This window comes from Misgurnus anguillicaudatus, chromosome 14, assembly GCF_027580225.2.
Source record: "Misgurnus anguillicaudatus chromosome 14, ASM2758022v2, whole genome shotgun sequence".
Taxonomy (NCBI): Eukaryota; Metazoa; Chordata; class Actinopteri; order Cypriniformes; family Cobitidae; genus Misgurnus; species Misgurnus anguillicaudatus.
In genome coordinates this window covers 16,547,494-16,835,851 of record NC_073350.2, presented here as the reverse complement: position 1 = coordinate 16,835,851, position 288,358 = coordinate 16,547,494, and the positions used below count along the sequence as shown (strand labels likewise).

Genomic DNA, 288,358 nt, shown 5'->3' with positions numbered 1-288,358 from the left:
GCCTATTGCTTTCTTCAATAAGGTGTGACAGAGGAATGTTTAAACAAAGCAAAATGACAAAAGACTGCTTACATTACCTGAACATGGTATTTATTACCATCTGTACCAAAGTCAAAGCAAAATATCATATTTGACAACATGGAAATATTTTACAGATATTAAATGGTGTTATACAGCTCCCATGATCTCCCGTGATATCTTAATACATAACAAGCAACTAATAAACTCACCATTATCATATTTAAAACAAATAAATATAATTGTCTTGAAAATCTCTTCCCATCCTGATAGCAATCGCCAAAAAAATGTGTTTGAAATATATTTATATAAATGTAATTCTTAAAAAAATATAAAAAATGTTCACCCAATCATTGCATTCGGTCCATTGCATATAAAATATATAAAAATCTAAAATCTGGTTTATGTATTTGCAAACCTCTTTGCACCCTGCTTGCCTTCGCAAACAATCTCCTGTCAACTGTTGCCTCTTGTTATTTTTTGGTAAGGTTGATTTAGGCAGCAGTCAATCTTAAGATTTTATTTATGAAAGCAAAGTTTTGCTATTTGGGCTATAGGACCGTTGAGCTAGTTTTGATTGGCCATTAGGCTGGTTCTGTTCTATATCTGGCAATCCTCCATGTTCTATTACGCCATGCAGGCAACGTGAGAATGGATACCTTGAGTTCCTTGTGAACTGATAAAACATGAAGGAAAAATTATATAAAAAAATGACAACCATAGAAACCAGTGGCGGCTAGTGACTGCTCATCCGAGGGGCGCAAATTCAAAATAAGTGTTCGGAGTGTCATGTGTGTTGCTCGTGTTTTCAAAATATGTGTTTGTTGCATCATGCAAGGCTTTGAACTGGTTCACGGAGCAAAAACAAAAAACAGAAACTTTTGATGTTTTGCAAGGAACAGAAACGAAACCAGAAACTTTCAAAACATACATGTGTTCTGGAACAGAAACGTTTATTTAAAATAATGGTAACCGGTTAATAACATTATTTTTTGTTCTTTGACAAAAGTTCTGTGCAATATGACTCGGTGAAGTTCACTTCCGGTCATCGTTGACTTATCCAAGAAATGAGAAGCTTGCCACCAGCAAGTAGCCTACTCAAGCCCATCTCCAATCAAACATGATGATCCCTATGCCCTTCAAAGATCAGAACTCTTGATGTATAAACATGAAATAAAGTTGCGCTACTGTGTCTCATACTGTAGTCCATTAAAATACATTTGGCGAATAAAGCACTGAAAAACAACATCATTTCCACTTTATGTGGAGCGACTGTTTATGCTGCATCTTCTTCCCGAAGCGCCGTTTGGAATTCATCCTCCGTCTGTGTGTGTGCGTGTTTAAGTGCGCTCAAAAGTGCATACACAAAGAGGTGCGTTTCAAAAAGCAAGCGAACAATCTTTCTGTTCTTGACAAGACACATACAAACAAAATGATTTCAAAATACCACGCTATTCTTTTTCTAATAAAAACATTTGTTTAAGTTGTTTGCCAATAAACGACATGGCAGAAATTGTCCTTGTCTTAATTCATGTATAATGCTGACACAAATGTCAGAATTACAGTTATGGAACGTTATTAACCGGTTCGGGAACTTTATTTTTTTCAATTTTAGGGTTGAACCGAAAACCGGGAACGTTAAGATACGGTTTCTGTTTGGAACAAACCACTTAGGAAAAAAATGTGGTTTAAAGCCCTGGCGTCATGTAAACCATGTGCATCAAGTGTTTTGTCAAAATAAGTGCCTGCTGCACACGCGTCACAAAACCGTTTATGATAAAAAGAGACGCTCGGGTTCACAAAATACACGCAAGACACTCTCTTAACACTAAACTTTGATTACGCATGAGATTATGCGAGTATCTGGCAAACACAAGCGTCTCTTTTATCACAAACCCTCCAGACGCGTCTGCAGCAGGCACCCACTTCGACAAGACACGCGATGCACACAGGATCACTCGACGTGCGAGCACATATTTTGAAATTACGAACCACACACATGACGGGCTACATACATGCTGTGACGAACTTCGCATCATGCGCCCTCGAAAAAAGAAGTCACCGGCTGCCACCGATAGAAACAACAATGAAAAAAGAAATGACTTAACATCAGAGTTCATGTGTTTTGGTGGAGGCGTGGCTTTGGAAGAAGTGTGGGATTTTACTCTTTCTTGGGTAGCTTGCTATGGCTGACCTCTCCAAAATTGCCTATCCTGTCTTTAAGTCCTTTGGCTGGAAAAAGCACCACTTCATAAACAGTCGAATCATGACACTTTCCCAAAGCAGATAAGACGTTTCTTTCCAACTTGAATGTCGACTTCCACAACCAATACTAAGTGATGTTTTGACATGAAAGTGTAGACGTTCCCCAAGAATACTTTCACAATAAGACACCCATGTCAACAAGCTCATTTCATAACCTTGAAGTTCAAGCCTGGCTCTTAAATAAATCACCCCTAAATGTTTTCATTACTTACCTCCACTGGATATAATACACACTTTCAGTTGGGAAATTCCTTATTACATGGGTCAAGCAGGGCCAATGATAGCAGAATAACTGTCTGATCGTCTGAAAAGAATATTTCCCTCCCGCTAAAATATCTGTCATCACTTTGATTGCATTTTAGAGGAGACTCATTCACCGGGACAAGTGGAGCTTTTTCATTTTTTGTTGAAAGGGAGGCTTGTTATTTTTTTCCACTGCGGGGAATTAGACTCCTGCCGCCGCACATTTATCCAGCAGTCCATTGCGAAAATGAGAGGAGAAGGCAAATGAAAATGTGAAGGAAGAAAACAAGAGACAAACACCCGGGTCACTATCTCATCTCGCTGAGATTAAAAACTCATCTCTCTGATCGGTGCGCCGTTATTTAGGATGATTTGTGAAACTCTCCATGCAAATTGCGAGGTGATTAGTTGTCGTGTTGGGTTGGTGCAACAGCAGAGGGGTTAGGATACTTTAACCGTCCCCCCTTCGATTACTGTACGCCTGCCTGTAGTGCTAAATGACGTCCCATCTGCGCAGCGGTGTCATTACAGTCAAGGAGAATGTTTTTTTTTACAGGAACACATGCGGTTCTGTTGGAGGCTCTGTTCATTTTGATGCTTTGTGTGATTTACAATACACAACTTGCCCTGTCTTTTTCCCTGTCATTCTTTGTCACTCAAGGTTTAATGAAGAGTAGCACATCTCCATGCTTACCCCAGAATACACGGGCTACATGGGGCTACCCAAATAAAGAACTGGTCATGTGCTCTAAAAATGTCAGCCCTACTATACTATATGAGAGTTAAAGTAGTGTATGTCATTTTCCTCACCACCATGCTTTTTGAAATCTGTACGTCCAAGCTGCTGTTTTATACACACTCTTAGAAAAATAATACAAAAGATGGCACTGGGACAGTAGCATTTAACACTTAACTCCTGTTCAATTTCTCATTAATGCAATTATCTAATCAACCAATCACATGGCAGTTGCTTTAATGCATTTAGGGGTGTGGTCCTGGTCAAGACAATCTCCTGAACTCCAAACTGAAGAATCAGAATGGGAAAGAAAGGTGATGTAAGCAATTTTGAGCGTGGCATGGTTGTTGGTGCCAGACGGGCCGGTCTGAGTATTTCACAATCTGCTCAGTTACTGGGATTTTCACTCACAACCATTTCTAGGGTTTACAAAGAATGGTGTGAAAAGGGAAAACATCCAGTATGCAGCAGTCCTGTGGACGAAAATGCCTTGTTGATGCAAGAGGTCAGAGGAGAATGGGCCGACAGATTCAAGCTGATAGAAGAGCAATTTTGACTGAAATAACCCCTCGTTACAACCGAGGTATGCAGCAAAGCATTTGTGAAGCCACAACACACACAACCTTGAGGCGGATGGGCTACAACAGCAGAAGACCCCACCAGAAATCCACTCATCTCCACTACAAACAGGAAAAAGAGGCTACAATTTGCACAAGCTCACCAAAATTGGACAGTTGAAAACCGGAAAAATGTTGCCTGGTCTGATGAGTCTTGATTTCTGTTGAGACATTTAGATGGTAGAGTCAGAATTTGGTGTAAACAGAATGAAAACATGGATCCATCATGCCTTGTTACCACTGTGCAGGCTGCTGGTGGTGTAATGTTATTATTGGTGTAATAACATGTAAATGTTATAATATTGCTATGTTTAACTACATTAAATGGGACATTTCACAAGACTGTTTTAAAGATGTAAAATAAAGATTTGGTGTCCCCTGAGTTTTTAGCTCAAAATACCCCATAGATAATTTATTATAGGATGTTAAAGGCGGAGTCCACGATGTTTGAAAAACGGTTTGGAAAAGAAGACGGGCCGACTACCAAAACACACTAATAGCCAATCGAATCAAATCAAATGCCGGGTTGCGTATGTGTGGGGCGGGTCTTTCAACAGAAGGTCCAGATTCTATTGGGGTAGGGGCGTGTTTGTTTAGGTGATTTCAAATATCAACATTGGCTTTCAAACATCATGGACTCCGCCTTTAAAATTGCCACTTTATAGGTGTGAGCAAAAATGTGCTAATTTTGGGTGTGTCCTTTTAAAATGCAAATGAGCTGATCTCTGCACTAAATGGCAGTGCCGTTGTTGGAAAGTGCATAATTATCTCCTTCTGACATCACAAGGGGAGCCAAATTTCAATTACCTATTTTTTTTTTATTCAATTACATATTTTCCCATGCTTGCAGAGAATGGTTTACCAAAACTAAGTTAATGGGTTGATCTTTTTCATATTTTTCTAGATTGATAGAAGCACTGGGGACCCAATTATTGCACTTAAACATGGAAAAAGTCTGATTTTCTTGATATGTCCCCTTTAATACTAACTGCTGAGTAGTCGATTATTAGAGGTTTACTTGCTGTTTCAAAGAAGGTTAAACTTGACAAACACAAATGTTTTAAGTCTGACAGCTCCCACAAGCAGATCCATATCATATTATGCTGATGATGATGATGTCTTATGAAGAATCTGTCCACACATAGATGTAATATCAGTCCAGGAAGTTTACTTTATTTTTCTGAATGCACAACATTACAATACAATTACATCACCACCAGATGGTATTAACTATATTATAAGGCAAAAAAATCTTTATCCAATATTTAGAAAAAATCCACAAATTACATTTTTAAAGATGCTACGCACGATTTCCCACTCTACAATGATGATGATTATTATTACTGTCATTATTATTATTGTTGTTGTTACTATTGTTGTTGTCATTATTATTATTATCATCATCATTATACATACACATACACACTTGTACTTGTATTAACAAGAATAATAATAGATTAATACAAAAATAATACAATAGAAAAATGACCTGAATGTAAACGTGGCACCCCTTAATGTAAACTGCATTCAATGACCATCAAGTTTTTAACGAGGATCAATGGCCCACTTCCGATAACCATTTAATAATTTATGGCCCTTATTAAAGGAATACTTAATGTAGTTACTCAAAAATCATGTGTGTTAAGTGTAAGGTGTCCTTAGCCTTAATATTTAATACCCTTGACCGTAAAACCATATAACGTTTAACACATTATTTTATAGACGGTTTCATCGGATGCATATGCGGTCTGGTCGGAACTTTACCTCCGGTTTCTGTTTGTTAAATGGTCTGACTAGTTGCTAAATTGAACTCTTGAACAAATACCATGTTGAAAATAACAAATGTTTTGATTTCCGAGGTAATCTACGTGTTGTTTATTTTGCTTGTTATATAAATAAACTACTTTAAAAGGACTTTGTTGTTATTTATTCTTAGCAGAGTTTTCCCGAAGTTACGTGTTTTCCACTAAAGCAGCTTGTTTATGTTGTTTCTTCTGAAACCGTCTAGCAAGACCTCCTAATATTGTGGGGAACTGGAGCTACTCAAGTCAACACAGTTTTTTATGAACTTTGCTCATTCTGTGAGGTTCATTTTACAAATGGGATAAGTAATCGTGAGTCAGGGATAATTCAGTTTTAAGGAGGAGGTTTGTTAAATGAGTCTGCAGCTCCTCTCTGAGTGGGAAGCGTGGAGGATGAATGCAAACATGATGTAATAGTGCGCCGAAGTTCTAATGGTTTCCCAAATCATTAAAACGTTCAGGCCTATCTTTTTTTAATGAGCGCCCACAGTCGCTCCAGTAGAGGACATGAGAGACGAGATGAGATTCTATATTCATGCCGAGTTGTTGTCTCATTAACCTTAAATTATGCAAGCTAATGCAGTTCAAACTACCCGTCATGAAAAGACACTTTCTTCTCTTTTAAAATGGGCGAGGAAGAGTACTTTCAAGTTGGACTTGATCTCTAAGGGGTCATGTGTGTTTTTCTATTTAAAACTGCATTTAGTGAGTTTCTCAGTTTTAATGAGTAGGTGCATTAGGAGAGACTGGCTTTATGCCAAAGAGTGACAGTTTGCAATGGGTGATAACAATATTCACAGGTCACTGTCACACTTGCAAGGTTATATAAACTGATTATACTCTCTCTCCTCTCTCTCTCTCTCTCTCTCTCTCTCTCTCTCTCTCTCTCACTCTCTCTCTCTCTCTCTCTCTCTCTCTCTCTCTCTCTCTCTCACTCTCTCTCTCTCTCTCTCTCACTCTCTCTCTCTCTAGCGTTCTGCCATTGATAACTCCAATTAAAAAGCTTAGGCCATCATGTTAGTAATTGCCTGGGGCTATTTCTTTAATAAGTAAGAATATTTATCTCCTTTCTTATCGGTGGTCTGACTGGATCAATACGGATTAGAATTTCACACAGACTCGGATGTCTCCCTCGGTAATTTACAAGGGTGAAACGGCAGGGATTATTTTTGGGGGAAAGTATTCATTACGCTCTGCGTGCTTATTGTATTTTTGTCAAATTTAAAATTAGATGCCAGTAACTTTGCAGATGGGATTAACTGACATGCTGTTTATGCATTAAATCAATACTTATTTAACTTTAAATGACAATTTGGAAACATCCACGGAGGAAATAACTTGGTTAGAATTGGTCCCAAACTGTCACTGAGATTGTATCCTTTAATAAGGACCCAACATTTAGCATTTAGGCACAGATATGTATACATTTGCAATATGTACCTTTGAGGTACTAATATTAACTTTTCATGTACAAATGTGTACTTCTTGGAGGGGTAACGCCAAGTGAAAGCTAGGGACCATATTTGTCTGACAGCCCTACTGAAAAATCCAGCTGAGACCAGCATAAGCTGGTGAGCTGGTTTTAGATTGTCTCCCAGCTTGGTTTTAGCTGGTATTGCTGGTGTAGCAAGCTGGCCTTGCTGTGTTTTGGTGACTTTTTAAGCTGGTCTAGTTGTGTTTTGGTCACTTTTTAAGATGGTCTAGCTGGACTTTGCTGGTCAGGCTGGAGGGACCAGCTTGGACCAGCTACCGCCACCTTAAACCAGCAAAAACCAGCTGCCAGCTTATGCTGGTCTTTGCTGGATTTTTCAGTAGAGAGTGCATACAGTAGATAAAAAACTAAAGAACAAACATATTTGATCCTTAAAGTTATTGGACCCCATTTACTTCTTTTTCCTACTATGGAAGTCAATGGGGTCCACAAACAGTTTGGTTACAAACATTTCTCAAAATATGTTCGTTCATGTTTATCAGAACAAAGAACTTTATACAGGTTTCTAACAACATGAGAGTGAGTAAATGATGACAGGATTTTCATTTTTGGGTGAACTATCCCTTTAATGCTGTTTAAATCTAAATCTTTTATTTTGCTCTAAGGAGATTTATGCAATATAATAATTATAACATATGTATCATTAAATAGAGGGATTAAAAAAGGTGAGGATCGTGCTGACACTGCTATAGACGGTTTCATCAGCAAAAGTGCATTGTCGCGGTTATGCATCTGGACGAAACTTAATTTCCGGTCTGTTTGTTTAATGGTCTGACTAGTGGCTAAACCATATACTGTAAAAAAAGATGAATTGAAGCCAAAAATGTCTGATCACGGTCGCTGCCATGTTACATAAAAAACATCAGTTTGGAGCAAAGGCATGCGCAGAAGGGAATCGTCCGTGGAGCCAGAGGCGGAGCAGCGGTATCAAACTTCCGCCCAAACGCTTGCGCGACCAATTCAACGACACCAATCATAACGACACGCCCCGTTTCTATAGCATTAAATTACAAGCTAAAATGAAACTTACCACAATAATGAACACTTGAACATATATCAGCGTGATAACAACTACTTGAAAGGACCAAAACCATCTTTTGGAAACTTTTATTGGAAGTGTAAATATTTTTTTTATTTAGAGCAGAGTCCCATTCATTTGAATGGAGAGGGCGGGGTTTATGACTTGTACTGCAGCCAGCCACCAGGGGGCGATCAAAGAGCCAGAAGCTTCACTTTTCAAGGCTTATGAGGCACACCCGGGCTAAACTGAACTCTTGAACAAATACCTTATCGAAAATAACCAATGTTTTGGTTTCTTAAAAGGGGGGGGGGGGGTGGCGATCATGGATCACCACTATGTGAAGGGAGGTTTGGCAGCCGATTTGTAGTTAACATTGTATACATTATATACTACATATTTTACAGAGTAACATTAGCTCAGTGTAGTTTTTTAATATGCTTTAGCTACGATATATGAACTAAGGTAATCTACTTGTTGTTATTTTGCTTGTTATCAGAAAAAAAACTACTCTTTGGGGGACTTTGTCGTTATTGATTCTTTGCAGAGTTTGCCGGAAGTAAAGTTTTTTCAGCGAAAGGCGTTTGTTTATGTTGTTACTGCTGAAACCATCTATAGTGGCCATTTTGAGCAGTCAGGATATCCTTATTTGTGTGCCGGATGGGTTGCCAGTAGTACTTAATCCACCAACTGTTAGTCTAAATCCATAATGAATATGCACCAGGCACAACAATAAATGTCGCTGGTCTTCAATAAAGGTCAAAATAAACAAGAAAAATATACACAACAATCACAGATACAGACAGGATTAGATTTCTTAAAGTTAACTGAAAAACAGTAGATAGTTTGATCAGTATTTTTCGTGTAAGAAAAACAGCCATGTTAGATTCAGGCAGAATTAAAAAATCGAAAGGTATGTCTCTTACACAACAGCATTTTCAACCAAAACCTAGAAAGTTTTTGAGCAGTTTGGCTGTATATTTACACAACAATGGCATTTTGGGGTCTGAAGGTGGGTTTCTAAATGAACGCCTTTTCGTGTCTCTGTAAACTAGGAAAATGCGAATCTGTGATTACATTGACGTCATGCGCATGTGTTACTTCAGTCTATGGACATGTATGAGTACAACCAAAACAACAATGTTGGCCTACATGACTGTGTTTGTGCCACTCAAGATATTATGATTATGAATGCTTCTCCAACAAGGATTACAAAACCTCAACGTCCGTCTGAACAAAACTCTTTGATGCTTTTGCCGCCTTGATCATTTCTATTTATTGCTCTGTACAGGGACGGACTGGGGCTAAAAAAACAGCCCTGGACTTTCTCCCAAATAGGCCCATCATCTGGCCATTCGCCCCTAGCCGTGCGCAACAGACACAAGGATGTCCTGATACTATAACACAATACTGTCAGACTATCAGACAAGTTTATTTAATATTTTGTGAATGTCATATTACACTTTGATGTATAATAAGTTTGTGAAATAATGAAAATGTCGAGGCCCTATACATTTTGTATGTAAAGCTTTCACAAACAACCACCAGGTCTTTGCCAATTTCACAATACTAAACACAAATTTGAAAGACAAGGAGAAACTGGACTCTGATGGAAGACAGACAGAAAGTGTAAGCTAGGATTTTTTTGTTTAAACTAAAATTGGTCATTTATTTAGCCCTCTTTCTTATATATTAGCACGTTTAGAGTGGTAGCAATCCATGCCTGATATTTTCCCGTTTAATTCAATAGTCTTCGTTGTAACAGAAAATGTGAGCTCACTACAACCTCTCATATACAATAAAGTCAATGAAAGAAATTAAAACCAATGCAATACAATAAATGTCCATCCACAGACTGTTTTTAAATGGGGTTGGATAAATATTTTTTGCTTTGGTGTGTGTGTGATTTTGGTTTGATGACAGTTGTAGATAATACAGTTTGACAAGAGTTTACAGTTTGACAAAAGCACAATGTTTTGTTTTATTTCGACTGTATACAAATGAATGATGTCCCATATGAACAAAATGACAGAGTATGTATTGTTTTTAAGTTTCTACTGTTCAATCGCGCCCGCGCCTCTCTCTCTTACACACGCGCACGCGCGCGGGCACACTCTCATTACGTCTAACAGTAGTTGCGCGCATTACGTTAATTTTCACGCGAGTTTTATTTATTTTTATATCGTGTTTATTATATTATACTGTCACGTGTCGTGCTATACTGGCACTTACTCTTGCTGATGTGAAGTTAACTCTGTCAGTCCCTCATCATGACCAGGCTGTGGATGCTCAGGCTCGCCGATTCAGGCTCGCGAATTCTGGGAATCCGTGGACCAATCACGGCTAGCTAGTAGGCCGACTTTCTTCCTCGTTTTTTTACACGTAGCATCATATAAGTGATCGTATTACTGCCCCTGCTGTTGGCTGTTCATATTGTGTTATTAGACTTTTTTTGCCGACGGCCGGGCGACGGCCCTCCGTTGAACGGCCGTTCTGGACTTTTCCAGAACGCACAGATTACCAATCCGTCCCTGGCTCTGTAGAAGAATATGTATGTGGCGTGCAGTGTTTTGCAGGCGTGTAGTGTTTCTTTACAAAGTAACTTTGCCAGCTGGTCTGACATAGAGTTTTTAGTCATTTTCGCAGATCTGTGTAAATGCAGATCTCTTTGACTACATTGTCTTGTGTGCGTGAGATTTTTCAAGAGCGCAAAAAATAAATGTTTCCATTTGTTAATACATTGTTTCACCTCAGTGTCATGTTTAAATGTGTATTTATAGTATGAGACTCCAATATCTTAGCACTTAAAGCAGGTGGCACTGTATATCTGCTCTGGTCTGATGTGTTCTGTTGACCTGTAATACAATGATTCCTGCTGGATCCATAGCCCTGTCAAAATACAGACTGAACTCCCAAAATCCTCTCTGATGAGACATTAATGGCACCAGCAAGACTCATCACACAGCTGCTGCGTTGTGTTTTAACATTTTTCTCTCTCACCAAATTCCCTTTTGCTCATTCTCTTACATCCTTATGCTCACATCCTCCCCCTGTTTCACAGATGACGACACATCAAATATTTATAAAAACAAACCTCTGAACACAGTCATTAGTGTCAAGGTTTAATATGGCGCTAATTCAGCAATTCCCTCCTTACTGGCAGCTTTTTCCAGAGGAGAAGCTTTACAGCTCGCTCTGCATCCCAAACCCTGACTGTCGGGAAGCTGCACGCTATGTACCTGACTGATGCCTCTACTTTTGCAAAAATGCTTTTGATTACGACCTACTTTAACCCCTGCCAAATGTGGCAAACTTATTTTCTAAAGTCAGCAAAATGTTAAATGCATGTCCTGTTATAATAGTTGGACCAGTCTTAAAATAAAACACCTAAAATAGAATAAAAGGTCTTTAGTGGATGGCATCCACTACCCTCCTTCTTTATAATTTTTTAAAGTTTTGCCTTCTTAGTATTGCTCAGTTTTTTATTATTACGAACAAAAGAAAAATAAAAAAAATTAAATAATATTTTTTAAATTAATTTATTGTAAACAGGTTGATAATGCCGTAATAAAGTGAATAATAAAGTAAAGTTAATAAAGTAAAATTAAGAGACAAATTTTCAGTTTACTATTTATGGGTATGTGTTTACGGGTAATGGTCATGTTTGTTTCATTCTGTCAATTACCAACAACATTTCTGCCAAATTCCTAATATTTTATTATTTTTGCATTTATTTGCAGAAAACTGAAACTGGTCAAACTAACAAAAAGCTGTTTTCAGATCAAAAACAACACAATGCTAATCTTTTTACATCTATTTTAGCATAAGCAGAGTTTGGCATTTGTTTTTGGGGGTACCTACTGGCAAACAAGGGTACTGCAATACTTTGAGATTAGCAAGAGAGTGCGGCTTCATGATTTAAAATCCAATTAAAACTCTTTGGAGTGGTTTCCCAAACAGGGATTAGCATAAACCAGGACTAGGCCTTAGTTTAAGTAGGAAATATAACTAGTTTTAACAAACATGCCTTACTAAAAACATACATTTTTAAGGCGTCCCTTTAAAGGGAAATTCCGCCCTAAAACGGAATTTAGGGTGTTTTTTCGTTGTTAACGAGTCAAACTTTCATTTAAAAGCATATTTATGACTGAAGAGCAACATTTAAGATATTTAAGATGTTCGTTTTCTGGTAAACTGGCCTTTGAATGGGAGTGAACAGGGCACGTCGCATGAGTGCACAAAATCTCTATTTTTACAACACCAAGAAGGCTCGACACAACGTGATACTTTACTCGAAGTATCATGTGGGTCTCTACACATGAACGCGAGCATTGAGAACATTGTTTGTGTACACAGATTTTAGTAAAAGCGAAAAGTTTGGAACAACCCACCGCGCTGCCAAACTGCGTCCCGCCGCCACATCGCCAGTCATGAGCAATCGACCTCAGAATGCGATTGAATGGACTCCATAGGACGCTACTTTTTCAACTACAGGGTCAATATTGTTTTTCACTTGAGACAAAACAACATACTATCTGTGCATTTATATGGAACTAAGCTTTAGGAGCTTTCCATCTTTACTCTCCTTCCTCCTTATGTCGCGTTCTGGGATCGATTGCTCGTGGCTGGCGGGGTGGCGGCGGGGCGCAGTTTGGCAGCGCGGTGGGTTGTTCCAAACTTTTCGCTTTTACTAAAATCTGTGTACACAAACAATGTTCTCAATGCTCGCGTTCATGTGTAGAGACCCACGTGATACTTCGAGTAAAGTATCACGTTGTGTCGAGCCTTCTTAGTGTTGTAAAAATAGAGATTTTGTGCGCTCATGCGACGTGCCCTATTCACTCCCATTCAAAGGCCAGTTTACCAGAAAACGAACATCTTAAATATCTTAAATGTTGCTCTTCAGTCATAAATATGCTTTTAAATGAAAGTTTGACTCGTTAACAACGAAAAAACACCCTAAATTCTGTTTTAGGGCGGAATTTCCCTTTAAGTGCATTTTAAAATTCATATAAAGTTAATCATGCAATACCGTACGATTCTTATGAAAAAAAAAAACAACGAAACCCAACCCCTAACCCCAACGTCACAGGGGTCAAGGCAAATCATACAAAAACTTACGAATGTGGTCGTATAAATGAATAGCCGACTTGTAAAATATGTACGATTTCTCGTGAGATAGCATTGGTTTCTCAGTCTACCCATTAAAATATAAAAATTAGACAAATAAAATATGAATTAGTATATTTCAATATCATTAAAAGCTCAGACAAAATCATAAATGGCTCTGGCAAATGTGCCCCCCCCCCCAAAAAAAAAGATTTTTCTTTTGTTATGGTGACAGAAATTATTTGATGGAAAAGTGCAATTACTATTTTAGAGCCTAAATTACAATTAGATCATTTTAACTTATTTTTACATATTTTTGATAAAAAAAAATATAACATAAATTAATATGTTTATAATGCAGCAGTTTAGAGATCTATGTTAGATAGAAATTGTCGCTAGAGACAAGAGTATTTAATAATGACTGGCGAAACATTAATGCATTTAAGGGTTAATCCAGTGGTTCTCAAACTGAGGGGCATGGCCCCCTGGGGACCCCCTGACATGGTGCCAGGGGGGCCCAGTTTAATAACATTTAAAAAAAATACATTCATGTATCGTTTTATAATTTTATTCATAAACTCTGTGTAATTTAACCTCAGAAAAAATAAGTTTGCTATCAAACAGCACTAAATTGTATACTTTAATATGTTTTGTTTAATTCCAATTTTGGATGTTTTGGAATGTTTATGTCATAATTTTTTTTTTTTTTGAGGGGGGCTACAAAGGGATACATTGTACAGAGGGGGGCTACACCCCGAAAAAGGGTAAATTTAATTAAACAAGCTCAATTTTTAACAACCTCAAAGTAACATTTGTTCATCTCTAAAGTTGGTCACACAGAGAGATGCTCTAAAAATATTGACATTATTTGTTTCAGTGTGTAATCTATGGAAATGTACATGTGCTAGAACAACAATGTACGTACGGATATCTATGAATACTAATGAGATTGTGTTTACACACCATTCTCTCTTAGCCTAGGCAGCTAAAACTTTACAAACTGTGAGACTGCAGCATTTCCGTGTATTAATTACTCACCAATTACTTAAGCAAATATGCAACATTAAGCGACTAATTTAGCCGCTAATGCCAGAGCAGATGGATGAGACTGGTGAATGGACATCCCTGACTTGCATAGTGTAATAAGTGGGCAAATCCAGTGAAGAATGAAGCCAAGCGCTGCATGCTACCTCCTCAGTCAGCACACTCACCTGTAGTGCGCGCTAATCGACCAACATATTAGCAGCCGGCTGGATCGACCCGCAGTGGGCCACATTTTGCATATGTTCCTTTTGCCTGCTTCAACTAGACTTGGTCAATTTAATTACAGGAGGTAAAATTGTGAGCGTTCAAGTGTAGAACATGCATCTGGTAAGCCAAACACAAACTTGTCCATTTATTTTCTGTTAAAGCCAAACTCTTGTTACGCCAATTTGATTTACTTCACGTTGTGGTGTTTTAAGACAGTTTCTGCTAATTGTGAAACACGATATTAGTGAAGCATAATGCGTCTGGATGATTAGGGCTGGTTTGACAGGAGGTGTCCTGTCAGTGGTAAATCATGGTGGATATTGCAGTAATTGAAAAGCATAAATTATTCAAATGACTCTAAGATAATTAACATTCAGTCAACAATGGATGAGATGACAAGCCATCTAAAGATTTAACAAAGCAAATAGAAAGAGAGGGAGGAAGGGAAATTTGGCATGGTTAATAAGCTTTAAAGGAAGACAAGCAGGGGTGCTGTAAAGGGGGGGTAAACAATGATGATTCTTGGGGCCCACGAGTAAGAGGGGGCCCAGAGAAGCCCCCAAAATTGTGGTGCTAAAAAAATATTTAATAGTAAAAATTATTAAATTTAAATTATTCTATTTGCTGTTTCCTGGTATCAAAAAATGTATTTGTTTAGGAAACACAAACGTCTGTGGGCCCCTTTCCCCCCCTCTCAATTGTCATAAAATGGTTTAGTCCGCCCAAATTGTATAATCCAGGCAACACAGCTTGACTTCATTTATAGTGCCGGCAGAATATCAACTTGACTGACAAGGAAGTGAAAATGCCTCAAAAATCTGGAAGTCAAAAACGGAAAGAGAAAAAAATAAGAAGTGAAAGAGGCAAAGGGTCGACATTGTTACCCAATTTTTCACAAGAAAAGGTGGGTTTGTAAGTAGGCCTAAATTGTTAGTGGCCCGCCGTCCGTGACAATGATCGTAGCTTACGGCACTTTTCTGTGCTAACGCGCACGCTTTGTACACGAGACCCCAGGTCTCTACGGTAGCATTTTTCGACAAGTAAGCACGTTTATTTATGCACGTGATTTATTTAGACAAAGTTATTGACTATGCAAATTTCAAACGGTCAAAATGACGCCTTGTTCGTTCTAGTGTTAAAGATAATTACCACACTGCAAAAAATGATTTTCAAGAAAAAATTCTTAGTATTTTTGTCTTGTTTTCAGTAAAAATATCTAAAATTTCTTAAATAAAGATGTTTTTTCATGATGAGCAAAACGACCCAAGAAAATAAGTCTAGTTTTTAGACCAAAAATATTACATTTAAGGGATTTTGTGCATAAAACAAGCAAAAAAATCTGCCAATGGAGTAAGCAAAAAAAATCTTGAAAATTTTTCTTAAACACTAAATTCAAGAAAAATTTGCTGTTTATTGTTTATTTATTTACCAGGACAGTGCATATTAACAACAGTACACCTGTAACATGCCAGATTTAGCCAATGGCTAATTTTCATCTGTAGTCCTGATTGCCAGTTGTACATTGGCACCCTAGAAAAAAGTACATATTTAAAAATATTTGCACTGTTAATGTGACAAACTTAAAATAAAGAGATAAAACCCTTAAATATTAAACTAGTCTAAAAATAAGTTGTAAGCTCATTTACAAATCCTTACAGTAATGTCAGTTTACATCACACAAAACATTTCACAAGTCACGACAGTAACACAAACGAGCAACAGCAGAACTTTTAGTGTTGACAGGACTGATTACAAATAAGCCAACGTTTCAGATGTAATCGAAAGAGACCATATGTATTTATATCTCTGATACTTGACGGAATGGTGTTCCACTCCTGAGAAGCCCTGACAGAAAAGACAGATTGCTTACCCCATTGGCAGATTTTTTTGCTTGTTTTATGCACAAAATCCCTTAAATGTAATATTTTTGGTCTAAAAACTAGACTTATTTTCTTGGGTTGTTTTGCTCATCAAGAAAAAGCATCTTTATTTAAGAATTTTTAGATATTTTTACTGAAAACAAGTAAAAAATCATTTTTTGCAATGCATAAGTTTAAATGTTGCTGTTAAAATGACTACTGGTGGCCGTTTTAGTGTTAAAAGTGTATGATTAGGGAACTCAATTTTCTCCTCATGTTAGGTCAAGAAAACACTGGAAAAAATAACAATACACAGTTTTAGTTAAACATTCAACACTGCAAAAAATGACTTTCTTACTTAGTATTTTTGTCTTGTTTTCAGTAGAAATATCTAAAAATTCTTAAATTAAGATGCTTTTTCTTGATGAGCAAAATGACCTAAGTAAATGAGTCTAGTTTTAAGACAAATTAATATACAATTTAAGTGAAATTGCCCTTAAAACGAGCAAAATGATCTGCTAATGGGGTGAGAAAAAAATTGTGAAATAAGATTTCTTTTTTCTTAAACACTTAATTCAAAATTAAACTAAAATTTTCTCACCCCATTGATAGTCAAAATACCATAAAAGCGCATGATTTTATGTAAATTAATATGAAAAAAAGTCTCAGCTGTGTTGGGGGCCCTGTCAAGATTCTTTTCATGGGGCCCAAAATCCTTAGCAGCGCCCCTGAAGACAAGTACAGGGTTTTTTGAGAACTTATTCACACTGCTTATTCTGTTGACTTATTCGCCCTTTACTAAACTAAATATGCTAAAACATGTTAAAAAGCGATGACAGAAGCAAGTGTAAGTAAAAGTATTTAAAGAGCTCAGATACAAAAGCTGCTAAACGCTACCTCCGTCAAAAATAAGATTATCATTATTATATAATGAGATTAACCAAATGCTCTCAGCACGTTTTATACCTTTATCAAATACTTTTGCTTCAAATTTGCTTATTCCTGCTTTCAGGCCGGAATAGGCTTTATTGGCAGCTGCACTACTTTCTGAACTTCAGCTAGCTCCTTGTTTCCTGTCTGCCATTATTGGACAAACTGATTAATCCAGGTGTGTCTGATTATTTTTATTGTGACTACTGAGGTCAGGCACGTGGATTAATCAATTAGTCCAATAATGGCAGACAGGAAACAAGGAGCTGGCTAATGTTCAGGAAGTAGTGCAGCTGGGCATAAAGCCTATTAAATACCGCTTTGTTGGCAGAATCTGTTAAACACCATCATAACGATTTTTCAGCAAAGTCCTCTAAGTGCACAGAGGACAAACTGACAGGGTAACAAAAAGGGGGATACTTCAAGTAAATAATTTAGGTCAAGGTTGTTCAGCTGACAAAACCCCTCTATTAGGATATTGGCTTATTTTCTTAGCCTTGCTAAAACATAGGAATATAAATGTTTTTGACAAAGTAAAAAACAACTTTGAGCTACAAATGTTTTACAGCACCCAAGCGGTTCCCCTGTTCATGTATCCCAGAGTAACATGTTCATTCTTCAATTCTAAGAGCATTTGCACAAAGAACATACTGACATTAAAGCGTAAGGCTTGACATTTTTTTGACTTGTCAGGAGTACGGTAAAGCTTTTCATATTTCTGTCCCCAATCTCTATCATTTAGCATTCATGGAACGCTTTCAACATCACTGGCAGCATCCACACCATTTTATCTACATGTCAAGACCTACAGCTTAAAGTACATGCTTGTTCTCCTCTGCATTTGCTGTGCATTTAACCTTCATTGTGGATTAAAGGTATCACAGAGAAGAACAGAAGAACAATGCAGGATGTTGGTGTTCCAGAGGTGCTCACCTCAAGGGATGAGGATTCACAAACATAGCTATTGATCTTTTGTCTCACACTTCATTTCACCGATTACAAGTTTGTGTGTGCGCACATTCACGTGACTGTGCTCAGTGTTGTATTTCATACTGTCTTGCCCATCAAGTCCTATGGTTTGGATTTAAATAACTGTTGGTTGATGTTGCAGTAAATTAGAGTCGACATGGTAGGTTGATGCAGCTTTGAGGTTTTCGAGGAGCCAGCCAGTCGGGGCAGTATTTTAAGCTCTTTACAGTCATCAATTCTGATTTCTCAGAGAAATAAAGAGATACAGAAGCAAGATAATCAAAACTTGCCATGCTACAGTGAGGAAAATAAGTATTTTGCTCTTTTGCAAGTTCTCCCACTTAGAAATCATGGAGGGGTCTGAAATTGTCATCATAGGTGCATGTCCACTTTGAGAGACATAATCTAAAAAAAATCCAGAAATCACAATGTATGATTTTTTTTACTATTTATTTGTATGATACAGCTGCAAATAAGTATTTGAACACCTGAGAAAGTCAATGTTAATATTTGGTACGATAGCCTTCGTTTGCAATTACAGAGGTCAAACATTTACTGTAGTTTTTCACCAGGTTTGCACACACTGCAGGAGGGATTTCGGCCCACTCCTTCACACATATCTTCTCTAGATCAGTGAGGTTTCTGTCCTTTCGCTGAGAAACACAGAGTTTGAGCGACCTCCAAAGATTCTCTATTGGGTTTAGGTCTGGCTAGGCCACGCCAGAACCTTGATATGCTTCTTACAGAGTAGGGTGGCCATTCGTGCCAGTTCCGCCGGACACGTCCCGAACATGTTTTCGTTCTCTGGAAGTCGCGTTGGTCGACCGTATACGTCATCAAGGTTTAAAATTTCGGGTTTAATTTCAGAAAAGCAACCGTTACATTTCAAGGTAAGAGTGAAACTACAATGATTGTATGTCTTAAAAGAAATACATCTTAATTTTCTAATGTATTTTAACTGAAATGTGAGAACCTCGAAGACGTATGCGGTCAAGCAACGCGACTTCCGGAGAACGAACCCGAAAACATGTTCGGGACGTGTCCAGAGGAACTGGCACGAATGGCCACCCTATTACAGAGCCACTCCTTGGTTATCCTGGCTGTGTGCTTTGGGTCATTGTCATGTTGGAGGACCCAGCCTCGACCCATCTTCAATGCTCTAACTGAGGGAAGGAGGTTCTTCCCCAAAATCTCGCAATACTTGGCCTTGGTCATCCTCTCCTTAATACAGTGCAGTCGCCTTGTCCCGTATGCAGAACCCCCCCCAAAGCAAGATGCTACTCCCCCATGGTTCGCAGTTGGGATGGTGTTCTTGGGATGGTACTCATCATTCTTCTTCCTCCAAACACCTTTAGTGGAATTATGACCAAAAAGTTATATTTTGGTCTTATCTGACCACATGAATTTCTCCAATGACTCCTCTGGATCATCCAAATGGTCATTGGCCAACTTAAGACGGGTCTGGACATGTGCTGGTTTAAGCAGGGGAACCTTCCGTGCCATGCATGATTTCAAACCATGACGTCTTAGTGTATTACCAACAGCAACCTTGGAAACGGTGGTCCCAGCTATTTTCAGGTAATTGACCAGCTTCTCCCGTGTAGTTCTGGGCTGATTTCTCACCTTTCTTAGGATCATTGAGACCCCAAGGTGAGATCTTGCATGGAGCCCCAGTCCGAGGGAGATTGGCAGTCATGTTTAGCTTCTTCCATTTTCCAACAGTGGACCTTTTTTCACCAAACTGCTTGGCAATTTCCCTGTAGCCCTTTCCAGCTTTGTGGAGGTGTACAATTTTGTCTCTAGTGTCTTTGGACAGTTCTTTGGTCTTGGCCATGTTAGTAGTTGGATTCTTACTGATTGTATGGGGTGGACAGGTGTCTTTATGCAGCTAACAACCTCAAACAGGTACATCTAATTTAGGATAATAAATGGAGTTAAGTTTGACATTTTAAAGGCAGACTAACAGGTCTTTGAGGGTCGGAATTCTAACTGATAGACAGGTGTTCGAATACTTATTTGCAGCTGTATCATACAAATAAATAGTTAAAAAAATCATATATTGTGATTTCTGGATTTTTTTAGATTATGTCTCTCATAGTGGACATGCACCTACGGTGACAATTTCAAACCCCTCCATGATTTCTAAGTGGGAGAACTTGCAAAATAGCAGGGCGTTCAAATACTTATTTCCCTCACTGTACATGCTAAAGAAGCATTTACATTATAGCACTAACCCATTGATATTACAATTGCATGCTGATATTCAGTACCTACAACAGCAGAGTTCAGGATCTGATGTAGCTTTTATACAAAATAATATGCTTTATAGACAAAACCTGGCCAGTTATAGTTCATGTAGTTTGTCAGTTATTCATATTTTTTCTATATGGTGGGTTTTAAAAGTTCAATGGGATTGACCAGGGAGGGATGGAATAGGTTAAGTCTCGGCAGAGAGAAGTGATAAGGAGGACAGAAAGGATGCCGAGAGACCTCGCAGTGGATGTAAATCCCTGAAGCAGAGAGCATTTTTCCTTTTTTTCCCTATAGACAGATCTACTGTACTTCACATTGTATTATGGCATAAATCATCTCCACTCTGCTGAATTTCATTCTCCTTTATAGCCTCGCCCATGATTTGCATATGGTAAAATATGGTACGGTGTTAAAAAGTCATTGCACTTAAACTTCACAGAAATTCCACTCATATGAATGTTTTATTTGACTTAAATGTGTTCTTCGGCCATGACCTTATAATCAAGGAGCACTGCACTGTAAATGTAATTTAAAAAAAAACGAACTGTACTTTATATAGTTAAAGTTAAATGCGCCCAGTTAAGCAGAAAGGTACGTCATTACACGGAAAACACACTTCTGGATAGCAAGCATTGTTTGTAACCTCTTAAAGTATTAAAAGGAAAAACATGCCACAGCAATGAAATGTTTCTTATTGCTGTTCATGGTGTGGAGTCATTCCTGTCTGTGAGCAAGACAGACTCATTTATCTTCCTGTCAAACTGTTGTTGGGAGGGATGGGAGGGTTGTGTCTCTGTCCCTCACACATGCATAAATATGCCGGTCACTGTGGTGACATGATGCGCAGATTTCATGTTAGCATGTGGCAATCCTGTGCAGCTGTATCTGCACCTTGAATCTGAATAGCTCTCAAGACCATGTTTACATGGACCCTTATAATGCGATTGTAGTGGGATTTTGCCAATATTGCGATTATACTTTACCTCATGTAAACACAATACTTCGATAAAAATAATAGGATTAAGCTCATAATCGCAGCAAATATAATCGTATTAAAAGAGGTGACGTAATACCCTTTAATTGCATCTATACCGCATTAACTGAACACGTGTTTTGTCAAAATAAGTGCCTGCTGCACATGCGTCAAAACCACTTATGATAAAATACACGCTAGACACTCCCTTAACAGTAAACTTTTATTACGCATGAGATTATGCGAGTATCTGGCAAACGTGAGCGTCTTTTTTATCATAAACCCTTTAGACACGTCTGCAGCAGGCATTTATTTTGACAAGACACGTGATGCACATAGAATCACATATTTTGATATAACGAACCACACACATGACGGGCTACATACATGTTGTGACAACTTTGCATCGAGCGCCCTTGAAAAAAGAAGTCACTGGCTGCCACTGCATGTAAACGTAGTCAATGACTTCTTACACTGCCGAAAAAGCTCATAGTGAACGACACACCTTTATTGTAACTGCTCATTGTAATTTAATTGCGTCAGTACAGTATTTTCTGATGGGCATGTGCATGAATAGCCCGACTGAGGTCTTTAAAGGTCTTCCACAGTACCCTGTTTGGAGGCTGCTCATTGGCTGATGCCTGAAGGGTCTTCATGGGATGGCTCGATCAGTGACTTTACTTTCCAATTATCTCATCCTGGTATCCCAGCTTCACTCTGCGCTCTGCAGTCCATCCTGCAGCTCGGGTCTTTTAATGGACCCCTCCACACGCAATCTGCCCACAGTGACTGGAGCATATGCCAGTCAATATAACAGTATGAGACTTCTACATCGAGTAGGAGTGCAGCCTAATTTGCAGTCCCAACTGTTAGATGAAAAAAGGGAAATGGAACTTAATTAAGAAGCTAAGGAGTCATAGAATTCCCCTGCTTGTACTCTGCCATCCAGGTTGTTAAAATGAGTTTCTTCAATATTTTTTCCTTTACAGATTCTTTCGTTGAATGTGTTTTTCTCTCTCCATACTCGACCTCCCTTGGCTGCTTGCCTGGTAAACCCAGACCAGCGCTGAACAGTTAGTAGCCTCCACTTGAGAGCCAGGCCGGTTGCCTGTTCCTAAATCAATCCGAAGCCCTGACGTCATCTAAGTCTGATGGATATTTATTTGGACACCTGTGCCTGCCGGGAGGAGGGAGCAGGTGATGGAAGGAAGCAGAGAAAATAGTTTCATATGGCATTCCCATTTTAGGGGGTGAGGGTTGTTTCGGAATTTTTCAAGGCTTATAAACTTTCACAGTCATCTGTGAGAGCAAGCATTGCTAGTATTACAAATAAGCCATAGGCTTACTTATCACTTAGATACAAATAAATATTTGTACCAGCCAACATGAGTTCGATTTACCACAGAAGATTATTATTACGTTTTTAATCAAAAGGGGGCAGTTTAGGGGCAGTTGTAGTCTAGTGGTTAGAGAGTCGAGCTTGAAACCCGAGAGTTGCTGGTTCAAATCTTGTGGTGCCTTTGAACAAGGCACCTTACCCTAATTGCTCCCTGGGCGCTGGGATGGCTGCCCACTGCCTTGGGTGTGTGTTCACTCTTCACTGAGATGGGTTAAATGCAGAGGTCACATTTCAAGTATGCATTGCATGCTTATCACTTTCCCTTTTTTAAAAGTTGTAAGGTGTGCTGGTGTAAATTTTCGCCACACTGAGCCTTAAAGGAATATTCCATTTTCTTAAAATAAAAATCCAGATAATTTACTCACCATCATGTCATCCAAAATGTTGATGTCTTTCTTTGTTCAGTCGAGAAGAAATTATGTTTTTTGAGGAAAACATTGCAGGATTTTTCTAATTTTAATGAACTTTAATAGACACCAACAATTAATACTTAACTCAACACTTAACAGTTTTTTTCAACGGAGTTTCAAAGGACTATAAACAATCCCAAACGAGGCATAAGTGTCTTATCTAGCAAAACGATTGTCATTTTTGACAATAAAAATAACAAATATACACTTTTAAAGCACAACTTCTCGTCCAGATCCGGTCGTGATGCGCTAGCGTGACCCGACGCAATACGTCATCACGTCAAGAGGTCACAGAAGACGAACGCGAAACCCCGCCCCAGTGTTTACAAGTGTGTTGAAAGAGGACCGTTCCTACGTTGTTGTATGTCAACTGATACTAATAAATGTCTTTGTGTCAGTTTATTGCTTACAATGGTCCGCAAATGTGCGTTTTATATATGTAACACGTGTCCTCCCTACGTCACTACGCATTTACATTAGGTCGCGCTGGACCTGACCTAAACAAAAATTTTTGCTTTGGAAGTGTATATTTGTTGTTTTTGTTGTCAAAAATGACCATCGTTTTGCTAGATAAGACCCTTATGCCCGTTTGGGATTGTTTATAGTCCTTTGAAACTCCGTTGAAAAAAACTGTTAAGTGTTGAGTTAAGTATTAATTGTTGGTGTCTATTAAAGTCCTCAAAAAACATAATTTCTTCTCGACTGAACAAAGAAAGACATCAACATTTTGGATGACATTGTGGTGAGTAAATTATCTGGATTTTTCTTTTAAGAAAATGGAATATTCCTTTAAGACCGAAGTGTAGTATATTTTTTACGTGTACGCCAGGGTCCATGTACAGTGTGCATGAAGAAGAGTATGTGCCGCCGTCAGAACAGTATGTGCATACTGTACGCGCACTGCTGGATTTTTAGACATTGTACGCTTATGTGCCTACAGGAAAATGTAGTATGTAGCCCAGGAGATGCGTTGCATTTTGTCGTAATGCGCATGTGTCGAACATCTGTGTACACGTACGAATCAAATAAACTATACTTTGCAAGTATGTTCGTATACATGTAAAAACAGACGGGCTTTAGGCACGCACATCCACATAAAATTTGGACTTTATTCAATGTTTTTTTATGTCAAACATCAGCTGCTAATACTTTTTTCATTTTTCAAAACTGACATAAGACATAGCTTTGTGGGTAGTGCATACATGCATTATATATATATCACTTGCCTATTTAATAATGAAGGTGAAGGAAATGTGCTTCACCGAGCCATCTGTTTGGTATATGTGGTTTGATGTGAAAAAAGGTGATATAATAAGCTGCACAAGAAATTGTTTTAGTTGGTTACGCAGTATATTCATCCAGGACTACCTGTCAGGTCTTGTATATGTGATTTTACATTAACCCATATGAGAGGGATTGTGTCCATATGTTCGGTACTTCTCCACTGGACTTTACTTTTTGGTCCTTGGTGTCATGTTTGTGTATATATATCAACACATCCAATCCCCTGCAATCACTCCTAATCATCCAGTCACACCATCTCTCTACATTAGACACAGGTGGGTCCTCCTGTCATCTTCTTACCTGTTAGACATTCACTTTGTATACACTTGCTCCATGTGTCCTTCCAGACCTGTAAGCTGGTTAACAGTGCTGGCCCCTACCAAAGCCCTTAGCACCCTGGGGCCCGGTCCCCTTATGTCCCCCCACTTTGATTTCCAATATGTCCAACTATGTGGACAGATGGTAAGAGGGTAAACACTTCCCCTGCAAGGCATCGTATACACAACCCACTCTGTCCCCTGACCCCCGCCAAATTGGCAAAGGATGGAGCATGGGCCAGATATTGGAGTGTAATGTAATAGAATATTTGATTGGCCTCTATGGAGCAGGTTACTGGGAAACTTGCCACGGTTAATGCGCTTGTGTTTGGCTTGCATTCTTTCATTAGCTTTCTCTTGCAGTAGATGTTGTCTCCCCTTCCGAATTTTATTTGATAACCTTGCCATTTTCTTCCCTACTCTTCCTCCTTGGCCTGTCAAAAGATGCTGGCTGTATAACTAATGCTTTTTTTCTGGTTGCTCTGGCCTTTTAGATAGAGGATCATCATGTCAGCCTCTAAATGAATCATTATGCTCCAACTGTGCTGGATCGTATTTATGTCCATGGCACGAAATTCATCTTTTTTCATGCCTTGAGCACAAATGTGTTTGTCGTGTCACTCGCAAGAATTTCTATGGTTTTTCGTGTCCGTGGCACGACTTTCTTTTTCGTGTCGTTTTATGTATTGTTTACTCATTTTTTCCTATTTTTAAATCATTGTTGCTTGAGGTTAGATTTGGGGTTTGGGTTAGGATGTACTTTTATGTATTTGTTTCTACATGTTTTTCTTTCGCTTTTAAAACTATTCTCGCCTGGAGTTGGGGTTACAGTTGGGGTTCGGGTTAGGATGTCTAAAAATGTAACAGAAAGTGATTCCCAAGCGACAATGGTAAGAAAATTGGAAAAAACAATGAGAAAACAATACATAAAATGACACCAAAAAAAAGAAGTGCCACGGACATGAAAATATTTATAGAAATTTGTGTGAGTGATACAAAAAAGACATTTGTGCTCAAGGATAGACACAAATAAATAAAAATAAAAAAATTGTGACTATAACAAGATTTTTCTGTGAGGCAGAGAACGACAAACTGTATGGGTTGCGCTAGAAGTCAGGACCGATGGGAAAACATTGTGTTTGTTACATTACACATTAGCTCAGTAGGCGGATAGTAGGCAGTCTTTAGTGGCTGCTCAAACACATTCAACCACATGATCATCCACAGCACAAAAATAATCCAATCTAATGCGTTTCCGACTACCTCTGAATGTGGTTGAAATTTTTTAGATCCTATTTACACCTGTATTTAGCGTCATCCTCTTGTGATAAGATCGACCAAAATGCATTTTAACAGTCCCTAACTCTGAGGCTATTTTGGGTATTTCTGCCTGAAATTGGCCTACCCAATTTCAAAAGCTTCCCATACCCACATGCAGAGGTGTACATACAAAAGTTTGGTATCATTTTACAGGAAACCCTTTGAAATTACATATAACACTGTTGAAAGTGCTAAACACAAAAATATATATTCACTTTTTTATGTTTTTTTCTCAAGTCTGTATTTAAAAGTGTATAAATCTGGCCCTGGGTGCTCCAGCAACATGCAGACAGTTTTGTTTGATTCCAGCAAATGTCAGCTTACAGATGAAAAATGTTTTTTTTCTCTATCATAATCTATGCAAAAGTTATTCTATTCCAACTGGAGGGAGGAATAATACCTTTTTTGTATTCAGTTTCCGCCTAAAAATATTTGAAGTGTCCCCATAACCAAATACAGTGGAATAAATGCAATATCTTTATATCATTTTACAGAAAACACTTTGAAGTTACATAAAAAGCTGCTGTTTGTGTCAAATAGTGTTATTTATGTTGATTTTCATATGATGAAACACCAAATTTTCTTTTTTATGTTGTAAACACCGTCTTTGAAAGTCTGGTTCTGTGTACTCTATAGCAGACTGCAGATAAACCCAAAAAATAACGATCTCTTTAGCATGTCGAATTCAAAAAATATTCTTATTTTACTGAAGGGTGTGAAAGTACATTATTCATATAAAAATACTTTGTTTTGTTTTGCAAAACAAAATAGCAAGGGATTATTCATGCACACAACCATAGAAAATGCTGCTGGACTCATTTTGTAGAGTAGGACCTAAGATAAAAGATGGTGTATCATTTGTGGCCATCTGTGCTATCTGAGGCAGTTCACGCTCAAGTTTCACATACGTTTACAAAAGACGATTTTTTACTTCATTATTCATTTGACGATTGTTGGATATGTGATGATAAAATAACAATGTAGCCTTATTCCTGAGAGTGAGCGCTTTCATTTGATATAAGACTTGCCCATGTTTGTCATACTTGAAAAATATGAAATATTTGAATATTAAATGATATAAAAAAATATGGGGGGGCGATAGTGTAAATTAAGTGTAAATAACTTTCTTACAGTAAAATATCAAAGTGATGCATATCTGCAGAAAGTAGCTTTCAAATAGTTTCTCATATGTGGTACTGGGTCCGTGATAGACCATTAAAAATTAAAGGAATATTTTTTATTAAGTCATAATAATTAATTTTGGACCCGGTACAGGGTCCGCAGAGTTAAATTGGCTAAAAAACTACAGAAAGAGGGTCACATGAACCACCACCTGATACAGTTTTATACTGCAGTCCTGTACAGTAGGCTATGGCAAGTTACCGATGTAATGTGAAAGTAAATTTGATTGCATGAGGTTTGCAGTTGGACTACAGCTATTAATACCACAGGCAAAAAAAAAACTTTAATCTACACCTGTGATGAGTGTTATTGCGCCCCATGTCATCTTACACTTTATTTCACGCAACTGTTACATGGAACCTGTTTCCCGTAAACTCAAAAGAGTAAACAGGTTATCTGAATGTGTGAAAAATTTTCAGGCTATATGCAATTTGTGAGGGTGTGTTTGTGTGTTTAAAGCTATTTGACATTTGCTCTTGTTCTCTGGTGGCATTTTGTGCCTTCTGCTCATTGCTTATTAATTTAGTCGCATTGTGGTTTTTACATTCCAGTTGTGTACTTTAAAGGTTCTCGATACATTGTAGTATATTATAGCATATCTTTATACTGATACCACAGCAGCAGATCTTTGCTGTTTACCACCACCAAACACAAACACATCACAAACAGACAATACCTCATGCTGTGCCAATACCATGTCACCCTTAATCATGCAACTTAACCAAACATTCAAACTTTGATTCACTGAAATGCTTTCTGCCCAGCAGGCGATCGCACAGTTATAGCGTCCAGTGTCCACGCCTGACCCCCTCTGGCCTTCTGCATTGCACTTACAGCAATTTGCTCCCTTACACACACAAACATACACATAAATGCACAAATCCGCACATCGCAGTGCTGTCTGACAGGACAGCAGGGGTCTCGGAGGTGCGAGTGTGTGAGTTTTGGGTGGAAGTCAGACAGCAAGGCAACATTTACTCCTATTAAGAGCATGAGCTTTCAAGAGCACAGGAAGGGCACGCTGCAGGGGACTCTCTTTCTCTCTCGCTCTCACATCTTCTTTTTTCTTCTCTATTTTCTTATCACTTTCATTTTTAACTTGCTGTCGCTTGACGAAGACAGCTGCACATTTTCTATCAGAGAATCTGATCCAACAGTGATTTCACTTTAACTGTGATAGCAGTGTTAAACAGAGCATATGTATGTGTACTGGTGCCAGGGCCGCAACGGTTTTTGGGATCATGACTGCATGTTGCTTCGCGCCTTGCCTTTTAAAAAAAAAACATTTTAAAATGTTAGGTTTAAGGTGTACAGAATATCGGATGCCTTAAAAAGAAAAAAATATGAATGAAGTCTGTTTAATATCTCACATGTTTCTTTTAAATACCAAATAGAAAGAGACAGTTTAAATCAGGGGTCTCCAACCTTTTTGTGAGCAAGGGCTCTGGAGGGCTACTTTTTGATAGTCTACTCAAAACTTGTTGATTTTACTTTAATTATTGATATGTTTTATTAATGTTTTAAATTTTAACATACATAAAAGAAGCCAAGCTTATATAAAATATATGTAATAGGGCTGTCAAAAGATTAATCGCGATTAATCGCATCCAAAATAAAAGTTTGTGTTTACATAACGTGTACTGTGTGTAAATATTATGTATATATAAATACTCACACATTCAGGTATATATTTAAGAAATATTTGTATTTAAATACTGTATATACATTTATATAATTTATATTATATATAAATATAAATATTTTATATATAAATATAACACATTTTTCTTAAATTTATGCATAATTGGGTGTGTTTTTATATAGAAATAATAATTATACACCATACACACACATATGTTATGTTAACAGAAACTTTTATTTTGGATCCGATTAATCTTTTGACAGCCCTAATAAATATTAAAATGGAGGCTTTTAATACTAATGCTTTGGCGGGCACCTCACAGACTATGTGCGAGCAACCGGGGCACCATGTTGGAGAACACTGGTTTAAATCATAAAAAGACATATTAAAGGATTAAATATGAACTTGAATTGTATTTTAATTTAAAATATGAATTTTAAAGAATATTAGGAAAGACATCTATAACACACTGTCAGGAACAAATGGTTAAAAAATGGTAGCTATTACTTGGACAGTACCCTTTGAAAAGACCCTAATATGTACCATTTAGGTACAGATATGTGTACATTTGATACCAATATGTACCTTTGAGTTACTAAAATGCAGTCTTTGGTACCAATGTGTTTCTGAGGTACTAATTTTTGAACTTTTTAGGTGCAAAGCTGTACTTTTTGAAGGGGAACTGCCCCTGTGACAGCTAGGGGCCATTTTTTGGAAAAAAAAATTCTGACAGTGTTTTTTTTTTTTTTTGAAACACAAAAAAAACTTCTCAGCAAAAATAAAAAATATAATTAAAAGGTAATTTCGTTTTTTTTTAATACCAGTTTACATAAAAAGTGAAATGTCCTTATTCATGAGCAATATGCCCCAACCTTCAGAAGTGTGTGAGGTCTCTGTACAATAGCAGGTTAATGTTACAGTTCTGCTTTGTTAGGTTTCTTGTCAGTATTTCACCCCTGGGTCTTTACAAGCAATAAGTGTTGGTTTCTGTCAGTGTTAACTGTCTGTATTGTGAGATTAAAATATTACATTAAAAAGCCCTTTCTGCCTTGACCTTCATCAGATATTTTGACCTGTGTGGTCAATTAGTAGCTGGAACGTCTAAGTCACACACACACACACACACACACACACACACACAATGAGATGTAATAATGAGCTAAAGATAACACCAAATATTTCTTCTTCTCTGTCTTCTTCCTCCGTTCACCATATCCAATGATGACACGTCTCAGTTCTCCTGTATAATTATCCTCATCGGCTGTATTGATCACATCAGTGTTAGCTCACATTAATCAATGCTGCTTCTGTACACACATACACACACTGAACATTTCGACTGGAGATTTTTCTTCTGGCTCAACAGCTCATGTGTGGGACCCAGGTGTCTGTTCCAGGCTGGCCAAATGAAGCACGCTTGGAGCCTATTAAAACCAAAACACCTAGATTAAAAGATCAAAAACTTTTTGTTCCTCATGGCAAGGCTGAGATCTCAGGATGTGTATGTTTGTGAGGTTGTGTACATTTTGTACATGTTGTTGATTCTGGATCAAGCTTAAATTAAATGGTATAGAATACCATTTATTCATATATATATCTATCTATCTGACTTACATTTGTTATGCCAATGAGGTCTCATAAAGCACATTTTCTAGGGCAACATGTGAATTTGCTCTTTGTAGTGGGAGGTTTTGGTGTCCTCTGTCCAGTTTGTACTCCATGGTGGATTGGATCACTGTCCTACTTGGACTAATGGTCTAAAATATCATATAAAAAGAAAAAAGCCTTGAGGGACTGGTCGAGTATTAGATTCAATGTCACTTACTTTTGAAGACTGTATCTGTTACAAGATATACTTTAATGGTAGGACAGGTGCACAGTGGAATAAAATCAACCATGACAAAATATATTTAGACAGGGTATCAATCATCCAAGAAATGTTTACATTTATGATTTAGATGAAAAGTCACATTAATTTGTATTTCAACATAATAGCTGCTTCCTAGATTAATGTAGAATTTACATATTTGTGTAATTTCTAAATAAAATTAAATTGTTACAGAGAACATACAACATTATCCACAAGTGTGTATTTTTTAATTGTTTATAAAAAATCTTATATGACCAGTTTGACAGTGGCTGAAGCATTGACGAAAAAGTCTCAACCAGTAACCATCTAACCAACCTTGCACATCTCTCCACAATATGCAGACATTGCTTTACAGAGCATCCACTTAAAGCAGATGCATTTACTTTTGTAATTATCATTCACGTGAGAAGTTTAAATCCATTCATCACTCTTAACCTCAATCGTTCATTACCGATCAAAACATTTTCAAAGCTTTTAACTCAGCAGGCAATGCTGGAATAATCGTTTTATATAAAACTGAAGAGAAATTGTCCTCAGGAGGTAAATTGAGTCTCAGAAAGGTAAATGAATAAATTATTCATATTTTCTCATCTCTGTTGTTTTGACACATCTGTAATTATTACAGTGGCACTGTATGCTGTTTTGTGATTGGATAAAATCCTAACGGATGTCAAGATCACATTAGGCAGCTAAATATTGCGTTCACAGAATTAGCATACTGTACACACATGCGCTCGTGCGCACACACATACACGCACGCGACTAGAATCGTTTAATACGGCTGTACACGCAGTGAGTTGGAACCGCACAAAAGGGATTACGGTTCGCTCTGTCACCCTCCAGTACCGTAAGTGAAAAATCCTTTGAGCAACTTTGGCGCAAATTTATTAATATAATTTACATAAAGCTAAAGTTCCCGCAGCCACGCGGGCCACTCTAAAATAAAGTCGCGTGACGGAGTCCATGCGTTATATATGTCACGCCTACGGCTGCAGGAGTCTCGAGGGAGCGCTGGCCTGAAAATGACAGAAAGTGTGCAGGGAGCCCAGATACAGCCGAATCACTCATGTTCTCCTCTGTAAGGAGAAAAGGGGGACAAAACTGCTCTGTAGGGCTAATGCCTGAAAGAACATTTATCTATTTCCAAACAATTCAAAGAGCTGCGGTTTTGACCCAAACACGGTAATATGTGGTTTATATACAGGGATGTTTTTGCAATTTACGTTTAAGATAACTCGCTTCATTGTTTCATTGGTTTATTTTTTTTTTTAAAGCATCTTTGGATAACTGGAAAATAATCTGCAAAGTGCTCAAATGTTAATTTGAGTGGTAAGACTTGGCAATCCACACAGTGCAATTTATGGCCAAGGGCATAAATTGCTGATTGACAGCTGGTCCAGCCAATCAAAACTTTGTTAAAAAGACACAAAAATAACATGAATAAAAGTACGTCAAAAGCGAGGCAACAAGTCAACAGCATAGACTGTAAAAAAAAGATGGATGACGTGACGTCACTTCCTTCCATTGTAATGAATTGAAGCCAAAAAATGTCCGACGCTGGCGCTGCCATGTTATGTAAAAATGTCAGTTTAGAGCCAGGGCACGCGCAGAAGGAATCGTCCGTGGAGCCAGAGGCGGAGCCGCAGTATCAAGCCTCCGTCCAAACGCTTGCACTCCCAATTTAACCACGCCAATCATAACGAGACGCCCCATTTTTATAGCATCAAATTACTAACTAAAATGAAACTTATCACAAAAATGATCCATTGAACATATATCAGCGTGATATCAACTATCTTAAAGGCGGGGTGTATGGTTTTTGAAAAACACTTTGGAAAATGGAGTCGGGTCGACTTCCAAAACACACTTGTAGCCAATTGGCAGTAAGGGGTGTGTCTACTAACCGACATCATTGCCTGGGTTGCATATGTGTGGGGCGGGTCTATCAAAAGAAGGTCCAGATTCTATTGGGGTAGGGGTGTGTTTGTTTAAGTGATTTCAAATATCAACATTGGCTTTCAGAGATCATGCACCCCGTCTTTAAAGGACCAAAACCATCTTGGAAAATTTTATTGAAAGTGTAAACATTTTTTATTTAGAGCCGAGTCCATGTCGATTTAATGGAGTGGGCGGGGTTTATGACTTGTACTGCAGCCAGCCACCAGGGGGCGATCAAAGAGCCAACAACTTCACTTTTTTAAGATGTATGAGGCACACCCGGTCAGCCTTCGGTTTCAGCATTCATAGTGCCCCCCCCCCCCAAAAAAAAAATCATCAGTCTTTATCGATTGATGATTGGTTCTTCAAACTAGGAAGCCGGGACTTCCGTAGCCAGAGCAGCCATATGTAGCGTTGCATTACCACATTTCTAGCAAGTAGAGCTCAATCTTAAATCTATTATGTTTGACACAGGTATGTGCACAAAGTAACCTGCATTTTTATGTTTAAAACAGAGATGGAGATTAGAGAGGCAAAATGAACTGATTTCATCTTTAAATTAATGATAATCTGTGAAATAATAGAAAAGGATATAGTAAATATTTTATGTTGTCAGTTGTGCTTCTTTCCGTGCATTGTTTACATGGGTAACAATATCTTGCAAAGTTAAGGTAACAAGCATCCAGAACCACATACATTAGGGAAATAATTATTGTCAACAAATATAAAGAAATTTTAAAGTTTGCATACAGAAGGCCCTATTTCACCATAAGAGAAAGGATGAAATTCTCCTTTTGTTGACCTTGGCATCTGTTTCCTTACACTTGCATTGCAATTAGCAATTGCATTGTTATCAGCCCAAGGATTCTGTCACATTTCTTAACAGGTAAATGGTGATCGGCAGATCTGTATTCAGGGATACAAAGTGTTGTACGGAGTGGGAAATATTACAAGAGCAGGTGAGAAATAAATCCAATTCTTAAACTTGGCTTGCAATCTTCACACAGCAGCCAACCTGAATGTTTCATGTAACAACATTTCATGCCAGTTGAGGTGCATGGTACCTGAGTTTCAAAATAAAGTAGGCTTACTACTGCTTATTTACTTTTATCAATGCATTGATTGAAATAACTATTATGAATTTGTCTTGGTCTTGTATGGAGTAAGTTAACATGAGGTAAAAAAACACTAAAAACAGTTTCACGTGTTAAGAAATAGTGAATGAATAAGCATTAAAACAACATATGTTGTCCACGCTGCTCTGGTCCTCTGTTTTTGACAGGATATTCATAAACCGCAGCAGCATATTAATTACAGTGACAGGATCTGTGCTATATTTAATATGCACACCGCATCGCAGGCGTTACGTGACTTTGTTTTCCACTCAGGCCATCGTGTCAGCAGTAATCAAATCTTAATGTTGACAACAACACCTCGCCAATCAATTGCGGGGGGAAAATGCTCATGTATTCCCTTCTGAATTTTAATCCTCTGTCCGCTCTCGGTAGCTGCATGAGGTGGAGACTAACATTAATAACATTTGGATATGAAGCCAAAGACCATCAATTATTTTGCAGTTTAATTGTGAAACTACCCCAGCCAAAAAATACAAATTGCAATCCTTATTTCATTTACCTCGGTTGACCTCGAATGTTTAAAATATTAAATTGCAAAAGTAAAAAAGTTAATATGTTCGCTATTAGCCCTAAAAACATTTCCTTCAGATACGACCAAAAGGTTTGTTGCGAACAATAGCAACCTTAATTTACATACTGTTTTATAAATATAAATAGGCTATCTTAACCTTGAGCCCCTTGGATATCTTAGAAATAATGTTTAAACTCCAACACTGCATTGTTTTCTCACTTCAGGTCAGTTCAATATTACAGGTTCCTGTGATTTGCGTTCACTTGTTTTGAAGTGTTGTTTATTTTAGTATCAAAGATCACAGCTTTAAATCACAAGTGTTTCTTACATCGAGTTGAGTGAGATTACCTTACGTTTCACAGCTCGGGTTTTTTCTCGGCAGTAAGATTGTCCAACTGCTCCCCCTTAAATATTCGAACAGAGAAAACACCTGTGGCCAAATTCAGAATGAAATCTGCATTTAAAACTACTTCAGATGAGACCTTCTGTGTGGTGGAGCAATACTGACCTCTAGTGTATATAAAAATTAACCCTTGTTTTTACAGCCAACGGTAAATGTAGCACATGTGTCTTTGACAGTACTATGCAAAAGTCTTAGGCCACCACCACCAGACTTGTTGTTTTAGAAGTTTTAATGTCCATCCATATCTATTTTATTAAAATAAAAAACACAGGAAATATGTATAAAAATTAATTTTCAGGACTAAATGTCTTCTTTAGGCATAGTCGGTGTTTAGTGTGACCTCTCTTGGCACTAAACACATCTTGAGCATTTTTGAGCCCGATGAAGTAAAATTAGAAATTAGGATTTAATTTTATTTAGGTTTAAGAGATCCTTCAGTTTCCTGCTATTGCTCAAGTGGAAGGGGAATTTACCCTAAAAACTTGACACTTCAGTTTACAATTTGTATACAGTTTTTAATACTACATAGCTACACATTTCCTGTATTTTCTGGATGTTTTCTATTAAAGGTCCAGTGTGTAATTTTTAGAAGGATCTCTTGACAGAAATGCAATATAATATACAAAACTATATTATCAGTGGTGTATAAAGACCTTTCATACTGAACCGTTATGTTTTTATTTCCTTGAGTTGTTTTTATCTACATACACTGCGGGTCCCCTTACATGGAAGTCGCCATTTTGTGCCACCATGTTTCTAAAACAGCCTTTAACGGACAAAAGTTGTCTCCGACAATGACATGTTTGTCCTGTGGCAGCTACCGTAGCTTCTCTATGCATTTTGGCGAATGGTGGACTGAGCGTTGATTGGAATTCGCAACCTCACCACAAGATGCCGCTAAAATTTACACACTGCACCTTTAAAGAGACTGAGAAATAATTATATATGATCACTATAACATTGCAAAAACAACAAATCTAATTGTGGCATGATGGCCTAAGACTTTTGCACGGTACTGTATGTATATAAACTTTTTGCAACTTTTTGCCAGTCAATTCAACCTACTATTTTAAAGTTTTGATAGGTTGACATAACTTGTAACAAGTTGAAATAGTTTAACTTCATTGTTAAGTTAATGTAACATAAAATATATGTTGATTTGACATAATTTTTCCAGTTTGAGCTCAGTGGTAAAGGGTGCATTAGAAGCACAAAAGATCATGAGTTCAGCAGGGAACACACATGCTGATAAAAATGTATACCTTGTAATGGACTGAAGTCGCTTTTTAACTAAAGCGTCTGTTAAATGTGTAAATGTGTTAGCCAATCAGAAAATGAGGGCAGCTCAGCCAATGATGTCAGTTTGGGGGTGGGGCTACCTGTATGATGAACAATGGAAGACCTTTTTGAAAATAGTCATTATTTTTCCAGCTCAGTTCATTGCAGCCAGCGACACTTACAAATCGCTTACAGCGGTTCATCCATTATGCAAGAAAGCCGAGGCAGTATCTGGCTGATGCAAAAGAATAGCCTTATTTGAAATAATTATTTATTTGTGTCATAAGCATTTAACCCCTTTTTATCTATTAAGACTCTACATTATTTGGTGTAATTACAACTTTACTGCAGAATAACTTATTTTTATAGTTTGCAGTGGCCTTTTCTCTCTATCTGTTGGCGAATCTTTTGTATGACATATTGTGGTAATAAAATGTCTTTCCTTGGGGACAGCCTCGCTTACTCTAATTAAACACTTATGCTGCGCCCTTATTGTGCCAGGCAGTTACCATAGAATCGTAATACATCTTCCGGGCTCCATGTCAAACTAGATTTCCCTTCTCCAATTTACAGGGAGGAAGGGGGAAAAGATGCAAGGTCATTACCACAGAGGGCCCAATTACATGAAATAATCTCCAGCGTAAAAACAAGCTCTGCTAAGTGACACAGAATACCTACAGCATCGGTGTGTTTGTGGACGTGTAAGGAAGTTACTGAGACATGGAGGTGTAATATAAGAAGTGAACGCGCTTGTAGCTGTCAGCATTCAACAGTTGGATGGAAATGAGGTAATTTTCTCAAGACCGTAAGGTAATTAATGCTTGATATTAGGTTCATCATTCCAAGCAATACAGATCTTGTTTCTGCATAAGGACAGAAATTGTTCACCCAATTGTCCATCAAACCACTGCGGCATGAAAAGAGTTTTTAAGCAACCTTTAAACCATATACCAAGTAACTGTAAATGAATGTGTGTGGGAGTCATGGAGAGGTTGGAGGGGATTGAGAAATTGAAATTACCAAAGAGTTTGTCTGCTCTTTGCGGAGGGTCACCGGGAGACCACACAGTCACAAACTAGCATGGGAGGATCCATCACACCTCCATATGCCACCCATTAAAATCAGCTGTTTTCACACCTGTCTAATTCCAGCCAACCACTTTTAACATCTGTTTACCATACATGAATTACTGAAGATATCACGAGAGACTGATGCATCTTACAGAGCGTTTAAGCCAACATGTTTTATGCTGAAATGCGAAACAGGGATGTATGGAGAAGACAAGTGCTCCTTTAGGAAGTGGTAGAGTTGGCAACACCAAGGTCATGGGTTTGACTCTACGACTAATGGGTTGACACACCAAACCTGAATTTAACGATTTGCGTGAGGAGACTACATACAAAGCCAGTGCAAAAACGCGAAGAACAGCGAACTCATACGGGGCGATTCAAATAAAAAAGCGCAATTGCCTCATCTGTCTTTGAAAATATTCAACTCAAGAGAAATATTTGCATGACACAAAGTTAAATCTCACATGTAATCTAGAGCAAGGAATGCTTTGCGTTTAGTGTTTACGCAGTAAAGCACGCAAATATCAATCTTACAATGCAATTCAAACCACTTAGTATAAAAGCATACATTTAAAGGGACATTCCACTTTTTTTGAAAATAAACTCATTTTCCAGCTCCCCTAGAGTTAAACATTTGATTTTTACCGTTTTGGAATCCATTCAGCTAATCTCTGGGTCTGGTGCTAGCACTTTTAGCATTAGCACAATCCATAGAATCTGATTAAACCATTAGCATCGTGCCTAAAAAATAACCAAAGAGTTTTCGATATTTTGGCTGCAGGAGGCACAATGATATTGCGCACTGCCCGAAATAGTCCCCTGCCATTGAAGCCTGCTGCAGCCATGTTACGGCAGCAAAGTTCTTGATTATTACGCCAGAATGAGAGTATAGTTCCTAACCATATCTGCCTAGAAAATCACAACTTTTGTTTTTCTGTTGGTCTTTGTAGTACACAATGTAAATAAAGAAGAGTCAAGTTTTAAATAGGATATATATTGAAACTCTTTGATTATTTTTTAGCACGATGCTAATAGTCTAATCAGATTCAATGGATTATGCTAAGCTATGCTAAAAGTGCTAGCGCCATACCCTGCAATCAGCTGAATTGCAAAACGGTAAGAATCAAATGTTTAACTCTAGGGGAGCTGGAAAATGAAAATGTCCCTTTAAATGTGATCAAAAACAGGTGCTTTGTAAAGGACATGATAAGAGAGAAAAGAATCAGGAGAGATCAAGAGGCCCACTTCAGTGCTATCATGCCCCACATTTGTGCCGTAACCCAGTACAGGACTGCAGGACTGATGAGTTTTGAGCTACAGTGTCACTGGGCCGTGCCCCATCATGCCACCTCCTTCAAAAGCACATAATAAATACACTCCATCAACAGCAGCCCCACCACGGCCCAGGCCGAGCGCCACCAGCGCACACACACTCACTCAGACACATGGAGGGAATTAATTATAGATGTACATTAAATTACTTTCATCTCCTCCCCTATTGCAGAGATGGGACACACACAGCACTGTGACTGATGAAGAAGTATTTCAATACCTCCCCAAGCAACACGCGAGCCGGAGCGAGCACACACAACCGCATCGGACACATACACTCTCACTTTACTTTTTTTTGCTGCTCTTGCCCTCTTTGTCACCTTAGACAGTTTTATCTGTGATGTTTTAGCGTTACGCAGGGGCCTGGGAGGACTACAGCAAGCCTGAACGACATGGCAGGGGAAATGACTAAAACTCTGGTTACTTTTTCACCATGCATCAGTGTACTCTGTCTCAGCCATTTTGGATATTATCATTTGTTTGGATGACACATAACACATGGCATTGTAAAGCACCTTTATTTTTTAAGAGTGCATATTGTTTTTTGTATCGTTGTACTACACTCTGGGTGTAATAAATACTGGGTAAACAAACCAAACTTATGGGTTAAATTAACCTAGAAATTGTCCACCAGCATAGGTTAATTTAAACCCAATGGTTGGGTTTATATTTTATCACTTATGGGTTGTAACCCACCATTTTTTTAGATATGTATTTATGTCCCTCAAGGGGGTCGCACACCGGACGCGCAGCTAAGCGCCGCTGTTCTAAAAAAATCAAACACATTGTTTTCTATGAGTATACGCACACCGGCGCCGATAGGTGCCGCCTGTCCACGCCGCCCAGCTACGACTCAGGAAGTTGATCAAATCCCTGTCGCAGAGGCTACCTTCACTATTTAATGTGCACTTTAGGTTTACGATACCTCCGAGTTGTCCTAGACGCGACTCAACGCGGCGCTGAGCTGCCCGTCTGTTGTGCAACCCTCTTAATTCCACCCCATGTGCTGATCTTTGTATAACATATAAAGGTTTGAATGCAAGAAATAAATGATACGCTAGTAGGGAATGCATTAATAAGTGTCCTGATAATTGAGATCTAAGGGCAGTTCTCGCTTACCAATATTATCTTAAGCCCGGGATACACTGCATGATAATTGGCTGTCCCAGACGAAAGATTGCCATCGTGAAACTATCTTCGCGATTTCTGTGATCGTGGCTCTCCATCGGTGGTCCTATGTCGTACAGTGAGAGAGGTTCAAAGACGGCCGTTTTCCCGGTCTTGCGTCCAAAGATGGCCTGCGATGGTTTTCTGGCGGTGTCGGGGGTTCGGCGTGATCACCGCACAGTGTGTTTGCTGCTACGACCTGCGTGCCGGTATTTGTTTGCCACGAGCGCATGCTGGTGACATTGCGCAACGTGTGACGCAGCCGCCGAAGCTTCCGTGTCATCATCGTGCAGTCTACATGCCTCTCGTGCCCGAGTTTGGACGATGCATGTCGCACAGTGTGATAAGGTAATGATCTTATAAGAGGCCAAAAATCGTGCAGTGTATTCCGGGCTTTAAAGGGACACTCGTTTTCTCATTTGCTCATTTTCCAGCTCCCCTAGAGTTAAACACTAGATTTTTATCATTTTGGAATCCATTCAGCTGATCTCCAGGTCTGGCGCTACCACTTTTAGCATAGCTTAGCATAATCCATTGAATCTGATTAGACCATTAACATGACTGCAAGAGGCGCATGATATTACGCACTGCCCGAAAATAGTCCCCTGCTATTGAAAGTTACTAAGGGGACTATTTTCGGCTGCTGCGTAATATCATTGCGCCTGCTCCAGCCATGCTACGACAGCAAAGTCCTTATTACGCCAGAATGAGAGTATAGTTCCTAGCCATATCTGCCTAGAAAATCATAACTTTTAGTACACGATGTAACTACAGAAGAGACAGATTTTAAATAGGAAAAATATTGAAACTCTTTGGTTATTTTTAGCACGATGCCAATGGTCTAATCAGATTCAATGCACTGTACCAAGCCATGCCAAAAGTGCCAGCGCCAGAGCCGGAGATCAGCTAAATGGATTCCAAAACGGTAAAAATCAAATGTTTAACTCTAGGGGAGCTGGAAAATGAGCATTTTTTCAAAAAAAGTGGAGTGTCCCTTTAATGATCAGTCTGTGAAATGTTAAAACTGATCCCAGAACACCTCTATTATGAAGTGAATCATTATGCATGCAATTTGTACTCATCAGTCCGATAAATGTTGGGGTTGATATCCAGTGTACTTATGTCTTAGCATGGATTAATGTGCTGGAATAAGTTATTTCATAACCTTTGGACACACACACACATAAAAAGGCAAAAAAAAATCTAAAGGCGAGACCATGAAGGACAACACTTACAACCCAAAGCACTAGGGGATGGATGGCAAGGGGGTGGGGGACGAAAGAGAAGAAAAACACAAAGGGTGTGGAGAGGTCAGGGAATCAAGCAGAGACATCGACACTCAGCTAGCATACAGGCCTCTGTGTATCTCGAGGGCTTTCTCTTGCGTCCTTTGCCTTGTCCCCAGACCTTGAACAGGGCCCGCCTAATTTATTGGCTTGGCAATTTGCTGAATGTGTGAGAAAGTGTGTGTGTAAGATGGAAAGAAAGAGCGTTCAGCTCCAAGCTACTGGTTTAGAACATCCGGGACTTGCTCCATTAGCTAGTCACGCCCTTAGCTATGACATTTCAAAACTTGTTATCCAGCTTTCTAATTGGCGTGAAAAATTGAGCAAAGCTCCAAACAGTCATGGCTGCATAGTAAATCCTGATTTGACACCATGTTTTTGTCCTTGAGAAAGTTTTTTTTGTTTGTTTCGGTGTTCTAGTGTTATTATTGTCAGATTTTTCATAGCATTTCAAATATAAATTTTCGATTTAAAGACCTGTGAATTATGATGTTATGTAAGGAAAAAATAAAATTATAAAAAAATACACTATAACTCAGATTTGAATCTGATTTGAATTTGAATCTAAATTTAAGGGCACAGCACTCACTTTCATTAGAATGTACTGTATGCATGTGTTAGCATGACCAGCATTAAAATTACACATAAAAATCCCACTTAAAAACAGAATAAAAATTAAATAAGCTGAAGAAAATAGAAAAATAAAGCAGATTTGCATAGCAAAACCGAATAAATTAATTAGGCATGTTTTTGCACAAGAGCTCTTTGAATTTCACAAACATAAAAAGCAGTATTTTTGGTAAAATTTACATATCTGTTCTTAAAATACAGTTCATTAATAAAGAAGGAAGCTAGTTTTGCAATTTTAATCTCACACCATGTTGTTTTTTGACACATCCAATGTTGTCTCTTTGTGGTGTAATGTAGTTTTATTCCAGTGCTGTCACTTAAATTTACAATATTTATGTTAATAAAATACATGGTTAAGAATTGTAAATTACACTGTAAAATGCAGCACGAAGTTTTGACCTGTGATAAGTTGACATAACACGTTAAAATCGTTGATTTGACAAAATGCTGCATTTTTTATTTACAGTGATACAAAACGTTGCATAAAAAATACAGTTACAAAATATACAAAACTTTGCTGTAATGAAAAAGGAAATGTCACTGTATATTTTACAGTTTTTTACTGCAAAGTCATTTACTTGTTTCTTGCACTTTTTTACAGAAATTTTCTGGCAACCACTCCTCCCAATAAAACAACATTTTTATATTGTGTAGGCTGCATTTGGCAGACACTTTTATCCAATATGACTCACAGGGCATTACACGGTATACATTTTATCAGTACTGTATGTGTGTTCACTGGAATCAAACCTATGACGTTTGGGGGTGCTTAACTCTTTCACCGCCAGCGTTTTTTTTTTTAAGTTGCCAGCCAGCGCCAGCGTTTTTCATGATTTTCACCAAAGTTTAATGTCTTCCAGAAAATGTTCTTTAATTATATATACATACAATATACCAAATGAAAGAACAGACCCTCTGCTTTCAAACAAAAAAAAAACCCGTTTCGTCCTACCTTCAGTGGTTCTTTTGTAATCAGCTTTTGAATATGGGTAGGTTTCTGCAAAAACACCACATTTTGAGCAAAAAGCAGAGATAATTCCATTTTTGTGACTTTGCATAGAGATCCCATTCAGAGCGATCTTTAAAACAGACACGGACATGCAGACAATACTTCCGGGTTTAAAAAGTTGCGGAAGGGCGCCACCTGGTGGATAATAGCAGTATTGCGGAAAGACGGAAAATCTCGTCATTGGCGCGGAAGCGTTTTCTCTTAATTGACGAGATATCGCTACTGCGCAGACTCAAGACCCAAGATGTCACCGCCGTATCGGGACACTGACGGCTTCACTTTTCACCAATGGAAGAGAGCAAACGTGTGTTGTCCATCTTTTTTTACAGTCTATGGTTCACACCAAATGCAGAAGAGGCGAGTGATTTACTTGTTAAGTCAATGCAAAGACGCGAATAAGCATCCTGCGGTTTGGTAAGCACGAATGGCGTGTTAACGCTCAATTTGCACTGAACTTTTTCAGAGTTGAAAAATCTGAACTTTGGCGAATTTTGCGCCGCGTTAACCAATTAGGAGCTTGCTCTAGCAGTGACGTGATTACAGGAGGCTAGCGGAGGCAGAAAAACAAAACAACAATGGGGGACAATCATCATCGCTATACAAGAATAAGTGAGTGAGGAGGTCAAACAATCTGGTAAGTTTACTCAATTTGAGCTATATAAGCCCCTCCCATGATGGCGAATTTATGCATGAATGTCTTGAATGACTAGCATTTCATGCACAAATAAAGCGAGTAAACTCAAAATGTTCAAGCGTCCAACTACGCACAAATTCGTTTTGGCCGCCTCTACCGCGTCTGGTGTGAACACACAGTAGGGGTGCAGTGTCTGTAGATAAAAATGTCTCATTCTAAGGTAATAAAAACAGTACAGTTCATTATGTAAGGTCTTTACACACCACTGATAATATAGTTATGTATATTATATTGCATTTCTATTGCAAGTCCACATTGCATCTTTAAGAAAACATTTTTCAATATGCATGGGTACCCGCAATTAAACATGGCGAGCTAATGAGTTTTTCCACTGTGATGATAATGATAAGGGCGTTCTCTTTGCCCTTCGCTCTGCATCACACCAAACATCTGAGAGGCAGAGTTTGATTGATCACATATAGTGTTTATGGGGCGTATGGCGATGACCATCGCCCTCATTAGGGCCACACTCGATTGGTTCGTCCGTAATGAGTCTCCATCTGGTGGTCACCTCTGTTTCTTCCCTTTTTGTTTTCGGATGTATTCATTGGTTAATTATCACACAGGTAAAAGCATTTAATGAGTGAAGCGCTGATCTGAGATTCATTAAGAACACAGAAAAGCAAAAGGCTAATTACTGCAATTTCCTCTCTTCTTCCTCATTAGTTTGACCTGCAGGTTTTGGCAGTGGGATATGAATGCCCGTCATAACAAGGAGCCGGGACGTACAGAGGAAACGTAATGACTGTGACCTCTTTGAGAGAGAGCCACAGGTGTGTTTATGTGGATACGCATCATGTGTATGTGCTTATTTTCTCCATTAAACGTGGGCTTAAGAAGGGGGTCACCAAACTAGAAGGCCCAGAAAAGTCCTCCTCATTAAAAAAGCCACTCTGAATGCTATCTTTATGTCTGTTTTCATGTGCTGCTGAAACAAAACCTATATCTAATGAAAAATTTGCCACAATGCAAGCGTGTCAGCCTTTGTTTTTATGTCAGTAGATATTCATTGTTTGCGTTTGATTTCTAGAAGGCATCTTAAATTGCTTTGAAAGCAAATCTGCTTGTGTATACGTGTGCACTATCATACACATATACAGATATTTCTGAATAAACTGACGTGTGATGAGACTTTTAAAAATGGATTTGTTAAACCAAGTTTTCAATGAGAAGAGGCAACAGCATACACATCTCATCACACAGTGCTTCAAAAGTGATGGGAAACTGCAAACTATGTATAAGAAAAACAGACCAATATGAAGGTGCCTTTATAAGACCCAAATACCAACACACACACATTCAATCCCAAGTCAATTTTCTTTATTATTTTCTTGATCCACACAAGAATAAACATAGAGAAAGACATCACTTGCAGTGAATATTCCTGGAGTTTTGGTTCTGGCATATTTGACATTGCAGTGAAATTTTTGGATGGAAGAAGCGGCTTACAGTACATTACAAGGTATACATTTGAGATATTTTATAAGCATGTGTGTTTCCTGGGTTCAAACCCATGACCTTTTGATCGCTGAACTATAAAGGAGCATGCAGGAGCTCAAAATTTACCTATTACATCCTGATAAAAAGTGAAAAGCAGGCAGCCATCTGAGGTATGATGTAATCTGCTCTTAACACATACAGAGCCCCTGGTCAGCGGTCAGTTCCTGGTGTTTATCGCAGGCCGATAGGGACGACAGTAAAGTGAGCGAGTGTGAGGCGAAAGGAGACTTCATTACGCCTCCAGCTACTTAGCCTCGAAAAACGTTTCGTAATTTGTGCATAGAGCCAAATCCTCAAGCGGGCGTGCACCGCAACTCAAAGCGGGCCGACTCGATTCACAGCGGTAAATAACCGTGACCAATTACTGCCTTTCTTTTCCCTCACCAAGCAGCACCGCGAAATCTCGCCCGACGCCCATAATCCAATTCTGCTGGAATGTCTTACAATAATGACACCCTGGAAAGCGCCCTGTGCTGCATTACCTCTGTGTACTCATATTAGGCAAGCAATCCCCAGAATGAAAATAAGACTCCGGTTTTGTTTGTTTTGTTCTGTTCCAGCTACTTTATAAGCCTCATGCGTGACCTTTTCCTTAAAGGGAATAGTGAGGAATGAGAAGAACCCTAAAGTCATGGTACATGTCATTGTCCCGTTATGCCTGGCACAAACAGTTAATACATATGGCGAGACAGTGGATAGGAAATATTATGGTTGACTCCGATGAAAAGTTCTTTGAGGATCAAGGCATTCTGAGTGGAAAAACATTGAACTTATAGCAACAATTGCCCTGTCTGCGAAATCCAGATGTGTTTCAATCTAATGATGAGATTAGGAGCATCAAAGTTTGATTTCAATCATTGACTTCACATTCATTCATCTTTTTCATTCAATATTAAATATATATTTTCACACAATGTAGAATGATTTTATGTAGAAAACTGTAAAGGACTTCAGTACCACAAAGGCTCAACTTGGTCTACAAACTGTGTTGAATGAAATCCAGGGCTTACCTCATGACCAGGTGGGCGAAACAAATGGGGCATTCAAGTCAAACTCCATTCGGTACTGGCCAATACATCAGTTGCAGGCCTGGCAAACATGTTCACCTTGGCAAGGGTAACTGAATGGATGGTGAACTCCACTCATTCATGTGACATTGGTTGGTTTATGGGACACAGTGGGTGATGTCGAGCACACAGCAGAGAAAGAGGGCAAAGGCCCAGTGTTGGCCACAAAACGGCACCTTTGTTGCTCACAATTGTTCCTTTGTTCTTTGTCTTCATTCACTGTTTTTCTACAGTAAGCCGCTTGGGTTCCTCCTAAATCTTTATTAGCTACGAGAGGAAGTCATTTGATATTGATAATGCAGTCTGAAGAGTCATGTTTCATAAATCACGGTTAACTTTTTTGTCTTGTAAGAGGCTGTATAGTTTGTTGTATCAGAAGAGTTCATTAAAACGTATTTTGAATTCAAAACAGTTTAATCATAGTGTTCAGTTTTAAAAAAGATTAAGTGAGAGAAAATGAGAAAATCAATCCTAAGCCGAAATGAATTCCCCGGTTTATTAGACGTAAATAGCCGCACAGCCCAGACGTTTAGGCTAAAACAAGGCAAAATTTAGGCTGTCAATGAGAATTGAATAGACGTCTAACCATAGCCCAAAAATAAAAGAAAAAAAAAGAAATAAATCCAGACACTCAGTAGCTGCTTTTCCATTATAGGCGGTTTCATCGGACGCATGTGCGTTGTCGCAGTTACACGTCTGGCCGGAATTTACTTCTGGTTTCGGTTTTTTAATGGTCTGACTAATTAAATATCTCGTCGAAAATTACAAATGTTTTGGTTTTCTAAAGACAAGGGGAGACGGCGATCATGGATCACCACTATGTGAAGAAAGGTTTGGCAGACGGTTTGTATTGTATACACTATAGTACACATTTTACACAGCAACGTTAGCTTAGTGTCGTTTTTTATACGCTTTAGCTGTGAACTAAGGTAATCTACTTGTTGTTTAATTTGCTTGTTATCAGAAATAAACTCTAAAAGATCTTATTGTTGTTATTGATTCTTAGCGGAGTTTACCGTAAGTTACGCGTGTTCCACGAAAGCCATTTGTTTATGTTGTTACTGCTGAAACCGTCTATAGATTTGCGCAAAACTTTAGCTTTAGTTTTTAAATGTCTATGAAATCTTTTGTGAAATTTAACATTAACCGATGTTATACGACTAAAAACGACCATTTTTTTCTCTCATGATAAGTCATTCCAAAAACCGTGGTGGCAGGTGTGTTCAGCCTCATGCTTATGACATCAAAATACACAGAGCAGTCGACTCCCAAATCGCTCTAGCGGTATTCTGATGTCATGCGCTTGTCGGTTATTGTAACTCTGCATGAAATCGACCACACCTCCTCTGTCTTGTGCTCCAATCAAACATACCGCACCATATTTAAAGAATGATCATGTACCTGTAAATGTGAAGAAACTATTTACATTGAAGTTTTGCGATATATTCCTTATAAACCACCTCACCGAGCATATAAAAGTTTTTGGGAGTTTACGCGAAATTGCGGTATTTCCTTTGGCTGCATTTTCAGTTCACTACTCTTATTTGCGCAATTTGAATGGTAATGGAAACGCAACTACTGTTGACTTTGCTTACATGATGGAATATGATACATATTACAGGTTATTTTGGCAAAAACTACCGTATTGATGCGACTTATTTCCAGAGAATAAGTCGCATCAATCAAAAATGTGTCATGAAGACGAAATAACATATATAAGTTGCAGCCTGATCTCACAAAATACGTGAAATAGTCACGTTTTCCACCATTTTAAGTGCCCCTGCCACGACTTTCTTTTCCGTGACAGTTTCACATATTGGTTACTCAACTGTTTTTCCTATTTTCTTACAATTGCCACTTCGGTTTGAAGTTAGAACAACTTTCTTTTACATAAAACGACATCTTTACCCAAACCCAACTCTAACCCTAACGTCAGACGACAATGGTTTAAAAAGCATATGAAAAAATAGTATAAACCAATACTTTAAGTGACATTGTAACCCAAACAGCGAATCTGACCCCAAACCGAAGCGACAATTGTTTAAAAATAAGAAAAACAGTTGAGCAACCAATACGTGAAACTGTCACGGAAAAGAAAGTCGTGGCAGGGGCAAGTAAAATGGTGGAAATACGTGACAATGTCAGGCAAAACTGAGCAAAATAATGCGTATTTCACGGAAATTTGTGAGATCAGGTTGATAATTTGCAGTGGACTATACGTTGCATTTATTTAGAAAATTATTTCACAAAATCCAAGCTGAAGAACAGACATTTAATCTGGAAAAACAAGTTATTCAATTAAACAACAGCACAGCAGGCTGAATAGGTGTCCGTACGTTAACGTAATATTGTCAGTTATTTCTGAACATACCTGGAAGGCTGAATAAGCTAAATGAACAGAACAAGCCAACGCGCATCAAGTTCGCAGGCTCGTCATTCCACATCACTGAATTCATTATATTACATAAACACATGAGCAGCATATAGCGGACTCTCGCGGCTGTAGACGGCAATGGTTTCTCTTGCCTCATAAATGTAAAAATTAATTCATACTGACTTACAAGTCGCAACTGACTATAAGACGCAGCACCAGCCAAACTATGAAAAAAATACACAAACATAGTCTGGAAAATATGGTACATGTAATCAATTTCAAGTGTATTTTGGCTAGAAGTGGGTTAACCTAGATGGTGAAATTACGGATATTGCTTGCTACTGCATAAACTAAATAAAAAAAATGATAACAGATCTGGTTTGCAGGAGCTAGAGCACATGGAGATATCCAGACTTTCTGCTATAGAAGATCCATGTGCTATAGGCCTACTGTCTCAAAAAATACTTTCCAATAATACTCCAGCAGGACCGAAGGTTGAAGGAGAGCCCAAAGCCTGTGAAAAACAAACAAAATGAAACAAAATGAGTTTCATTTCCACAGCTAGTGTGGCTATTCCTAAATGCGGTGTGGTCTGTGATTAAATTAAGACCAATTTTGCTCTTGTGCACATTAGGGTTTCATCTCATTTCACATTGGCAACTAAAAACTCATTAACGGAAGCTGAAATAATTTCAGAAATGATTCCTCCATTTAAATGGTAATAAATTAGAGACTCTGGACAATTCATTGAGTCCTGCCTCCTCCACCAAAAAATCCAATTTAATGCTGCCTCATCTTCTAAATGAGCATTGCATTCATACTCACCTACAGACAGAGTTGTGGGTTGTAAGAGAGAGAGGGCGATCAAGAGAAAAAGGCTCATTACAGATATACCCGTCATATTCTGTTGAACAATAATGTCTATATGTTCCAGAATATGAGACTGCTCTTATTGACATCATTTCAAAGTTTTCCAATTATTCCTTCTTGGATTAATGGGCTTTACTTCGCTGTTCATTTATAAGATAATGAGAGCACATATCCCGTGTTGTCAACATTAGTAATAGAGCAAGGATTTAGGGTATTACAAACATCTGAAGACATCTAAAGATCTTTAACTGGTAAGCTGAGAAAGTGACAGCATCCCTTACAAATGAACTCAGTCAGCATTTCTCAAGGTATGTGGCTTAGTTCCTTAAAAAACAGGGACAAACACAGTAGTTGGGTTAAATTTCCCAGAATTTTTTTTATATTGGACCCTACAATGGGCTTAAACAACCCAGTCATTTTTAGAGTGCAGCTTATGGCCTCGACTATGTGGATATAGAGAATGGTTGGATTAGCATAGTACTAACTCATCATGAGTGTTTGTAAAGTACAATTGCACCATTATCTGTGCATGTCATTCCTCGGACTAACGCTTTGCACTCGCATGAACCATGGAAACTTTAGACCGCTGTAAATAAACAGGTGGCCAACAGTCTTTGGGACAGCATGTGGCTCGAGAGGCCACTAATGCCTTCTTTATCTATACACCTGTCCTCTGAGTCAGGTTGTGATAGTGTAATGAGGCTCACTGGGGGGATACTTCAGGGCTGGCACATGCACCATACTGCCCTCCCGGGGCAATGAGACGGCACAGACGTAATTACACTTAGTGCTAGAGAGAGAAAACCAGAGAAGGAGGACAAGACAGTAACCCACAGGCCATGATCTGTTCCCTAAGCATGAATCCTCAGCGCTATGGGAAGGGATGATGGGACCGTTCGGATCTGCAGAGACACGGTTTAACCGCTCACACGGACACGAAGGACTCGGTAATGAGAAACAACTGGAAAAATCTGGCTTTTGCTAAATAAAGCAGGTGACTTTCCCTCTGGTGATATCAACCAAAACATGTTTGGCTGAAGCTGAATAAGCTGTTTAAAGATATTGATTTTTATCCGATAAGAATAATTTTTCAATAATCCGGCCCGCATGATGATTTATACAGTTTTATTACATTTTAAATACATATTTTAAACACCCTTTCAGGCGGGTGTCTAGTTCGTTTTTAATTCTCATCATTCTCTTTGAATTCTCGGCATTATTCTCTTGTATATCCATGCATAAAACTGGAGGAATATAATTTAATTTTAAATATATATTTTTTTTACAATTTAAAAAAAATATTATTATTTTAAATATTGAGTAGATTGTGATCCCTTAAGGGGGCCGCACAACCGGACTCGGCTCTGTGGCGCGACAGGGATTTGAGCAGCTTCCTGAGGGGGTCGCACACCGGACGCGCAGCTCAGTGCTGGGCAGCGCCGCATCGAGTCGCGTCTAGGACAACTCGGAGGTATCGTAGAACTGGAAATGCGCATTAAATAGCGCGAGCTTAGTCAGATAGCGTCTACTTCAAAATGCAAAATATATGTTAGCAGCCAATTTTAATCGTAATGATTTAGGACAAATATGATGTTATTTAATCTTAAACTATGTATCTATCTGTGGCGCGACAGGGATTTTGCATTTTGAAGTAGACGCTATCTGACTAAGCTTGCGCTATTTAATGTGCACTTCCGGTGTATGACACCTCCGAGTTGTCCTAGACGCGATCTGACGCGGCGCTGAGCTGCGTGTCCGGTGTGTGACCCCCACTGTCTAGCGATGTGTGTTTATATTTAAAACTAAAACAAACTTTGTCTTTCATGACAATTTATTCAGTTTATTCAGTCGACTCATGCGATTTTCGGTTTGAGATATATTAAGAAAAGGTCACATGATTTCTGGTAAGGGAACATCGATGCTCACTGGGTTTTGTGTTGCATTGTGGGAATTTTTAGGGAACGAACGTTCCAGTGTACTGGAAGGATTTTGCGATTGAGAATTAAAATGGCCGACTCCCTGATCAGTGCCCTGACTACTGAACAAGGGAGCTGATTGAGACACACCCAGAGTTATTTGTTCAGCACCATTACGCACATAAACTCTTAACCCTTTCCCTGCCATTGACAAGTTATCTCGATGAGTTATCTGGTCAATTAAGAGAAAACATTTGCATAAACAACGTGTTCCTGGTGATTTTTTTAATGTTAATCTGCAATACCGCGATTATCCACTAGATATCCACTTACACAACTTATGAAAAAACTGAAGCCAAAATGTTATTTAATCATTTTAAACTCTGTGTATGTTTTGATAATCGTTCTGAATCTGATCTCTAACCAAATTCCTTCACAAAAATGCTATTATTTCAGCTTTTTGCTAAAAAAAAATATTTTCAAAGAAAAAATCCAATATTTAAGAGTTAATAAGCAGAGAAAAAAAATATAGATAGGACGAAAGTTTTTTCCTGTTTTGTTTGTTTGTTTTTGTTTGTTTAAAAGCAGAGGGTCTGCTCTTTCGTTTGATATATTTGTATGTTTAAATATTTTTAGAAGAAAATGTTCCTGGAAAATGAAAAATTTTCTTCAAATTTTTTTTCAAAAAATGGCTGGCTATAAAACTTTAAAACCATTTTATAGGCAACTTTTCTAAAAATGGCTGGCGGGGAATGAGTTAAGTATCGTGCGCCTGCAAGATTACTTCAATGTTTATCAAATCATTGCTTGATGACACATATTAGATTACTGTCACGCTTTCTATTGAGGAAAATAAAGCAAAAAGAGAAGCATATCAGCTAAATGATGTGCATCATTAAGCTTGGATTTTAATCCTTTATTCAAGGAAAACAAGTATGCTTGAATGTTGATTTGAATGCAGAAAGTGTATATATATATATAAGTACCTCAAATGTATATCGGTATCAATGTATACATAGCTGCCCCTTCATGGTACGTATTAGGACCTTTTTAAATGTACTGCCCCAGTGACACCTTGGGAAATTTTTTGACCATGTTTTCTGACATTCTATTATATCAATAGATTTTAGTAAAAGTGATTAATTTAATCAAAATATTTTGGATTTTTTTGCAACTGTAAATTAATGATCTTTCAAGTGCCTTACAAAGTGGCAGTAAAGGAACAAAAGGAAACATCAATCAAAGAGCTTCTTTCATGCAGCAGTGATTGCAGTTTTTCCTCCTATCAAGGCTTTGAAAATCTGGCAATATACAACATCTCACAATTCAAATGTAAGCACTAAAAAAATAGGTATTTATTTCACTTCACATAAGCTTACGATTACTCCCCGCATTCTGAAGTGTTTCATCCTAACAGAGTTTGGTTTTTATGTTCAGCTCCTAAATAAAAGCCGAACGAGTTTTGCATTTGTCTGCTTTTGGTGCGGTGGTCTCTCTGGTGGTATCAGAGGTCTCTGTTCCATTACACTTTGAACAAAGCGACTGCTAAAGTCAAAGGCGCTCAGGTGAGTTTATGATGAAGCTCCAGCTGGGAGCATTTGTTTTTGTGTGTGTGCTAGAGAAGCAATGGAACCGTGTCTGATGTATTCCTGCTGTCTTTCTTTCACTGCATAGGGTGACATTGGGAAAAGTGAAGCCAAGGGCAATATGATGAAGCCCTCTGCTATTACACATGGGACCACTGGGTCTTACACTTTTTTCACTTTCTCCCTCACGCCAGCTTTTTTATGTGTGCTGCTGGTGTCATAATGGAATCTACGGAACAAACATATGCTATATTAAATAATAATCGTTTCATGTCAGATTTAAAAATATATATTATCTCATGTGGCTCAGTTGATTGCGTCTTAAAATGAATGCCAGTGTACAATGCAAAAGCCTAGTACTGCAAGGAATAAATCATTTAGATTTTAAAACACGAATTTGGCAGTTTGCAAATGATTATTCATTTCCCTTCCAATTTGATTATAAATAGGTTTCGTTTCCAATGTTCATGTAGCTTAACTGACACAGCAACGCGTTAGCAAAGGTCATGGGTTCGATCCACAAGAAAAACAAACATACTGATAAATAAAGAATGTACAGAATACATATATAGGCATCTGCCAAATGCATAAATGTAATGTGAAATGTAAATTATAAAGCACTTATACAACGGGGCTGTTGAATGCTTTATATTGATTGGTTGAGAAATGTTTCACTGTAATGCATTATTTTGCAATAAACGCAAACCTAACCTGTTAAATGTCTTAGAATTACTATCAGAGCAATGTCTGTGGTAACCGTAGTATAAGCGAAATAATTGACTCTGGTCCTCTGAATTATTTGAAAATAATGCATACTTCGCTACATGTTATGCATTACCAGCTTGGGTGTGCATTATTTTCAAATAATTCAATGGCCCGTCATCATTTATTCCTTACAGCTGAAAGAAAGAGGATGAACATGATTTCACCTCGTAAAAAAAAGATTGATCGAAAAATTATTTTTTTGCCCAGCCCTATTTTTATGTTACTTTAACTTAAAAAATGAAGTTAAACAATTTCAACTTGTTTTTATAAGTTATGTAAATTATTCACAGGTCAAACGTAAAATAGTACGTTGAATTGACTTGCAAAACCAAGTTGTTTTAACTTCATGCTTGATTTTATATTAAAAAAATATTAGAAATGCACAAATGAAGCTGGATGAGATTAAAGCGGCCACATCAAACTCAGTATTGGTAGAGTAAATCATTTTATAGAGATAGATTATGAAAAAGCGATTCGAAAATTTGCTCTTGCCCCTTACGTATCATACTTTTTAACATTAATGTTGGCACTAACATAGAAAGAAATGCTTTCCTTCATGTCTAAACTAATTTGTAGACATTTTGCTTCATATGCAAGATATATTTTTAACAGAGTACACCATAACATTTCAACATTTGCTGAAAACACCACAATTTGGGGGCAAAATTATTCCCTAGAGAATGTTTCAGAACATGAAATCAGGGCCATACGTTAAACAACAACAACAATGCTAAAGAATTAGGAGCACACACCCTGTAAAGTATCTTGAAGTGGTCATAACATGAAAATCTGACTTTTTCCATGTTTAAGTTCCTATAATTGGGTCCCCAGTGCTTCTATCAACATAAAAAATGTGATAAAGATCAACCCACTAACTTTGTTTGGGTAAGCATGTTCTGTAAGCATGTGAAAAATTAGGTCTTTCAGATTTCGCCTGTTTTGTGAGGTAGGTAGAAAGGCGAATTACAATAATACCGCCTCTTTATTTGCACTATCCAACCACAGCACTGTTATTTAGCGCAGAGAGAAAGAGAGAGAAAAACAGTACTTGACAGCACGATTGAGTTTTAATTACAACAAACAACCATCATTGTGATCAGTGTTTGCATTTCATCCGCTCATTTGCATTTTAAACGACACACCCCAAAACGGAACACTTTTGCTCAGGCCTACAAATTTGCAATTTTAACATGCTGTAATTAATTATCTGTGGGGTATGTTGAGCTAAAACCTCACTTACGCAGTCTGGGGACACCAAAGATTTTTTTTACATCTTAAAAAAATCTCATAAAATGACCCCTTTAAACACACATAAATTCATTGTTGCACTTAAATTTTTAAGTTTAATCAACTTGACCTTACAATTCATTTTTCACATTTCTTGACTAGTGAGGAGTTGCTATAAAAAGTTGAATTATACTCAAGTTATTTCAACTTTATTTATTTATTTATTTTCATTTATAGCAACTCCTCACTAGTCAAGAAAGTTTAAATAACTGTAATATCAAAATTGATTAAACTTAAAAATTTAAGTGCAAGGAGGAATTTTTATTTTTGGCTATAAGCTGGAAATTGTTTCAATACATGTATTAAATGATTAAATTTCATCCAGTCAATAAATCATATATTTTAAATATTTTCTCGCTGGACAAATATAACACAAGTCTTTAATTTTGTATTCTTTAATTGTCAAATTATGTGCAAGGTGAATTTCACAGTAGAGATCAATGAATATATACTAAACTCACACACCGTGCATACAAGCAAACCAAAGACACAGAAATAAAATTCAAAACAAAACCTTAAAGGAAAATAAAACACTGTTTTCTCTAACTTGTAGATAAACTAACTGCAAGCTGAAAAAGTGGCAGCAGCCGAACAACCGATCAATTCTTCCAAAGCTATTTTTTTAACATCCAGACAGACTGATGTCGTAAAGAAGCACTGTGATTTTTATAATGCTCAAGATTTTGTAATGCTTTGTGTTCTTTAAGACTGATGCAATAACAAAATTGTGATTCACAATTTATCAACAGAGCAAAATCATAAATTCTAAATAATAAATTCAAAAAACCTAAATATTACAGAAGAAAAACAAAAACACATCTATGTGAAAGGAAGAAAACATCAATCAAACAAACAATTCTATATTTCAAGTTGGGAAAAGTAAAACCTGTAAAAAAACTGTGCAAGTACAGCAAACATATAGTACAGTATATTACACGTAAAACAAACCATTTAAATACAGTACTGTGTATTAACAATAATCCTGAGAAGAGTCCGTTTCTGGTTCCTGTGCTACCGAGCATTGAAATACATGAAACGTGCAGGCAACTGCACCGACGCCAATGTAATTTCTCATCCCTTTACCCGCCACTGAAACCTGAGGCTCAGTATTGCAGGCGCCAATGAGCGAAGCCCAGCACAAGCACATCATCTGTCCCATTTAAAGGTGCCGTTTATCGAGTCTGTGACTGAAAACAGAGCGCTGTATTCTTAAAACTGCTAAAGGATTCGAAGGAAAACATGTAGTGCAAAATCAAGGACACCAAATAAACATGAGGCCAGAAAAACAACAGAATAACTTATAAGACTGACAAATTTTGGAAGTGTCAAGCAATGACAAACCCTACCGTAAATGAATTTGCTGTATATTCTGTACAAGATTGTCAAAAAAGCAGCACCAAACACAATTATTTTTCTCTTTGAGAATGGAAGATGAGAGGATGATGCAAAGAAATGGTGTTCATTGAGTATTTCATGAAAAACTCTAAAACAGGAGGACTTGATTTATTTGCAAAAAACAGACAATGTCTCAAGTTGAAGCACCTTTTAGTACTTTGAGACATATTGTCATCAAACTGTACATATTACTAATGCCTGGGTGAACAGGCACTGTGACATGCCTGGAGAGAAACAATGCAAAATGTCGACTGTGAACTGTGACCATCTCTGCCCACTATAGCAAAAAAGGCAGCAATATTTATAAAAGCTTCATCATGGGAATCAAGCTTTAAATTTCTAATGCACTTCATCTAAGACACAACTACATCACACACCTGTTATTGCTGCCATGGGATGCAGGCTAAGACCTTAAACACATCACATTTTGGCATTTCAGAGGGACTGCACCCATTTGAATGCTTCAGTAATTCAGAGTGGAATGTTAGCATACAAATTTTGGCCACCATTTGGTTGATGTTCACCCCGTCTTTGTATGATTTCCACTGTGTTTGGCCGTCAACAAATTGCTTAGCTCTGATTTCAGCTACACAAAGCTGGTATCCATTTTCTTCTCCAATATGGAGACTGAGTATAATCTTGTAACCTCACTAAAAGATCTGGCTGGTGATGCGAATTTGCAAAGATAAAGATTTTAATGTGGGAGCTGGGCTCGGGAAAACATCATAAAAGCAAAATCGAAAAGCAAATTAAAAACTGCTGTGGAGCCACGTAGCACACGGGTCTACTTTTTAAAAAAAGAACATCAAAAACATTAACGAAACTTAAAGATTTAAAATACAAAAAAAAAACGGCCACCTGCGCATACATCTTGGCAAAATATCCCTAATAACCAAGTTCTCAAGCAAACCACAGTCCTTTTGTAGGCAGCAAGGATGATCAACTTATGCGTCCGAAAACCTGAAAACTCCTAAAGGAATAACAGTAAAAACTAAATAAATCAGTATTCACACTAACAGTGAGCAAACTGGCTCATCATACCCGTATGAATATTTATAGCTTTATATATTTATTTTTCACCTATTATTTTTTATTTGCGCTAAAGACATACTAATCCGGTCACCCAACAATGCATGCCGACAACTCAAGCCAAAACGACAACAAAAACTTGCACCTTAAAGATATGATGGAGCAGAAATTACTCAACATCCGCAACAAATATGATAATTGCACTTATGATTCACTTTATCGAACTGTAAAACAAGCGATAGTGTGGGTGGCTAGTGCACATCTGTCCAACACTGCGTTTTCTCAAACAGCACCCTCAAGTTTATTGATTGAAACCATTAACGCTTTAAGACTTCCCAACAATTCTCGTGTTGGGGACATAGACAGCACCAAGTATTGACAGTACCACATCCCTCTCCTGTAAAAACAATTACCAGCTGTTTCAAACAGCACGTCATGTCACGATCTCCACTCACAGCACTTTCTGAAGACACTGAGGGTAGAGTTTGGCCACCACGCACTCGAAATGGCGGCCGAGGTCCCAGAGGCGGTCCGGCGTCTCGTAGACCTTTGTCCATTGATCGGCTTCGTCGTCGTACTGGTAGAGAGAGTTCTTGCGGCTGGTGCGAAACACGTGCTCTTCCACCATGACCTGCGTAGCTCGAACAAACAGATGTAATCGTCCCTGAAGCAGAAGGACCTTGATGTACGGGCTGGTTGCTTGGTCAAAGGGGAGGTCTCTCTTACGACACCATATGTTCTGCTCGATATCGTACACCTCCACGGTGAACGTGCGCTGGTGGTTCCTGCAGATGCCCGCTATGTAATAGACGCAGTTTTTATGCAGGGCGGCTAAGCCTTGAGTGCGGGGGACAGTCATGGGCGGCAAATGCCCCCAGTAGTCTTTGCGAGGGTCGAAACAGAAGAAGTACTCACCTAGGATATAGAGACAAAACAATGAGTATGGTAATATGCATATGCTCCAATAAGAATGATACTATGATACTTTTGTGATAAATCCAATTACCTTGAAGTACGTAGACGCGGTCTTTGTATTCGATTGCGCTGTGAAACTCCATGGCCACAGGCATGGGACTGACTGCCGTCCAACAGTTGTCTCTAGCATCATAGCACTCTACAGATTTCAAGGCATTTCGCCCGTCCCCCTCATACACTCGACCACCTAAAGCAAAGAGTTTCCCGCAGCAGTGCACGAGTCTGCAGCCGATGCGTGCCCGCAGCATGGGTGAACGTGGAAGCCACCTGTTCCCAGCGTGTTCGTACTGCCAAAAGTCGCTTTCAGCACGGTGGTCGATGCACACTTCGCTATTGCTTGGCCGATAGCCACCAGCGATGAAGATGTCGTTCTCCGACGTGACCAAAATGCCGACCTCTCTGAGGTCATTGGGTGGCTTGCACAGCTTGTACACCTTACCGACAGCAACATCAAGGCAAGGCACCGTCTGCTTCTTCCCTGAGTGCTTGTGTGCCGCATCGAAGCAGATAACCATCTCGGATGCAGTCATACCCAGCCTCTGCGGGCAGCCGTTTGTGCCGTTTATCCGACCCTTATCCGTGGAATCCCTGGACAAGGTCAAGCCAAAGGCCGGTGGTATACGACTCAGAAAGGCCTCATCTAACAGCGGCAAACGGATGCATTTGGCAAATACCTCCGGTAAATCCGCTTCTCTGCGCGGGCAGTCGTACTCCAACCAATGCACTATGCTTTCGTACACATGTTCCTCTTTTTCCACGTTTAAATCATCACTGTTAAGAATACCGACCAGTTGCTCTTTGGTCAGATGAAGGAACTCTTGTTCTCCCATCACACAAAGAAACTTCTTGCGGATGTAGTCCTGTGAGCGTTCCCGTAACTCCTGGTGGCCGTAGGCATCTGCAAACATAAAGACCCCAATGCAGTTCTGAGGGTCTAAACGGCTGATCATGAATTGGGCACATTGGTCTTGGAGGGGTGGGATCTGGAAGATGCTGGCTGTGGTGAACAGGGCCTGCACGTTCGACTCTGTTAGGGTGACCCGTGAGGTGTAAGCATAGTCTAGAACCAGATGCATGGACTCTGAGTCCACACCAACGATTCGCACCTCCCTCTGACTGCTTTCTGTAAGGCCACTTGTGAACATGGATCTGAAAATATAAAATACTGTTACAAAGTAACCACAAGTAGATGTTTTGTATTGAACACATTTCAGAGTTATAGGAGAGGCAAAAATACTTTTGATGAGGCTTAAATGTAAAAATTTATTTTGTTTAACCAAATTTATATTATTAATTTATTTTAAGTAAAATGAAAGAGTTTTGTGGCTTTGTTGAATGAATATGACAATATACTTTTTGTCAACCATCATCATTCTCTTTGCACTTTCTTTCATCTTTTCACAAAAAATATTGGCAGTACAAGACTCCCATCAATTGTGATTCCGGTCACTTGCATTTTAAGCTTTTACTGAAGTTTACACTTTAGGCGGTGGTTTCCTAGTCAGAGTTTAAATTAATCCAAGACTAGGCCTTAGTTATATTAGGAAATTTAAAAAGGTTTTACAAAGTAACCTTACTAAAATACAGATGTGCATCTTGAGATAAAAACAATAGCACTGATTTATGTTAAGATGTGTCAATACAAGGTGTTTTTAAATGAAGACAGCTCAAACCTGCATTTTATGGCGCTTTTCCATTGCATAGTACCCCACGGTTTGGTTTAGTTTGGGTCGGGTCAGCTTACTTTTGTGAGCTTTTCCATTGAGTGCAGTACGTAGTACCCGATACTTTTTTTCGTACCACCTCGGTTGGGGTTCCAAGCGACCCGAGCTGATACCAAACGTGACGCGAAAACACTGTAGATCACTGATTGGTCTGAGAAAGTCACGCGTCATTGCTACAATGTAAAAGATTAGCTTTACCTTTAGTGCTAGCTTGCGCTGTCTCGAGCAAACATGCTTTAGCAATGAAAAACATCCACAGGTTGAGAATCAGGAACACCATAAAAGTTTTTTCCAAACTTGCAGTTTGTGGCAGAACATTCGTGCGAGCACGTCAGCATCATATGCTTAAATGCAACATCAATGAGGCTCAGCGGAATGCGTTAACTACTGACGCCACGTGTGTTTAAACCGAAACTGTCATGTGAGATAGAGGTAATAGATAGAGTGATAAATGCGAAGTGCAAACATCTGTTTGTGGTGGCCAATTTTAATTTTGTGGCGGACTGAGAAATAAATAAATGTATAGAAATGTACAAGGACGCTCTCACTTGTATGATGTCACAGCAGTAACCCCTCCCACTACGAAGTTATATCAAACTTGATGGAAAAGCTAACCACGCCAAAGTGAGGTGAGCTGACCCGACCCAAACTAAACTAAACCATGGGGTACTATGCAATGTAAAAAGCGCAATTAGTCTGGGACTAGGATAAACCATGTTCATGAAACCGCCCAGACAGTTAATCTACTAAAGTGTCACAAAAAACTCAAAACATTTTGTCGTGAAACATTTTCGCTTTTATAGATTTTTATATAAAATATACATTTAGTGTGTTATTTTTTTGTATTTAAATAAACTTAAACTGCTATAACTATATTTTCATTCAATATCAACAACTTAATTTCAGGCTTAAAACTTTAAAGCATCTTCTTTTTTTAAAAAAGAGAACAAAGCCCTTTTCATACAGACATTATGGAAAACACACGGAAAATGCATCCGGGATTTGTCCGGGATCGTTTGATATTTGGTTCATTCACACTGCCAATGATTTTCCAGAATCTGTGCATGCATTCACAAAAAAGACACGTGACGTATTTAAAGTCCTGCACTTGGTAGGTTTTTTTTCCTCTGCAGCGTCTTAAGTTTGCTTATAATCCATTATTTCTCTCTCCAGAAACCACTCGCAGATAGTGACGAGTTACGGGACGTGTTTGCGTTGGCACAGAAGCCTGTCTGCCTATTTTTTTTGGGACCCAAGTGCTGTGTGAATGAGGTTCAAGATTAGGCTTTTAAACCAAAGGATGCCAGAATTGGCACTGATTTAAAGGCGGAGTCCATGATGTTTGAAAGCCAATGTTGATATTTGAAATCACCTAAACAAACACGCCCCTACCCCAATAGAATCTGGACCTTCTGTTGATAGACCCGCCCCACACATACGCAACCCGGCATTTGATTTGATTTGATTGGCTATAAGTGTGTTTTGGTAGACGGCCCGTCTAATTTTCCAAAGCGTTTTTCAAACATCGTGGACTCCGCCTTTAAAGGTGCAGTGTGTAAATTCTAGTGACATCTAGTGGTGATGTTTGCGAATTGCAACAAACCGCTCAACCCGCTGCTCACCCCTCGCTTTTGAAACGCCTAGAAAAGCTACAGTAGCCGCCACCGGAAAAACATGTCATTATTGGAGACATAAATGTTTGTCCGTTAAGGGCTTCTGTAGAAACATGGTGGCACAAAATGGCGACTTCCACGTAAGAGGACCCTCGTGCATGTAGATAAAAACATCTCATTCTAAGGTAATAAAAACATAACGATTCATTATAAAAAGGTCTTTATACACCCCTGATAATGTAGTTTTGTATATTATATTGCATTTCTGTTTAGAGATCCTTCTAAAAATTACACACTGTACCTTTAAAAGGGAATATCACCTCCCCCTCACACACTTTAAAAGGGAGGTGACAACTAAGGGATTAAAAAACTTTTTTGCTGAGGCAATATAAGTCTTGTGTAATAATTGCAGATAGTTGCAAGTATTTTCGCTGAAAAATACATTTGATAATTTAATGTTGATCGTAGTTTTACTTTACTGTTAAATTATTAGTATCAGCAAACACAAATATAACAATGTCAAAGTGAGTATAATAACATTAGAATTATTCGAAAATTTGATGTATAAAACATTTGCATTGAATGAAATGGTAACCACGGTAATTCACTGTAGCTACATCATTCTCCAGATACTCAACACATTTTAAAACATTATTGGCACTCATATTTAGGTTAACTTTATTTGTCTCCAGTAAAAGAAATTTGGCTGGACAGAGCGCATGCTGCACAAGACATAACATAAAAACACATTAACATATAAAAACAATATTCAATATATTAAAGTTTAGTGGACTGATCTGTGTGCTGGTACCACCTGAAGTAAGGGCTGATGGCAGCGAGAACATTTCTGTGACATGAGAATGTCTTGCCATGGTCCACCTCCACGACAATGTCAGTCAGCTGAGCTTCGTCGTACAAGGCTTTAAGTTGCTGGAGGATGTTACAGGCATGTAGGGCATCTACCCCATTGTAGCTTGTGCTTGCTGGAGTCCCATTTTGAACCTGTAACAGCTTTCCAACATCTACAAGACAAAAGTGTTAAACAGTTGAGATGATTTCTGCGCTCTTCACAATCTTATGGAGTGCCGGCAGATAACCAAGATACCCAGATCAGGGAAGAACAATCAATCTTCATATAAATGATATGAAATCTCTGTCGGTCTGTGTTTAACTATAGCAAATGCATCCTGAAGAATGACTCGGATCAACCTTTATGAAACAAATTAAATGGGAACTGAACCGGTTCTGAGCGTACAGTCGCGTGACACCCATTTTACTTATTGCTGTAAAATACTAGAAAATAGAAAGACCAAGACGTTATTTTTTCAATTGATCAGCCAACCAAAATCAAAACATACTGTGCGACCTGTCCTCAACCTGGCAACAAAATGTATGTCTAGAGAACTACTCTTCATTTTGACAACCACAGACATTTAATAATTAGTTTAGGTCCTCAAGCAATCGAGTTTGTTGCTATCAGCACCCATGTTTCAGTGCTTAACTTGTTTGCCGGCTAGCCAATCAGGCTAGTCCGGTTTTGAGCCATTTAAACCAGCCTTTAATAGCTCGAAATAAACCGTGACAGTACATTAAATATCACGAAACTGCACAAGTAGGCATATATTAAAGACGACGAATCAACAAAATAGTAAACCGCCGAGTAGACAAGCGACGAAACACGAATTGTTTACACAGTCTCGTGCTGAGCTAGTCTCGTTAGCTGCTACCTCTCCGTACTTTTCTGCCTCTATCCAAACAATCACCGGTGTTTATTTGCAAAAAGCGCACAAACCGAAAAACTCTCTCTCATTCCGTCAAAATAAAACACTATCACAGATATCTAATTGTAAATAAGTCGAGAACTTTCAGAAATAACTTTGTATTTTGAAAATAACATCTAACCTCCACTGGCAGCCATTCTCCCCAATCTGTCTCACGACGGCTGGGAAAACGTCACTAATGGCATTGAGCCCCGGAAACAGGCAACAGCCAATCAGCGTCGCCGATCATCCGTGACAGCCAATGGGCTTTCGAGGCTGTCTGTTGTTGTGAAGTAGTTCAAAGCAAAAGCTGGGAAGACCTCATGCGGCGCTGCGCAGACTATTCAGTATATGACATAAAAATTCTGCGAGAGCGACACGAAATATGTTCTATCGGATCGCTCTCGCGGTACTTTTATGTCATATGAAGATCTGCCCGCGCAGCTCCTAATACGGTCGAAAACAATGAATATTAAGAAAGTTTATGTTTTATTAAAATGCCTGTTTATTTGTAAAAAAATAACTAATAGATATAAACAAGCCTTTAGTGCGTTTAAATATTTGGTTAATTAATAGTTATAAGGCGACTAAACCTAATTTAAACATTTAAACGTTTGTGTCTTTTAGGTCAGCTTTGCTTTTGTGTATGTAAGCTTAAAATTGTCTTGTCAAATCCAGGATACTGCTTTTATTTTATTATTTTTTATTAAACTAACTAAAGACCTCTAAGTCACTTTTATTTCCTTGCCCACTTTAACATCAGATTTTGTTTCCAAACTTTTCCAGTAAAAATGACTTTGATTAAAAAAAAGTGGCATAGCTTAAACGTTTAATTGAATAAGTCATGCTACTATTATTTGGTAGCTATAACGTGGGTTTTATTTTTCTGATAACCTATTAATAGCTTTCCTCCTTACTTCTCTTCTTTTCCAGTGTAATTGGTATAGATATTTATGCCGTTACGAGTGCCACCACTTCTACATCTTTAATCTTAAAGTTAAAAACCAGCTTGGTAAATATAGTCAACCCCCACCCCTCCCAGGACACTTTAGATTTATTTGTATAGCACTTTAACAATAGTAATTGTTGCAAAGCAGCTTTACATAATTTTAGGCCCAAGACCCCCGGTGAGCAAACACAAAGCCACAGTAGCAAGGCAAAGCTATCTGGGTCTAAAGAAATATTGGGAGTAATCAGGGGTTAAAGGAGAAATCTTATTCCAGCTCAGACCGAAAGAAATAGCCCTGGAGAACAAAACAGCAATGTCCTTCAGTTTAAGTGACTTCTCCATACACTGTAAAAAGTAAAAGTTGGATTAGCGTGAAAAACTACTTCAATTGGTAACCTAAAAAAACATTTTCAACATAAACTTTCTCACTTTAAATGAAAAATTAGCTTACATTTTGTAGGTTTTAAATAAAAATAATAATCTTTTATGTTAAATTTTTCTCTTAAAGTGAGAAGATTTAGGTAGACAAAAATTATTTTTTTAAAGGAATAGTCTACCCTTTTGCCATATTAAACTATGTTATTACCTCAACTTAGACTAATTAATACATATTCTATCTGAAGCCACCAAACACTTTTCCCTATTTAAAGACTGTTACATGAGGAGTTATACCAGTAAGTATGATGCCACAAAATAAACTTTTTTGGTACCATAGGAATGAATGGGTCCAGGCTAAATGCCAACACATTCACAACGCGTGAGACGTGTGCACGCATTGAAAAAAGATAGGTATGTAGTAATTCATCTAGGTTGAGGTAATAACATAGTTTAATATGGCAAAAGGGTAGACTATTCCTTTAAGTAGATCCAACTTTCACTATTTACAGTGTAGCCTTATCCTTTGGATAACAACAATTTATATTTGCATTTGTTTTTTAACACAATGCCTCGTTTTATCTACCTATTCGTCCCTCATTAATCTTTTCTCCAGAGCAAAGGTTAAACGTAAAGTATACAAACAGTCATGCTGTCTCACACATTATTTTCCCTCAAAGTAATATTATTTTCTAAAATCAATACTGGTTCCTGTTACATGTATACTAGCAGCATGCATGTGTATGAATAATTTATAATAAATAATTCATTTTGACATTGCACATACTTGTTCTGATTCTGATACTCAACAATAGAGTTGGAATGTAAATGGTTAATGTACACTAACTGTACTGTTTCACCTTAGCTATCCATTACCAGGTCAAAGGATAAAAGCAGATGTTTTAGCACAGCTGAAAGTGTCTTCATTTTTCTGTCAGTTTAGCAGAGACTACAGATGCATTCTGACACTGTCTAACATTGCACAGAAAGGTGGTCCAATGTGTAGGAACTGCAATCCATGCAATCGATTTAGTTTTTTTCCAATTCCTCTCCTCCACAGCATCTAGAACGGGCCATGAAATTGAACCCAGCTAGTCTGAAATGAAGGGCTTTCTGTTGCCTCAGCTTTATAATATCTTTTTGCTTATGTTTGCTTATGTTACATTCTTAAAGTCTGCTACTTTTATATACAGCCACGGATTTTCTGATATCAGCGCACCATATCATAATATGTCCCTGGGACTGCACACCTCATAACATCAGTAAAGCGGATTTACTAATTCAAGCCCAGATAAAATGTGAACAGGTCAGACATGAAAAGCTGTATTACTTGCAGAAGTCCGAATACAATTAGAAATGCACAGGACTGCTGAAAGCAATTTACACACATGGTTTTGACTTTATGGTATCCTCTCAAGAAAGTTTTTCCTATCCAAAAACTCACTTTACTTTATTCGTACTTAGAACTGCTTTCGGCGTTTATGATATTTCTACTAGCTGTTGACCACGAAGAAATTTTTTTTGTAAGTTTGGTTACATTTAAGTTACATTTATGCAATTCAAGATTAACATCGTAAAGTGCACCTATTTCATTGCTAAAAAAAAATTATTTTGTGTATTTGGTATAATACAATGTGTTAAAGTGGTTTATGGTTAAAAAACACATTATTTTCCACATACCGTACATTTTTGTAGCTCCAGATTTCACTCTCTTCCTGATTGGCCAGCTACGTTGTGATTGGCCTGAATTCCTCTGACGTCAGCTGGAAATGTAAGTTCAATTTATAGTCGTGCGTAAGATCTATGCTGTAGCTACGCCGTAGTTATTTGTACATATGTACTCTGGGTACTCTGCGTCATAGATATGTACACTAGATGTCGCCTTGGCTACGGCAGTTCATTGGACCGAATGCGTCAACTAGAGCCGCCATCTTGAAACAGGGGAACCCCGCATCAGCGTCATTGTAGGCAATGGTGTAACAGAAATAAAATCACCATAAATCGTCATTAACGGGATTTTCTTTTTTTTTTCTTTTTTTTTCGTTTCAACAGTCAGATATGTAACTTCATGTCATGTAACTTCAAGACATGTCCAGAAAAAAATTAAAGTTTTGATTTTATGAAAATTTACTTTTTCTAACTATAATGCATAGTGCTAGTAGGCCTAACATCCATACTCAGCACAAAAGTCCGGCATCGTCCATGAATTCGAAGTACAGGCGGAGATAGCAGCTTTACCTAGCTACTTCCTATGACAAGACCCCTGTTCTGAGATGGCGGCGGTTTTGACGCATGCTTAGAACCCCAAGGCGACATCTAGTGTATATATCTGTGACTCTGCGTAGCCTGACGTGCACCTGGCAACATTTTTAACAGCGTGTTAGCTTTACACGAACCACAAACGCTATTAGGGTGGCCATTCGTGCCAGTTCCGCCAGACACGTCCCGAACATGTTTTCGGGTTCGTTCTCCGGAAGTCGCGTTGCTCGACCGCATACATCATCGAGGTTTTCACATTTCAGTTAAAATACATTAGAATATTAAGATTTATTTCTTTTAAGACATACAATCATTGTAGTTTCATTCTTACCTTGAAATGTAACGGTTGCTTTTCTGAAATTAAACTTGAAATATTAAACCTTGATTACGTATGCAGTCGACCAACGCGACTTCCGGAGAACAAACCCGAAAATATGTTTGGGACGTGTCCGGCGGAACTGGCACGAATGGCCACCCTAAACGCTATGATTGGTCCACTAGAACCCCTCCGTCAGGTAAAAAAACTGTGTCATAGGTATTTCCGTTTGCGATGGTGAGAATAAAGATGGGCCAAGTTGAGGAGTGATTTAACTCAAACTGCAACAAAAGTTGCTGTTTATTTACTTCCATCATTGCTGGTCTTCTCAAATCATAAACAACCAACTGCTGTTTCTTCTTTGTTTGTGGGTTAAAGTTGCCAAGCTGCTTCTTCATTTACGAAGAATTATGACAATGTCGTGAATCGGACAATAGGTGCTCTTTAAACTGTATGATATTGTTGAAATACCACAATTTAATTAATGATTAATACTGTATTTTAATAATTATATTGTAAAATAAATAGCTACGGTAACATTTGGTTAATCATTTTTGCTCTGCTAATAAGAATAGTCCCATTTGAGGTAAGAATAGGATCCTACATTTGATGCAAATGCCATCATTCACGCCCCAGTTCTGTCACTCTTAAAAAGTCCAAAAGTTGTTAGTGGGATGGTACCTTTAAAAAAGGTTTCTATATGTAGATATGTACTTTTGAGGAACCAGTATGTACTTCTATGAGGCAGTGGTTCCCAAACCTTTTCATTCCATGACCCACTTAGATGGATATAATCTCAAATAGTTTTTATAGAAAAAAGAGATCAGGCTGTGCGACCCACTAGTCGGTCCTGACCAACATTTTGAAAACCTCTGCTTAAACATTTGTACCTTAGAGGTACCAATATGCACCTTTTAGGTACAAAGGTTAAAAAAAATTGAAAAGGTATCGACCCAGTGACAGCTTTTGTATCTTCATATACAAAGTGTGTAGAAAATACAAGTAGGGTATAGTAGGGTACAAACCAATGTTTTTTTTTTAAATGTGATGTATGTGAAATATTGAAACATCAACTAAGTATTTATATCCCATCACAAGCTAGAAAAAAGAAAGCAAGGATAAGAGTGACAGAAAAAGTGCAGAAATCAATGTGAAGTCGTCTTCTCTTTGACTAAACCTCTTCCAATGAGGAAATGTGTATTGGGAGCAATTGCACAGGGAAATAAATTTGCCCTCCGAAGTCTTCACAGGCTGTGAGACAATCTCTCTGCTTCTTACACCATGAGAGAGAGAGAGAGAGAGAGAGAGAGAGAGAGAGAGAGAGAGAGAGAGAGAGAGAGAGAGAGGTGTACAGGGAACACAGCTGCCAGAGCTACTGTACATCACTGAATTGCAGAAGAGATGCTGTAGGGGAATGAAATGAAAAGCAAGTGGGTGAGAAAGCAGGGGGTGTAATTGTAGCTTAAATGTGTGTTTTAGTCAGAGATGGAGGTAATAGGTTATTATATGCCTCCAGGGACTCGTGTTAAAGCATCTGCAGACGCTCAGAGAAACCGTTCAGTCTCCTGCGTCTTTCCTCGCCACCCGCAATGAGGCAAATAGAAGCGCGATGGGAGGTTGCAGTAAATACCTGACCAAGCTTCCCGCTTCATGTTTAAAAAGTGCCTCTCTACCCCCCATACATGAAATAAACATGCAAACATCTGCGAGTAGCTTGTCTATCACTCATGGCTCCGTACCATGGTGAGAACAATCTCACTCCCCGACATGGAAATGAAGCTGTTTGTGTCTTAACAATGGTTATCATCCATTCCAGGGAGCCACTTATTCAAATGAGTCGACAATTATTTCTCAATTTGTTTGCAGGGGAATGTTGAGAATGAAAGGATGGCACACTAGGCTAATGTGTCGCAGGGGGTCTTCGTGATGAGAGAGGGGCTTGTCAAATAAGATGCTAGGCCCTAAGCTGTACCATTTTGGGTGTAATGATTTTTTTTTAAATGAGAACAATATATTTAGGCATGCAACAGATCTGAGGTTGTTATAGATGCATTACACAGAGGCGTGTCTGCCGATGATCTGGTGTTTCCCAGATGAGAAATGATAAGTGTTTTCTTGTCTGTGTTTTATTGTTATGCATTGCGTTGAAAAGCAACACAAAAAATTGCATACAAACGTGCTTTTCACAATTCATGTGTATTTGTCTGGTGTTGTGGGTTAGAGGAAGGACAAGAGCATATTTTTGTTTTATGGTTGCAGTGAAAAAAAAAATTAGATTTCCATGCTAATCTGTGTCAAAATACTTTTCCAGCTAAACATGGAGAGACAGCTACAAGTACACTGACAGAAAAAAATAGTCCCTAGCTGTCCCCAGGGCTGTATAAAGATCAACAGTATTTTATTTTTTTATTTAATTTAATTTAATTTAATTTAATTTAATTTAATTTAATTTAATTTAATTTAATTTTATTTTATTTTATTTTATTTTATTTTATTTTATTTTATTTTATTTTATTTTATTTTATTTTATTTTTTAGGGATATGGTTAGACGTCTATAAAATTTTCACTGAAAGCCAAAATTTTGCCTTGTTCTAGTCTAGACAGCAGTGGCTGTCGATGACTTATTTTTCGAGGGCGCACGATGCGAAATTTGTCACAACATGTATGTATCCCGTCATGTGGTTCGTAATTTCAAAATATGTGTTCGGCGCGTGGAGTGATCTTGTGTGCATTACATGTCTTGTCAAAATAAGAGCCTGCTGCAGATGTGTCTAAAGGATTTATGATAAAAGAGATGCTCGCATTTGCCAGATACTCGCAAAATCTCATGCGTAATCAGAATTTACTGTTAAGGGAGTGTCTTGTGTGTATTTTGTGAACGTGAGCGTCCCTTTTATCAGAAACGGTTTTGACGCATGTGCACCAGGCACTTATTTTGACAGAATAGGTGATGCACATGGTTTACATGACGCAACAAACACATACTTTGAAAACACGAGCAACACGCATGACACTCCAAACACTTATTTTGAATTTGCGCCTCTCTGAAGAGCAGGCACCAGCCGCCACTGCTAGACTGTCTGGGCTGGGTTGTGTTTGGATAGCTAACACGTCTTTTAAAATGCAAAAAAATTATTTAAAGTATTTCATTGCTAAAAACAATGTTATTTTGTGTATTTGGTATAATACAACATGTTCGCGTGGTTTATAGTTAAAGAAGCACATTATTTTTTCACATACCATACATTTTTGCAGCTCCAGATATACTGCTTTCCGCAAACGCATTGATTTTGTACAAAACTCATTGATTTGAAAAGCGCTGTGTCCCTGATTGGCCAGTTAATCTGTACGTTGTGATTGGCCCGAATACCTTTGACGTCAGCAGGAAATGTGACGCTCCTTACCATGTTTGAAAGATTCGCTCACAATGCAATGCTGACAGGAGTTAACTTACAGGCTTTAAGTCGGAAGCGGGAGGAATTATGATAATGTCGGTCTTGTCTACATCACCAATCCCAGGAAGTAAACTGTTGCCTACAATTCGTGTGTTTGTTGTAGTCCAAGAAAAGAGATTTATGTTGGAGACGATAACTCGCACCATGGTTTATTTTGGGGTTTGTATCTTTTGCATATCATTAACGTACTAATACACACTTACACACCAAAGGAAGTGTAAAATTGTGAATCGGACCATAGTTGCTCTTTAATGAAAAAGTATTTTCAATGCATTATAATCTATCTAAACCTAACATCAAGTTTTCCACTCATCACCCCCCTCTTCCTCTTTGGTAACACTTCATTAGGTTTAGTGGCCGCACTGCATCTGTCCTTCAGGTTATTAATGCAAATAAATAAGGCGCAGTGGAACCTGCTGTAAGGGAGCTCATTTGTCCTACCTGTCAAGCTGATGGATCCAGTTTTGTACAATCAGGCTTTATTTAGCATCCTCCTAATTGTATCTCTCTCTCTCTCTCTCTCTTTCTCTCTCTCTCTCTCTCTCTCTCTCTCTCTCTCTCTCTCTCTCTCTCTCTCTCTCTCTCTCTCTCTCTCTCTAAACAGCGGTAAGCCTTGTCAGTTCATTTGCTTAGCCCCGAGAACAGAGTGAGATAGTAAGGTGGACTCCTCTCTGAGAGGTCTCCCGGTTTAATAGTGGAATCGCATTAGAGAGAGTCCCTCAGTACGAGCGGTGGATGACTTTCGTGTGTGAAAGCTCTGGCTGTCATAAATATCGCCACAGTTGCCTGGAAAGATCCTTTAGCAAATCCAATTCTGGATTTTTCAGAAACTTAGATGCCCTTTTTTCATCTTTATCTTGTTTCTCAGGAGGATGTTCAGCAATCATGTCACACATGAACACGGAGGCAATCACAAATGGAGCTCAAAACCGGAGGCAAAAAAAAGTAATTTAACACCTTGATCTTTGTGCCTATACAGTGACCATATGCCAGCCACTCAATTCAATAAACCATCTCTCATATGTTGATTCAGCAGGTTTTCCTACTGAAGGCAATACATTTCACATTTTAAACCTGGTCTGGTTTTTACCTTTGTTGTAGACTTATCCACATGCAACTTCACAAGTGGCTGTAATGCTAGATGTTAATTTAAATGTTAAAACTGATGTTACTTACAAACATTAAAGGTGTGTGTGTTTATTTGCATGCGACAAATAAAAATCTTGAATCATGAATTAATATGAATAGTTAATATATAACATCAATGCACCAATAAATTCACATTGCCTCGAACAATACTTATATGAACACCATAACAGAACTCAAGACCAATCGAAAAGGTAAAGTTTTTTTATTATTATTTACTGTTTTCTATTAAATCATCCTACAAACTGTAAAAATTTAACCTTGATATCATTAGTATTGACTAACATCAAAAAATTTGATTAAAAAAAGTTTGAAATTAAAGTAAAATAAATGATTTAAATTAAATTTTAGCCTTTAGCTTAAATTTCGTAGACAGAGTCACATTTTCTTTTATGCATGAGTTATTGGCTATCATTGACACATTTTTTTTTTCATAATTATGTCAAGTATGTCAAGGTGCCAAAAATAAATAAAAAATTGAATTGCTTCAATACAAGTAGGCTATAGACAAGTGTGACTGCTAAAACCACCATATAGCTAACCTCATAAATATGAAACAAGTGTCCTTATTTTCTTGACCAAAACACATCATGGTAGTGGTCACAGCACAGTTTCAGAGATTTGAAGTGTCCAGCTGCCCTTGGGAAAGTGAGACAAAAAAAATCATAGCTAAACCCTGCCCCAAAAAAGCAGAAAGGGGAAAAAGAGGTCTGTGTTTTTTGAAAGCTCTGAGGGAGATGGTGGTTGGTATTACTGTGTGATTGATTCGCTGACTGTGTTTCCAGAGGGCTTGAATGATCCTGGGTCAGACGAGAATGTTCCAGCTTAAGATCACACACTGGATATAGATGCATCTGAACCAGCCTGGGGTGTCCATTCATTTAACAAGGGCAAAGGAGTTTTACCGACAGAGCTCTTGCAATAGTTCACCTCAGCTATGAGAAAAAAAACAATATACTTTGTAGAATGAATGTGCTGAGTGGGTCTGAAATAGAGACGAATGCTGCATTTTAGCTAAGTGCGCGCACGTGTGTGTGTGTGTGTGTGTGTTTGGGATTACTGAATGAGTAATGTGTACAGACAAAACCAAACAACACATCTCTTAATTAAAACTACATTTTCATGTGAAACAGATAAAGGGTAAATCCTACACACTTATTTTATGAAATAAAATAACAGCATCTAAGCTAAATTTAATAAAATAATAAAATACTTTTTTTTCTGAGTTTGTGCTTCAGAATAGAGCAGTGTTATATGGAAACAAAAGATAAGTGCTGAATAATATTTTTTACATTTTGACTTATGGAAGATTTAAATGCGATTTGGGGCCTGTGGGATTTAACAAAAATCAATAAAAATAAACGTCTCTGTACTTACTGGGGCATTAACATTTTGAAAATTTAATATACTTTCAAATTCTGGATAAATATAAAAACCTTTCATACACTGTCAGGAAAAATGGTTTTACTGGGGCATTATGCTTTAAAAAGGTCCTAAAAAAATCTGCTTAAAACAAAGTTAAAGCAACTTGGTTATGCAAGTCAATTCAACCTACTTTTTTAAGTTTTGATTTGTGATAAGTTGACACAACTTATTAAAACAAGTAGAAATTTGTTAAATTTAAGTAACATAAAATATATGTTGATTTAATATAATTTTTAATATGTTCAGTTCAAGTACAGATATATATTCATTTGGTACTAATATGTATCTTTGAGGTAAATATTGAACTCTTTGGAACGATTTCTTCCCGGACAGGTATTAGACTAGTCCTAGACTAAAATAAATGTAAGAGCTGTCCAAAGTAAAATAACTTCATGGACATATCCATGGCATAGTCACAGAATTTTTTGCTCATTTTTCCGTGGCATTCTCACGGATCTCCGCATATTTCTTTTCCGTGGTATTCTCACGGATTGGTTACTCAACTGTTTTGTCCTATTTTCTTACCATTGTCGCTTCGGTTTAGGGTTGGATTTACATAAAATTACATCCCTGCCCAAACTCAACTCTAACCCCAACGCCAGGCGACAATTAATTAAAGTTTAGGGAATATAAAAGAATACATCAGAAAAAATTGTATAAACCAATATTTAAAGTGACATACTAACGCAAACACCAAATCTAACCCTAAACCGAAGCAAAAATGGTTTGAAAATAGGAAAAAGCAGTTGACTAACCAATCCGTGAGAATGCCACGGAAGAATGAACAAAAAATTCTGTGACTCTCCCACGGAACTTTGTCAGATCATGTTGCTTTAAATACATCAGGGCCCTTTATTTTGCTTCAAAATGCACACAAGTAATGTTTTAGTAAGGCATGTTTGCTGAAACTAGTTGGATTTCCTAATTAAACTAAGACATAGTCCTGGTTTAAGATAATCCCTGTTCAAGAAACCACCCCTTTAGGTGCAAAGATTTACTTCTTAAAAGGGTACTTCCCCAGATAGGGATCTGACAGTGTAAAAAATCTCTTACTGGTAAAAATCTACAATATATTAATTCATTTCCCGCCAGCCTTTTTTTTAAAAGTCCCCCCCCAGCGTTTTTGTGATTTTCACAAAAGTTTCACAAAATGCCTTTCAGAAAAAACAATTCTAAAAATATAAACATACAAATATATCAAATGAAAGAACAGACCCTCTCCTTTTAAACAATCAAACAAACAAACAATATGGGTGGGAAAAGTTTCATCCTATCTATATTTTTTCTTTGCTTATAAACTCTTAAATATGGGTATTTTTCTTTAAAAAATAATTTGCAAAAAGCTTAAATAATTGCATTTTTGCCAAGTAATTGTGTTAGAGATCAGTTTCTGAATGATTATCAAAACTAGGGATGTCCCGATCCCACTTTTTCATTTCCGATCCGATTCCGATACCAGAATTCCGTATATCAGCCGATACCGATATCTGCCCGATACTGTTGTAATTAAATGTGTAGTGCTTTTTGCTACATCTAGCATCATTTTAAATGTTAAAATCAATTATTTAAAATGATTTACAAGTTACAGGAAACATTAGTAAATATTAATCATTACAGTGTTTAGGTGAACATATAATAGACGTTTGATCAATTAAGTATGCTAAATAATTTTTCTTAATTGCATAAAACTGTCATAGTAAAAAAGCTTTAGTGTGCAGATGGTTATTTTGGGAATTATGCGCTTTACCGGACTTTTTATGCACATTTCGGGTGCAGAATTGATGCGCCTAAGTCATATACTGGGCTTTCTGGTTGCTTATGGGCTTTCTGGGTGCAGAAATGATGCCCTTGAAGCAACCTTTCATGGGAATCCTCGCACCGCAATGGAAAGTTTATAACTGTTAAAACACAAAGAGAATAGTTGCGTCGTGTGCTCAAGACAAAGTGAATTGCATCCATTCGGCGGCTTACTGAGACTTTATAAAATCAGGTCTTTAAAAAGCCTGCAGTTATCTTGTGTTTGCGTGTTTGAATGACGCGTTTCATCCGTCCGCTTTACCAGTGGATTATTAACTCAGTTTGCGAGTAAGTTACAGTACAGTGTTTCTGTAAACTTAAAGATCTTTAAATGTGCGTTTGTCCCTTCACATGAAGCTATTGCGTGTATTTAAAAACTTTAAATATAGTGCATAAACGTTTATGGTGCTTTTATAATACGTTGTCCTTTTAATAGCTTGTCAGTAACAACCACGCTAACGCACATATCGGAGTTGGATCGGTCATGTTCTCGGTCCTCGATCCGATGTCCGATCCAGCCAAAAAGCCCGGATCGGACCCGATACCGATCCAGCATATCGGATCGGGACATCCCTAATCAAAACATATACAGAGTTTAAAATTAGAAAATCTTTTTTTCCTTCTGTTTTTTTTATAAATTGGGTAAGTGGATAATCGCAGAGTTACAGATTAACATAAAAACTCATTAGGGACACGTTTTCTCATGCAAATGTTTTCTCTTAATTGACGAGATAACTTGTCAATGGCGGGGAAAGAGTTTAAAAAAAACAGGTAATGAAGACAACTTCATGTGAGAGATGTTATGATAATGGGGCAGTTTCCAGGACATGGTTAATCCTAATCCCTTAATTTAAAAACATCTTGCCCTGACATATTTTAACATTGATCAGGGCCATTGTTTTGTCTCAAGATGTACACCAGTAAGGTTTTTTGTAAGGTATGTATATAAAAACTTCTTATATAGGCCTAGTTCTGGATTAACCTAAACCCTGTCTAGTAAACAGCCTCTTTCGGTTGTGTTAAAACAACACATTTTGTGTTTAGTTAAGGACAACACATTTAATTTAATGCCTAACTACACTCTATAAACAAACGGTGCTAAATAGCTCTAAAAGAGGTTCTTGGCACATTATCATGTTTAGTGCTAGCACCTATGAAGCACCTATGAAGAACCATACGGGGGCCATATAGAACCACTATGGAACCACATATGGTTCTACACCTCTATAATTAGGAGCCAAGAACCACTTTTAGTGCTATTTAGCACCGTTTGTTTTTAGAGACACATAATGCGTTAAATAGGATAACACCAAACGATGTGTAAAAATCCTTTCTTGGAGTAGGAAAGAGAAATCCCAACTGAGATTTCTTTAATATCTTAATTAGTTCAGAGAATAATGAAATTGAATGAAACTTATACTTATACTCAGACTAAACTCTGCAATCAAGAGATTTTAATCTAAACTCAAACATTTTACATCAAACTGCCCATCTTCGTTCCATTTTGATTTTGTATCTCTTTCTCATTTTTTTTCATATTTTTTTACAAAAGAAAGATATCTAGTGGTGGAGAAATGACATATTTAAATATTTTCATATTTTTGGATATTGTCAAGCAGCTCCAATAAAGCATTAAGATTAAAGACGTGAGGAGATTTAGGTAAAGGTCATCCCATCTCATTGTTTTGAATTTATTAGCGGGCTTTACGTGTATGCATGTGTGTAGTAGTGTGCGTGCATGCAAACCCATCTATTCTTAAGGGAAAGATGTTTCAACTCCCCTTACATATTCTGTTTCAAATCAGACCTAAACAAAAAAATTGTAAGGATTCAGTCGTCGGGATAGGTTTTGTGTTGTTGGATAAAGGTTTTCGGCTTTCTCTTTCCATTTATACACCTATATCTCATGCTTAAATAAGCCCATCACTGTGTGTATGGTTGAGGAGGGTGTCTCTTTGTGATAGAGAGGAGCTTTTTATAAGCAAGGCTGGCTGTCTGGCGCAAAGTCGTATAAGGAATACTAATGATGGGTCTTTGTGTGGCAAAGGCTCTGACCTAAGAGAGAAAGAGTGGGCAAACATTGTGAATTTAATGGCAGTAATGCAAAGACTGAAATATATACGTCTAATTTACTCACAGCTAAACTGCCCCAAAGGGACTCCGCCAGAGTACGCTTGGCATTTTGATGGTCTTTCAGAAAAAAATCTATGTTGAATAACTTTTCTTAATCTCTCTCTCTCTTTCTATATTAGAGTTGTAGTGAAAGTCTTAATCCCTTATTCCCTGCAATGAACACTTTAATATGCAGCCTGGAGAGAATAAATTGCCCATTGAAATGAATCTATCTATCTCCCATTGACTCAGTTTGGACATGTTACGACAAGGCAATCTGTTACCGAGATGAGTTTTGTGTTTCCCTAACACTGATGGTCTTTCACACATCATATTTTTATATCAGAGAACCTGTGTTGCATATAAATCAGTCTCAGTTATTTAAAGTGAGAAAAAACATTATGGCACATATAGGGGTGGTTTCCCAGACAGGGATTATCTTAATCCAGGACTATGCTTTATTTTAATTAGGAAATATAACTAGTTTTAACAAACATGCCTTACTAAAAACATTACTTGTGTGCATTTTGAGACAAAACAAACGGCACTGATGTGTTTTTAAATATGTAAGTGCAAGTTGTTTTAATGTTTTAGTCTAAAACTAGTCTAATCCCAGTCCGCCCCATCAAGTTGTAATTTTTGAAATAACTTTATTTCAATTTCGAACATGAACATATTGGAAAACCTTTTTTGGTACACGCACAATAGTTCAATTGCATATATCCGTGTTATGAACTTTGCAAGTAATCAGCCACAGAAATACATAACGCATCCTTGCAGGAACAAAGTCACAGCGTGGTGTCTTCATTTAAGACTAACACCTTCAAAAAAAGTGACGTGTTAAAAGAATACACACCTATGCTCGAATTCACAAAAGAGTAAATGTGAGGATGTACTGCGAATGCAAATATCTACCCAACATTTTCAGACTGGAAGTGCAACACTGCCATCTGTCAGTCTGTAAAATACAGACAAGGCCTGCAAATATTGTGTGTATGACCTGTGCTGAATAAATATCCTTTTTGTTAGCACAAAACACGGATCATGACGGTCCCCGCCGGTGTTAAGTATTAAGACGACTGCAACTTCTTTTCCACGTAGCAATCTCGCAGGCTGACGTTAAAAAAAGATGTATTTTTCTGCTCAAAATATCTCACTCGCAACAGACGTTGTCCAGGTGCAGTTTTGACTATTAATCTGGTGTCAGGCTGTAGTCTCTCCCATCCCAAATTGATTTGCATGCGCTGTCATTCTCCATGCACATTCCAATACCTGCATTCCTCGACTGCATTATGAGGCGTGAAATCTATTCCACCGGTCTGCATTTGAGCAGCCACTCTCTGCAGGTATCCCATTTGCATGGGAACTGGCAGAAAATGCAGTAATGAATGCGGTGCAATAGGCAATGACGTCTACGGTGGTGCCACCTGCTTAATTTTACCTTATTCTTGTGAAACGGATGACTGCTGGAATTGGATGCTTGTATGTGTGAGATGACGTTGGAAGCATTACTATGTACAATACATCTTCCCAATCTGCATACTTACTATAACTGGAAGCATTTATCTTTAGATACAATATATCTTTCCTAGTATAGTAAGCCTATGCAGATTATGGTCTTTTCGCACGCACATTTACATGTTGTTTGGTAGATTATTTTATCCAAAGTATATTTTTAATGATTTGTGTTTCCAGGGAGTCAAACTAATGAGCGTTTCTAGTGCTATGATCTACCAGTTAAAGGCGGAGTCCACGATGTTTGAAAAACGCGTTGGAAAAGGAGACGGGCCGACTACCAAAACACACTTATAGCCAATCAAATCAAATCAAATGCCGGGTTGCCTATGTGTGGGGCGGGTCTATCAACAGAAGGTCCAGATTCTATTGGGGTAGGGGCGTGTTTGTTTAGGTGATTTCAAATATAAACATTGGCTTTCAAACATCATGGTCTCCGCCTTTAAGCTACAGGCAAGCTGAACAAATGCATTTTTACACATGTTGCCTACAATAAAAATAAAAAATCTGAGACTACACTGATAATCTGAGATTTAACCTGTAAATAAACTGAAAGTTAAGGAATTCTGAAAGAAATAAAAAATATACCATTAAAATAATTACTTTAGGTCTAATTACCTCTAATACTGAAAATTAAAAAAAAAAAACGGTTTAAACTTAAAATGGTTTGCTGGTTTAAGGTGGCAGTAGCTGGTTTACAGGGGACATTTCACAAGACTATTTTCAAGATTTCAAATAAATCTTTGTTGTCCCCAGAGTACATATGTTAAGTTTTAGCTCAAAATACCATAGATAATTTATTATAGCATGTTAAAATTGCCACTTTGTAGGTGTGAGCAAAAACGTGCTGTTTTGGGTGTGTCCCTTAAAATGCAAATGCAACATACAAATGGCAGTTTCGTGGTTGGACAGTGCAGATTAAGGGGCGGTATTATCCCCTTCTGACATCACCAGGGGAGCCAAATTTCAATTACCTATTTTTTCACATGCTTGTGGAGAATGGTTTACCAAAACTAAGTTACTGGGTTGATCTTTTATATGTTTTCTATGTTGATAAAAGCACTGGGGACCCAATTATAGCACTTAAACATCAAAAAAGTTAGATTTTCATTGTATGTCACTTTAAGATAAACTGCAAAAATTTTGTCTTGTTTTCAGTACAAATATCTAAAAATTTGTAAATTAAGATGCTTTTTTGATGAGCAACATGACCTAAGAAAATAATTGAATGTGTGCTTAAAACAGGCAAAAATATCTGCCAATGGAGTGAGAAAATTTTTCTTGAATTAAGTGTCTAAGAAAAAAGTAAACTTATTTCAAGATTTTTTTTTCTCACCCCATTGGTAGATATTTTTCTTGTTTTAAGCACACATTCACTTAATTTTTTTGTCTAAAAGCTAGACTTATTTTCTTAGAACATTTTGCTCGTCAAGAAAATACATCTTCATGTATGAATTTTTAGATATTTATACTGAAAATGAGACAAAAATACTAAGTAAGAAAGTCATTTTTGCAGTGTAGTAGTCCTCTCAGCCTACTGACCAGTTAAGTCCAGCTTAAAAAGTGACCAAAGCACATCTAGACCAGCTTGCTACACCAGCTAAACCAGTCTGTGCACATTCAGGGTTTACGTGGTTAGGTTTTCATTAGATCCAATGATGCACTCAAGATTTTCAAAACATTTTCAGGATCATCAAGTTTTACACAAACTGTAGTGGACTGCATGTTCTTATGAACAATACATGGGGGGGGCATACTGCACCAAAACGAAATTCATCTAAAAATTCTGTTCAACTGAAATATTTCTTCAATAATGTTTCACAAAATTGTTATGCTGATTGTATACTTTTATAAAAAAAAAAAAACATTTAATCTATTGGAACCTTTGAAACCCTACTATGTGTATTACCTGCTGTATTAAAAAGGTCAGAAAATTTGTCAAAAAAGTGGTCTCTAGCTGTCACTTGGGTTGGCCAGCCCGATCTCACAAGAATTCGTACATATTTTTTTCTCACCTCATTGACACACATTTTGCTTGTTTTAAGCACACATTCACCTAAATTGTATATTTTTTGTCTAAAAACTATTTCTTAGGTCATTTTGCTCATCAAGAAAATATATATCTCAGCCTACCTGTCCAGTTAAGTTCATCTTAAAAAGTGACCAAAGCACATCTAGACCAGTTTGCTCCACCAGCTCCACCAGCTTTAACTAGCTCACCAGCTGGTTTTAGCTGTTTTCTTCAGCAGGGAAGGGATGTGTTTGTCCGTGCAAATTCAAAGTTTACGTTCCATGAAGTCCAATGATGCAGTCGAGATTTTCAAATAATTTTAAGGTACTATGGATCATCAAGTTTGACACAAACTGTAGTGGACTGCATGTTCTTAAGAACATAACATGGGGGACATACAAAACAAAATTCATCTAAAAACTGAAATATTTCTTTAATAATGTTTCACCAAATTGTTATGCTGATTGTATAATTAAAAAATAAGTCATATATTGGAACATTTGAAAATCTACTGTATGTGTTTAAGGCTACTTGTAATATTAAGAAAGTTAAAAAAAGTCTAAAAATGGTTTCTAGCTGTCACTTGGGTTAGCCAGCACGATCTCACGAGAATTCGTACATATTTCCGAAGTAAATAGTGCAAAAACTTACGATTTTCATAAAAACAATAACCCCAACGTCTCAGGGGCAAAGGCAAATCGTACAAAAATGTACAAATTTGGTCGTACAAATTTATATGGAATAACCAATTCTTTTTTTTTTTCAAGGGGTACTGCCCAGCTTGGAACCATTTTTTTAACAGTTTAAGGAGGTTGTGGAAGTAAATCTAGTTAATGCCTTTATTGTCAAGACTACATTACAACAACAAAAAAGAAAAAAATCCAGGGAATTTACCCAGTTTAATTCCCAAGATAATCCTCTGTTTTGTTTTAACAAATTATCCCTCATAAGAAGTCTATTTTCTGGAAAAGATAAAAAAAATCAAAATATAAACTATACATATCACTGCAGTTTTCTCTTTCGTCCCGACCTGCAATCGGCGCAAAGAGCCTCCCTTGTTTCCCCGTGCGCACTAACGCGCTATGACAGTTGGAGATGAAATAGAAATTTCGCTATCAAACACCTACACAGAGGGGAGATGACCTTTGATCAGAGGCGCGTTTGATGTTTTGACATGAAATTTGCATCAGAGCGACTGGAGCAGCGGCCTGCACTTCACGTGCTTAATGATTCCTCCTGTCAGAAAGACACAGAGGTCAAAATCCTTTTAGGAAATAAGTTACACTCCCTAATGATAATGCTCAACTAAACTGTGCACCGAAACGTTTATTAAGTGCGTTTCTTTCCTCACAGCAGCAAGAACCAGTAATAACCATGGACTATATTTAAATGTTTACATTTTTCATACAGATAACACTTATATATACTCTAAAGATCTGAAGACCTTGCAGGTCAAGTAATGAACCTGAAAGTCGACCATTGATCTCTGTGAAAAGCCGATGGCGTTTAATTATTAAAGCAAGCACGTCGTTTTTTTCCACGCACCTTTCACCTGCCAAAAATACTTTGGGCACTCTGCTTCTTCCCTTGTGTCAGGGCAGTATCTGTCACTATCAGTCTTAAAATGATAGTTTTCATCTGTAATATACTGACCAGTGTTGTTTTAGTCATCCTCAAGGTTAAGACTATGAATACAGATGCATGTAATGAATAATAAATACAGAATATGTTTATTTATTGAAACATTCACAGGAGTGTTACATACTACTGCATTAAACATACTAAGTACTTTTAGTGAAATATTTCTTTATTTATTAAACATTATAGTTAGCAACAAATAAAAACTAACCAGCTATTCATGACACTCGGAACTATTATGACCAATATCATAATTTTTCGTTACATTTTTCCTATTGTATTTCTTAATCTATTGTGTTGCTTGCATAAATAAAGTTTTATTGATTTCAATGTCAGACTTATCAAAAAACATGACTTCACAATAACATTGGACGTGTGCTATCATTTATTTAAGATATATTTGTGTTTCCCAGCTGTATGACAGGTAAAAGACAGTTTGAGAAGACGAAAGCAATATCAGGGTTAATAAAACAACAAATCTAGATCTCCGTCATATTCTCAATTGTTGACATGAGGAAAGAATAGCATTTTTTTCTCGAAACGGGCACGTCCGTCTGTCAGGTGCTGTACATGTCAGACTGCCTTGTAAATCAATGTTGAAAAACAGTTTATATTCACACAAAATGACATTTACTCAACTATGCATGGAACTGTGTAAATGTCACAACACATTGGCTGAACGCAGAGGACCCGCTGAAAGAAATAAAGTCCCTGGATTAATGGAATAGTTCACCCAAAAAATGAAATTTCTGTCATTATTTACTCACTCTCCTGTCGCTCCCATAACCTATAAGCTGCTGGGATTTTTTTTAGTGGAAGACAAACGCATTAAAATCACATAAAATACACATAAAAGTAACCCGTGTGGCTCGTGTTCTATTGGCAATGTCTGCCGAAGGCATAATATATATCTTAATGTGAAGAACAGACCAAAATTTTCTGCAATCTCCATACTGCTTATTCAAATTTAAAACTTAAAATCTTAATCAGGTAGAGCATTGTGTTGGTCATGGGTTTGATTTCTTAACAGAAATGCAATTTAAGATTATCAGTGGTGTATAAAGTCCTTACATAATTAACTGTATTACCTTAGAATGAGCTGTATCTACATACACCGCGGGTCCCCTTACATGGAAGTCCATGTTTCTACAGTAGCATTAAATGAACAAACTGTTTAAAAGAGCGCGTTTCATCCCTACGTTGTCCTGTGGCAGCTACCCTAGCTTCTCATTACATTTCGAAATTGAGGTTTGTTGCAATTTGTAATCTCACCACTAGATGTTGTAAAAAAAAACACACTGTATCTTTAAATGCACTGCAAGTTGCTTTGGATAAATGCATTTAAACAACTTTTAAATTTGTCGTTTTTTAAATAAAGCAAATAATAAAGCGAAGCGGAGTGCGTAAAACTCCCTTAGGGGCGATTCACATTTCGCGTTTTTTTGCCCACTGAAGTTCGTTATTTAAAATGTAGGCATGCGGTATGCGCACTCATAATGAAAGCGACACGGTCGCGACACGCATGCGGTGCGAGGTGCTCGTTTTTTTCAGGCGCGTCCGCACTGTATCGAGTTAAACTTTCTAGAATGCTGCAGGCGCACCACAGGTCATGTGACAAGAACCAACCGACGGTCGCGTTTTCCCGCGCAGATTTAGGCCTAGTCCACACGGACATGCGTATATTTATAACCGGAGTTTTCCCGTCCACACATGCTCGGTTTAAATTAAATATCCATCAACACGATAAAGCAAAAGCACGCTATGCCACACCAGCAGGCGGGGATATAACCCAAATCGTGTTCCGCAATATAGTGAGATAACTGAGCATCTATCTGTATACATGTTAGAAGCCCTGTTGGCACAGTTATTATTAGCAAGATACGTTGGCCATTGCACAGAATCATCAACAAAGCAGTCGCGGCGCACAATCTTGACGTCAAACACAGTGGATAGCGGCGCAAACTCTGACGTTGCAAGGCAAAACCCCCGGTTTTACTCTCTACACGACACCACTGTAACCGGGGTTTCTTAAAAAGCTCACCCTGGCCGGGGTTTTCAAATATGCTCGTTTCAGTGCCCTGATACTGCGGTTTCGTGTGGACGAACGGCCGAACCGCGTGAAAAAACTCACGGTTATAAAAATACCCGTGTCCGTGTGGACTAGGCCTTAGACGCAAAATGTGAACCGCCCCTTAGCTATCATAAAATGCAATGTAACACCACTGCTTCACGGGGCTTATTGCTTTTATAAAACGGTTACTTCATATGCATAGCAGAATTTCATAAAATGAAACACAAATAAGTTGTAATTATATTAGTACAAATATTACTCTTTCGCCAAACAAAGTAGTTCCTCAGAATCAAGTGTGCCTGCAACAGAGCGCAGTTCCCAAGCAACAAAGACGCAGCAAAGACACAATGAAAATATGATTTAAGTCTGGTGTTTATTTTCATAAATCAACATTCATCTTATTTATAAATTTATTTCGTGCTACTGTTGAAGTCATGCTTAAATTTTCCCGTCAGCGTTTTAAAAAAAAAGTTGCCATCCAGTTTTGGTTTAATGCCTACCAGAAAAATGTTCAAATGAAAGAACAGACCCTCCGCTTTAAAAAAATAAATAAATTCATCCTACCTTCATTTGTTCTCTTATCACCTCTCACATTTTGAGCTAAAAGCTAAGATAATTACATTTTTGTGAAGGACTTTTGTTAGAGATCAGAACTTACACAGAGTGTTGCTTTTTGAGTGAATGCGTCAGTGTTAAGTTGGGTAAGATCGCCACCTAGTGCATAATAGCGGAAATATGGATTTGATGTAAAACTCCCCAGGGAAGTGTGACAGGAATTGACGAGATAACTCAACAATATTTATTGATATTTATCTGGATATCGCCATTAATTGCGCAATTGTAGAAAAAATAAAAAATATGATTAAAGACTGTGGTGTTTATTTTCATTAATCAGTAGCAATAGTGGCGCAGTGATACTTAAGCTATGTAATGCCGTCTGAACCGTGCCGGGGTATTTTATCACAGCGTAGAACGCGTTTCAACCAATCAGAATGAGGGACCAGAACTGCCTGTTTCTTAATTGACATTATACAACCACAAAACCCAGCTTTTCTCAGATCATATCTTAATATTCTCAATAATCAATAGTAGTAGACATGAAGACAACATATTGTTTGCAACTAATATATATTTTAACAAGAACAAGACTATTTCTCACTTCATGTCATTATCAAAACATGCATTTGAATACTACAACTGTGTACTTGGAAGGAGCTTGATGTAGTGCATAAACTATTGCGCTGAACCAAAGCATGCATACACCAGCAGTTCATACAGATGTTTGCTGTCCAAGTTGTCTTGCTGTGAATTAAATATTATTGCAGTTAGTTAAAATGTTAATTATCATCCAACTCACCTTTCCATATGGAGATAAAAAATTATTGCTGGTACAATGGACAAAACAGATCTTGCCAAACAGATGTTGGGCAACACACATACACACATACACAAAGCCTGTTGCCACAGTAACAGCACTTGATCCTAAAACAGCAGTAACTATATGACAAGAACATCATGTAACATAATAAGGTTTCATGTTTTTTAGCCTTGACTGCTCCAAAGTGGCAGTCTGAAAAATCAAGCAAACAAGGATTTTTATCAGCTGTTAATTTCATGAATATTTGTGTTGATTTGGACAGCAGTTACTTCTCAAAAATGGTTCAAACAGATGTGTTGTGCTTTTTAGATGAATAAAGCTTGTTAAAATCTCATGTGGCCACTTTTGCTGAAGTTAAGGACAATGGTTAACAGTTTGATCTACCACAATTTGCAGCCAGAGGTACAGTTATATTTTAACAAAGCTAATAATCTGTTTGATGCTGAGCAATAGGTGTACAATTAGGTCTGTGAAATGACAGCCAATCATCAAACAAACATGAAATGCTATTTAAAAAAACAAATATTAACTAAATATTATACTTTGAATAAATTCTTCACATTATGAGGTATTGTGACACACCATGTGGTATATGTTTCACTACTCATGGAACACTAATGCCATCTGCTGGATATTACAAATATGATACTGTACTTTATACTTATAATATATAGTCTTTTTATTGTGTCATACTGTAATTACTGTAATATTATGTTTTAATTGTATGTCTCATAAACCTTCATTTACACACTGTCATATAACTAATATCTCAATAAAAATCTTCTGCTTTACTGTGGGATCCCCTTTAAGAAATCTGCATAAAATTTTAATTTGCATGTTTAAATAAATCTTTAGGAAATGGTTGATTTGTCAAAAGATCTTTTATTACATTTAAATTCTTTCTTACGTTCTCTTTTATTTGTTTGTGTACAGATGTCGTCCATTCTCCAAACCGGCCCAAACATTGACCTGTTGTGTTAAAGCCGAATGCATTTTTGAGTGCATGTGGATGTAGTTGCCATTAAGAAACGGAAAAGATAAGTTCTTTGGTATGTTGTGTGTGTGTAGGTTCGTGTGAGAGAGATCTGAGGCAGCACCCTGAGGCTGTGATTCAGTTTGCCCAACAACTTTCATGATCCCGGCTGAGAAGTCAAGTGAGGTATGAACCTTCCCAAAAACTGAGCCAAATGAAATTGCCTTCAGGGTGTAGGCAACACTCAACACCATATATGTGTTAAACACAAAGCCAAATAGTTTTTCCATGACCAAATACTACATTCTTTGTAGTTTTTAAAAGAGAATTTTAGTTATTTAGTTTATATTAATATGAGATCTGAATCCTACAGTAAAAATGTGAAAATGGAGGCATATAGTAACTTACATTTGATTTGGCCAATACATCAGATAGATCAATAGGTTTCCCAAAGGATCTCCAGAACACAATGGAGGGATGAAGCTCATGTCAATGCAGCTCTCATCCACCAGGGGGCAAACTCTCTCTATACATTTGTCAAGTAAACCTTTTATTTGAATCTCTATCTGCTATATGATCACTTACTGTTATAACACGTCAAAATGGTTGAAGTTTTGCCTCGTGTATGAACGTGAGTATTTTACATGTTCATGCAAACACATGCATGAAAAAATATTTTTGATAAGTAATGAATAATTATTGTATACTGACTGTTAACTAAATGTTAATTAATTTATTTTTGTTTCTTATGGTCTTCTTGCTAAATCTGTAAGACTTTAACATGATTATTACTACCTTTGTTTAAAAACCTTGCATTATCAAATTTAAAATCAAGACAATTTATATATATGTATGTATGTATATATGTGTATATATATATATGTGTGTGTGTGTGTGTGTGTGTGTGTGTGTGTGTGTGTGTGTGTGTGTGTGTGTGTGTGTGTGTGTGTGTGTGTGTGTGTGTGTGTGTGTGTGTGTGTGTGTGTGTGTGTGTGTGTGTGTGTGTGTGTGTGTGTGTGTATATATATATATATAATTATTCATTAAAATTACTCAAGTCCACAATGTTTGAAAAACGCTTTGGAAAAGGAGACGGGCCGACTACCAAAACACACTTATAGCCAATCAGCAGTAAGGAGCGTGTCTACTAACCGACATCCTTGCCGGGTTGCGTATGTGTGGGGCGGGTCTATCAACAGAAGGTCCAGATTCTATTGGGGTAGGGGCGTGTTTGTTTAGGTGATTTCAAATATCAACATTGGCTTTCAAACATCGTGGACTCCGCCTTTAAACAAAATCAAATTTGAATAAACTTTTGTTTAAATGTAGCTTAAATAAATTGATTGCAACAACTTGCCTTAAAAAATTTAATAAATTAAATGAATCATTTTTTCAGTGTATATACCCCGATCAGCCATAACATTATGACCACCTGCCTATTGTATAGGCCCCCTAATGCCACCAAAACAGCCCTGACCCATCGGGGCATGGACTCCACCAGACCTTTCTATCAGAACCAGCATTCACTTTTTCAGCTATTTCAGCTAAAGTGGCTCGTCTGTTGGATCAGACCAGAGAGGCCAGCCTTTGCTCTACATGTGCATCCATGAGCCTTGGCCACCCATGACCCTGTCTCCAGTTTACAGTTTTTCCCCTCTCTTTCTCTCTCTCTCTCTCTCTCTAAATATATATATATATTCTAAATAATAGTGGCCCCAACACAGATCCTTGTAGGACTCCCTTAACAACCTCCAGAGGATCCAACTGAACATCTTCCATCTGTATGATACATTAGGTTCTTTCCTTTAAGTAAACAGTAAACCACAAAATAACCATTTCTGATAGTCCAACCCATCTTAGCCTACTTAATAATATGTAATGATTCACAGTATCGAAAGCCTTTGATAAATCAATAAAAGAGAGACAATGTAGTTTATTATCTAAGGACTTTACAATATTGTTTAGAACTTTTAAACCAGCCTTAGTAGTACTGCATGTGCCCTTTACACAACCCAGATTAATGGACAGAAAATTATTACAGTTTAAATGCTGTGTCAATTGTTTACTAACTAGACTTTCCAAGAGTTTCGAAAAAATACAGAGCTTAGATATAGGTCTGTAGTTATCCATTAAAGAAGGGCCAACCCCTTTTAAGAAAGGAACTGCAAATGCTGACTTTGTAAGTTAAAAAAAATGAAAGATGAAACGAATACATCAGCAGAGGGGAAATAAAATCAGCCCCTATTTCAGAAGCTTGTTATTTCTGCAGCCATATTAAAATGATCCAATTTAATTTATAAGATTTGCTTCTCATTATTGTGCCTTGGCGGGTTAGATTTTCATCTGTTATGTCCATATTCAAGGCAAGTTGTTTTGCTAAATGTTCAAAGAGTAGCTAACATGACCTGTACTGAAAGATCTGTAGTATATAAAAACATTATGTGACATGTAACATCTATCACATGTAATGAGTACAGTGAGCGCAAGCTTCAGTCCAAACCTCTGACAAGCAGCTCCTTAACCATAAACATCCTTCCAACCTCAAATGCAGTTATTTGCGAAGGCGTTGAAATGACAGACACCGGACTGTGGTGGAAAGCTTGCCGTGTGGTTACAGACAGTGGGATGTTCTTGGTCAAACCATGACAAGCACAACCCAAATGCGATTTATTACTCAAGTCACTTTGCTTATTATGTTAATCTCATTTCTCATCTGAAATATTTTTGCTGTAGACCAGACAAAAAGCAAGTTTTACAAACATGTAGAAAGTAAATGACAGTAATAAGATGTAATAATAAGATTCAGAATGAGTTACTGTAAAATTAGAGTTGGTAGCCATGTGATGATTAGTGGTTATAGCCACTTAAGTGTCCATCAATCATGTGCAGGTAGATTTAAAAACCATGCTGCAGTCTCAGAGCTGTGTGTGTGTGTGTGTGTGTGTGTGTGTGTGTGTGTGTGTGTGTGTCTGTGTGTGTTTTATATTATAAGCTCTCATATTTCCGTGCTATGTGCTGAGACAGCACAAGACTACAGCAGCACCTGGTGTGTGAGAATAATTTACCGGATGCTGATGCATGCACACACACACGCACACATGCATGCACACATATCTGTTAATTTCGTACTGTCAGTATTTCTGTATGCAAATGTTAATATTCAAATATTAATGCATGCTGAGGCATGCTGTTTCAGGTCCTGTGTAAACGCATGCACACAACCCCTTTATGTTTTGTACTATTACTGCAATATGTTCAAAATTAATCTATAATTCACATGAAGATATTAACACGGAGTCATTTGCAGTCTTTGTTTATTGGTGTAGGCGTGGATATCTGACCGTCCATGGACACAGCTGCACATTTTCCAAAACTCTTCCAACTTCTGAATTTTGGAACGATTTGAGTGTGACGTGTTTGCTGAAATCCAAGACAAGTGCAATTCCCATGAGTGTCCGTTTAAAAGAGTTTGATTGCCAGAACACGTCAGTGGATTCTGTGGTTGAATGAATTCAAGCATTTTGTTGTTCTATTAATTACACGGTAAATGGTGATGAAAGATTTCTGTTTACTGTTAGGTAAAACAACTGTGTCAGAATAATCATATTATGAAGTAAAAGAAGCTTACAAAAGCCGAAACTGTTTCGATTTATAAAAACTGGCATTGTCTTATGACTTTTGAACCAGAACATGATTAAAGGCAAACGTTTACCTTGAAATGTTGCAAACTAAGAAACTGAGTCTCTTTTATGAACACATTTGGACAAAATGGTGAGTTTGTAACAAAAACCCCTTGAAGAAACTATTACATTGTTGTCATTAAAAAGTATTATGCTTGCATTATTTTTTTAAAGTTTTTTAAAGGGGCAATAAGTAGGATTTACCCCCATCTAGTGGTGAAATTGTATTTTGTATTCAAACGAATAGTGCTCTCTAGCGCCTCGCCTTTCCAAATGTGTGTTGCAACTACAGTAGCCGTTATGTAATCACTGATCTCCTCTGTTGCAGCTGGTTCACGTGTTCTGAATGAAAACGCGTTGAGGAAATGCGTTGGTAGGCTAGTGCTTTTTGTCCCTCTCTGCTATTATAGTTTATCAATACGGCGGAACGATATGGATGCCTCCTTGGACTTACCCGTTCAATGTAAGTAAAGAGAAGAAATTCGAAGCTTACAAAGAAAAGTCAGATCATTGGCAGAGGTCATTTGACACCAACGAGGACATATTCATAAATAAAGACATTGATTTTGATTAATAAAACACCTAAAATCCTACTTACAGTCCCTTTAAAGTTTTTTTAAAGTTCAGTTTGCGTGCTCACGTGAAACTAAACTTCATTTAATTTTTGTTCCATGTCCCCTTAGGGGCTCCGTAGACCCCTTAACCTGATAAGGAACACTGTGCTGTACACGGTACACCCCCTCCCTTGCACGTGAGGCTGCATTAGGTCATTGTAACTTTGAAGCATTAAATCTTTAAAATATACGGTCATGAGGCACATCGTTGTAAAGCTTAGACTTTCGGGATTTCAGTTACCTGAACCGGGCGGCGCCGATTTACGATATTTACTTACCTTCAAAATCTTCCCTTTATCCGCTTCCGTGAAAGTGTCCAAAACAAATTGTTCATAAATCCCCAAAAGTCTAAGGAAATGGAATATTCAAGCCTTTTAATCCAAAACGATTTGTTCATCTCACAATCTTGACGTTTCTGACCGAATTACGATATAAATAGTGTATACAATTAGTTCACTAACGGACATTCGTTCGAATCTCACTTTTTATTCACGATTTATAATGAATATATTCGGATGTCACGTTTATTGTGCAACGTCTGAGGAACAAATACGCCCCCTTGTGGAATTTCAGCCGTTCCATAAGTTTTACATGAGCACGCGAAAGTTTCACGTGAGCACGCGTAAGTTTCACGTGAGCATGCGAAACTAAACTTCATTTCATGTCCCCTTAGGGGCTCCATAGACCCCTTAAACAAGATAATGGGGGTTTTTGGCGCTCACTTTTTATCTTAAATAAATAAATAAATACCATTTACAACTATAGTTCATCCAAAAATGACAATTTTGTCATCATGTACTCACACAAACATGTATAGTTTGTATGTATTTTTTGTTCTAATGAACACAAAAAAAAGATATTTTGAGGAATGTTTGTGTTTAAACACATGACCTTTTGAGCTGCTAATGCAATGCAGGAAAAATACAGGAACACATTTATGCATTTGGTAGGCTTTTCATTTGGTATTCAAAATTACAGTGCATTAAATATTATTTTTTTAATTAGTATTTGTATTCCCTGGGAATCAAATCTGTGACCCTTACACTGTTAACACAATGCTTAACCAATTAAGCTCCAGGAGCATTGCTATTCAACAACTAATTCAGTATGTGGCCACTGAACACAATCTTGTATGTATTCATTAAAGCTGGTTAATGGACACACTGACTGCTTGTCTTGGACATGGTGAGAAGAAAGTGACACTCAAGAGGAACATCTCAGTCCCATAAGGGCCAGACAAGCGTCTATTATCTGTCTCCGCTGTCCCTTTGTCCAGTTCAGAATCATAATTGTCTCTTTGTGGTCTGTGTGTGAATTATTCAGACTCACTTGTCTTCACAGAGTACAGCGTGCAACCAAACAGATGAAGTCTGTGTTTATGTTTGTGTGTGTGGGACGCACATCTCAATGCAAGTTAGCAGCCACATTTAAAACCCATTCATACAGTGTTCAGAATAAGCCTAAAATTGACTTTTTAGTGCTGTATGGTTGTTTAAAGAAACTTTTAAAGAACATTTTCAACATAAAATCTTCTTAAAAAACATTCAGTAACAATTAAACTTTGTTACCTTCAATATTGACTATAAGGTCATGTCAAAGATTGAAATCAAACTTTGATGCTCCTAATCTTATAATTACATTAAGAGACTTTAACCTAGATTTCACAGATAGGGTCGCATGTTAATCACATATCGTAATGTGAATTTTGTAAACGAAAAACATTCCTACCGTTCCTGATTCATTGAAACACAGTGTTATAAAGGAATGCACATGTGTTGCCTGGTAACTAACAGGTGCACTGCAATGGCACAATGTCATGATAACATGCAGGCTGTCAGGACCTGCTTAGCCAGGTGCACCCCGCATGTGTTAAACCAACCAGAACCAACCGGAAACCATTATAAAGGCCATGGGTCAGGATCAACTGGACCACATGGGCTAAAACCAGCTGTGTGGAACAGTAAATCAGGGCTTATCAATGCAATGCAATCTTATTAGGACAATTATTTATTTGTATATATGCAACTCTTTATTGAATAATACTTTTCCCTAAAAGAGATGATTGCAAAATCTGCAGTAAAATAAATCATTTTGCTAAGAGAGAGACGCATGCTCATAAGATCATGCAAGTGGAAGTAGAAAGATTAAGCAGGGGTGACATTTTTCCAAGTATTTGAAGTGTTGACATAGCTGCTCTCTTGTTCCACCCTGCTCGTCCTTCACACACGCCCAGGTGCACTGTGGGAGTTCGGCAGAGCAATGTTGCTATAACCGTTCACCACTGAGAGCATTTATCATCTGACAGGACTGATGAGTTTCACTTCACCTTTAGTGAACTCTGCTGCTTGTAGATGTTTATTCGGCTCTTCCTTCTTTGAGGGTTTTTTACACTTGTTAACCCAAAGTCATTCGTAACCCCTGGCCAACTGCAGTTGATGAAGAATTGATGATTACTTATTTGAAAATATGGCTTAACACGGATTTTAAAACTGACTTTGTGGCCCCAAATATGGTTTTCAAGACATATCCTGCTTTAAGTGAGAAGCAATGTTCCAGCTTTTTAATACTGTTAATGGTTTAATCAGTTGTGCTTTGTTTCACATAAAATTGAATTGTTCTCATCATTTCAATGGTTTATTTTATTTTCAAACATTACACAGCAAATTGTGTGGTGTTACATTTTCAGTGTAATTCCTAATAGTGTTACAGTGTTAAAATAAAAGTGTACATTTAGTGAACTTAGCACCGGCTTGTGTGAAATGGCGCCCCAAAGTGGTGTTATATTTTGGTGCTTCATTTACAAACGCTTGTGCAGTGTTAATTGTACATACGGGAACTTCACATAATTGAGACAATGCAGTCCGCATTTGAGGATCAAGTCAGTTCGAAAAAATGGCGGCTCTGTCGGTGGACTTATGCAATTGAAAGCGAAGACAAAAACAAGGTAAGATTTAGAATTTTATTTTTTGTTATATTTGATTTCATAAATTGTATTAATATACTGTTTTAACATTTAACGTTACTATAAGCTGTGTCTGTGAGCAAGGTAGCATGCATAATCATTCCTTAGAGTCACATTAAAAGCCCCAGGTGTTGTAATTTTTATTTAATGGCAGCATTTTTTTAAACATACTTTAATGTAAGATGGTTTAACTTATAAACGTATGGTATGGTTTTAAAGGTCACATATTTTTAGGCTTTCTAGAGTTTTATTTTAGGTTATGATGTCCTTAAGAATATATATTTGCTGTTTAAGTACCAAAAACAATCTCTATATATTTTTTACAGCTCCTCTTTCAGGAGCTCTGCTAAAAACAGGTCGTTTTGGCATGTAATAAGTAATATTCATGAGCCTCTCTTCTGATAGGCCTGTTATTTTATGAGTGAAATACGCAGTTGAAATACAGTTACCCATGGAATTACACTAAGTGTTAGTTTCTGGACATTAAATGTTAGGTTAGTAAACCAATAGACACAGGGACTAAGAGATTTTAACCTTACCATGTTTAACTCAATAAACAAACAGACAGCAAAAGGGCTTGTGTCTGTAACCTAAGAATACAAACGACGTCTGATTTCCAACAGATATTCTATCAAAACCGGTGGCTACCAAAGACTTTAACGTTACAAAACAACACTTTAGCATCTAGTTAGCAAACACGTTAGCGTTGCATAATTGTTTACAATATATCATTTCAGTTTTCTCTGGCTCCATAATGTAATTTAAAAGTTAGGACTGCTGGTAATTCGCACGCTATTGTCTCGTGCATCTCTTCAGCAAAGGCAGTTCATTAATTAGTAAGTTAGTAAATCACCATCAGCTGCTTTCAGAAGCGGCAACCGGCAGCCGGTTCTGAGAGCAGGTGATGCCGCTATACTACTAACGACGAGATTCGCGTGACAATCGAGTGCAAGTTATCGTGCAGACCTGCTTAATATGTGTTTACTTACGGGCTGTGGATTTAAGGTCGGATCCAACAAAGTAAGGACTGCAACATTTTTGATGAGTAGATTCCTGGACAAACCAGCATTGAACTGCCACACCGAAGCAGTCACTTGTGAAATGTTTAGATCAGACGACTAAAGTTGATCTAATTGTTGAGGAATTTCTAATTAAATGAATATTAGGCATTGGTCTCGTATATTAATGTTTTCAGAAGCCTTTGCAATGATTTAGTTTCCTGACATCCATCAATTGAACAGCATTTTCTCACGTGGTGTGATATAACTTCGGAGTTTGTTTAGCAACAAGGGGGTGGGGCAGTGGATGGTGGACAGTGCTCGGGGTGGAGACTGAAGGCGGCGACTGTCTCACGGTGACGTAGCAAATTCACGGAAGTACAAACGAACTGTTTTAACTCACAGCTACTTCAAGCAGGCTGTGTGAATTTGACTCTTAAATGACTGTTTTGAAACTTATATGGTACTTACACAGCCCCTAGACCTCAGTTATCATGAAAAAAGCCACAAAATATCAGTTTTTTACCATATGTGACCTTTAACTTTCGCTTTGAATAATATTACACGTTGAAAACGTGCTTTAACCATAGAGAAACTGGCATTTCGAACTGGCAAAACTACAGTAGCAACGAAAACGCGTTATATGTATGGTTCTAAGCTATTTTTTTATTTAATCTAATTAATTTAATTTTTATAAGATTTTTGGCGCGGAGATGTACACTGGCTCAGTGCTTATTACACGTTGAAAACGTGCTTTAACCATAGAGAAACTGGCATTTAGAACTGGCAAAACTACAGTAGCAACGAAAACGCGTTATATGTATGGTTCTAAGCTATTTTTTTTATTTAATCTAATTAATTACATTTTTATAAGATTTTTGGCGCGGACATGTACACTGGCTCAGTGCTTATTTTACATACGGGAAGTTTCCGTAGCCACAGTGTTCATTCGTAAACAGGGCTTGAAGCAGAGCAGACGGTTATGCTAGTTGTCCTTTGGCACATGGCGTTCAAGTTAATTAATGGAAGTTTAGGGCAAAGGTAAGAATTACAATCCTGTTTTTGTTTGTTTTAAAAAATATAATGTCGACGGTCAGTCTATTTTATATAGGAGTTTTGTGAGAATTACTGTGGTTGTTGCCTCGTTCTAAACTTTTCATATTCTAATGTGTGATATCAATTTCATTGTCCTCTTGATAATGTACGGTTACAACTTCAATTTATTTGTCAGTTTAAGTAGTAAATGTATATTATAACTATGAAATATGTAATTTTTGAGACTATATGTTATAATGACGCACCAATTAATTTTAAGCCAGTTTAAAACATGCTGTATCTTTTAATTTGATGAATTTTGTTAGTGAAAACTAACATTTAATAGTAACAAAAACGCTTTATGTCTTGTACGTGTATGGCTATTTGCTGTTTTTTAATCGAGCTAATTTAATTTGATTAATTTTGGCGCGGAGATGTACACCGGTTCAGTGTTTATTTTACATACGGGAAGTTTCCGTCCTCACAGTGTTCATTTGTAAACCGGGGCCAGTGTTGCCAGATTGGGCGGGTTCCCGCCCAATTGGGCGGTTTTGAATTTGATTGTGCGGGTAAAAATTGGCTTGGGCGGTTGTGCAAAAATTGGGCTGGTTTGGGATCAGTTGGGCGGGTTTGAAACGTGCATTTTATAGGTTAATTATTTAACAAAAAACCCAAATGTGCATGTATTTCATGACGTTACTAAACACACGCCCACTGCATGCGTTTGTGTTGACGCCACGCCGATGATGAGTCCGCGTTTAGCCAATCACAAGTGATAGCAGCCAGCCAGCTCTCTCAGCAGGAAATCAAGATGTTACAGATAGAAGTTGGAGAGTGACCCGGGCCTGAAGCAAATGGATAATGCCTTTTAAATCGGAAAATAGCACTGCAAATTCTGCAACACGGACTCCGGATTGCAACGTATACGTTGCTTGTCACACATCGGCAGTGTCTCAATGCGAATGCTGCAGCCTCCGGAGGTCGCATTTCTAGGCTCCATATACGTCATCAAGACTGTCTTGTTTTAGAATATTAACAGTTATAAAGTTGACTTTGATTCTTAGTTAATAGTAAATTGTTGTAATATGCTTATACCTTGCGAATGTAATGGTCAGTTAACTAAAATAAATCAGGCTTGATGACGTATGCACCCTGCATACGCGACCTCCGCAGGCTGCAGCTGGAGTGAGAAACGGACATCAATTACATGTGTTTGAGCCGTGGATGAATTATCGGAGCATTTCAGGTGAACAGAACCAAATGTTCGGCTGTCATTTAGTCAATTGTGGAACCATGAACTTCAGCCAGACTGTACATAGTTCTGAAAAGTTCAGATGTTCACAGTGTTCTTCAGCTTCCTTGCAAGTTAACGCACAATCAACAGCCTATTATTATTGTTCTGCATTTACTGCTTAAGGTAAGCCTATTTACGATCTCTCTCTCACACACACCTATTTATCAAGAGTAAAAATACATTATTAATAATTTTATAAATAGATAAAAAACGTTATTAACGAATTGGGTATTTGAATAATCATAAAACACTTAAATATACGCTGTAAAAGTGCATTGTGCTTGTGGGCGAGGGAGCATAATGTAGCTGTTGTGAACAAGTTATGTCATTTTGCTAGTGTGGTTCTGTTCTGGTGTCGCTAGCTATAGTATGTTGCATTAATTGTGTAAGTTAAAATAACTAAATGCTAATCAAATTGAACCAAAATGTTGATTTAAATATTTTGGGCGGTTTTTTGTGCGTTTGGGCGGGTTTTGGAACACTTTTGGGCTGGAAACCATCAACTCTATCTGGCAACACTGACCGGGGCTGAAGCAGAGCAGACGGTTATGAAAGTTAAAGAAAGACTTTACGTTACAATCCTGTTATTTTTGATATTATAAACAATGACAGTCAAAAAGGACTCCTTTGTGATTTTTAGTATGTTTGAAAGTTCCGCTTCCGAGTCTGTAGTAAGTTACGTGTATAACGGTAAAACTGATTAAAAAGGTATAATTCCAAAGCACTATTTGTGAGTGTGGGTAAATTGGCCATTTTCTTGCACATGTGGAGGTACAATAGTAATGCGTCTAGTCAGGGTAATCGAAATCTTGAAATTTAAGGAACATTAACCATAATTTAACCTTTTTGAAATGCCAGCTTTGAGGTAATTAAAGTCACGTGTAAATGTAATGTGTGTCAACATACAAGTAATTCAGTAGCTCGTCAAAGCAGCATACCACAACCTTTTAGTGTATATGCCTTTTTTCTAATGTTTATTTTTGTTTTAAAGCAAGTAATCGAAGTGACCGACAGAATGCTGTTTAAAGTGCAGTACCAACATCATAAAAAGTACATAAAGCATAATGGATCAGCATGTGATGACTTGATTAAGGATGGTAAGTTTTCTTTTGGATTGTGATATTTGACTATTACAATTTTACATTTTATGTGTTTCAGTTTATTACAGATTTTATTAAGTATGTTACATAATGGATGAGCTAAATTTTTATTTAAATGTTTGTTGTATTCACATATTTCTGTTCTGTGCTTTTCTGTTCATTTTGTGTGTTCAGTCAAGCAAAAATTTGGGATCTCTCCAGATCATAACATCTATTTAGCCGACGAGACTGGAACAGAAGTAGATGAAGATGTTTTTGCAGACATTATTGAGCAAAAGCCTGACACTCTTTGGATGATAGTTGATGCTGTGGCTATTACAGGTATAAAAGGCTGTAACAGGTTTTATCAAGTTATATATTAATTCATTGTAAAGTTATTATGTAGTTTGAATTTTCTATTCGATTTTAAGATCCTCCTGCCAACATAACCTCTCCATCTGCAAACGAGACTGAAACGCTGTCACTTCATTCAGTTGCATCTTCATCAGACACACAGCCATCAGACAGCGACGGTCCTTTCCTCTCACCTAAAAGAGCTCGTTCTGTTGACCATTCACAAGAAGCTAAGGAGGTACATTACTTGCTTAAAAATGTGAATGTTGTTTTATTAGGGTCTGTTTACACTTGCTTTTAAGATGTGTTTTCGTCGATCGGATCACAAGCGGACGAGTGAGACGCATTCTGTTTACACCTGGTATTTAAATCTGTCTCTTTTGACCGCTTCTGTCCTAATTACTATAAGGGGATGGTCTGTAGACTGTGGGCGAGTCTCTTTGCTGTCATTTAAACGTGAGCGGAAGTAATGACGGGTTTAAATTGACGTGAACTGTCAATGTCCTCTGCTTGTGTTGTGTGTAAACATACTGCACATGCTGCTATTTAAGAGCAATCGTTGAAATAAGCTTGCACAACACACGCTTTCACGCAATTGAAAAATAAAACTAATAAAAGACGCTGAGAGCGGCTGCTTTAGTTTTGTCAATGAAAGTTTAAAGAGAGTGCTGTACAGTGGGTGTTCGTGCTAGAAGTCAGAAAAGATGTAAAACATTGTGCTCAGTACTAGGGGTGGGAATCGCTTGGACCCTCATGAATCAATTCAGAATCGATTCTTAGGGTCCCGATTCGATTCAGAATCGATTCTTGATGTACTAATTTGCATATCTGTGACGTCATTACGGCACATTTGCTCTCAAAGCCAGACTAATGTTTGCGCTTTTGCTACTAGTCTCTGAACTGTCATATACTGTACTTTAATGCAACTAAGGGAAAAAATTTCATTCTTATATACATATATGTCCTGTTTCTGTTGTAAGACATTAAAAATAGTAATTAAACGTGACATATTAATTCTATATATTAACCGGCATTAACTTCCATGAACTGACAAACGCGAAGCGTCTAATCATCATCATTATACACAGTGATTGGCAATATTACTGTATTTATATAATGCAGCGCACCCATCGACTGAATAACAAACTATGTGCATATTTTTACAGAAGTATATTCATGTTATATCTAAACAGTCAGCGGATGGTTTAGGGCAGGGGTGTCCAATACGTCGATCGCAAAGGCAATGCCGGTAGATCGCACATAAGTTAACTGCTGCTCCACATGCGAATTTGTCATTATGGTCTTTTAGAGTAATTGTGAAACACGCAGGTCTTTTTAAGTTGCTGCGCCTTATGTCTCAAATGTGTTTTGCCAGGCCACTGCAGCTCAGTCGTTTTTAACTTCCAAAATTCACAAGGATGCGCATTCTTGCCTCATGCAGGAGTTGATCCACATGCACAGTGTGTGTGCATTTAAAGTGTTCTTTCTCTTCTGCTCTTGTAAGCTCCGCTATGTGCTCGTGCAGTGCGCGCTCTTAAGTTGTCCGTGTGCATCAACGCTCCCCCAGTTGAGTTCCGCCTTTTGGTTCTGATAACGTCACGTTATTATTTTGTAAACTAACATATAAGAATCGATTCTTGACATTTGTGAATTGATTCAGAATCGGCCCACGTCCGAATCGCAATTAATCCAAGAATCGATTTTTTGTCCCACCCCTACTCAGTACCTCAGATTACAAAATGGGCAGAGAGTAGGCGGTCTTGTGTGGCTGTTCGAAAACACGTTCAACCACATGTGCGTTTACACTACAAAAGCAATCAGATGTGTTTTCGACTACATCTGAATGTGGTTGAAAGTGGTCGAAAGTGGATAAGCTTAAAGCACTTTGAACACGTTTACACCTGGCGTTAACATCGTCTATTTGTGATCTGAAAACACATCTTAATACCAAGTGTAAACAACCTACTAGATTAATTTACCATATTTACAAATTATCTTTGTTTTTTTAGCTTGTGAAAAGTGTTTTAGAAAAAAAGCCTGCAGGAGAGAAGATATTTCAGGAATACAGAAAAACAGGGAAAATCACAGATTCCACAAGACGAATTCTTGTTAATGCACTGGTTGGAGACATGATTGATAAACATGGGTAGGGTAAAGGATTTTATTACCTTTTCTCAGTTTAACTTGGTTTGACAATACAGTATGGGGATAACCATTTTAACTGTAGTCAATTGAGCAGTTTTACTGCATATAACAGTGTAGCTTTATTTGTCCACCAAGGTGTATTCCACCTAAGGAGGTCAGGGTTAAATATGCAGTTGGGATTGTGACACTGTTCCCCTCCCTCAAGGATCCTTATTCTAGACAAGGCTATGTGAGTTTTTTTACTTTTCAAATGAATATTTTTCTTAACTCTTTCCCTGTCAAAGACGTTTTCCCTGTCAATGACGAGTTATCTCGTCAATTAAGGGCAAACCATTCCCTGCCAATGACGAGTTTTTCGGCTATCCATATTTTCGCTATCATCCACTAGATGGCACTCTTACACAACTCCAGAAGGCATTCAACTTTTTAGAAAATCATAAATATGCTGGCAACTTAAAAAAAACTGTTGGTGGGGAAAGAGTTAAAGGCTCTTTTGTAATATATTTTTTATAAGCTGTTTGTAATTAAGTTGTAACTGCTGTAATTTTAAATTGTTTTGCATTCATTTTAGGAACACTTCTACGATGCAGAAGGTAATTCGGGGTACATAGCCTGGAGACTTAAAACGGTTCAACGTAACAACCGCTGCAGCAGGACCACTACTTCAGAGGCCACTTGTGAAAGAAGGGGACCTGGAACTCAAAGAGCATTTTTTACATCAGAAATGCAGCTGGAGGGAGATCGTTGTCAAGAAGCTATTTCATTTCTGAAACACTGTTTGGATCCAGAGCAAGTGGCTGCAAAGATGAAATCTACCTTTCAGTATCGCCAGAAAATGATCCATGATCCTGAAAAGTCATCCTCTGTTATTTCTTTATTTCCGAGGTTTCTTGACACAAAAGGACTGGTAAGTATTGCATCTATGAGTTGTTGTTGTCTTTGTTTAAAAGGGCTTTTGAGCTGCAATACTTAGTAATTTGACAAATAATTCCATGCTTTTATCCATATACCATTTTAGGTGCTGCAAGACTTTGAGTTATTGTTTGGAGTGGAGACTGCATCTAAGCTTCTGGAGAAGTGGGACTCTTGTCTGAAACAAAAAGTCATTCAAGAAGCCAAAGCCCTGACCCAGTCACTGCATCTGAGTTGTCTGATTCAGTCGGCAGAACTGCAATGCAACACCAGTCATGGAGCTACAGGTAGTTCAGTATGTATGGTAATCAAAGGAGGACAGATAATCATTTCATGTGTACATAAAATACTTCTGTATATAGGTTTGTTATAGTTTTTTTTTTCTGATCATAGATTGGGACAGTGAGATGTCGTCCCTCTTATTGCTGGTGTATCTCCTACCACCACCTTCTAGTGGAAATAAGAAGGTTGTCAAGATCAGTGTGCGTGAAGCTGTAGACCGTGTAGTAAAATTTCATAAGGTATGCTTACTTTTAATGTTATGTAAGAGTGTTGATATGCAATGTGTGGTGATACGTAGGTAATTTTTGTCAGGTATTTAAATAGTGATTTTTTTTTCATAGTTGCAGTAACACTAATGTAAGATGGCAATGTAAGATGTTTTTTTTTTTGGCTGTTAAATTAAATGAATTAAGTCATATGATATTTAATAAATAGAAATATGTTAATAATATGTCCTTATTGTAATGTATATGCACTCTCTTTGTAATGTCATACTTAAGTTTTTTCAGTTTGTACTTGTTTTTTTTAGTCCTGTTGCAGTTTTGAAGAAGTTCTTGGATCAACACAGACAACACAGCCCTACATCTTGGCAGTTGGGACCTCGAAGAGTAGCATCCATGAGTACTACATTGTGTTGGATGGGCAGCTCATTCCCTGCATGGCTAAGTCCTCTCTCTCAGCCTTTGATGAACTTTTCAAAACTCATTATGTGTTTGGCATTTCATATGATGCTGCTTTGCACAATATGTTTACCTTTCTTCAAACAATCATCTACAACATTGATGTAGGCATTACCCATGAAAGCCCTCGAATCGGAGATCTTCGGGCCAAGGTTCTTAATTAAGTACTGTTGCAAAGTTTTCTTGAGAAGATGTTTAGGTGCTTTGTTTGCAAATTAAGTTCTAGAACAGTTACCGAGTTAATTCGCCATCTCAAGTTTTCTCATGCTTTTTATCCTGGCAGAAGGTTACAGTTGGTATGCGATCAGGATGGGTGTTGTCAAAAATTTGTTACCTTTTCTGGCTTTAAAAAACATATCCAAACAAGGCACAACAGTAGAATATCTGAAATGCTGTCATTAGAACCTCCCTCTAATCCCTCTGTCATGCAGTCATCCAGCATATTTTCAGAAAGTCCAGGAACATCTTTAAGTGCCCATGAGAGAACATCACGAACCCAAGAAATGTGTGCATCACTAATTGCAAAACTGCAGAGTAGTGGAGTAGCTACCAATGTAATTACATCAGTGGCTGAAAATATGGAGGAACTTATTTATGAAATGCACTCGAACATTAAAGAAGGTGTTGTTCAGTTGCTTGAAACTAATGAGCAAAGGGAAGGTGTTGAAGAATATTTTGACAATCTTGAGAATCCCTTCTCTAAATTCACAACAGAGACTCGATGGAAAAAATACTTTTTTGAGACCTGGGGGGTTGTAGAACCAGTTGAAATCCCTTTAGGAGTGAGATATGACACTAGACGAAATACAACTACAGGAACATACGACCAAGTTCCAGTCACTGATAAATTTATTTATGTCCCTTTATTACAGACTTTAAATTTCATGTTCAGAAACGAAGAAATCCATAAACATTTTGTACAGCAAAGTGAGGAAAGAGACATTTTAAGAGAGTTCTGTGATGGCAGCTATTTTAAAGAGCATCCTCTCTTTTCCAAAGAAAACAACTCTCTTCAAATACAACTTTTTTATGATGACTTTGAAACCTCAAATCCTCTGGGCTCCAAACATGGCATCCATAAGGTTGGAAGTATGTATTTTGTCTTGAGAAACCTATCTCCTAAGGTTAACTCGGCCCTTATGAATATTCATCTTTTGGCACTTTTTCACACACAAGATGTCAAGAAGTATGGCTTCAGTGCCATCTTGGAGCCTATTGTGCGTGATATTAAAATTCTTGAGAGCTCTGGAATTAAGTTGCCAGTCTCTGATGAACCAGTACGTGGAACAATAGCTCAGGTAACTGGTGATAATTTGGGAATGCACACACTTTTTGGGTTTTTAGAATCATTTAGTGCAAACTATTTTTGCCGGTTTTGTCTTATTGATAAGCTTTCTTCTCAGAGTATTTTTTGTGATGACCATCCGGACGTAGTATTGCGTGACAAAGTTCTACACGATGAGCACTGTCAAAGCCTTCTTTCTGATGCTGGCCTGCAGTCATCATTTGGTGTCAAAAGACCATGTTTACTCAATGAGCTGCAGTATTTTAATATTTCTGACAATTATGCAGTGGATATCATGCATGACATATTAGAGGGAGTGGCACAGTTGGAGATAAAGTTGCTTTTTGAGTATTTGTCTGACAGCAATGTTGTGTCTTTACAGGCTGCAAGCAATAGAATTTACTCGTTTAACTATGGTTATGTTGAACGTAAAAACCGACCTACTATGCTTAGATTTGAACAAGCTGGAAATGGGGTGGGTCTCAATGCCATCCAGACATTTTGCCTGATTAGAAATTTGCCTCTAATTTTTGGAGATCTGGTTGAACCAGAAAATAAACACTGGAGCTTACTGCTTCTTTTACTACAGATAATAAATATTGTGTTTTCTCCGGTCATCTCGGATGGAATGACTGTTTATCTGAAATATTTGATCTGTGAACACCACACCCTGTTCAAAGAGCTCTATTCAAGAAGTCTTACTCCTAAGCATCACTTCATGGTTCATTATCCCAGATGCATCAGGAAGATAGGGCCACTTGTTCATGTTTGGGGGATGCGTTTCGAAGCAAAACATCGCTTTTTTAAAAAAAGTATTAAAAATTTCAAAAATATTACTAAGTCATTAGCTCTAAAACATCAGATGTCTATTGCATACCACTGGGAATCTCAGCCATTTAAGTGTATTGAGTGTGGACCTGTATCAAGCGTTCAGCTTTGTAGCCTGTTAAACTGTGAATTGATTGCAGAAAAACTGCAAATCGACATTGATTGTTATGTTGATCTTTTTACTTGGATTTCTTGTTTTGGGACAGAATACCGTTCAGGTCTTCTTGTTTGTTCAGATATGAAAGATGATCTTCCTGTCTTCAGTAAGATTACTGATATAATTGGATTTGATGGTCAACATTTTTTGTTGACTTGTGATTTTGAGACTTTATGCTTTGTTGAACATCTACACTCATTTCAAGTCCAAGAGGGGCTTTGTAGGAATGTCTCTATTTTGAATGTGGAAACCTTGCGTTTCTTTAAGCCGTTTGACCTTCAAACATCTTATGGATTTCAGCAAAATGACCTTTATATTGTTCCTATACATGTTTTTATATAAAGGCCTTCATTTTAGACAGTGCTTTTGTGCTCCGGTCTTGTTTGGATGTACCTTTTTAAGTAAAGTTGTAGACCTTCACAAATCTTAATCCCTCTACAGTTTTATATATGTTGAAAATGTGAAATTGCACACAAAACATGGACAGTCATATAAAATGAATTAACTTTAATGCTTTGTTGAACTAATGTGTTTGTTCCCAGTATTTAGTAAACATGCTGTACTGAATGTATTTGTGAAAACCAGTTACAAACTGATTCTTGGAAAAAAATAAATATTGATTGTTTTAAAAATGTTCATGACCTGTTTATTAATACACTGCAATCATTTTGAGTATGGATATGTTAAAAGTAGCAAACAGTTTAAAAATGTATTAATGTTCATTACTTACGTGGTGTTAAAACAGATTTTAACCTTAATTAATGTGCAGTTTTTAAAATAAATGCGTGGTAGGGATTTTACATTCACTACCTCAGTGTAAAAATAAACTCTAAATGTGTGTTTAATACACTCTTGTGGGGAGTAAAACATAATGTACTCTGGAGTATATTGTACACTCTTGGTGTAAAATAATGTACACTGTTTAAGGGTATATATTCAACACTGTTAAAAGTGTTACTTTAACACCAAGCTGGTGGGACCTATATATACACCTGAAAAGTGTACAATTTACACCAGTGGAGTTAAATGAACACTGGGCAATTTGCTGTGTAGATAGAGATTGAAAAGCGGTGGAAATGAGAGAGATGGAGCACAACTGTTGTGTTTCATTCATTGAATGCACTTGGTTCTCAAACAGCTAAGCAAATGTTTGTTAATGTAAAGATTGGGCAATGAATTTGGTGTGACATGTCACTGCAAGACGAGAATGGCATGCACAGTAGCATCCCCCCTCTTTCTTTTTTACTTTCTTTCTTTTCATATTTGTTCCTAATCTGTCCCCAAACTGCTAAATGCCACATTTCCCCTTAACACTAAACTGAAAAGAGAGTTTTATGTACAAAGCTATGTGGCACAACTAACAGTGTTTCTTTCAACAGAATTTCATGACTTTCATGATAAATGTTCACTCAAACTCATGTTTTCTATGAAAAATGTACAATATAATGAAATCACATGAACACTCATCGCACAAACATTTGTGTGGAAGGAAAAGTCTATGAATCACCTTAAACCATCTGACTCAGACCTCAACAACTGATTCGTGAAACAATCAAGGAAAACTCCAGTGCATGCTGGGGAAAATGCCTGAAAATATGCATTAACTCACCAGCTCCCTACAGATTTCATCAAAAAATTCAAACCCAGTTCATTAAAAAAAAATTCCATATAGCCTTTTTCACAATATTATACTGTATCAAAGCAGCTTGACTGTGAATTGAGAAGTACAGGCAAAGAAGATTGTAAAAGGTATGACATAGAGAGACTGTCCTCCAAAAATAACGACCTTATAGTTTGTTTGTGCAAACACAATATTACAACGTCAAGGTACGTGTAAGCGATTAGTGCCCTGTAGCGGCCAGCAGGTTATACAACCTGTACTAACGTTTTAATAAATTTTTGGCTGACCGTATTTTCGCGCCTGACTAGAATTCACAGGACTAACCAAACTATGCAACTTATAGTCCTGAAAATATGGTATACGTCAGATTAGACGCATTTATTTTCTGTATTTGTAAATGTACAAATAGTTTCATAAACATTTATGGTTTTAAAGCGGACATTTTTCCTGTGTTTTCAAAGCTATGCTTGTGTTTACGGTGCGCAATATAACGTGTTCATGTTTTGTGTGTAAAAAAACAGTATTTTTCCACACAATTTACATATATGTATAGCGCTGTTTTCACTGTCCTCAAAACGGGCTGATGTCTTCCTTATTCTATTAAGTTTTTAAAGCACACCTATGGTTTGATTCACGTTTTTAAATTTCCTTTGGTGTGTAAGTGTGTATTAGTACATGTTAACGATATGCAAAAGGTACAAACCCCAAAGTAAACGATGACGCAAGTTATCGTCTCTAACGTAAATCTCTTTTCTTGGATTACAACAAACACACAGAATTTAGGCAACAGTTTACTTCCTGGGCTTGTTGACGTAGACAAAACCAACATTATCATAATTCCTCCCACTTCAGACTCATAGCCTATAAGTAAACTTCTGTTAGCAACCGAATCTTTCAAACATGGTAAGGAGCGTCATATTTCCACTAACATCCGAGGTATTCGGGCCAATCACAACGTACAGATTAACTGGCCAATCAGGGACACATAGCTTTTCAAATCGATGAGTTTTGTACAAAATCAGTGCGTTTCAGGAAGACATATTATCTGCAGCTACAACAATGTACGATATGTGGAAAATAATGTGTTTTTAGCAATTAAATAGGTGCACTTTAAATGAGAGGTTTGGAAAAAGTGCTTTTGGTTGAGCTTATCGAAAAAATATTTCACAGTGGATAAGCTCAATTTTCTCGCCCTCAGCGTCCCACCTGTATTTACAGTCAGAAACATCAGTCTTAATCAGGGATTAAGTATTTTCTGTTCAGGATAGAGTGTTCACTGTAGTGTGGTGAGATACAACCCTGCTTGTCCTCACGGCCAGATAGTGCGAGCATTAGTAATGGAGAGAGAGAAAGTGAGAGAGGAACAGAATGAGAGAGTCCCAGTTGTCCCTCCTTATCAGATGAGGCATCCACTTCAATTTGCAATTTTAATGAAAATCAGACACCTGGACTGCAAATGATCGCCACTCTGTAGACTTCAGAAAGAGAGAGAAATGGAGGGAGAGTGGCGGGCGAAAAAGATCCCACAGTTCCTTTTGGAGGGGACAGAGCCTATGGACGTATCCGGTTACTGTAGACTAACCGAACTGGGTTTTCAGATTGAGACTGAGGTGGGAAAAGAAAGAGTTCCTTTCATTCAGGGTGCAGGGACAGGGATTTTCTCACATGGTGAGAGAAGGAAGAAATGATGTCTGATGTTGTGGCAGCCCAAAGCACACACACACACAGACCCCTCCTCATCGTGAGCGACACAAAGGGTTCTGGCCGAGAGGAGTGCTCCCTTCCACAGTGTCCTGGCTGACAGGGGCGAGGTGATACACCCTTCTGAAAGACCAGGGGAACCAAATCACGCTGGCCCTTTCTGTGAGAGAGAGACAAGCAGGCAAGAGAATGGAGAGAAAGAGAGCGAAGAGCGTGGAGAGGAGGTCATCGAGATCTTATCAGTCCATTACTTGAACCCGTTCACACAAAGGCAGCTACTCTTTTACAGCATGGCCTAGATGTAGGGCCAGCTCCTGCGTAGTGCATATGCATACCAAGACAAAGGGGCTTTGGTGCAGGTGTTAGGAGATGCTACAGGTGGTATTAAAGCCCAGTGCAAAATCTTTCCATGTCCTCAACCTCACATTCAGATAATGGATAATGGAACTACTGGCCCTCAAAACCTGTGGCCGCATTTCTAACCGGTCAGCCCGGGTAAAGGTGATGTTCGTCTTTGGTTCTCACACGTCACTCTACCCTGGATTGCACTTACTTCTGGACATGATGCACTGAGCTCTGAATACATTAAAACAATGTTTTGAACAGTGTTAGCCATTGTGACAAATAGGATATATATGAAGACTTTAGAAAGTACAGTATTGTGCTTTAGAAGGTAAGTTTTAGGCCACCATCAGTTTTGTTATTTTAGCTAAATTTTAATAACCATCCCTATTTATTTTTTGCTCTCTATATTACGATACAAGCATAAGTAAGGCAAAAGTCAGGTTTTAGTGTGACCTCTTTTGGCACTAAGGTAGCATGCGCACCAAAGCGTTTATGTCGGCGACCAGCGTATGTTTTGAATTGTTTTTAATGGAAGCGCGGTGCTTTTCAAAAATGCCAGCAGCTGACAGGTTTTGCCTGCGCTGAGCGCCAATAGTTGAAAAATGTTCAACTTTGGGTGAAATGCTCAGTTCGTCAATGTCACTTCTCACTTGGCCGTCCAATCACACTGGAGGAGTGGTGGGACAACTATTACAACATCCAACCGGCGCATCTTCAACAAATGATTAATAAAGTAGAAGTATCAAAGCAATAAAAGCACTTAGCTAAAAAACTATCTAGCAAGCGCCTACAGTCAGCATCTGCGTGGCGTTTTCAGCCACATTTAAACATTAATATAAGAGGGCGTGCACACCAAGGGGTTTACGCCAGCATATGTTTTCAATTGTTTCGGCACTTTTCAAAAATGGCAACCGCTGGCAGGTTTTGTTCGCGCTGAGCCTAGTGCTTAGTGTTTATCCGAGCTCAGTGCCGAGAGTTGAAAAATGTTCAACTTTGGGTGAAATGCTCAACTTGTTAATGTCACTTCTTATTCAGGGGTCCAATCACACTGAAGGAGGGGTGGGACAAATATTACAGCAACCAATCGGCGCATCATTCAACGATTGATTAATAAAGCAGAAGTATCATAGCAACCAAAGCGCTCAACTTTGCGTCCGCCTGCCATTTTCAGCCATGTTTAAACGCTTTGGTGTACACGCTCCCCAATATAAGGCTAAATTAAAGCAGCACATACTAATAAATGTATAGCTTTTGTCACCAAGGCGTTTAGCCCAGCGTATGTTTTCAATAGTTTCCAATGGAAGCGCAGCGTTTTTTAAAAACGCCAACAGCTGGCAGGTTTATCCGCGCTGAGTGCCGAGAGTTGAAAAATGTTCATCTTTGGGTGAAATGCTCAGCTCGTCGATGTCACTTAATTTTTTTATTCTACTTTTATTTAACCAGGAAAAATATTTCTGAGATTAAAAATCTTTTTCACAAGAGAGTCCTGACCACTTCACACTCGGCCATCCAATCACACTGTAGGAGGGGCGGGACAAATATCACAACAACCAACCGCTGTATCTTTCAACGAATGATAAACAAAGTAGAAGTATTATAGCAACCAAAGCGCTCAGCTGAAATAAATCTGGCAAGAGCCTACAGTTGGCGTCAGCCTGCTGTTTTCAGCCATGTTTTAACGCTTTGGTGTATACACTCTCTAATATAAAGGGGTGTGCACAACATAGTGTTTATGCCGGCATATGTTTTAAATTGTTTCCAATTGTTGTTTTTTTTTCAAAAACGGCAGCAGCTGGTGTGTTTTGTCCACGCTGGGTGCCAGCATTCGCCGTTTTTTCTGCTCTCAGTGCCGAGAATTGAAATATGTAAAATTGCTGGTGTGCACGCCCCCTTGAGCACATCTTGAACTCTTCTGAGGAGACTGAAGTCCTGAAGTCAATAGATTAGAATTAAAAATTATGATTTCCTTTCATTTAAGTTTAAGAGAGCCTGCAGGCTCCTGCTATTGATCAAGTGTAAGGGGAGCTCACACTTAACACTTGACAGTTCAGTTTATAATTTTATCAATTTTTTTAAAACAGGTGATTGTATTCAAATAAAGAGACTGAGAAATTATTATATATGGTCATCATATCATTCCAAAAATAACAAATCTAAGGTTGCATGATGGCCTAAGAGTTTTGCACGGTACTGTATATAAGAAATGCAAATCCGTTCAGGTATGGATTCGATGGGCTTCACCACAATATGTTGATGTAATTGAATATCAGGAGGATCAGAGAACCATGTTGAAATACAAAACACTGGAGATGTGTGTGTGTAGCTCAGTGGTAGAGCATCGTGTTAGCAGTGCATAAGGTCATGGGTTTGATCCCAGGGAATACACATACTGATAAATGTATAGTGCACTGTAAGTTGTTTTGGATAAAAGTATCTGACAAATGCATAATTGTAATGTAAAATGAAGGAAGTACAACTGTAGCGAATGATTATAATATCATTAGTATGTGCTGTGAAGGACAAAATGGGACTGAAAGCGTCTTCTGAATTGGCTGCGAATCTCAAATGTAGATAGACAATGTATCAGATCACTGATTCAAATTACATTAGTAAATCATAAAGACAGCTAAATCTCAAGAATGATCATTCTCGTGCTAAAACACCACAACTATGCTCTATTTATATATGAACTATCCAGGCAAGCACCAGCAGATTCTCCTTCTGTCTTTCTGTTTCATAGCATGTCACATCACGTTCATCATTAGTGTCACCGAGGACAGAGAAATATGTGCGCTCTACATGCCACTATTAAAAACAAGCACCTGTTGCCCCCGTTCCTTAGACTCTCTCTCTCTCCAGGGTGTTATCACCCTTTAGGGGGTGGTTTGGGACACGTGGCCCTCCTTTAGAAAGCTCTACTCAAGGACCCTGCGCACGCCACTTTGGCAGGTGCTATGACTGATGTACACGCAACTGGTGAACAAGTCAAAGCAAATGCGCACACTTGTGAAAAGTGATTATGGCATTAACTATACCCTTCACATGATAAACGTTGTAGATCCTTCTAGGCCCTCACTTAGATCTTCCTAACACCATGTCAAGATATGTCAGATGAGATAAAGGGCGCACTCATATCATACCTAACCCAACCAATCCATTGCTTGGTGCGATATATCCCTTTCTCTACTGTCCCAGAAGAAATCACTCACACTGTACACGCAAACTTTAACTTCAAAATGCCCAAAAATTATACGGAGGTACAAAATTAGCTTTTTATGCCCCTCAGATTCGATAAAACTATCAAAATATGAGGTGTATGGTAAAAATGGACAAAAGACTAACTTTTAAAGTAGGGGACAACCGGGACGAAAGTAACAATGCGATTTTCTCCGAGCCCTGATAACATTTGCATCCCAAAATATGACAGCATCTTAGGCACACAACCCCTGACAGAGCTGACAAATATCGCAATATTTACTCACCGTCGCGTGTAGATCCAGAAAGGTGTTTTTAACCAGTAAATTCCTAAAACAGTCTTTTTTTCTTATAATGCGTTGTGTTTCTGGTTTTATGTGTTACAATACTGATCAATCTACAGGTTATTTAGTGCTCTAACACATCCTGAAGTTTCGCCTCTCTGAGTTTTTCAAAATAAAAGTAAATTGTGTTTAAATGTGAGGAGATCCTGTCGAGTCGAAAGTAACACTTGTTACTTTTGTCCCGCTGCTAATACTGTTGTATATGCTGAAAATCTATGTTATTTTAATTTGATTTAATTTATTAATTTTATTGTTGACAAAATGTTTTATTTTAAGTTTGTATTGTTGGTTGCTTTTGAAACATTTGATAAAACTGAAGTTTAAAATGAAAATATAATTTCATTATTTTTTACAAAGATAAATTACAAAATATGTTTGCAGTTACACATAAATAAGGTCATAGTCATGTATATTTAATACAAAAAAGTGTAACACAAAAATCTATCTTGTTTTGTTGTGTTACTTTCGTCCCTGCAGGTGGGTTCGAAAGTAACAATTCACTACTTATGTTTAAAGTGAAATTATACTTTGTTTTACATTTTTACAAAATTCCACCTGGTATTGATAGACCACACTTGTGAGTTATTGACCACAGCAAAAATATATCTCTGTCTAAAACATTTTCTTTTAAAATTAAGTTTTTCTGAAAAATTTTACTTTCGCCTCTCCCCTATTTATTGAACAAAATAATCTGGAAAAAATACAGTGTATTGGGGAATCTGTTTTTCAAATATGGATAGACAGAAAGCTCACAGGTAATAAAGCATACATTGAATACAGTTTTATCTGTGATTAATATTTGTGATCCTCTTTTGTGGTAATATTTTGTAGTCATTTATGTCTTATTAACTTTGCACATGAGTTGTGTAATTTTTCAATCTTCCTTAAATTCTTCTCAAAGCTAAGTTTCATTTTATTCTCCAAACAAACAAACGCAACATTTTAAAGGGGACATTTCAGGAAAATCTGACTTTTTGCATGTTATGTGCTATTATTGGGTCCCCAGTGCTTCTATCAACCTAGAAAATGTGAAAAAGAACAACCCAGTAACTTAGTTTTGGAAAACCAAGCATGTGAAAAAATAGGTCATTGAAATCTGTTTCCCCTTGTGATGTCAGAAGGGGATAATACCGCCCATTAATCTGCACTATCCAACCACGGCACTGCCATTTAGTACAGAGATCAACTCATTTGAATATTAGACACACCCAAAAATATCACATTTTTGCTCACACCTACAAAGTGGCAATTTTAACATGGTATAATACATTATCTATATGGAAAGCTAAAACTTCACATACGTTCTCGTAAAGTCTTGTGCAATGTCCGCTTTAATGCATCTAATAAATATTTGAATAAATAGCGAAGATGTAGTTGGACATCACTTTTGACCACTACTCTATGTCCCTGTACACCCGTTCTACACTGTAGTAAAACCAAGGCACCAACAAACCAAGACCTCCCAAAGCAAGTCTGATGATGGATGATGACCAATGATGGTTCTCCCAGACCTGCACGGTTACGCCCTTGAGGGCAGCAGGTGAGTGCTGAGTGAGGTACTAACCCAGAAAATGTTTGTGAGTGCACAGCAGGAAAAAAAGCACAGAGGGAGTTTGCTCAACCAGGGCCTCCAAAACATCTGGAAAAGGCCTACGGGTTGCCATCGCAACTACACGCATAGGGAAGACTTTGTTGGGGGGGGGTTGATTTAATAGCTTCTATCTGTGGTTTGGATTATGTGGGTCTCTGAGCGTAAGGGGTCAGTAAAGGTTTACCTGGCACAAAGGTTTAGATCCTCGGGTCACAACGACCTGCTGAGGGATTGCATGCATGAACTCTGTGTGTGTGTGTGTGTGTGCATTTTGGGGTGTTGTTCCAGTCTTGCTATGCTGACGGATGCAGAAATGAGAATCACGGGTGTCTGCAGAACTTCCTGTTTCCCAGATCAGCCCCTATGCACAGTCCGAGACCCTGGCAAATGCAGGCCGATTCTATCCACTGATGTATTTTTCCTTTTCTCTCACACATATTTTATTCCTCTATCACCTCTATTATCTTGGATGAATACTTCATACTTCATTCCCAGAGTGACCATCAGGGTGTTGGATGCTTAATAACTCACAGAGTAGCTCTGTTCAATGGCAGATTTCTGATCTGCAGAGGTTACTGAGATCACAGTGCTGTTGCATCACTGCTAATATACTTAGTATCATTGCTCCAGTGGGACTGTACATGTCTCTGTATGAAAAGCATCTGCTTAATGTTACAGAATGAACAACATCAACACTGTTTGTATTTAGGAGATTGCATGAGCAGTGGTTTGAGAAAAACTGTTTACAATGCTTATCATTCAGACCCCATGCAAAGGAAACAAATCCTTTGCATGCTATCTCAAATACTGATCCTAAATCAGCTTATCGTGTCTAAAACCCTGGTCGGAAACAATTAAAAAAACATGAGAAAGTAAGGGTCCAGTAATACTTTAGAATCCTAGTGCAAGAATGGTCCACCATTTGTAGTGCTTTGCAAACATTCCTGTGACTCAAATGTTATTGGGGGTCCCCCAAATTCCCTTCCCAACAATTCACAAAATGTGTATGTGAAAAACTAGGGTGTTTTTTTAGAGAGAAAATCAATTGCAGATTAGTAATGAAAGGTTGCAACAACTTTATTGTGTGATGTCAGGGCAAAAATTCAACACAGTTTTTTCCTAATTTACATTTATTCATTTAACAAATGTTTTAATCCAAAGTGACTTATATTGAACGTTCCTTTAACATTTTGTCAAAGGAGCCAAAACAAATTCATCTCACAAAAATTCGTACATATTTTACAAGTTGGCTAATTCATATTAATTCGTACAACGTGCATCGTACAAAAACGTACAATGAAACAAACAATAATGTTACCACACCCACCATGCTCCTAATCCCCCCCAACATTACAGGAGGCAATGGCAAGTTGCACAAAAACATACAAATTTGGTCATACAAATTTAAATGATATACCCATCTCGTAAAATCGCGTGTCTATATACATATATATCTCCCAAGGCTTTTTCCCTCCTAGGACTTTTTATTTCCTCGGCTTCAAAGCCCGGGGTTTTTTTCTCCTAGGGGTTTTTTTACCCCGGGGAGGCAGCCTTTTTGGGCTTAACTTAGCTTCCTCCTCTAGACGTTACATTAGTAATACGCTCGCTTATAATGTCGAGTCATAGCCGCAGCAAATTTGACTGCTTATGCTATCATGTATTATGTTGTGCTATCTGTCGTTTTTCTGTGCTTTTCACTGCTTCTATTAATGTAAAGCTGTTTTGAAACAATCAACTATTGTGAAAAGCGCTATATAAATAAAATAAAATTGAATTGAATTAAAATCGCAATGAGGGGTAGCACAGATTTGGGCAGTGGCGGCTGGTGACTTCTCTTCCGAGGGGCACGAATTCAAAATATGGGCTCTGAGTGTGATGTTCGTTGCTCGTCATTTCAAAATATGTGTTTGTTGCGTCTTTAAAACACATGCCTGTGTTGACAGGGTTTATGAAAATAAAGGTGTTAACGTTCACAAAATACTCGCAAGACACTAATGCCCTGTCCCAAATGGTGCACTTCATGTGGCTTTCGGTCTCGTGGCCTTAGATTGCGTGTGCTTGCTTAGTCTACGAGTTCGTAGGGTGTCCCATCTGTCATATTTACGCTCCGAAGTGTGCTCATCAGCACCCCCTTTGCATCCTTTATGCGGCCTTCAGCGAAGCCCGCACTGCAGCAGGCTTCGCACACTTTGCCAACCCAGAAGTCATTGCAAAAAAGCAATCAGAACAATCAGACGACGGAAGGGAGGAGTTCCCACTGACGGGCAACTTGCCTTTCTATTTCCTGCGTGATGCTCGAGTCTGTCCCAAAATACGACTCTGGTGCCCCACGTGGACTCGCATCAAGGGTCCCTAAAGTCTGCACTACATGATGTCATCAAAGTGTGGACTCTGAGGAAGACCACAAGTCCGGAGTGTGACGTTCCTGTCAGTTATCACCCTGTCTCGCTCTCTTGCTGCTCTGTACTGCGCGATCCAGCTCATTGCCGAGCAAGTAGACGCTCGTCCCCATACAGTAAGTGCTGCCTTTTGTTGCATAAGCGTAGTATTAAGTTTTTTAAAGGCAGAGTAATGAATAGTGTGTTTTTGCTTTTTGTGCTGGAGTAGATTGGATTGATATCCATTTTCCCAAGATGCATTTATGTGATCAAATGTAGGCTAATTGGAACAGTTTTAACAAATCAGATCGCTATCTGATCAGAGAAAACACATGAAATGACCATGTGTAAAAAGGCCCTTAGGCGCGTGTGCAGCAGTCACTTATTTTGACAAAACGCATGATGCACATGGTTGACATGACGTGCCAACACATATTTTGACATGATGAGCCACACACAAGGGGCTAAATACATGTTGTGATGATCTTCCCATCCTGCGCCTTCAAAAAAGAAGTCACTTGCCGCCACTGCATTTGGGTAAGTCATATTTGATGGTAGCATTTTTAAGGCTAAGAAGAGCTCTGTCATAAGCATGATACAAACAGCTTAACGCGGGAGCAACGGAGTATAACTATGGATTGCTGTTCTTGATTCCTGGTATGTGTATGTTTTCACCGCTAAAAGGGAGTTTGGGAACTTGTACAACAAAGCACAGATGACGACATCACTTGGGTAGAGTAATCTTGCGTTTAGCAATGACGTTAGTAGTGACATTCTCTTTGACCAATCAGTGATCTGCAGTCAGTATCACTCGCTTGGAACCTCAACCAAGGCGGTACTAAAAAAAGTACCAGGTACTAGGTACTGTACGCAGTGGAAAACCCTCCAAAAGTGAGCTGTATTGAGTGGGCCGTACTATCCAATGAAAAAGCGCAATAAAAGAAATTGAACCTACAAAATCAAATACCCCTCTCTATGTTGCACTAGTAGCACCATTTGTTTTATGCAGCTACAGCACATTCTGCACTCAATTTGACTCCATTCAGATCTCTATTAGCATGCGTAGATTGACAAACATAGTCTATGTGGCATCCATAACGCCCGAGGCTTCAGTTCAAAAGAGCAATTTGTCACCACCTTGTGGAAATTGATCCCCCGGGGGGCTTGAGCTAATAGGGACGGGTCAGTTTAATCGTGAAATGAGTGTTTCATCCCGAGCTCGCAGGAATTTGAAACCCCTAAGGTGCAGCAGACGGTCCTGCGAGCGAGGTGGATCTTGGCAGGATGCAGAAGGCAAATACAGTCAGCTATTTTTTTTAACCTCTCATCGGAGTTGGGGGGAATGAGCCGTTGGGTAGGCTGGTTTTAACAGGTCTTCAATTTCTTGTGATATCAGCTGGAAGAGAGACCGGTGACAAATGCAGACAACCTTGGGAAGGCCAGTTGGAGGTATAAAGAAAAAAGATTTTGGGGCAAGCATGGGAGTTCAAAGTGCCCTGGAATTAACTTATACAACACTGAATCAGAAAACAAATGTTTGCCCAAATTCAAGACAGATTCTTCTATTGTGTTAGTCACAGTTATAATTTCTAAACTGAGGCCGTAAACTAAAAAAAAAATGTTTTTGGACTGTCTTGACTTGTTCCTGTTTCTCTGTAACTATATCCTCCAAATGTGTATTAATTTAAGCCCAAAAATATCCAGCTCTGTGCGGAAAACACAATGTTAATAATACACAGATGTACAAAAGTTTTAAAAAACCTGCAATGCATCTGCATACGGCTCTCACAAGTTTCTAATTTGTTTTTTAAATACTTTGGTATAATATCATGGGACTTTAATTTTATTCTCATATACCAATTACTTTTTAACAAGTATCGAAATACCATGACACATGTGCAAAAAACAAGTGAAATAGAAGGATTTAATCTTTCTATAGCTTTAATACACACTGACAGAAAAAAATTCAAAATATGAACCCCATGGTACAAATTAGGACCTTTTTAAAGGGTACTGCCCCAGTAGCAGCTGGGGTATTTTGACCATTTTTTCTAATAGTGTACTATCTCCAGTTTCAAATTTCATTTTGGGTAAAAACTGTGGATGAGAAAAATTCCTCTTAAAAACTACACTATTTAATACATGCGTAAAAGTACATTTGAAAATTTAAAGAGTTACCAATAACATACAAGCGATTTACATAATTGGTAGTAAAATGGAAAGTGTGCCACGTTTCATTGGTGCAAACATTGTTATGTATTTTGTAAAACATTTGTTACTGCTCTTAAAAAATAAAATAAAAATTAATGGTGTCGTTTATTCAGGGACTACTACATAAACAATAAACTTTAATAAAGCTACGTGCACAAAATTAAGAGTTTTTTACAGGTGCAAAGAATTCTGCGTCTGAAAGTTTCAGATAAGTGTAGATAATATTCTTTAAATGTCAATTTATTTATTTATTCATTTGTTTTTGTGTTCATTGTATTTAAAGAAAACCTTAAAAATATATATTTTAAGTAGCCTAAATAGAAAATTAATACGTTTTGGTGCAAATTGCTGTCATTACCTGGATTGAGATTTTAACACTTGCTAAGTGTGTCCCATCAGGTGAATAATTTTTACATGGGATCTTCAAAACATTGGTCAAAACACAGGAAATACGTCATGTATGTATTCAAGTGGTCAAGTGCAAAGACCGCAAGTGTGGTTATTTGGACACAGCCATCATTGTATGGCGAAAGAGCACTTAGTTTGTAGCACTTCGACCTCGGCGCGCAGTTACATCATCACTCCTGACTACTCCCTTAGATATGTATAAAGGCTAGATGTCTCGCCCGTGCCGCTGGCCAATTGAGTGGAACGTCCGGCCATCTTTACCACAGGCAGCTCGCTCACTCGTAGCATTGTGTTTAAATGGTGCATGTACTTTTAAATGACCACACCTTGCTTAATTTTCTATCGATTTTCAAACAGTTTGGTTTGTTATAAACGTCAAAGATGTACCTATGACACTGCATACTTATACTAAAAAAATAATTATAATAATTCATGAAACATGTAAAAGCATCCAGAATCCTAGCCACGTTAATAACGTTTGTAAGAAACTCAATGCTATGAGTGAGTGAGCTGCCTGTGGTAAGATGGCCGCCGGGTGATGAAGTTAGAGACTCCGCCATAACACATCTAGCCTTTATACATCTATGACTACTCCCCCCTCGCTCAAACTTCCGTCAATATTACTGTGCCTGAGGTCGAAGTGCTCTTCCGGCATACAATATAGTTCTCATTTTTATCCGCTAAAAAAACACCACGTTTTCTCGTCTTTAAATAGGGAAAACATGAAAGTGTTTGGTGGCTTCTAAATTCATCCCTGTGTGGATCCTAAGGAATGAATGGGGCTAGGCTAAATGCTAACACATTCATAACGCGCTGTACAAAGATTAAGTGCACGCATTGAAAAAATAGAGTTAAATATGTATTAATTCATCTAAGTTGAGGTAAGAACATAAAATATTGAAAAATTTGTGGTGTTTTTATACACTACGGGTCCCCTACAAGGAAGTCATATATTTTTTGCTACTTTAACTTAAAATATTCATTTTAATAGCTTACACTAGTTTTTTTAACAAGTCAAAACTTAAAATAGTGTGTTGAATTGACTTGAAAAACAAAAAAGTTGTTGTTTTTAATTATGCTGCATTTTTTTTTCAGTTTATGCGCACAGCAACTTCAAGTGTTTAGAATAGATGATAATTTCCAAAAAAAGTGTACCTTAATTTATTATATTATGTTTGCATGTGTTTTGTATATTTTTAATATATGCACTGTAAAAAATACTTTGCAGCCTTAACATTTTTGGTTGAATCAACTCAGATTTACATGTCATTTCAACTTTATTTATCTTGACTAGAGATGAGTTGTTATAACTACTGGTGAGTTGTTATATCTTACAAAATTAAGTTGACTTTTCTCAACTATATTTTATAAGTTGTGACAACTCATCTCTGTTCACATGACTTGTAAATTTGAGTTGATTTGACAAAAAATTTGAAGGCAGCAAAGTTTTTTTTACAGTGTGCTATTTAAACCATAAAACTTTTGTAAAGTCGCCTATAAGCTCAGAAGTGTAAATGTGTAGCAGTTTCATAATGGCAATGAAACATTTATTAGTCAGTAATTGAATGCCTTTTTTTACAAGTGTCACTTTATTCATTTCATTGTCATTTAACAAAAAATGTTTTTTGCAAAACATGAAATCTACTTGTCCTCAGTCACTCTAATATACTCTAATAACATCCTTAAAGTCTTGCAGCTTGACAATTGAAATCTGACGTATCATTGTGATGTTTAACAGATTCTACCAACAAACCTGTATTTCTAAACAGTCTGAGGCTGTGATTAAGCGGATTTGAATAATTAGATGAAAGTATAATACATGCCAAGAGCATTCATTCAATATCATTATCTAATTTGGCATTTAGCGGCTCTTGCATCTGAGCTCTTCATATAGTGTTTAAACGTACAGTATGTATAGTACAGTTTGTATGTAAATGTCAAATAAAAACAGCACAGATAACTATAGTAAGGCACATAAGTTGTACTACCTTATTTCCTCATAGAAATAAACTCTATGACTTCAGCTTGTTAGCAAGTTTTTGACAAAGGCTGTCACTGCGTCTCACTTGATGTGATGAAAGGAACAGCAAACACAAACTTCTGGGACCAACAACTGGCACCACATACTTCATTCTAGCTGTTCCAATAAGAAAAATGCCAATCAGGTGGAAGAGGAGAAGACAGCAATCATCATTTATCAAAGACAGAGAGAAAAAGATATATAGAGCGAGCTGGGGGGGGGGGTGCGTGAGAGGAGGAGAGAGGGCGATCAAATGATGTTTGGCTTTGGGCATTAGGAAGTATCATATGTGACACCTCTATGAGAGAAGGTTACAGCAGACCACTATACTTGCTGACTATTGGACTTCAGCATAGATCTGTAACACACAGTCATTAAATCTATCAATACAGAGCCCTTTAAGGACTCACCCAAACAGCTTGCCAAACATCAGTCAGGTCAATATGTAGGTCTGGGACTAACATGATGGCATTTGAATAAAAAGTATTTGTTTGTGTTTAACTGGAAAATTAAGTAGTATATATCTGTGATGGTTCGAGGGTAACTTTTTTTTGGATGAACCTTTTTTTTAATAAGACAATACAGGTTCCTAAATTACAGTTCTGGATGTTATTGTAAGAAAAATAAAAAATTTAGTACACTCTTAGTAAATTATGCAAGTCTGGGAATTGCAAATTGTGTTCAGCGCTAACTTTGTGGGCACGTTTATGCAGTTACCTGATTTGCATAATTCTGTTAGTGAATCTGGCACTACAGAGCAATGCACAAACACATTGTTTTCACTGGACACAGTTCATATGAATTAACCACCTAAGCATATAAATACCTTATATAATATAGGGTGGCCATGCTGCATTACTGAATAATAGATAATTTTTGAAAACACACACACTTTCTCACATTCTCAATTCCACATGGACCGGACCGAATGATTGACAATTTAATTTTGAATAATTCATATGAGCATGAGAAGGTCAGACGATGATCTGCCTTGTGCCGCCCAGGACTTAGAGCAGAGGTGACACGATCATCAAATATTTATTTACCCTGTGTACTCCCATACACTCTCAAAATACACACACACACCATGCTCCTCAAACACTTTCTGACCGACACAGTTCACAAAAAGCAATACATTCCTTGAACCTTAAACTATAGACATAATTACCCAAAAACTACACAATGGCTCAAAGTTCCCTATAGGCACTGATTTGGATCCCAAACTTAGTATAAGTGAAAGAGAGAAACTAGATCAGTGGAAAATAAACCAAAATATCAGTTTGGTATTTTACTAAGGATTGCTGTGGAATATAAGCTTGTGTCATCTTGCTGCATCATGTTTTTTGGCTTAGTTGAGCGTTACTCATGCACACAGGTGCCGAAGAAGTGTACACGATGGGTGGAAAACGTGTCAGATAAGTTAAGTATAGGCAATCATAATTTGCAATTTTAGTTATAATTGGGTATATTTTGTAGATTTATTTGTGATTGAGTACATTTGGAAGCATATTTGTATGTGTATATTTTAGCTTTAGTTAATCATATCAGTTAACATGGTTTTCATCAAAATCCCATATATGACAGTTACTGGATCCCATAATAATAATAATAACTATTATTTATAATAACATAATAATAATAATTGCATCCATTGTTTGTATTTTTGCCCATACAGTATTTTAACTTCTCACGAAAACTTTCTATTTAATTCACAACATGTGCTAACGCTCCATATAAGGGCTTTTCTGCAATAAGGACTTTTTGTTTTATTTCAGGAGGTTTTTCTGTCAGAAATGGAAGTTGGTGCGCTATTTAAAGCAACACTATGTAGTTTCCATGTAAAAATGACTTACAGCTCCCCCATGTGGTTGAAAAGCGCAACAGTGCCTGGTATCAGACACTCTTCTGCCGGCAGGGGAAGGGGCGGGGCTGTGTTTCCTACCCTTCACCGCCACTTTCAGAGTGTGCTTGTAGCAGCTAGGAGGCAGCTCAGGTTGCAGCAACAGTACAATTTGTCCAAGTAAGTTGTTCTATCACTGAAATAATATTAGAGACATTATTTAAAAGTAAAAAAACTACATAGTGTTGCTTTAAGTGTGTTAGGTGAAAAAGAAACATGGGATGTGGTAACAAAAGGCTGTTAATGTTTGTTAATACAAAGTTGCATTAAACTAAAATTTACAAGTCATTTCAACTTACTTTTTTATCTTGGCTAGTGATGAGTTGCTGTAACTTGTAAAGATGAAATAAGTTGAAATGACTTGATTGTACTTAAGAATTTAAGGCAACCAGGATTTTTTTACAACGTATAATAAAATTATTAAATGAAAACACCACCTAGTTTTTACCTCAACTTGATAAGATGAATGAATACATATCCATCTTTTTTCAATGCGTGCACTTTTAATCTTTGTACTGCGCTTCGTGAATGTGACAGCATTTAGCCTAGCCCCATTCATTCCTATGGCTCCAAACAAAAGTTTTATTTTGTGCCACCATACTTACTCGTGTAACTACTCATGTAACAGTCTTCAAATAGGGAACACATGGAAGTGTTTGGTGGCTTCTAAATTCATCCCTGTTTGGATCCTAAGGAATGAATGGGGCTAGGCTAAATGCTAACATATTCACAAGGCGCTGTAAGAAGATTAAAGGTGCACGCATTGAAAAAATATAGGGATGTATTAATTAATCTAAGTTGAGGTAAGAACATAGTAAAATATTCAAAAACGGTTGTGTTTTCCTTTAATACATTTATGTGTATAAATAATATATAATATAAATATTACACTGTATATAATATTATATATAATATATATTACAATTACTATATCACTGTAAAAAAATAGTGATGAATTGTTGCTTATAAAATAAAGTTGAATTAACTTAAGTTACATCAACTTATCACTAGTCAAAACAAAAACATTACTTTTGATATTCTTAAAAATGTAAGTGCAAAAAATGTTTTTTATTTAGGTACGCGGCTATAGCATACCTGATTATTGTGTAAATGTGATTTGAGTTGTTATTGCATTTTTTTGTACATTTAGAATAAATTTTAGTATGAAAGTTTTTTGTTCAATCATGATTTGTTTGTGAAAACGTACACATACATCCTACTTAGTGAATGTTACCTCTGTTATGGTAAAATTGGTAACTTGGTATGTATTAGCCATCACTTTCGTAATAAAAGAAATTGCACACTTTTATAGCTCTTTATATTTAGTCATTTATTTATCTAATATAATTTTGTAGTAACAATATCTGTAGAATGTAATTTACATTGTTTTTTGTAAGTGAGGTCAGCATGGTAACTTTTTGTAAGGCATCAGCATTTTTCTTAACACTTTATTGCTTTGTTCGAACACAATAAACATACAAAAATGGATTTACAATGATTGCTTATAATTGATAGGCTTTGTTTCTAATTACAAAAAATAAAATGATCAAATATATAAAAATCTTGTGGCAGATAACAGGGCACAGGCTCTCTTCTTCAGCAGCATTTATAAAGAAGCAGCTTAGATGCTAGTGTTTGAATCCCAAGTTTGGATTGCATTGATTTGTTTACAATATGTGTGTGTGTGTATGAGCTAGACAGTCTGGCTGGAGTTTAAGCGTGTATTTTAGTGTCCAAGGAAAAAGGAGAGAGCAACAAGCACTGTGATGCATTTGATGTTCCTGCGTGTTTATTTGCATTACGTTGAGAATCGTAGCTTACAAATCTACATTTTTAAACACAAACAAACACTTCACGGTAAGAAATTGAGCACGGAGGGCATTTATACATTATAATGGCTGAACACACGGAGCGTGTGTGTGCAGTAAGCATGAGACTCTGATGAACAGCACATGTTTGATTGCACCTTGAGTCCGGATGTGTTTACACGTCCACACATCGCTGGGTTGAGGTAAGGAAGTGAGGTCTGGGTCACAGAGAAACAGAGAGCGAGATCAATCTGAGCCACATGTGCTCCCAACTTCCTCAAACGCTTGAACCCAGAAACATTTCATGATTTCAGTCATATGTATGTTTAAATTTGAATGCCTGATGTATGACGGGAATGGCTTAACATGTGAAGGCTAGTTTTGAAAATGACCTGAAAAACAGTAGGCATGACAAAAACAACATAAATACATGTGTTTGGAAATAATAATAATAATAATGTAATAATTGAGAGTAATTGTAAAATTTATATATTGTAGAGATTGTATAAAATAATGTGGCTTTAATTTGATGAGAAATGTTTTAGTTCATTAAGTGCAGACGAAAGTGTCTTTTGATCTTCTTTATTGTAACTGATAATCTGTGATTTATCTTATGGGTTCTTTAAAAATGTTGTGTGTATGTCTAATTAGCTAAAATCATAAGTAGCAATGTTAAAATAAAAAAGGTCACACTGTTCTGGAAAAGCAAAATGGTTAAGGTTTGAATTCAATGGTCCCATAAGTGTATGTGTGTGTGTTCATGTAGTCATGTCACTGCGTGTGTGTGTGTGTGTGTGTGTGTGTGTGTGTGTGTGTGTGTGTGTGTGTGTGTGTGTGTGTGTGTGTGTGTGTGTGTGTGTGTGTGTGTGTGTGTTGAAGACCGGTGCACAGGTGTGTGTTGGGTACATGCTTCAATTGATCTGGAGGTTTATTGAACTGGGACGGCCACACATCTTCAGGGGCCAACTGACAGCTGAGGTCAGAGGTCAACTGCAGCCTCAATGCCATGCGATTCGTTTTTGTAGTCAAAGTTTAACAGGTGAAGGTGGGAAGGACGGATTCTTCTAAAAGCACATCAAAACAAAACGAAAACAAAGCGAAGAAAACATTCCAGCAATACAACACGTTCACTCAACACGCACATGTCACAACAACCATTGATTCTTTGCTTCTTGTTTTGTCCATCCAGTGAGGTGGAATGTGAAAAAATAACTTAGTCATAGTTTCTTTTCATTTCATTGCTGCTTTTGTTGTTGTTGTTGTTGTTTTTGTCAAAATTGTTTTCTTTTAGGTGCACAGAGCAGCACACCTGCAATGAAGAATCCTTGCTTTTCATTCCAAAACTTTTTTTAAACGACTTTTGAGAGCTGTACAACTCTTGACACTTTTTAATTTGGTCGTTATAACAAAATTAAATAAGTTTGTGTTTCATTTTATAAGGTCAGCATACCTATAAATGTCTGAAACACATATATGGTTTAAAGGGACACTCCACTTTTTTGAAAATATGCTCATTTTCCAGCTCCCCTGTAGTTAAACATTTGATTTTTACCGTTTTGGAATTCATTCAGCTAATCTCCGGGTCTGGCGGTACCACTTTTAGCGTAGCTTAGCATAATCCATTGAATCTGATTAGACCATTAGCATCGCACAAAAAAAAACAATTAAAAAGTTGCGATTTTCTAGGGAGATATGGCTAGGAACAATACTCTCATTCTGGAGTAATAATCAAGGACTTTGCTGCTGTAACAGTGCGTAATATAATTGCGCCAGCTGCAGCCATGTTACGGCAGCAAAGTCCTTAATTATTACGCCAGAGGAGAGTATAGTTCCTAGCCATATCTGCCTAGAAAATCACAACTTTTAATTTTCCGTTGGTCTTAGTACACAATGTAACTACAGAAGAGTCAAGTTTAAAATAGGAGAAATATCAAAACTCTTTGGTTATTTTTGAGCGCAATGCTAATGGTCTAATCAGATTCAATGGATTATGCTAAGCTATGCTAAAGGTGGTACCGCGTGACCCGGAGATCGGCTGAGTGGATTTCAAAACGGTGGAAATCGGGTGTTTAACTCTGGGGGAGCTGAAAAATGAGCGTATTTTCAAAAAAAGTGGAGTGTCCCTTTAAACAGCTTTCCGGTGTTATCATAGTAAGTGTTATTTGATCTTAAAAGGTGAATGTGTGTGATTCAAATGAAACTATTTTAAATGAGGACACATGGATGTAAGTTTTTCCATCTCTGCAGATGTCTGCTCTTTTCTTGCCTCGGTGAGCATTAGTGATAATTGCCTTTAAATGCTGCAGTTTGAAAATAAATGAGCAGTAATGTATAATAATGGCCGACTTCCCATCAGTGTGAATGTTTGTGTGTATTCATCTGTTGGGTTTGTGTGTATTCACTTTTTCACATGTTAGTTCTTATGTGTTAAAATTTGTATTTGTGAGTAATAAAAATGTGTCTTTTATATTGAATAAAATATCATTTTAGTATGTGTGTGTAAAACACAAAAAGAAAGAAGAGATGAAGATTATGAGGCATGCAAATCTAGATTAGCGATCACTTATCACACTATACTGTAGATAACTGATATAAACACCACTTACAGATACAATTCATCATATACGTGTCAAGAACTCGCAACATTTAAAAACTCCCTAGACTTGTATGTTTAGTGCATTTTAAAAAAGACCTCAACAATGAGCGTGCAGACACAAGTCAGCAGTTTAGTCAGGTTTATGTTCATCTGTGTCCCTTCTCCAAGGACAAAGCTGCAAAACTCAGGCATCTGTAGCCAACCGACACAATAGACATTCCACATGCTAGATTTGTCTGTTTGTCAGCCTCCACATTTATGGAAAATACATTAAACCTCTTAAACCGCCAATCCCCTGTGACTGGTCATGAAAAGATACAAGTATTGTGAGTCTCATGATTTACAATGAAAAGATGAGCAGTTCTCTGTTGAAGTATTCAGTTGGAACCATTATTTGTTTGTATTGAAAATACAGAAGGACAAATTCACAAATTCATTTTTCCTTAAGTCTTGTAAATAAAATATACTAGTCAACATTTGGATCAAATATGTCCTAAGACTAGAATGGCTATTGGTTTTAAGACAACTCTTAGGAAAGGTTTTGATTCAGGTCAAATGTTGGCTAGTGTACATTGCTATATTCCTGGCACAATTTGTGTTGTGCTACTTAAAAATGTGTCTTCAATTAATGAACTACTGCAAGAGAATTTGCCATCTCACCTTGCATCAGGCAGACCGCTCCAACAGCTGACAAAAGATCTACTAATCTTCTCCATTAGAGAGGAATTTCCTAGAAAATACAGAGAGAGAGACTCCAAAACTGCTATTATATAACACATACAGAAGCTACTCCTACAAATGTGTTTATAAATAAATAATAACATTCAATTTTTACATAGTTGGATTGGATTGGAGTTGGATTGATCTATTAATTTATTAATTAGGTGTTATGATCAATAGGTCTGGGCCAGTGGCGGCTCGTGACTCCGAGGGGCAAAAATTCAAAATAAGTGTTCGGAGTGTCACTTGTGTTTTCAAAATATGTGTTTGTTGTGTCATGTGAACCATGTGCATCACGTGTTTGGTCAAAATAGGTGCCTGCTGCACACATGTCAAAACCGTTTATGATAAAAGAGACGCTCACATTTACAAAATACACGCAAGGCACTCTCTTAACAGTAAACTTTGATTACGCATGAGATTATGTGAGTATCTGGCAAACACGAGCGTCTCTTTTATCATAAACCCTTTAGACGCGTCTGCAGCAGGCACTTATTGTGACAAGACACGTGATGCACATAGGTTCACTCGACGCGCCAAAACATATTTTGAAATTACAAACCACACACATGACGCGCTACATACATGTTGTGACGAACTTCACATCATGTGCCCTCGAAAAAAATAAGTCACCGGCCGCCACTGGTCTGGGCAGTGAGATACAGTATATAATTTTTTTTAATGATTAGTTTCAGTGCTTGATTCTGATTGATCAATAGCTGTGTTTTATTTACGATAAATATTGCTGCACCCAACGATTTTGTATATTACTGGGCAGCACCCTTATGGGGCGTACACACCAAAAGCAAATTCGACTTTTTGTGGCGCGATTGCAACTAAATTACGCGCTATTCACCTCAAACGCATTTCTGCACAAGTTGAAAATATTTAATAATAAATAATCTAGAGCGAGACATGCAATGCTTCACATTTGGTGTGTAGTGGCATTAGGAACATGAACATATGTGAAACAATCTGTTGATGTTCACAGTCAGTCTGGGACTATTTTTCCAGCGAAAGGATAGCTTTTAGTGATATGAAAGTTGTGTTGATCAGTGGCGGCCGGTGACTTCTTTTTTTGAGAGCACTCGTTTGTCACAACATGTATGTAGCCCGTCATGTGCGTGGTTCCTTTTTTCAAAATATGTGTTCTGTGCGCCGAGTGATCCTATGTGTATCACGTGCCTTGTCAAAATAAGTGCCTGCTGCAGACGCGTCTAAAGGGTTTATGATAAAAGAGACGCCCGCGTTTGCCAGATACTCTTTTATCATAAACGGTTTTGACGCGTGGGCAGCAGGCACTTATTTTGACAAAACAAATGCACATGGTTCACATGATGCAACAAACACATATTTTGAAAACGCAAGCAATATGACACTCCAAACGCTTATTTTGATTTAGCGCTATTCGGATGAGCAGTCACTAGCCACCATGGGTGTTGATACTTATTAAATTGCATTAATATTTAATTTGTGTCATAAGATACTTAAGGCTGTCAGAGCAGCTTGTGTAGTGGGCAGTAGCCGGCTCGGCGTCCTTTGCTGGTCACCCTCTCTCCACCCTGTACTTTTTTGTCCTCTTGTTACAATACTGTCTGTCAATTAAAGCCAAAAATGGCCTGAAAATATCAACAAAAAAAGATGCTCGAGGCTATGGTGTATCTTGAAAAAGTCACGTCTGAAAAGGTTGCACTGACTTTGCTTTGCGTCGTGCCTAACAATGCCCTTCAGCCATTACTTATTCACTGCATAGCCTCTTGCTTACGTATATGCCAAGTTATTTCTTTTACTTCTAAAATTGTTCCAATATCAAACTGTACCATGCCTGGAAACATCTGATAATCTGGAAATTTTCTGAGAGATGAAGAAATGCAGCCAATGTTTCAATGACTCACTCTGACTTGCTCTGATGAGAAAGAGGAATGAAGAAAATGATGATGGTTATACTGGAAAGGTGGGTGATGTTGTCGTTGTCATCAGATTTATCGGAAAACAGCAGTGATGTATGATCTTGATACCCTCATACCAGTGCTCAATGAAATATAATAATGTGTCACTGTAAGCTCTGTAGTGCTGATGATGGCTTTTTGAATTTTTGTGTTGGAAAAGCCAACTTTAGCTGGTAGCTGCTTTGGAGCGTAGTAGCTGGTCCAAGATGTTTTTTTTTCTATCATGGTACCATGTTCCAAAACAGTGCAGATGAAGATGACAGCGATGGAGGTAAAAGCATCTGTTGGGAGTTAGACATGCAGATCTGTGGTGCATCTACCCTGTCACGGTCCTGTCACTCAGCCCTCTCTGAACATCATGAACGAATCCACCGCCCCACCCTGAAAACACAATGCAGACTTCGGCTAACAAATCACACTTGTGCTTCACACCCCTTGGATGAATTATTGGTTTCCGCTCTCTTGGATATCAGTACAAGGTTCGTTATTCATCATATTTCATGTTTGACAGCATGCTATTGTAAATCATCAATTTTAGTACATGTCTGACTTCAGTTAATGCATCTTGTCAGTATTATTCTCAGTACAGAGCAGAACTTGGTCTTCCTGTAAAATGCATATAAAACATAAGTTATATATAATGACATAAAAGATATGTTAAGGCAAACACAATCATTCATTTTGTAGTAAACGTCAAAGACCACAATTGCAGTGGCGGCTCGTGACTGCTAATCCGAGGGGCGCAAATTCAAAATAAGTGTTCGGAGTGTCGTGTGTTGCTTGCGTTTACAAAATATGTGTTTGTTGCGTCATGTGAACCATGTGAATTACGTGTTTTGTCAAAATAAGTGTCTGCTGCACATGCGTCAAAATCGTTTATTATAAAAGAGACGCTAACATTCACAAAATACACGCAAGACACTCCCTTAACAGTAAACTCTGATAACGCATGAAATTATGCGAGTATCTGGCAAATGCGAGCATCTTTTTTATCATAAATCCTAGACGCATCTGCAGCAGGCACTTATTTTGACAAACACATGATGCACATACACGCACTCGATGCGCAGAACACATATTTTGAAAAAAGGAACCACACACATGACGGGCTACATACATGTTGTGACAAACTCCGCATCGAGCGCCTACGAAAAAAGAAGTCACCACCGGCCGCCACTGGACGATTGTTAGCCTCATCGTATGTGTCATATATTAGGAACACACATTTAAATTATAAGGAATATTAGAGTAATACGCAATATTTATTTGTCTCTCTCTCTCTCTCCTTCTCTCTCTCTCAGTTTAATTGAGTCTGCTTTACTCTCTGTCATGAATGAATGAACATGGCTCAGTTTTCTCCTAACTAAATGGGGGCAATTTGCCTTGTGGTTTTGTCGAGGTAGTTTTAGCATATTCTGCTGCACAGAAGCCTTTATTGGCTCCAGTAAATCGGATGCTTCGCATAATGCACGGTTTGGCAGTCTGTTGTTTATATACAGACACACCGGCTCATGTGACAGTAAATTAAAAAATGAGAGAACCCAACACTGACTCACTTCACTCCGCTGGCAAGCGTTCAGGCCTGGTGCGATTTCTGAGGGAAAACTTATTTTCTTTCATGCATTTTGTATTGTAAGCAAAACAAATTAAATTGAGCAGTGTAGCATTTTTGTAAAACGCATGGCTCCATTGTTCTGAAAAGGTACGCTTTGGAATATCAAAAGCTTTTCTCAGCCAAAATAATGATTTCTATTTTGGTTATTCACATGGATTCGGGGTTGAATGGTTAGGCCTAATTGGGGGGTTGGAGATAATGGCTCTTTTGGAGTGATTGTCAGCCAAAGGAATGAAGGTTTCTATGAAGTCCTCCGGCAGTTTCCCGCATTGAGTATTCAGTGTGAGGCCCTGGCTGACTCAAGTGCTCACAGCTGGATGCTCCAGAAGACTAGAGAACTGAAGCCGTGTCAGGGGACTCAATAGGGTCTTGCTGTATGGGCCTCTGTCCTTATTTACTCGGCGAGTTGGAACCCCTTGTGTTCCAGCTCAAATTGAGATGCATACCTGAGCACGGCTGGATGAAGAAAAACTAAAGCCATTCATCTAGTTCTTGGAAATTGATTATTTGCTGGCTTCTTTGTCATTTTTTTGACAATCTTATATACTAATTAGCTGTGATTGTTTTCTCACAGTTTGCATCTCATTTATTCAACTAAAATACGGCTGAGTAATTTCTATTCACACTTTGAATGATCACAGTAGATAAGTTATACTGACTTTAACTACATTACCTTTCACACCAGCAGACGATAACATTATTTTTAAGATCGCACACTGCAGATTCACATTTTAAATACACTAGTACTCTAAATTCGAATGGGTTTTCATTGGCTGTTAATGTTTGATCTCTTATAAGTTGGACAAAAAAATTATCACAACAATATCATTCATCTATCTGTCTTGCTATAGTTGTTGAGTGAACTCAGCTATAATCTTTTGAATTTAAAAATGTTTTCATACTTTATAATTATTGTAATTGTCCAGAATGTAAACAACAAAAACACAAATTACCAAAAGCATCGCTGGGTCTGAATGAATTGGATGAAGTACCTACTCATCGACCATAAAATGCTCATTTTCCAGCTCCCCTAGAGTTAAACATTTGATTTTTACTGTTTTGGAATCCATTTAGCTGATCTTCAGGTCTGGTGGTACCACTTTTTGCATAGCTTAGCATAATCCATTGAATCTGATACGTCAGCATAACAACAAGTTAGTCGTGAACTCGAACGCTGTTAAACTTGAATAGAGTTGCGTTACCGCTTCATTATTTTTTTAAATAAAAAAACCCTTCTTCTTCTTCATTGGACAATTCATCTCCCAGGGGTTCACGGGATAATAAAGTCAAATGAACACTTCGGGATCTTGCCGGAAGTAGGTCGGTCATCCGAGTACTTTCTGCCTACTGTTTTTCGAATACTATGAATTCGAAATACTCGCCTCGCCTACTTTTTCTCACCTACTATATAGTATGGAAGTAGGTGGTTTTGGATGCAGGGCAAGTTTTAAGTGTTTTTGGGGCATATTTTTTGTACCTCCCCCAAAAAAGTAGGTGATGCCTCTGTATATTACTCACAGTTTTCAGCAGTATCACACACACACACTGTGGGTCACAAATGTTCGGAAGGTGGCAACCATTATCCTATTATCTATAACAGGGGCCTCAGGGTACACAGCCATAAGTTGTGCAGCTGCAGCAATCAATGGCAAAATCACCACTATTGAAAGCTTTTAACCAAAGTTACAGGTCTGAGATCAGCTTGATGAAGCTTGTTGTCTTGTCAGAGGTGGGTGATTATGAGGTGGAAGGGGTCAAGCAATCGGAGAAGCAATGCATTCTGGGAAATATCTTTCATCTTGGAGATGGGGATATGAGAATCATATGGAATGAGAAATAAAGGACCCAAAAATACTCTCTCGTGTCTTTTGAAAATCTTATGACTTTTATTTCAATGAAAAACAAAATGAGTTGTTAGCGTGGTGTAATGTTCAAGCTTCATAGAAAGAAATTTCAATGAAAGTGAATGTGACCACATTCTTCTCTGGTACCCCATAATGAAAAAGCAGTCTGGACAATGTGTTTTGTATTGCTTTTGTATTTATCAGAAGACAGAAAGTCATATAGATTGGGAGTGACATGAGCGCAAGTAAATTAAGACTTTGAATTTGCAGTTCTTGGATGAACTTTTCTATTAAAGTGCAAGAAAAGGTTAAAAAAATCATGTACAACAAAATGAATTTCTTTGCGCACAAGTGGCGTCTTGACAGTTCTGCTTGGATGAGAGACAAAAACTGAGAGCATAAATCTTAAAATATGCTTTGTGCAACTTGATTGATTGCTAAATAAATATGTAGAATCATGTTGAACTTACATGTCAGAGTTACACTCATTCTTTAGCAATGTTCACCTTAGTCAATATCGCAGGGTGCAACTTTGCATAAAGAAAAACTGCATTTCTTTATCAAAACTGAACATAAATGATGTCCGCTTCCCCTGCCATCCAAAGAGAACGAGAAATATCTGTTTGCTTTGACAAAGTTGTACGAAGTTTTGACAAATGCATTTCTTTTGATATGTGGCGTGGGCTCGCAGAATCCGACTAAAAAGTCACCCCTCTCTTTGAACTGCGCAAATAATGGACTTTTGAAACGGGTTCATTACACCATGCTAATTTCTATTATGAGCGATTAAACGCTGCTGCCCCCTCCTCCATATCATAGCCGTGGCCGGGAGCAGAGAACTCTGCAGGGGTTCCAGGTCATTTGGGCTCTGCTCCCACCCCACCCTCCGGTGCGACTATTCAGCCGACCTGGCCCGGTCTATTCAGTGCTCCTCTATTCAGGTCTGGCAAAGAAAGGGAGCCAGAGAGAGCGAGGGAGAGAGAGAAGACGCGAGAGAAAGGTTTCACAGCTGCAGATGGCTAAACGCAGGGTTTGGGATTGCTGAGAATTCGTGATTTTCAGAGCTCTAAAGGGCTTTGGCCTTCTTTCTCATTTTCTTTCTTTCATTCACCTTCCCTCTTTTATTGTGCTTAATAAAGGAGGAGGAAGAGGAAGAAACTAAAAAACACTGCATTCTGGATCATTTGAATAGGGTTATATTCCTGGTGGGGCTAACTTAGTTTGACTTAACTATTCATAAACATGTACTTTACATTACTTATAAAAGTGCAAAATCATTCATTCTGAAAAAAGGGTGCTAGAAAATGTTTTTATACATCTACACTGTAAAAAGTGAAAAGTTGAATCAATTAAAAAAATTACTTCAATTGGTAACACCTAAAAGAAATGTTTTTTCAACTTAAAATTTTCACCTAAAGTGAAACTAAAGTTAATCCAACTTTTGACTTTTTACCGTGTATATACCCAGTAAAGTTTATCAGTTTTAACCATAGACTCTATTATAATAATATGGACGTAGTGTACGTGACGTCACCCATAGGTTTTTTGAAGAGCATTTTTGAAGCCTATAAGTTGGTGGAGCCAGCCATTGCCATCTTGGCCACGCGTCCCCAGGCCCGCCTAGCTCGACACTAGTGACAGCAGCGGCAATTCACCTGTCACTTAAGTGGCCACGCCCTTAACTATGCAGAACTTTAAGGTATAGTATTTTAATTTAAATGGATGAGTTACAAAAAAATTCACCCTGTCAGACTTATCATGAAAAAAAATAGCTAGATAGACCAAAAACACTTTGTACCAGGCTGTAAACATATTTATTCCTGCTGTAAAGTTGGGAATTTAAACATGGGGGGGGCTATGGGAGCCAGTCTCTAGTGGCCAGTAGATGAATTACAGTTTATGGTACTTCCGTGTTGGCTTCACGAGTGAGATCGGAAGGTTTAACACTAAAGAGACTTTTAGTTAGAGTAAGTCAGCCTGTGCTTGTTCTCCATAACACCTGCAACACCCCTGCAAACACGTAATAATCACCTTCCCAGAGATCAAGGAATGCAATTAATAAAATACCCATAATCTGTGCCCCGAACTTGTACCAGGCGTTTATTTGGGGTAGATATAATATACAAACTGGAGTTTCTGTAGATTCAAGGTTTTGTTAACATTATACATTGTGAAAAATTATAAATTACATTGAAACGTTTTGTAAAACTGGTCCCTAAACCCATGTGTCACATTAGGACTGCTCAGCAAATCTTTATCCCATATGCTGCATGAATCTGATTTTATCCCCAGTTTTCCCCAAAAAAATCATGAAAATGACTGCGAAAAAAAACGTTAATTAATTAAAGTCCAAAAACAATAATTTTACAGATTTTTTTTCTTTAAACGTTTTGGAGCCAAATACTGTTATTTTACAGATTTTTCCCAGATCGATAAAGTGACCAATAAAAGAAAAAGTGAAAAAAAAAACATGACTGTCTTTGCATTTTTGCATTCAAATCATGAACACACAGACACTGGGCAACATCACTGCAAAGCTGAAACACTTCAGTCACTTCCTGCCAGCTGTGGGAAACGAAACAACAACCTCTGGGTAACAAACAAGTCTTACTCTCTAACCACTAGGCCACAATGGTTGGACAACACAATCCTGTGAATCCCAATCACTTTTACCTCCAGTCTGTGGGAAATTTCTAGAACCTTCATTTAAAACAGGGGTGGGCATGGAGGGTCACTGTCCTGCAAAGTTTAGCTCCAATCCTAATAAAACACACCTGAAAATCCCAATTAAAGGTTGCAGGATTATTTGGATATGACATTCAGGTGGGTTTGATCAGGGTTGGAGCTAAACATTGCAGGACAGTGGCCCTCCCGGACCAGGAATGCCAACCCCTGATTTAAAGACTTCTTGATGCCATGTCTTGACATTTTATATGGTGGTATATAAGACATATGGCATATATTTTATTTTATGGTGTGTAGTCCCACATAGCCAGACCTTTAAAGAGCACCTATTTCATTTTTTTTTAAAAACACGTTATTTTGTGTATTTGGTATAATACAATGTGTTCACGTGGTTTATGGTTAAAAAACACATTATTTTCCACATACCGTACATTTTTGTAGCTCCAGATTTTACTCTCTTTCTGAAACGCACAGATTTGAAAAGCTGTGTCCCTGATTAGCCAGCTAATCTGTATGTTGTGATTGGCCTGAATACTTCTGACGTCAGCCGGAAATGTGACGCTCCTTACCATGTTTGAAAGATTCGCTCACAATGCAATGCTAACAGGAGTTAATTTACAGGCTGTGAGTCAAAGCGGGAGGAATTACGATAATGTTGGTCTTCTCTACATCACTAATCCCAGGAAGTTAACTGTTGCCTACAATCCATGTGTTTGTTGTATTCCAAGAAAAGAGATTCACGTTGGAGATGTTTACTTTGGGGTTTGTGCATTTTGCAAATCGTTAACATACTAATACACACTTACACACCAAAGTAAATGTAAAAATGTTAATTGGACAATAGGTGCTCTTTAACTGCAGCAATACTTTGTTTATATTAAACTATTGATACTCAGACAGGAGGGCCATCTCATGAGGTTGTTTTGCATTAATATTATGTTATAATGTCACAGATGAATTAAATTTCTTCCTTATGATCATTCTGATCTTAGATTAGTTTGGTAATACTGAAAATCCTTCAACACTCTGGGTTGTTAACCTATGCTGCACCCTGCCCATGTTCAAAAAGAAAGTGACAGCGCATATGTCACGAATGAGAAAAGAATGCTGCTAAACAAAAGATGCATCACCTGTTAAGCTCGGCCATACAGAAGTCAACATTCACACACTGCATTCCTGCCCTGCACAACACAAAAAACCCCGTTCCAGACCATCACTTCTTTTATCACATATTCTATAGTTGTCCATAATAAAACACTCCTAGCCAAATAAACAGAGTTTTGACGCATTGTGTTTGAAACCCTGCTACCATATGGGAAACAGTATCTAGACATCACAACTGAATTTGTGTGCTGATAGAGGACGTGAACTACAGGCAGATGTTGCCCAGGTATACACTTAACCAAGAAACATACATGCAAGCCTGTTGCAACAGTGCATGCCTTCTGCGAGGATGACATCAAGAGATGGGCAACGTGCAATGCTCAAGAACAGGTCATGGAGGAGACATCTTTCAACACGCTTAGTTTTGGTCGGTACGTGCCGATCTGTGCGAAATGAAAGGAACTTGGCAGAAGTGGGCGAGATCCACTCACTTTATTAAACAAACATTGGTGAGAAATGTAAATGCGAGAGTACACACACACAATAAAAAACTCTGACTTCTTGTTTGGACACCTGCAGAGTTCCGTTTGACTCAAGGCACTGGGACTGAGTTAAAGACAGAGCTAAGACAACTTATTTCTTAGATAGTAATGCTGAAAAATTACTGGCATTGTGCAGTGGCAATGCAACCATTGTGCTTGTCTTGCGCTGCATATTTATTTTGGCCCTGTATTCATAGGTCAGAGCATTCAAATTGTGTGTATAAGCACTGAACTGCTCACCTGTTATTTAAGAAAGATTCATGTTGCACACACAATGACAGGCACACAAATAGAACTTTCTATGTAGTATTACTAAATTATTCAATATTTTACTCACCCTCAAGCAATCCAAGGTGTATATGACTTTTGTCTTTCAACAGAACTCAATCAGAGTTAAATAATATCCTGTCTCTTTTCAGCTTTATAATGACATTGGATAGTGTCCCATTTTTTAAAGCTCCAAAACTGCATCCACGCATACACATCGACACAGTCATTAAATGTCTTCTAAGGTAAAGAGATATTTGTAAAGTTTGTGTAATGTTGGGTCAGAGGTCAGCCTTCCACCTGACTGAACCTTACCGGATTGCATGATCACGTGTATTGCCATAGTATGTTAAGTGTGAAACATAAATGATTCCTTTCTAGTGGCGGCTCATGACTGCTCTTCCGAGGGGCGCCAATAAAAAATATGTGTTTGGAGTGTCATGTGTGTTGCTCGTGTTTTCAAAATATGTATTTGTTGCGTCATGAGAACCATGTCCATTACGTGTTTTGTCAAAATAAGTGCCTGCTACACACGCGTCAAAACCGTTTATTATAAAAGAGACGCTCACGTTCACAAAATACACGCCCTTAACAGTAAACTCTGATTATGCATGAGATTATGCGAGTATCTGGCAAACGCAAGCGTCTCTTTTATCATAAACCCTTTAGACGAGTCTGCAGCTGGCACTTATTTTGACAAGACACGTGATGCACACAGGTTCACTCGACGTGCCGAACACATTTTGAAATTACGAACCACACACATGACAGGCTACATGCATGTTGTGACCAACTTTGAATCGTGCGCCCTCGAAAAAGAAGTCACTGTTCCTTACAAAAACTCATTGCTTCACCCCAGAGGAAATTTATATAGATATTAACTATATAAATTGGTTTTTGATAGATGGTTGCACTTTTTGTTGCTTTAAAAATAGACCACTATCCAAAGCAATTATAAAGCTAAAAAGAGCCAGGATATTATTTAATATAATTCTAACTGTGTTTGGCTGAAAGAAGAAAGTCACATACAAGTAGGATGGCTTGACGGTGAGTAAAATATTGGCAATTTCCATTTTTGGGTGAACTATTCCTTTAAGCACTTTGGAAATTGTTTTCTATATGAATTACAATGTGAATACATATGTGTTCCCCCTCATTTCAATTATATTTCAATACTGCATTTTTTATCAATAATTCAAGAAATCAAAACATAAGCTTTCAGCTACGAAATGGGCCTAAATGTTTGTGTAAAAAACTCCAAATGCATTACATTTTCCAGGTGTTGCATGTGAAACCTTTCTTCATGCCCCATCTGAAATTCAGAGAGGTCTCAAGACTGAGATTTTCATTTGGCTGTAAGGATTCTCACTTTTTAGCCAGGATTCTTGGATTGGACGAGATGTGCAAGTATCTCTGCTTCCTATTAACCCAGGCATTTCCTCGCTAGTGCACACCCGTTAACCATCCAGAGATAGCGCAACGTGCTGGCCTCGTTTCACGCCTCTCTGTTTTATTGTTGACGAATAGCTCGAGCAGATGGGCTCTTTATCTTTGAAGATTCCTGCACGGCCAGCGTGATAAATCGACACGGTCCTGCAACGCACTGACTGTAACGCACAAAACACAACGGACACAGATGGAACGGCATCTTTACCAATACTGAATCATCTACTGTTTGCTTCAGGCCTGCTTGACTTCACTCTAAGTCAGAGAAACACCAAATCTAATGTCTATCTGTTGCGCCCATCTGTACAAAACCATGCACGGGTGTCTTTTATACCTTATTCCAGCTGTGGATGAGAACTGGATAGAGATTGTGTGAGAAAGTGAGAACAACAAAGGAAGATACACACATTAGTTTACTGGCACACACTGACTGATTACTGTAACAGATCCAAAAACATTCCCGAGTGAGAGTTTGCTGGTATGCTCACTCAGGTATATCATGCTAAATTTAATGTTATGTAAGTTATAAGGTTTTGGTTATTTATTTCAATTTAAACATCTATTTTTGAAATATATCCAAGCAGGGTTGGTGGTGTTTAGGTTTACTTATGCTGTATATACTACCCTTCAGGACAGTACTCTGTCTTTTTATTGCTCTTTATGATCTCTTTGTCTCTCTGCTTGTCACTTACAAGTTATTTGTAAAGCAAATGATTTACAGTCTGCACACTGACAGATAAATCATAGGGAAAACATGTCCACGGTTCTCTCAGAATAGAAGACCAAACTATCCCAGCCATTTGAGTTAAAGAGGATGCATTATTGTATGGATCTTTTTCAGCAGTTTCACATACACACATGACAATATTAATGCCACTATAGATGAGGTAACTTATGTGTTTACATATTAAATAAACATTCTTTAAAAACACACAAAAGCATAATTATTTTACATGCAAACTGTATGTAATAACTTACAAAAATAAATAATAAATTAGATATATTTAAATGTATAATAATTTATTTTTTTGTATAAACACTGGTAGGGCAAAAATAAAATATAACTGGAAAAAAGGATTTCTCTGTTCTGTTATTCATTTTCCTTTCATTATCATATGCAAAACTTCTTAACAGTGCACGTACATAGTGCGGAACATTACCTCTTTAAGACTCGCTGAGAGCGAAAGGAGGCGTGTCGTTTCGCACTCAGGGTGGGAAATGTGGGCGGAGCCAACGCAAAATGACTGACAGCTGGCTCCTGGCACATCCAAAGTCGTGGCGCCTTAGCGCTCCAGAGCAGCCAGTGAAATGCAGAGTTTGGCCGTCCATCATTCTCAGAGAACCAATCGGAAAGCAACAGGGGAGAATCTCTATCGCATCTGATAGATCCAACGTGGGGCGAAAGAACGTTCGGATAAAAAGAAAGTAAAGTCCGGGAGGGGGAAACTAGTGATGGGAGAAACGAAGCTTTTCGAAGCTTCGAATCAATTGAACCAATTGCTTCGAAAATTGATTCAGTTTTTCGAAGCAGTTCGAAACCCACACACGCTGGCGACCCCTGCTGGTCAAAATAGTGTAAAAGCAGATGTGTCGAAACATTTTACACTTTTTTTTACAAAATAATAGCAAGATTTTTATTAAAATATGTTTTAAAAAAGTATTTAACTTAATTAAGACATAGTTAAAAGTCTATTAGGTGTTTTTAGTTTTATTTAGGGCAAACAAATGAATAAAACTTACTACCCTTTTAATTATGCACATTTTGTCATTAAATCTGTCTATAAACAAAAAGTAGACAACATGGCAGTGTTATCAGTCAGAAGTATAAATGTTTTATGAACTTTCCTAATAAAACTGACCCGAGTTCACCTAAACTTATTAGACACTGGTCATGTGATCAACTCCCCCTACTGGTGAACCATCGGATTTTCGAAACGTTTCGAAACAGTTATGACGTAATGAAGCCTCGTTTGCTAAAATCACGTGACTTGGGCCAGTTTGAAACAAGCTCCGAACCACTGATTCGAAACAAAAGATTCGTAAATGTTTCGAAGCCTCATGAAGCAGTGCTTCGAAAGCGACCATCACTAGGGGAAAGCAAGCGGTGGAGACGATTAGACGTGCGAGGTGAATCTGTGAATTATCGGATCGCGGGAGTTTTCAGACCGTGCACTGAGATCGAGATAAGCTTCAAATCACTTGAACCGCGCTCGGGAGACTGAAGGACTGAAGTTCGCAATTCACTCGGACGGATTTACGGGAACTGTTTCGCTTCCAAAGTTATTAATCGTAATATACTTACGTGATCCAAAAGAATCGATTCGCACTTTGGAAACCTGAACCTCAAATCCGTTAAAGAAGCGAAGCCTCAAACTTTGTTTGTTTGTTTTCCTGAGGAAAAGTTTGTTTTTAGCGCCGATGATATCAGACTTTCTTTCAGCGCCTACCTATGGAGTTAACAGACACGATTTGCCATGTTTTTACCTTTTATAACCACCAAACACTCGTGCGCAAAGCATTACAAGAACTTCAGACTGTTGAGGATTTAAACTACATTTGATCCACTGGATCTTTCTTGCCAAAACAAAGCGCATATCTCCCATCCAGACACGCTTTTCAACCTTTTAAGGACAACTTGCCTTTAGTTTTGGCTTCTGGACAACTTTCTTGTCGTGATTCACCTTTGAATTACATACGTGTGGCAGCGGCGGAGATAAACATTTTACTGTGAACTCTTTTAGGAAATCCAGGACTCATGCATTGCCCGAAAACAACGCAGCCTAACTTGGTATTACCGTCGGGTAAACAAACAACTTAATGAACGCGAAATATTCAAACTTTGAGAAACTCTGTAACCTCAATCTGCCCGTTTGCGGTTGAGAGAAATCGGTCGTTAAACGCTGAGACAACTGGATACAAAATGGCGGCGTGGCTGGGACGAATGGGATCACTTTCATATTACGTGTTTTATTGGGTTTTGACGCTGGAGTTGTTAAATTATGGCTTGGGCTCGGACGCACCGTGTCCTCAAAACTGTACGTGTACGATAGACACGACCGACTGCAGTCACTTGGACCTGACCGATGTCCCCCAAGACTTGCCTACGAGGACTGTGAAATTGTAAGTAAACTGTCCCGAATGAAATATCCAAATTAAAATCAATCAATTCCTCGGTAAACTACTAACAAAGCTCTTAGGTTTATTTAATAACACCTATGATACAAGTCATTCTGGAAAGAAAGTGTGTCACTGGATGACAGATGACAAGTGTCCAGTTTCATGTCTGGTTATGTTTCCCTTACTTTACTTTTAAATACTGACACGGCTATTAATATTGTTTAAAAAAAACATAATGACGTAGCATTGTTAATATAGAAATATTATTCAGAATAGTTGTGGTTGTTACTTTTATTAATTTGGAAACTCTGACAAAAAAATTAGGAGGCCTGCTGCTGATATTACATGAGAAAGTAATCATCAACAGTCATCAATATTTCTGCAAAGCAATTTGCCCCCTAAAATCACATCACTTGTTATTAGGTTATATATTCGTGTGCCCTCATTAATAAATAAACTTGAACTAATCCAACATTAGAGAAACACAGTTTATAAAGTTTATAAGCTTTCGATATCTGTATCAGTTGTTACAAGTTACAGTTGTTACCAGTTGTTACTATCTTGGACGGGTATCACATTCAGTAATATTTTCTGTTATAATAACTTCATACACTTAGGATTTTAATACTAGGATTGTCATTTAGTAGTTATAACGTATACAAATCAGTAGTTGTGTATTTTGTCTTAAAAAGATCCTGTCTTGATCTTTCATAAATTGGGGTTATAATTTTTTTTGTCTTTATCAGTGCCTCATGCTTGAATCACAGTGATAGATCCACCGAGATCATATAAAACGTGATTAAACAGTGGCAGTGGTTATTTGACTCTTTATCTTACATTGTTTGAACTCACACAGATTAATCTCAAAAGATAATTTTTTATAAACTGGTAAGAACTTGGTAGAAAAAGTAGTAGTAGTTTAAAATAGTAAAATTTTTTCCCCTTTATAACACTGTTTTCTACTGAACCTTGTTGAAAGTTAGGTGTTGCTGCTGTAATGTATCTACAGCCAAGGCAAAGTCACTACGGTGTTATCTGCTCATGCTTTTTAGCTGCCGAGATCGCAATCATATTTTCAAAGGGAATGGTTTTACTGCGCCGTATTATCTTTAACACCCTTATAGCATGTTTCATCACTACTGAAGATACCCGTCTGTATATTTCACAAACGCAGCTCACTTGCTATTCTTGTCATAGCAAGGTATAAAAGATAGTTATCAAAAACAAGTTTCAACAAGGAAGCATTGGCTAAAGTCAGGAGTTATCTGTTTTGCAATTTGTCAAATTTTAGTCGTGGTGGTGAGTTCGCTGGGACTTAATTTAAATATTGTATAAAAGTGACAAATGATACCGCGGATAACTTTTTTTTTTTGAAGATGATAAGGTTATTAGTTGTAACAAAGGGTAGTTGGAATATTGTTTTGCTGGTGAATGATCATCCTTTGTTTGATAGGGCTGTAAAACATTCATTACACATGATATCAGGCTTTAGACGGGGGTGATTGTGTAGGTAGCTTTGTTAATGTTGTGCCTCAAGGACTTTCTAACCTACTGCTGAGTAATTTGACCTGGTCTGCCAGAGTGCTTTACTTTTGGCCCTGTATATTCGTAACATGTATAAAGCATACAGATTTTGCAGAGAAGTTTTTTTTTTTTTAAAGTCTTGTTCCAAGAACTAGAGACAAATGAAGGATTTTTAAGGTTGTTCACAGCCAGTTTTACTTCTGCAATATGAAATTACAAAGTGAAAAGGGATATTCAACAGGAAAATGTTGGAAGGGCCTTGATTTAATTCAGTAGGATATAACTGGATCATAAAACTTGGCTACTATATGACATAATATATTAAAAGTTTTCACCTTTAAATAAATTACAAAAACATTTTGCAATAAGATGCACATAAAAAAACAAGTGTAAAAACATTTTAATTTCATGTTATCATTGAGCTTTTATCATTGAATAAGTACAAAATGTATTTATAAGCGACAGAGGATTATTAATTTGAACTCACAGCTTTACAACTAGTAAATTGGTAAACCTGTATGTAAAAGGTCTTGGCATGTTTCAAGCTTGTAGCACAAAAGCGAAACGGTTTGGTACAACGGTGCTTTTGTTAATAGACCACAAGTAAAGGTAGGCCGCCTTTGTTTAGCGTAAGGCACAGTGGACTGTCACATTTGTGTGTTAAGTATACTTATTATATCATTAATCCTTACAACTTTCCCTATTGACTATGTCCCTATTCACGTTCGGTGTCTTTTGTACACCTCTCCCACAGTGACTGTATAGGGAATTCATAACAACCAGACTTCTTGCTTGTGTAATAACAACACGGACAACAATCACCAAAGGACTCACTTAAAATGAAAGCCGTAGACATCACCGCTCTTCAGACATATTGATGTCCGTTCACTGTACGCTTTTCCTGACAGATCTAACGGAAGATAAATGCTGAGGTTAGAGGACAGGGGTTTATCTTGGGGTGCCCATCTGTAATATATCAATCAAGAGGAGAAAAAGAAAAACCCTATGGACATGGCCCGAGTATAAAATCAAGCTGTAATACCTTCCAGTTGTCCAAATAGGTTTTCCGCTCTGCCAATTTTTTTTAATGGCTCCCCTGTGGCTCGATGAGACCTTGATGGTGGTGGAAGCGAGCAGAAAGGTGTTGGCATCGCCAGCCAGCATATACCGGTAATCTTTTGTGGTTTTAAATTTAGATATGGGCCTTGAGACTCCATTAAGATAAAGAAACAGAGAGGGTTGTAGATTGCGGTTGATAGCGTTTTTTGGATGATAGGGTTATTCAAGGATAGGATGTTGGGTTAACCTGAGAACGGGGGAGATGCTTAAATTATTGGCGAACTTTTGGATAATTATTTTGGCTATGCTGTTGCGTGACAAAGTCGTCTGAATTCTCCACCTTTGAGTCTTCAAAACTGAAGTCAGCTGAAATGTAAAAAACATAAAATATATGTTATTGCCTGAGAAGAACCAAAAATACAATCATTTTAGTTTTGATTATAGCCATTTGTCAGAGACAAATAATCAATTGGCTCTTTACATTCAGTGCTGGCCCTTTAGCAGTCTGGATTAATTTGATACGTTTCAGATTAAATGACTCTTTGATTTTGTCTATTTATGTAGTGTACTGTGAATTGTATTTTTGACAGGACACTTACAAAAAAAACTAAATGATGGAAATAGGTTGGCTCACAACATCGAAGCAAGTCTTATTTCACAAAGTAAACTCCAGGCCCCTGACCCTTTGGTGGCCCTCTTGATTGTTTTGAAAGCTAAAGGGGGTAGTGGTTGGTTTGTATGTGCAACCTGGCTTGCCACATGTGCGAGTGTGGTTTCCTCTAGGCTTTGGGGTTTGTAAACAGCCCACCAGATTTTTCTCACCACCATGAAGTGGGTTCGGTTGTGTTTCTTTATACATTTATCCCTGTTGTGGAGTTGCCGAATAAACCTGAATGTTAAGCCGGTGGTACATCTGTAGCCTGGCCAAAAGAGTTAGTTCAGTGTCATGGTCCACAGCTTTCCATTGTTTATTCTTTCAGTGTGTGGAAACATTCAGCTGTATGTCAAACTGGTTGGATGGTTGTTAATTTCGTTATCTGAACAGTGCTTCATTAATCCTTTTGTCATAGATCCGGGTTGCATTACAAAAAGGCAACTGCGAAAAACCAAATCACATTTGAGATTTGGCAGAAAACGCATGAGATATGTAAAACCTGCACCCTGTTTTGCTGCAGGTGTGCGCAGTAGCCTGGTGCAGAGTTTGCTTGCGTTATTGTTTTGTGGGTTAAAGGAGTGCCCTGCCGTTTTTGGCTTGGCCTGAATGGCATAGAGTTTAACGGCACCTTTCCTTAGCTTTAATTTTGTAGCAAATAAAGTTTTCATGCATTTCAGTACAGTCATGCGAATGCAAATTTCTTATGCAATGGTCTATCATCTGGCTGATATTGAGGGTTGTTTTAACATTTGTTTATGTCTGTAATTGCACCATGAGTTTATTCAAGAAATACTTAAGCCAAAAATGAAAATTCTGCCACAGTTTACTCACCCTCATGTTGTTTTAAACCTGCATGACTTACTTTTTCCTGCATGAAAGAAGGGCATACAGGTTTGCAGGAACATGCGGGCACGTAAACAACGACAGAATGTACATTTTCTGGCAAGTCCTAAAAACCTGAATGAGCGGGTGTGGAGTGCCTGTCTGTTAATGTGATATGGCTATTTGCATAAAACACAAATCTAGTGTTTTAACAGAGCCGAAAAAAACAAATGTGACCCTGCCTGTGCAACCCAGGCTGAAGTCTCAATCTAAAAGCTAGAAATTTTGAGCATTAAAGTTTGATTTCATTAATTAGCATGAACTCTGTAAATATAAAAGATAACTATTATATTTTTACAGAATATTCTTTACATTGTTGAATGATTTTATGTGAAAACGGTAAATTACAAAACCAGCCACAGGCAGGGTCACAAATGTCTATAACACTATTACCGTGGGTTCACGCCAGCGGCGTTTGAGGCGTCAGATTCGCGTCCACCGCGTCTAGTTAGCCGCTTGAACATTTTGAGTTTACTCGCTTTATTAGCTCATGAAATTCTAGTCATTGAGACATTCTCGTGGAAATTTGCGTCATGGGAGGGCCTTTCATAGGTTTCTGCGACTCCGCTTGCTTCCTGTAATCACGTCACTACTAGAGCAAGCTCCTAATTGGTTAACGCTGCGCGTTTTTCCGCCAAAGTTCAAATTTTTCAACTCGAACGTTTCCCGCAGCAACACTCAATTCGTGCAAATCGCATGAACGAAGCGGAATCGCGTCTACCGTGCCTCACTAAACGGCTCATTCGCGCCGCGAGACCTCCGGACGCGCTTCAATGCGTCTTTACATTGACTTAACATTGAAATCACTTGCGCTTCACGCCTCTACCGCGGCTAGTCTGAACGCAGCATTACAATAATAATTTAGACTCTTATGGTACATTCACACGGGGCGTAAGCGCTACCGCTTCTCAATTACTTTTAATAGTTGACATCATGCGTTGCCAAACTGAATTGTGGATCCGTCAATGTCGTGTCACTGCCGTTGCTTGCAGCAGAAATTAAACATTTCACAACTTTTCAAGCGCCAACGTGTGCATCAGCCAATCAGATTGCCTTATGCAAATAACCTAGTGTGAACCAGCCAATTACGTTTATGCAAGACAGGAGCATGTGTTGCGGCCTCTGTGATTGGCTGTTGGGCACGCTTCAGACAAGCCTTCCGTCAAGCGTTAACGCTTTCGCCCCGTGTGAATGTACCGTTAACGTTATCTCAGTTGGGGGACAGGCAGCCACGATATGACCAGAATCGAAATTCCAACAGGATCAGACACATTCGAGCACCTCCTCCTCTCCCCTCCCTTGTATAAGTGTCTACAGAGTGATGGATGACTCATCTGTGAATTCTGTACATCTGGTAAGAGTTTGGAGATCTGGAAAAGACATAAGAGTGAAGGAAAAGGGGAGGGGTGAGAGAATTGGGCCTTACAGCGCACCCCAAGCACATTTGGTGTGGAGACCAAAAGCACAGCATACTTACAATTACTATAGAGCTACTCCTGTAACCGCTGCACATACATACATGACGGTATGTGTCTGCTTACACCGGTTTATACACACACACAAACACATAATGTAGTTTACTCTATAACCTTTATATGAATATATAATAGAGCTGAATGCAGGCATGTATGAATCCCATAATCATGTCTATGAACTTTGCTTGCGTGTGCGCAGTCTTACAAATGTACATTTCTGACATACTTTATACTGTATATGATGAATGTGCTACTGACCAATCTTGACATTTCCGGCTAAACTAGCGGCACAATTATTCCAGTTTCCTTTCTGCTAAGATAATAAACAGTATGACAGGGCAATCTACTGATCTTTTGTTCTGTTCGCTTTGAAGTTTTCTGGAACGGTGTGTCAAGAGGTGGTCTGTGCGTAAGACATATTTATACTCCTTAGTCAACACCTGGGTCTTGAGGCCGCGTTTTATTGTACGATTAAAAATTTAGGCAATGCACTTAAACAAATGTGCATGTAATCAAGTGTTCTCTGTTTGTTAGACTCTTGGCTGCTGCCTACATTACTTTGGTTGTGGCTCATGGCGTCCTTTTGCTTATCGATTTCTGAGGAAACAACAGAGCAATTTTTTTTATCATTGCTGTTCCAATACTCATGGAGGGCGCTGTATTTTCGTGTATTTTCTTTTCGGTCACTTAGCATTCATTTCCCAGTGATCTTTATCTCTCTGCAATCTTTAATTCTAGATTCGATAGTCTTGCTCGCTTTCTTTGCTTTGTTTAGACTGTCTGCAAAAAGCTCCTGGCTTTGCTATCAGCGGTGTTGCCGGGCTGTAAATGGTCTTTATTGCAGGAAACAGAGAGAGAAAGAGGCACAAGCTGTTCGCCTTTAGCGAAGCAAGTGTCTTTCTGTCTGGTCTCTTGCTCTCTTTTTCGCTTTGTGCCGTGGTAGAGGAGTTACTCTTTGACTAGTTTATGGCCCTTTGAAATGGTGTGCATTAAAAGACGCTTCTGTCTTCCAGCTGCATCATAAAGTGCTATCATTGACATCATTTCACACTTTCAAAGACCGAAGTTCACACTACGCTTAGCAGAGATAAAGATAAAGTTAGATAAAGGTCGCCTCTCTGCCAATCCATGAGGGGATAAAAAGAACATCTATATTACAAAGTGTTTTTTTGTTGTTGCTATTTTTAAAGATGATTTTGATAATTTTAGTGTTTTGTACACCATTGCTTTGACCATCATATCTGAGGTCTGTTTGATGTAAAAAAATTAAATACTCCGTGTTGTTTAAATTTTTTTTCAATGACGAAATGTCTTCATAGTAGATTAAATTAAATGAACAAATTCAATTTAATAAATGGAGAATATTTTCACTCCGAGCTATACTCAATACATTCTCAGTTCAGTGCCGGCTCTTGTATTTATATTACTAAATCCTTTTCCCACCTCTCTGATTGGTCGTTTCCTAAATGACTTTGACCTCTGTTAGGTGTGAATGTTCTTTCGCACTGGTTTCCTGACATAGGAAGCTGTTGGTCTTTTGCCTTGGGGTTTAATGGAGAAGATGGACATCAACGGCTGATAGAGTTTGAGTTTTTACTCTCCTGCGTGAGTGCTGTTAGGTTTGAAGGAATAATTGTCTACTACATGGTAGAGCTGGCAAAGAAATCGGCTGCGATTCTCATGCGTGTCTCATCAGTAAAGCCGGTTCGGTGATTAGTAGTAAATCGTCATCACCTGCTTTCAGATGGAGCAGAATATATTACACAGAGCTGTATTTCTCCAAGAAGCTAGGCAAAATCGCGTTCATAATCGAAGACGATCTTCCACGATTATGAATGCGATTTTGCCTAGCTTTCGGTGAAATACGGCTCTGTGCAGTAAATGCAGCTCCATCTGAAAGCAGGTGATAGCGGTTTACTACTAATCACCGAACCGGCTTTACTAATGAGACACGCATGAGAATCGCAGACGATTTTTTTCGCCAGCTCAACTACATGGCTATACACACTGGTTGAATAGATTGTAGACTTGTAGACAAAGCTCTTTGTTTAACAAAAGTTTGACACTTGCGAGTTTTGCCCAACAAGATAATCTTCACAGATAAACACACTTTTGAAGTCTAAATGCATTTACTAGAAATATAAAGCTAACCTTAGTCTTTAAGCGAACTACACCATGGTCTCTCGATATCAAGGTCATTACCACCAAGCATCGGACAGCTCTTTCAAACTTTATTAAACACTTTTTAAAACAGGTTCCCTGTTAAGGAAATACTCTGTATATATATATCTTTGTTGGGAATTGTGCCCATGTTGCGTTGTTTTGAGATTCATTCATGATAATGTTTAAAGTCACGACAAAGTCTGTAGTGCCATGTTAGCAACCGCTCTTTTAAAGACACGTAAAAGCTTCAAAAAGTTTGTCAAGCAGTGATAAATTGTATATCATAGAATAAAACGTGAAAACATCTTGGGTTTATGTTAACCCAAGATCTTATTTAAGGACTTTAACTATAAAAACCATTGACTTTGGGACGATGGAACCGAAGTGCTAAAATGCTAACTTGCTTTCAGGTTTTCACTGCGGCACTCTATTACAGTAAATGGTGAACCTAAAAATTTATTATGCATAATATTTATAAATATACTTTTTAGGTACTTAAAAATTTAAAAAAATATATTGTTCTGCAGATCTGAAGCCTTGTTAATACTGTTTGAAAAAGACAACGCAGCGTTGAATGTTCCGTAGCTCACTTTGTTGGCAACGGAAAGGTCATGGTTCAATCTCATGGAACACACATACTGATAAATCAATGTTTAGCTTGAATGCAATGTAAGTCGCTTTAGATAAAAGCGTCTGCCAAATGCGTAAATGTAGAACATTTCGCTCACTTTTCCTTAAAGGGAATTTTAACTGCACCACCTAGATGTCTTCCAGCGATCCAAGTATGTGTTTCTGGTTTTCTTTAAGGGTCCAGTCGGCCAGCAGTACGCTGTGCTGAAAAATGTTTTTTAGTTCAACAGACCAGTGCGTTGTTGATTTAAATCATAGCCGGCATTAGACCAAAGAGATGAAGGTCAGTTAGCTTTGTTGAGGCACTTTTTTACCTCATCTGAACATTGCCATATCTCCTACCATAAAATGCTTGGGAATGTTAAAGAAATCTTCCACTTTCTTACTCGCAATAAAGTATTTTAACCCATACTTTGCCAAAAAACTGTAGTTTGTGGAAAAACTAGGCTAAAATATAGGTCCCCTTCATTCAATTCTACAAAGAACAACGAAACGATTAATTCATATCAGTTTAACTTGAAAACTTTATTGCTGGTTAAACATGCCGTACAGTTCCAACGACCATGTGATTTATACCCCAGAGGTCAGCCTGCAGGCGTGAAAGTTGGTCTTTATCTGATAAGATAAAGAGGAGTGGAGTTGCTCAGGGTAAAACACTGAGATTACATTAACGCCCATTTCCTTTTGCATGGTTAAGAAAAGCTTAGTTTTGAATCTAAACATTATGAAATCCCCATGAGGCAAGCTTGGTCTTCTGACACTGACTGAAGTTTGCATGCTCTTCTATCAGCGTGGGTTTTCTCTGGATACTCAGTTTCCTCCCACAGTCCAAAGACATGGAGGTTAGGTGAACTGAAGATGCCAAATTGTCCTTCCTCAACTTGTGTGAAGAATAATTTGTGTATAGATTAACTGGTTCTCGTCGTGAATATAGCTATAGACACTCAAATTGTGTTAAGAAAAAAATAAACAACTGACACTGGGTGTTGTGTCTGAATGGTCATATAGCAGTAAAACCTGCCTTTCAATTGGCCTCTATCATTAGAATTTGACAGCGCTATTAGCAGCAAACACCTATCATGTAAATCCATTCAATTGTGGAATTGCTTATCAGTAAATACTTGAACATTTAGATTGTTACCTTAAATGTGTTCACACAGGGCTTGACATTAACTTTTTGAGGAACTTGTCTTTCGGACAAGTAAATTTGTGTTTCACTTGTCCATGCACAAAAGTCACTTGTCCGGGTAAAATTTATAATATAATGTATTTTTTGTGTTTTGTTAATCAGTGGCGGAGCAAAGGATTTTTCATAGGGGTGGCCAGGCAGGGGCCAGCAGTTACTCTGGTGGCACATAAAATCTCTATCATTTAACCTTAAAATACGTTTAAGTATTATAGGTGTGTTAATCAGAATACTGTATAACATACAATTAATACCATAATTTAATTTTAATTCAAATGAATTGAGATTAACATACAATTTATAGTCATAATTCAACCTCATGTTTTTTTAACCATTTAATCAAATAAAACTTTTAAAATTTACTTTGAAACCAGGATTTATATCTCCTCAAAAAACTAGACCAGAAAATTATGTGGATTTTGTAGGCCACTGAAATGTATTTTACTAAGATTCAGTTGGGTGCTTCTTGTTACTCTTTCTGAAGAATGATGCTATATCTGCTGCCTTTCTCTTCATTTTTCCCACATTTCAATGATTGTCTGACATTAAAACACTAAAGCAAAACATTAAAACATTACCATGTTTTTAAAAAACTTATTAGGATAAATGTATCCAGATTATCTGTTATATATAAAATTAATCTTAAACCTAGCATTTACGCTGTAATGTTTGTGTGGCATTTTTAATGTACAGTGACGAACTGTCAGATTCAATCAGCTGTCGCGCAGTGCATATACATATAGGCGCGCTGGAAGAAAGATTCTCATTATAACAGATTCTTAAACAAGATTTTTAAGCCCATTATGTGTTTTTACCGAACTTTAGAAGAGAAAAATACGGACTTAAATCGGCTTTTTTGACACACAGTGATGAAAACGCGATTGAAGTGCCTGCCAGTTATATTCACACCGGAGCCTGAAGAAAATCACTCTCCACTACACTCCATGCGACCCACGACTCCCGCCCCTCCGTGTTCATCGATCAGGTTTAATGCGCGCAGCTTGTTTAGTAACAATGACAGTAACATGTAAACGAGTGTGTGTGTCGGCGCGCCACGCTCTCTGTTCAATATTCCGCTCGGTGTTTGCGCTGCGCGTTCTACTCTGTCGTTAATGGCACATAACGTGAAGTAACATTGTTTGAAATTTAACTTGTCCAGTCGGACAACTAATTTTCTCTTATACTTGTCCTTCAAAAAATCCACTTGTCCCGGACAAGCGGACAAGCCTTAATGTCGAGCCCTGTCACAATAAGGTTGCTAATTAATTTCACTCTCTTCTTTGCTTTGTAATTTTGCTGCGCAATTGAATACATAAATATTAGGGCTGCGCGATATTTAAGGGAAATGCGATATGCAGTAACTTATTGAATTGTGCGATATATATGATATGCAGTACAATAATGCTTTATGTTTGTATAATCGATTTGTATAATAATAAAATAAACTTAAAAATATATAACAACATGCATGTTTTATGTTCTTTCTGGAAAACGAATGCAGCATTCTATGGCCCTGGTATTAAGATGCGTTTTGGTCAAAGTGGATGAGAGAGACACATTCACACCTGATGTTTTAATGGGTCTCTTTTGTCTACTTTAATCACTTCGACAGGATGGCCTATAGACCGTTTTCATCGGGCGCATGTGCGTTGACTCGATAAGCGTCTGGTCCGAACTTTACTTCTCGTTTCTGTTTATTTAATGATATGACTAGTTGCTGAAACGGAACTCTTAAACAAATATCTCGTCGAAAATAACAAATGTTTTTTTTGGTTCCTATGTAATCTACATGTTGTTTATTTTGCTTGTTATATAAATAAACTACTTTAAAATGACTTTGTTGTTAATTATTCTTCGCAGATTTTACCGGAAGTTACGTGATGACCACGAAAGCTGCGTGTTTATGTTGTTACTCCTGAAACCGTCTATAGGCGAGTTGTTAAAAAATGACGTTCACTAATATTATGCCACTGTACCACTGCTTGTGTTGTTTTTAAACATGGTGGACAATGTTTATTATGTGCATATGTAAGGGCTTTTTCAAATATTTCAGAGCAATTGTTAAAAATAAGCTTGTGCAACTTTCATATGCTCGCAAAATAAAACAAAAATATAAGAGGCTTTCGTATTTTCTTAATCGATGAAAGTATAAAGACCGTGAATGAACACGGTGGGTTCGTACTAGAAGTCAGGACCGATGTAAAAACATTGTGCTTGGTACATCACACATCAGATCAATAGGTGGAAAATAGGCCGTCTTTTGTGGCTGCTTGAACACATTCAACACCACAAAAGCAGTCCGGTCTAATGCGTTTTCGACTGCCTCTGAATGTGGTCGAGCTCAAAGTGTTTTACACCCCGTTTAAACCTGTATTTAGTCCATTTCTGATCTAATCTTAAGACCAGGTGTAACCAGCCCCCATCTGTCTTACCAGTCTCTCTGCTATCTGCATTGACCTAAAATTGTGACTGCATAACTCTTTGAAGTTTTAAAATCATTGTTATTGCAAACCATTGATATGCGTGTATTGCGACATGCACATTTACGATCCCCCCTTCCGTCATTCCCGTATATCTTGCTGCCCTAGTAAATATATTTGAATAATATCCTTTGTGTCACAGTAGTTAAAAACTCATCTTCAATCAAGTTTGCGGTTTTGGATCATTTCAGAAGCGTATTCTCAGGATGTGTGACATTCTGATTAATGACAGTGTAGTGTTAGTCAGTGTCATTTTGAGCTTTCTTTAGTGAAAACTGATATGAACATCAGTCAGTCATCAACGTGCGAAGACACTCTTGTGTCGTGACTCGTGTGGGAAGATAAAGCTGCTGTGCCGGTTTCATTACGATCGCTTTCTGCAATTTGTAGGTTGTTAGAAACGGCTAAAGGAGATTAGCGACTGGTGTTGTACACGACGTACACGGTTTCCTCGCAGTATTCATGCCTCCTGGCGAGTCTCGATTTAAGAAAGCCTGCAATTTTTCACTTTGCTTTGGTATAATTAGGTAATTTGCTAGTGTTACAGGACTGCAATTTTGTAGTGTTCACCCCTGTCAGACGATTTCCTTCAGGGTATCTCACCCTGTGTCATTATCTATGAACACACACACACAAAAGCCACAGAAGCATTGCGACATTTTATCCTGTTTAAACCACAAGGTAATACATTAAATAGTTTTTTAAAAGGTTTGTAGCTGGTAGCGACAGTAGTAAGATATTAAACTCTATTGCTTATGTGTGTGTGTGTGTGTGTAAACTATTATATCTGCATAATGAGTCATTTGACACATTTTTTTTGGTGTTAAATGGTTGCTTTAATGATACACATTTGGTACATTTGTTCCAGACCCGGACAGAGAAGTTATATAACTAAATGTTGACTGTAGACCGGGTCTGCTCTGTCTCAAGGTTGCATACCTACGACTTCAGTGTTTGCGCCTGACAGCTCTGGGTGTGAAACAGACACGTTATATAATGTGTTAGGCAATTTAGTCTTTTTACAACCGGCTGTAGCCCCACAAAACTGTCAAGATCCGCTCCGAAAAAAGACAATGATCCAATTGTTTCTTTTACAAGTGCAGGTGAGCGATTGATTAGGGCAGTTAACACCATGAATAACTTGGGTGTGTCTCTGTAACACAATTTGTGTAAGTATGAAGCCTGAAGAGTGCACGACAGATTTAGTTTTGGTTATAAATATCATACATCTGTTTATGAATGCACCAGTCAAGCATTTTAGTGTTTAATGTACTGCAGAAAAGTTGACTCTATAAAGATTACTATTTATTTGTACATGTTCATTTAGTATAAATAAGGAAGAACTGAAAGTTCAGGGACACGGTACACGTATAGTAGATACTAATAACAAACCATAATTCTGTCTACCAAAAGAAAATCTGTACATGCCGAAAAAAATAAAATGCATAGCTTACATGAGCGTACAGATCACTGTGCCATCAATTTTTGACATTTCATCAGGGAGAGCCAACACTCAAGTCCTTTGGACAAGTGCTTGCTTTAACCGCTGTGAAATAAAGATGGGAGAACTGTTGATGTCACTGATTTATGGATCGTAGGTGTCGATATGGCATGTTTTGGCAATGGACCCGACTGATAGACTGTTAGTTCACTGCCTAGTGTGCTGGTGAAACCTGGTGCTGGTACATTAGATATATAGAAAGGGGAGAGAATTGGGGGGACTAGAAAGAAATATGATAGTTTTCACATAACTGCTTTTAAACTGAACACCTGACTAAAGTGTTTTAATAAATCTCTCTCTTTTTTTCTCCATCATCCCCCCTCCTTCTGTCTTTCTCTCAGAAATCTGAGCCACAACAAGCTGGCGGCAGTCGATATGGACATCCTCTCCAATCTGGCCAACCTCCGAGAAGTGTGAGTAGAACGGCACAGTGTTCCCAAAAGCTAGATCTGTCCAACATCAGCTGTTAATCTGTCCATGTTTAATGAAGTCCATTAGCAGGCTAGCAACTTCTCTTCGACTGTAACAGAAAGTTCCAGGACGTCTCTGGCCTTCTCAGACTTTATAGTGTTTGTTTTTCGAAAACTTCAGCTCACGTGTCTTTATACATCAGGTCTAATATCAGCACAAAAACAGTATGTTTATGTGTAGAAGTGTTGTAAAATTGTCAAATAAAAAGCCGCCTCACAGCTAAAGCCCTAAGGAGAGAGGCAATTGAACGAAGTAAATTAAATGGTAATGTTAATTTCAGCCATTACCCACAATTGGTCATAAATCATTTTAAAGCGTTTCTATTGGACACTTAAGTAGTTTTGTTAGTGGGTATTGTCCTGAAAGTGGCGGAGATTGGGAATAAAGAGGTTTGCTATTATAAGCGCCTTTCATCATCACCTGACACCAGCCACTAACCTGCGCTGTAAATATTTAATACATCGAGGGACTGTGTCTGGCCCTTAGCCAGAAGGACTATCTCTCTTTCTTGCTCCCACTCGCTCTCGCTGGCCATCTGGTTATATATATTTATTTAATATACATATTTGTTATGTATATTTAAGTTCAATGTATTTGTTGTATAATTTATTCTTTTTAGTATAGGTGTTAAATGTTGGATCATTTTCATGTCTTTGGAAGTTTACTGTTACCATAAAAATTTTTGCATTAGTTGATATAAAGCAGGGGTTTTCAAGCTTTTGTCAGCCGAACCCCCTTGACCTAAATTATTTACTTGTACCCCTTGAGGTTTTTATGTAAACGTTTTAATAATTAAATAGCACTTTTGTATGGTTAACTTTTAGGGTTTTTATTAGTGGTATTTTACATAGCTATTGACCTATGGCTAAGCCACGCCTCCTCCACTCACCCGGACAAACAATCAACATTCGGTGATGGGTGCTATGGCAGCTGTCACAGTAGGAGACATTTCACAGGAGGCAATTGAGGATTTTTAGGAGACAGAAAGACTATATATCATCTCAAAGTCACCAAAAGGCCTTAACTATGCATTGGAGGGTTATATTAATAATTTTATGGTTGAGAAGGTCGATGAAAAGCTCAGGTCACTGTGTAAACGTGATAAACTGCATCTAGTTGCCATCATGATCAAATTAAATATGTACCGGTCTAAGTTGCATACGTTTCCAGGACAAGCCTTTTTACCATCTTTACCAAGAGTACCTGTCCGTTAGTTTGGTGCTACAGTATTTAAACGAATCATTCAGCACAACATTGCGCTTACAAATAACATTTGTTATCTCTGTTATTTACAGATAAGTTAATGAAGCCAAGTGGCATGATGTACAACGCAGCTTGAAGCTAACGCTAATGTTTTCTAATGTTAGGCTAGCGTTACGTTAGAGATGTTAAAGATAACGTTCAAATACATTGTTGACTTCGCTTAGATCAGATGATCAGACATGCTTGTTTAATTTATCCACGTTTAGTTAGTGTTGTGGTCTACCGCATAACTTAATCCAGAGCAGACACTTAGCATTATCTCGGTAGAAATGTGGCTTGGGAAAGGGTAAAAAATACACAACGTTGCCCAACCTCTCCGGATACCTAGTTTCTGAGTTGCATGTACCCCATGCACACCGTTTGACCATTTTTAACTTAAAATAACAAGAAAAAACATATAAAAACGAATGAAAACTGACTAACTGCAATGCATTTTAATGGACGTGTAAGCAGAGAATGTCCGAGTGTATTTGGTGAGCTATGTGCACTGTTATTGGCTCATCGCGTTTGGGGGTGTGGCTTAGCTATAGGTCAATTGTTATTATTAACTGTTATTGGACTTTCATCTGGTAAAAACGTAAAACGTAAAATCTGTCCATTTTGCCTTTTTCTCATATAGGGTAGTGTGTTATGTAATGGCCACATGACATGCAGATTAAACAAATAAAATATATATTTTATATATCGGCAGTTTTAATTCTAAATAAAATAATTTACATTTTATGATATAATTGTAATTTATCAATGTTTTTTCATCAACTTACGAACATCCTACCTGAACCTCAGTTTGGGAAGCCTTGCTAAAAGAAATATTGACTATATACTAATTTCTATCTAGAATTTAAAAGATAAATGACACAAAGCCACAAGTAACCTGAAGTTTGTCCTGTTGTTTGATTGACAGGAGGCTTGATCACAATGAGCTGACATCTATTCCTTCATTTGGAGATGCTGCACCAACCATCGTAATACTCTTCTTGTAAGTGACACATCAATGTATTTTGTTCTGTTATGATCTGATGCTGAGGTTGCACTTTGTCTTCATGAGACACTCAAGTTTTCATTAAGAAAAGATTCAATTTCAACAACAACAAAAAATACGTCAATCAATTATAGGAAAAATCATGCTTTTTCTTTAAATCCATGTTTAATGTGGATGTACTTATCAGATAGCCTATTGATTTTTACTCTTAATTTTTAACATACTGCTGTTTATTACAGTGTCTTTGTTTATACCAGTGTGTATAAATAACTGTAGTGTGTGTATCATGATACATTATCACACGATGCCTGTAAATTCCCACACGATGTTTTGTGTGTCTGGCTATAGTTGTGGAACTCAAACTTGTGGGATTGCCTTTACTAGCATTACCCTGCAGAATTACTGCCTTATTTGGTACGATCACACGTGTTTGCGTGTTTGTTTCTTGGTGGTGATCCCAAAACCTTTTTGTGCATCCAGGTGCACAGGTTTAGTATCTTCACAGAAATTGACTTTCACAGCTAAATGACAACATATCAGATTTATACATTAATATTACATAAAGCCTTAGACAGACTTGTGGTTTTAAATTTTACAAATCATGTTCAATCTGAGCAGTTCTGTGGATCTATCAGTACCCTGTTTCGGAGCACCACTTTGCTTTTATCTCCTTCACACTGACTGATATCCCAGCAATAATGTGCCTTCCGCATGGATCATGTTCCCATCTGTAATATATCTCCACTACCAAATGTGTCATTGGTTTGAGCCGATAAAGCGATCAGTGTCTGTATTGTGGGCAGTTCTGCTGTCATGGTGTGACCTCATTGATTTACAGTTTATCAAGATCTTAAAGAAAGAAAAAAACTCTTAAGCTTTTTAAAAAATTTACAAATGAGAAATCATTTAACATTTACCCTAAAGAGGGAACTGCGGGGGAACTGTTCTTTGAGAATATTGGGAAAGGTTGGGGTGAGGGTGATGATCAGGGAATGCAGGCCCAAAGGGAAGGGTGCTTCTTTTTTTGGCCTTGGTTCGAGGCCTGTTGCTATGAAAGGCCAACTCATACTGGGAAGGGTGCATCTTTTTTGAGCCATGCAGCTGAATGTGGTAGAACGCCCAGCTGTAGCTGTCAATCAAACGATTGACTTTAAAAATTTGGGAGGGGTTAATCGGAAGGGGTCAGGACAGAGGGACAACCTTCTGATCTCTCTGATGAAGCCAATGCGGAAGTGACTTGCAATTCATTGGCTGGCTCCAAAAGGGAGTCAATACCCATAGACCCCCATGTAAAAATGCTCAACTTTACAGTAGAAAATAATGTGTTCACAGCCTGGTACGAAAAGTGTTTTTGGTCTATATAGCTAATTTTGCCCTTCATGACAACTGTGAGTGGGTGATTTTTTTGTAACTCATCTGTTTAAATTATATTAAGCCTTAAAGTTCTGCATAATTAAGGGCGTGGCTACTTGAGTGATGGGTGAACTGCCACTGCTGTCACTAGTGACGAGCTAGGCAGGCATGGTTTCAGCAACCAGCCACCTCAGCTTCAGCCACGTCTCACCTCTTTACCCATTTTCAGTTATCCGTTGAGTGATGCGCGGTGACGCCAAGATGGCGACGGCAGGGACCACCTACTATTGGCTTTAAAAAAAGCTCCTTACAAACCTACAGGTGACGTCACAGACACTATGTCCATATTTTCACAGTCTATGGTCAGGACAAAATCAGCGGTTACAGATATGACTGTCCGGGACGGGTAGTCACAAAAAGGAGAAGAGGTCTCGGTTTTCCACCTGTGAGGAACACCTGACCCCTCTCATGCTCGTGGCTCTTGTTCGGAAAGCCTCCGTGCACTCTAAAATTCCTCTCCTGTGAGTTCACCAGCTGGAATGCTGTCGGACAGCGGACCCCTGTGATACAGCCACAGAGCCAGCACTAAAATACTGCAGCGTCTGTCACCAAACTCCTCAATGCTCCATTTCATCTGAGAGAGCCACAGAGAATTCACTACAGTAGTTAAACAGTAGTCTCTCTCTCTCTCTCTCTCTAGTTAAGTGTTTTAACAGTAGGGTAGCCATTCTGCTGATTTTGATCTTTTCTTTAGTTTGATCTATCTTGGATTTACAGTGTACTGTGAGACATGATCTCACTCTTTACTGCAAAGGCAATATAAATGTACCTTTATAGACGGTTTCATCGGACGCAAGTGCATTGTTGCGGTTACGCGTCTGGGTGAAACGTAACTTCCGGTCTCTGTTTAATGGTCTGACTAGTGGCTAAGCTAAAGTCTGAAAGAAATATCTCTTTCATAAAGTTAAACCAAACTTTTAGGGCGCAATGATATTACGTAGCAGCCGAAAATAGTCCCCTTAGTAACTTTCAATAGCAGGGGACTATTTTCGGGCACTGCGTAATATCATTGCGCCTCCTGCAGCCATGTTACGGCAGCAAAGTCCTTGATAATTACGCCAGAATGAGAGTATAGTTCCTAGGCTTATCTGCCTAGAAAATCGCAACTTTTAATTTTCCATCGGCCTTAGTACACGGTGTAACTAGAGAAGAGTCAAGTTTTAAATAGGAAAAATATATTGAAACTCTTCGGTTACTTTTGAGCGTGATGCTAAATCGTTTAATCAGATTCAATGGATTGTGCTAAACTATGCGAAAAGTGGTAGTGCCAGAGGACATCAGCTGAATGGATTCCAAAACTTTAAAAATCAAAAATGTAACTCTAGGGGAGCTGAAAAATGAGAATTTGTTAAAAAAGCGGAGTGTCCCTTTAACCGGGTAAAAACTTTTGCAGCTTGACAATTGAAATCCGATGTACGCACACGGACGTTCATCCAATTGTTCTTCCATCCTCTGTGCAGTGTTGCTTTGGTTGGATTAACTGTCAGACAATCATTTCCACATTCTCACAACAACAATTCCCTCAACAACGTTGAAGTCTCTGATCCCGTTGTAGTTCTGGAAGCCACCCTTTGCACCTCAAGTTCAAACCCAATACCTTGTTGTTTCAGGATTAATGTTGGATCAAGTAGAGCAGGTCTGCTTCTCTATCTGAACAGATCCCTGCAGAACCACTTTAAGGCATTTCATGGATTCAGGCCCAGGACGGACAGCATATGAGTGGGCCGCTTTTCTTGTTAACGTCAGCAAGTTTTTTTTGCCTGGTGAAGGTCACCAGCTGCTGACCTGCTATTCAGTGGAATCTCAGTGCTCTGCTAGTCACAGGAACATCCTGTAGTTTCGTGAGCACAGCGCTCGTCCTCATCCATACCCTCTGTCTGTTTATTCAGGTGGGACAGTGGGGGCACCCCCTCCTATTCGTTCCCTCGTTCCTTCCGTCTTTCTTCCTCGCACGCTCATCCTTTCTTCTGTCTTTCCGTTCCTCTTTCCCCCCTTCACAAAATTCCCACCCAGAATTCCAGTTAAACGGTCAACCCCAAGATCATCTGCGTGTCAGCCGGGTCCCATTTTCACTGGGAAAGGCCTCGCTGCTCTCCCGGGCTCCCACAGAACACCTGCCAGCAGACAAGCAGAGCAGAAATCCCCACTTGGTCTCAAAGGACCGCGTGTTTACTGTGAGATTTACGCCGAATTGGAAATCGGAATAAGAAAGCTTTGTTGTTCCAGAGCCGACTTGTCTTTACTGTATGGGCCTGTCTGTTTGGGCCGTGCTTGCGTTGATCCCAGCACAGGTGCTGGAAAGTTCTCAGTTAGGACTGAAAATGTCAAGTTTGCTATGTGCAATAAGTCTGGCAGTAATCTGGAAAACATACTTTACACATCAGATTTTAATGAGCGGCAAGCTTTCATTCTACACAACGCCATTTCCATATGGCTAAAAGTACTTCTTATTTAGTTGCAAGTTTCTTTTTTTAAAGCTGTCCTCGAATGTGGAGAAGATGGTTTATTGTGAAACGACCCCAAAGCAAATTCCAGATGTAGAGAGCCATGACCTTGCCAATCATTCCATAACCGGCAAAAACAAGTGTGATACTCAAGTCAGTCGCTTTCTCATGCCTCTATTCTGAAGAGAAATAGTAAGCAAGAAACAAGTAACAAGGACAGAAATCTAAAGCCCCCATGAGAGGAAGCCGTTGCTGAATTTTCAGCAGAATACGTGCCGTCTACAAGTCACATATTTACTTATTTCAGCAAAGTCAATGTATAATGTGTATACTTTTCCTATTTAATATGTAAGGAATAATACACACTTCCCCTTTAAATGTTATGGTAGATATTGAATCTGTTAACCCTGGTTCATCAAGCAATGCTTTTGAGGCATAGTTGGTAAGAATAATACTGTATATTAATCCATAGGTAATCTCCCCTATATGTGCATTACCAGACATGCACCAGTTTAGATGAATCTTTTATCTGACTTGATATTTGTCACCATCGCTAGGCTTTTGTTTGGGATTCCTGGCCCTGTGAGTTTGTATCCACGCATGTGTGATGACAAATCAAGTTACTGCATAAAGCCACAGTCACTTGGCACTTCTGATATTGTGTGTGTGTGTGTGTGTGGAAACAAGCTTCCATTGGCTTCAAAGGCCTATTGACACATTCTCTCCAAAAGAGACTCATGTGGTTAGAGCAGCCCGCCGCCTATCAGCACAGATATGTGGGTCAACATATGGTTTCACATAGTTACACTGACTGTACGCTAATAAACCAAAAACGCTGGGATAACATGACTTAAGTGTTACAAGTCTACGGTAATCACGGTCAAATCTAGTCTTACACCCGGACCGAATGTTGGATTTGTTTAACTTGATCTGTGTAAACTATAGATTAGTGCATTCTCTATGTAATTTGTCCCATGAAACGTATTAAACAATCAGTAGAGGTTTGTACAGCTGCGTATAGATGTAGATATAATAGATGTGCTCCTTTTTTTCTTCTTTTAGGCACCATAATAAAATCAATAGACTGGAGGGGAGCCTGTTGCAGAACCTTTCTGTACTGGAGACTCTAGATCTGAGTAACAATGACATCACGGAGCTAAAAGACTACTGTTTCCCGCCAGGCTTACAAATCAAAGACCTGTAAGTAATCTTAATTTCTCTGTTAAAATGAAAGACATTATCAGATCTGCCCTGCATTTTATACAGTGTAAAAATTATATCATATCAACTTTTTATGTTACTTTAACTTAACAAAGTTAAACTTGTTTTTCTAAGTTATGTCAACTTATCACAAGTCAGAACTTAAAAAAGTAGGTTGAATTGACTTGGATAATTAAGTTGTTTAATGCTGCATTTTGTTACAGTGTACCTTTTATAACTCATTCATAATCTGAATTGTGATAATTCATCTCGGCAGGTACCTGACCAGTAATAAGATTGTTCAGCTAGAATTCGGGGCATTTAGGAACCTAGCCGGGAGCCTGCAGGTCCTCAGACTGAGTCGAAACCGGCTGACCCACCTTCCTGTTAAAGGGCTGGAGCTACCCAAGCTCACGGAGCTGTAAGTGCACTACATATAGTATAGTGTACACTAAATGTGATTTGCTGTAAAAAGTAGGAGATGATATGGCTAAGAACTGAATAAGCACATATCTTCATAAATTCAGTTTGTGTGTGTTTACACGTGGGTTTATATCAGTCATGTCAGCACTCACATTCAGAAGATCATCATTGATCAAGATCAGATCCAGACTTCGTCTTCATTTCATATAGATCTAGGCACATCTAGTGCAACCATCTGCATTTAATTCTGCACAGACTTACATCAAAAGACAATGCTTTGTTCTGTAGGTGGACAGAGTATAAGATACTGAATATCTGTGCACATAAGCTCATATTAAACCTCACACACACACAGCTGCTGTGCATTTCAACAACCATAAAGCCACAGCTATGTCGGAGAAAGAGGGATTGGTTAGATAGCGGAGATCACAGAGTGAGCTGAGACATTTTATTTGATCTGATTGGTCTGTTGATGTTTACCGATAACATGTTGTATGTTTATAGCCCAGTAGATTTTTAAGGCTACATTTCTGTTTTATTAAGTTATGTTTTTTGTTTTTTTAGCCTTTATTTAGACCAGGGATGCCCAAACTGCTTCAGGTGTTGGATTAGCGTTAGAGCTAAACTCTGCAGGACACCGGCCCTCTAGGACCAAGCCTGGGCACCTCTGATTTAGACAGTAGTGGTTCTCAAACTTTTGCAACGTGCGGTCCCCTTCATGTATGGTACATTCCTTTGCGGCCCCCCTTAAGAAAATTTATGACACATGCGTTCTAAAACGTAACATTTTGATTAAACCAAGCATATTAAATTATACGAAGTAGAGCTGTTGGTTAGTTGCCTTATTTTTCAGGTTTAATTACACAGAATTAATGTGTTTTATAAAAAATAAAACTGGGGCCCCTCTGGCACCATCTCGCTGCCCCCAGTTTGAGAACCACTGAGTAGACAGGGAAGTGTTGGGTGGAGATAGGGGAGTGTGATCAAATGACCTCAGAGACAGAATCGAACTCGGGTCTCCGACAGGCTACATTTCTTAAAGGAACAGTATGTAGGATTGTGGCCAAAACTGGTATTGCAATCACAAAACTTGTGGCTAAAACTGGTACTGCAATCACACAACTGGTGGCCAATACACAAAATGATAACATAAACATCAGTTGAGGGCTGCAACTCCACTTTTTAAAGGACAATATCCTGGCCAGACCACTGTTGTCAGTGATATAAGTATTTGAAATGAAAATGATTTCTTATTGTCTAGTGATATATCAGGGCCATTTTATGATTAATTGAGATAAATTTCTTACATACTGTTCCTTTAAATTAGTTTGACTGTTGATCTTTTGGTACTTTTTGCTTGTGTCCACTTGTAGGGATCTGAGCAGGAACCGGTTACGCTCGATCGAGGGCCTCACCTTTCAGGGTTTGAGCAGTTTAGAGGTTCTCAAGCTTCAGAGGAACAACATCAGCAAGCTGACAGATGGGGCGTTCTGGGGTCTGGCAGGAATGAGGGTTCTGTGAGTTCAAACCTTTGTGAATTACGACCACATTCTGACATGAATAGAGGAATGTACTGTTATAAACGCCATTAATGTATTATTTTATTATCATTATTTTATTTATAATTATTTTAACGGACTATAAAATGCAGTGACATAGACATCTGTCATAATGTGGCCAGTCGACACACATATGGTTTAAAACACATATGGTTTGAAAATGACATGCATAAAGGAAGACAGAGTTTTTGGGTGCACTGTTTTTTTTTTAATAAATCATCATATTGAGCGTAATACATCTTTGCTTGTTTTGTTATGTGAAGACACCTGGACTTCAACAGTCTACATGAGGTGAACAGTGGATCTCTCTACGGTCTGGAGTCACTCGTTAAGCTCTACCTCTCCAACAACTCCATCACTAACTTCACCCCTGAGGGCTGGGGCTTCTGCGAGAAACTCAAAGAACTGTGAGTCATCACCGCATCTCTTTTCTGTCTCATTTTCCTTCTTTCTTTTAATCATAAATAATCTTTTAAATAAAGCAATGATAATACTTCTTAGAAGTGCACTGATATGGGTTTTTTGGTGGCCGATGCCGTTATAAAAAAAGCAATGTGGCCGATATAAGGCCAATATTTAAAATACATGTGTTACACACAACACAAGTCGGGGAGTGTGAATAGTTATCTCAACATCTGTTTAGACGCTGGCTGTGTGTTTGACCGCATGAGCCGGTCAGCGTGTAGCACAGGGCTGCTGGAGTGATTTAAAAGCATATGAAGCAGATTGCTCTCGCGTTGCTTTGGTGTCGTGCGCCAATGGTCTGTTGGTCGCTGCGTGAGCTCGAGTGTATTTATCTTGGAACACAATGCTAATGCGCTAACGTGACCCAACCGGAGAATCTTTTAGCCAAACGGAAAGCCAATAATAAAAATTGGCTAATAAATTGGCCTCTGCAATATATCGGTCGACCACTAATACTTACAATAATTTGATGTTCACAAACCAGTCGTATAACATTTATGTTAAAATGTCTTGAATATTTAGATCTTCGTTTTGGAAAGTACTCGAGTGGTAAAGACATGGGTAGAAGATAAGCATGTTTCGTTTATTTAGTTGGGAAATATTTCGACTTATATTTCTGTGGGAATTACTCTCAATATTGTGATAGCACACGTAAGTTGTCGACATAGACATTAAATGTATGCTGCTCATTTGCTAAAATCCCTCATATGATTTTAGAATAATATTCAGCTTATGATTTAGTATGCATGTCTTTTAATGATAAGTAATCTTTAAGTTTTTGATGCTTTCATGGACACTCTTGTGGGTTTCTCTGATACATAGCTTCTCAGATTTGACACCTGGTAAACACTAGTCTCACCCAGCCTTTACATTACACGCAAGTGTCCATTTGCAATGGTCTGCTATCATCCATTGAACTAAACACACTACATTATTCGCCTTATATAGATAAGCACTGTTTAATCACCTAGTGATGCACTGGATTGCCCCACGCTTAAACGCTCAACTTCATTTTTACTCGCTTCTGATGCTAGGAAGAAAAACAGTGTAATGCTCCGTATTTAGATCTACTTGGCATTATGTGACCACCTGAAAAATGACCTTATCTGGGTGAATACACAGTGCAGACCCCTCAAGCATGCCATATCCTTCCTGTCTGTGGTCTGTCTTCCTGCAGCTAACACTCTTGTCTGTCGTGGGGGTAACAAGGCTTTATTGGTAGGGCTTGTTGACTATCAGCTGAGTGGTCTGCCGAGTGTTGCACGTAGTGTATGTTTATGACACAACTGTTTTAGCATTCAGGATGAGATTGATGCGTTGATAGGCCACTTATGCGATGTATAGTTACGTAAAACTCTGTGTTTGCTTCTGTATTTTAATCTCTTATTAATAGTACTGCTATTGAAGCATTTTCAAGTTTTGTGCACTGCTGTAGAAGTAATATTTCAGAAAAAGTCTGACACATCTGATTCTGGTAGTAAAATGAAGTGCAATACCTACCTTTTTATATTGACTTTGGAAAGGCCAACTGCGAAAGATTATAAAGACAGACAGAAGGAAGATGAAATATGAAAATTATTATTTTTTTAAATGTCATTCTTGTTTGTTTGTTTTATCAGGAACCTGTCCTATAATAACTTGACAAAACTGTCTGAAAATAGTTTTGCCAAGTTGGTGAAACTGATCTCTCTGCGTTTGGGACACAACTCCATCAGTCAAATCACAGAGGGAGCATTCAGAGGTCTTGGCTCACTGCGCACACTGTAAGTGTCTTTACCTATGAGAAAAACTTGAAGTCTTCAAGATTTTATATACAGTTGCATATTAAGAGCATTTAAAGTGCATCTGACATGTTTTCTTGCAGTCTTGAATCTTAAAGGGGCCATGGCAGAATACTTTTTTAAGATGTCGAATAAATCTTTGGTGTCTCCAGAGTACATATGTGAAGTTTTAGCTCAAAATACCACATAAATAATTTATCATGTTAAAATTGCCACTTTGTAGGTTCTCTGTGCAAAAATTTGCCGTTTTGGGTGTGTCCTTTAAAATGCAAATGAGCTGATGAAATTCAAACACTGATCACAATGATGGTGGTTTGTTGCAATTAAAACTCAATTGTTCTCTTCTCTGCACTAAATGGCAGTGCTGTGGTTGGATAGAGCAGATTAAGGGGTGGTATTATTATAATAAGAGCTTCTTATGACATCATAAGGAGAGCCAAATTTCAACGACCTATTTTTTCACGTGCTTGTACAGAATGGTTTACCAAAACTAAGTTACTGGGTTGATCTTTTTCACATTTTCTAGGTTGATAGAAGCACTGGGGACCCAATTATAGCACTTAAACATGGAAAAAGTCAGATTTTCATGCCATGGCCCCTTTAATGGATTCTGCCAACAATGCGGTATTTCTGAATGGCTGGGATTAAGAGGATTTGAAGTATTTGATTAACTTGTAATTTATGCCGAGATCATTCGTTTAATCACATAATCTTATTTTTGACAAGAGGTGGCTTTGAGCTGCTTTTGCATGTGAGCTCCTCAGTTGGTACTGGGGCTGTGATACAGTCATAGTACAGTCCAGCTTTTCCGAGTCCCAAGTACATTTTGGGTTCAGCTTAAAATCAGAGAAAAAATTGTCAAACTTATTGGTTTAGTATTTGTAGTAGTTGGTACATCTTGGTACAATCCGTATTTGAAACTAGTTAAAACAGAAATCACCTCTTACTGGTTTCTCAAACAATTAAACCTTACGTGGACAAATCTGTTGATTGATTTAGTGAGAACCCTCTTTCCAGACCTTTCCTCATTGTTTCCTCGTTGGTTCCCACCAAAGTTAGATGCACATGTGCTCCCTGCTCAAGGCCTCCTTGAAGAGGCAGCCTCTTTTTCCCTAAATGTGCATAGTAAAATGCATTATGGGAGACCAACTCTCCAGTCTGACTTCAAAAGAGAGAGACACACACACAAAGTCTAAAGCGCCACTTCTTGCCCCTTTCTTTCAGCTTTCCTAAAGGAGAAAATTCTGCCTTTACTTTCTCAGATGAAGGCTTTTTCACAGTAGAATGACAAGCCAAGGCACAACACGGCCCTCAGTGCTGCTGGCAGTGGACAGAGCGTGAGGGGGTGAAGGGGCCCGTCAAGTGTGATTCTGAGAGCTTCTTTCTCCTTTTCTCTTTTGTTCAAGCCTTCCTTTATATCTTACTTGCTTACTTGATTTTCTGTCTCTCTCTCTTTTTCTACTTTGCTCACTCACTCTCCTCTGTGCCAGTTATAATCTAATTATGGCCTTAGTGCTTTGCTGGGGCTTCTGTTGAAAAGAAGCCGGGGAGGATTTAATTGGTGCGCACTCCTGGCCGGGCGAGAGGAGCCCTGGTCTGGTCTGAAAGACCAGATCCGCACCATCTTTGTGTCAGGAAGGTGGGGGTCAGGCCTGGGGCCCTCCGGCCCCACTGTTATTAACAAGCCAGGGTCCATTCAGAAGCAGCCAGCCAGAATGAATAGGAAATTGGCAGGCGAGGCCAGGCACGGAGAGAAAGTTTCAGAAAGAGCCAAGGGCCGATTGTGGACCCAGAGGGAATAGGCAAATTTCCTCCACCCTCTCACCTCAAAAAGACGTTTATTCTTTGCGGCGTCCTTTTTAATGCTTTTGAAACAATGCGACTACTTAGAAAAAGTTGTCAAGGTGCCAGTACTAACTCTTATTGTAATACTTCGGTACTTTGATTATGTGTAATTAGATTGATTACTATACTTACACATCTTAGGTTTTACAGTAGCTACTAAAGTTTACCATTGTATGCGACAAGTGTCTTAAAGGTGACGTGCAATTTTTACTTTCTTCTACTCCATGTTATGTGAATAGATACTATAAATAATCCATTCATAGGTTGAAAAATGTAAACATTAGTTCTGCTGGCCTTATCCATCTTCTTTAGAGATCCCTGTCAAAAGTTAAATACTCAAAAACGCGCAGTCCGCATGCACCGTCTGGACATGTCCATGCCTTGTCTGGAGTTGTATTATGGGATATGCCCTTACCTTCCAACTTGTTTGGTGCGGTGATTGATTCAAACGGCTGTCAAAGCGAGTGTGTGCGCTTCTGTGTGAAAGAGTTGTGTTTGTGCCAGTCGCTTTCAACTGTCATGCGTTATTCATGCATTATTCATGCGTTAGCCTGCACTCCTTAACACGTTTCACAAAGGAAAGAATGTGCTCGGCTGGCAGAGTAAGCGAGAGTGATGGCCAGCAAGAAAGAAAGAGTGTTGTTTTTTAACCAGGTGTCTAAGGCAGGCCTAATGTCTACCAACGGTGTATGGACAAGAAATTTTAATCTCTACTTTGTTTCTTTTTTTTTCTTCAGGGAGCTTGATCACAATGACATCTCTGGTACTATAGAAGACACCAATGGAGCCTTCGCTGGGCTTGAAAACCTCAACAAACTGTGAGTATCAGTCTTTTCCTGTATCTATGATCATCTTTCCTCCTTCATCTGTATTTGGGCATCAAACACTGTCTTAACCCTGTACAACAATGACAAAATTTTGATGAGAGGTTTTGTTGAGTTCATGCTCCCACATAGCTGTATATTAAGCACTGATTGGCCTCCACAGTGTAGCATCAGGCAACATCTAGATGTGGAACCATAGGAAATCTCAGCATGTAATAAACAAGGCTCAGTTTCACCCACTGCAGATTAAGGAAAGTAGTGCTTGGAGATAAAGGCATGGGTGAATTGGATTTGAGTGCTGGGGCGAACACTTTTTCATCCTCGGCTGATAAGAGATGAGGTTTTGGCTTGGTTGTTGTGATGGAATCAGTGAGGGTGTAACATGGGAGGGGGCCAAAGGAGGGGGTGCGTTCACACATCAAACGTCCCCCTTGTGCCTTTTGTTACGGGAGCAAAGGTTCGTAAATCTGCGGAAGCCGCCTGTTGATGCACAACCCTGCCAAATCCTGCCAGTTACCCTGCCAGAGAGCCTATTCACCCATCCTGGGAATATGCGAGAGAGAATTAAAGACTGACGTTCAGGACATCAAAGTGTTTTCCGCAGTTTTGTTACCATGGAATGGCGTTTCTATAGGTCAGGATGGAAAAGAGCAACGCTGCCTCTTTTTGTTTCGTAATGATTCGCTCGCTTGTTCAGGTTTCTTTAAGCATGAGTGTTCCAGTTAACGTCTCTTTTAATGCTTTTTATTTGGGGGTCTGAGTGATTCGGTGTTTAAATTATGAGTTTTCGTTGAAGCTCAGATTTCAAGACATTTCCGAGGGTGACGTGTGGATGGGTGGTTGTCTCAAAAATTATGTGTGGGCAGAAGGAGATGAGTGGAAGTGATGTCTTAGTCATCCAGGAGATGACAGATGCTGTCGCGCACCCCTAGACCTTCAGGCCGCTGACAGACATGGCAGGGACTGGGCTTTGTATGTTAGGGATTGATTGGTGATGATTCACACAGTGTGGTTGCGGGTGGCACATATTAAATACACTGGATTCTCATAACAAAGTTGGCAAAATATCAGGAAAGAAATTTGAAATGGTTCTGAGATGTTATACAGTATGTTTTGCTTAGTCATAATGGATTTTCCCTATTATTAGCGCTTTTCATAAGGTCACATCAATGCAGTGAGTGCAACCAAATGAAATCCTTTATTTTGCAAAAATGATCCACTCAGCTCAAGTCTAACATTTGATCCGATCAGTATTTTCTGCAATACGGAATAGGAACTTTAGTGATAAGTGTCAGGAAGTTTAATTTGTTTATAAAAGCGTGCAGATGCCCCTCACATGTGGAATCTTAAAACTGAAGGACAATTTCTGCTGATCCAAAGCCAGAAGGATTATCCCAAATTGAAATAACAGCACTGTATAGTGCCATGATTCCTAAATCAGTTTTAAAATACATTGTGCCAGTATTTGCGGTCCTATTTGGGACTTCTAGACAGGTAACGCAATAATCAAGAGCTTGTTTTGCTCCAACATGCTTAAGGGTGGAAATCGTGTCATCCTGGGGGAAGATTTATATCCCAGAAGGCCTGTTAAGCTGTGTGTGTGTGTGTGTGTGTTTTGTATGGTGGCTTGTGAAGGGTGAGCAGGATTAGCCCCTACAAGGGGCAAGCAGCTCATTCTGGGTTTGAACTTCATCCTTGACAAGGCCACTTTTATTACTTTACAAGCTGCGTGTCCTCCAGCCACTGAAACTCCTTTTCATGTGACCTCAGGTTCGGGGCTCCACCCTGTCATCGCTATTAAATTCTAATAAAGATAAAAGTCAGCTTTGAAGAGCTGTGCCGGACCCCGATTCCTCACCCTCTTTCTAATCTCTACACAGTTCGGATTACCAATTCCACAATCCCCCTCCTTATCAGTTTCAACCCAACTAATTGTACTCTCTTTTCTTTTTTCTCACCCTCTCTCATCCTCCTCGTATGTCTAGAACTCTGTTTGGAAACAAGATCAAGTCGGTGGCCAAGAAAGCCTTCTCGGGCCTGGAGGCTCTGGAGCACCTGTGAGTATCCCAAAATCCAATTCGGCCCTACAGCGGCTGCCAAAAGTAGATGCCTTAAGAGGGCTGCTAGCAATTTAATAGTGTCTTTGTAAAAGGAGAGGACGGAGTTGGTTTGCAAGGCCAGCTGCTCTTGTCTGGTTAGAGTCAGCTTTACTTGCACAGGAACAGAGTTATGGACCATATGGTCAGTTTCGTAGAAGAAATTGAAATTCTAAGCACTGCTGCAGCCGTAGCTCCATGTACAATACTTAGGCTTTTCCTGTAAAAAACTAGGTTTTACTAAGTCCAGATTTGCATGCAAGTGGAACAGCTGTGCGTGAACATTCCCATGTCCACTTTCCGTCATGCCTGATGGCTCTGTTTAATCTCTCAACAGGAACCTGGGGGAAAACGCCATCCGCTCCATCCAACCCGAGGCATTCAGCAAGATGAAGAATCTGCGATACCTGTGAGTCGCATTAAACGCTCGTTCCTTCTTGCATGCGCAACCACTCATGCGGTTATGATCTCGATAACGCCTGTGATTCAGATGCATTACAACTATAATTTGGTTTTGCTGATCTCTCCATCCATCTTTTCCAGTCACATTCAGAGTGATAGTTTTCTGTGCGACTGCCAGCTGCACTGGTTTCCGGAGTGGCTGGTGGGGCGAGGGCTGCAGGCTGACGTTCAGGCCACATGTGCTCATCCAGAGAACTTAAAGGGCACTAGCATCTACCAGGCTCCACCACAGAGCTTTGTTTGTGGTGAGGACTGATATATATCATACTTGCAGTCTATAAAAAAATTATGATTCTAAACAAGATTTTGTTTTTACTCTCCAACTTATGTGAATAAAAACTATCATGCATGCACTTCTATGCAGATGACCTTCCAAAACCTCAGATCACAGTCAACCCTGTTTCAACGGCAGCAGTGTTGGGGAAAGATGTTCGTCTCACCTGCACTGCAGCCAGCAGCAGTAGCTCACCCATGACCTTCACCTGGCGCAAGGACCAGGAGACTCTGCGGCAACCTGAGGTGGAGAACTTCGCCCATATGCGGGCCAGTGATGGAGGAGTAATGGAGTACACCACCATCCTTCACCTTCGTCACATCACCTTCAATCATGAGGGCCGCTACCAGTGCATCATCAGCAACCACTTCGGCTCCTCCTACTCTAGCAAGGCCCGTGTCACTGTAAACGGTACATATGTCTTTTACATTTTATGATTATACTTGATAATTAAGATGGTCTTAGCTGGTTTAGGTTGAATGCGGCTAATTTAAAATGGTTTTAGCTGGTTTAGAAAGATCTTGGCTGGTTTAAACTGGTCTTAGCAGACATAAGATGGCCTTTGCTCCAAAAGAGGTCTTAGCTGACTTATGATGGTTCTAGCTGGTTGAAGCTGATCGTAGCTGATTTAAAATGATCTTAGCTGTTTTAGGTTGAATGTGGCTAATTTAAGATGGGTTTAGCTGGTTTAGAAAGATCTTAGCTGGTTTAAACTGGTTTTAGCAGACTTAAGATGGCCTTAGTTCCAAAACAGGTCTTAGCTGACTTATGATGGTTCTAGCTGGTTGAAGCTGAACGTAGCTGATATCTTAGCTGGTTTAGGCAGATCTTAGATGGTTTGAGATGGTTCGAGCTGACTTGAAATGGATTTAGCTGGCTTGGACGCGTGTTAGCTGGTTAGACTGGTCTTAGCCGACGTATGATGGTTCTAACTGGTTGAGGCTGATCGTAGCTGATTTAAGATGGTCTTTGCTGGGTTAAGCACATCTTAGCTGGCCTTAGCTGCCCTATGATGGTTCTAGCTGGTTGAGGCTGATTGTAGATGATAGCTGGCCTTAGCTCACTTCTGATGGTTCTAGCTGGTTGAGGCTGATTGTAGATGATTTAAGATGGTCTTAGCTGGTGTAGGCAGTTCTTAGTTGATATAAGACGATCTTAGCTGGTTTAGGTAGATTTTAGCTGGTTTAGACTGGTCTTAGCTGACTTATGATGGTGTTAGCTGGTCTTAGCTAATTTAAAATAGTCTTTGCTGGTTTAGGCAGGTCTTTGTTAATATATGATGGTTAGAGCTAGTTTAGGCAGATTTAAGATGGTTTTGGTTTAGGCAGTTCTTAGTTGATATAAGATGATCTTAGCTGGTTTAGGCAGATTTTAGCTGGATTAGACAGATTTTAGCTGGTTTAGACTGGTCTTAGCTGACTTTTGATGGTTCTAGCTGGTTTAGACTGGTCTTAGCTGAATTAAGATGGTCTTTGCTGGTTTAAGATGGTTTCTCTACCTGACCTGCTTAAGGGGCCAAAAAACAGACTGATCAGTCATCGTTGCAGATGAAAATGCATAAATTGCACAAGTTTCATCCAGTGTTCCTGCAACACTATAAATATTTGTTTGGCGCATTTCCCCCATTGGGTAAATTGTACAAGCTATGAAACATAATTCAAATACTGTGCGCATTTTAAATCCTCTTGTCATCCTCGACCGAACCATGTTTCTTGTGAAATGTGGAACATTTGTAAGCTCTGTTGCCGTGTTATGCTGTTTTAGCAGTACATACAGATTACATGCCCTGTCAGTTGGAGCAACAGATGCAAATTGATCATCCAGAGACATTTTTGGTTTCATGCCTGGCCAAATCAAGTCATTTCCCATTGCCAATTGAGTTAGTCACAGCTGTGAATGCCGGGCTTGTTTGGTGCTGATGTAACATCATGGGAATAAACCCGGCTTGTACTAATTTACCTTAATTCGATTGTTTCGCTCTTTGTACAGTGCTGCCTTCATTCGTCAAGACTCCGCGTGACATCACCATACGCACGGGCACAAAGGCGCGATTGGAGTGCGCGGCAGAGGGACACCCAACTCCTCAGGTGGCTTGGCAGAAAGACGGCGGTACGGATTTTCCTGCCGCTCGTGAGCGCCGCATGCGTGTGATGCCTGACGATGACGTCTTCTTTATAATGGACGTAAAGCCTGAGGATATGGGCACGTACAGCTGCACAGCCAAAAACACGGCCGGTATGATCTCGGCTAACGTCACCCTGACTGTTTTAGGTAAGGCAACTCATGTCACTTTTAGTGTCATTCTTTTTGGACATTTCTATCACTTTTATAATTTTCGTCAATTTTCTTTCTCCCAATATGGAAATCAGATTTGGTCTTTATTATAAAGATGTTAGAATTTTGCAAACCCCTGCCTAGTTTTCTGTAAGAAAAGTCGTTTTTTCAGATGCAGCTGGGCCTTTATGTTCTGGGTTGAAGGTGAAAGGTCAGGAAGGAGGTCACAAGGGTTTAGGGGGAGGGTGGGGGGCTCACACAGTGATGTTTTTGACTATTTCTGAACTCTGCTTTCAACCAAGTAATTGCAATGCAGAAACTGGGCCTTTAGTCTGTGTATGCTTTTTATTCAAGCGTGGACATTGACAGTCTTTGTATGGTATAAAACGGACAAAGTCATTTCAATTGTTTTAAATGGGTGCTCATGCAGTTACTGTCTTTAGACAGCAATAAAATATTTTACAGCTCTCTAAAAGAATATGATTGGTCAGCCACATCATCTTGCCATTTGGATATTTCAAAACATTATTGATGTCCCAGGTTACATATCCAAATATTTGGCTACACTGTCCATGTCCGTATTTAATTTCCAACCTCTTCCTCCAGAGACCCCTCACTTAGCTCAGGAAATGGAGGACCGAAATGTGGTGGTGGGCGAGACTGTTGCACTGCAGTGCAAGGCCTTAGGCAGCCCACCTCCTCGAATCACCTGGTTTAAAGGGGAGGAGCCTCTTCATCCCAGCGACCGTCATCACTTCACTCCAGGCAACCAGCTCTTGGTGATCGGCAGCACCACTTTGGAAGACGCCGGACGTTACACGTGCGTCATGTCCAACACGCTCGGGACAGAGCGCGCTCACCTCCAGCTAAACATTTACCAGCGCGTTGAAGAGTGTACACCCTTCTCTAGTCCCAGCACAGTCACCATAGGGATCATCGTTATCGCCGTGGTGACAAGCATTGTGGTGACGTCACTGGTGTGGGTGTGCATTATCTACCAGACGAGGAAGAAGAGTGAAGAGTGCAGCGTAAACACGGGTGCGTAAATTAGTTTGCAGGGGTATTGATGCGTTTTGAAATGCACAAGACTTTAATTTGTAATCTTTGGTCTTGACTCTTACAGATGAGACCGTTGTCCCTCCTGATGTCCCCAGTTACCTGTCCTCACAGGGCACTTTATCAGAGAGACAGGACATTTGTATACGAGTGGAGTCAAATGGTGGATCTCAATCTAATGGACGCTTGGAAAACAATGGTACAGTATCCACGCACAGTACTCGCTTAAAAGATGTTGTCTGGATATTAAAATCACAATGAAAAAAATATATTTTTTGTAAAAAAAAAAGACTTATCTGTGACCTTTATTACATTACTTTTTGAAATGCATGCACTTTCAACTTCAACGATCCAATCAATTATCGATGTACGAATTCAAGCCCCGCCCTACCTTTTTTCCTCATTTCAGAAGCCGTTTTACTCGTATATACGTCATGACGGGGAAAATAAGACAATCGCTACTTCCGTTTCATTGTGACTTTGAAAGACGTATGTTCACCACAAGACATCGTTGGTTAACACCGGGTGTGCCTCATAAGTCTTGAAAAGTGAAGCCGCTGGCTCTTTGATCGCCCCCTGGTGGCTGGCTGCAGTTCAAGTCATAAACCCCGCCCTCTCCATTCAAACGAATGGGACTCTGCTCTAAATAAAATATTATTTACACTTCCAATAAAAGTTTCTGAAAGATGGTTTTGGTCCTTTCAGATAGTTGTTATCACGCTGATATATGTTCAATTGTTCATTTTTGTGATAAGTTTAATTTTAGTTAGTAATTTGATGCTATAGAAACGGGGCGTGTCGTTATGATTGGCGTGGTTGAATGGGGTGCGCGAGCGTTTGGGCGGAAGTTTGATACCACAGCTCCGCCTCTGGCTCCAAACTGACGTTTTACGTAACGTGGCGGCGACCATGGTCGGACATTTTTAGCTTCAATTCATTACAATGGAAGAAGGCGACGTCGCGTCGTCCATCTTTTTTTACAGTCTATGGTTAACACGTATTTCTCTCATTCTTTGACCTAGGCTTTGGAGGACCCGTGTGCACAGACTGCTTGGAAAATGGCACCAGCTACGCCAAACACTGTAACTACCTCGCTCATGAAATAGCGCCTCCTTCAGGTCCGGAGTATCAGCAACCATCAATCTTCACAAGTCAAAACGGTGAAACGCACTGCAATGGCACACCCAACGGGGTCCGGAAAGATAGCCAAACACCAATCTTTCCCACCAATCACGACAGGGTGATGATGGCACCCTCACCACACCAGTACAACAACTGTAAAGGTGAGTGTGATCAAGAAAACAGATATTTCTTGGATAAGTCACAGATATAAATTGAAGCCATCATTTTAAGAAGCATCACCGCACACGTTAAAGGTGCAGTGTGTAAATTTTAGCGGCATCTAGTGGTGAGGTTGCGAATTGCAACCAACGGCGTAGTCTGCTGCTCACCCCTTGAAACACATAGAGAAGTTACGGTAGCCACCACCAGACAAACATGTTATCGTCGGAGACAACTTAGTAAAAAAAAATTCTGTAGAAAAATGGTGGCACAAAATGGCGACTTCCATGTAAGGGGACCCTCTTTGTATGTAGATAAATGGTCTCGTTCTAAGGTAATCAACACATAACGGTTCATTATAAAAGGTCTTTGTACACCCCTGATAATATAGTTTTATATATTATTTTGCATTTCTGTCAAGAGATCCTTCTAAAAATTACACACTGCACCTTTAATGCTTTTAAATGATTTACATTGGGTTGGTGAATCATAGTTTACGTCAATGTGATATAGCTACGCTGCGTCTTTAAATTCAGGTTAAAATTAAACATTTACCCAATTAATATAAAATTTGGGTTGTTTCAGTGCTGTGGAACATAAACCTGGCACTTTTTCATGTAATGAAATTGAATGGGGACCAGAGCTCTCAATTCCCCAAATAATTCTAAAGCACTATAAAAACCTTTATAGCAGAAGTTGATGTTGAGAGAATGATGCCAGAAATTTCATTTTTAAGTGTATTGTAAGTGGATCTATCTGCCAAATGCGTAAATCCTCCGAGTTATTTCTAATACCTCTCTTCCTCTCTCATTTCCTCAGGATTGTTTGTGAATAGGTCCGACACACCTCCCTCACTTGAAGAGAACTACCATCGGCCAGTAAAGCTCTTGCCCGCACGGGACTTTGACCTCGGGTCCGAGCTTACACAGACTTTGTTGCCCAACGGGCACACGTACTTGCCCGATCCCGCCCTGAGCGAAAGTGAACCCTTAAAACGGGCCTGTGACTGACACCGCACCAACCCTCGTCTTGTAATCTTTTGCACTGAGTACTGCTACCTCACACTGAGGGGCACACGCAACGCTGGCCCCATTTATCTGAATGCAGAACGGGGCGTCCGGAGTTTGAAGGCAAAGCTTGAATGGGATGACGTCGTCCCATCCGAGCGTTTAAGTTGTATATAGGTATATAAATCCTCCTCAGGGAGGTCGTCTTTCACACTTCAGAAATGTGACTTGCATTTGACGCATGCAAATGTATGATAGAATGCTATAACGTCGGGCTTTGAACTGTACATAAGAGTTTTGGTATATATATAAATATATATATATATATATATATATGAATGTATGTATTCTATAACTTTTACAAAGGAGTGTTGAACTCTATTTGGTGCATGGTCAGAACAGAGTGGTTATATTTGATTTTCTTTCTGGATCTCTTCTGTTTTTGCCAGTTTTTATAAGCAGTGCCTTATTGCAAGATCAAATAATCCACAAGATCCGGCGAGCATAGTTCTCGACACTTTTCCTTGCCACAAATGGATTGTTTTTACATGCACTTGACGTTTAGAGAAACTGAATATTCATAACACGTAGCCTTTAGAGATACTGGCAGTGTCTGTGGCATGCTGTCAGTTACTACACAAAATTAGGATGGTACAGTTGGTACATACAGACAGAACAATGTGATGTCTATGTGTGGCAATGTGCTTGATTTGTTCGCTGCAAAAATATTTTTAGTATTTCCCAGTAAAAACATCAGATTTTTAAAGTTTTTTGGATAGGGAAACCTGTTTTAGAGATTATTTCTTGAAGTCTATTTTTCTTAACGCATAGGCAAATAATGTTTTCTTGTTAAAACATATTTCTCACTACTGTAAAAAGTGAAAAGTTGGATCAATTTAAAAAAATACTTCAATTGGTAATACCTAAAAATGTTAGTTTCTCAACTTAAAAAAATTTAAGTATTTTTCTTGTTGAGAAACAAAATTTTAAGGTGTTACCAATTGCAGTATTTTTCAAATTGATCCAACTTTTAATTTTTTACAGTGTAACTGTAAAGAGGAAAATAATGAACTTGAATCTTGAACTTTAATCCTCAAGTCTCTGAAAACAATTGTATCTCTTCTGCAATTTTTTTGCTAAAGTAAATTTCTTGTGTTTAATATTTTTACTGGAAACCAAGACAACACAGATTTCTTTTTTTTGTGTGTAAACTTAAATTTTAAGTTCACACTGTAAAAAATAAAAAGTTTGTTCAATAAAAGCAAGTTCCCTGGTTGCCTTAAAAAAATGTGTTAATTCATTGTAAAAAATATTAGTTGACAACATTTTTACTTTTTTTAGTTGAAATAAGTCAAAATTTTGAGGCAATCTGGTAACTTGCTTTTTTAAGTTGAACAAACAAATCTTTTTTACAGTGCAAGTTTTCAAAATTGAGGTACAAAATTATCATCTAGAATTTTTGTCACTAAACTGCATTTCTTTCAATATCCTAAAATATTTCTTTTTAGTCAGGCATTGTATTTTTGTGATAACTGAACAACTTTGCATTACATTTTTTGCATTCATTATGCACTGTAAAAAAGAATTCGCTGGATTTACTTAAAAAAGTTGATACAAAAATGATGCACTATATTTTTAAGTAAGTTTTACTCAAAAATATAATGCATAATTTTTGCAACTGCTTACAATTTTAAGTAAACCCAGCCTTTATTTTTTTCAATGTGGTACAAAAATTTCGGCATAAAAGAAGCACTTTGAGATGAATAATTCAAGTCTCTCTTCCTGACAGCAAAAAGCTTCTGCACTCACCCTCGACACCTGTGGTGTTTAAGTGAATTTTTTTTAAATGTATTTGACCGCCTTTTAACATGGGGGGAAAATAACAAATCAATGTGAATGTCCAAAAGTAACATCTAGAGAGTTTTGTTCTAACATTAACAAAAAAGAAGCTGCCAAAACTAAAGGGAAAGAACAGATCTCTAGATAACTGTTTTAAAGGGAGGGAGCTTGTTTTCGGCCCTTCCTTTAACAGCATCGAATGTTTTCATGTAAAGGGAATAAGCTGTATTTTCTTCAACACTTCACCAGCTAATCTTTCAGTTTTTGTTTGAGAGTTCAGTAGCTAATGCTATATACTGTCTTTATTAGTTAGCCTAAACCAAATAACAGATTTGTGTCGACAGCCAAGGTTTGTAATTCTAGGCCAAATAGTGAAACTACTACTAACCTAGGGTAAAGTTGGTAAAGATTACGGCTATTGACAGTTTAACCACCAAAAATGGTTGAAATGATACCTTGATGTTGAAAATGTTAGGTATATTGACTGCAGTACTGAGGTAGCTTGAAAGGATTTTGGTTTGCTGGCTAACAGTGTAAACCATTGCTGTGAAAAAACTTTGCTAGCTCACATAGGTTAACTACAGATGTGTGGCTCATCCTCTTTAAGACCAATTAATTTATTGAAATGAACTCTACTCACAGCTGTACATCCACATTGCTAAAACTGTTGAAGTGTCAAACATGCCAAGAGTTTATTAAAGTCACATGTTCTCCTTTACACCCTTTGGTTTGTGATTGTTTTTTAATGCAGTGGTCGGTTTTTCTTGGTTAAACCTGATGCCAGCGGCGCAATGTGTCTACAAGGCACGTGAAGAGTTCAGATGCAAAACCCTTTGGGGTGGTTGCCCAGACAGGGATTTGCTTAAGCCAGGACTAGGCCTTAGTTTCAGGGTTCCCACGGGTCCTTGAAAGTTTGTGAATCTGGGGAAAAAAAATTCAAGGCCCTGGGAAGTTTTTGAAAATATACATACATAAATACAGGTCATTAAAAGTGCTTGAATTTATTTTATGCAAGAAGTTTTCTGGGAAAAAATCCGTATTATTCCCCGTGTAGTGTAGGATAATATCATAACATTTTTTGACTTTTTAAGCACACGTGCTAAAATGTTCACTTTAAATGCTTATATCTTCTGTATGCAAATGTTAATTCATACCAAAATGCTTTTTTGCATAGTTGTGTTTGACACCTGAAAATGTCTCGGGTTACATATTTAACTGTTGTTCCCTCAGAAGGGAACGAGGCGCTGCGTCTCCCTTGCCATACTTCCTGCGTCCCTGTCACGCCGTCTTTGGGAATATTTCAGATAGCGATATACTTCCTGGCTCCCGCGTCGCCCTGTCTTTTTTTTCGTTAACCTTCACCATTGGTTGAATTTGATTTACACATTCAGACGCACTTACCCTTAGAGGCGTCCCCAAAGTGTTACCGCAGTGACGCAGCGCGAGTTCCCTCGAAAGGGAACTGTAACAATGTATCTTAAAAGGTAACACAATGTAGCCTTGCTCTCACTTGAAATGTGTCCCCACATTTAGTCCTTCAATTTGAGGGTATTGGATCTGGAAAGTCCTTGAAAGGTCCTTAAATTTGAAGTTAACTAAGGTGTGGGAACCCTGTAGTTTAATTAGGAAATATAACTAGTTTTAACAAACATGCTTTAGTAAAAACATTACTTGTGTGAATTTTGAAGCAAAACAAAGGGCACTGCACTGATGTATTTTAAGATATGTCAGTGCAAATTGTTTTTTAGTTCGGACAGCTCTTACATTTATTTTAGTCTAGGACTAGTCTAATCCCTGTCCGGGAAACCACCCCTTTAAGTGCATTTGACATGCTTTCTTGTAAATGAGCATTTTTTATCAGCCTCTTAAGTTGAGGTTCAGTAATGTAATAGCAATGAAAATGCAATTAGTCAGTAATTGAATAGTCTTATTTGCACATATGTCACTTTAGTCATTTTATTTGTATTTAACAAATTTGGCGAAAACATCCAAAGTTGCGACTAGAAATAGTGCAAATTATGAAAGATAATATCATCTTATGTTCAGGGTTCCCATGGGTCCTTGAAAGTTTGTGAATCTGTGGAAAAATGTCAAGGTCCTAAAAAGTTTTGAAAATAAACTTACATAGATACAGGTGTTTGAATCTATTTTATGCATGAAGTTTTCTGGAAAAAAATCCATATTCCATATTATTCCCTGTGTAGTGTAGGATGACATAACAATTCTAGACGACTTCAGTGCAGGTGCTAAACAGTTAGTTTTGAATGTTTCTGTATGCAAATTTCCATACCAAAATGCTTTTTTGCGTAGTTGTGTTTGACACACGAAAACTGTACCAATGTATCTTACAAGGTAACACAATGTAACCTTGCTCTCACTTGAAATGTGTCCCCACATTTAGTCCTTGAATTTAAGGGTATTGGACCTGGAAAGTCCTTGAAATGTCCTTACTTTTTAGGTTAACCAAGATGTGGGAACCCTAAAATTATTATTTTTTTTTAAATAAAAATTTGTTTGAAATGCAGACCATTCTTTAAGAAGTCAGCATTGTAATATTAAGTCGTCCCATATTTCTCACACAATGCCCAAATTAAAAACTTGCCAGCCCAGAAGAAAAGTTTTTTTCTATAACATATCCATCTTTTTCTATTTATACACATATTGTACTGTTGTCCGTATTTGTCAAGCTTAACAATTCAGCAGCCCTGTTACCCAAGTTATAATTCAGGAAAAATATACATTTTCTTCATGGGAAGTGCTTATTAATAATAATAAAACAGTCCCTTAATTTAGGCTAAATCTGTAATGTTGCTCTGATGTATTTTTAAAACTAGTTTTCAATGTTTGTTAATTGCTAGAAAACTCTCAGGGGTGGTTTCCCAGACAGGGTTCAGATTAAGCCTGGATGAAGTCTTGGCTATATTAGGACATTAACATAGTTTTTACAAACATATCTTACAAAAACAAACATTACTGGTGTGCAGTGTTGGGGTAACGCATTACAAGTAATGGCATTATGTAATAATTTTACTTTTCTGAAGTAACAAGTAAAGTAATGCATTACTTTATAAATGTACACGTTAATATTTGAGTTATTTTTTTTTTAAGTAATGCTAGTTACTTTTAGTTAATGGAGATGGCAGGCCAGAGCCTCACATTTTTGTGATCATAAAAAAACACCTGCAAGGCCTGAAAGAGATCAAGCCTCAGCAGCTTAAAAGCAACATAAGCATTCCTTTCCATGAAAAGTAACTAAGTAACGCAATTAGTTACTTTTTAGGGAGTAACTTATTATTGTAATGCATTACTATTAAAAGCAACTCCCCAACACTGCTGATGTGCATCTTGAGACAAAACAATGGCACTGATAAATGTTAAGATATGTCAGTACAAGCTGCTTTCAGTTAGACTTGGGCTAGACTAAAGCCCTGTCCGGGAAACCGTTTAAAAGTGAGACCTATTGAGTGTCACTCATCTTTCTCCATCTTTCAACTGTGTTGAAACGAAAGCATAAGGTAGTTGACAGAGCCCACAGGGCAATAACAGAGCTGTTAAACAGTCAAACACTGTGTATTGACTTTTAGCTCGGAGCTTCATGACAGCTCTGAGAAACATTCACACCTGTGGATTCATGTGTGTGCATTGATGAATCAACTTAACCTGGAGATTCATATATATTGACACTCAACATGTAAAGACTTGAGTAATATTGCTAACACTATAGACGGTTTCATCCGACGCATGACTTATGTGCCTGAACCGAAGTGAACCTCCGGTCTGTATTTGTTTATCAGTCTGGCTGTTGGCTAAACGGATCCCTGAAACAAGTACCTCGTCGAAAATAAACTGTTTTGGTTTGCTAAAGACGAGGGGAGATGACGAGCATGGATCACAACTGTGTGGAGAGGTTTGGCCGCCAGGCAAGAATTCAAGCACCTGTAGCTAACATTATATACATTCATTTTACACAGTAATGTTCGCTCAGTTTAATAGTTGATACAAGTTAGATATGATATAGGAAAGAAGGTAATTTACCCATGTTATCAGAAATAAACTACTGTAAAAGGACTGTTGTTATTAATTCTATGTGGAAGTCTACCGGAAGTTGCATTTAGTCCACAAAAGCCTTTTGTTTATATTGCATTATGTTGTCTATGCTGAGATTATCTATAGAACAAATAAATATATATATATATAGCCTATATATATTTTAACAAGAAAATAAATACAACATACCGCTGTAATTCTTAAAGCATATATTGTATTTAATAATCAGTAGTCATATTGAAATACAATAACATTCATTTATGTAAAAACTCTTTTGCACGAAATTCACAATAGGCTTTTATATATCGAATGCAAACATGACATTTGAGTTCTCAATATGTTGTGCACCGATGAGCAGGAATGCGAACTGACATGATACGTGATCTTTTATCCAGGCTCCAGGTGTCTGTGCTGTGCCCCTCAAGACCACCAGTTCAAATTGGGACCGGCTTGACCTCCGGCTCGACTGTCATGTTTATATTCTTCTGCTGTCAGACTGTTTTTGCTGATTCTGATGTTGATGAAACTGTCCGGAGCCCATTGTGTTCTATGTAGATGGTGCTTTTAAAAGCATACGTCGCACTTTCTCGTATGCTCCAAGGAAGATGAAACCTCCCGTGCTGATGAACGTCATTCTGGGAATGCTCCCAGCGAACAGCCTTTGAACAAAACGGATTAAAAAAGAATTAGAAATGATAGCGTTTTCACAGCAATAAAGTCTGTTTGAGCTTTCTTGCGAGTGGGTGTGGTTTCAGCGTAGACAGCGGACCCCAGGTTTTGAGAGCAGAGAATCCTGCCTGAATTTTGAGAAGTTAATTTATTTACTTGCCTTTTAATCATTCAAATTTGGCTGTGTGGTTAATATCACATTTTTCTGTGGTATGACAAACTGACTTTACACAAACTTTAAGGTGTATTTAAAAAAAGAGAAAGATATTTATGATGTTTAATTAGGATATATTATTAGGATATGTATTAAAGTGTTTTGTTTCAATAAAGCTGTAAATTGATTTATTGAATTAGTGAATTAAGTAGGGCTGTCAAAAGATTAATCGCGATTAATCACATACAAAATGTATATATATATTTTGCATAATATATGTGTGTGCACTGTGTGTATTTCTTTTGTATATACAAATACACACACATGCATGTATGTATTTAAGAAACATTAATATATTAATTTATTTCGATTTTGATATTTTTACATGTCTGTTTAAAAAATTTTAACATAAATAAACTTTATTTTTTAATTTATGCATGTATGTGTTTATTTATATATACATAATGATTATACACAATACACACAAATATATTATGCAAACACAAACTTTTATTTTGTATGCGATTAATCGCAAATAATTATTTTGACAGCCCTAAAATTAATTCATTAATTCAAATGAATTAATCATGTAATATTCATATTAATTAATTAAAATTAAGTCCAAATATATTTATTTATGTAGATTTTGATATTTTTATATTATATGTACATTTTAAAAAATTAAAACGTAAATAAACTTTTTTTTTTAATGTATACATGTATGTGTTTATTTATATATACATAATAATTACACACAATACACACACAAATATATTATGCAAACACAAACTTTTATTTTGTATGCGATTAATCGCAAATAATTCTATTGACAGCCCTAAAATTAATTCATTAATTTAAATGAATTAAACATGTAATATTCGTATTAGTTCATTAAAATTAAGACCAAATGTATTTATTTATTTAGATTTTGATATTTTAATATTAAAATGTACATTAAAAATGTAAACATAAATAAACTTTTTTTAAATGTATACATGTATGTGTTTACTTATATATACATAATAATAACATACAAATACACACACAAATATATTATGCAAACACAAACTTTTATTTTGTATGCGATTAATCGCGATTCATCTTTTGGCAGCCCTAAAATGAATTCATTATTAATATTCGTATTAATTCATTAAAGTTAAGTCCAAAGTATATTTATTTATGTAGATTTTGATATTTTTATAATATAGACGGTTTCATCGGACGCACGTGATACACATCTGGATCCGAACTTTACTTCCGGTTTCGTTTTTTTAATGGTCTGTGCCCGGTTGCATGAAAGTCCTTAAGCTAAGAAATCCCTTAAATATAAGGTTAAGGGTGTCCTTTATAAAAAATGGGTTGCAAGAAAAACCCTTAAGTGAACCTTAAGGCTGTCAATAAGTATTTACCCTTAAATGCTAAAGTATTACCTTAAGTTCTGCTATGCGTTGCAACAAAGTCCTTAAGTCCAATTTTCCCTTAAAAACTTAAGGGACTATAACAGGTCCCTTAACGTCACACGCGATGGCTGATTGTATGGTTATTTAAGAAAATGAAGTACCAACGCGCATTTCTAACGATCGAAATAATCCCTAGGGAAAAGTGATGCGTATTTATTAGGAGAATAGCGGTTTGATCGTCCGTCAATCTAAAGTGTTTCCAGTTTGAATTACTTTGAGGTTTTATACATGCGGCACTTTACAGTCTGTTATTTGCGATGTTTCATTGTACACAAATCCGCCGTCTGTTGAGCTGCGTGCATTGATTTGTTACCGCTGTGAGATTTTGTAACTACAGCAACCACGTCTCCGCTGCCGTGTTTTGGCAGAGACTGCCGTAAAATACTTAGTATAAACACTTAGGTAAGGGTGACAGTTAAGACCTTTGTTGCAACGCTCTTAAATAAATCCCTTACCTTAGGGATTTTTTCTCCCTCAGGGAAACCCTCACTTAAGGAGTTTCATGCAACCGGGCACTGACTAGTTGCTAAACTGATCTCTTGAACAAATGCCTCGTCGAAAATAACAAATGTTTTGGTTTCCTAGGTAATCTATATGTTGTTTATTTGCTTGTTATATAAACTACATTTAAAGTACTTTGTTGTTATTTATTATTAGCGGAGTTTACTGAAAGTTACGTGTGGACCGCGACAGCCACTTGTTTATGTTGTTACTGCTGAAACCGTCTATATGTACATTTAAAAAAAGTAAATAAACTTTTTTTAAATGTATACATGTGTGTGTTTATTAAATGAATTAAACATGTAACATTCGTATTAGTTCATTAAAATTCAGACCAAATCACATATATGAATATATGCAACTGTTTTAGCCCGTTAAATGGCACTGTCCCGTGTGCGGTACACCCGAGTTTATTTTTCATGTAAATGTTAATCTATCAAGACAAACTATATATTCTTGAAAAGGTCTTAGAATGTAATTTTCATTTCAAAACATTTTAGCAGTAATAATAATGCAGTGACTGTAATTTATTAATTTGTGACAAGAGTATGCAGCAAACCAACACAAACCTAATATTTGATTGATAATTTTATGTATAAAATAATACTATATTGCATTATTTTTATTTATTAACAAATTTTAGCTGCTATTACTTTTTTTCTTATTTAATACTTTCACCTCCAGACACTTACGTAAAAAACTTAAAAGTGTCTTTTTAAAAAAAAAGACCAAAATTATTTTTTTCGATAAAAAACCCCAGCCCAAAGTGATATTAATTTGAAGGGGTACATCACCTTTTTACCCCCCATTCAAAAAGGGGCTGTGCCAGGTAAAGGGTTAAATCTAATTATCATTTTGATTCACTTTTAGTCATGTTTATACAAGTAACTGAATGCGTTAAATTGCAAAAATGCACACAGTATAAACTAGATGCACGTTGTTGCAATGCCAGCTTGGATTTGACCTCCCTTAATGAAATTTACAGAGCGACATAAAATGAAACATAAACTATATGCTCGATGAAACAAGCGTTGAGTATGTCTGAGCTGACAGTGTTGTTTGACAGATTAGGGAGCGTTTGAAGAGGAATGTGCAGCACAGGGGTTGTTGATGTTGGAGAGGGTTAGAGGGATGCGACAGGCCATGAAAGTACTGTAGTCTCCTAAGGCTCTTTTCCACACAGCTGCTTTTGGTATAAGTACCGGCCCCCCGGGGGCCCCTCCGCATGACTGATGGCCAGATGACATCCACACACGTCCCTCAAGCTTCCAGTAACCACGCAACCCCCGTTCCCACCCCCGGCAAAACACGCTTTCGTTTTCTTTCCCATCAGCTCCCACTCACACGGTTTTTGCCCTGACTTAAGATCCGCCTGTCTGTGACTGTAGTAGTGTCTCACACTTGTGGGCATAATAGTGGTCGGGTGGATGTAAAATTAGATATGAGGTCACAAGTGGTGTGACGACTAATACAGTTTTGCCAACTGCAAAGCTGTACAAGGTGTCAAGCATGCCAGGGATCTCTGGAGTATTCCAGCCATGTGCAGAATTTGACGTTTCAGCATGCTTCTGTGTTTTACAAAGAGATGCCATGTCATGTAAACGCACTCATGCTGGAACGAATTATCAAAGATGCTTTCTGACAGTTCGTCTGAGGTTGGCGTTACAGACGGTGTACTAAGTCGAAAATGTGAAACTTTGCATGCATGCTTTGAGTCAGTTTGACCTTTTGCAATGGAAACCAGAAATGTGCACAGCTTTCATTTTTGATCATTTGACTTGAATAATGCTTAAGTGTATAAATTTCACATCATTAAAGTGGATGGAAAACTACATTTAAGATGTTATTGCACATTTGTGGGTGTTGAGAGTGTTTGCGAAGGCATTTCCGTGTAGGTGCTGAGCCCTAAGCCTCCATGAAATTCTGGTTCTTAAAAAATTAAGCATGCATGATCATCTTGCATGCAAAACCACTTATTTTAATGTAGGCTACACCGGAAAATAAAACATAAGAGCCGATACTGTATACTGACTCATCATGACATCATCGCCCTGGCCATGACATCATCACCCTGGTCAAATGATAAGCAGTCGGTCATCAGCAGCTGGGTCTTATAACACCCCTAATAATGGGTCTATAAATCCCAGACACCTGCTAAAGCGCATTTCCGATTCTCCTTACAGTCTCGGAGTGAACATAAACAGGCCATGAAGAATTGGATTATTATAAAGGAAATAACAGTTTTGATAGTGTTTGATTCACATAAGATACTAAAATACTGCATTAGGACATCATAATAAAGTTATTTCTGGGAGCACACATACTAAAATGTATACCTTAAATGCACCGTAAGTAGCTTTGGATAAAAGCATCTGCCAAATGCATAAATATAAATAATATTTTTCTTGCATCCAACATTTTGTTTATCGTACCGTCTCATGCTTTGCAAAGCCGACTTGTTTGCAGACGACGAAGCCGTATGGAGCCACAGGCTGGGATTCTTTCAAGTTTGGTATAGGGTTAGCTCACGAGCACATAGCTGTGTTGATTGTCGTTGTTTTGGTTGGTGTGGTTAGAAGTCCTTCACACAGCCCTACCACACATGGAAGCACTTTCAGGCTTCTCTAGTCTGCAATTGGAGCCATTACAGTAATTACAGCTTTAAAGCCGGGGCAATTTGTATGAGGCATGCCGCAGTTTCACTTGCCCTTATGCAAGCGTGCCCAAGCCCCTTTGTTTTCCTTTATGGTTCCTTTTTTACTGAGAATTCCACTTAGTTCAATATGGGATTTTTTTTTATTATTTTATGAAAGTTTAACATCTGTGTGTATCAATAGATTTGTTTGTTTGTAAATATATTTTTCTCTAAGTATTCCCTATACACTTTACAGGGCACCTATGCCCATTTTTACAAGATGTATGTCTAACATGTGTCTGTGAAGTTTCAGCTCAAAATATCCCACATATCATTTATTATAGCATGTCCAAACGCCCCCTATTTGGGTGAAAGCAAAAAAGTGCTGCTTCAAGTGTGTACCTTTAAATGCAAATAAGCTCCTGTCCTCACACTTTTACCAACAGACAGCGAGTGCTTTCAGTTAAAATAGATCTGATTCCTGTGAATACAGTTTGGAATAATAGTATATTTAGCCACATTAGCGCTACAATGTGCTAACAAACACATTTAGAAAAGCCTTTGGGTAAAATTAACCAGTCAGTCTGTGGCCGTGGACGGAGCTTTATCAGTGTGACATCACATTAACAAGAGAATCAAAACAGCATGTCTAATGAGACTGCTTTGGTTCAATGGGGATTTAATAAAGGAGAGGGTGGATTTGTTTCATTGTATGGTTGCGTTCACACACTGCCAACACACATTTGGGGTGATTCTCGTGAAATTAGACTTATGAGGCGTCATGAAACATTTTGATAAAAAAAAGTTAATGCAAAGTAAGAGTATCAAAATAAGAAGCATACAGTTACAAACATCTCTTCACGTACTATTTTGTATGTGATTTCAAATGGCATCATACAAACCAATTTTGATGTTTTTTCCACATTTAAGGGGGACATTTTCATTACCGCAACGTGTCCATGACTGGATTTGGGTTCTTTGACATGGAAATATTTATAATTAAATAATCTAAAAAATAAAAAGCTTCAGTGCATGTTATACTATAAACATTTACAGTAAAGAAACATGTGGTGTTTGATGATCATTGGTAAATGTAGAGACAATAATAAGGAACATAAATGTGTCCATTTGAATATAAATTTTCTCATCCTCCGCAACAATTTTCAATCATTGTTTAAGCCCTCAAGGAACTAACATTTTCAACAACAAAAAAATTGTTGGAAGGGACATAATTGACTGTGACACTCAAGATGGCTACCAGATAAGCAGTTCTTATTTTTTCTCTCCAGATAAAAGTTGAAATTTTGTTTGTCATAGTACCTAGACAACTTTTTAGTTCTCATTACCGAAACATGAGTGTGTAAATGTATATATTTAATGTAATATCATGTTGCGGTAATGATAATTTTTGATAATGATAATCTAAAAAATGTAAATAATTCTATAGGAAATATTTTTAAATCCTCTAAAAATAATGGTTATAGTAAGTTTAGACCTTAATCTTATATGTGCAAAAAATAAATAAAAAATTGGCTTCAAGGGCTTTTTAAAAAAATCTGATGCTGGACACCTTCCAAGTCTGGATTTCGTGAGAATCACCCATCTATGTCTAAACACCTTTTAGTGGAGTTAGTTTAGGGTTAGGGTAGTAAAATATGTGCTCTTTAAAAAAAAGGTGCTAAAATGGTTCTTTGCAGTAACGCAATAAGAATAAATTTTGGTTCCCCAACAATTTCTATTTTACATTTTTATGTTTTGTAAAATCACAAAGACTCGTTTTTGATGTTAAAGGTTCTTTATGAAACCATACAGCCTGACAAAAAACCTTTTATTTTTAAGAGTGTGGCAACATTGCCGTGTGCTCCTGTATAGCTTAGTGGTACATCATTGCATTAGCAGCGCAAACAGTTATAGGTTCGAACCCAGTGAACAGACATACATATACTGATGAAAATGTATACATTGTAATTCACTGCAAGTTGCTTTGGGGAAAAGCATCTGCCAAATGCATAAATGTAAATGCATTAACCAATACCAGGAGGTCGGGGGTGGGAACTTTTTGTTTATCTGACCACGGAATGACGTGTGAATGTTTGGATAAGTTTTTATTTGTCTAACATTACGACATCCTTTTGCATTTTAAGATGTTTGCAATTAAAGACAAAATTATTTTGAACCTGAATTACCTTTTGGGTTGCATTTCTAGTTATAAGGCAGTTTAGAAGGAAAGCAGCAGTGGTTATAAAGAAACAGATGTTCATGTATGGTCACTCATAAAACTTACAAAATTGAATGTCAGGAATGAAAAGATAGAGGACGAAAGCTTATTCGTGTTGAAGCAAGAATTCATTGTTTTACCATAGCAGTGTCAGAACCAATACATGGTCATTTACACTTACCCATGTATTCCTCTGCTTTTCCACACCTCATACAAAACCAGAGAGATGTTTCCATTGGCTGTGCTCGTCCCGGCCTGACAAAGAGAGACAAAACACAGTAATGATGGATGATCGGTCTTTATGTTTCCTGTCAAACACACTACGTGTTTTGTCTTTCTTGTGATTCTACCCCAGCCCAGCCTGTCTCCACCTGTTGAACGGCTGCGCTTTCTCCACAATCCATATTTACAATTTCTCTTCTATAAACCAGCAACAGTGTCTTTAAATGAGACAACTGTCAAGTAGAGTTAATGTAATAACTGCCTATTAGTAAACCACATACACGACTATAAACACACCATCTGAAAACTGTGACTACATTAGCGGTGCTTAGAAATGAGTGCACATAATGTTGCGGTTAGGGATTTTAACGTCAGCGAGAACCTTATCCTGCAGTGATGTGCTATGGACAAGGAGCCCAAAACATGCACATACCGTACAGAAACCCTAAGCAACCTTATAGCAACGCTCAGGCAACCATCCAGGAAAACCTTTTTTTTGTTTTGTACAGGCGCCGCAAATTTTTTCCAGAACGTGTCAGAATCCTGTCTAGCTCCCCAAAAGATCATTTCTCTGAGTTAAAGAGACAAGACATTTTCATGACTCTAAATTTAGACTGGGTTAGTTTATCGTATTTTACAGTTTCGGAGCTGACCGGTTGACTGTACGCCGAGCAGTGCATTGCATTGCAGTTCCCCACAGGGTTTGGATAACAGCCTGGAGCGCCTGTTGGCCAAAATACATAAACATACACAGAGCAGATCTGCCTAAAAACAAGGTCTCTATTTCTTTAATTGGTCAAATTTTTGGGCAAACACAAGTACGAATCTGAAGCGTGACACCTCCAATGCCAAAACACATCACTCTGTCAGCCAATATTGAGAGGAGACAGGTGCACAAAAACATCCTTCACTCATTTCAACACACACATACCTTCTTACTTTCTCACTAAGTCAATGTATTAAAATGTCTTTAAAAGGCCTTGTTCTACACGTTTGTAGCATTTTATGTTTTACATGACCATTTCCATCTTTCAGCTAAATTTTTCTTAATGTACATTTAAGACTTTCATATGTGAATAGCATCTGTTATAAGCAGCTTACACGTGTAAACATCAAACACAAATTCATCGATTTGTGCGTGTAGATTACACACAAAGTCAATGCAAAGATGCGATTAGAGTGAACTCGAAAAAATGTGAAAAACAAGGGCGAAAATTGTATTCGCATTACGTTACTCGCTTAATATTACTCACTGGATTTAACGTTGGGCCAGGCAAATTTCTCGCTCAAGTTTTCTGAATTTGATTTTACTAGGGCAAAGATGCGTTTGACGAGAGTAGCACGTGTTCGTGCAAATTGAAAAAAAAACGCAAGTGAAATTTTTTTTGCATCACGTTACTCGCTTAATATTAATTGTTGGATTTATAGTGAAAAATATATTCCATCGTGTTACTTGCTCAATATTACTCGCTAGATTTATCGTTGGGCCAGGCAATTTTTTCAGCTCAAGTTTTCTGAATTTATTTTTACTTGTGCGAAGATGCGTTTGATGTGAGTAAGCGCGTGTTCGCCCAAGTTGGAAAAAAAACTTGAGTGAAAAATGCATTCGCACAGCGTTACTCGCTCAATATTACTTGCTGTATTTAACGTTGGGCCGGGAAAATTTTTCGCTCAAGTTTTCTGAATATGTTTTTACTTGCGCGAAGATGCATTTGACGTGAGTAGCGCATGTTCGCGCAAGTTGAAAAAAAAAACGAGTGAAAAATTTATTTGCATCGCATTACTCGCTCAATATTATTTGGTGGATTTAACGTTGGGCCAGGCTAATTTTTCACTCAAGTTTTCTGAATTTGATTTTACTTGCGCGAAGACGTGTTTGACGTGAGTAGCACGTGTTTCTTACAAGTTGAAAAAAAAAACGCAAGTTTAAAATGTATTTGCATTACGTTACTCGCTTAATATTAATCGTTGGATTTATAGTTGGGCCGAGCAAATTTTTCGCTCAAGTTTTCAGAATTTGTTTTTACTTGTGCGAAGACGTGTTTGATGTGAATAGCGCTTGTTCGCGCAAGTTAGAAAAAAACTTGAGTGAAAAATGTATTTGCACTGCATTACTTGCTCAATATTACATGCTGGATTTAACGTTGGGCCGGGCACATTTTCACTCAAGTTTTCTGAATTTTTTTTACTTGCGCGAAGATGCGTTTGACGTGAGTAGTGCAAGTTGAAAAAATAAAAACTCACCTGACCCAATGTTAAATCCAGAGAGTAATATTAAGCGAAGTGCGCAATGCGAATACATGCTTCACCTTTGGTGTGTACAAACACCTCATTAGTTTTAATAAATGGTCTTGTTAACCTGTTAATTGTTTGCAGTACATCACTACAGTTTTATGTGCATTATTATTCATTTTTCGCCGACTCTTCAAAATAAGAACTGTACCACAACAATCTCATGGCAAATTGTAACTATTTTTCTAATTTGTGGCTAATTTCTATTGCGAGATCTCCTTTGTACATTTTGTACAATCTGCTGGGTTTAAGGATGAGGCTTTATTATTAGCATTGTTCTTATAATTTTCTTAATAAGATTTTCTAAATCACATCATACAAATTAGCCACTAAATTGCTACAAACTCCTGTGAGATCAGGCTGGCTGTACATACTGTAGTACAGTAACTCTTGTTGTATATGTAAGGTAGCTGTTATTTGCTCAGCCAAAACTTTCATTTGAGTCAAAGCATGTCTGCAATTACAAAATAATAAACATCACAAGGTCTGCATTATTTAAACGTGTTGCTGCCCAGGCTGTACGGCGCGCAAAACATTACAGCATATTGATGTGCTTGTGTTTCTTGCAAAAAACCTGCTGCATGTCAAGAAATGGGATACTTGGTTACTGTAGTTTCAGGGGTCCCGGAGCAGCTCGCACGAATTTCGGCCATTTGTGAATGCTCCAGATCAACTCAGACCCCCTTAAAACAAAACAAACTTGGACCTTTTCAGTAGGATCATGTTTTGTTTTTAATATACACCATGGTGGTTATTTTCTTCCCAATGCATGTTTTTTTCATTTTTTCCCTTATTAAAGGGATAGTACAATTTTATCATGTTTGTAACCAAACCGATCAAAAGCCCCATTCACTTTCATAGTATTCTTTTTTCCTACTATTCAATGGAGCTTCTAAAGCAAACATTTCTCAAAATATCTTCTTTTGTGTTCATCAGAACAAAGAAATTTATACAGGTTTGTAACAAAATGAGAGTAAATGATGACAGAATTTTAATTTTTAGGTTAACTATCCCTTTAAGGATGTAAAGGCTTAAATGACTTTACAGTTTGTAACCCGGTGCTCTAATGTGCAGTTCATTCTTATCCATAGACAACTGGAAATTACTTTTAAATATACAAATGTCTTTTGACATCTAACACGCGCATACACAGCACTGTCTGTTTTTGAATCTTGACTGGACACAGAGATGTGTCTGTAATGTCCCTGGCTGACCCAAGTCGTGTGTCTACTTGAGGATTTTCTTTCTCTGTGTTCTCTCTCTCTCTCTCTCTCTCTCCTCTGCTGGTTTTGTCTACATTAGGGCCGTTTGTTTGTTCACCTTGCTCTCCATCTGGGAGGCATCAGTAGACAGAGGAATTAAACAACAGTCTCAGCATCTTACCTTAGCCAACATTATCCAAGTCTTGGCCACATCCAGCGGAGTCGTGACGAATGCTGCTACTCCACCTGGAGAAAAAACATATTATGCATTTGGATTAAGGCACAAACACAAACAAGCACTGCCTACTGCATAGTATTATAATTCAGAGTGAGTATAAACATGTGCAGCATCACTAATAAACCCCATGAACCTAACAATAAAAAAAGACAATTTTTCGAACTAGCCTGGCAATGTCAACCGCTCGTAAACACTAAAACAAATGATACACTTTCATTGGCACAAGTAAATGAGGATAATGAGAATTTCTCTCTCGCTTCAGTAGAAATGATCGGACAAACAAGTCTAAAGTTTAAAACATCAAGTGGTAAACATGCTAAGAAAGAATAAACTGCTCGCTCCCCCAAAATGCCCAATTTGACTGAACTAACAGCCAATTAAACCTCTAAACACAAATGATGTGTCCTTGGAGGAATGTTCTGGGTTTAAGGTCTGTCGACAACATCTGCGGCATGGCGCTGTTTTTGCATGTACACGACAAGAGTTAACAAATTTGCACTGGCAGGGTTACTAAAATCTTCTACTACACTACTTTCATATAAAGACATATTTAAAGATGCAATTTGTAAGTTTATTCTTAAAAATAAACAAAAATCAGTTTTGAGCAAGTAGCTCAAAACAACCAGCATTTAAAATCTTACTCGGTAGGCTTATAATAACGATTTATAGGATGGGCTTTCAGATGTTTTTAAATACACTTAAGCCTGGAGTACAGTCAGTTTTTTATGTTTACGCAAACCTACGCGCAAGGTCGAATGCACAGCCTTGCAAAGCGTAGTTTTCTGACTCGTACGTGTACGCAGACGTTTGAGGCATGTGCATTGCGACAAAATGCATCTCTTGGACTGCATACTACATTCTCCTGTACGCGCACAATGTACATGGATATTTTAAATCTGGCGGTGTGCACACCCTTCTGATGATGAAAATTGCGTCACACGCACTGAACGCGAACCCTTGTGTATGAGTTAAAATGGACCATAATTCAGCCTTTTAAGATAGCTATCTGAGTAACTTGCAATTTTATGTTTCAAACAGAGATGGTGACAGAGAGGAAAAAGTTACGGATTGCAGCTTTAATGAAGTCTTGTGGTTATTTTTAATATAATTTTAATAATTTCATCCAAAAACTTCAAATGTAAGTGAATCAAATGTAAGGGAAGTACACACTACATTCTCCTGTACACGCATGCACGACCTACACGCACAATATACATGGATATATTTTAAATCTGGCGGTGTGCATACCCTTCTGATGAAGAAAATTGCGTCACGCGCACTGTATGCGAACCCTCGCGTATGCGTTAAAATGAACCATACTTCAGCTTTAAAGATAGCTATGTAAGTAACCTGCAAATTTATGTTTCAAACAGAGATGGCGACAGAGAGCGAAAAGTTACGGATTGCAGCTTTAATGAAGTCTTGTGGCTATTTTTAATATAATTTGAATAAGTTCATCCGAAAACTTCAAATATAAGTGAATCAAATGTAAGTGAATTACATACTACATTCTCCTGTACACGCACGCGCGACCTACGTGCACAATGTACATGGATATATTTTAAATCTGGCGGTGTGAATACCCTTCTGATGAAGAAAATTGCCTCACGCGCACTGTATGCGAACCCTCGCGTACACGTTAAAATGGACCATACTTCAGCCTTTAAAGATAGCTATAGACCCTTTTACAGGTTATTGCGTTTGGTTGTATAATATAATATACGTCTATATGTATCTTGGCAACTTTATATTTGGCCATCTGCTAATATCTTCTATCCACTCCACTATAGTACATGGATCTGGTAGCTGTGTTGAAAAAGTTGATAAAGTCAACTTTTTAAAATAACTTTTAAATCCGTCTGTGTTGCTTCACTGCTGATTCTTGCCATAATTCCGTTGCCAACATGCGTGTGCATACGCTGCCACGTCATCATTGTGTACAAACAGTAAAAGGGTCTATGTAAGTAACCTGCAATTTAATGTTTTAAACAGAGATGGCGACAGAGAGGGAAAAGTTACGGATTGCAGCTTTAATGAAGTCTTGTGGCTATTGTTTATATCATTTTAATAATTTCATCCAGAAACTTCCAATTTTAAGTGAATTACTGTACATGCAGGTAAAAAACGTGTGAAAAACACTAGGCACGTAGGTCCATGTCACATGACCTGTGGTGCGCTTGTGGCATTCTGAAAAGTTGAAATGTTTTTAACTCGATGAGGTGCGGACATGCCTCGAAAAAACGAGACTGTGACTGCGTCGCCTACATTTGAAATAACGAACTTGATCGCGCAAAATATGCGATATGTGAATCACCCCTTAATCAACATTATTTTCAGTGGTAAGCATGTCACAATACATCTTACACAACTTACACCGAATCCCAAACCAGTAGGACTCGATAGTATAGTAGGAAGGATGTCAAAGAAACCTTTTTAAACATTCTCAAGAGTGCAGCTGTAACAAACAGCGTCACTAAAACATATCACAATTCACATTTGTTTGTGTAATGTTTCACTATGACGCCAACAACTGCAGTCCACCTAAATCAATACATCTGCAGCAGAGCAGCACATGTGCACACACAAATCGATCCCAAGGCTGCTCTCCAGGTGTCGTGGCAGTCGGCCACGTTCTTTCCCCCCGGGTGAAGTGTCCCAGTCCCCAGTTCCAATATCTGGTAAGAACTACGGTGAATTACGATTTTGACCCGAGATGTTTTCCAGTATCCGCCATGACTGGGGAGTAAGACAGCTGCACGGGCCCCTGGGCCAGATTTTCTGTCCCAAAGGATAAGCCTGGACACGGTTAGACTGGATCTAGTTTGGACTCTGTAAACTCAATGACTGCTGACAACAGCTAGGGAAGTTACAGAGAGTCTGATGCAGGGGGCAATATGAGGTCAATGGGAGATGATGGGACACTTTACTAACTTTACGATTGTTTCTGTAGCACTTGGTGCGCACCAGCTGGAGAACAACTCGATGTGACCATCTTGACCCGTGCGGAGATATAAAGGAATGTGACTGGGTGAAGTTAGGATATTCCTGGCACTGGACTCAATCCCAACTATCTCTTTCTCCGCTAGCTTTCCCAGACCTCTGCTCTAAGGCTAATCCCACACACCTGCAACAGCTCCGCACACTGCTGCTTGCCAAGAGTCCAGCGTTCCCCCCTGACTCCTCCACCACACGGCCTTCAGAGAGAGAGAGAGAGAGAGAGAGAGAAACGGGGATTATTACATTCATCAGGCACAATTTAAAGCCCTTGGGTTTGCACTTATGGGAATTAAGCAGAACGGCCATCTTAACATCCACATTTCCAGTGTGATGTCATAGTCTCATTTTCCACACAAGGAATGGTGCTGAAATCTGAAGGAAAGAAATTGAAAACTTCACAGCTCAGCAAAACGCTGTCCTAGATATTTCTATTGTGCACACATGCAAACACTATCGGTTTCTGGAAAAAAACATTTTGTTACATGCTGGTTCAGGGTTTTCCAAGAAACAAAGTGAAAACGATATTGAGCTTTATGAGAGTCACAGATGGAGGATTATGATGAACCCAGCACAGGAGATAAACCAATGCAATGAATTCTGGGTTTGCAAAGCATGCAAGCAATACCGCCTTACTGTTTGGCCAATATGAAGCATGTCATTAATACCTTATGTAAGAATCGTTGTGTCTGGAGCACACCTATAGGCCCTCTGATTACTGTCTGAGACGGCTGTACGCAGCCAGAGTTGTGATCTATAGCCTCAGGTGTGACAGGTTTGACAGGATCTCACTTAATTGCATAATTTGTGCTAATTTTAGGCTAATTATTGTACAGGTAGATTAAAGAGGTGGGCGGGAAGGCATGCAGTAAATGAAGGAAAAATGTGTGTTTGTCTGTTCAAAGGGTACAGAGGACAGGTTTCGGTGTGTACAGGCAGCGATTGCATGTGTTTGTTGTTTTGTATTGTGCTGGCGGTTGGTGTTATTTTGCAGTCAGGCTGCATATAATTGCCGGAGTTCCCCTACGGCCAACAGACCAGGAGCATCTGATGGCTAAGAAAGGAAAACAATCGAAGAACAGCATGAAATAATTACCAATGATCCTTTCCAACTCTGTACACGAGAACACACACATAAACTCTCTTAGTCAGTACATCATGTGTGTTTCATTAACTGTCAGATTAAGGGAGAGTCTTTGTTTTTAACATCAAAGAACTTTGTGTTGGAGATCATCCATTTATCTCCGTCACACTCGGTGAGAACTGGAAGCAAGGTCACCACAAAACAAAGCGGCGGACCGGAGTGCCTCTTGCCAGGATGTACCCGACAAAAACTAGATCTTACACAAACACAGGTGCCACATTTAAACCTTAGTTATATTTAAAGAGCTCATATGCAAAACCCTCTAAGTGTGTCTGACATGTTGTCTTGTAAATGAGCATTTTTTATTAGGCTCTTATGTTTAGGTTCAGTCATTTCACTTTAATGGCAACGAAGGCAGTAATTGAAATGCCTTATTTTCACAAATGTCACTTTACAGTATTTTATTGCAAAAAGTGCATGCAAGCTTTTATTTAGCAAAAATCGCCACTTCTAAAATAGTCTCCAGTCACTCTTCACTGCCTTTTCTGAATAAAGGTAAATGGCTCAAACATTTGATTAGTATCCTAATATATTCACTACATCTCCTTAAACCGGGTATAAACTATTGCACCCTAACGTAAGCGCGCTAGTGTTTATCTGATTCTTATTCTATGCACTTCCAGGAATCTCCTGAAAAATCGTTGTGCCGTTTAACAGGCAATTGAGTCAAAACTATAATCAAATTTCTGACCGAGGCGGCGTTTAGCAGCTTTTGCGTCTGAGCTCTTCGTTTACATCCATGTTAACATTCAGCCGAATCTCACGAGAATTCGTACGTATTGTTGGCTAGTTCATATGAATTTGTCCGAAGTAAATTGTACAAAAACATATGATTATCATAAAAACTACAATAAAACCCCACCCCTAACGTCAACGTCACAGTAGCAAAAGCAAATTGTACAAAAATGTACGAATATTGGCGTACTAATTAACTATGACGAGTTATCTCATCAATTAAGAGAAAACATTTCCCTGCCAATGAAGCTTCCCTGACGAGTTTTTACGGTAATCTTTAATTCCGCTATTATCCACTAGGTGGTTTGATCTTCACTCTGAATCTGTGCTTGGTTGCATGAAGGTCCTTAATCTAAGAAATTCCTTAGGGTGCACTCACACTATCCAAACCAAACCGCGCTTGGGTCCATTTGACCCCCAAAGCCTGGTTTGTTTGACTAGTGTGATCGCTCTGTACCGCGCCCAGCCGCGGATTGGTTAATCGCGGCCGACCGGATTGCAGAGGTGGGCTGGAGCGCGATTTACTTGGGCTCAGGCGCGGAGGGCTATGGTGTGAGTGCAATCACGCCTGAGCGCGATTCAAAAGGTGAAGACGTCAATTGCGCAACCACTCACGTTCATCTGCCTTCGTAAAAACCTTTTAATGCGCGCAGCAGGGTTAAGTGAATGTCCGAGCTACACACGTGACGGATCAATTAAGCAATATGATGGCATGTGAGAGGGCTTTCTGTCATCGTGCACCAAACAACTCGGTTTAAAAACACAGACTTAACATTACGATGGCTTCCAGTGTTAAGAGAGCGCTTTACTTCCTTCAAAACAATTGCAACTTAATAACGAAAGCACGCCTGGGCTCGGATCGATAAAAGTATAGTGTGAGTGCGTGCATCTGGGGGAGTAGGGGGTGACAATCGTGCTGGGGCATGGTTTGGATAATGTGAATGCGCCCTTAGATATAAGGTTAAGGGTACCCTTAATTAAAAAAATGGGTTGCAAGAAAAACCGTTAAGTGTTCACTTAGGGCAGTGGTTCTCAAACTGGGGGCTGGAAACAAACATCCTCTTTTTGAACTTTAAGTACCATTTTCCATTAAAAACTATAACAGGTCCCTTAACGTCACACGCGATGGCTGGTTTTATGGTTATTTAACAAAATAAACTATCAACGCACATTTTTAATGACCTAAATAATCCCTTGGAGAAAAGTGGTGCGCATTTATTAGGAAAATAGCGGTTTGATCGTCAATCAATCTAAAGTGCTTCAAGTTTGAATTACTTTGAGGTTTTATACATGCGGTACTTTACAGTCTGTTATTTGCAACGTTTCATTGTACACAAATCCGCCGTCTGTTGAGCTGCGTGCGTTAATTTGTTTAGACTGTAAGATTTTTAACTATAGCAACCGCTTCTCTATTGCTGTGTTTTGTCATAGACTACCGTAAAATACTTAGTATAAACACTTATGGGGCATACACGGCAAACGCGAGTTCAACAATTTCGCGAGTAGATTACATACAAAGTCAATGGAAAGATGCGATCAGACACGTCCTCACGCGGGACTATGCGAAAGACGCGAATTGGGCGGTGCGATTGCCGCAAAAAAACACATGCTATTCACCTCAAACGCGCCTTTGCGCAAGTTAAAAATATTCAACTCAAGCAAAAAATTTGCATGACACAAAGTTAAATCCTGCGAGTAATCTAGAGCGAGAACGTGATGCTACGTGTTTGGTGTGTAAGTAGCATTAGGAAAGGGTGACAGTTAAGTTGCAACGCTCTTTAAAGGGACACCATGAAACTTTTGGCCACTAGGGGGTGCTAGACACGTATTTTTCACTTCTAGCGCCCCTAGGGCCCACAAGCGCCGCAGCACTGTCGCAAAGGAAAGGAACTGGCCAACCTTAAAACTAAACTAAAAACTAAACATTTAAAATGCTAAACGATCAACATTTTGAGACAACAGGGAGAAACGCAGTCATGTTACAACTTTCTGATGAGGAACTCGTCGTGGCAGAAGCCATTTCTCAATCTGAAGGTTGCAGCCTCCGGATGTCGTATTTCTAATACGTCATCAAGACTGTCTTATTTCACAATATTAACAATTACAAAGTTGACTATTATACTTAGTTAATCGTAAATTGTTGCAGTATGCTTATGACTTGCGAATGTAATGCTCAGTTTACCTTAATAACCCAGGCTTGATGACGTGTGCAGCCTGCATATTTGACCTCCGGAGGCTGCAGCCTTCCAATTCAGAAACGACCGGACGTATTTCCTTGCCTTTTTCCAAACAAATATTGTTGCATCCTCTCTCTCTCCCTCGCCACCAGGATTTTCCGCAATGGCGCTCGTTATTCCTCTTTTTTGTGTGAAAATCGCTCCAAATCCAAGTAAACCGATGCGTTTAGGTCTGCCGCTTTGTAATACGTCACGCGAGTGACAGCGGAACGCAGCAAATGAGGAAGAGAGAAGAGAGAAACGCTCGGATCTGATTGGTGAATGAATAGGGTTTGGTTTTACACTGTGAGCAAGTTTGAGTGCTATAGCATCCTGGATTGTAATGTAAATATCATAGACACAGTAAAAAGAAAGGTAAATACGTGAACACAGCATCTGAATACAGGGAACTATATGCAATATAATCGCCGTAATTTATAAAGAACATCGCATTTATGTATGAATCAACAGTTTATATAAAAAATTGCCCTAAAGGGGAATCGAACCCGGGTCGCCCGTGTCATAGGTCCGTGACACTAAAGACTGTGCCACAGAGTCACATAATAGTTACTGCTCTCTACACTCCTTAAGTAGCCTCCAGCAAAATTCACGTTAAAAACAAATTGTGTGGAGGAAGTGACGTATGCCGTAAAGCAGTCGAATTTTGTAGTTTTTTTTGTGCTCTGGTTACTACCACAAACCCTAAGTTTTAAAATACGAGTAAAAGTGATACAGACCCCGTCAGGCTATGGTAGACATGTCATTCAACCTATTTAAAGTCGATGTACTATCACAAGGGTCTTGAAAATGTATTATGAAGGTTGAAAAATTACATGGTGTCACTTTAAGAAATCCCTTACCTTGAGGATTTTTTTCTCCCTCAGGAAAACCCTCACTTAAGTAGTTTTATGCAACCGAGCACTGACCTCTAACAAAAGTCCTTTACAAAAATGCAATTATCTCAGCTTTTTGTTCAAAATTTGATATTTTTGAAGAAACCTACCCTTATTTGAGAGGTGATAAAATATAACGCTTGTTTGTTTAAAAGCCAGAGGTGTTTAAAAGCAGAGGATCAGTGCCCGGTTGCATGAAACTCCTTAAGTGAGGGTTTCCATGAGGGAGAAAAAATCCCTGAGGTAAGGGATTTATTTAAGAGCGTTGCAACAAAGGTTTTAACTGTCACCCTTACCTAAGTGTTTATACTAAGTATTTTACGGTAGTCTCTGCCAAAACACGGCAGCGGAGAAGCAGTTGCTATAGTTACAAAATCACACAGCGTAAACAAATCAACGCACGCAGCTCAACAGACGGTGGATTTGTGTACAATGAAACATCGCAAATAACAGACTGTAAAGTGCCGCATGTATAAAACCTGAAAGTAATTCAAACTTGAAGCACTTTAAATCGACGGACGATCAAACCGCTATTCTACTAATAAATACGCATCACTTTTCTCTAAGGGATTATTTCGATCGTTAGAAATGCGCGTTGGTACTTCATTTTCTTAAATATCCTTAAAATCAGCCATCGCGTGTGACGTTAAGGGACCTATTATAGTCCCTTAAAGCAACAATATGTAGTTTTTTGTACCTTTAAATAATTTCTCTAAAATTATTTCAGTGATAGAACAACTTTTAAATGGACAAATAGTACTGTTGCTGCAACCTGAGCAGCCTCCTAGCTGCTACAAGCACACTATGAAAGTGGCGGTGGATGGTAGAGCACACATCCCCACGCCTCACCCTGCATGCAGAAGAGTTTCTGATACGAGGCACTGTTGCGCTTTTCATGCACATGGGGGTGGTGTAAGTCATTTTTACATGGAAACTACATAGTGTTGCTTTAAGTTTTTAAGGGAAAATGGGACTTAAGGACTTTGTTGCAACGCATAGCAGAACTTAAGATAATACTTGAGCATTTAAGGGTAAATACTTATTGACAGCCTTAAGGTTCACTTAAGGGTTTTTCTTGCAACCCATTTTTTATTAAGGGCACCCTTAACCTTATATTTAGGGGTTTCTTAGCTTAAGGCCTTTCATGCAACCGGGCACTGCTCTTTAATTTGATATGTTTGTATGTTTATATATTTATAGAAGAAAAATTTCCTGGAAGGCATTTTGTGAAACTTTTGTAAGAATCACAAAAAATGCTGGCGCACAACTTTTTTAAAAAAGGCTGGTGGGGAATGAGTGTGTAAGTATGTAAGAATTACCATGAGATAGCGTTGCAATTTCTTATACAGATGGTTCCTTTAAAAATGCGTGTTGCCACGAGAAGAATTCCGCAAGCACTTCCGGCATTCTGCAGAAAAAGGATTAACTTTCTGGCATAGGAAATACTAAACCTATAGATGGCAGCCAATTTGTGTGATCGACTTCATTGATTGGCATAGCCAACTATATGGCATCAAAGTAACACGACACGAGAGTGATTCTCAGTGCTCTTGCAGTACTTTGATGTCATACATGTATTTAACAGAAAGGTATACACAAAGTAGTGACTAGCGAGATTCCTTGTTTTTTTTTTTTTTTAGCAGTGATTAGGAGATATGGCATTGAAATGTATGATTCTTTATGTATGGCATGTTGAGGTCTGACTGTCAGAAGTTTGTAGAGATAGAGGCATTTATAGACCTGAGCAGGTGGATTTCATTCAAGTGGAAAGATGGAAGAGCTAGATAAACTGACACAGCCAATATCAGTAGCCAGGCTGGGTTATATGCTTTTAATAAAGGACTGTGAGAATCATGTAGCTAAGCCATTGGCAGTCTTGTGTGACAGGAACAGTGGGTTTAATATTATGACTCTGGCAGCTATTGAAAGCCACTAAAAATCCCAAGCATAGGTTTAGTGTGAGAGGCTGAAGTAGCAGGTAGTTTATATGATCATGGAGTCATGAAGCAACCTAAAAAGAAGATGCAAGTAATGTTGAAATGGTTTGCAAAATAAGTAAATTTGGAATAAAATAAGACTTCCGGCCTTAGTTGTGCAAACGTACAATTCACTCATGGCACACTTGCACTTAATCATGGGAATAAGTTTGATCCGCTGACACACAAACGTCAGGCCGAGTGGGCACGGTGGGAAAAAATGTCCGGGTGATGTAATGACACAGCTGCTCGTGGTTTGTAACAGAGCAGCACTGAGTTTAGGGGATTGTTGGTAGATAAACTTTGGGAATTGTGGGATACGCTAAAGAGAACAGATGGTTTAGTTCGGCCTGCCGCTCAGATGCCGAGGCTTAAGTTGTTTTTGGTGTGAATGACTTGAGAAGCGGTTTGGTCATGTTAAGGGTTCGGTTTTCCTGACATTAAACGCTTGCAGGGATCACAGAATTGGGTTATTATGTGGGTTGTGTGTGGCCCGCTTTAACAATACAGAAGACATCGTGCTCAAAACCAAAAACACAAGCCCACACACGCCGCATTAAAAAGCAGAATAATATATTTCTGCATATTACTGTTTCCCTAAAGTAGACTTTATATGTTAGTCGAGGTTACTTGCACCCAAAACAGTCATAATTTGTTTCACACTTACATTTTCCACTGTCTCTCTGCACTTTAAAATTAAACGGGCTGTTTTCTGCAAGTGTACATTTAAGACTCCTACATTGAAAAGATCACTATTGGCGCTTTTCCATTGCATAGTACCCCACGGTTTGGATTGGGTCAGCTTACATTTGGGGGCTTTTCTACTGGTGCAGTACATAGTGCCCGATACTTTTTAGTACCACCTCGGTTGGGGTTCCAAGCACTGAGGGTCACTGATTGATCTGAAAGAATCGTCACTACCAGCGTCATCGCTATAATGTAAAAGATTAGCTTTACCCTCATGCTAGCTTGCACTGTCTCGAGTAAACATGTGGTCATCTGTGCTCTCCTATAAGTTCCCAAACTCCCTTTTGGCAATGAAAAACATCCACAAGTTTAGAATCAGGAACACCATAACAGTTTTATTCCAGACTTGCAGTTTGTTGCAGCACATTCGCGGCGCGCACATCAGCATATATGCTTAAATGCAACTTAAATGAGGCTCAGTCATGTAAGACAGAGGTAGTGATAAATGCGGTTTGCAAACATCTATTTGTGGTGGTCAATATTAATTTTGTGGCGGACTGAGAAATAAATTAATGTATGGGAATGTACAACAATGCTCTCACTTGTATGATGTCACAGCAGTAGGCAGCGCAAATATAACACGCCCATAATCCCTCCCATTCTGAAGTGTTACTAAACTCGATGGAAAAGCTAACCAAGCCAAAGGTAGGTGAGCTGACCCGACCCATACTAAACCAAACCGTGGGGTACTATGCAATGGAAAAGCGCCATAACATTGCAGATTCAAAAATGGTTTCCATTAATGGTCATTGTAGCATGCCCCCCGAGACAGAGAGGAAACCTTTACTGATGGTTTTTATGATGCTTTAATCCTTTGTTAAACCTTTTCCGTTCATCACATCACCAACGTAAGAGCTGCAATTTACATAAACATACGATTTATTAGCTAACACGGTTCAAAATCCGCTAGCTTTACATGTGTGCACAAGAACACATTAACAGACGAAATATGCATTTGTCAAACTATTGAACATACCTTTTGCCTCTTCTGAGGGGCTGCAAGCATAATATATGTATATTTTATCATCCAGTGTCGATGAACGCTATCGTTACACTAAAACTGCACTAACTCGAGCGCGCGCTCCACTCAAACCCAAAACACAAAGCGCGAAGCTTAACACCGGAAGTTAAAACACTGCACTTTAGAATTTCAAAATAAGAGACAAACACATTTCCTACAAAATATACTGAATGGTTATTTACAGTCATGATTGAAGTATATCTACATAGTTCACAAGCGCTTCTTTTCAAAACAGCAGATACGTTTTTTATTATATGCACCCTTTAAAGGTGCTATGTGTAGATTTTAGCGCCATCCAGTGGTGAGATTGCAAATCACAAGCAATGGCTAAATTCACCACTCACCCCTCCCTTTCGCAAATTGTGAAGCTACGGTAGCCAATACAGGACAAACATGTCCTCGTCTGAGACAACATACTGTAGTGACAAAACATGCTCTTTAGGGCTACTGTAGAAACATGGCGGCGACTTCCATTTAAGGGGCCCCGCGGTGTATGTAGATAAAAACGGCTTATTCTAAAGTAATAAAGACAACACAGTTCATCATGTAAGGTCTTTATACACCACTAATAATATTGTTATGCATATTATATTGCATTTCTGTCAAGAGATCCTTCTAAAATTTACACACTGCACCTTTAAAATGTAATTTCAAGTATAAAAAGAGACCACACAAGAGCCTCATGGTTAGAAATAAAGCATATGGCATTAATCCTGCATTTACGCTGCTATCAGCTCTTTACACCGTATTAATGCAACACTTGCAGGACCATTCAGCTGCTGGAAGATCTCTTAAAGTGACAAGCAGAAAACACACACACATATAGACACACCACTGAAGCTGAAAGCTTGCTGTGTGAAATAAGGGAAGACACAGTCAACGATGGTTCGAGAGACGCAGGTTTCCATGGTCGTTTAAAACTGAATGCCCATTAGAAGGGAATTCTGGGAAACGGTGAATAAGGCAAAGCAGCTGTATGAAAGAGCGCTGGCATTGTCTCGTCGAGGCTTTCTTGCTTTTTCAAAGAAGGACAGTTTAGCAAAGACTCTCACATTCCAACGGCTCAGCACAGATGGCCGGACAGGGTGGAAAAAACAAAAACAGAGGAGTGGGAGAATGTCTTTGAACGTGTCACAAAGGGGCGGCCATGAATGACGCTCCTTTTTATGGCAGGGAATCGCGGTTAACGCTCGCCCACAGCTGCACGTGCTATTGTCTTCCGACGCCTCTCCTTCTTCGGTCGCTAGGCCAAGAGCGCTAATGGAATTTTCTGCTCCTGCCCAGGAGACATGATGTAATGCCCACAAACCAGGTCTTCTGTTATTTAGAAATATGACTTTTTGTGGCCCAGACCAGACAATGAAGGGTAAAATAGACAGTTGGCCGAGACCCAGCGCTCGCCAGAAATTATGATCGCGTTTAAGGCGACCAATAAAACAGTGCGTCATTTTTAGATTACCGAAAGAGAGAGTTATTAAGAGATCTTAGGTCAAAGTGTGTTACTTTGAGTTGTAAAAGTGTCAGAGCATTAACAGGCCATTATTCCTTCATTATAGCGATGTAATGGGGCAAAATTAGAGAATGTAAAAGAATGAGAGAGTATAAAAGTGGATTAATACCTTCAGGTACTCCCAGAGAGGAAACTGCACCAGTGAGAACGGGATCTGAAATTGACACAAATATGAATTAATTAAGTTTTATTAACTGCAAGTGTAATAACATGATAATATTGTGCAGGATATTAAAGGCGGAGTGCACAATGTTTGAAAGCCAATGTTGATATTTGATAAATCACCTAAACAAACACGCCCCTACCCCAATAGAATCTGGACCTTCTTTTAAAAGACCCGCCCCACATATACGCAACCCGGCAAGGATGTCTGTTAGTAGACACGCTCCTTACTGCTGATTGGCTATAAGTGTGTTTTGGTAGTCGGCCCGTCTTCTTTTCCAAAGCGTTTTTCAAACATTGTGCACTTTAATGCTAAACAAAATACAATGCATTAAATTTAGCAATTTACGTGTTCTCGGGGAATCAAACCCACAACCTTGGTAAAGCAATGACTCATTCAAGCTACAGGAAGTTATTTTAACCCTGGAGAACCCACGGATCAAATTTGGCCAATGTTCATTGATGCTATGAAAAGGGTTCTTCGGTTTTCCAAGGATAAATGTGCAAATTATTGGGCATATTACAAAGTTTACCCTGCTTTTCCCTCTTGAATGCACTAAAACTTTGTCTGTTGGCATTTGGCAAATTATTGAAAATGAATAACTAAACCTCTGAGTGCTGGATGACTTGTGGCAACATGTTAAACCACAAGCATTGGGCATTTATCTTATGTGTTAGACCAGTGGTTCTCAAACTTTTTCAGTGTGCGGCCCCCTTTGTGTATGGTGCATTCCTTCGCGGCCCCCCAAAAGAAAATTTATGACAAAAAACAGTTCTAAAAACTTCACATTTTAATTAAACAAAACATTAAATTATACAAAGTAGTGCTGTTGGTTAGTAGCCTTATTTTTTTTAGGTTTCATTTCACAGAATTCATGATAAATCAATGTATTTTATAATATGTCATAAAACTGGGGCCCCCCTGGCACCATCTCGCGGCCCCCCTGGGGGCCCCGGCCCCCAGTTTGAGAACCACTGTGTTAGACTATTTCGATATTGAGTGAGAGAGTATGTGTGTGTGTGTGTGTGTGTGTGTGTGTGTGTGTGAGAGAGAGAGAGAGAGAGAGAGAGAGAGAGAGAGAGAGAGAGAAAGAGAGAGAGAGAGAGAGAGATGATAAATAAATGAAGAGTCTGTGGTCAGGGATGCAGAGCGAAAGAGAGAGAGGTGGCAGAAATCCTCTTTTTTTTTGCAAATCAGGCAAAAAGAGAGGAAATCAATGTCACTCTTTAACAATGGGCTTACAAAATCCTAAAATCCTGTCTCTGGCTGTTATACACCAGGGAACAAATAAGTGAGAGAGCATGAGAGAGAGAGAGAGAGAGAGAGAGAGAGAGAGAGAGAGAGAGAGAGAGAGAGAGAGAGAGAGAGAGAGAGAGAGAGAGAGAGAGAGAGAGAGAGAGAGAGAGAGAGAGAGAAGAGGTCTGATGCATCAAAAAGTCACAGTAAACAAGTATTTGTGTCAGGGCTATTCAAATCCGGTCCCTCTTGGCCTTAATCCTGTACAGTTTAGCGTGAACCCTAATCAAACACACCTGCCTGTTATACTTAAAGGAATATTCCATTTTCTTAAAAGAAAAATCCAGATAATTTACTCACCACCATGTCATCCAAAATGTTGATGTCTTTCTTTGTTCAGTCCAGAAGAAATTATGTTTTTTAAGGAAAACATTGCAGGATTTTTCTCATTTTTATGGACTTTAATAGACACCAACAATTAACACTTAACTCAACACGTAACAGTATTTTTCAACTGAGTTTCAAAGGACTATAAACGATCCCAAACGAGGCATAAGGGTCTTATCTAGCAAAACGATTGTCATTTTTGACAAGAAAAATAACAAATATACACTTTTAAAGCACAACTTCTCGTCTAGATCCGGTCGTGATGCGCCAGCGTGACCCCACGCAATACGTCATGACGTCAAGAGGTCACAGAAGACGAACGTGAAACTCTGCCCCAAGTGTGTTGAAAGAGGACCGTTCCTACATTGTTGTATGTCAACTGATACTAATTAATGTCTTTGTGTCAGTTTATTGTTTACAATGGTCCGCAAATGTGCGTTTTATATATGTAACACGTGACCTCCCTACGTCACTACGCATTTGCGTTAGGTCGCGCTGGACCGGACCTGGACGAAAAGTTGTGGTTTAAAAGAGCATATCTTGTCAAAAGTGACAGTCGTTTCGCTAGATAAGACCCTTATGCCTCGTTTGGGATCGTTTATAGTCCCTTGAAACTCCGCCGAAAAAAACTGTTGCGTGTTGAGCCAAGTGTCAATTGCTGGTGTCTATTAAAGTCCATTAAAATGAGAAAAATCCTGCAATGTTTTCATCAAAAAACGCAATTTCCTCTCGACCGAACAAAGACAGACACCAACATTTTGGATGACATGGTGGTGAGTAAATTATCTGGATTTTTCTTTTAAGAAAATTGAATATTCCTTTAAGTAACCCTAAAGACCTTGACTCGCTAGTTAAGGTGTGTTTGAACAGGGTTCAAGCTATACTCTGTACGATGGTGACCCTTTAGGAGCAGAGCTGAGTAGCTTTGCTATATACTCCCTTTTAAAACACAGATTACGCAAATTACACAGATTTTTTTTTGTAATTTGTCCAGTTCATTCACACTGCCAATGATTTCCGAAATCTGCCCGTGCGTTCATACACATCTTGTTAAGATCCACGTGAGGTGACATGTATTTAGTGCATGTGGTGGAATTTTATATCTGCAATTTGCAGGGTCTTAAGTTCGCAAATTTTTTGCGATTTCTCTCTTAAGAAACCCAGCTTTGTGCCTGAACGAGTTCATTGAACGAAAGAGTCTTCCAGGCGAAAACCCGGCTAAACCACACAGTAAACAGGCCTTAATATGTAGCGGAAAAAACACCCAATCTGGCCACACAGCCACCAGTCAGTGTTTCACAGCTGCATGCGTCATCAAAACAACACTGACTCTGGACGCTGCTGAAATTCCTGCCGCACCACTTACATAGTTTTACATTAAATAACATCATATTTGTCCTAAATCGATATCGATTAACATAGGTTGCTAACGCATTTTCTGGAACTTGAAATAGACTCTGACTAATCTCATGCTATTTAACGTGCAATACCTGCGAGTTTCCTAAACGCGACACCTCCCAGCGCTTCTCGCCCGGTGTGCGACCCCCTTGAAGCACCCGGCTAGCCTTTCAAGGTATGTGCAAGCAAATACAAAAATTAAAAGATAGTCAATGCTAATGTAAACCCTGGTTGGATAAGGATTTGAAGTTGGATATGAAGATGAAATCTGACATATTTAGCTTCAATGTTAATACTGATAAAATAATTGCTGTCTGTGGATCTATATGGGCTATAATGGCTGTTAAGGGCTTCTGTAGAAATATGGCGGCACAAAATGGCGACTTCCACGTAAGGGGACCCTCTGTGCATGTAGATAAAAACGTCTCATTCTAAGGAAATAAAAACTTAACGGCTCATTATAAAAAGGTCTTTATACACCCCTGATAATATAGTTTTGTATATTATTTTGCATTTCTGTCAAGAGATCCTTCTAAAAATTACACACTGCACCTTTAAAAAAAATAATATATGAAAAAAAAACTATAAATTAGTTCATTTTTGGAACTGTGAACTAGTTCAAAATTTTGATATATAAACTGCTGCAATCAGAAGTTATGGTTCAGCTCTTTGACACACGGATTTAAACATAGATCAACATTCACAATGAGAAATGTGTGCAAACTGGACTGAAACAGAGATCAGGGAGCTCGTCACTATCTGCGCTGAAGTTGAGATCATTCACAAGCATGACAGAACAGCACGTCACACGCTCCTTATGATCTTGTTATAAACAAAAATGCACGCACGTGGGAGAAATCACTGATAATTAGCAAACTTCAGACGCTGTGGATGCAGGACTTTAAATATGTCACGTGTATTTAAGGAATTTTTATGGTATGTGTGTGAATGTACAAACAGATTCCAGAATATAATTTGCAGTGTGAATGAACCAAAAATCAAACGATCCCAGAAAACTCCCAGACGCATTTTCTGTAATCTCTGTGAAAAGGAGGTGTTTGCATTCACACGAAAGGCACACTAGTAAATCAGGGTTTCCCGCAGCACATTTCAGTTCAGGCGGCCCGCCTAAGCTTGGAAACCCTACCGCCTTAACTAGATCGTCCAAAAAAAAAAAAAAAAAAATTCCCTGCACAAAAGGCCGTGAGGTGCATCTCGGAGAATAGCGTGTACGTGCTTCACACCGCGAGCGGGGACGCGCGCCACATGGCCGAAATGAGAAAGCAGTGATCCTGACCGTCACTGTCTGGAGGATAACTAGCCAGTTGATAAAACATTTTGGAAAATAGCGCGTACGCACATGCCCGAAATTAGATAAAGAGTGGTCCGTCATGTCTGGAGGGTAGCCAGTTGATAAAACGCGTGTCCGTGAGAACTGTAAGTGGACTTATGTTTTGGGGTTATTTAAGCCTGTCATTGTATTCGTCTATAGTTCTTGCAATTTTAAAGTAAGTTAGCTGGTGATTTTGTTGTTTGAGCAACCTGCTAGCTAGGTTTCACGTGCCTGTTGATTAGATATAATTGTTGAGCGCTCTTGCTCACTTTATTTATGTGCATTATTTACATGCTACAGTAGTTACACTTCTTTAAGATAATGCAATTAATAGTGGGAAATAATCAGTTTTTACCATTTTTGCGCCATCTGTCATCGTTCGCCTGACGTTCTAACAACATCTGCTTTAGTTTGTGTTTATTAACCCTTTAGTTTCACTTCATCACACAGCTATTCCCATTAGAGGTATCTGTTAAAAACATTAAATTCATTAATAATCTAGTATGTGTTCATTTTCTGTTATAGTTTCTTCAAAATTAAGTTTTATTTGAGTGTTTTAAATAAAAATATTTTATTTTTCATCATGTTGCATACGCGCCACCCCTTTGATTGCCACGCCCTCTGCCCCGCCCACTTGCTAAACCCTACCACCTTAACTAACACATTTTCTGTGGGAAACCCTGTAATTTTATGGACATTTTCTGGGATCACGTGCTGTGTGAATGGGGTAAAATAGACTCTATTAGACAAAGATAGAAGGTCCTGTCAATGTAAAAGTATGGGATTTTTTATGGGAATTTCCTACCAGATGCAAATTGTCCTATTGTACAGAAAAGTCTTATTGTATAGTGTACCCCAATAAGTAAATAAGTTATTTTCCATGTAACAGTAAGAAATGAGTTGCATGATGTAGTCTAATAAATTCCTTAGAGAGGAATGTTAAAAATGATCAATTGCCCAAAACCTATTCACACCCAAGTCCACATCTGAACACCAGGCCAGTTTAAAAATCCCACCCAAAATACTTCTCTGGAAACAACTAGTTGTAAAAATAGAGCATGATCCAATACAATAGTGGATTTAAAAAGGCGCTGATTGGCTCAAGTTGACAACGAGCACAACAAAACAACACTGTTACGCTCAACGGGCATGGTGACAATTGCGAAAACGTGCTATCTCTTGATTATAAAACATAGAGCAGATTGGAGCAATGTGACCCGGCACTGGGGAGTGTGTGCTTTTTCCAAAAGCTAAATCAGCCACCTGTCTTTTATTACCGACATGATAAATTCAGTGTCTCAGTGCTCAGGAGAAGAGGAACGCTTTGAGGAATCCGCAGGCAGAAATGAGGTACAGCTGATTTATGCGTCAGCCTTACACTTCTGGCAGAGACGTGGCGCCTGAACAACGCAGATGGTCAGATTTATATTGATAAGGTCGTAATGGATGATGAGAGAGAGTGCATGATGGAAAAGACAGAAGGATGGAAAGCAGGTTTTTGACTGAAGGCCAGTGAGGTTCTTTGTCTTATGAGTTAGTTCAGTAGAGACATAAGGCTGTGTGGTCTGTTTACTGACCGACTGTATAGGGATCAGTCCAACAGTTCATTAGCAATACACTGTAGCATTTTAAAGTCCAAACCATTATGCTTTTATGACAATTCATAAAACATAATGAGCATTTGTATGTTTAACTTCAAAAACATTTATTTGTCAGCCATTTTAAAAAAAAAATTTAGTAGTATTTTACTGGTGACAATACATCGATATAGATTGATGCATTGATTAAATTTCTAACGATACGATTCATCAATGCAACACATAAGGGTGTTTTCACATATGTAGTTCGGTTCATTTGGTCCGGACCAAAAGCAAAAAATGATCCATTGAAGCTTTTTTAGCAGTTTTGGTTCCTTTTCACACCACACTGATAGCTCTGATCCGCATCAGGTGAAACGAACCAAAAATCAGTCATGTGCAGGGCTCCAGACTGCCACCAAATGATCGCATTTTGCCACCAAAATTTGAGAGTGTGCCACTGAATTTTACATCCAGTCGCACATGTGCGACTAGTAAATTTAACCTTTTTTTGTGATGTGACATTGAATTTAAAACAGCACATTGTACTTTCTGCATCTATCATCAAAATATTTATTAATAATACAGTGTATTACTTAGTAGAAATGTAAATATTTGGTTAGCATGTTGATTTACGGTATGTGCCCCTACATTTTCTTGTTGCGCCCCTAAAATTTTCAGTTGTGGCCACTGTGCTCCTAATGAAAAAGTTAGTCTGGAGCCCTGATGTGATAAGATCCACATCACTGATTGGCCACATGTATTTGAACATATTTCCTAAACTGCTTCTCGATTGGCAGGAACGTGCGGGAAATTCCAATAGAACCCCAGAAGTAAACAAAAAGAAGGATAATACAGCAGACACCATGGACAGACGGCTGCCGCTGTAATTATGTCTTTGTGGTTGTTATACATAATTTGTATACAGTACTCTAGACAAACTGTTCATTTCCATAATGAATCACGGATGCGGCTTGAAAACATAATTTTAATGCACTACAAACGACGAAAACCCTAAATTTCAGAAGCTCCGCCCACACCTCCTCGCACTCGCGTATTGCCAATAGAAAGTGTCAACACACACTTCCTTGTCCGATAACGCACTGCGCAGCTGATTACGGAAGCTGGTTTAGTCCCAAATGCGCAGTACTTTTGCAGTTAGGTCAGTTAGATCTCGGATCGTGTTCTCACCACAAGCGAACCGAGTTTGTTTGAAAGCGTACCGAGACCTCCTTGAAGAGAAGTTTTTGGTGTGCACCAGAGTTCGATTGCTGCATTCTCACCTGCCCAAACGAACCGCACCAAGTGAGCAAATGAACTCTAATTCAACCAAACTAAATGAGGCAGGCGTGAAAGCACCCTAAAATATCAATATGAAGCACCTTTATTTTGGCACTCTATGCATCCTCATTCCTTGATGAAAAGTCCATCTAGGCATTTCCGCCAAAGCGCACATTTTATTTTCATGTGCTAGTGTCAGCAAGTAAATGCAATGCAGCAACAAAGGGGTAGTGAAAACAAAGCGAAAGAGACAAAAGACGTTGTGGACGCAAATTGTGAGTTTGAAAATATTTTGTATGTGTAATATTGTTTGGACAAACAGATTGGCAGAAAACCTTTGCCAGCAACAGCTGAACACTGTTCCCATCATCAAGCTTGATTTATTTAAAAAAGCATATTTTTTTCTTAGTTTGTTGTTGTAAATGTCCCAATCGGGACAGATATTGTGCCATTTTCAAAGTTTAATTAAAAGTTCATGTTATATATTTTGGTTGCATTCGTGAGTTGTTAAAAATGTAACTGCTTAACTAGGCACGTAATATTAAAGTATCAATCAAAAATTGAATCAAATTCATAATTGCATCGAAGAAATGTTTGATGTATCTGCAAATATTACGTCCCTGGAGGAAACAATCGATACTGTATCTTATCGCAATGAACTGTCCGATTTACACCCCTATATTTTACATGATTATTGTTATTATTGCCCAAAAATGGGACCTTCCATTTTCTGAGTTCTCATGTGACCATTACACACGCAGACTAAACAAATAAAATATATATTTTAGTATTGTGTAGTTGTGTTTAATTTTAGATTTTCTACATTTTTTTATTATTTATTTACATTTTATGATTTAATTGTAACTGACTTATATTTTTTACATCAACTCGCAAACCACATGCAATTCCCCTGCGAGCCACCAGGGGTTTATGAAATCCAGTTTGGGAAACCCTGCTCTACTGTTAAATGTGATTTATACTTTTGCGTAGGACCTATGCCATAGCTTGTACGCCGTAGCCTGTACGCCGTAGGCTACGCCCCATTTTTCATTTATACTTCTGTGTCATTGTTTGCGGCAATGTGCATCACACATGCATATTGCTAGTAAGCGGTGTCCACGGGCATGTTACAATATTGAGGCAAAAGCCAAAGAAGAAGCAGATTGTGTACATTTTTGGAGAAGCATCAGAAGTAATAGAGGTAAACAGACTTTCGTTGCAACCAGAATTGTTAAATATAGCTCCTTTACTTGGTCCATCATTGTTTTTACCATTGCATGTGTGGAAAATGAAAATGCATACACTGTAATAAAATTCCGTAGAAATTACAATGTTATTGCAGCTGGGTTGCCGGTAATTTACCGTAGATTTAAATTTATGTTATTTACTGGCAAGAGTTTGTTCAAAGTTAAATACATTTTAAATATTAAGAAGTCTCTATCTTATTCTTTACAGAATAAAACTATACAATAACAGCCACATGCAAAGCATTCTGGGAACCAGAAATCATCATCAACCTTTTTCTGCTTTTTGGTTCAGATTTTGTTTCCCAGAATGTTTTGCTTGATGCTGTTTTTTGAGTTTTACTCTGTAAAAACAAAGACTTGTAAATGTTTAATGTTCATTTAACTTAAAATGTAAAAAACATACATTTAAATCTACGGTAAGTTACCGGCAACCCAGCTGCAATTTCTACGGATTTTTTTACAGCGTAGTAGATCCTTTTGAACTGAAGGAGGGGTTCTAGCAGATCAATCACAGCGATTGCGGTCCGCGTAGCATTGACGCGTTGTTACATTTGGGAAAGTAGGTGCACGTCAGGCTACGCCAGAGGCTACTGCGCTGGCTACGGCGTACAATCAATGCAGAAGTATAAAGCCAACTTTACTCTTTAAGAATTTTACATCTAAATTATCTTTATCGTTTGCTAACCTATGTATATGGACATGACAAACACTGACACCTTACCTGATTTTTGGCTACTGTACTTGAACACACACACAAAAATCTCAACCAGTGCAAAAACTAAGTTTCTAGCTCAAATGACGGAGCATTGTGTTAGCAGTGCAAAGTACGTTCTGATCAATTAAAAAACTTGAGTGCACTGTATGCAAGTCTGCCAAATGTATGAATGTAAAGAAATTTATATGCAGAGAATACACTTGCATAAACATAACCAAACTAATAATTCCGCGTGACTCTTGACCAAAGAGTCAAGATGTTACAGCAAGAATCTATTACAAGAAGGTGAGACAACTTTGTAGTTTGACTGGTATTGTTAAGAAATTCGAAGTCTGGCAAATAAAATATGAATGTTCATCAAACACTCTCCTAAAGAATTCTCCATGCTGTCAGTGAGCAAATCATTGTATGTAACTGTCAGGTGAGTTATCATTGTCTGTGTGTGGGTGTGTTGGGTTACCAGTGAGATTATTAGTATTCTGCACTACTCAACTCTGTCAAGCTCTTGGCTGCCCGTGTGACAACTGGGAAAACAGATGTCAAAATGCATTTAAATGAAGGCTGATTGGACGGGTTGCCGTTTGCATGCTATTTGACAAATGGCCTTAATAGGTCAGCCAGCACTGCATGAATACTAAGGAGAGGAGAGCGAGATCAATCTAAAATCTGATTCAGTTTGATTGGATTCATTTAAATCACATGAAATAATTCAAATGTCTTCAAATGTGTTTCAATCCATTGGAGGCTAAATTAAATTTTTAAAATTGTTAAATAACTACTGTACATATTTCAGTGAAAATCCATAAATGAGTGCTGTCAGTTTACAAAACTTAAAAATAAAACTAATAATACTTTCTATCAAACTGGTATAATACAATTGTAAGTGTGTAGCATGTCTAAACACATTTTGGGGACATTGTAAAATGCTTTATAAATGTAAACCTAACGCATACATAATGGGCCCTATTTTAGCGATCTAAGCGCATTGTCTAAAGCGCACAGCGCAACGTCTAAATGGGCGTGTCCGAATCCACTTTTGCTAATTTAACGACGGGAAAAATGGTTTGTGCGCCGAGCGCATGGTCGAAAAGGGTTGGCACAATTTTTTAAATGAGAAATGAGAGTATTTCGGGCGTAACGTGCAATAAACCAATGAGAGTCTCAGCTCTCATCCCCTTTAAAAGCCTGTTGCGCTGGCGCTATGTCTGATCCCTATTTAGATAATGGACTTTGTAAACTGAAAAACTAAGCGAAAGAAGAAGATCCCCAGTTTAAGATTAATGTTAAATAATTGTGTTGTTTTCGCTTGTATTGAAATTGTTATTTTTTGGATTAAACCTTTAAAACACGTTTTCTTTTAGTCATGGAAGTAAAAAGCAGGCTTTTAATTGCTTTAAATGTATGGCAGTCCAATATCATCAAAAATAATTTACAAGTATGTAAGAAAAGGTACTTTATTTGTAACGAACAGGAGATAAAGAATTTACAAACGCCTCTCCGCATGTTTTTTTAAGCATTACTTAAAAATTTTTCTCATCTCACCATATCCACAGGTACAGAGTCATCCTATACAATAAATCCGTGAGGTAGCATTTAAAAAAACATTTAAAAACAGATGCATTTCTTTAAAGCAAAGCATTTATTTACTTACCAGGCTACAGGTGAAGCAGCTCTTTGCGCCTTCTAACGTCTTATAGTTAGTCCGCATTTATGTCCAAGAGACTCAATAATAATCTTTTACATTCAATCCTTTAATCTTTCATATTTAAAAGCGTTTTTGTGCTGCTGCGCATTCGTGTATGTGTTAAGCAAACCCGCGTTGTCGTCCCGTAGGCGCTTATTATTAATGCGCTCTATAAATAACAAAAAAACATATTGCGCCATTGACTTTAGACCAGGTTTTTGTTGGTCAATGGCGAAGTCTATTTTAGTTGCCTCAAATAGCAACGCACCAACAATGCACCTGAACACACCTCGTTTTCAGAGCAGAACGGCCATGGTTGCAAAATCGGGCGCAAATGCATTTGCTATTTAAACAACGCGGCGCCAAACGTGAAAATTATAATTGCGCAGGGTGGAAACTAGCAAATGACACTTGCGTCGCGCATTGCGCCGGGTGTAAGATAGAGCCCAATGCCTTATGAAACTATTTTCGCAAATATCAAATCAAAATGTTTGCCGTTAGCTTAGCTGGCGACTGACGTATTCCTGTAGGCAGAGTTTAGTCAAAAAACTGTTCTAGTGACGTTATTAAAGCAGGAAATAGAGGGCTGTAGCAACATTACACACTAACTAGGCTTTAAAAAATGGGATCAGAAAGAATGTGACCTTTAATTCTACACTTTTAAAATACAGTATTACATATTCAAAATGCACATGTAAAGTAAAGCCTTTCTCCTCTAGGACGATGGATCAAAAATGTTGATGTCTAACTCTGATCTACATCGATATTTGTCCAATTTAAGTGCTTCCTAGCAAGAGACTACCCCTTCCCCAATGCCTCCGATTAGGAAGCAGGTTCATGCCTGTCATGGAAAAGTGGGCCCTTATTACATTTATGCATTTGGCAGATGCTTTTATTAAAAGCGACTCAACATACACATTTTATCAATATACTGTATGTGTTCTTGAAATGAAACCCATGACCGTTACGCTGCTAACACAATACTCTACTACTTAATCTACAGAAAGAGTATAATGGAAAGAGAACTGTAGTGGAATTAAGGTCACGACTCGGCAAGGCTGACTAAAATGTGTTTTAAAGTGACAGAAGAGTGAAGAAAGACAGTGTTTGTACAGTACTGAAGTAAAAAAAAAAGAAATATTAAAGTGAAGTGGAAAGAGAATATTTCTCAACTCTAGTGGGAGGACATACTGGTGACTCCAGAGACACACAGAGAAAAAGAGAGTCAGACTGAATGACAGGAAGTAGATGAGGGCCAGATGGAGAAGTCATCAGCTGAATAGTGATTCAGCAGCACGGGGTATGAGAAGAGCAGACAGACCGAAGGTGAACTGGATTCGGAAAGACAAATCCTCATCACTACTGAGAGCTATGGACAATGACAATTTTTCCTACTCTTTCTACTAGCATGTTATTTTCCAAAATATAGTGAGCTTTCTATGGAGGTAGTGTTTTAAAGCACACCCTGAATGCAAAGGCTGTTTCAAAAAGTAAGCAACTTAATTATGCAGCCTACTAAGGGAATTTTGCCACAAAAGCAGCACTACATGCACACTGAAATGGTGTTGGCTGTATGCTTAAAAAAGGACAATAAACACTTACAAAATCATTGTGTTGTAGTGAAAATAAGGTTATTGACTATAAAATAGTAAGAATCCACTTTTTTAACTGCAGTTACTGTTGTGCATAACGTTGCTGTTTGAGCATAAACAACACCTGCAAAGCTACAACGCTCAAAGTACAATGAAATGGGAGATATTTGCTTTAACAGAAAAAACTACAGTGAATGGCTTGATTGCCTAAAACTAAGCCACCTCATGGGTTAGTGACATCACAAACCCATACATTTACATAAATCCTGCCCCCAGAACATGCAGCATATGAGAACTAACCAATCTGAGCATATTGAGTATTTCTGAGGAAGGGGCTTCATAGACCCAGGAACTAAACAACCTGATTTTATGTGGATGGAAACAGCAAGGCAGAATTTAAGGGACACTCATTTTCCAGCTCCCGTAGAGTTAAACATTTGATTTTTACCGTTTTGGAATCCATTCAGCTGATCTCCGGGTCTGGCGGTACCACTCTTAGCATAGCTTAGCATAATCCATTGAATCTGATTAGACCATTAGCATCGCGCTAAAAAATAACCAAAGAGTTTCAATATTTTTCCTATTTAAAACGTGACTCTTCTGTAGTTACATCGTGTACTAAGACCGACAGAACATTAAAAGTTGCGATTTTCTACAGCGATATGGCTAGGACTATACTCTCATTCTGGACTTTGCCTCTGTAACATGGCTGCAGGAGGCGCAACGATCAGAAATTTTCTGATGCAGGTGCTATGGGGATGCTCAACACTTAAAGCCCGGGATACACTGCACGATTATTGGCTGTCCCAGACGAAAGATTGCCATCGTGAAACTATCGTCGCGATTTCTGTGATCGTGGCTCTCCATCGGTGGTCCTATGTCGTACAGTGAGAGAGGTTCAAAGACGGCCGTTTTCCCGGTCTTGCGTCCAAAGATAGCCTACGATAGTTTTCTGGCAGTGTCAGAAATTCGGCGTGATCACCGCACAGTGTGTTTGCACTACGACCTGCGCGCCGGTATTTGTTTACCACGAGCGCATGCTGGTGACGTTGCGCAACGTGTGACGCAGCCGCCGAAGCTTCCGTGTCATCATCGTACAGTCTACACGCCTCTCGTACCCGAGTTTAAACGATACATGTCGCACAGTGTGATAAGGTAATGATCTTATAAGAGGACAAAAATCGTGCAGTGTATTCCGGGCTTAAGAGAAGGTGCTTTAAATTTTGGGGCGTTTCATTAAGGAGGTCGCATCGGACCACCCTTTATACGCTAAACGCCCGCATTAACTAGCCTATACGCGTTCCACGACTATGTAAAAGTATTCAACACAAGGGCTTTAGATACAACATACATAAGCCTGCCAATAATTTTTCACAGTTCTGTCACAGTCTAGCCCTGAATACAACGGAGCAGCAAACGCAGCAACAGACACTGTGCACGCTTCGGCTTAAAATGCTCAAATCACGAAATCACACAGCCAGTTACCAACGCTAGTGATGAATCAGCATTGTTTCTATTGTTGGAGCATCATAGGGTGACCATACGTGCCATTCTTCCCAGACCCGGACGCGTCCTGTCCAGGATTTCGAGTGCGTCTTCTGGAAGACGTATTTGTTTGTCGCATAGGTCATAGAGGATTATTATTATTATTACAGAAAAGCAACCGTTACATTTTAAGGTAAGAATGAAACTAATCAACAAATACAACTTCCGGAAGACCCACCGAAATCCTGGACAGGACGCGTGTGGGAAGAATGACACGTATGGGCACCCTATAGATGTAACAATGCAGAGCCAAGATTTGTTCTTTAACCACCAAATTAATTCAATTCGTAATAGCCAACAGAGGGGAAAATCAAGCACTTATCATAGACGTCTTCAATACAAAACAGCATCTTCAATGATGTTGACGCAGTCAAGGGTCCTCGTTCTCTCCGTATTTATAGCCAAAAGTGCCAGATTACTGCTCCTAGTGTGTCCACTGCTGTTCCTCGGGTAGTTTTTGGTGTATCCATTTTGGTGTATTTTACTTGGCTAAATTTCCAAACTCGCTATCAAAAACAAACTGCCGTGCGTTAAGGTCAAAAGTTCACCGGGCGCTGCACCCTTTGTCCAAAGAAGATCACATGTTTGGGCGTCATGATATTTTAGCTAAATATATCTTTTTAAATTATTATTTAACTCTCTTTTTTAACAACATGAAAACACTATTCAAACATGACATTAAAATATAAATATATAAAAAATTACAGACATTTCTTGGGGGTGCTGGGCGGGTGCTATGGATATTATAGCCGGAGCTACAGCACCACCTAGCTCCTCCCTGGCGCCGCCACTGCGCAATGATATTACGCTGCACCCGAAAATAGTCTCAATTTACACACCCTTAAGTGCGTCTGACATGTTTTCTTTTAAATAAGCATTTTTTTTATCAGGTTCTTATGTTTATGTTCAGTCGTTTTGCTTTAATGGCAATGTAAACTTTATTAGTCAGTAATTGAAATGCCTGATTTTTACAAATGTCACTTTTTTCTTTGGAATTTAACAAATTCATCATTTTCTGGCAAAAACTTCCAATGCTAAAAAAATCCACCTTTTCCCCAAGAAAGTCAAAGAGTTTACACATTAAGAGTTTACACATTAAGGGGCACTGCGATGAATGGGCCTGCCACATTTGTGTTGTATTCAGGTCCAAGTGCTCCCAAAGGGCTAAAGTTTGAATGTTATCCACTATCTTTCTCCAATCAATGTCCTTTCTGAATAAGATAAAACTTTAAAAAGTGAAACGTTGGATCAACTTAAAATATTACTTCAATTGGTAACACTTACAACATATTTTTTAACTTAAAATTTCCCTTTAATTTAACTTTAGGTTTGGGTTAATATTTTTATGGTCTTACCAAGTGAAGTAATTTTTTAAGTAACTCTCACTTTTTACAGTTTCTTTGCTGAAAAATTATTGTGGAATTTAAAGGATTCTTTCAACAAGGGGTATTTCTAAAGGCCTGTGGCCAGAATCAAGATGATTTGAAGTGAAAGTATTTGATAAATGTATAATTCGTGTCAACATAATTCAGTCAATATTATCATCTCATTTTTGACTGAGGTGAGGTTAAACAGTTTTTGCATCTGAACTCTTAAAATGGTTTCTTTAAGAACCAAAGACTGAAAGGTTCTTTGGAGAACCCAAAAAATAGTTATTAGAAGTATAGAACCCTTTAAGTCACGTTTATTTTTAAGAGTTTAGCCTTTGTAAAAAGTCTCACAACGCAAAGGAAAAGATAAAAGTTTTAATGCAAATATATCTAGTTAAATATTTACAATTTATTACCAATATTTGCATGTGCTATGTATTTTATGCTCATGAGGGATGTCTTCTGATGTCCTATATCAGTTAGAATGTTGCCTACATAATCAGTTTTAAACAATGATATATGATACAAATGATACAGCAATGCACACCAACAAACAGTATATACGTGTTAAACTGAAACCCATGTTTGCCTGTGAGTGCACACATGGCATCAAACATTGACACAGTTGCGTTAGGCAAAAGCAAATTTATCATCCAAAGTGTGCAACTGACAGCTTGTGTAAGTTTGATGAGGAACAAACAAGAGCAAATTGGAGGAGAGAGGAGGGGGTGAGAACTTGAGAAAGAAAGTTTTATTATGCAAAGCCATCTGCCAAAGTCAAACATGTGGCTAAACCTGTTTGTATCCTGAGTGATTTACGAGCCTCTCCACAGGTGTGTGTGTGTGTTACATTTGTGTTTGTACAGGCATGTTTGCATGCCGCTGTCACGATACTGCATTTGTATCACCTAAATAACTGTAGAGAGATAATCATGAAGGAGATCAAGATTATAGAGAAGTTGATATCTTTAACCATTCATTTACTTACCACAAGATAATATAAACATATCTTTTACAAACGTAACATTTGCACTTTTTATTAAAATCCCAAATATGTGGGACCCTGTTTCCTGTTTAATCATCCACCAATCACAATTGTATCTAATCACATCTCCATAACAAGACCCATAATTTATAAATCTGTTACATACTTCATGTTTGTTTAAAATGAGTTTATACAAGCTCCACTAATTACAGATTCCTGGTTACATATTACGTTTCACCATCACCATCACCATGTAGTACCCATAATTCAGTTGGATGTTTATCTCAGGCCTTTACAACAGCTTAACGTTAGGGGCTGATCTTCTGTGAGGCTAAAAAAACACATTTAGACTCCATCGCTATAAAAACTCCCCTGGTAACCTGTTTAGAAAATAAATAAACACATAAATAATAGAAAATCAATGAACTGAAAGCATGCCAGTGGGATGCCCTAAACAGTTTATCTGTGTAGGTTTGGGAGGGGGTGATGCTGGCTGTGTTGAGTTTCATGCTTCCCTATGGCAATAAAATCTTGGCTGCGGTGATGAACGAGACCTTCTACGTCTTACAGCTCCCTTGACCGAATATAATGTAAATGCGAAAGTCAAATACGTGGGGAAAGGTTGATTTGAGGTACTTTCCCGTAACAGTCGTCAAGACGAAGCATTTATGGCCGGTTAGTAAGTAGAAAACATGAATCAGCAGTGCTGTAAGTCTTCAGCGCTCTTTTGTGCATGGTTACGTGAATCCACTTGTTGAGAAATGGTAACTGACAGGCTGGATGGATGCCTCGCAATCGCATGAAAACTCTCACCGACTTTGCTTAAACAAGCCAAACCAGGCCTGGAGCGCTGGGATCAGCCAATCATGAGATCCGGAATGCGCGACCATCCAATTGGATTTCAAAACAAGTAAAAACTCTGTGCAATAATATTCAAAGCGGATTAAGACTTGTTTCGTGCCAGAGGGAGAACGAAAGACAGAATAGGTGTCGGGCGGGGTTATGTGGTTAAGGACTGTTTGAGATCAGTGAACTGGCAGATTTTCAACAGTGCAATTCCATCGACATGAGCGAAAATGCTTCCCAGAACCGTCACATAATATTTACATTGTGGAGGGATTTTCTGACCACGGCTGCATTGTCCCGTTGCAGCGAGTGTGCCAGGCTGATATAACAGCGAACAAAAGCAGCCTAAAATCATAGACTGCACCCCTATCAACAAGCTATCGGGTCTACGGATGACTAGTAGCAGCAACAAATGATCCGTTCGTTTCCTTTCTTCTCATTCGTACAGGTGAGCGCCTGAAATAATAGGTAATTCAAGTCCAACAGTGACCAACATAAGCTACAGGTGTACGCATGCATGCGAATACACACAGAAACCTGTCAATCAGGCATTTAGGGCCTTTCACGAGAGGCACATGGGGCGTGACTTCAGAGGAAATCTACTAGCGAGTCAATTTATAATCAGCCTATATTTGACATGGGATGCCCTCAAGCTGGTTCAATTTGGTGCTGACAGCGTTGGGAGATGGATGGTGGTCCTGAGGGATGATAAATAGACAAAGGAAGACGTACAGAGTTTTAAAAAGAAGATGGTAGAAGTGGAGTATAACAGCATCCATAGCTGTCACATAAAATGTTCAAGATTTGATTCACAACCAAGCCCTCTAGAGGTGCATTCATAAATGCAAAACTGCACTGAGGTTAATAAAAAAAGCATAAATATTGTGCATTACACTATAATGAGCTCAATCTTATAAAGATGCTTGGAAACGTGTTATCTTGAAGACACTGTGCAGAAGGTGTGCATAAAAAGCTGAATCAAATGCTTCTAGGGACTCGAAGACTCGGAATCAGGCCTTAAACATTTATAGTTCCGCATCTGGCTGTCGCTTTCATCCAAAGTAAATTACAGTGTATCCAAAGTATTCATTTTATATCAGCATTCCCTGGGATTTAACCCACAACATTGGCGCTAGTAATGCAATGTTCTCAATGCTCAGGAACACTTATATAAATGCTTGCAATAATGCAAACTAACAACCGTACTTCTTATCAGGCAAAATGTGCACATACGTTAATGCATTTGGAAAACTTTGCATTCAAATTGTGCTTTGGTTGCATTAAATGCAATCAAAACCATGACCCTGTTGTTGCAAGCAGCATGCTTTACCAACACCACCGTTTTTCAATATTTTACCATGTTCTTACCTCAACTTAGATTCATTAATACATACCTATCTTTTTCAATGCGTGCACTTTTAATCTTTGTACAGCGCTTTGTGAATCTGTTAGCATTTAGCCTACCCCCATTCATTCCTACGGCTCCAAACAAAAGATTTATTTTGTGCAGTGTTGTTTTCGTCAACAATGACGATAAAGAAATTATTTCGTTGACGCACCTTTTTTTTATGACGATAACGCGACGATGACTATAGCTAAGGTGAGAAAAACATGACGAGACGCTTTCAAGTTTTCGTTGACGAGACGAAACGAAAATGATTACAAGTCTGACGTTCACAATGCATGTCATTTCTGCCTATTTTGAGTGAAAACTGTCTGTTATTAGCTAAAAAGTATCAGCAATGCTGCCGCTTTCTAACCTTGTTTTTGGGTACGCCCACCACCTGGCTTTCGCCATGCCGCGCACCAGATTTCACACAACAACAACCTGCGGCTGTGGCGAGTTCGAAGGACCGTGGCGGTGACGCCAATAAACGGAAACGATGAGATGATTTATGGACTTTCAAGTATAATCCATCAGAAAGAAAAACGGAATGCATATTGGGAGACGGCTGTAAATGTGGCCACAAACTAGGTGGGAAGAATACCACCAACCTCAAGCGGCACCTGAAGGCTCATCACACAGTTTTTTTTAAAGGTAACTTAACCTAACTTTTAACCTAAATTAATTTGTTAAAGACTACTTTTTTTTACTAAAATTGACTTAAACTTGACTTAAACCTTTTTGTGTTTTCGTCGACTAAAACTATCAAGTTTATAAGTGACTAAAATGTGACTAAAATAAAAAGCATTTTCGTCCAAAAGACTAAGACTAAAAACTAAAAGGGCTGCCAAAAACAACACTGATTTTGTGACACCATACTTGGTGTAACTACTCATGTAACAGTCTTTAAATAGGGAAAACATGGAAATGTTTGGTGGCTTCTAAATTCATCCCTGTTTGGATCCTAAGAAATAAATGGGCTAGACTAAATGCTAACACATTCATGAGGCGCTGTACAAAGATTAAGTGCACGCATTGAAAAAAGATAGGTATGTATTAATTTCTCTAAGTTGAGGTAAGAACATAATAAAATATTGAAAAACGGTGGTGTTTTCCTTTAAGATACAAAAGTCATTGCAGAACATATATGTGACGCAGTCTGTGAAAACCCAGCTAAAGTCATTTTGTTTGTGATTTACTGTTTTTCTACATAAAATCTACATAACGTATAGATCATTCTGTGTTAATTTTTAATATTGACTGAGTAAGGCCATGTCAAAGATTGAAATCAACATGAAATCAAAAAATAAACTCAAACCTTGAAGCTCCACATCCAATTTCGCAGACAGGGTCGCATATTTCAAAAAAGTATCTAAATCTGTAAGTCTTACTTGCATGCCACCATATGCCATGTCAATAGATGCCACCCACAAGTCTGTATGATATTATAATCCCTACATGGGACTCGAGTGACTTCTTCAATTTAACTCTTATTTGTTTTTCCAACTTTTTTATTGTCTGCTCGGAAAATCATAAATCAAATCAGTTAGAAAACCAATAACACACCTGTCATCAATGAGCCACAAGAATTCAGGTATGAATTATGCCCGCAGCACAGACAGTGAAGTATGGGGCGAGTCACACGGCAAGGTTTATTACATAACATAAGGTTACAGGTTTGTTCAAATACCCTGACCCGAAGTATGAGCTTCGGCAACGACCACCACAAACAAATGTTAAAAGATGGAAAGAGATTTCAACTGAGGGTTGATCAAGTCCAGCACTTCTTGACATCATCATGCGCTCACCCTTAAACCTGACAGCTCCCTACAGATGTTTCCAGCCGTGGGCCGCTGTTATGTGAGCTAAACTAAACATTACGGTCAATCTTCGGCACTCACCACTTGGAGCTTCAGCAGGTGGGTTTTCCCAATCCACAAATCATCTGCGCAACTCTTAACACCGAGTACGTATCAGTTTTGCTATATATTTTTAGCTGATATTAGTTATTATGGGCATGGTTCGAACTTGGACAGAAGCAAAGAAAAAAAAAGAGAAGGAACGACGTCTACCTGGCACAATGATCACAGTCTCATTTATGGCCTTCCCAGAATGCATGTTTCATATGACATCATCATGATTTCATTCAATTTGGTCCAATACTATCTCTCATGAGAGCAATAGTGCGGCTGAATTGGCCATGATTACTTGTTCACTAATAGATGCAGCATTCTGTGTTCTGTGATTTATATTCGGTGCTTAAAACAATGGGAGTTCATTTATATTATCCTGCCAGATAAAATCTGGCGCGGAGACGTATGTTACATCAACATCTGCTGACCTTACGCCCGGACGCAGGAAATGCTGAAATGTGAAGTCATCGCTGATTGTTGGGTCAAAGTTGCAAAGGAAAACCCTCAACCTATTTTATTTTTAATGTCTGAGAAATGATAATTACAAATAAACGGAATGCTCAAATCTGAAACAATTACGGATCCGAAAGAGCTCCCGGTTCGAGTCTCTCGCAAGCTGAAATAATAACAACATTAACTGTCCCATTGAGCTGGTCACCTTCAACCTCGAATTATAGTGCTGGTCATACATTTGATCATACTCGATTATTCTCTAGAGATGGCAGGGGTTAAGCACACAACTTTGGGCACATAAGCATCACTGAACCTGAGGCAAAGAAGATAAAATACAGCGAAAACAAAATGAGAAGCGTTTCGCAAGTTTTATTACAGTTGGGCGACAACAGCCATTCCTACTGCTGGTAACCCAAAAGTTATTGGGAAAAAATTGGGAAACTTCCCATAGCACTTAAACTCTTAAGTATCTGATATCTCCAAAAATAGCATGCTCTCAATGAAATGCGGCAAGTGTAAACGCCCCTTGAAAGTTTACAGAAGGACAAAAAAAGATGGGGCGAGGAAATAAATCACTGCGTCAGACAGCACAGCTCACCCTTCAATTAGAGGTTAACCTCACACTTGTTTTACAAGGGCACAGCTCAATACATAGAGCAATACATATCACTCTCCAGAAGGGATGGCCCTGTTGCTTTCTCAGACTTGTGTTTTTAAAGTTTTATTTATGTCTGCGTAACCGCAAGAACGTTGGTTCATTGTTGCTCAGAGGCATACTCAAGCTCAGGTCACAGGTCTATGGGGCATCAGAGGGACAAAAGCCCCCCTACCACTACTACACTATTATACCTCTCGCTCACTCGCGCTCTCTCTCTCTTTCTGGATCCCCAGCCAGATCGGCGGCCATTATTGAAACCACATGTGAGGGCCTGAGATGGTTTTCTGCTTGGATTGAGGCAAACATGCAGAAAATTGTGGGAAGCAAACATAACCTCGAGACCCAGTGAGATATGCTAATTAAAACAACTTAACCAACAAGAGGAACGAGCACACAAACCTACAGCGAAAAAACCCTATAGCAATAAATAAATACAATAAAATCTAGAGTACAAAGCTGGTGCTTGCTTTTTTGAATAGCAAGAAAAAACAAAATTGTAACTTTTAATTTCAGAATAGAAAGCCTTCCTTCAAACGAAATCATAGCTAACCAAGTAAGAAAACTGAACATCAGTGATCCATTCTGTCTCACGTACTTCAATTGCAATCCATTTTCGGTATTGTCACAAAATGCTATATATATATATTATAGGGCTGGGTATTGTTAGGAATTTCACAATTCAATTCGATTTCGATTCTTGAGGCTTCGATTCGATTCGATATTGGTTTACTTGCTTCGGTGTCGATTCAACAATAAGTAAATAAACAAACAATTAAGTACCTGAGTTAATTTGTAAGTAATGTGTGTAGTATTACTAATGTTTAAGAACAAATTGACCCCAGCACGTTTCCTGTCATGGTTTATTTAGCAGTGTGACAATGCTTATAGACCACTTTAGTTTTATCCACCTCGTCATTTGTTCCTGGCTTACAGTAGAACCCAAAATGAGCCCAAACATCGGCTTTTAACGTTGATGGTGCAGGCTTGAAAGAAATGCTGCTGTTTGCCATCTTTGATCTTTCTGTTTTGATATAGCGCGTCTTGTACAACACTGAACGCTCTCACTAGAGTGTTGCCCACAGCGCCGCCACTGGCCGGGGGGGCTGAATCGATTCATAGGATTTGATGAATCGATATTGAATTGAGAAACAAATAATTGCAATGCATTGATGAATCGATATTTTTACCCAGCCCTAATATATTAAAGGTGTAATGTTGTTTTTTAGCGGCATCTATCCATGAGATTGTGAATTGCAAACCAACCTCAATTTGAAACGCAATGAGAAGCTACGGTGGCTGCCACAGGACCAACACGTTGGGACGAAATGCGCTCTGAAGAATAGTTTGTTTGTTTAGGGCTACTGTAAAAACATGGCGGCGTCTTCCATTTAACTCTTTCCCCGCCAGTGTTTTTTTTTTAATTTGCCAGCCAGCGCGTGCCAGCATTTTTCATGATCTTCACAAAAGTTTAATGCCTTCCATAAAATGTTCTTCTTTAAATATTTAAACATACAATATATCAAATGAAAGAACAGACCCTTTGCATTAAAAAAAAAAAACAATTTCATCCTATCTTCATTAGTTCTCTTTTTATCACCTCTCAAATATGGGTAGGTTTCTTCAAAAACACAAAATTTTGAGCTGAGATAATTGCATTTTTGTAAAGTACTTTTGATAGAGATCAGATTCAGCGCGATCCTCAAAACTTACACGGTTTGCCCTAGGGCAATACTTCCAGATTTTATACGTTGCGGAAAAGCACCTGGTGGATAATAGCAGTATTATGGATTGCTAGAAATACTCGTCATTGGCAGGGAAGTGTTTTCTTCTTAAAGGGACACTTCACCCATTTGCATTAAGCGTTGTATAGTTAGAATCCCAGTCATGTTTTTGAATGGTCGTGCATAATTTCCTCAGTTGCCGCTGAGACAGGAGAAATACAGATTTCAGTGTTGCACTTCCTTATTTCAATGATGTAAAAATCATCATTTTGCATCATTGAAAGCAGGAAGTCCCATATCTTTGTTGAGGGGGTGAGACTACAAACACCCCTTTTCTCGGTCAAATAGGCACCAAATTCTAAATGTATGTTACATTTCGACTACAAATATGACACACTTTCAATGAAGATGAATGTGTCTACTGGTGAAATGCTCCTTTAATTGATGAGTTAACTCGTCAATGGTGGAGAAAGAATAAAGGGGACCCGCAGTGTATGTAAATAAAACAGCTCATTTTAAGGCAATAAAAAATACAGTTCATTATGTAAGGTCTTTATACACCACTGATAATATAATTATGTATATTACAGTATATTGCTTTTCTGTCAAGAGATCCTTCTAAAAGTCCCACATTGCACCTTTAAATAATGATAATTTCATTGTGTGTTGTTTCGCGAGGAAGCTGGAGATAACAAGCTCTACTTCAAACACGCTAACAATGCATGAAAAATACAATATGAGTGTTTTTGATTGAAGCTTCACTGTGCTGCAGAACTCATGAAATATCGCACTTGTGAACGTGTGTTCGGGTCAAGTGGAGAGCAGTCCAACTGCAAGCTAAATATCTAAAGACAAAATCCTTATATGCTGGGAAGATTTAGATTATCGGTACAGTGTTGGACAGGAATATCAACATATCAGGCCATTCTGAGAGTCCCGTTGCAGAAACCTTGGCGAGGGAAGCTAGTTTTGTGATGGTTATGCTATCTGTGGAGAGGAACACGCACCGCTGAGGATTGTGTGTAAAAAGGATAATTTAAAAGCTGAGACTGTTGCTAGACAGGAGTCCCGGCATAAAACATGAATCAACAAAATGACAGATTGGAGTCAAGTAAGAATGGGAGTTTAAAGTGCAGAGTAGCAACATGAACTAAGCATTCATCTCTGGATAAAATACTGGCTACCACAATTGTGAGAGTTTATTCTATGACTGGACGTTTCAAGCATTTCTATGCGATGTCCAATGGTAAACCAGGGGGTTTTTGCAAATGGAAAAATCTGTATCCAATTAAACTATATTACTCATCAGAAAAACTCAGACGAATGGAGTGTCTTGTTCGAGCCCATCATATACAAGGAATCTTGTAATGCTGATCAACTTTGTAAGGAGACCTGCCAAAACCAGTCCCTCGGGGAGAGTAAATAGTGGATGGCTGCAGAAACCTCTAGCCAGACATCCAAGTACTGTACGGCTCATTCACATGCACACTACTTAACCTCTCTACACCTTGGACAAAACATGTCTGTATATTCCTCCAGGATACATGGATCTCCATGGGACTTTTTCTTAGAGCTGGAAGATCCCGGCTAGTCCAAATCCTGCAGCTTATTTTGGCCACTTCTGGCTTTAGACAGGAAGTTGCTGTCTGACTAACATGTAAAGTAACTTTTTTAGTCAAATTAGGCATTAGATATAGTACAGCTGTGTATCGGCAAAAATCTATGCGTGTCATAATCCATGGGTTGTTGTGGTCTTGATTGCGGTATGATGTGGTACTGTAACGTGGAGCGATATATTGGGATATTTCCTGTTTTAGGAATATAACGAAAATCATTTAAAAAAAAGCTATCATTGAAAACACACCACCATTTGCAAACCGTAGCAAAAACGAATTGTGGCACACCCCTATGCTAGTACTTTCTGTCACTGTTTAAGTTCAGAGATAAGAAGAATGCTATCTAGTGGTCAGGATGTAAACCCCAACCGAAATGACTGCCATGAATCTTGTATGATTATTCTTTTTTAATTATACCATTGGGCTGTTGAATGCTTTATTCTGTTTCACTGGTATGCATTAATTTTCAATAAATGCACATCTGACCTATCATATGTCTTAAAATAACCACCAGAGCAATATCTTAACAATGTATGTGGTAAACACAGGTTACGCTTTGCGCCGTATTACCACCTTGGGTGTGCATTATTTTCGATAAATTGGCCTGTCGTTAATTTTTGGGTACATTTTGATATTGCATAATGCATATAGGTTCACATGGCGCACCGAACACATATGTTTACATGAAGAGCCCCACAGCGTTCGCCACTGTCCAGTAATGTCCAGTATTCCCAAATTCCCATTGAAATCTAGCCTGGTCCAACCTGACTCTCGTACATTCATTTCATTTGTACAGAGAGTCTGGCCACGCTTCATTGCAAAGCGTTACTTCCGTTAAGGAGGGTCCTCTGTTGAAGTTTAAAACTATTGGATCTGCCCAGAGTCACTCTGAATCTGCCATAACCAATCGCTAACGTTTGGCCGTGACGTATATCTTGCACCAAAACCGGCCAGAAACAACAAGTAAGAATAATCAGACAAACAAAACTTAGCAAACCTGGTTCTTGCTCCGGCTTTAACTTCTGTATATTCGGCAGTTTTGCAACAACGGACCGAATAGGTTTTTTCACTTATTTCTCCGCTGCCATTACTGAACTAACGTTACAACTCAAACTGACGCACGACCTCAATGTCATCGTTCTTAGCCACCACCATCTGTTCGCTGATTGGTCCTGCAGATTTTTGCAGGAGAAAACGAAACTCTACAGAGCAGTCCCAGACGCAGTACTGAAGCGAAATGAAAATTAAGCAGAAGCACGTAGGAGGGCGTAGCCGGGCTAATTGAAATCCCCCTTTAAATAGAATTGATAACTCTTTCCCCACCATGAAGAGTTATCTCGTCAATTAAGAAAAAACATTTCATTTGTACAGAGAGTCTGGCCTCTCTCCATTGAGAAACGTTTACCTCCTTGTAGGCGGGTTCCCTGTTAAAGTTCAACAATATTGGATCTGCCCAGAGTCACTCAGGATCTGCCATAGGCAATCGCTAACGTGTGGTCATGACGTATATCATGCGCCGAAACCGGCCCGAAACAACAAGTCCGAATGATCAGACCAACAAAACTTAGCAAACATTGTTCTTGCTCCGGTTTTAACTTCTGTTTATTCGGCAGTTTTGCAACAACGGACCGAATAGCTTTTCTCACGTCTTTCTCCGCTGCCATTACTGAACTACAACTCAAACTGACGCACAACATCAAAGTCATCGTTGTCAGCCACTCCCTTTGTTCGCTAATTGGTCCTACAAAAATTTGATTTGTCGAAACGCTAGAATAGACCGAAATCCCAGACGTAGTACAGAAGGAAAATGAAATTGAGCGGAATTGCGTAGGAGGGCGCAGCCAGGCTAGCGTTCCTGACAAGTTTTTATGGTAATCTGTAATTCGGCTTTTATCCACTAGATTGATAAAAAACTGAAGAAAAACAAATTTAATTAAATTTTAAACTCTGTGTATGTTTTGATAATCGTTTTGTTTGTTTGTTTAAAATCAGAGGGTCTGCTCTTTCATTTGTTATATTTGTATGTTTATATATTTTTAGAAGAACATTTTCCTTGAAGGGATTTTGTGAAACTTGTGAAAATCACAAAAAATGCTGGCGGAGAATGAGTTCATATCTTTTGATTAGCTTTCAATTAAAAAACTTGACCCAACATCAAAAATTTCATGATTCACTCATCGTCCCAAAACTGTGTGACTTTCTTTTGTCCGCAGAACATAGAAGATATTTTGAAGAATGCTGGTAACAACACTGGTCTCCATTGACTTCCAATGTATGGACATAAACCACTGAAACATTTCTCAAATATTTTCTTTTGGTTTTTAAAAAAGAAAGAGTCTTATAGGGCAGAGGTGAAATATTTTTAAAATCTGGGAACCCTTTTGAATTATATAAAACAGTGGCATCTGACTTTCTATGTATGTACAGTGAATGTTTTTCCTATTTTTTAGGCGTTTGTTTATATTTATTTATTTATACATGTGAATGTGTTTTATTTGTTGTATGTGGTTGCTATTGTTATATTTGTAATAAAATAACGGTGAATAAATAATGACAGAAATTGTATTTTTGGATGAACTATACCTTTAATGGTTAGCTATTCATTTTGAACAGCCTTGGAAATTAAACCTGTCCTAACTTGAGAACATTTTATTAAGCCAATCAGATTGGAGCTTTGCACTCTGAAAAAGCTCTTGCCATTTTTGTTTGCTGATATATGTACATGTCTGTTCATGGGTGTGCCACCTGACACCTAGACAAACCTGATGTCATTTGCTCAATTCAACATGTAAGTGGGTTGACGCCTTTCCATGGCCAGAAATAAGTATGTTTACTCTTTGTTCGGTTCCTTAAACTGAAGAATGTGTCAACCGCTGTCAGTAAACATACAGTAAGTCGGATTAGCAGAAGTGTCATCGCTGATGTAAATATGGGACTTGAGGTTTAATGCCTCAGTGGGGTCTGGATTAGCAGGTTAGTTTGAGGTTTGGAGAGAGCTGGGGGCTTTTTCTCTCCAACTGCTGAGGCAACAGCTGGTTATCTCAGCTGACTATGCCAGCACCAGCTTTAAAAGTAACAGTGAGTATAGTAACAGCATCTCTTTATTTCAACACCACATTTTTCAACACTCCCTCCCTCAAACTCTTATATATTAGCTGGAGGCATGATGTGTTTAGGTGGAAGATAGAGGAGAAGCCTCCATGTCTTCACATGTGTACTGTAAATCATTCGCATATACTGCACAGTTAAAATAAACAGAAACTCAGTCAGCCAGCCAACCAGAAAAGGAAAACACAAACTGGCACGGATCAATGCAAACACATACGTATATATTCAAACACACATACACTAAATATACGTTTACACATGCACACATATGACAAGGAAGTGCATGTCTTGTGTGTTTAATGTCTAATCATATACAAATAAAATAAAAGATTAGAGTAATGAGGCAGGGCTAACTGACTCTGACAACATCTGACTGAAGTTATATTAAATCCAGCTCTGACAAAACAAAGTTTAGTCCTCGGAGAGCCAAGCTTGCCAAATTGCAACAGTTGATTAAAGCAATTAACTAAATAAGGCCTAAAACTACATGAAAGCAGCTCACGCTCTGTAATGGATCACTGTTTCGGCAGGAACAATTTTGCACTTTTAAACTCACAGACACACAAAGTCATAAAACTTCCTCTCTGCCTCCTGACACAACTGCACTATAGCATATTTTTAAATGCAACAGAACGCCTTGCTAGTAACATATCTTGAATGTAGCTCACATTAAACATGCATACACGTTATAGTTTCTATAACCAATAAATGACATACATTTAAATGCTTATAGAGAGTATGCATTGACGTCACTTTTCCATGTGACCATGCCAGAACTCACCCTGTTGAGTGGCGAAATGTTCAACAAAATGGCTGGTTTTCATAGCGGCTGCTGCGAAAAACGGCAGTAAAACTGACTATTATCAGCTTAAATTGAATTTAGTTGGACTTGATAGCAGAGGTGGACAATACTTAGTTACATAAGTTATATTTTCCAAGCATCTGTGCTTTATTAGAGTGTTTATATTGGGGAAACTTTTACTTCACTACATTCTAAAGCATATAATCATACTGTGTATTCTTTAATATTGCATATTAAAATTTATTTAATACCTAATTACATTAAAATTGTGTACTTTTACTTGAGTAAAAATACTTTAATGTACTTAAATATTAAATGTAAAACAAAAACGTTTTATTTATGAAATGTAATAGAGTAAAATTATGATAATAATATACTTTGGAATGTATGTTTTCCAAAGAAAAACACGGATAAAATACAAACACTTGAAAAAATACTTTTAAGTAGAAAGTAAAACCTCTGCTTGATAGTGACCCTAGCAACTTGTCATCCCACCTGTTGTCTGTGGACGTTGGCACGAATGATCAATTTACTTCTCCTTTCTCTGTTTCTTGTTAGTCTGTAAAACGATAGCTCCGAATTCTTGTTAATCTGTTAGTACAATCTATCGCACAACAGCTTTTTCCCATTTCGATGCATTTTTACTGTGTTTTCGCTGATGTCACACTGTACTCAAATGCTGCAGCTCTGTCTTTTGCCACTCAGTGGGCGTAACCGCAGTCCATCTCGCCGACGGTGACGTCATGTGCATATCCTCTATACAACACATATGATAATATTGTAAATAATTCAGCAGACATTTAAAATGTTACCTTTATAGTCACAATGGTTACAAACTCTCTTTCTGCCTCCCTACTCTAGCTTTCGAGTATTCATTGGCCTAAAAAATTAATGAAACAAAAGAAAGAATACTAAAGAAGAATTTGACTGATAGTAGTGTTTATTTATATTTAATAAAAAAGATACTGCCATAATATCGATACAATGAGTTCTTTAGGCACAATAGTAATGCAGTAAAAGGCCGATATCGGGACAGCTCTAATTACTACACGGTAAAAATTCCTTGCTGCACTTAAATTTTTAGGTTTAATCAACTTGAAATTACAAATGATAAAATTATAAGCCTAAAAAATATATAAATGATAAAATAAAGTTTAAATAACTTATCCCCTCATTAGTCAAGAATGTAAAATGAATAGCAAAGTCAAGTTGATAAAACTTAAAAATGTAAGTGCACCAAGAATTTTTTCGACAGTGTATATAAAAAGTATACAACAAAGAACTGTGAAAACTGACAGGAAATTGATCAAATGGCATCCTCTTTGCATGTTTATTGAAGAAATAGACAGATGCGAATAAACGCTGCACTGCAGTTAAAACATCCACACTTTCATGTCATGTTTGCTTGCACGGTCCACTGTGACCAATGAACAACTGAAACATAAACACGTCTACATCAGACAAATTGATCTTGGGCACATCCAAGACCTCCGGGGCTCACAGTCTTTAGAGTCAACTAGCGATCAGAGGAGGAAAGTCAATGAGAAAAAAATTTAACTAAGCTTGATTTGACAAACACTGCCACATTATAATAATTAAAGCATACGAACAAAGAAAATAATATACAAACAACTAACATCTCCTCAGCATAACAACAAAGCTACAGTAAATGCACTAAACAGTTGTCAGAAAGAAAAAACAACTAAAGATATGCAAAGCTTATAGACCCTTTGCATAATCTACCCATAATCTCAAAAGTTGAGGAGTGGAAGCTGTCTGTAAGTAAAGGCCTGTACTGTGTTAAACATGCTGAAGTTAACTGGACTGTAATGGGAGACAAAATGAGTCTGTTAACCCCCAGGGGTCCAAAAACGCGGGGACGCGTTTTGACGTGTTTTCTCCTTATCATAGCAGAATCAACTTAAAATACTCCATCATTAATAATCAAACACTTACGTGTTTGACATCATTTGAAACTCTGAAGGGTCCTCTTTAATTAGTTCACATTAACAATAACAAGAGATCTTTGTGTTTTTGTCAAATAAAGAAAATAAACAGGGTGCGCATTCAGACATTTCTGTCTCCGCCAGCTGTCTCTTAAAACACGTGACAAAAATCAGTTGAAACTCCGTGAATACTCGTCACACAAACATAATACACATATCCAAAGAAAGCCTGAAATGTCTACTTTTAAACAAGCTAATTATAATCAAAAACAAATATTTCCTGTTTATATAATCTGCATTCAAGTAAAGAGAGTACAGTTTTTCCTGGCTGAGCTCATTATCTCTAATGCGGCCACGCCCTCAGGCTGTTGACATGGTAATGAAGAGACAGCAGTTCCAACAATAATAAACAAAGCGTAAAGTTTTATCAGATTTAAAGACTTTACCGCATGTTTGGATTATAAACTTTATACACACACGTGAGGAATATCTTCATTTATGTCTGGACATTGAGGAAGAGAAGCGTTTATCTTTAACGTTACCTAAGAAGAGGAACGATGGAAGACGCATTGGAGAAGGATATAACTTATTCCTGAAGAAACTGTAAGTCATTTGTCTTCATTTATATTTGCTATCATGTAATATGTTATGGCTTGTGCAGTTCAGCCTACATAAGCAACATTAGCAGACTGCACGCTTCGGATTTAAAAACGTTTGCATTGTTTACAAACGAGGGCGCGTGATTTCACGTAATGGCGGATTTCATTGATACATGCTGTAAGTTACAGTGTTAGACAGAGTTATTCACTTTCGTATCCTTCATGGCAACTTTGAGTAATGCTGCACTGCTGTATCTTTTAAGTGTGTGCTGTAATATGATTCCATGTTTACATGCTTATTTATAAACGAGTACGCGCGTGATCACGTAATGGCGGATTTCATTGTTACATGCTGTGTACAGTGTTAGACACAGTTATTCACTTTCATATCCTTTATGGCAACTTTGAGTAATGCAGCTGCACTGCTGTATCTTTTAAGTGTGTGCTGTAATATGATTCCATGTTTACATGCTTGTTTACAAACGAGTAAGTTACGCGCGTGATCACGTAATGGCGGATTTCATTGTTACATGCTGTGTACAGTGTTAGACGCAGTTATTCACTTTCGTATCCTTCATGGCAACTTTGAGTAATACTGCACTGGGGGATCTGCTGTAATATGATATTGTTAACATGCAACGCATTCCATACATTGCGCTTTACACGCGACACCGTTTTATTATGAGCTCCGCGTTGTTTACACGGAGATGCGAGCTCGCGCACATCCATTTGCGATGTGTTTTTAAAGTTCATACTCGCTTACAGAAACGCGTTTAAAACAGAAGCTAGACGATAAGGGGATAGGCATCTGAAAACTGTCATCTGAAAACAGCTTTTTATATAACTAATCATTGCAGATGTTTATTTGAGATACTAATTTAGTTTATAATAGTTATCTGAATGTAGTGCTATCATTTACCCATCAGTTATGTATGTTAGGGTATTTCTGTGGACAATTTGTGACAGCTGTTCATAACTCTCTTAGAGGTCTGCATCCCTCTCATCAGTACAAAACTATGAAGTGGAAAAACATATTCACACTCTTTGGACATAAAGTTATATGGTAACATGAGCCACATGAAGTTTACAGCTCTGTTGTTTATCAGTTTCTTATACAAGTTCAGTGTTTTAATAGGGTTTGTTTCCAAATAAATTGAAAATGTCCTACTGACCTTCATTTCTATTTTGATTATATTGTTAACTTCTTAATAAACCTCAAACAAACATGTCCATTTGTCCTCACATTCTTTACTGTAGTTCCCTCCTGCCTCATTATGCAGCTCATTATGCGAGCCTTTGTTTGCTAGCTGTCAATCAATCCTTCTCGAATACGGCCACTCTAAACAAAAAGTGTCTTACAATTTCTAAAATAATATATTGGTTTATGTGAATGAGTAGGCAGGATGATTTTCACATCATTTTAAAGAAAAAACTCTAGACTACTAGATTATGTTTAGGAAAGTTAGTATGGGTTTTGTGAACTTATATCAGTGACTTAAAAATTTTGCTTTTTTAAAAACCACGCATAAACCTTTTTCTCTCAAAAATACAAACATGTACATACATGTAGCTCATATAATATTTTAGCCCAGTTTGTGCTGAACACAGTGGTATGAGACACTTGCCATTATTATGTTTTAAAGCAACTGAAAAAAGACCAAATGTAAGAGCATGTCAGAACCTCTGAGAGTGTCCCAAAATGGTTGGACCCCAGAGGGTTAACAAGCAGGCAAACTTAAAACTTGAATCATATTTAAAGGAACAGTATGTAAGAAATTTATATCAATTAATCATAAAATGGCCCTGATATGTCACTAGACATTAAGAAATCATTTTCATTTCAAATACTTCTATCACTGACAACAGTGGTCCGGCCAGGATATTGTCATTTAAAAAGTGGAGTTGCAGGCCCAGTGAATGCAATACCAGTTTTGGCCACAATCCTACATACTGTTCCTTTAAAGAAACAGTTCACCTAAAAATAAAAATTTCCTCATCATTTGTTTGGGGTCTGCTCCTTGTGCAAAACAATCGGATGAATACGACACATTTGAAAAAAAGATTTCACTGGTCATATGAACTACTTTTATACCACGGGCCTGTTGAATGCTGTATTTTGATTGGCTGAGAAATGTTCCATGGGTGTTGATTATTTTTCTGTAAACCGCACACATAACCTGTCAAATGTCTTAAAAATAGGCACCAGAGCAATGTTTGTGGTAACCAGGGTATAAGCGGAGTAATTGATTCCGGTCCTTTGAATTATTTGAAAATAATGCACACCTGCGGTGTAACACATAACAAGCTTGGGTGTGCATTATTTCTCATAATTCAACGGCCCGTCGTCAATTATTCCGTACTTATAGTTTATATAGTTGCGTGTCATTGTGATTATGTTTTTGCCCATAATCAAGCAGTCCTACGCTCAACGAGTGCCCAGAGTTAAAAACAACCAACCGGCACATCATTCAATGACTGATAAACAAAGCAGAAGTAACATAGCAACCAAAGCGCTTAACTGGAAAAAACACTGTTAAGTGCCCACAGTCGGTGGCCCCTGGCGTTTTCTGCCGTGTTTAAACGCTTTGCTGTACACGTCCCCTTAGAGCTCCAGCCCCCAATTTTCTTAAAAGGCTTAAAATGAAAATATCTTCATTTGTGTTGAAATTTAGGCTTGGAAGAACATAAGGATGAGTACATTATGACTGAATCTTTCATGTTTTTGGTTAAACAATTCCTGGAGTCTATAACTGTAAGATCATTTTCCGAATCAAAAAGAATCCCAGGGAAAATACATGTTTTTGCGATCTCAGCACCAGCTAATGCAGAACGTGACAGGAACGCAGCTCAAGGCGTAGGTGTTTCATAACTACATTCTTATAGGGTTGCCAGCTCCCCTCTCCTCCTCCTCTCTAACATCTGCACTGATATTTAATGCTAGAAATCACCATAAACTTGAGCTACTCATATTCTGTCTGTCTCTAAGCGTCATCGACCATAAGAAAATGCTATGATTGGTTTTCACTGTAAGCATGATAGTAAGTAACACCTTCAACAAAGTCCATATTATATGATGTATAAACTTGAATGTGTACTCCAGAAGTTATTCCAAAGCATAAAAAAATAGAATAAGTATTTAGAAAATAATTTTACTTGCATGGCCATTTTTAATCATAAAGTTTATTCAAGTTGGGTGTGCTGTTGATAATGTGAAGTGCTCAGTGTTATCTCAGTGGTAATCCAGATGGTTATCAGATTTTTCCTAACCCTGTCATGCCATCTAGTGGTTGTAACTAAGTTCAAGTTCCTACCAGACAGAGACAGTGTTTTAATCTTACAACCTACAGCAAATCTAGTAAATCTCTAGACGCTGGCTAATGGTGACCAATAGCCCTTGATCCAGGCTTAACTTCATTTTGAGGAATTGTGCTTTGAAAACTTCACTAAGTAGCATATGTCATTAAAGGAAGAAAAATAAAACTATTGTTTGTGTCATGCAAGCACCCTTGACAATTTACCCGTGTTTAGTTAGACATACGCCAGACATTCAAGCACTGTTTGGTCGCTTTGGCAAACTGCCTACCAATTTCTCTCTATTGGTGTCTCATTATAACCTCTTGTCCGGTGCTCTTTAATGAATCTGCATAATGGAGAAGACCCCAATTAAATCCCTGCGTGATGGGGACTAGGCATCCAGGGTAAACAAACTTACCCTGACAGGGTTGCGGCGCTGGATAAGACAGCGGGCTGAGAAAATGAATTAGCATCCTGACACACGTCAAAGCCAATCCCAAGAAAGAAGCAGGGCACCTCTCAGCACCTCTATTTTATCTGGCCCTTAGTATTCAGCCTGAGCTACTCACTCGCATCCAAAATGTATTCATTTATTCAGAAGCCCTTGGAGAAATCAGAAAAAGCTTGTTGTCCTTTTTTTCCCTATATGTCCAGATGGAATTTGCGTGAATAACGTGCGTTAAGTGAGGCGGAAAATAAGTACAGGCTCGCCTGGCAGCGAGAGACGATTTCGGCTCATGAATAAACGGGTGTCACCTTCATACAGACAAGAAGTTTTCTTTGATTTCAAATATTTTACTACCTTCCACTTATTGTTTTGCCGATACCTGACGTGAAGGACGAGAAAATCAAATCGGAAAACAAACGAGAAAATTCAAGCTTGAGCATTATCATGCGATGCATGTACAAGCAGATAATAATCAAAGGATGAAACGAAAAGATCCATTAAAAGAAAGTGAGGGGACTTTAACTGCTTGTGATACAAGTTGTTCAATTAAAGATTGGCTTAAAGGTTTCATGAACTGAGGTCCACTTTCCACTTATGAAGTTATATAGCATTTTTTTATTAAAGGGATAGTTCACTTTAAAATAGGGCTGTCAATAGATTAAAATATTTAATCGCATGATTTCATAAGTTAACTCGCGATTAATCGCAAATTAATCGCACATTTTTATCTATTCTAAATTTACCTAAATGTAACCCTTTTAATGCTCTAATCAGCCTGGATTTGGATAATATATATGCTATATGCAAATGCATGTCTACAACAGCCTGTTTACATTTTCAACAGCCATAGTTTTATAAATGTTTTTGCCTTTAGAAGACTGTTCTTTCTCCATTTCTGTTTGCTGCTGCATCATTTGTGACCTGTGCTGGCAAATTGAGTTGGGATGAGCAAATTTTCAAAAATGTGTCATTTATATTTTAACATTCACTATTAAAAAACTTCAAAACAATTGTTGGAATCTGACAAAGCATGACAGAACTTTACCTGTTAACGCAGAGCAAAAACAATATCAATAAATGTTTTTCTTTTATCGTTTAATTTTGACATTGAGACAGACCGCTTTAAGATACTGTAGGCTAATGCAAGGGTTTAACAGATACTTTTCCTTAACAGTTAACCAAACATTCCCTTCAGATATAACAGATTATAGGTCATACCTGCGTGAATTCTTGTCAAAACAGATATTTTTTAAAACTGTAATTTTGTGTTGTCTATATATATCAGGGTCACGCACTCGCGTGTTTGTGTGCATGCGCTTCAGACGTTTATCTCTCTTAATAATTATTTTAACATCAAGAAAGTCCTGCAGTCTATTTTCTATAATTTCTGAATGCTTTAAAAACGAAACTAAAAAGTGAAAGAAGACGCATCTTTGCTTTATATGGATTTGGGACGGTACACCTCACAGAAAACGTGCAGATAAAGAAAACTGCCCGTGCAGAAAACCTGCATTTTAGATGTTTAAGACGAGTAGTTATCCGAGCAAGTTTGGTGGTACAAAATAAAACGTAGCGCTTTTCTAAGCGGATTTAAAAGAGCTACATTTTATGGCGTAACAGCACTTTTGGGAGTCCTTCGACTTGGCGCAGTACCACCCTCCCTCTCCCATTATGAGAGGGAGAAGGGGAGCAGACTTTTCAGGCGAGTCGAAGTACTCCCAAAAGTGCTATTACGCCATAAAATATAGTTCCTCTTTTAAATCCGCTTAGAAAAGCGCTACGTTTTATTTTGTACCACCAAACTTGCTCGTATAACTACTCGTCTTAAATAGGAAAAACGTTGATGTGTTTGGTCACTTCTAACTTTATCTCTAAATGGTACCATTGAATGAACGGGGCTAAGCTAAATGCTATCGAAGCGTCGCAGTGCGCTCCAGCGCTTACGTTCACGCGCACAGATGATAGAGGGATGTATCAACAATTCTTAGTTAAGGTAATAACATATTTTAATATTGAAAATGAGTAGACTATTCCTTTAACGCGTTTATTTTGACAGCCCTACTTTAAAATGAACGCAATGCTAATGGTCTAATCAGATTCAATGGCTTATGCTAAGCTATGCTAAAAGTGGTCCCGCCAGACACGGAGATCAGCTGAATGGATTCCAAAACGGTAAAAATCAACTCTAGGGGAGCTGAAACATGAGCATATTTTCAAAAAAAGTGGATTTTTCTACCCCTAAGAATAACCAATACTTGTGCGCGCCTTAGGTAAGGGGTTTGTTACTGAAGAGTTAACTTACCTCCCTGAGGACTGTACTGCCATAACCTCTGTATAATCCTCTGAAACCCTGCAATAAAATGTCAGGTAAATAGTTACTAGAAGTTTAAATATCTAATATTTCACCATTGTTGTGCAAACAAAATAACACTGCATTTTCAGTTTCTCTACAAAACAAAATATTTATTCACCAATCTGCTGTCCACCTGTCTGTAACACTTCAACAAGAGTTCAAGCACATTTTTCACTGTAAATCAAGCTGATAGTATTGTATATAAGCACCTCTTCTTGTAGTGTATTCAGCAGCACGCGGTATGTATTGAGGGATGGATTGGCCTGCGTCCTCTGTTTTACCACTTCAGTCGGTACACGGATCAGACAGGCAACCTGTGTGAGTGGTAGATAACATTCATCAACACGACAAATAATGTCACGTAACACACACAAGCCAGTAAAAACACGCAATATAAGTATAAGAACACAGGGTTACGCTTTATTAACCCTGTCTTTCTCACAGTATAATATATTTAAGTACTGAGAGTATTGATGAACAACATGTACTTACTATATGGTTAAGATCAGGGTTTGGTTGCATATAATTTTGCTAATGTAAATACAGTGTAACAAATACATTGAAATAAAGTGTTACTAAACACAGTAACATATGTTATAATACTATAAAAAGTTTGAGTAGCACTTTAGTATGGGGAACACATATTCACTATTAACTAAAAAATGTTTGCCTCAATAAACTTATAATTATATATTACTGCTTATTAACACTTAGTAAGGTAGTTGTGTAATAGTTGTTGTAGTGTGTAGTGTAAGGGTTAGGATTAAGGGATGTAGAATACAGTCATGCATTAAAATGTGCTTTATAAGTACTAATAAACAGCTAATATGCTTCTTTTATGCATGCTAATAGGCAACTTGCGAAAAGGTCCCCATACTAAAGTGTTACCGAAATGTGATGATGGAACATGGCAAAATATATTTGACAGAAATTTTAAACTCAAAAGCACTTAAAGCCACAATATGTACGATTTTTGTAATAAAATATCCAAAAACCACTTGGACAGTGTGCTATATTTAATGCAGTTGTTCACCCAACCATAACTAAGTCACAACTGTTTTAAAGGGATAGTTCGGCCAAAAATGATTAACGATTAAACCCATGATTTACTCAACACCAAGCTGTCCGAGATGCATATGTCCATCGTTTTTCAGACAAACACATTTTCAGATATTTTAGAAAATGTTTTCGATCTTTCAGTTAATTAAATGTGAAGTTACGTGGTCCACGACCTTCAAGTCCAAAAAATGTGCATCCATCCTTCACAAAATAAATCCAAACGGCTCAAGGATGATAAACAAAGGCCTTCTGAGGGTAATCCGTGCTGTGTTGTTGTAGAAATATGCATATTTAAAACTTTACAAACGAAAATAACTACCTTCCGGTAGCGCTGCCATGTTAGACTCCTCTGTATTCAGGAGAGAGTATTAGCGTAGTGTACACACTTTTCTTAGTGACGTATGACAAATTCGGGGGCGGGGGCACATAGCAGCAGCATAGTAACCTCCGTACGCGGCATAAAGCTCTGATCTTGAATGCGGACGCGACTAAGTTGGCGGCGCTACCGGATGCGAGTTATTTACGTTTCTAAAGTTTTAAATGTGGATATTTCTACAACGAAACTGCGCGGATTACCCTCAGAAGGCCTTTGTTTATCATCGTGGAGCCGTTTGGATTTATTTTGTGAAGGATGGATGCACATTTTTTGGACTTTAAGGTCGTGGACCCCATAACTTAACATTTGATTAACTGAAAGATCTAAAACATTTTCTAAAATAACTGAAAATGTCATCTTCTGAAAAATGATGGACACATGCATCTCAGATGGCTTCAGGGTGAGTAAATCATGGGTTAAATATCATTTTTGGCCGAACTATCCCTTTAACATGCAGAAAATAATTTAGTTAAAATCACACAAAAAATCAGTTTTTTTCTAAGATTATGAACTACAAATTCAAGATACAAATAATAATTTTTACTTAAAAAACACAAAAAATACTACAAGAATTCTTATAAAGAAAATATTTTTGGCCATGGAAACTCCTACAAATAAAGATGTTTAAAACAGTTCCTTGCAGCAATGCTACAAAAAAAAAACACACAAACTGTTTCTCTAAGACGATGTCGCTAGTGCATCTTTGTTGCGTTCACTGAAACAGAATTACCCATTGCACATGAATGACAAAGACACACTTGGACAACAGTCGACATGCACACAATCTCTATTAAATCCCACCGAACATGCTTCCTTGGAAGATGAACCGGGCCGTTATTTAAGCTACATTCTCTACGCCCGCATCCTCCTGAAACCCACTTGTAGTGAATTACATCTTATTCTCTTCATCCAGGGGGTGGAAATACCAGGACAAACCGAGGACGGAAAGCAATCTCCACAACCGCAGGGAATTTTAAAGGGTCCCCGGCTTTACCCCAAACTCACTGGATGTGTGATGATAGAAGTAATCTCTTTTAAATGAGACCACGGGCATGGGGTGATGCTGTGCTCGCTCCATCTGAAAGCTGAAGGGTCTGCTGTGAACCCAGCTGACAGTATACAAGCACGGTTTGGGTGAACAAGCTATGGTAGTTCAGACTCAGTGTGTGTCTGACAGTGGCAGAGTGGGTCTGTGAGGTTTGTGCACTGCGGTCGCTCAATGAATGGCCACTTGGCTTACAGAACAGCATGTGCTGGGACTTTAAAATACTGCGATACATTGTGATAATGTAAAAAGTTTAAGTTCGGCTGCAAGGTGAGCCAAGTGGTATTCTCACCAAACTTTTCAAGCTAATTTGTATCGCTAATGACTAACATTGATGCACAGTATTACAGATAAGAGGAAGTGTTTAATTGTAAGTTTTACCTTGAAAAGTAAGAAAAGTAGGAAAAAGTATTACACTTATAAGAGCAAAGGTGTGTGGCAAGAGTGCCACCCAGTGGTATAAAATGCAGGTTATCCCCATCCGTCTAATACACAAACTGACAGTGCCCATTTTACAGAGCTCATTACATGATTTTTTTTTGCTGGGTTAACATTTATGAAACACTGAACATCGCGTCTCCTCGTGTAATTCTCAAAAGGATCAAAATTACGGCACTAAATGGAGAGGGAAGTGGATATGACAAGTAATTCTTGCAGTAATTGAATTGGTGGGCGAGAGTGCGCGCCGCGGCAATCTTGTATCTTCTCACTGGGGAGTTGATGGAGGACTAGCGAGATACCCGATCAATTACCGACACTGTGTATCTCTGGGTAATTTACAGAAAGCAGTGAGGGGGAAAACTGGGATGATGAAATATAAAATAAGTGGATGTTGAAGTCTTGGCATGTTGGGTGCCTTTTTGTGCACGTATGTCCAGACAAGCAATGATAGGGGCATTTTTAACGTTTAAAGAGTTCACCCAAAAATTAAAATTCTGTCATCATTTACTCACTCTCGTGTTACAAATCTGTATCAATTTCTTTGTTCTGATGAACACTAAGGAAGGTATTCTAAGGAATAATTGTAAGTAACCAAACTGATCAGAAACCCCATTGACTTCCATAATTTTTTCCCTCCTAGGACTTTTCCCCCAGGGTTTTTCTCCTAGGTGTTTTTTTCAACCCCTGGGGGGTCAGCTGACATTGGCTTAACTTAGCACCCTATTCTATACATTACATCATTACTATAATTGAATATTATTTTATCCTACTATGAAAGTCAATGGGGTTTCTAATCGGTTTGCATCTGATGTTTTTTGTAAATGATAATTTTCTATCAGACTCATAATGGGTTTCACCAACAAACTGGTATTTCTGAATGGCCTGATGCCAGGATTAAGCGGATTTGAAACAAAAGTATTTGATGAACGTATGATGCGTGCCGAGAGCATTCAATTAATATCATAATCAAATTTTTGATAGAGGTGGCGTTTAGCGGCTTTTGCATCTGAGCTTCTCATTTATATTGACACTGTCTGAAATTTTTTTTCAAAATATGGTCCCACGCTGTCAATGGGGCAGTACCCTTTAAAAAGATCCAACCATGTACCATTTAGGTGCATATATGTATACATTTGGTACCAATATGTACCTTCGAAGTACTAATATCCACTCTTTGGTAGCAAAGATGTACTTTTTTAAAGGATCGCCCCAGTCACAATGCTAAGTAATCGTCTCACCGCGATTGATTGACCTCATCGCGATGATTTTAGATCACCGCAATGATTGCACCACTCTCTAAAAACACAAGGGGGAGCTGCAGCGCCTGTTTTAACAAGACAGTATCAGATGGCGCTACTTAACTAACAGTGTATTGTGATATATTTCATTCAATGCAGTGGAAAAAACTGCATTTAAAGAAAATCTGCTTCACTTTGATAAGCAGTATAAACTGCCAGGTAAAACATACATTTCCAAAACAGCACTTCCAAATTTAGGGTATGTGAAGAATGCTATTCTTAATGATCTGTAAGGAATTGATCTTTTGCAGCCACTACAGACATGTGGTCCAGTACTAATGACCTTAGTAGGATTGGGTACTATTTAAGGCCTGTTCTGATATAGTCCGTTTATTTTGATTGCATTTTTATTTTCAGTTTATTTTTATTTGTTGTTATGAAGAATTTTCAGTTTTTGAAAGATATATTCATTAAATAATTACTTTTAAATATGTTCTATGTGTATTGATATTTATTGCCAGGTAAACGTTGCAAAAGATTTAATTTTAATAATAAAAAAATTATGAGAATTAAGCAATAAAACAGGCATTTAATCATCATAATCGTCACAATTTATTAGGGAATTAACCGTCAGACAAATTTCATAATCTTGACAGCCCTACAACTAGGGACAGTGTTCGGTCATCTTTTAATAAAATAAATATGACAGACGTTTCTCGTGACGGTGACCCCTGTATAATACATTTTAAACCCATAAACCCAAAGTTCTGCAGGTTCACTTAATTTTGACCTTGCATGATTCCAAATTTTGTGACCCTGTCTGTGAAAACCAAGATAAAGTCATTTTTTTGTTATTTACTGTTTATTTATTATAATGAAAAGAACAATTCTGTGAAAAATAACCTTGATATCTTTAATATTGATGAGTAAGGTCAAAGATTGAAATCAATGTAAAATCAATGATTAAACTTTGATGCTCCTAATCTCATAATTCAATTATGATACTTGTATTTCACAGACAGGGTCCAATATGTCCAGCTGTATGCTACCCTAAAAAGCAAATGCATGCAACAGCATTGCTGTCGGTGCATTGTGTTTGTCATTTAGTGCAGCAGTTTGCATTAAATAATCCACATGTGCATCGATTTACTCTCACATCTGTGATTCCAGACATCCACAGACGCGGCTGGAACATTCCAAACTGTCCCTGAACTCGGAGATGTGCGGCACCCAGCAGAGCTTCAGGAAGCTGGAATTCCAACAAGCATCTGGAACAATCTTCCCCAAATCATTTTACAGGTGCTTTAAAAAAAATAAACAACAGCATCCCCTAGGGTCCCTCCTACCGCTTCCCAAATCCCATCTGGAAGTAAAGCACAAACGAATATATGGCTGACACATCCCCCGTCCTCTCCTTTAATAAAACCGTTGCATATGCAGAGAAAACACGTAACCCCAATGCTTCAAATTTGGATTGCCTGTCTATTTTTTGACATGTAATGGACTTGCTATGGAGGGGTGAGCGAAGAGGCGGGACGAGGTTGAAAATAAACCACAGTACAAAGCTCAGGCTTGATTTGTACAATAAATCACCAGCAAGCTTTTTCTCATGGGCAATGTATGGATTATTTGCAGTGCCAAGCTTAGCAGGGTACAGGCCGCTCCACCATTCACATGTAGGCCTACTGTGTTTTTTTATCCCACAGCCACAGGAAGATGCACGGCTTATAAATGCAGGTAAAGTGCTCCTTCGGCTTGACAAATGAGCTTTCGGAGAGCGTGTTGGGCGAATGGGAATGAAGATAAATCTGATATAATGGCTAGATAACAGCCTGCTCTGGCCCTGACAGACACCATCAGCCAGAGCATCCTTTATAGCGTGTACACACTTACAGTGACAACGCCAGGCTGAACTGAGAAAGATGAGAAAGAAATAGCTGTGCTATTATTACACAATCATACAGAAATAAGATTGCAAGACGAGATGAGTTGGACTCGGGGGAGTCTGGTAAAGTTAAAGAAAGTGAGGATAAGTCAGGCTAAGTTTTTAGACATTTTTGATCATGCCGATCACAGCGGAGAGGCTGGATCTGATGCTACAAGAGGCAGAGTATGAATCCTAGAGATTAAGGTCCTGGATCCACAAAAGTTTGATTTGTTTGCTAGCGTTAACCTCTGTAGGGTCAACTGGACAACTGTGTCATTATAGCGACAGCTCCTCTTCTTTCTTCAATGTGAAAAGTAGAGGATTCGGAAAACATTGCACTTTCCTTGCAATTGTGTAAACTAGATTTGAAAGTGGCTTAGCCTAGATGATCAGAAATCAAAAAGTGTAATAAAACTAACTGTGATGAACTAATAAGTCAATCATTAACTTTATTACATAAATATAAAAACTTAGAAAACGTCAGAAGCTACATAAGTAAGATGACTTTGTCTTCTGCCACAGACGGCCGGAGGGGGAGACTTTTATAGTTAAGCTCTGGGATTACAGGCTTTGAAAAGGGCAACGTGTACCCAAAACACACAGGGATTCGGTTGAGGCGCTGCTGTTAAAATCCCTCTTTTGAAGACTGCAAATCCTACAGCACGAAAAGGGTTATTAACAGGCCTGACTTCATCTTCACCTCATATTTAAATATCTTGGGTATTGGTAAACGTTAACCTTTTCACCCGACTTTTATTTTGGGCCTGTGTTTAATGGATGCAATTAGCAGGTAATAATAGCTGTTCCAGCTGCGGGCGAAAAGTCGTACTTCACCTACAGTTTTATGCCTTCTTCAGCATGGAGAAGTTAAAAACAGGTCATTCATTTTAATATTGCACTTATGTCTGCCTTTTTAATTTCCTTTTAAATGCACAAAATATTGTATAACTGTATTTAACTGCAACAAATAATCTGTATGTTGTTTGTGTACAGTGGACTATAAGTAAACACAGTTTTCTTCAAAGCCTTATACGCTCTCAGACAAAGGGTGCAAAAGTTGTCACTGGGAGAGTACCTTTTAAGAAGGTCCTAGTATCATGTACTATTTAGGTACAGATATGTACCTTCAAGGTACCAGTTTGTACATCTGAGGTATCAGTGTATACCTTTGAGGTACCAATATGCACCTTTTAGGTACAAAAGCGCACTTTTTGAAAAAGTACCGCCCCAGTGACAACTTTTGCACCTTCTTGTACCTTTTTTTTTGAGAGTGTAAGACAATAATTTAAAAACAAAACGCAACCAACGGTTTGATCAACTCAACACAATGTGTGTAGCTATAAAGCATCACTTTAGGTTTAAAAAAAAAATCACATTCATGTACATAAATAAGTTAAAAATTAATAAGCCCACAAGAAATCTGCAAGTGTTATCCATTTTCTGTCAAACTAAGCAGATTGCAAAATTCACAAGATTGCAAAATGTGTCAAACAATGCACTATATTCGTACTGATAGCGTTATAGATGGAGTTATCTCGTCAATTAAGAGAAAACGTTTGCATAAAAAACGTGTTGTTTCTGAAGAATTTTTATGTTAATCTGCAATACCGCGATTATCTACTAGACTCAATTATCCACTTACTCAATTTATGAAAAAAAAACTAAAGCCAAAAGTTATTTACTCATTTTAAACTGTATTTTTTGATCTCTAACAAAATTCCTTCACAAAAATGCTATTATTTCAGCTTTTTGCTAAACAATTTGTATTTTTAAAGAAAATATCCATATTTAAAGGTTTATAAGCAGACAAAAAATATATAGAAGGGACAAAAGTTTTTTTCCCCTGTTTTGTTTGTTTGTTTATTGTTTGTTTAAAAGCAGAGGGTCTATTCTTTCTTTGATATATTTGTATGTTTCTATATTTTTAGAAGAAAATTTTCCTGGAAGGCATTTTGTGAAACTTTTGTGAAAATCACAAAAATGCTGACGGGCGACTTTTCAAAAAATGGCTGGTGGGGAATGAGTTAATAAGCTAATATATATGAGGAGTGGGAAATGTAACAATTTTGGGGGGAAATACAACAATGGTAAAAAATCTTGGAAGCTGCAGAATTTTACGAGCACAAATACTATGCGGGCCTATATATTACACTGTATCTGAAAGGTCAAGAGTGTGTTTAGTAAACTTTTTGCTAAAGTATGTGTTGATCCTGACCTGAGCTTTATTGCATGGCTCTGGGCAGAAATTTACCATCAGAGGAAATTAAGGTTCTGCTTACAGCTCAGTGAAATCTCCCTGGACAAAACTAGTGATAGACCAATATAGTATGGGCCGGCCAATATATCGGGCCGATTTCTGCGAGTTTTATGTGTATCGGCCGATATGTGGCTGATTTTTTTCCGGCATTATTTACAGACAGAGTGCTGTAAGCCGCAAGTGATTGCAGGTCATGTGACTAAAAACAACCAAACTTTCCAGGACAACATCAAAAGTTGGGCCTACAAGCTGATCATAGCTAGACAAACCTATGTTTTTTCTCATCTCTATATATATTTGTAGTAGTAAAGTGCTAGAAATCATTATCGGCTGCTGACGATTTCCTCGTCATTGTGGAGAGCGCAGTTCATGGTTCCATAGCACACTCACCTTTTTTTACTATTTGTTAAATATATTTTTTTCAATAAATGTTACTTTTTTAAATTGAGACTTGTAACATTTGGCATCATCGTGTCTTTTTTATGATGAATTGAGCGAGCAAAAGCAGTATCGGCTCCAAAAATCGGCAGCCTGTATTGGCCATCGGCTAAGGCTGATGAAACAAAAATCAGTATCGCATCGGCACTAAAAAATCCATATCGGTCGATCCCTAGACAAAACAACAGGACATAGTATGAAAACAGCTGTCAATTGACAAATAATAGGATCCTAATATGTCCAGCTGGTTGGAAATACATGATCATCTGCTCTCTGGCTCTAGCCTAGATAGTCGGTGCCAAAACGCCCCAAACAAAACCACACTGTACAACCTCTGCATATTTGTCTGTGAAAAATACATGCTGTTAATTTAGACTGCAATGTGTGGAGAATTATAAACAATGACAAATAAACAAGAAAAGAAGAAAAACAGGAAACCTACAATTTCTCCAAGTGAAGCAGCCAGCATGTGATTGATGGGAGCCAAGCTTGGAGCAGTGAAGCCAGCAAGGAGGGACTTGGTGCTGTCATAGGTGACGAAGAATGCTGCAGCTGAAATCAAGCAGAATCACTTTACTTAAGCTGACTACAACTTGTTAACTAGTTAAACTACATGTAGTTCCTGGAATATGTTTATATAATTTGTAGACTAAGAGATGTGCCAGAATGTGCACTTTATAGGACTTTTGACAAAGTAAACTTTAAAACCTTTTTATATCTGTGACCCTGCCTATGAAATCCAAGTTAAAGTCTCATAATCTAATGATGATATTAGGAACATCAAAGTTTAATTACAAATTATTGATTTCATTTCATGAATAAAAATGTCAATATGTCAAAAGTTTTTAAATTAAGGCAGCTCAAACATGCATTTTAGTCTGGGACTAGGATAAACCCTGTCTGGGAAACCGCTCCTAAATGTTTAGGGTCACTAATTTTCTATTAATAACAGGGATTCTCGTAAATCCAAGTGATTCCAAGATGACGTTGTTACCGGGAGCTAGTTGAATCTAGATATTTTTCTTACAAAATCACATCGATTACCCGCAGAAGACCTTTATTAACCCCTTGGAGGCATGTGGATTACTTTTGTGAAGGATGAATGCACTTTTTGGGGTCCAGAATTGTTCCCTGATCCCTATTTTCTACCATTAAGCTTGGAAGAGCAAAGACATTTATTTGCCAAAAATACATTGCATGGGTCAAAATGATCTTTTATGCCAAAAATCATTAGAATATTAAGTAAAGATTATGTTCCATTAAGATCATGTTTCCTCAAGATATACTTTTTAAAGCCTTTTAAAGTTCCCATCTATGCTGGGCCCTCATTGCCTGCTTCTCTTTATTATACCCAGGTCATCCATTTCAAAAATATGTTTTTGAAATTGTAGTTTATTAATTAAAGAAGTTAAAATGTTGACACATCTATATGTTTGTCTGATGATAAGGTTTGTGTAAATACACATACATATGCTATTTATGTTCATAATTTAAACAATTTTTATGAACTTACCATTAGGAAATGAGCCTATAGCAGCAGATGGGACACCTGCATAGATGCCCCGGAAACCTCCTGCCTTGTAGAAACCCTGCTGGGCTTGTAACCTTGTCTTTATGGTGTCCAGAGGGAAAAGTGTGAGATCTACACACATTCCTGCACAGCCACCTGCCTAAAAGATGGAGAACACCTTAAAAGATTCCCCATCCATCTTTAAAAACAAACAGCAGCTAAAACATTCCTGCAGTGGTACTTTTGTTATCATGTAATTTCAAAAACCGCATAAAATGTATGCAGCACAAGATGCTAAAAAGCATTTTATCTGCTGTGTTTAAACATTTTGTGGTTCAGCAGCTCAGTTGGTAGAGTATTGTTTCACAATTAGTTGTGAAGTTAAAGGATTACTCCATTTTCTTAAAAAAAAAATCTTGATCATTTACCTCCATGACATCTAAAATGTTGATGTATTCTTTGTTCAGTCGAGAAGAAATTAATTTTTTTAAAGATTTTTGAAGAAAGTGCAGTAATCATTTAATTCATTATTTGGTTGTGGGATATTCTAAACTCAGAGTAAAACAACCCTGTAACATTTTAACAAGATTATAGTTGATATGATGCATAACATGACTATAACATGAGGAACGGCTTATAAACAATTACACAATCCAAACCCATTAACCTTACTACCTAAAATAAATAAAAGCTCATTTGAAACTTTTGTGAATACTGAAACAGCGTGGTTCAGACATGATGAAAACTCCTCAGATAAAAACTGCATTAACATACAGAAGACACACTATTAACACACAGTTTAACTCTTTGTTTATAACTTGTATGTCATTCAAAAGTAATGTCATCAGACAAATGACAACTGATTTTGTCACATGTAACAGACACAAAATGTACAATACCACAAGGGAAGCTGTGAATTCTCGTCTATCCATACTGTTCGCGATGATATCTCTCGCTTTAGTCCTCTAAACAACATTAAACTTGTCACTGTTGAACTGTCTATCACATCCACACATCACGCTCTGCCATGGACGGCGCCATGTTTAGAAGTGACGTCACCTGACGAAAACAACGTTTCGTTTTCGGCGCAACGTGACTAAATGTTTTTGGATTTAATGTACCTAACAATTTCTGTGTTTTTTGTATTATTATTTTGCTCTTGTTTCCAGCTTTACGTTTTGGTTCATAAACAAAAATGGTAAAGATCCCTATTGTGTTCAAATTTACTCATAAATAACCAATAATAAAAAACACCAAATAATAAATACTACTTGATTTATATTTAGCTATGCCTTTCGTCTTAATTTCGTACGTAAAACTAAACTAAAACTCAAATTTGCAGCATGTATAAACGAAATCTTAAGAAATGTTTTATTTAAATTATAAAAGATATGGAACATCACATATTGCATTATAGGTGAACAAGCTTGCACGACTAGATTTGCCGTCCCGTTATTTACTGTTTGGTTATTATTCGTATTTTTTTGGATTTCGAAAAATATAGAAAAAATCCGTACATCAGCTGTTTAAAGAGTGTAATAAAATGTCCAGTAGAGGGAGACATTATATCATCTGGACCTTTTTACGGTCTATGATCTGGACTCAAATAAAAACGCAAATCAATAAATCACGACGAAAGATCCACTTACATTGATCCTAATTTTAACAGTATAATATAGGCATAGAGAAGAAAAATACACTTCGCTAAGAAAATAAAAGAAATTACATAAAAAATAAAAATAAATTTATGCCTGTAAAATGTGAGAAGCATTCAACATAGTGTATTTTTTTAACACTGATGACTTCTTACCTACATACATTTACATTAATATGGAATTTGGCCATTAATATAAGTAAAGCTAATTAGATTGTTTGTTTCCATTGCATACAGACCCAACCACACATGTTTGGACAGTAAAATAATATTTTTATCACTATAAAATCACATTATTGCCAAAATGATACCACATGGCTGTACCAAATCAAATAAATTTCCTTTACATTAATTGCCAAATCAACAATTTACATCTTGTTTTTCAATGTAAAAAGTCTAAACGTTACAACTTGTTTGTTATAAAATAACGGCCCTCTTTTAGGGCGTGTTCGGTCTACGCAATGACGTTCCCTACGTGATGACATCTCTGGCCATCACAGGGTTGTTTTGGAGGAAGTTAAAGCAGATCCCGAAAGAGAAAAAGAAACGAGCCGTCAGTTAACAGAGGGGTAGCAACGGTTACAACACCCGTATCGGTATCCCCTATTCCGGATTAATTCACCTTTACACTGATCAAAACGACTCAATCTCCCACCGCGACAGCGACTGAAGTTATTTTTGTTTGGCATCATAAACACCAGTCTCGTGAAAGGACACGATAGCAGTTTAGCTCACAGGCTAAAGCATTAGCAAAAATACAGACTGATATTCGCTACATCTTCTCCTTTATAAACCAGGTAAGTGATAAGGTCAAGACGTGTGATTGTAGATTTTATATCCAGAGACTGGTCGTGGGTTTATAAACGTACGTGGTTGAATTGACTTCAGTGTCAGCTTACTGACGTTAGCAAACGAGCTGACCCACTGCTCATTTTTTTATTCTGAAAAGAAACAGCGATACTGATAATACGTTTCCAGATATGGTTTTCATGTTTACAGTCTTCTGGTTAAAATGTGTTATTTACACAATTGATTATGTTTATCAATGCATATCAGGCCCTGAATGATCAGGTGCTTCTTGTTACCTTGACAGGCCTGACAGTAGCGATGGGTTGTCATTTTAAAAGATCTTCATAAAGATTAATAATTTAAACTAACATAAAGTACACAATATCGTTTGCAATATTGGTATTGTAATAGCAAGGAGTCAAATGCGGACTGTTGACTTTGATTTTTTAATAACCTGATTGCACAACCAGCAGTCGCATCAAACGCATTCACTTCTGCCTGAATGTTTACAACATACTCACAGTTAAACAGTTGTCTAGTATTGTGAAATAAGCCAAGTATTCTAATTAATTAACGATTTACTGAGTCTCTTATCTGAGTACTCGTATAGTTCAGCAATTACATTAACTAGTCACTCACTTTTGTCAATATAATTATAGGCGTATTATTTGTTGATGTGTTCTGAAATGCTTTTCTGTTATTCACTAAGGGAAAGTGCTTTATACCATGTGATCTAACCTTAGCCAGTGTCATGGGTTCCAGATTAAATATGGAGTCGTTAAAATGCTGGCAGTTATAGTCTTGGGCTGTGCCTAAAAACTAGGAAGTTCCCTACCTAGACAGCATTTTTAGATTCGTAGACGTTCGGGCTGTAAAGCCTGTATGTTTATGATGCTGAATGCAATCTAGGTAGTCGGCTCATAAGGTTCAGAGATGGGTCACAAAAGATGAACCATAAACGCACTTATTATACTGATTGTCTGTGTGCTGTTAAGATTAAAATCTGACAGTATGTGTTATATGATATCAGAATTTTTCAGTACCAAAGTTGGTCATTTTTGGGGGGGTTCTTATATTTGTATAAACTTTAATTTATTGGTGATTGTTTCTTTATTTTTTGCAATGTAAGTGTAGTAGTTACTGCATGAGAAGTGTTTCAGGTTGATGACTTTAAGTTATGATGCTGAACAGAATCAAGTACTGTACTGTGTGAAGGGGATCTTGACTCCACTTTTTCTATTTGAGCAGGCGTGGGTCCTGCTGAAGTATGTTAAAGGGATAGTTCAACCAAAAATGAAAATTCTGTCATCATTTACTCAGCCTCGTGTTGTTACAAACCTGTATACATTTTGATGAACCCAAAGGAAGATATTTTGAGAAATGTTTGTAACCAAACTGTTCATGGATCCCATAAACTTATATAGAAGGAAAAAGAATACTACTATGGAAGTAAATGGGGTCCACGAACGGTTTGGTTACAAACATTTCTTAAAATATCTTCCTTTGTGTTTATCAAAACACAAAATTTATACAGGTTTGTAACAACATGAGAGTAAATGATGAAAGAATTTTAATTTTTGTGTGAACTATCCCTTTAAGGGTTTTGGATCAGTTGTTGTTTTTTTAATACATTTAATTGTTAGCCGGTTCATGGTGTTGCATGTTGTTCTCGTAGTATAGCATCAAGTTTGCTCGCCATTGTTCTGGTTGGGCAACTTTTTTTAATTTCGAATAAACCATTTTATAGAAAACTAAATGGTTTGGTCTGCGTGGGCCTACAAATAGCTAATGGTTTTGGTGCATCAACCTAAAATTTTAGACTATACAAACTTTTAGAGAATTATTCATTTATTGCAAACCATTGTTATTTGCAATCTAGCGTAGAGATGTTCCAATACAATTTTTTCTCTTCCCGATACCTGGGCTCAGGGTATCAGCCGATACCAATACTGATCTGATACCTGTAGGTGTGTATGTGTGTATATACAGCTGTATATATACTACTAGTCCTGTATGAACGGATATAATTATTTTATGGTGTGCTAGACTTATTCCTTAATAAAATATGAACAAATACATACAGTAAACTAGTGTATTTTTTATTATCTGAAATACATTTGACAGTAATATTTATTTTTCTTAAGTGAAAAATAACTTCAAATGCAGCCACAAATCTAAGACCGTAAACTGAAAGGGTATTTTAGCTTTAAAACATAACTGTATAAAAAACAGTCCATCAAATAAATCTAGGAAAATATTTTTTTATATATGAATATTATAACAAAATAGTCTCTTTAAAATGTAAAAGTATAGAAAAAATTTTGTTACATAAAAGGCATTTCCGTTTTTCAATACAAAATCACAAAAAAGGTGCTTTAACAACACTAAGTGTAGCCACAATGTAGTGAAATGAGAGACTTGAGTGTAACCATCATGTTCTTTGATGTGACGTATCTTTAAACGCTATATTAAGTTACTCATTTTAAAGTTGTTAATACTTTTGCCACCCATCTCAATTTGCAGCATGGGATATGAGAAATATCGCCGTTTTAATAGTCTGAAATACTGCCAATTAGCGGACATTTGGCTAACGCATTTTTATTTTTCTTTGCGAAGAAGAAATGATTTTCGATTTGCACCGTTAGCTATTGTGGGCTTAACTAGGTCTGGTTTAAGAAAATGGTATCGGATCGTTACATAGGTTAAAATTATCACCAATTCTGTACGGTTATCGGAACAACCCTAATCTTGCAGCCCTAGTTAAAATGGAAACCTGATGTGGGAGACCTTTATTTATCAAAACTTTGGATACTTTTACAAAAACTACAATGTGTTTTTCCAAAATTACATTTCACTATTATTGGCCAATAAGGGAAAAAATACTATAGAAAGGCAGTGGGGCTTCTGATCGGTTTTTCCTTTAACTATCCCTTTAAAAGTTGTCCTTTTAAAGGCGGAGTCCACGATGTTTGAAAAACGCTTTGGAAAAGGAGACGGGCCGACTACCAAAACACACTTATATTATAACCAATCAGCAGTAAGGAGCGTGTCTACTAACCGACATCCTTGCCGGGGCGGGTCTATCAACAGAAGGTCCAGATTCTATTGGGGTAGGGGCGTGTTTGTTTAGGTGATTTCAAATATCAACATTGGCTTTCAGACATTGTGGACTCCGCCTTTAATGCAAATTAGGCTGTCGTATACATACTCCAATTTGTCCCTCATTTGATTTTATCTGCGGCATGTCGCTGCATTATAAGAAAGCAATAAATGAAAGCAGCCAAAATATGTGCCACTGGTTCTGCATAGTCTCTAATGCTTTTCATTTAAACCAGTTTAACTGCTTGAACACATGATCATCATCCGACTATAGAAGGGTTTTCACAAATAGTTTTAGACTGATGTTTTGGCAATAAAATGTCCCCCAAAAGTGTAATACAGCAATGATCTTTACAGTATGTTTTTGGACTGGGGCTGTTTAATATTACCTGTGTGTAATATTTTCTTTTTAAACTAAAGAAACTACTTCATAGCAATTTTTAAAGTGTTTGCATCCGGAATATGTTGACATTGACAGTCTATACCTATTATTCTGTACTTACATAGGGCCTCCGTGACCAAAACCAGGCATCAAGTTCAGATAGATTTAAGTTAAATCGCAATGATTTCATGGAAGTTAATCTTGGTTTCTCACCACCACCACCATGTGAAAAATCTTATCAACTTCAAAGCCATTTTGATGTAATTAAAGAAATGTCAAACCCATTCAACCCTATCTTATGATTGGATTGTGAAGCCATGCTGTTTTACAAAGTACATGTCAATACCCAGTCTTCTAGATAATATTAGTCTCTCTATTGACCGTCTACATTCGTCATGTCATGTCAGTACACGGCACGCCACGTGACCCGAGATCTGCCTGGCTCGACTGGCTTCTTTTTGTTTTTAGGTTGTTGCTATTTAAGCGTTCCTAGGAAAACCCTCATCTGTATTTATCTCCTGAAGGGTTTAGTAATAATGATCCGTGCTGTGTTTGCCCGGCCCACATATACAGCTGTAATTGATTGAAGACAGATAATTTCATAGTCATCGACATTTTCAGATCTCAAAAAGGGAAGTCTGTGCATGACGGGCAGCAGGCGTGTGCATACCGTTTGTATCTCGTGACTTCGGTAGTAAGAGCCCACATGACCAATTTGAGGGTGCGAGCAGAATCATGGGTTCAGTCAGTTGTAAAGACAGAAAAGCCCTTTGTAGCTCACTGTAACATTTGTAAGTTAAGTAAATCGTTTTTGCCTTTGGTACTCGTAAACTTTTAACGCTCTGCTTCCATGTCCTTGAAATAAACGTGTTTGAGTGTAAAAGGTTTTTGCTTTCACTTCCTTTTTTATTTGCATGAGCTGTGCTGATGAAATCTGTGCTTTGTCTCTTACAGCTGTGACACTATGACATCAAGGAAGAAAGTTCTTCTCAAGGTGATCATCCTTGGAGACTCCGGGTGAGTTTCCACATTTCGACATGTTGCTCTTGTAATGTAGGTCAGGGCTGCTGCGATTTTACTTCTGCTTTCAGGGATTGCATTATGTGCTTCCCTATTCCGCCCCCCATCTGACATCGTTACTAACTGCATGTTGAACTGATAATGTGTAGTTAAAGGTGCCATGTGGGACTTTAAGAAGGATCTCTTAAATTAACGCAAAGTTGTCAACCAAACTAGTCAACCACCCAAACTTGAGTTCAGCAGGATGAATTTGAGAGAGTTTGTGGTTGAAGAGACCTTAAATGCTCAAAGAAAGCAGTTTCAGTTCCACTTTTTCCTTACATTACAGTATCTTATATACAGTGTATATATGTTTTTTGCATTCCTCCTGTTCATTTATGTTTTCGGTTCCCTGTACACACCAGTTAAGCTGTATTTGAGTGTTGACCACATGTGGTTTACACTGATCTGTGTTTGTCTCAACAGGGTTGGGAAGACATCTCTGATGAACCAGTATGTGAATAAGAAGTTCAGTAATCAGTATAAAGCAACCATAGGAGCAGATTTCTTGACGAAAGAAGTGATGGTCGATGACCGACTTGTCACAATGCAGGTAGAAGTGGTTGCAGACCTTGCAATAAGTTTTTGCAGAAAAAGTACATGATCCTCTAAAAATTCGCCTGGAGCATTTTAATTTCCTGCTTGCTGGCAAAGATATTGTTACTGAAGCATATTCAATAAGATGTGGTGGTTTGGTTTAAATCTATGAAAATAATTAAATTCATATTATACATCTGCTGCAGGATGTTTGCATAATTCTGTATCATCTTCCATTTAGATATGGGACACGGCAGGTCAAGAGAGGTTCCAGTCTCTGGGTGTGGCTTTTTACCGCGGTGCCGACTGCTGTGTGCTTGTGTTCGACGTCACTGCACCCAACACCTTTAAGACGCTGGACAGCTGGAGGGACGAGTTTCTCATCCAGGCCAGTCCACGCGACCCAGAAAACTTTCCCTTTGTGGTGTTGGGAAACAAAATTGATTTGGAGAATAGGCAGGTGGGTGGTGTGATGTAACAGTCCTGTAGGTGTATGAAATGTGTGGTGTATTTATAATACCTGTAAAGGTTTCTAGTCATCCAGGTCATAGCAGAGTGTCTGGTAAACTGGATTTGAAACAGCAGGAGGGAAATGTTAAATGCTCTCATTTGTAAGTCGCTTTGGATAAGTGTCTGCAAAATAAATAAATGGAAATGTAAAGTGAACAACCATGTTCGATAACTTGGTCACAATGAAACGGAAGTAGTGACATGTCCCCATCGTGATGTATTTCTGAGTAAACCGTCTTCTGAGATGAGAAAAAAAATAGGGCGGGATTGAATACGTCCATTGAGAATTGAGTGGATTGTTGGAAGTTGGGTAACGTTGCTATTTGCTAATCTTTTTCGGGGCCCCATCCTCTCACCATTCATCATGACCGGACGTAAAGAGAGAACGTTTCAAGGAGGGGAGGAAATTAGCGTTTTTGATTAAAGATTATGAGGGAACTTTTTTAAATAAGTTTTTAATTTCAGTTTCATTGTGACTTTAAATTTACAAATTTGGATATATAAAAGTAATAACACTGTATTCTTCAAAAGCATGTCATTGTCTAATGGTGTGTGTGGACACCAAAAGCAAATGTAATTATTTGTGCGAGGTAGGTTACTTACAAAGTCGATACAAATAGATGAGAATTTGCACTGGATTATGCGGACAACGTTGCTGCGATTGCACGATACTCGTCTCAATCCCGTCTTCCCCACCAACATTTTTATTTAAGGGTGAAATTCGCATGACAAATTGTCATGCAGGCCAATCAGAGAAGAGCTTATTGACACTTCTGGTTGTATCAGAAAATGGAGGAAAGCATTGTTTTTATTTGGGTGAATGACGTGACAAAAGTAATCCCGCTGGTAATGAGATTTTGCGCATATTCGCTTTGCTTTTCCTTAGAAACCAGAGAGCTGATAGGATCACCTTATACACACTTCCAGAATACAGCTGTTTGTTTTTAAGTATGGTTAATGTGGTCGTTTGACAATCCTGCTTCCCCATCTCCACACAACACTTTCCTATTCTAAAATGTAATAAAAAAATTGCCTAGCTAAAATTTAGGGCTGCTTGATTATGGTAAAAATCATAATTCAGATTTTTTATGGTAAAAATCTTAATCCTGGTTATTTAACATGATTACTACATGACTGTAAAAACGTGTGTGTGTTTATGAATATACAGTGAGGAAAGTAAGGGTGTTTTCACACCTAGTTCGTTTGAGCCCTCCAAACGCTCTCAGATCAGTTCAGGGTGTATATGTGAACAAACCAAGTGATCTCAGACCCCCTTAAAAGGCCCCAGAAGTGAACCAAACTCAGACCACGTCAGGAGGTGGTCTGAGTACGGTTCGCTTTTGGGTTCTTTTGTGGTTCGATTTCTTTTTGATATGTGAAATCAATGAGGTCCCGGTCCACTTCGCGTGTCGTTTGGACATTGTTTCAAAATAAACTGCTGCACAGAAAGCTGGGATCTGAGTTCTTATGAAGTTGTGATGTGAACAAGAAAAGGTCTGAGATCACTTCAGTTCTGAAGAGGACCAAAAAAAGAACTGGGTCCTCTTTTGAGTCCACTATATTGTGAACACCAAAAGGACTGAGGTGACATTCGGCTAGTTCCTTTTCTGGTTCACTTCAAGTGAACTGGGTTTGGTTCTTTTAAAATGAACTATATGTGAAAACACCCTAAGTATTTAAACACCCTGATATTTTGCAAGTTCTCCCATTTAGAAATCATGGAGGGGTCTGAAATTGTCATCATAGGTGCATGTCCACTGTGAGAGACATAATCTAAAAAAAAATCCAGAAATCACAATATATGATTTTTCAACTATTTGTTTGTATGATACAGCTGCAAATAAGTATTTGAACACCTGTCTATCAGCTAGAATTCTGACCCTCAAAGACCTGTTAATCTGCCTTTAAAATGTCCACCTCCACTCCATTTATTATCCTAAATTAGATGCACCTGTTTGAGGGCGTTAGCTGCATAAAAGACACCTGTCCACCCCATACAATCAGTAAGAATCCAACTACTAACATGGCCAAGACCAAAAAGCTGTAAGACACTAGAGACAAAATTGTACACCTCCACAAGGCTGGAAAGGGCTATGAGGAAATTGTCAAGCAGCTTGGTGAAAAAAGGTCCACTGTTGGAGCAATCATTAGAAAATGGAAGAAGCTAAACATGACTGTCAATCTCCCTCGGACTGGAGCTCCATGCAAGATCTCACCTCGTGGGGTCTCAATGATCCTAAGAAAGGTGAGAAATTAGCCCAGAACTACACGGGAGGTCAATGACCTGAAAATAGCTGGGACCACCGTTTCCAAGGTTGCTGTTGGTAATACACTAAGACGTCAAGGTTTGATATCAAGCATGGCACGGAAGGTTCCCCTACTTAAACCAGCACATGTCCAGGCCCGTCTTAAGTTTGCCAATGACCATTTGGATGATTCAGAGGAGTCATAGGAGAAAGCCATGTGGTCAGATGAGACCAAAATAGAACTTTTTGGTCATAATTCCACTAAACGTGTTTGGAGGAAGAAGAATCATGAGTACCATCCCAAGAACACCATCCATACTGTGAAGCTTTGAGGGTGTTTTTCTGCACATGGGACAGGGCGACTGCACTGTTTTAAAGAGAGGATGACCGAGGCCATGTATTGCAAGATTTTGCAAAATAGCAGGGTGTTCAAATACTTATTTTCCTCACTGTATGTCAGGACAAGTATTACAAACACATTCAAATTTACATTTAGAAATAACTAATAAAATGATATTTTAAAATGCTTTTGGTGCATAAAAGATTTAATATTTCTCATTCTTGGCGATGTTCATATTTTAATTTCTTTTACACATTTCTCCTGCAGGTAACAACCAAGCGAGCACAGGCTTGGTGCCAGAGTAAGAACAACATCCCATACTTTGAGACCAGTGCAAAGGAAGCCATCAATGTAGAGCAGGCTTTCCAGACCATTGCACGCAACGCACTTAAACAGGTACATGCACTGTACGGTGTTTAGTTAGACATGAATCATGATGTGTTAGGTTAAAGGCGGAGTCCACGATGTTTGAAAGCCAATGTTGATATTTGAAATCACCCAAACAAACACGCCCCTACCCCAATAGAATCTGAACCTTCTGTTGATAGACCCGCCCCACACATACGCAACCCGGCATTTGATTTGATTGGCTATACGTGTGTTTTGGTAGTCGGCCCGTCTCCTTTTCCAACGCGTTTTTCAAACATCGTGGACTCCGCCTTTAAGGCAAGTTCACACTACAAAACTGTAGCACTATTGCTGTGATCCTGCTCACACTACACAACAAGATTTTTGCATACTATATAACACTGAGGTGGACAAACTACAATACCTTTGGTCAAGAATCAGTCCTGATCAACAGCAATTAACATTTTCTCACATTAATTCATGCGAGAAATAGAATCAACCTTTACCGTCTGCACTGATTGGCTAGATTAGTTCCTCATTGTTCATGCAACACGCACATAGCATCATCATATGGCAATAATATCAAACAGGTCTGAAAATATCACAGCATTTGTGACTGCTCGAGCATTGGCGATCCCTACAAGCACCGGTATGGTCGCAGTCTAAGGGGTTTGGTCACAGATGTTATCTGTCTGTGACAGAGAAATCCACCCATGTGTCATTTAGTGTGAGCTTGCATTTTGAGATAAAACTAATATTTGATAGCAGAGAGAATGTTTCTTGTGTTCTGTACTGTAGTATTTATATACTGTAGTATTTTAAGTCACAATGTAATTTATTTATTTATTTTTTTCATTATTTTTGTAGGAAACTGAAGTGGAGTTATACAACGAGTTTCCAGAGCCAATCAAACTAGACCGGAACGATAGAGCCAAACCATCAGCAGAGACTTGTAGCTGCTAAGGATCTCAAGGGGGTGCAACATTTCACCCTCATTCTCTCTGGCCTTGCGTCTGCCTCACTCCCTCCCTCCCTCTCTCTCTCGCGTTGTTTTCTGTCACTCCCCTCTATTCTTCATCTCTTCCCTGCTCTTTACTCAATATAATCACTGGCCTTTGTAGACTTCTTGTCATTCAGTATCCTGCACAGTTTACATTCACAGCCACATACACACACAAGATCAAGAGGTTAAATCTCTCTCCCAAAAATCGAATCAAGAAGACATTTTCCAATACCAACACCTCTCACTGGTTCGCATAAGAGAATCGCATAAGTCCTACTGAAACACTTGAATGGCTCTGGGGATTTTTTTATATGATCCAGTCCCGCAGTGTAATAGAAATGTGTGTGACATGAGGGCTGAAAACAAAGGTGTATCAGAGCATTAAAGCTGTACTACCAGACATTCTGATCTGCTTCATCATTCTGCTTAAAATAAAGTGTTGGCCTGACAGAAAGCATACGCTACATGCTTTATAAATTCCAAAAATGAATTCCACGGTTTGCAAGGATGAACTATCGGCTGAGCTTAGTTATGAAGCACTGGAGTCCAACACTGCCCTCCAATGTTACATCTGAGATCTTTATTAAAATAATCCAGTCTGTCTTCAATAGTGCAAAACATAACAATGAATTACTTATGACATGTTATAGGTGATGGGGAATTCAGATGAATAAGACACTCTCGCTACGATTTAAGCTATATTGACTTGGTTATATCCATGTATCTCTATCCTCATGTCAACATGACCGAATCTGTGCGAGTCTGTCATGAACAAATTGTGGCATAGGCCATAACCCATCTGTTGTGTTTTTTATCCATATCTTGCCTGGACTCTACCAGTAGGTCAGTATGGTAGAGAATTTAAGTGCTCAGTATCACTAAAACCTTTTCCTGTCTCTTTGTTCATTATAATTGTAATTATTATTATTATTATTATCTGCATTGCATATACAAATAAACACAACTAGACAACAATGAGGTAAAACTGAATTATTCATGACGTGTAATGAAACAAAATGCACAGCATATACATTGTTCAAGATAAATGTATTTCAAAGTAATAATGGAAATAAAATAAGTTGTTGAATACATCTTTTGCATGTTTGCTTTAAATAACATTCACCTATAGTTTTATGGGATTAATGGTCATGTTGAATAGAAATTTATGATGAACATGCAAAGTAACATCAACTGAAACTGTGTTTAATGAACAAGCTGAATCTAAATGCATACTAAATGTGAATGTTTATTACATAAAAATGAAGCATACTAACATCCACACACTGAATACTTGTTTTATCAAATGTGTTTAAAGCATATCAAAGTGCAGATTCTGGCCTTAAAAGGATAGTTCACCCAAAAGTTCTCATCCTCATGTTGTTCTAAATCTGTATGAATTTCTTTTTTCTGATGAACACAAAAGAAGATACTTTGACAAATTATGGCAAGCACACAGCTGACTGCAACCATCGACTTCCACAGCAGGAAAACAAATATTATGGAAGTATTGTGATAAATGAAGACATTTTAATAAATGATAGTAAGCGCACAGTTGACGGTACACATTGAATTCCATCGTATTTGTTTTCCTACTATGGAAGTCAATGGCCACACCCAGCCGCGTGCTCACCACAATCCATCAAAATATCTTCTTTTGTGTTCATCAGAAAAAAGAAATTCACACAGGTCCAGAACAACATGAAGATGAGAAAATGATGACCGAATTTTAATTTTTGGGCAAACTATCCGTTTAATTCTTCTGCCCAGTCTTAAAGAGCCACCGGATGGATATCTTTAGAATACATCACTTTAAACTAGCCATTGGTAACTCGCTTTGGCCATTCAACATCTCTTGGATTGGTAGAAGAAAACGTACCAACAAAACATTAGAAAGGACACTTTAATAATACTTCTGTTTTATTACAATGTCCTTGGTTTCTTACTGGAACCTGTTCCAAGCAGCCATTGCTGGAGAGGCCCAGACCGCTTTTTCGCCTCTAATTCAAGCTTTCCTTCAGGTCCTTTAGCTACAGAATCTTCATCAGGATTTTTTCTTTTGGTGGGTGATGCAGTCTTAAGCCAGCTCATCATCATTTTACTACTGGCTGATGGCTGAGGGGTCTGACAAGGTAGAAGGTATTAGTAAGTATTTGCAAAACTTTCATTAAGATACATGCACCTTTATGTCTTTGTTACAGCAAAAAAAAAAAAGTATAATCTTTTAGCCCCAGTACCCATGGTGCTTGTACATAGATATGTACACTAGATGTTGCCTTGGCTACGGCAGTACCGGACCGAATGCGTCAAATAGAGCCGCCATCTTGAAACGGGAACCCCGCATTAGTGTCATTGTAGGCAATGGTGTAACCGAAATAAAATCACCATAAATCGTCATAAATGCGATTTTCTTGGTTTTCTTTTGGTTCGTTCCAACAGTCAGCCATGTCCACCACTGAGTCCAGAAAAAAATTGAAGTTTTGATATTATGAAAATCAGTACGCAGCACAAAAGTCTGGCGTCGTCCATGAATTCGAAGTACAGGTGGAGATAGAAGCATTACCTAGATACTTCCTATGACAAGACCCCTGTTTTAAGATGGCGGGCGGTTTTGACGCATGCTTAGAAGAACCCCAAGGAGACATCTAGTGTATATATCTATGGTGCTTGTACAACCCCTATTAATTCAACCCTGTCTTTCCTTACCTTCTTAACCGTTGGATCTACAGGCTGAAGACACTCTGGTGAGTTGTTGCGAGAATTGTTGACCAATGGCGAGACTGGGTGAAAGGTCAGGCAGGACTTTGGCTGAAGTAATTTCATGGCTTCCAGAGACTTTACTTCTCCAAAGTCCAACCACCGTCTTACTTCATCGTCTCCATCCAGGACAGCAGGCATCCTGTGACATAACACCCGAGTGACTCACAGTAGACTTTGACTCACTACGAGAACTTGATTATTCATCATATTTGTGTACTTAACCTGTCGTGGATGCTTTGAATATCTGGTGAGGCATCGACAGTAATAACCGTATATGTGTAAAGAGCCTCCCCACCACCAGGAGGAGTCCAACAGTCAAAGAGTCCGGCCATCGTCAGTAGACGCCACCCTGTCCAATCGTTACCTTCTTCATCACTCTGTGCAATAAATGGAGGGAAAAATAAGCAAGACGGATGAATGAACAAATGGTCTTCTTAGGTAAAACTAAGTGTAAAATGTGTGTAAACCTCTAGACTTTCAGAACTTTTCTCCTCCTTTATGCTTTGTTGAATGGGCACCTGTCCTCCTTGGCTTTGTGGGAAATAAATAAAAAAAGGCTGTTTCTCTTTTTCCTGTCGCCGCCATTCGTAGAAGCCATCAGCTAGAATGACACAGCGCTGGCCTTTCAGAAAAGGATCCTGTGTGTGAACAGATGCCTTTGAGCAGTATGGACACATTCAGGACAACGACATATACAAAAAGGTGCGACTCTCAAATACTGAAGAAGAGGCAAGCTGTCGTGCACAGCCAACAGGACTCACAAATGGGGATGCACACCAATCTTTTGGCCCCATACCAACTGTAGACATTGAGAAAGAGATTGGTTGATTCCACTATTTGTCACTTGCTTGCTTTTGTCATTAAAATAGATCATGTTAGGTACCTTATAAGACTTCTTTTCCAGAAGACTCTCACTGCGGCAGTTAGAGGTGCTGTACTGCATTTTACTAGGGTCATTTTCCCTAAACCAAGCAGGGACGAGACCCCAACGCATAGCTGCCAGCACACATTCATCTACAGGAGCGTCCTGTGGAAAATTAATTCATTAAATGCCTGTTCAAGCTGACGTATGCTGTGCAAATGTTATGAGAAGAAAAAATCTCGTGCCTTGTTGAAGTGTTTGTTGGACAGCAGGACAGGACTAAAGGACTGAGGACTCTTGTTGTACGACGGTCTGTATTTGTCACAGTCTCCATCCTTCCACCGGGGTCGGTGTGGCTGTCCTCCCCGGTCCCGATACCGAGACGCGCGACTTACCTCTTCCGGCGCGAGCGTGCACGCCGTTCTACCACACATTCCCGCGCTCTAAAACTGCGTGACGTCGAGATGATTCATTAATCGTTCCGTCAAAATCAACTTATAACTTTACGTTAAATTTATGAGTACAGAAAAGCGTTAAAAATAAGCAGTACATGTCTAACAATTTTAACAGGCGTTTGAATTGACTGTCTTCCTGTTTGTGTTTCTTTAGGGTCTTTCACTGCAATAACAACTGAACGCTGACTAGTTTTACCTCAGATGTGCAGTAAACTTACATTATAAACTTAACCACTCATACTTTTACTTCAAAATATACCGCTAACTTTAACGTTATTTCAAATGTGCAGCTAACAGTTAACGTTACACTGCTATTTGATCACAACGGTTTCTCCTCACAGTCAACAAGTTACAAAGATAAATAGAAAATAAAAATAGATGATGAGAAATATATAATGCAAACATAAACCTAAAGTTAAAAGTCATTTTACCTACTGACCTTTTGTTGTTATGATGAACAGAGCAGAGAAACAACGCTGAGGTTCACCATTGATAAACTAGCGTCACGTGTAAACATATAACAGCGCCCTCTACCGCTGCAGCCTTTCACAACAAGTTAAATCAATCTGATTTTAAACTGATAATGAATACGAATATAGAGATTATAATGCAATCAGATGCTTTTATTTTCACATATGCATGCAACAGCAATGTCAAGGTTTAGAGGTTTACAAAATTTAAGATACAAACAACTGTACTCACTGTAGAATCACAATAACAAAATATGCGTAGTTTTCATTTACAAACTTTGACTTTCCATGCACACTACTACGCTTGTGTCTTCAACCATATAAAACCCCAAGACAATGTCACTGATTTATTGAACTAAATAATGTAAAAAAAAAGATAATAGCTTGAATGTCTTTTATGGTAATAGCTTTTGAAACTGTACAGAAATCAGTCAAAGGTCCTATAGTTCTGGCATTATTGATCATCAGTGGCACTTTCAACCTTTAGTGTCAAATATCTTTATTTACAGGACATTGTCATGGTTAGATCTTATTTTAAATTGAGGGCATTCAAAATATATGAATATTTCATCAAAATATGTTGAATTCTTTAACCATCTCTCAGTTAAGCCTGGATTCAAAACTGTTTTAAGTTGTCAGTATAACCTGTCCATAGCAAACAATCATTCATATAAAACACATCACAGAATAGCTGCCCGTCATATTCATCCATCTAAGAGTTTGAGAATACTTTCTCTCTCTTTCAAAGCTTTCCAGGCCTGATCTTTTTCTTTTTTTGTCGGTGTGCGTTTCTTTTGCCTGGCTGCCATGATGCGACGGAAAGCCTCCATAACTTCATTATCGGCCACTCGAACCCGCTGACGAAGCTCTTGTTTTCTCATCTCATCCCGCGCTAACCTACATGAACAGCAAAGTGAAGGGTCAATATCAAGCGTTAATCCTGACATATGGTATGACACAGGTACATCAAAAAATATATATTCAACAAAGTTCTAAAAGATATAATCTGATTACAACTATGAAAAAGAAATCATGTGTCAAAGTACTCCCTCTAAAGCTTGAAAGTGGCTTCTTTTCAAGCGCTAGATTTCATCGTATGTTTTGATCTAGATTTTTGCACGAGACTAACTTGAGCAGCTCCTGCTTGCGTGCACGGTTGTGAGCGGTCAGCGCTTTGAGTTCAGCCTGTCTTTTCTGAAGTTCAGCCAGTACCTCGTCTTCAGACTCACCGCCCCCACCCTGCCTCTCATCAGAGTCCAGTAAGCCCTGAGCCACTAGCTCTTCTCTTATACGAGCCTCCAGAGAGCGAGTGTGAGGCACACTATGAAAGAGGGCAACAAAACATGAGAAAATTCATGAGGAAATCAAAACATTTCTAAAGTACAGTAACTGCATAATTTTTTTCCTTTATGTTCCAATTTTGTTGCATTACTCCACAGAGAACATGCGTTTGTACCTAAAGGCTTTTCCTTGGCTACGAGGTGATGTTCCAGCTCCATCATCCTTTCCTGGTATGTCAGGAATGGGGGAATCCTCCATAGGGGATATAATATTTTCCTACAAAGTGATCAAATATGTGACAAAACCTTCATTATGGTGATGCGTTATATTTCAGAGTTCCCACACCTTAGTTAACTTCAAATTCAAGGACCTTTCAAGGACTTTCCAGGTTCAATACCTTCAAATTTAAGGACATTTCAAGTGAGAGCAAGGTTACATCGTGTTACCTCTAAAGATACATTGTTACAGTTCCATTTCAAGGGAACTCGCGCTGCGTCACTGCGGTGACACTTTGGGGATGCTTCCAGGGGTAAGTGCGTCTGAATGTGTATATCAAATTCAACCAATGGTAAAGGCTTAACGACAAAGACATGGGGGGCGTTACAGAGACGCAGGAAATATGGCAAGGGAGACGCAGTGTCTTGTTCCCTTCTTAGGGTACAACAGTTACATACGTAACCAAAAACATTTTCATGTGTCAAACACAATTATGCAAAAAAGCATTTTGGTATGAATCAACATTCGCATAAAGAAGATATAAGCATTTAAAGCGAACAGTTAGCATGTGTGCTTAAAAGGCTAGAAATTTTATTATATCATCCTACACTACACAGGGAATAATATGGATTTTTTTCCAGAAAACTTCTTGCATTAAAATAGATTGAAGCACTTTCAATGACCTCTATCTATGTATGTATATTTTCAAAAACTTTCCTTGAATTATTTCCCCCAGATTCATAAACTTTCAAGGATTTAAAGGACCCGTGGGAACCCTGATATTTATTTTTATGCATATCGGCACCAAATGCACTTTCAATGGCAATGGCAAGATAAAAAAACTAACCTATGGCTATGTATACTGTGTTTGACTTGATGAGACTAGTTCTAGTGCACTTATGTATTGGTGTTCTTGTGTTGCTTTAATTGCTTCTATTGTTTACCTCATTTGTAAGTCGCTTTGGACAAAAGCGTCTGCTAAATGACTAAATGTAAATCAAGCCGTGTCCTAACCACACGCCTTATGTCACGACACGCCATAAAAGTTATCTTTTCCATGTTATTCAAAGTTTTTGTACTAACCAGCCATGATGTGATGCTGCAATGAGCAACAGTTAATTCTATTTCTGTGATGTCGTGGCCGATAACTCCAGCCACACATACATTCAATGAAAGTTCTGCGCATGAATATTAATCATCAAGCATGGACAATGAAAGACTGATTAGACGTTTAAAAGTAGAAATATATAATAAATCCCTCAAGTTGCACAAGGAAAGCCATAACAAGCAGAGGGATGCGTGCGTCTCTGTATGTGATCCTCAGCTGCAGTGCAAGAGGGCACACAAACAGAGAAAACTGTTCTGATTTGCTGTGTTTTGTGATTGATTGCGTTGTGCTACGTCCTTTTCTTTGCATTCAGTATGGACAGACACATTGCGTATCGCTGGAATCATCACGTCTAGTTAGGAATTTGTTAGAAATTTAACTGGTAAACTGTAGGCAAACAAGCTGGTCAATCATTACAATAAAGGTTATACAAAACCTTTAAAGAGCACCTATTTCATTGCTTAAAAAATAATAATTTTATGTATTTGGTATAATACAATGTGTTCGCGTGGTTTATGGTTAACAAAACACATTATTTTCCAAATACCGTACATTTTTGTAGCTCCAGATTTACTCTCTTCCTAAAACGCATGGATTTGAAAAGCTCCGTGTCTCTGATTAACCAGCTAATCTGTACGTTGTGATTGGTCTGAATACCTCTGACGTCAGCCGGAAATGTGACGCTCCTTACCATGTTTGAAAGATTCAGTTGCTAACAGGAGTTAACTTACAGGCTGTGTGTCAAAGCGAGAGGAATTATGATAATGTCGGTCTTCTCTACATCACCAATCCCAGGAAGTAAACTGTTGCCTACAATCTGTGTGTTTGTTGTAGTCCAAGAAAAGAGATTTACGTTGGAGATGATAACTCGCGTCTTTGTTTATTTTGGGGTATGTACCTTTTGCATATCATTAGCATGTACTAATACACACCTACACACAAAAGGAAATGGAAAATTGTAAATCAGACCATTGGTGCTCTTTAATACTAAACTTGGAAATGAATAAAGATTTCAAAATGCTGCCCTGGTAAAACCTTTAAAAAGATTTTTTTTGCCTGTTGCCTGTTACGATAATTTCCTGTTACAAAAAGTAACTATTGGCGCTTTTCCATTGCATAGTACCCCACGGTTTGGTTTAGTTTGGGTCGGGTCAGCTTACTTTTGGGAGCTTTTCCATTGGGATCACTTCGTAGTACCCGATACTTTTTTTCGTACCACCTCGGTTGGGGTTCCAAGCGACCCGAGCTGATACCAAATGTGACGCGTAAACACTGTAGATCACTGATTGGTCGTCATCGGCGTCATCCTATTATGTAAAATATTAGCTTTAGCTTACTGCTAGCTTGCGCTGTCTCGGGCAAACATGTTGTCATCTGTGCTCTGCTATAAGTTTCCAAACACCCTTTTAGCGATGAAAAACATCCACAGGTTGTGAATCAGGAACACATAAAAGTTTTTTCCAGACTTGCAGTTTGTGGCGGCACATTCGCGACGTGCACGTCAGTATTATTTATGCTTTAATGCAACTTCATTGAGGCTCAGCGGAGCGCCGTCGACTGACGCCACGGGTGTTTGAACTGAAACTGTCATGTGAGACAGAGGTAACGTTAGTGATAAACGCGATGTGCAAACATCTATTTGTGGTGGCCAATTTTAATATTGTGGCGGACTGAGAAATAAATAAATGTATGGGAATGTACAAGGACGCTCTCACTTGTGTGATGTCACAGCCTTATGCAGCGCAAATATAACGACACGCCTATAATCCCTCCCACTGCGAAGTGATACCAAACTTAATGGAAAAGCTAACCACGCCAAAGTGAGGTGAGCTGACCCGACCCAGGCTGGACTAGGCCGTGGGGTGCTATGCAATGGAAAAGTGCCATATGTGTTGCACAAATGAATTCCTATTTTAATCATATTAAGATAATTTACTGACCTCAACCAGTGCTTGTAAAAGCCGCTGAGTAAGAGGGCCGAAGGGACAGCCATCTTCTGGTAGCTCGTGCTGTGACTCTGACTTTTTCAGTAGGGCGTCTACATCTACATGTACAAACAAAAAAAACGTATTAATCATGTTATGTCATATACAGCATGTAAACCAAACATATTTGAGGTTAAACACAACATAAAGAAGGTAAGACCGTCCTTTACTATTACAGTAGTACATCAAGAATCAACATATGTCTTGTGTCTTTCATTTGCATTACCTTTAGCATCCAATTCAGAAAGAGGACCCATCATGCTTTTCTTCTTGTCATTAGCTCTTGCCCCCTCTCTTTGCTCCTCTAACAGGTCTTCTTGAGCCCAGCGCTGGGAATAGTGCTTCCCCAAAGCTGGGATCTGCGAAATAGCATACAAAACAAACCCAAAGTCACAAATAAATGACCGACACAATAGCAATTTAGCATGCATTCCTATGAAGAAAAAGATAGAAACAGTGGACAAAAGCATAGTTAAGATTTTTACCTTATAGTACTCAGCATCATCATCGGGTGGTTTAAGCAATTCTTCAAGAACTCGGATCTCTTCATTTGTAATGTCTGCACAGTAGGGCTCCACTGAGGCCCAGAATCTGTTTATGGTTTTTTAAGAAAAATTGCATTTGAAAGAATATATTGGATTGAGCACAACTAAACTGCAATGTAATCTGTAATTTAATCACACCTGTTGGGAGCATCATTTTTAGGATTGCGGGGTATATCTTGTGTGTCCACTTCAAATTCAAAGTCTTGGACTTTGGTCTGTATGGTATTCGATTTTGGTCTCCCTGGACCTGTCCTAGGACAATGACTACCTTTTCCATCAAGTTTCTGTTTCTTAGGCTTGGAATGGCGGGAAGAGGCTGAAAGATCTGCATCTTTCCCTAATTTCAGGAACCTCTTGTCACCTTTTTTGTCCTGCCAGTCTGTAAGGATCTGTTTTAGAAAGCAAAAATACAAAACTTAAGTAATATAATCGAGTTGGAGGAACAAAGGGTTTCAAAAACGAAAAATAAGGCTTTTCACCTGTCTCTGTTCTTCTAGTGCTCTGAGGCGCCGGCTGGCAGAGGAAAGGAGCGTTTCCAGCTCAAGCTGAAGTGTGTCCAGCTCTTCAATGCCAATGCCATCATCTTCAGAGCGGCTGAGCACTGCGGTATAGCGTGGACACACTTTCAAGTGGTCTACAGGTTTAAAGTCATAGTACTTCAGAGGTGGGCAGTCCTTCAGTTCACTCATCTTCTTATTAACAGATACCTATATCTGAAAGGAAGTGAGAATAAACAAGCATGATCTGATAAATGCCTCTCAAAAATCCTTTATTAGTAATAATAAGGATTTTATTAAAGTTTTAGCAATACATTATTTAATGTAAAATTGATTGTTTGAGATGAAAGCTAGTATATGAATGATCTTGTTCTCGGCATTTTACACTAAGAGTGCAGAAAGCAAATAAGATTGCGGTATGTATTATTAATAGAGTTTTCCGCTGAAATCTCAAAGCATAGACGTTACATTACTGCTTTATCTCTAAATCTAAACAATGTGTAATACAAACCTCCATATAAAACACTACAGTGACGTATTAAGCTAGCGGCTACATGCTAGTAATGCTGCATGCGATTCCAACGGCTACAACATGTATTAATACAAATTGTTCGGTATTTGACAAATAAAACAGTTTCGACACCTAAACTGTATGTTTTGTGAAAAGAAGAAAATACTTAATTCATATAAGATATTCGTTTAAAAATATCATTATTTACCTCCGTTGAAAAAGGCATCCATTACTGACTAAACCATTATGGCTATGCGGGGGAATAGCTCCCACCGAATATGCTTCATTTACAATAACGTACATTTTAGGGGGTTTATAGGTTATTAAAATATGTATCAATACAGCATTTTATTACAAATACTAATATCGTTTTTAGTTATCAAATATTACGTTTTAAATAAATATTCTATATATAAATTTATTCCCCACAAAATAGCGTAGTTGCTGATGTAGTGGTATATTCCAGACTAAAGCGCGTCCATGATTTATTGAAAAAGATAATTAAATATTATCTCTTTTATACATCCATTCTCCCTTTTAATAGTACAAGTGAGCAAAATGTTTATTTCAGGGCAGTTAAATTTTAGATCTGCACGTTTTAGCGGAAACAGACTGGACCTGCTGTGCTATTTGCCATATAAGGAAGAAAAAGCGAATCAAGGTAAGTTTGCTACTGAGCTAGACCGTAAAGATCAGAATAGATATGATGAGATCTGTGTGGTATCATCAGTTTTCATTATTTTTCATTTATTTTCAACATAAAATGCAATTATGTATCTTATTGTGATTTGTACATTGTTATATAATATTTTTACCATTTAACTTGTCAAGAAACACATGGTAATTAAAAGGTTTTGCGCTGCTGATCGTTATATTACGGCAGCGTGAGCGCGCAGTGAAGGCGTGTTCTTCATCTCTACAGGCGTGGCGTGCGGACTTCCGTCTTCCTCCACAGACCTCATATAAAATGGTAAGAGATTTATGTTTCTCCAAAGTGAATTTACTAATATATTATGTTGGTTTTAGCTTATACAACCAAATCACCCGAGGAATAATTTTTCCGTAACCCATCTGCATGACATCACAGTAGCGATTTTTGCTTGTTTGATCGAGTGATGTGACTCTGTCTTGATTTGTGCTAGCTGGCTAATGTCACTGGTTGAGACACAACGATTATAAAGAATTAATGCACGTAACTTTGTGATTTATTACACCCTGGTAAACACTATTCTGTTAAACATATAAAGCCTGTAACGTTATATGTAAATTGTAGCTCTTGCAAGTTGTGTCACAAGACAGTTATTCATTTGTTTTGGTAGTGGTAGCGTTTTTGGCAAAATGTCATTGACTTTATTACAAGAAATATTGATGAAATATTTTATTTTAGAATGAAAATGGTTGGGTTTATATGCAAGTCAGAAAGTCTTTATTATTTTATTTTATTATTACAATTTTTATTTTAATTGCTAAGTTCTCAAATAGGAAATTATGCTTTATAGTGTTTTAAAAAAAATTAACAATGTTGAATTAATATAGCCCTTCAAAAGACAGAAAGTTGTCAGATTGTATTTTTTGTTTTGTTTTCAAAAATCATACAAACACTTTATAGTCAGCTCAGTAGCTAATTTTAAGAGAGACTTGTTAACTAACATATTACAGTCCTGTCATGATTGACACTTGAAGTGCAAATGTTTACAGTGTAGCACCTAACGGATTAATATGCACATAAATATTTTCACAATATTTGCAATGACCAAATGCAAATCTACTATCCCATTTATCATGTTTGTTTGTGAAAGTGACTATATGGCATGCAATATGTTTAGACAGCGACATTGCGACCCTACCTGAACGCGGTGCGTGCCACTCTTCAAGCAGCCCTGTGTTTGGAGAACTTCTCCTCTCAGGTGGTGGAGCGACACAATAAGCCCGAAGTAGAGGTTAGGTAAGAAAATCACCATGTCCTCCTCCTATCTATGATTGTTTTAGATATATATCTAATATATGTTTTAATACAGGAGCAGCAAAGAGCTTCTGTTGCAGCCGGTGGTCATCAGTCGCAATGAAAAGGAGAAAGTTCTTGTCGAGGGCTCCATAAACTCTGTAAGAGTCAGCATTGCTGTCAAACAGGTAAGAAATGAACGATGCACTCCTACAGCTCAAGGCTACTGTTTGATATCTAAGTGGTTGTTTTAATCTTTTAATGTTTTTTTCGAAGGCTGATGAGATTGAGAAGATCCTGTGCCATAAATTTATGAGGTTCATGATGATGCGAGCGGAGAACTTCTTTATTCTGCGGAGAAAGCCTGTTGAGGTGAGATGAGTGCTCTTTGTGAAGAACAAGATGTATGCAATTTATCAAAGCAATCGTCCATGTCTTGGTTGTGGATTTATTTGTGTGGATATTTCTTTGGAAAGAAAATAATGATTTTATCATAGTTTTTAAAATTGCATACTATCGGGTACATCACAAGTCTTAGGTGGCCGAAATACACAACTAAATAAAGCTATGCGCGTGAAGCGCAATTGTGCTTTTCGTAGTGACGTGTTTATTTTGATGTTTTCTCATTTCCTCTTATGTTTTATCAGGGCTATGACATCAGCTTCCTCATCACCAACTTCCACACAGAACAGATGTATAAACACAAGCTGGTGGACTTTGTTATTCATTTCATGGAAGAGATTGACAAGGAGATCAGCGAGATGAAGTTGTCGGTCAATGCACGAGCCCGAATAGTCGCAGAGGAATTCCTAAAGAATGTATGTTTTTTCTCTTTCCATTAAATAATGATCTTTTGTGCTGCGTTCACACCCAGCGCGTTTGAGGCGTCAAAATCACGTCTAGTTTGCCACTTGAACAGTTTGAATGCATTTGCGCGTGAAGTAGACGTGGAGAAAAAGCAAGCATTTGACGCGCATCAGGGCAAAATCCGCTTCTTGTGGGAGGGGCAAGTGATATGCGGTTGTCTGTTTGCAAGTTGACTGATGTTGATTGTGCATTTATCGAGAAAGTTACCAGTTTGTATTTGGTAACCTTACTATAGGGGGAAAATAAACGGCGTGGGTCGATAAACGTCACGTGACTCAAAAGTGAAATGTGTATTACAACTTACCAGGTTGCCCAATGTCCTCACTGACACTCCTACAAGCGAGGTCATTTTTATTCCTGTCTCTATAGAAATAAGAACTTGTGCCGTATAGCTCCGGGTGACTGCTCACCGACAATATCAAGCGTTCCTTCAGGTTGAATGAGTGACTCCGGGCGGGACTGCCACCACAGCAGCAAGCAGGCTCCTGGTTGGTTAATGCGGCGCGAAATTCTGCAAAAGTTAAAATTTTTCGGGCGTCAGCTGCAAATTCGCGTCAAACGCAAAATGCACAAAAAGCACCATTCGCGTGTACCGCACCAGGCGCTCAATTCGCGCAAACTAGATGGCCGAATAAGGCGGAATCGCAGCAAACGCCTCATTCGCGCCGCGAGACCTCCAGACGCGCGTCAACATGTCTTCACATTGACTTAACATTAAAATCACTCGCGCTTCACGCCTCTACCACGACTGGTGTAAATGCAGCATTACAGTCACATTTGCAATGTTTTTTAATGTGTCTACATTTATTTTCAGTTTTGAGGATCCATGTCACATTCCTAATGACCATCAGAGATTGGTGTTGCTTTGGTTCTTGTGGACGAAAACATTCAAAAGTTTTTTTTAAATCGCAGCAGAGCAAAGGGGGATCAGTTTATTAGTTAGCGACCAATCAGCAAGAAGATCCACAGGAACAACCGAGCAATCCTGCAGCACCTGCAGTCCCCTTTGCCTTCTGTTCAAGGTGCTCCACGTGCCCATGGATATTGATAACTGTAGATTTAGTCAAGAATTTATTAATCTCATTTTCTTTTGTGTAGAGGAGGTCAAGGCAGGTCCTTAAAAGTATTACCTGTAATTAATATTGATGGGCACGGGAATCTTGTTGATGAACTGTAGAGTATTTCTCTGTTGTCTTTTATATACGTGTACTCGCCTGTTTTCATTTTTGTTACAATGCAAAAAAGGAGTTAAATTCAATGTTATAGATATCATGAGGATAAAGAAGAATTGGTGTTTATATTTTGTCACAACGACTCTCCAAGATGATAAGTATATAAAAAAACTGCATTAAATATAAAGCCAATAAATTCAATAAAAATATATTGAGCTTTCTGTACCTTTTGCAATTTATTTTCAAATGTAGGGGATTCCTACCTAACATCTTTGGGTGCAGAATCTTGCTATTGAACATTATTTCTTCATATTGAACTTCTAGTCATGTGATTGCACTTGTTCACACTCTTGTGTTCATTTTTTTAGGCTTGTTTGACAGGCGAATGAAATGAGAGTTTTGAGAAATTATACGGAGGAGTTTGATTTTGGTACTGTGATGTCATCCGCCTGTTGGTTTTTGCGGTGCTGCATGAACTTCCCATTCTGCAAACGTACTTTCTATTTTAGCACTTGTGAATTTTGTATTTTTAGCAGATACAATCAACTTAAAGGGATAGTTCACCCAAAAATGAAAATTCTGTCATTATTTACTCACTCTCAAGTTGATAAAAACCTGTATACATTTATTTTTTCTGATGAACACAAAGGAAAGTGGAAGTGAATGGGGCTCATGATCAGTTTACTTACAAACATTTTTTCAAAATATCTCCCTTCGTGTTCATCAGAACAAAGAAATAACTAGTTTTAACAAACATGCCTTACTAAAAACATTACTTGTGTGCATTTTGAGGCTACTGATGTATTTTAAGATATGTCAGTTCAAGTTGTTTTCACTTTGGACAGCTCTTACATTTATTTTAGTCCAGGACTAGTCTAATCCCTGTCCGGGAAACCACCCCTAAAAGAAGAAAGTCATCTACACATATGGCTTAAGTAGAATATGGGTTAATTTTTGGGTGAACTATTCCTTTACGTAAAGTGTTTAAATTTGGAAAAAATATACGTTACCTAAGAAAACCCTTTTAAAATTAATTAGTTTTGTATGGAAATGATGGACTAAGTTGACGAATAGCCAGCCATGCTTTAGTTCTTTAAAAAGAACCATAAATATCAACTGTTGGAATGTAACAAAGTATAAGTCAGCAATTATAATTCAATCTATCCAAAAATTCTGCTATTGTAATTGGATAATCACATTTCTTGCAAAGAGTGATCAATTAAAAGTCGTTTTTCCTGATCCCATTTTTCAAACTTTAGTTAGTGTGTAATGTTGCTGTTTAGCTTTTAGGACAGTGAAAACAGTGGTATAAACATAAGTAAATTGTGTGAAAAAATGCTGTTTTTTTTTACACATGAAACATAATTTAGTAAATCCATTCTCTCAAAGTTTGCTTTAAGTATAAAAGGTGTAGCTGAGGATTTTCTCGAATTTTAGAAAAGAACCGCCTTCTCCACTTTATAAAAAAATGCAATTGCGCAACACTCTTGATTGACAACTAGGAGGACCAATAGTCTTGATGATCCACCCGGAAAAAGAAAATCCTCCGCAATACCTTTAAGATTCATATTATGTAAAACAGATGAACCATACGTGTACCATAGCTTTTATCATGGATGCAATAGAGTGCTATATATGTGGTCACCCCGCAAGCTGTGATCACAGCTATGTGCACACATACCCAAAAGTGTGGTCACGCCTTCTGAAGGTCTGCTGTTACTCTGCTCTCTATAGGAACAAAAATGTAATGCATTTAAAAAAAAACTTTAAACCGCATGAAATCTTTCAGAATGGTTGCCAGGGTGACTTGAGCCCATTGTGGGGTTAGTCAGGCCCACCAGTGACCAATGACTGAAGCCAGCAGAGCAGGATGCCACAAGATACAAACAGAATATAATTTCATGTTGGTTTACAATGCATTTTGCATTTTTCAATTTTTTTATATTTAATTATAAATGTTTTTGTTTTAAGGGGGTCTGTAAAGAGGCCAAGGTGACTCCAACTGACCCCACAGCTATTCACACTGAGGATTAATTTAAGCCTGGTGAAATGTTTTTTATGCAGGTGTTGCTGGTTGAAGGCATGTTTTTGTACTGTTGAGTGAGTTAAAGCCACTGTGGCTGAAGAGCTGTGGACATGAAAACAAACCCAAAAGCATTGCAGTACCTCCATCTGATTATGTGCACAAAGTTGTTCAGCCAGTTGTGAATTGTGTTGTTTGAAATTAAAAGATGATTGACATATTGATTATTAAACCTATTTTTAATAATGTTCCTTATCCTTAATATCCAGTTACAAAATTAGATTCAAGATTTATTTAGCAAACCGTTTTATTGCTTGGGACACATGTTGATTTGCAAGCTATGTAGCGCATTGTGATTTTTCCTAATGACAAAAGGGCTTTAGTGTTTGTAAGTTAATACTCCATCCTATGTCATGTCAGGCCTTTGAACGTCACTCATGCAATGGCAAAATCTCAAACACTCATTTAACTCAACAGATCTGTCCTCACTTGCATTATACTGAATGAACCATCCTTTCATCTTCACCTTCACAGTTTGCATTTTTTCCAGCAGGCCACTATGGTTATATCATCACATAAATCACATGCCCAAATAATGAGTCTTGCCTCTGGCACAGATAAAAACTAAATATACATCATCATTATACTTTAAGTAAAGCTTGACTTTCCTTTACTGCCAGAGCATCTGTGCGTGTTCACGTTCAGCACATCTACAACCCAAAAATTGTTCACACTTTAATAAATTTTTTAAAAAAAAAAAAAAAAAAAATCTTAAATGTTATTCATAAATGCTAGAAAGAGGTTATAAAGTTGTATTTAAAGTAGTGCCTGTTGCACATGCGTCAAAACCGTTTATGATAAAAGAGACGCTTACAAAATACACGCAAGACACTCACTTAACAATAAACTTTGATTACGTATGAGATTATGCGAGTATCTGGCAAACGCGAGTGTCTCTTTTATCATAAACCCTTTAGACGCGTCTGCAGCAGGCACTTATTTTGACAAGACACGTGATGCACGTAGGATCACTCGACGCGCGGAACACATATTTTGAAATAAGGAACCACACACACGACGGTCTACATACATGTTGTGACAAACTTTGCATCGAGTGCCCTCGAAAAAAGAAGTCACCGGCCCCACTGTATATGAACTAAGGTACTCTACTTCTTGTTTATTTTGCTTGTAATAAACTACTCTAAAACGACTCTGATGTTATTGATTCTTTGCGGAAGTTTACCAGAAGTTACGTTTGTTCCACCAAAAGCCGTTTGTTTATGTTGTTACTCCTGAAACATCTATAAGATAGTTTTGATGTTTTATCTACACTCACCTAAAGGATTATTAGGAACACCATACTAATACTGTGTTTGACCCCCTTTCGCCTTCAGAACTGCCTTAATTCTACGTGGCATTGATTCAACAAGGTGCTGAAAGCATTCTTTAGAAATGTTGGCCCATATTGATAGGATAGCATCTTGCAGTTTATGGAAATTTGTGGGATGCACATCCAGGTCCCGAAGCTCCCGTTTCACCACATCCCAAAGATGCTCAATTGGGTTGAGATCTGGTGACTGTGGAGGCCATTTTAGTAAAGTGAACTCATTGTCATGTTCAAGAAACCAATTTGAAATGATTCAAGCTTTGTGACATGGTGCATTATCCAGCTGGAAGTAGCCATCAGAGGATGGGTACATGGTGGTCATAAAGGGATGGACATGGTCAGACACAATGCTCAGGTAGGCCGTGGCATTTAAACAATGCCCAATTGGCACTAAGGGGCCTAAAGTGTGTCAAGAAAACATCCCATTACACCACCACCACCAGCCTGCACAGTGGTAACAAGGCATGATGGATCCATGTTCTCATTCTGTTTATGCCAAATTCTGACTCTACCATCTGAATGTCTCAACAGAAATCGAGACTCATCAGACCAGGCAACATTTTTCCAGTCTTC

General features: G+C 38.2%; 8 protein-coding genes across 9 annotated transcripts; 4 read left to right on the top strand and 4 right to left on the bottom strand.

Moving 5' to 3' along the window:
• Positions 1 to 55,157: 55,157 nt before the first annotated feature.
• kbtbd8 (kelch repeat and BTB (POZ) domain containing 8) lies at positions 55,158 to 63,570 on the bottom strand. Its single transcript, XM_055184077.2, has 4 exons — positions 63,417 to 63,570; positions 62,329 to 62,536; positions 58,209 to 59,326; positions 55,158 to 58,117 (listed from the first exon to the last, which is right to left on the bottom strand). Exons 1-4 carry the CDS (start codon positions 63,430 to 63,432, stop codon positions 57,654 to 57,656), a joined length of 1,806 nt encoding a protein of 601 aa, XP_055040052.1. The 5' UTR covers positions 63,433 to 63,570; the 3' UTR covers positions 55,158 to 57,653.
• Positions 63,571 to 93,770: 30,200 nt separating this feature from the next.
• LOC129441137 (uncharacterized) lies at positions 93,771 to 105,632 on the top strand. The gene is made up of 10 exons (XM_073875961.1): positions 93,771 to 93,933; positions 98,270 to 98,375; positions 98,553 to 98,699; positions 98,789 to 98,949; positions 100,721 to 100,857; positions 100,992 to 101,085; positions 101,428 to 101,763; positions 101,875 to 102,055; positions 102,162 to 102,289; positions 102,580 to 105,632. Exons 1-10 carry the CDS (start codon positions 93,844 to 93,846, stop codon positions 102,892 to 102,894), a joined length of 1,695 nt encoding a protein of 564 aa, XP_073732062.1. The 5' UTR covers positions 93,771 to 93,843; the 3' UTR covers positions 102,895 to 105,632.
• Positions 105,633 to 141,386: 35,754 nt separating this feature from the next.
• On the top strand, positions 141,387 to 181,639 carry lrig1 (leucine-rich repeats and immunoglobulin-like domains 1). Its single transcript, XM_055183777.2, has 18 exons — positions 141,387 to 142,410; positions 156,304 to 156,375; positions 158,601 to 158,675; positions 163,598 to 163,735; positions 164,013 to 164,156; positions 165,532 to 165,675; positions 165,981 to 166,124; positions 167,802 to 167,945; positions 170,546 to 170,626; positions 172,618 to 172,689; positions 173,066 to 173,137; positions 173,272 to 173,435; positions 173,555 to 173,875; positions 175,454 to 175,735; positions 176,345 to 176,776; positions 176,862 to 176,993; positions 177,817 to 178,077; positions 178,895 to 181,639. Exons 1-18 carry the CDS (start codon positions 142,211 to 142,213, stop codon positions 179,083 to 179,085), a joined length of 3,069 nt encoding a protein of 1,022 aa, XP_055039752.2. The 5' UTR covers positions 141,387 to 142,210; the 3' UTR covers positions 179,086 to 181,639.
• Positions 181,640 to 185,165: 3,526 nt separating this feature from the next.
• slc25a26 (solute carrier family 25 member 26) lies at positions 185,166 to 258,799 on the bottom strand. The gene is made up of 10 exons (XM_055183222.2): positions 258,640 to 258,799; positions 257,744 to 257,900; positions 256,673 to 256,782; positions 247,659 to 247,763; positions 247,399 to 247,446; positions 209,905 to 209,949; positions 199,684 to 199,753; positions 196,503 to 196,567; positions 192,787 to 192,860; positions 185,166 to 185,627 (listed from the first exon to the last, which is right to left on the bottom strand). The coding sequence occupies exons 1-10, from the start codon at positions 258,670 to 258,672 to the stop codon at positions 185,516 to 185,518; spliced, it is 819 nt and encodes a 272-aa protein (XP_055039197.2). The 5' UTR covers positions 258,673 to 258,799; the 3' UTR covers positions 185,166 to 185,515.
• Positions 258,800 to 259,876: 1,077 nt separating this feature from the next.
• On the top strand, positions 259,877 to 270,798 carry rab7a (RAB7a, member RAS oncogene family). The gene is made up of 6 exons (XM_055183224.2): positions 259,877 to 260,191; positions 264,619 to 264,681; positions 265,150 to 265,276; positions 265,502 to 265,720; positions 268,624 to 268,752; positions 269,572 to 270,798. Exons 2-6 carry the CDS (start codon positions 264,629 to 264,631, stop codon positions 269,665 to 269,667), a joined length of 624 nt encoding a protein of 207 aa, XP_055039199.1. The 5' UTR covers positions 259,877 to 260,191; positions 264,619 to 264,628; the 3' UTR covers positions 269,668 to 270,798.
• A 793-nt stretch (positions 270,799 to 271,591) lies between these two features.
• Positions 271,592 to 274,316, bottom strand: hmces (5-hydroxymethylcytosine binding, ES cell specific). The gene is made up of 7 exons (XM_073875960.1): positions 274,221 to 274,316; positions 273,572 to 273,775; positions 273,348 to 273,491; positions 272,932 to 273,102; positions 272,687 to 272,841; positions 272,411 to 272,603; positions 271,592 to 271,828 (listed from the first exon to the last, which is right to left on the bottom strand). Exons 2-7 carry the CDS (start codon positions 273,758 to 273,760, stop codon positions 271,628 to 271,630), a joined length of 1,053 nt encoding a protein of 350 aa, XP_073732061.1. The 5' UTR covers positions 273,761 to 273,775; positions 274,221 to 274,316; the 3' UTR covers positions 271,592 to 271,627.
• A 73-nt stretch (positions 274,317 to 274,389) lies between these two features.
• On the bottom strand, positions 274,390 to 280,761 carry tada3l (transcriptional adaptor 3 (NGG1 homolog, yeast)-like). Of its 2 annotated transcripts, none has more exons than XM_055183218.2 (9): positions 280,603 to 280,761; positions 279,866 to 280,099; positions 279,525 to 279,775; positions 279,327 to 279,432; positions 279,068 to 279,200; positions 278,797 to 278,900; positions 275,708 to 275,808; positions 275,381 to 275,572; positions 274,390 to 275,148 (listed from the first exon to the last, which is right to left on the bottom strand). In XM_055183218.2, exons 2-9 carry the CDS (start codon positions 280,073 to 280,075, stop codon positions 274,956 to 274,958), a joined length of 1,290 nt encoding a protein of 429 aa, XP_055039193.1. In that variant the 5' UTR covers positions 280,076 to 280,099; positions 280,603 to 280,761; the 3' UTR covers positions 274,390 to 274,955. The 2 variants fall into 2 exon arrangements, with proteins under 2 accessions (XP_055039193.1, XP_055039194.1); XM_055183219.2 differs by lacking the exon at positions 280,603 to 280,761 and adding an exon at positions 280,395 to 280,573.
• A 541-nt stretch (positions 280,762 to 281,302) lies between these two features.
• arpc4l (actin related protein 2/3 complex, subunit 4, like) lies at positions 281,303 to 284,600 on the top strand. The gene is made up of 6 exons (XM_055185069.2): positions 281,303 to 281,364; positions 282,221 to 282,339; positions 282,413 to 282,524; positions 282,613 to 282,708; positions 282,984 to 283,154; positions 284,018 to 284,600. The coding sequence occupies exons 1-6, from the start codon at positions 281,362 to 281,364 to the stop codon at positions 284,021 to 284,023; spliced, it is 507 nt and encodes a 168-aa protein (XP_055041044.2). The 5' UTR covers positions 281,303 to 281,361; the 3' UTR covers positions 284,024 to 284,600.
• Positions 284,601 to 288,358: the final 3,758 nt, after the last annotated feature.

Coding starts and splice junctions, on each gene's coding strand:
- kbtbd8 (XM_055184077.2), bottom strand. Junction 59,327..62,328: donor GCCATCAGCCCTTACTTCAG/GTGGTACCAGCA, acceptor TTATATTTTCAG/ATCCATGTTCACAAGTGGCC. Junction 58,118..58,208: donor CCGCGTCTACGTACTTCAAG/GTAATTGGATTT, acceptor TCTATATCCTAG/GTGAGTACTTCTTCTGTTTC.
- LOC129441137 (XM_073875961.1), top strand. CDS start 93,844: ATGCAGTCCGCATTTGAGGATCAAGTCAGTTCGAAAAAATGGCGGCTC. Junction 98,950..100,720: donor ATTCACAAGAAGCTAAGGAG/GTACATTACTTG, acceptor TTGTTTTTTTAG/CTTGTGAAAAGTGTTTTAGA. Junction 101,764..101,874: donor TTCTTGACACAAAAGGACTG/GTAAGTATTGCA, acceptor ATACCATTTTAG/GTGCTGCAAGACTTTGAGTT.
- lrig1 (XM_055183777.2), top strand. CDS start 142,211: ATGGCGGCGTGGCTGGGACGAATGGGATCACTTTCATATTACGTGTTT. Junction 156,376..158,600: donor CTGGCCAACCTCCGAGAAGT/GTGAGTAGAACG, acceptor TTTGATTGACAG/GAGGCTTGATCACAATGAGC. Junction 164,157..165,531: donor CTACCCAAGCTCACGGAGCT/GTAAGTGCACTA, acceptor GTCCACTTGTAG/GGATCTGAGCAGGAACCGGT.
- slc25a26 (XM_055183222.2), bottom strand. CDS start 258,672: ATGGATAGACGAGAATTCACAGCTTCCCTTGTG. Junction 247,764..256,672: donor CTGCTTCACTTGGAGAAATT/GTAGGTTTCCTG, acceptor CCACTCACACAG/GTTGCCTGTCTGATCCGTGT. Junction 185,628..192,786: donor AAAAGCAGAGGAATACATGG/GTAAGTGTAAAT, acceptor TTTTGTTCAAAG/GCTGTTCGCTGGGAGCATTC.
- rab7a (XM_055183224.2), top strand. CDS start 264,629: ATGACATCAAGGAAGAAAGTTCTTCTCAAGGTGATCATCCTTGGAGAC. Junction 264,682..265,149: donor ATCATCCTTGGAGACTCCGG/GTGAGTTTCCAC, acceptor TTGTCTCAACAG/GGTTGGGAAGACATCTCTGA. Junction 265,721..268,623: donor TTGATTTGGAGAATAGGCAG/GTGGGTGGTGTG, acceptor TTTCTCCTGCAG/GTAACAACCAAGCGAGCACA.
- hmces (XM_073875960.1), bottom strand. CDS start 273,760: ATGTGTGGTAGAACGGCGTGCACGCTCGCGCCGGAAGAGGTAAGTCGC. Junction 273,492..273,571: donor CCAACAAACACTTCAACAAG/GCACGAGATTTT, acceptor AATTTTCCACAG/GACGCTCCTGTAGATGAATG. Junction 271,829..272,410: donor TAGATCCAACGGTTAAGAAG/GTAAGGAAAGAC, acceptor CTACCTTGTCAG/ACCCCTCAGCCATCAGCCAG.
- tada3l (XM_055183218.2), bottom strand. CDS start 280,075: ATGAGTGAACTGAAGGACTGCCCACCTCTGAAGTACTATGACTTTAAA. Junction 279,776..279,865: donor CACTAGAAGAACAGAGACAG/GTGAAAAGCCTT, acceptor TTTCTAAAACAG/ATCCTTACAGACTGGCAGGA. Junction 275,149..275,380: donor CGCAAGCAGGAGCTGCTCAA/GTTAGTCTCGTG, acceptor CTGTTCATGTAG/GTTAGCGCGGGATGAGATGA.
- arpc4l (XM_055185069.2), top strand. Junction 282,340..282,412: donor AAGCCCGAAGTAGAGGTTAG/GTAAGAAAATCA, acceptor GTTTTAATACAG/GAGCAGCAAAGAGCTTCTGT. Junction 282,709..282,983: donor TGCGGAGAAAGCCTGTTGAG/GTGAGATGAGTG, acceptor ATGTTTTATCAG/GGCTATGACATCAGCTTCCT.